Source organism: Phyllobates terribilis, unplaced genomic scaffold (genome assembly GCF_046119375.1).
Source record: "Phyllobates terribilis strain yellow unplaced genomic scaffold, ASM4611937v1 Scaffold_4__5_contigs__length_816908805, whole genome shotgun sequence".
In the NCBI taxonomy this organism is placed as follows: Eukaryota; Metazoa; Chordata; class Amphibia; order Anura; family Dendrobatidae; genus Phyllobates; species Phyllobates terribilis.
Window position 1 is genome coordinate 74,837,633 of NW_027362764.1, and position 273,872 is coordinate 75,111,504.

Sequence of the window (273,872 nt, forward strand, 5' to 3'; positions counted from 1 at the left end):
GACACCGGGTCACAGGTCACCACCATCCCGTACGTGCTCTTTAAGCAGTACTGGAATGACTCGGATATTACCCGCTACCCTGACGACGACTTGAGTATCATCGCCAGCAATGGCCAGCCCGTGCCACAGATCGGATTTAAAGAGGTGACCATCAAAATCGGTAGAGTCGAACTGGCAGCACAGGGACTGATCATTGTAGATATTGACAAGCATGAGAGTCACCCAAAAATAACTCTAGGAACTAATGTAATTGAAAATTGTCTTGCAGAGGTGATTTTCCTTTTACAGCAGGTTGCCAAGAACGCCAGCTCCGGCGAGCAGCGGGTGCTCCAGAAAGAGATCCGGGCACTGATGCGACGGCAACAGGTGGAACTCTCCGGCGGTGAGATTGGTAGCGTAAGAATGTGTGACCCTTTTCCTATTGCCATGCCCCCAAAAAGTGAAATGATGATTTGGTGCCGGGCAGCTATTGGTCTGAGAGGTAGAGATTACCAGGCAATGGTAGAACCAGTTTACTCGGACAGTAGGCCCACCATTTTGACAGCAAGGGGGGTGGTTGATGTACGCCATGGGAGGGTGCCCGTTCGCATAATAAATATCGGGGAGAGGGAAGTGTACCTGCCCCGGTATGCCACGCTAGCCAAATTATATACCATTAACCAAAATTCTATACAATCTGTGGAACCCTTGCCTCCATCTCACCCGGAGGAAGGTAACGGCTCTAAGAAAGACATGGAGGACTGGTGTCAGCAACTACATCTGGGTACTGACTCCACTCCCGCACACCAGAAACAAGGAGTCTATCGGGTGGTTCAGGAGTACGAGAGAGTGTTCAGTAAACACCCGTTAGACTTCGGGCGAGTCAAGGGGGTAGAACACCACATCCCCACGGGAGACCATCCTCCTATAAAAGAGAGGTATCGACCCGTACCCCCTGCCCATTACCAACACGCCAAGGGGATGCTTAGAGACATGAAGGAGGCTGGGGTGATCAGGGATAGCTGTAGCCCCTGGGCAGCTCCACTAGTCTTAGTCCGAAAGAAAGACAACACCATGAGGATGTGTGTAGATTACCGGAAAATCAACCGTATCACACACAAGGATGCGTACCCCTTACCAAGGATAGAGGAGTCATTGGCTGCTTTAAGATCTGCTAACTTCTTCTCTACCTTGGATCTCACTAGCGGGTACTGGCAGGTTCCTGTAGCAGAGGCGGACCGGGAGAAGACCGCATTCACCACCCCGATGGGACTTAGCGAGTTCACCTGCATGCCGTTCGGACTCTGCAACGCACCAGGAACCTTCCAACGACTAATGGAGTGTTGTCTGGGCCACAGAAACTTCGAGACGGTCCTGTTGTACCTGGACGATGTCATCGTATATTCCAAGACGTATGAGGACCACCTGAAACACCTGGCGGAAGTGTTCGAAGCTCTGGCGAGTTACGGCTTAAAGGTGAAACCCTCCAAGTGTCACCTCCTGAAACCAAAGGTGCAGTACCTGGGACACGTGGTGAGCGCTGACGGAGTGGCTCCCGACCCTGATAAGATCACCGCAATTAAGGAATGGCCAAGCCCCTCCAGCGTAAAAGAAGTGCGGCAGTTCCTCGGGTTGGTAGGCTACTACCGAAGGTTTATTCCCGGTTTCACCAAAAAGGCAGAACCTATGCAGGACCTCCTGATAGGCCAGTCCCGGAAGGCCAAGAACCAGAAGCCGCCCTTCAAATGGGAGGAGCTGGAAGAAGAGTCCTTCCGCCAGCTGAAGATGGCCCTCACGGGGGACGAAATCCTGGCGTACCCGGATTATAGCCAGCCCTTTATCCTCTACACCGACGCCAGTAACATCGGGCTAGGAGCCGTACTGTCCCAGATCCAGCAGGGGAAGGAACGAGTAATCGCCTACGCCAGCCGAAAACTGCGACCCACCGAAAGGAACCCCGAGAATTACAGCTCATTTAAGTTAGAGTTCCTGGCCGTAGTATGGGCAGTCACCGAGCGCTTTAAGCATTACCTCGCTTCTTCCCGGTTCACCGTGTACACGGATAACAACCCGTTGACACACCTGGACACGGCAAGACTCGGTGCCCTGGAGCAGAGGTGGATGGCCCGTCTGTCCAACTACGAGTTCACAATCAAATACCGGGCAGGACGCTCCAATACCAACGCGGACGCCCTGTCCAGGATGCCCAACCTGCCGGACGGAGGAGAAGATCCGGAGGGACTGGAAGAAGTTGAACTCCCTGCATTCCACCGTCATGGGACTATCCAGTATTCCCACCGGGTAAGGAGTAAGCAGGCTGCTACGTTGAACCCCTTACCCCACTACAACTGGGCGGAAACGCAAGACAGCGACCCTGCCGTCCGACTGGTGAAGGAGATGCTGACTCGGCCGGAGGCTCGCCTTGAATCAGACGCTCCGGAGGAAGCCAAACAACTATGGGCAGAGAAGAGTCGACTGTTCCTTTACAAAGGGAAGTTGTGCCGCAGAATGGTTAACTCCCGGACGCATGAATTACTCTGGCAAGTAGTGGTGCCACGAAGAGACGCAGCCATGGTGATGGAGGCATACCACGACGGAGCTGGACACTTCGGGTGGAAGAAGCTGGAGTTCCTGCTGCGCGAGCGGTTCCACTGGGTAGGCATGAGGGGAACCATCGAGAAGTGGTGCAGAGACTGTGGCCCGTGCAACCTGAGAAGGAAGGACCGTGCCAGCCAGAAGACTCCCCTGCAGTCCATCGTCACCCGGCAACCGTTGGAACTGGTAGCCTTGGATCATGTAAAACTGACCCCAAGCAGAAGTGGCTACGTCTACGCGTTAACCATCGTGGATCATTACTCCCGGTTTCTGGTTGTCGTCCCCGTCAAGGACTTAACGGCTCAAACAGCAGCTAGAGCCTTCCAGCAGCACTTTTGCCGTCCACACGGGTACCCGGACCAAGTGCTGACGGACCAGGGACCTGCCTTTGAAGCGGAGGTCTTCCAGGAATTCTGCAATCTGTATGGCTGCCGGAAGATAAGGACGACACCCTACCATCCGCAAACTAATGGACTTTGTGAGAAAATGAACCAGGTGGTAATGGATCTTCTAAAAACGTTGCCCCTGGAAGAACGCAGTCTGTGGCCTGAGAAGTTGCCCGATCTGGTGGACCTATACAACCACATCCCGGTAGGTTCCACCAACTGTACCCCGGCTTACCTAATGAGGGCAAGACCTGGTAAGTTACCTGTTGACCTGGAAATGGGAGTCCTGACACCCGAGGACACTTCACCAGAAACAGACTGGGACACAGAGAGGCAGCAGCAGTACCGGAGAGTACAGGAGAGCGTGGAGCGAAGTCTCTGTCAGGCTAGGGAAAGACAAGAGAAAACTTACAACCAGTATGCTCCCGCTGTTCCCCTGGTACCCGGAGAGCAGGTCTTGAAGAGGAAGAGACGGCTCCACAAGTTGGATGACCAGTGGGAGAAGGACCCGTACACCGTACTGCCCTCAAGCCACGAGAACCCGAAGGTTTGTACCATCAGTAAAGACGGAGGGGAAACCACAGCCATTGTATCCCGGCACCACCTGAAGAAGTGTCCCGAACAACTGAGGAACCCTGAAGAGGAACAAGAAGACCATCGATCCGTAGAGGAAAGGGAAGATATGGTTAGTACTGTGCTCGGGGACTTCCCTCGGTCTTGGACTCAAGTCAATGGTGCAGTTGTGGTACCCGTACTCACCTTCCTCCAACCAGCATCCCAAGCACCTACGGAGCAACAGGTAGAGCTGGAAGAACAGCCGGTCCAGGAGGCAGAAGACTCCACACAAGCAGAACAGGAGGATCAACCCTCTGCTTATAGTGAGCCTGCCGTACCCCTAGTGAGACAAAGAGCCGGTAGACAGCTGCCCAGTTTACCCTTGACAGCTCCTACACCCTGTAGTTCAGGGCCAGACAGTCAGCTCCGTAGGTCCACTAGGGCCACTAGAGGCCAGTTACCCGCACGCTGGAGGATTTGAAGTGTATAAATTGTTTTATTTATGTTTATCTGTGTATTGTTGCTTGTGTATAATTTTGTGTTTCCAGTTATTTTTAGGAATCCTTGGTGGATTTACCGGGAATCCTTGTACATAGTTGGAGCGTAACCCAGGATGGACTAGAGACTGTTAAGGACTCGGGGTAGGACAGACCCCTACCTGGTTACGTCTCCCTGTTTTGGTGAAATGGACACCTTGCTTTCTTCAAAGACTACACCCGGTTACGGACATGCCGTGACCACCTTTATGTGTTTCTTCTTATTGTACTATTATTGTTGTTATATCTTGTTATGTTTTTTCTAAAATATGTTTAGTCCCGGAGTACTAAATTTCACTAGGGGGGAATGTGGCACCCCAGGGGTCTGGTTTTCCACAGTAATGTAATGTTATGTCTGAGAGCAGGTGGGAGGTCCTTTGGTCAGGGATCCTGTGCATGCCACACCTCCTGCCCAGTCTTGGGAGGGGAAGAACTTCCCCTGTATAAACCCTGGGCTGAGGCAGGGTTAGTCAGTCAAGGAGAGTAGAGACAAGAAGCAGCATAGGAAGAAACAGCAGAAGCTCAGTGGGAGCAATACTACTACGAGTCAGGGGCTGGCAGCTGCAGAGCTCGCCCTGACTGAGAAGATTTCTTACCGGACCCGGAGTCCGAGGCTGTGGGGACTAACTCCTACCCAGCAGCAGAATCCGTCAGGCAGGGGATTTCAGGTCCTCTGGCCAAGAAGCCCGAAGGCACGGTCACACGCGTGGGACCAGCACCGCCATCGTGGAGCGGAAGCCATTAGAAGGCCCCGAGTCACCGGCCATACGGGTGAGCACCACACGGTACACTCAGGGACGTGGGCTACTTATATCCGCTTCTAGCAAGGTAGCCAGAAGAGTACAGTCAGTTTGGGAGGCCTACAACTCCGCCTGGCCAGGGGAGATCCCATCTGCTCAAGGACTGACCAGGCCCCATTCGCTAGCAAGTACTCCGGGAGGGTCTATCGTTGTTACCAGTAAAGACCCTGAATTACACCGCACCGTCTCTGAGTGGTTCCTGCTACCCCCATCATCCACGTCGGCTGCCCTGAGGCCATACCCCTCCCGTTGGGGGTTATACCATCCCCGCTGCACCATCCATCCACCGGCCTCAGCGGACTGTCCTGCAGCGGCAGCTCCATAAGCTGCATTCAACGGGTGGCGTAGTCGTACTACATCTACTGCCGTCCAGTTTGACTCCCTGGGCACGGACCGGGTCACCGCCACGAGACTACAACCCTCAACAGATCCGGCTCCGGGTAAGCTCCCGCGTGCGCAACGCAGCGCGACACAGGCCCAGGGGCGCGTCAGTACCTTAGAGATCCATTCACACTTCTAATTGTAGAAACATACAAGAGATCAAATCCCAACAGAGAGAATAAGAAGAAAGCTTTGATTGGAAAGTTTTTTCTTGTTGCTTTTGTAGGGATTCATGTTAATGTTTTTGTGTAAAAATAAAAAATAAGAGGAACTCGACTTCCCTGGTGATAGTGGGCCTTGAACCTGAGTGATATAGCACCTTTGGTATTGTGAAAAAATTATTGATCCCCTACTTCCAATTCAATGAGTTTATAGGAAAGCAGAGGAACAAGTTGTTCCAGTCTTATAAACCTAAGGCTATGTTCACATGCACCGTTTTTTAGTAGCAGTTTTTCTTTTTTTGGTGCGGAATACTGCGAGATTAGTCAGCAGTACATGTTTAATAAAGTTCATTTTATTTACCAAAAATGCCACAAAAAACGCTGCAATGTTTTTCACTTTTTCATTTCTTTCTGTGGGTGAAAAAAGCTGCAAAAAAAGCTGAAAGAAGTGACATTCTGCAGATTTATAAAATGCTGCAGTTCTCAAATTCAGTCAGAAAAAAACAAACAAATGTGTGAATGAGATCGGTGAAATTGCATAGGTTTTACTGGTAATGTAAAAACAGCTTCTTGTTTGCATAAAAAATGCTGCAAAAATTATGCATGTGAACATAGCCTAATAGCTTCTGGCCATCATTAGAGCTTAATTGTCCTTTTAGGAGAACTTGCAGCAGAATGTTTGAGTCTGTGTCCAGCTCCTCCTTCCTTCTCTCCTCTCCATAGAAGCTTGTAAGCCCCAACTGTCATCATCTATTTCAGTAATTAGGAAAGTCTGGGGAATATTTATTGTGAAATAACAGTCCAGGAAGAGAAAGAAGCAGATTTATCTGATCAGATATATTACGGTGTTTCTTCTTTTCATTGTACTATTGATTTATGGGGGGAAATATTAAAACAATAGTTATTCTTTAAACTGTGTAACAAGGCCAGCAGGTGACGTGGACCCACTAGGTCGCTAACAGATCTGGTCTGGGCTAATTCAAGTAGTAGAGTCAAAGGCCACGACCCCACTATCAGTATTTGGTCAGTATTCGGTCAGTATTTTTTCTCAGGAGTGGGAGTCAAAACCAAGTGAGGAACAATCAGAGAAAAGGTATAATAGAAACAAGTCACCAATTCTGCATTTATCACCCACTCCTGGTTTTGTCTCCCACTCCTCAGAAAGAATACTGACCGAATACTGACCAAATACTGATAGTGGGGCCGTAGCCTTAGAGTATTGTCTGTTATCAATGGCTGGCGTACTGCATGACACCATTGCAGATATTAAAGACATCAATATCATTACCGACAGACAGAAATTGCAGTTAGACAATGCACTGGTTAAGGCAGGCAGAGTTCAGTTGTATGCCGTAGATGCACGGAGGTCAGGATGGGCTGCAGACTTAAAGATGTGGTCAAGTTAACAAGCCATATTGATGGCAAATGGGACAGGAACCATTGTACTTGCACCATTGCAGACTTTAGGATACAAAAATACTTTATTACTTAAGGCCCCGTCACACTAAGCAATGCAGCAGCGATCCCGAGTCAACGATACGACCTGTCAGGGATCGTTACTGCGTCGCTATGTGGTCGCTGGTGAGCTGTCAAACAGGCAGGCTCACCAGCGATCAGGGGAGCAGCGACATCGTGGAAAGAATCGTTCCACGATGTCCTGCTCCCGGTTACCAGCCTGCTGCTGAAGCAGGAGCAGGCTCGTAACCATGATAAGCATCGGGTTACTAAGTGCGCGTGTGCCCCTAGTAACCCGCTGTTTACCATGGATACCACTCTGCTACCGTGCGCGGGAGGTTACCGTTCACCTTAGCAGAGTCGTATCCATGATAAACATCGGGTTACTAGGGGCATACGCGCACTTAGTAACCCGATGTTTATCATGGATACGACTCTGCTAAGGTGAACGGTAACCTCCTGTGCACCGTAGCAGAGTGGTATCCATGGTAAACAGCGGGTTACTAAGTGCGCGCGTGCCCCTAGTAACCCGATGTTTACCATGGATACCAGCCTGATTGCTGGTCCCGCTGGTCACACACAGCGATGTGTGCCGGCCATCAGGAGACCAACGACCAAAAAATGGTCCAGGACACTTTGCAGCGATCAGCGACCTCACAGCAGGGGCCTGATCGTTGCAAAGTGTCACACATAGCGACATCGCTGGTGAGGTCGCTGTTGCGTCACCAAAACCTTGACTCAGCAGCGATCTCGCTAGCGAGATCGCTATGTGAGACGGGGGCTTAAGGCTCGGAGCACAGCGTTAAGACGTCTTTAAAAAGTCTGGGACATAATAGAACAAAGTAGTGTCCCTTATCGGAGAGATAACCGGTACATTGTGTCCTAAGCTACCAAACTGATACATATAAGCAATTCATCCTTTAAACTCACCCAATATTTATACTTCTAGTGGATAGGATACATTAAAAGGAAACTGTCACTTTGCTATGTAATCTGAGAGCAGCATGATGTAGGGGCAGAGACCCTGATTCCAACGATGTATCACTTAGATTACTGGGTGCAGCAGTTGTGATAGAATCACAAGTTTCTCTGCTGCAGATCATCTAGTAGAACTCGGAATGCTGAGCTGTGTATAACCCCGCCCAGGGCCGGCGTCAGCACCCGGCGTACCCGGGCAAGTGCCGGGGCCCTGGAAAATCAGAGGGGCCCAGCCGCCCACTCACTGTCGGGGCCCGGCCCACACACCCGCCCGCCCACTCACTCACTGTCGGGGCCGGGCCCACACACCCACCCGCCCACTCACTGTCGGGGCCGGGCTCACACACCCGTCCGCCCACTCACTGTCGGGGCCGGGCCCACACACCCACCCGCCCACTCACTGTCGGGGCCATGGCCGCATCTTCGGCACCTGTTCAGTGACGCAGGCGCTGCTTGATTGCCGGCACTCCCCCAGTCCCAGAAATGGCCGCGCGCTGTCAGGCTGTGTCTGCTAGTAATGACACGGCAGGGTCGACGGCACTGCACCTTTAATTTTGCTTGTGTGTCGCCCCTGCCGCGTCATTACTAGCAGACACAGTCGCACAGCGCGCAGCCATGTCTGGGGGAGTGCCATCAAACACCGTCGGAGCGGAGGTCCTGCACAGATGGGAGGGGAGCGGCCCGGACCCGACCGCAAGTGGGCCCCTCTGATGGTCCAGGGCCATGAAGTCTGTGACACGCCGGGGGCCCTGCACTGCCCCATACCTGAGGAGCTGCTGGACAGGACACTGGACCGGGGACAGGTGAGTGAGGCTTCCCCAATCCCCATATTAAAAATACTTGTAATGGGTCTGTGTGAGTGCATGTATGTGAATGTCAGTGTATATGACTGTGTATATATATTTGTCTGTTTTATATATGTCTTTAAGAATTTGTGTAAAAATATGTGTTTGTCTGTATGTGTACATGTCTGCGTACCGTGTGTGCGCATGTATCTGCGTACCGTGTGTGCGCGTGTGTCTGCGTACCGTGTGTGCGCGTGTGTCTGCGTACCATGTGTGCGCACGTGTGTGCACGTGTGTCTGCGTACCGTGTGTGCGCGTGTCTGCGTACCGTGTGTGCGCGTGTCTGCGTACCGTGTGTGCGCGTGTGTCTGCGTACCGTGTGTGCGCGCGTGTGTGCACGTGTGTCTGCGTACCGTGTGTGCGCGTGTCTGCGTACCGTGTGTGCGCGTGTCTGCGTACCGTGTGTGCGCGTGTCTGCGTACCGTGTGTGCGTGCGCATGTCTGCATATGTGAAGGATGAGGTGGCAGGCTGGGCCCTGTGTACTATATATATATATTTCTCCGCCGTATCTGTGCATCATGAATCGTGTATGTGTTAAAAGGGCCCACTGAGACTCTTTCACCCGGGGCCCAGAAAAACCTGGAGCCGGCCCTGACCCCGCCCACATCATTGATTGGCTGCTTTCTGTGTACATTGTACATTGACAGAGATCTGATAAACAGTGGTGGAGGCGGGGTTGGACAAGGAGGCACAAGACTGCCAGTCAGATAGTGATAATCCCCTGCTAATAAAACACTGACAGAAACACACAGACTAATAAGTGACATATCCCTGAAATCAGGATCTCTGCCCCTACATTATACTGTTCTCAGATTACGAAAAACACCTGCTGACAGATTCCCTTTAAATACAGCTTTTTGTAAAAAGTTGGTCGCTATGAAAGCCAAAATAGTTGAACAATTAGAATAAGGTGTGGCGGCCAGTGTGGATATCCTCCTCCGATGCGCCAGATTTTCATTATAATATCTCCTATAAAGTCAAGAATTTATTTTAGCGGTTTTGCCATACAGCTGTATTAGTATTAGATGACTATGAATAGGTTGATGCATTACTGCTCCCTCTAGTATATTATTAATATCTCGTCTTAAAGGTAATATATGAGAACTATTTACTATTTAATCTGAGACCACCATGATGTAGGGGAAGATACCCTGATTCCAGTGATGTGTCACTTACTGGGCTGCTTGGTGCAATTTTGATAGAATCCCTGTTACATCTAGCAGTGCTATCAATGCTGAACTGTGTATATAACCCCACTCAAACCACTGATTGGCAGCCTCCTGTGTAGACTGTACATTGTCAGCAAACTGCCAATCAGTGGTGGGGGCGGAGTTACATGTATTAGCTGGACTGCCCTGCACCCAACATCTAATCCTCTAGTGATAATCTCCTGCTGATAAAATACTATTGAAACTACAGCACACAGCTCGTTAAATGACACATCACTGGAATCAGGGTCTTTGCCCCTACATTATGCTGCTCTCAAATGAAATAGCAAATACCTGCTGATGGATTCCATTTAACCTTATCTTTTAGCTACTTTGTGTAGTGTGAATAACTGAAAATACTCAATATCATTTGAGGTATCATACCAATGTATCTTACAGTTGTATTTATCAGATTGGCAGTCAGTACATATACATGACACAAGGTCAGAGAGGAGCATACCCGCTGCAAAGTAGAGCCTGGAGGAAGGGCATCCAGGATAGTCACAAGTCAGCAGGTAAATCATTATAAAGGGGGTGTAAGAAATTAGAGAAACATGGCTACTTTTTTCCAGAAATAGCGCCACTCTTGGATTGTGTCTAGTATTGCAGCTCAGCTTCATTTGGTAACAGGAAAAAAAATGACCGACCTGCTCTACTAACCTCATACAACCCCTTTGTAGGACTGGTTTGTGGCTATACATGTTATGTCTATGACATTATTATTACTACTTCCAGACAATTGCATATAAAGCTCTTGTTAATGGGTTCGTTGTCCAAAGCTGCAATTGTGCAAAAGTGTAACCATATAGAAATGTCCATTACCATAAGTAAATAAGCCTAAGACAAGTAGAAAACCTGCCTTGATCATTTCAGCGGCTGATAGATAGGGACACATAAAAAGAGCCTGTAGGATTCCTGGTTGACATTGCAGAAGAATTATGTGCTTACTATTTTCTCAGCTGCGCTCAGACATTTCCACAGGCAGATGTAAGCCAGTCTGCTGCGCTGTGATCCCATGCTTGTCCAGTCTTGTAAGGAACAAGTGTAGTAAAGTTTATATAAGCACAATGAACCTTTACTCCAAGAAACGAGGCGATATCAGCTCACCAAGCACAAAAGAATTACAATATATCTGTATAGGAAAAGGAATGTTCTTAACTCTAATTCAATGTATGAGGAGTAAGGATTGGCACCTGGGACCCCACTGATCAGCATAATTAAGACAAATACTTCCTATACTACAGTACCTGGCTCATTGGCGGACATAAGATCAAAAAGGGCCCCTGTGCAAGAAAAGTATATGGATCATTTGCAGTCTAATAGTTCATCATAATGAAAATTTTAAGCTGCTTTGGAGGTAGAAGTGGCCCCCTTACCGCTTGGGCCCCCGTGCAGCTGCACCAATGATATGTCCGCCCCTGACCTGGCTCATGGACAATTAAGTGTGGCAGTGAAGTGAACTTGGCTGAGCTGCAGTATCATGAAAAGACAAATATTTTTGGAAATCAGCTACTGCCTTGAAGAGGTGGCAGAAGAGAGCATTATTATTAAATCACAGAAAAGTTCCCTTTAAGGGTCCTTCGAGTTCAACTCATCCTAAGGTGTTGAGAAAATGGGAGAGAGAAACCGAATAAGGAAAATGCTTTCATATTAGGGGAAAAATTCCTTCTGGACTTCACATACCGCAATTAGACTAGTTCCCTCGATCAATGTCACATCTCCAGAATCTGTAATATAGTTTTCAAGAAAGACATCCAGGCCCTCCTTGAACTTTTTTAGAGCGTCGACCATTACAACATCATGTGGCTGAGAGTTCCATAGTCTCACTGCTCGAACAGTAAAGAATCCATAGTCTCACTGCTCTTACAGTAAAGAATCCATAGTCTCACTGCTCTTACAATAAAGAATCCATAGTCTCACTGCTCTTACAGTAAAGAATCCATAGTCTCACTGCTCTTACAGTAAAGAATCCAGTCTCACTGCTCTTACAGTAAAGAATCCAGTCTCACTGCTCTTGCAGTAAAGAATTCATAGTCTCACTGCTCTTACAGTAAAGAATGCATAGTCTCACTGCTCTTACAGTAAAGAATCCATAGTCTCACTGCTCTTACAGTAAAGAATACAGTCTCACTGCTCTTACAGTAAAGAATCCAGTCTCACTGCTCTTGCAGTAAAGAATCCATAGTCTCACTGCTCTTACAGTAAAGAATCCAGTCTCACTGCTCTTACAGTAAAGAACCATAGTCTCACCGCTCGTACAGTAAAGAATCCATAGTCTCACTGCTTGTACAGTAAAGAATCCAGTCTCACTGCTCTTACAGTAAAGAACCATAGTCTCACCGCTCGTACAGTAAAGAATCCATAGTCTCACTGCTTGTACAGTAAAGAATCCATAGTCTCACTGCTCATAAAGTAAAAAATTGCTGCCTGTGATGATTAAACCCTCTTTCCTCTAGACCAGGGATGTCAAACTCAAATATACAGGGGGCCAAAATGAAAAACTTGGACAAAATCGCGGGCTAATCAGTCTACAGCACAATGGGCCTCACATAGTCCTCCATACATAATAATGGGCCCCACATAGTCCTCCATAGATAATAATGGGCCCCACATAGTCTTCCATACAGAATAATGGGCCCCACATAGTCCTCCATACATAATAATGGGCCCCACATAGTCCTCCATACAGAATAATGGGCCCCACATAGTCCTCCATACAGTATAATGGTATCACACAATCCTCCATACAGTATAATGGGCCCATATAGTCCTCCATACAGAATAATGGGCCCCACATAGTCCTCCATACAGAATAATGGGCCCCACATAGTTATCCATACATAAAAATGGGCACCACATAGTCCTCCATACAGAATAATGGGCCCCACATAGTCCTCCATACAGAATAATGGGCCCCACATAGTCATCCATACAGAATAATGGGCCCCACATAGTCCTCCATACAGAATAATGGGCCCCACATAGTCCTCCATACAGAATAATGGCCCTACATAGTCCTCCATACAGAATAATGGGCCCCACATAGTCCTCCATACAGAATAATGGGCCCCACATAGTCCTCCATACATAAAAATGGGCACCACATAGTGCTCCATACAGAATAATGGGCCCCACATAGCCCTCCATACAGAATAATGGGCCCCACATAGCCCTCCATACAGAATAATGGGCCCCACATAGCCCTCCATACAGAATGATGGGCCCCACATAGCCCTCCATACAGAATAATGGGCCCCGCATAGTCCTCCATACAGTATAATGACCGCACATAGTCCTCCATACAGAATAATGGGCCCCACATAGTCCTCCATACAGAATAATGGCCCTACATAGTCCTCCATACAGAATAATGGGCCCCACATAGTCCTCCATACAGAATAATGGGCCCCACATAGTCCTCCATACATAAAAATGGGTACCACATAGTGCTCCATACAGAATAATGGGCCCCACATAGCCCTCCATACAGAATAATGGGCCCCACATAGCCCTCCATACAGAATAATGGGCCCCACATAGCCCTCCATACAGAATGATGGGCCCCACATAGCCCTCCATACAGAATAATGGGCCCCGCATAGTCCTCCATATAGAATAATGGACCCCACATAGTCCTCCATACAGAATAATGGGCCCCACATAGCCCTCCATACAGAATGATGGGCCCCACATAGCCCTCCATACAGAATAATGGGCCCCGCATAGTCCTCCATACAGTATAATGACCGCACATAGTCCTCCATACAGAATAATGGGCCCCACATAGTCCTCCATACAGAATAATGGCCCTACATAGTCCCCCATACAGAATAATGGGCCCCACATAGTCCTCCATACAGAATAATGGGCCCCACATAGTCCTCCATACATAAAAATGGGCACCACATAGTGCTCCATACAGAATAATGGGCCCCACATAGCCCTCCATACAGAATAATGGGCCCCACATAGCCCTCCATACAGAATAATGGGCCCCACATAGCCCTCCATACAGAATAATGGCCCCCACATAGTCCTTCATTCAGAATAATGGGCCCCACATAGTCCTTTATTCAGAATAATGGGTCCCACATAGTCCTCCATACAGAAAAATGGGCCCCACATAGTCCTTCATTCAGAATAATGGGTCCCACATAGTCCTCCATACAGAATAATGGGCCCCACATAGTCCTCCATACAGAATAATGGGCCCCACATAGTCCTCCATACAGAATAATGGGCCCCACATAGTCCTCCATACAGTATAATGGGCCCCACATAGTCCTTCATACAGAATAATGGGCCTCACATAGTCCTCCATACAGTATAATGGGCTCCACATAGTCCTCCATACAGAATAATGGACCCCACATAATCCTCCATACAGAATAATGGGCCCCACATAGTCCTCCATATAGAATAATGGCTCCACATAGCCCTCCATACAGTATAATGGGCCCACATAATCCTCCATATAGAATAATGGCCCCACACAGCCCTCCATACAGTATAATGGCCCCACATTGTACATTGTAATAAGATCGCCTCCAAACCTCCGTTTTTGCCAACTGAATAACCATGACTTTACAGACATCCCCTTAATAATCTTGGTTGCTATTCTCTGCCCCCGCTCTAGTTTTATTTGCCTTGGCAGCAGCTGCCTGGCATTGGTCACTAATGTTGACTTTGCCATCCACCCATACACCCAAGTCTTTTCCAGTGACAGTTTTACCCAGTGTTTGACCATTTAGTACGTAATTGTACCTTTTGGTTCTTCAGCCCAAGTGCATGACCTTACATTTATTTACATTAAATAAAGGGGGTGAAGAATGATTAGGATGTTCAATTTCAGCACACATGATCCTTTGGTTCACAGAAAAGATAAGCCGCCACCAGGGATGTTAGACAACTGCTTACTATCCTCTCCCCATCGGGCTCAGCATTGTTTTTGATGTGAAGGGTCTGAAGGGACAATGATTGGTCAAAAGAGAGTGCACCCAACAGCTATCTTAAAGTGTACGGCAAGCTAAAGTTGATCTTTGGCTGGAGGTTGGTCCTCCAATTGATTCATCGTAGAGGCAATGAGTTCGCTCTTGATATTTTCCCAGAGCCGTCCAACTACACCCAATCAAAACATGGCTCATTTGTTTGGCAATGGGCTTCCACAAATAGAGCAAACTTAGCAGCACAAGCTGGAGTAAGAAGTAGAGACCGATGGGGGACCAGGATTTGTGGGGAATTGTTGAGATACTTCTGGCTTTTTTTAATTTATTTTTTATAACCAATTCTTAGTCTCTTGTAAAATAAATAAATTCCCTTTGGACAACCCCTTGAAAAAAATCAATATTGGTCCGATCATCATTACTGATGATTGCTAGCTCTATGGTCCTTAAAGTTAGAATTTTACAAACTTTTTGATTAGACACACAATATGTATGTTCTGCTGGGATTCCCCAAATATATTTGGGCAGCACGGTGGCTCAGTGGTTAGCATTGCAGCCTTGCAGCTCTGTTTGTGTGGGTTTCCTCCGGGTTCTCCGGTTTCCTCCCACACTCCAAAGACATACTGATAGGGAATGTAGATTGTGAGCCCAATGGGGACAGTGATGGTGATGTCTGTAAATTGTCTGAATTGTAAAGCGCTGCGGAATATGTTGGCGCTATATAAATATAGATTATTATTAATTATTAATATATTATGACCTGAGACTGGAGTTCATCCCAATAACTCCCATCAGCAAGAACCTAGAAGCTGCATGCCGGGGCTTTTAATTTCACATCTGGCTCTGCTGAATACATGAGGCTGATGAACATTATAAGATTACACATGCTTTTATAATCCACATCCCATGTTGTCTGCTTTGCCAAGTCTCTGTTTAGACCATTACTTTAAGTAAACAGGCTTGTTCATCCTTATTCACACTTTATTACATCCCTCCTCATTTATCTGTTTTGCTCAAGACAACAGAGGAGGAGCGCCTCATTAACTGCTCAGCACCACCATTCAAGAAGATTAGCAGGATGGTCCTCAGAGAAGGAGGCCAAGTTTAGTCTTTGGCCATCTGCATGTGCACGTGAGCACGGCTACAGGTCTGCTAGGCTAAAAAGGGGTTTTACATGGAACGATAATCTCTGAACAATCACTTGCACAAATCCTCATTTACAATCATCACCCAGAGATCGAAAAATGAACTATAATTTACCAATTAGAAATGGTAATTTAGACATTTTTGAATTGGTTTGAAAGCTCATTGACGTTAAGCTGATCGTGAGAATAAATAGTGGAGTGCCATGACCCCCAAAGCCAGCTACATACAATACACCACTGGAGGATGCAGAACTGTGTCATTTTGTTATACTAATATGTTTTAATAGGGTATTGTTAAATGGATTATTTGGGGCAGTGTTCCCCAACTCCAGTCCTCAAGAGCCACCAACTGATCATGTTTCCAGGCTTTCCTTATTATTGCACAAGTGATTATTCCATCACCTGAAATCCTGACAGCATGATCTGTTGGTCTAGAGCAGTGAATATGCTAATTATAATATCCCTGGTGGTCCAGGGGAGTAAAAAAATATAAATCTAGCATCCCTGATGGTCTAGGGTTGCAAATAGGTTAACACTGATGTTTCTGGTGGTTTAGGGCTATGAAGAGGATGATGCTAATATTTCTAAAGATAGTAGGTAATGAAGGGGTAATGCTAACATCCGTGGACATCTAGGTTACTGAAGGAGTTAATTCTAACATCTCTGGTGGTCCAGGAGATGGGTGTCTAAGGAGTAACGTTTCTCCTTGTGGAGAGTGACAAGCCAAGCCTGGCATGTCAGTGTGAGGAGACTTATAAGCCATGCATACTCCTCTAGGAAATTAAATATGCAAATTGTCTCATCAGAGAGGAAGAGGACTAGAACTCTAGCGCCACCTATTGGAAGCAGCTATCCTAAAAGTCAATGTCAACTCTATAATGAGTCTTGCAATATGACTTAGTATAAAAGCCAAATTAGAATCTCAATTTGCTGACACGATGGTTTGGGGTATTGCCCTCATAAGTGCAAAGTATGAGATCTGACTTGGCTAGGTGAGAGGCTCTGGACTGGGGTTTAAGGGGTAACATTTCTCCTTGTAGGGAGTGACAAGCCAAGCCTGGCATGTCAGAGCGAGGAGACTTATAAGCCATGCATGCTCCTATTGGGGAAATGAAATATGTAAATTGTCTTTGTGGTCTAGGAGAGAAAGTAAATTTATCAGTGCACAGCTCCTGTTGAGTCTTGCAGTCGCTTTAGATGGTTGTTAGTTGGTCAGGTGCATGCAAACATAAAAGCTTTGGCCGGTTCCAAGTGAAATAATTGCAAAACATAGTTTGTCGTGTTCCAGCACCACAGAAAAAAAAGGTTAAAAATTCAAAAATATATTCCAAACCATTCAAAACACTATAGTGTGAACCTACAGTAGCATGTAAAAGTTTGGGCAACCCTGGTCAAAATTACTGTTATTGTGAACAGTTAAGCAAGTTGAAGATTAAATTATCTCTAAAAGGGCTAAAGTTAAAGATGACACATTTTCTTTGTTTTTTAGGCAAAAAAAAATGTTTTCATCTTTTAAATTTTAAAAATTACAAAAAGGAAAATGGGCCGATGCAAAAGTTTGGGCACCCTTGGAGATTTGTGTGCTCAGACTTTGACCAAGGTTTCAGACCTTAAGTAACCTGTTAGGGTTATGGCTTGTTCACTATCATCATTACGAAAGGCCAAGTGATGTAAATTCCCCAGCTTCATAAAAACCCAGCCTCCTCTAACCTTGTGCCAAAAAACAGCAGCCATGGGTTCTTCTAAGCAGCAGCCTAGCACTCTGAAAATGAAAATGGTGGGGGCCCACAAAGCAGGAATATAGCAAGGCTACAAGAAGATAGTAAAGTGTTTTCAAGTTGCTCTTTCCTCAGTTCGAAATGTAATTAAGAAATGGCAGTTAACAGGAATAGTGGAGGTCAAGATAAGGTCTGGAAGACCAAGCAAAATTTCAGTGAGAGCTGCTTGTAGGATTGCTAGAGAGGCAAATCAGAGTCCCCGCTTGACTGCAAAAGACCTTCAGAAAGATTTAGCAGACTCTGGAGTTGAGGCACATTGTTCTACGGTTCAGAAACTCCTGCACAAATATGGCCTTCATGGAAGAGTCATCAGAAGAAAACCTCTCCTGCGTCGTCACCATAAAATTCAACATCACAAATATGCAAAAGACCATCTAAACAAGTCTGAGGCATTTTGGAAGCAAGTCCTGTGGACCGATGATGTTAAAATAGAACTCTTTGGCCACATTGATCAAAGGTATGTGTGGAGAAAAAGGGCACAGAATTTCAGCAAAACAACATCTCGCCAACCATTAAGCATGGGGGTGGATCAATCATGCTTTAGGGTTGTGTTGCAGCCAATGTTACAGGGAACATTTCATGGGTAGAGAGAAGAATGGATTCAATGAAATTTCACAAATTCTTGATGCAAACAGAACACCATCTGTAAAAAAGCTGAAGTTGAAGAGAGGATGGCTTCTACAAATGGATGATCCTAAACACACATCAAAATCCACAATAGACTACCACCAAAAGGCGCAATCTGAAGGTTTTACAATGGCCCTCATAGTCCCCTGATCTTAACATCATTGAAAATTTGTGGCTAGACCTCAAAATAGCAGTGCATGCAAGACGACCCAGGAATCTCACAGAACTGGAAGAATTTTTCAAGTAAGAATGGATGAAAATCCCTCTAACAAGAATTGAAAGACTCTTGGCTGGCTACAAAAAGCGTTTAACAGCTGTGATTCTTTCAAAAGGGGGCGCTACTAGGTACTAACCATGCAGAGTGCCTAAACTTTTGCATCGGTTCATTTTCCGTTTTGTAGTTTTTAAAATGTAAAAGATGAAACTATATACATATTTTTGCCTAAAATAGAAAGGAAATGTGTCATCTTTAGTTTTAGCCCTTTTAGAGATCATTTCATCTTCAAATTGCTTAACTGTTCACAATAACAGTAATTTTGACCAGAGGTGCTCAAACTTTTACATGCCACTGTATGTGATCGCATTGCCTAAGAGTTTCAAGCCTACTGGAGGCCCTTAATCCTTAATGACAGCCACTATACACAGAGCCGTATTTGGTGATCATGCTGCCCCAGGCACTTTAAGTGGTCACACCCTCAATGATAAGTCAGACTAAGGTTATATGTAAACAATGTCTATTTCAGAGGATCCGCTCCATGACAAGCCTGAAAAAAGTGCAAAATAAATGCTAAAGAAAGAGAACATATTCACTGCAGTGTAATAGAGAATGAACATATTCACTGCAGTGTAATAGAGAATGAACATATTCACTGCAGTGTAATAGAGAATGAACATATTCACTGCAGTGTAATAGAGAATGAACATATTCACTGCAGTGTAATAGAGAATGAACATATTCACTGCAGTGTAATAGAGAATGAACATATTCACTGCAGTGTAATAGAGAATGAACATATTCACTGCAGTGTAATAGAGAATGAACATATTCACTGCAGTGTAATAGAGAATGAACATATTCACTGCAGTGTAATAGAGAATGAACATATTCACTGCTCATTCGCTGATAATATGTTCAGTATTTCGAGCTTCTTTTAACTGCTTCAGGTTTTCAAAGCACTATTAAATATTTAAAGAGTAACTTAACTTTTTGGGAGATATCTTATATGTTTAAGAATCACTAATTCTAAACAGATTGTGGGTCTGGGACCTGAGACACCATCAATTGCTCAAAAGACCTCTTTGAAGTACACAAAATAGAAAAGTTTAAATAGCCCACCTTTTCCCAAATGTAAATAGCAAAATGTAAAATTGTAAAAAAATTAACATATTTGGTATTGCCAAGTATGTAATATCCTGAACTGATAAAATATAAAAATATTTCTCCCACATGATGGCCGAAACAGAAAAACAATCGAAATGACACAATTGGCACCTTTTGGTTGCCATAATTTCCCAAAAAAAGTGCAATAAAATGCAATAAAAAAATTCCATGCACCTCGCAATAGTATCAATCAAATCATCAGCTTGATACACAAACAAAAAGCCCTCACACAAAAAGTTACAGGTCTCAGAAAATTGAAACACAAATCAAATTTTGTTTACTAAGTTCTGATCATTTTTTAACCACTAAAATATGTGTAAAAAAGTTTATTATCATAATCATACTGATCTGAAGAATCATGTTGTAAGGGAGGAGGAGCGCGGTCAGCTGTGACATCACCTATTCTGATTGGTGGATCCGGTGTTATCAGCTGTGTGTAGAGGTGTTACCTGTCATTCTAATCCTGCCTCTGATGATCATGAGACTGCTGAAAACTCTTCCTGAAAGGATAGGAAATATTAAATAAAAATAGTACGATTATGAAAATTGTGACATGAAATAATTATGTCCCAGGGATGGAATGGGCACAGGAGTTATGTCAGTGCCATCCACAGCAGAAACCAGCCGTGACACACTGCTAAGCATCTGCTGCATGTTCTGGGATAGTTCCTAGCTCTGAACTGAGCACATTACTGTAACTCCTCTCATGCTGCTAGCAATGGTGACAGCGGCATATGAGGATTCTGACAAGAGAGAAATCGCTTCCTCTGTCAGCCTATCAACACCCCCACATCACAATTGCGGGGTGCTGATTTGTTGCTATGGTAACTGGAGCCCTAGCAATTGCCTTCAGTTATGCCATATACCCCAGCCAATCAGATACCTCTGGAGGCGGAGTTTAATAGATTACCAGTCACTTAAAGTCTGATAGGCTAGGTAATGCACTGTACTATATAAGTAGTGCAGTGTATTATCAATACAATCAAAGCATTGCATGTTCAAGTCAATTTGTGGGAATAGTAAGTATTGTAAAAAAAATGTTTTTAAAGAGAACCTGTCACCATAAAATTGCAGTCCAATCTGCAGGTACCATGTTATTGGACTGCAATTTTATGGTGACAGGTTTCCTTTAAGTGCAAAAAAAGATGAATAACAAAAAAACAGAATCTCAGCTTTAATAAAAAAAAAATTGATTATTTGTGGAAAACCCAAACCTGTGCAAAAGCAACACATATTTCGTATCTCTACATAATGATCCATACTGTAAAACTATATTATCATTCATCCCACAAAGTGACACTGTTAAAAAAAACTATGAAAAACTACTAATTGCTGTTTTTGTTCATCTTACCTAAAAAAAAATGAAATAAAATGTGACCAGTATATCCAAAAATGTCAATAAAACCTATAGCTCGATGAGCTAAAAAACAAACCATCATACAGAACTGTAAGTTGAAAAAATAAAAAAGTTAAGCTCTCAATATGAGAATGAAATCTAAAAATATATATATAGTTTTTATTGTGCAAAAGTAATGTAAAATAAAAGCTATAATTGGGTTTCACCATATATTGACCATCAGAATTAAGTTATCATGTGAATAATACTGCACGTTGTACTCTGTAAAAATAAAATTAAAAAAACAGTTCCAGGTTTAATAATTTTTGGTTTTGCTTAGTACCAAAAATGGTGTTAGAATTTTTTTTTATTTATATAAAAAGTCATTTCTTGTGCAAAAGTAGCAAAACATAATAAAAATCTATAAACATTTAGCACGGTCATGATCATATTGAACCGCAAATTAAATATTTAAAAAAATAAATAAATGGTGTTTAAAAAATACATAAACAAAATATAGAATTACTAGATTTTTTTTTGTTAATTTTCTATGTACCACAAAAAGGCACCAATGAAAACTACAGCTTGTCTATCAAGCTCACTGTCCAAGGGTAGGTTCACACGACTGATTTCTCCACTTACATGAAAAATGAACCTCTTATTCTGATCAGACTTTGATGAGAGTGGCATTAGTTATTCTCGTACATGGAGAATAAAAAGAAAAGAAGTTTCTCCACCTTCTCCATTCTATCAATCCATGAAAATCAGACCACAAATGGATGTCATCCGAGTGGGGTCCGATTTTGTTCACGGATCCATAGATTTACTTAAGGAACATAAATATAGACAGGACAGCTCAGTCAGCAAAACCAACGCGTTTCACGGATAGCACTAGTACAAGAAAATTGGTTGTGTGTACATGCCCTTAATTATGAGTGGAGGTCCTACTATAATTTCCTAGGCCTTATTTTCTATTAATCTGGTCCTACTTGGCTGAAATGATGATGCTCATTCTTGAATCCAATACTTACACGCTGGGTATTTTTGATTCAGTGACTTTATTATCTGTTTTCAGGATTCCTGACTGATAAAAAGCAACCATTTTATTTATTTTTTTTTAAAAAAAAAGCTAATTTTTCCTTGACCTGTCATAAAAGTATGACAGATATTCAGATCTAAAAGCTCAATGTCTTCAAGCTGCCAGATGTTCTTCTTCTGTCAATGAGCAGCAATCGAAGTTTAAAGTGAAAAGTCACCCAGAGAATGGAGAATACGGATTTATGTTTTAGATTTTGTTCCAAATTGTCAATTTATTATTTGTTAAAAAAAAATAACCAAGGAAAGAAAAAAAATCTAAAATCAGAACATTGGCTAAACATATGAACATTTATTTATTTAGAACAGAGAATGTTATAAATATTTGATCCGTTGTTTGCAAATAGAAGATGATGATAGTAAATTGTTTCATGGGTTTGGGCAACAGATGAGCTGGAAAACTCTGCAGGGACTGAATTTTTGATTTACAAGTCAGACCTGAAGGGTTTCCCAGAGAGGTCATCGGGAGGGCAAGAGAAGACTCAAGACTTCTCTCCACCAATAAGCAACTGATTGTTTGTGAATGGGATTACAAATACTAAAGGCTTTATGCATCCAGCGCCCAGATTCTTCACATAGAAAATCCCATGTGTTTAGCAGTTCTTCCTCATTTCTCTAACCAGTCTCTGCAAGATATTACAGAATTGCTACCAGAAGTCACATAAGAGAAAACCACCTATTTTATTCCGAATTAAAATGAAATTAAAATTACCTAATATAATTGCACTAATATGGCGTAAATTAATTAGCCGTTTAATTGCTAGAAATAAAGGAATGTAATTAGATTTAAAAAATAAAAAAAATGTTATTATTCCCATCATGAATTATTAAATATAAAATCTTACATTTCTATTTCAATATGTATTCATTTTAACATGGAAAAAAACATATTTAACATCATAAAAAGATCTAACTTAACATAGAAAATATATATACTGTAATTTCTGATTGTGCACTAATACAAAATATAGTATATGAAAAAAAGGTATATAAAAAAAAGTATAGAAAATATCAATATCAAGATTATTTGTAATGAATGAATTGAGTGATGCATAGAAAAAAATACCGTAAATATGGAGAAAACATTTTGTAAGATTAGATAGTACCACAGACTCTATACTTTGTATTAATTAATTCCAATTCTATTGTAATACTTATTCATTTCATTTTTATTTTAACTCCATAAAGGTATTCCTCTGCATTGAAAGCTGAAAAAGTGTTGGACACAAGATAAGCAGAAAATTGATAAAAAAAATATGAAAATAAGAGATAACAAAATAGATCATGATATTAGATGTAACAAGAAAATACAAAATATAGCTATAGGATGAATAGACAAGTATCAGTGGCATAGATGAGTATATATGGTATACAGACATAAAATAGATAGATATGGATAGATAGATATGAGATAGATAGATATTAGATAGAAAGATAAATAGAGAGATAGAGAGATAGATAGATAGATATGTATAGATAGATAGATAGATAATAGATAGATAGATAGATAGATAGAAAATAGATAGATAAATAAAGAGATAGATAGATAGATAGATAGATATGGATAGATAGATAGATATGGATAGATAGATAGATAGATAGATATGGATAGATAGATTGATAGATAGATAGATATGGATAGATAGATATGGATAGATAGATAGATATGGATAGATAGATATGGATAGATAGATATGGGATAGAGAGATATGGATAGATGGATAGATAAACAGATATGAGGATAGATAGATGATAGATAGGGATAGATAGAGCCTCCCTAATTTGAGCTGAAATGTTGCCACATGGGTTAATTAAAGTCCACATTTCTTTATATCTAATTTTGGTTTGCTGCCTCCTTTTAAATAGATATAGATAGATGATAGATATTGATTATATCAGAATTTATATTATATCACACTATTATTCTGAAACTTCCAAAAATATTAACCTCTTTCTGTATAATACACTGGAAATGTTTTCTGAGTTTTGTCATTACCACAAGCAGTACAAGTAATTGTCATTGAATGATTTTTGGGTTTTTTCCCCACAAGGAGTGGCTCTCTATTCTGGCTGATAGAGGGAAATTCCTCATTTCCATAAGCCCTAGTAGTAGCGACACTGAGAAGTCCCTTTCGTATTCCTGGAAACTGGTCACCACAAAATATAACTCAAGGGGAAATATCTTCAGTTGATGAAATATATTTCTGCAGACTTCACCTTGTTTTGTAAGCAATGTTCTGTACACACTTATGTGAATACTTTCATTTGTGTAGTTAGTATAATTACTAGTATTTTCTATTTTGCCCTTGACAGGGTTAAAAAAACAACCCCTCTGTTCTATAATTTGGATGGAGACCATTCGGGTGGAGTTCTCGTTAAATGATTTGTGTAACTCTTTACTTTCTGGATCTCACATCTTGGGAAGCCTGGAATGTTGGCTGATTTCCTGGGAAACCCCAGGCAATGACTTTAAGCTTCATTATTTATTACATATTTACTTACTTACTTTTCTGTAATGGCTTTATTGGTATTCCAGTTATGTTTTATCCATTAGAAGGGAAGCAGTGAGATGATGGGGCCCCTGGGTGGCTGATTTACACTGCTGCTCATACCACTGTAAGGTGAGTTGGGTGTTTAATTTATGGAGTCCAGAAACACATTCATCCAGGAATTGCTAGTGATTTTCAATTCCCCTGGTATGTCCTGGGTGGTCTATGTGGTTCTCCAAAATTATAAAAAAAAATCCTGTTCTGTAATTTTAGGAAAAGCGGATTTGAAATGGGCTATAACTATATAGAAATTATTATATGATTATAAAAGGATGTAAGATAGATTAGACAGATAGATAATAGATGAGATAGATATATAGATAATAGATGAGATAGATAGATAATAGATAGATAATAGATATGGGATAGATAGATATGAAATAGATGATAAATATTAAATAGATAGATAGATACATTATGCATTTACATAGCACCAATTACTGTGTGCCATAGTCTACTGGTCTTTGAACAAGTAAATTCAGTTAAATTTTAAAAAAAATATTATATATTTTTGTATTTTGTTTAATTTTTTTGCCAAACAGAATTGTATATATGTGCGTTCCAATCAAAATGGTTACATCATAGGAAAGCCTTAGTAATGCTGTTACTGGAGAAAATGAAAAAAGTAAAAGAAAAAGCCACAATAAGAGGAATTAAAATTCCCCCAAGATTCAAGAAAAAACACAGCAAAAAAGAGCAGCAGTGTTTACCTGCCCAGGTCTCAGAACTAATACACCAGGATGCAGCAAACCCATATAATAAAGATGGTGGCAACACAGGTGCAAAATACCGATGAGACAATCACTCACAACCTACCATTCCATGGAGGGGTGATTGCTTAGTATTAAAATTGCACACAAAGAAAGGCTTGTATAGGGCGCTGGTCACAAGTGTAGTGCATAGTGTCTGGCTTACAGCCTATTAGTGACGCCCATAGTATTCGATTAGATGGGCTGTCCAGCACTATCTAAGTGCACCCCATGAGGACAGACACCCTAGTTTACAATGCCAACACTGATGGGCCTGGCTGCACCCTGCGTATTCTGGCCAAAACCTCACATATTATATATATGTATATACATATATATGTATTTTATGCATTTTTTTATTCCAGGGTGCAGCCAGGCCCATCAGTGTTGGCATTGTAAACTAGGGTGTCTGTCCTCATGGGGTGCACTTAGATAGTACTGGGCAGCCTGCGTAATCGAATAGTATGGGAGTCACAAATAGGCTGTAAGCCAGATACTGTGCACTATACGTGTGAACAGCGCCCTATACAAGCCTTTTTTGTGTGCAATTTTAATACTAAGCAATCATCCCCTCCATGAACTGGTAGGTTGTGAGTGATTCTCTCATCAGTATTTTGCACCTGTGTTGTCCCCAGGTAAACACTGTTGCCTTTTTTGAGGTGTTTTTACTGGAGAAAATGCCAGGATCACACACATATTGTGCAAAATCAGCATGAAAATATCTTCTAACAGCAGAGTAAGATATATTCAAAAAACAAAGAAGAAGAAAAGGCATTTTGCATTGATTCAGTGTTTGCACTTGTTTAGGCTTATATGGAAATAAAATAAATATTTATTGGATTGTTAAATATATGTGTTACATCTTATTTATTGATGAGAAATGTATTGCTTATTTTTTTATTTTAAATTCTCAGCAAAATATTAAGTCAAATAATTGTGTACTACTGAAAAATCATAAAAATGATCCTTGTAAAAATTCAGTAAACTTTCTGTAACATCTAGTCACTTGTAAGTGAGACAGTTAGAACCTAAAGAAAATCAGAAAATGATAACGTTTACATTTAATCTCCTAGCGGTCTATAATGCAGTTTAGTCATTATTAATTTAATTATTAAATGTTGTAGGAATTTGTACATTGGTTATCGACACTTGAGGTTTTATTTCAAAGTGTTAGGTGTTGGAAACAAGAGTCAGATTATCAGACCTTTTTGTAGTATTGAAGGTTAAATGAAATGAATTTTGCAATAATACTGAAATAATTAAATTGTTAAATAAAAAATCGACATGGTATTAATGTTAAATGAAGCGCTTGATGAAAAATATGATGACTTTTCGCAATAAATATTACATGTGATCAGAGTAATTGTTAGCGTGCATAGAAAAAGGAGCAGCGATAATGTTACGACTTGATTCGCCCTCTGTCCTTTTCCGCGAGCCATGGGCCAATTGCCTGCTGCCTTTTTTGCTAACATTGCAATTGCTTTATAAAGGAGAATCCTGCACATGGTCTTCTGCCCCCCAATAACAAAACATGGAACAATCATGGAACAGAAGCCTCTCTACCAGGGCTCCATCCATAGCAGCTGATTTGTACTTTCTTGGTCATCTTCCTTAGTACTAATCAAAAGAATAAAAAGTAAAATTATTTCCTAAAATTAATTTCTATATCTAATGACAAAAATAGCTATAATAAATGAAGTAACGCTTTTATTGGACCTGGAGAACTTTTAATCATTGTAACTTAGACATAGATTTTAGGTCCCATATAACGTCCATGATTATTACTATAAAATGAAAAAAGGTAAAGAAAAATATTTTCAATTAGTGAAAATTGTGATAGACGTCATTTTGCAACAAGATAACTATACAGTATTTTTACAGTATCAAGGAATAAACTTCCTGACAAGGCATTGTTCCTCCATAAAAATGACTGTAAATGTTCCCCTGTGATAAGTCAGTAAGTGTTATTATCACATTGAAATGCAAAGTACTATTTCCAGATAGAGGTGTATACAGTATATAAACAGGGCCGTATTTGGAGTTTCTGCTGCCCTAGGCACTGTCAGTGGTCGCCCCCCCCCGGTCACGCCCACCCTCACTGCCCGTCACATCCCCCCCACGTTGTGCCCCCCTCGCATCCAATATCTTCCCCCCCGTTGCGGCCGTTTCCCCAAGTTTCATGTAGCTTCTCCCCCCCCATTCCATGTAGCACATATAAAAGGTTTGTAGGGGTAAATTTCTGCAGACAAACTGCCTTGAAATAAGACCACAGGGCTGCAGCAGGCACTGCAGCATTGCATATGGGGGTGGGGGGACGGGAGCGGCCCACACAGACCACAGGGCTGCAGCATTGCATATGGGGGTGGGGGGATGGGAGCGGCCCACACAGACCACAGGGCTGCAGCATTGCATATGGGGGTGGGGGGGATGGGAGCGGCCCACACAGACCACAGGGCTGCAGCATTGTATATGGGGGTGGGGGGGATTGTTAGCGGCCCACACACCATAGGGCTGCAGAATTGCATATGGGGATGGCGGGGATGGGAGCGGCCCACACAGACCACAGGGCTGCAGCATTGTATATGGGGGTGGGGGGGGATGGGAGCGGCCCACACAGACCACAGGGCTGCAGCATTACATATGGGGGTGGGGGGATGGGAGCAGCCCACACAGACCACAGGGCTGCAGCATTGCATATGGGGGTGGGGGGGATGGGAGAGGCCCACACAGACCACAGGGCTGCAGCATTGCATATGGGGGTGGGGGGGATGGGAGAGGCCCACACAGACCACAGGGCTGCAGCATTGCATATGGGGGTGGGGGGGATGGGAGAGGCCCACACAGACCACAGGGCTGCAGCATTGCATATGGGGGTGGGGGGGATGGGAGAGGCCCACACAGACCACAGGGCTGCAGCATTGTATATGGGGGTGGGGCGGGGGGAGCGGCCCACACAGAACTGGGCTGCAGCATTGTATATGGGGGTGGGGCAGGGGGAGCGGCCCACACAGAACTGGGCTGCAGCAGGCACTGCAGCATTGCATATGGCCCATATGCAATGATGCAGTGCCTGATGCAGCCCATGTCTGGGATTCAGACCCCACTGTGTCCCTCCCTGCTGCTGCCTGCCATCATGTCTGACCAGTGACAACAGTCTCAGACTAGTCAGACTCCTCAGAGTCTGAGACTAGTCAGAGACTCAGGCAGTCTGGGCTCTGTCAGGCTGGCACTGCTGCCCGCTGGCTGTACTGTCTGTGCACAGCACAGAACACAGTACCGGTGGCAGCTGCTGACTGCGCCTAAACTATGATCCCGCCGCCTGCCTCGCCGCCTGCCGCCCGCCATCATCAATTATGCTGCAGTCTAGAGCAGACTGTCTGCAGAAGCGGCAGCTCCTCAGCCAGCATCATGCACCGGCACCACGGCCCGGGTGGCAGTGTCGGCGCAATGGCACATCACAACAGGACACAATTACCGGCGCTGCCTGCTGAGATGAGCCGCCGCCAGCGATGTGCTGCCCGGGCCTCTGCGGGAACTTCAAGTGCCCGGCAGGGGCGTACATAGAAATCATGGGGCCCCATAGCAGAAGTTCCAATTGGGCCCCCCCCTCCGAAAAAAGAAAAAAACAAAAATTAAATAATTGTCGGGGTCAGAGAAGAGCAAATCTAACAACTTTCCAGGCTTTACATAGTAATTTTCCTGCTGCTGAAGTCCTAGATTCCTCTTTCATTGCCCCCATAAAAAGTATGATGCCAACAAAAGTGCCCCCATAGTGAATTCCTCCACATGCACAGTATAATGACCCTACTGTACCCCACCTCAACTCCCAAGGCAAAGTATGGTGACCCCAACACAGTATGATCCCCCCGACTGTGACTCCCACACAGCCCTCCATGCACATTAAAGGGCCTACGTACATTGTAATGGCCCACACTAGCCCTCCAAACAGTAAGATGGCCCCCACACAAACCTTCATACTGTATAATTCCTTTCACACAGTATAATGGTCCCACATAACCCTCCAAATATTATAATGGCCCCACATAGCGTTCCATGTAGTATAATGCGCCCCCATAATCCTCCATATAGTATAATGCGCCCACCATAATCCTCCATGCAATAAAATACACTCCCCATGGTCCTCCATGCAATGAAATGCACCCCATGGTCCTCCATATGGTATATTGCACTCCTCATAGTCCTCCACACAATATATTGCAGCCCCCATGGTCCTCCATACAGTATAATGCGGCCCCATAGGGCATAGTGCGGCCACAGTCCTCCAGTAATATGGGCACTACATTTAAATAAATACACACTCACCGCTCCTCGTTCCCCCGCTGCTTCAGTCTCTCAGCTCCACTGTCTGACCGGCGGTGAAGTGACGTCATCGCGCCGCTGCATCAAACGCAGAGGGGGAATGATGGGAGAGGCAGGGCCGGTTTTAGATAAAGTGGGGCCCTAGGCAAAAGTTTAAAGTGGGGCCACAAATGCTCACATATTGCACCATCACACTCAAAGATTTTGATTGTATTTACATGCTCTGAGCACAGGCCATTAAACGAGCGTGATTGACAACACTGAAGTCGTTCTACAGTTTTTCCCCGGCCTCTTTACACCGGCTGAGGAAGAATGATGGAGACAGAATGATCAATCTGTCCCCATACAGTATCATATTATCAGCAGCAGATCTGCAGGTTACACCTGGCGATGTGCTGCTGAGAACAATGATGTTTGTTCTTCCATAAACAATCCAATCACCCGATGAATGAACAGAATTTTGCTCGTTCGTTGGATGATTGCCGATATGTTTACACCTATGAGCTCTCATCTGTGCAGTCAGGATTTAGAAGTGTGGAAGCTACACACACACTGTGTGTCACATAATGCCACTGTGTCTATATCTGGCCATCTACATATACAAGTTAGAATAATGCAATAAAATATATAAACATACATATTTAAACACGTACGTACACGGCACACGTACGTACACGGCACACACACGTACAAGGCACACACACAAGTACAAGGCACACATGGCACACAAGTACAAGGCACACATGGCACACACACACGTACAATGCAAATGTAGCGCCCCGAGGGTTCGGCTGCTACAGGGGTATTGCACCTCAACCAGAGGTGTGATATTTCACTCCCAGGTAAGGATGGAGTATGGACCAGGGCTCAGTAGCTGAATACACACACTCACCCCATTTCCGGGGGACAGCTCGACGGTGCTCCCATTTGAATGCAGGCACAACTGACCATGTACCTGGCTGGAGTAGGGAGGGGGGAGAGAACCCAGTGATGTAGGAGCAGAAGGGGACGGTTTCTGGAGCATAGGAAGGAGCTCATTGGGTGCAGGTCACCTGAGCTCAGACACAGAGAAGCAGATAAAAGGTGGGAGCCATCTTAGTTCAGTGTTCAGTACAGTAGAGAGGTGACAGGGAGCAGAGGCTCTGTAGGAGCTCTGCTCAGAAGGCAGGCCTGGAGAGAAGGCCGGGGCCAGAGAGGAGAAGAGGAGAAGGAGAAGGAAGGAAAGAGGAGAGACAGAGGAGTAGAAAGGCTCCAGAAACAAGAAGCTAGAAGGGACCCTAAGAGAGAGCAGAACGGACAGCAACCGTTGCAAACCCGCGTTATATCGGGTGAAGGGTCAGGCTATAGAAGGGTACCGGATTCCCAAGTTGGTGGAGGTAAATCATCTCTCAGCCAAGAACTGGAGGTCGTGATCATCTATTGGTGCGACCCCCCGCCAAACCTGCTAGGAAGGCACCATATAGGATAGCGGGAAGCGGAGGCCAACGTTTGCCCGCAAAGGTCCGCGGTAGCTGGACAGAAGTTTGGTCACTGGCGGGGCACGAGAGGCCAGAGAAAGGACAGAAGGGAGTCCTGTGCCATACTCCTGAATTGCCTGGGGGTTGACCGAGCTCCTCACCTGGTGGACGCAGCACGGCTTGGGCAGTCATTGTTGACAGAAGTGACTCGGATAACAACTGTGAGTAAAATCCCTGGACTGCATCATTGGACTCTGTGTGATTTCTGCTGCGCCTGCACCATCACCCCCAGCATCCACCTACACTGCCCTGAGGCTACACTCTTCCCGTGGGGAGTTATCCAACCCCTGTGCTGCACTCTAACACCAGCCTCAGCGGTCTGCCTTGCAGCGGCAGTTATCCCTGACTGCAATCCACGGGTGGCGTAGTCGGACATTCATAACTCTACAGATAGACTGCCACAGCATTTGGTCTGACCACCCAGAGCCACGGGATCGGGTTGCCACTACTACTCCCATCATCGCACTGAAGCCCGGTTCCGGGTGCCCCACGGCCCAGGGGGTGAGTCACACACACACAAGTACAATGCACACACACATACAAGGCACACACACATACAAGGCACACACACGGCATACACATACAAGGCACACACAAGTACACAATGCACACACACACGTACAAGGCACATACACGTACAATGCACACACACGGCACACACGTACAAGGTACACATGCACAATGCACACACACAAGGCACACATGTACAATGCACACACGGCATACACACACGCGCTGAACAACTAATGCTCAGTAGATACACACATTAGACATAGCACATGTATGCAGGACAACACATCTATATATATAATATTCTTATCCTGTCTGTCTGTCTGTCTGTCCTGGAAATCCCGCGTCGCTCATTGGTCCGGCAGCGGCCAATCAGCGCCGCGGGATTTCTGAAAAAAGATGGCGGCCGTTAGCGGCTCATCTGCGGGACGGAGCTCAGCGGCGATGCAGCCGGGAGATGACTGGCGCGAGGCGCTCATCTCCCGGCCGATACCAGCAGAAGGACCTCGACCGCCGGACCCATCTGCGGGACGGAGATGCAGCCGGGAAATGAGCGGCGCGAGACGCTCATCTCCCGGCCGGTAGCAGCGGAAGGACCCCGACCGACCCCGCTGACCTCCATGCGGAAGGGAGGACCGGGGAGCGGCGCTGCGGGTCGGGATACTTCTGCTGCGAGCGCCCGCTCATGTCCCGGGTTCTCGCTGTGGAAGTAGCCGCACAGGCAGCGCCGCTCCCCGGTCCTCACCAAGACGATTCGATGATTGGTCGCGGTCTTCGGACCCGACCAATGACTGATCTTACCGCAAAAGTTAAACACCGCTGTGCTGATTGGTCGCGGACTTGGCCCGCGACCAATCACTGATCTTGCCGCAAAAGTTAAACATGCGATGCGAACGCTGGGGGGGCGGAGCCACCCGGCCGGCTTCGGGCACGAACCAAAATAAAAAACAACGCAAAAAAAACCCACGCTCAGGCGCCGCCCTCCCCGAATTCCGGCGCCCTAAGTGACGCGCCCCCTGGGCCATATTCTTTTAGGGGGAATATCCGGAGCCGGATCAGATGGGGGTTGTAGTCTTCCGAGTGGCTGTGACCCGGTCCGTGCCCAGGGTGTCAAACTCAGTTGTATGTGGCAGTCCTACAGATGTTACTAAGTTCTTAATGTCGACTACGCCACCCGTTGTGTTGCGGTCACTGTGGCCGCCGCTGCAGCAGGGTCCGCTGAGGCTGGTGGTGTAGGTGCAGCTTTGGTGATATAACCCCCAACGGGTGGGGTATAGCCTCAGGGGGATCAGGTGCAGAGGATGGGAGTTGTGGTGATGCAGTGTAGACGGCAATCAGAGACAGAGTCGGGTTATGCAGTTTAGGATGTTTACTCACTGCTGATGTTCCGGTCACTCCAGCTTCGAGTGACCTCCCGAGCCGTGCTGCGTCCACCAGGTTCTGGATCCAGCCAACCCCCAAATAAGTCCGGAGCGTGACCCTGAGCTCTCCTTCTGTCCTTTCTCTGGCCGTCCCCACTATTGATCCACCCAGGTCCAGCTCCCTCGGGCCTTCTGTTGGGAGACCCTTGGCCTTGGGTTCCCTGACCCTCCACGTGGTATGCCTTCATGGTGGATGTGGTGGGTGGCCGTGGCAAACGCTGCCCACGGCCTCCGGTCTCTGGCTGGGGTGTGTTTTTGCCCCCACCAGCTTGGGTTCCGGTACCCTGATGCCGACTCTTCACCCGGGGATTTAATTTGGGTTCTTGGAGTCCTCTTCTTCTGTTTCCCCCTCTGGGTCTCTCTTTCTCCTCTCTCACTCTGGGTCTCTCTTCTCCTCAGCTCGCTGACTTTCTCTCTGCAACTGACCCTGTTCTTAGTTGGTGCCCACCTTATATATCCCTCTATGTGTGAGCTCAGGTGACCAGCACCCAATGAGCTCCTATCTTTACCCAGGCTGCTCCCCCTATCTGCCCCTACACTACTTGGGATGTACCACCCCCCTCCCACTCCAGCCAGGAACAGACTCGGTCGTACCTGCACATTTCTAAGTGGGAGTACCGTCGGTCTGCTCCTCGGAAATGGGATGTGTGTAGTGCATGCAGCCTACCGAGCTCAGTTCCACACTCCTTCCTTACCCGGGAGTGGAATATCACACCTCTGGGTTGAGGTGCAATACCCCTGTAGCAGCCGAATCCTCAGGGTGCTACATTCCCCCCTGGTAAATCACAGCACGTCCTCGGGCTGTAAGACAAAACACCAAAACATACAATTTTTTTTGCATAAACATATAAAACATATAAAACATCATATAAATTAGCAGCATCAATAAAACTTTTTATAATAAACATTCTCGTCGTCTCTTGCTCCTCCTCCGGTCACTGGGCAACTGTTGACCGGGCAAAGTGCGACAGTTCTTTTCCTTAAGGTGGTTTTACAGTAAAACCAGTAGGGGGCGCTTTAGGAAGCGCAACTATTTACAAGGGACAGTGTGGCCGCTCTCAGTCCTCGGTCAGTGGGAATTAAGGGAAACACGGGTAAACAGTTCACACAGCTGGTCCCAACGGGGACTATATTTGCAGTAACAGTTTCTTTGTACCCCGGTCGGGTAACTATTTACAGCACCTGCTCCGCTGTACTTAACGACGTCTTCCTCCTGCTCTTTCTTTGGGGATCTTAGCTTCAGTTTCAGACCCGTTCGGGCACGTATGCTGGGCAAACAAGTCCTCTCCCAGACGCGGCACCCTTGGTTTTACGGGCGCGGGCGCGGTGGTGGTGGCGCCCGGGTTGCCCAGGCCTTGCGGCCAGGCCTGGGGCACCTGGAAGGTGAAGGGCACCGTTAGGACGGCGGCGCCCTGGGCTACCTGGCCTTGCGGCCAGGCCGGAGGCTCCGCGGAGGTAGGGGGCGCTGTTGGTGATGCGACGCCCGGGAATTCTAGGCCCTGCGACCAGGCTGGTGTTGCTTCCTGTTTTGCCACGCTCGGGGTCGTTGCGCATGGCGTCACAGGGGTCGCGGCGGCGGCTTCCGGTTGGGGCCTAGTCTGCGTCGGTGACATGGCGTTTTCGGGCACAGCAGGGGGACTTTCGGGCTCTGCGACGGGGAGCTGGGGCAGGTACGCGGTTTCCCGGTTTGGGGTATAGACGTCCCCTTTACCTGCCTCCATGCGTTCGGCTCCCTTCTCGGCGCCGTCTCCGGCCTTGGGTCCTCCCGCGCCATCCTCAGAGGCGGTCTGTCTCCTCATCTTGGCTGGCGTGCTCCGGGTCTTGGTTTGCTGGGCCATCTCTCGGCTCCACTCCGCCAATGTCTCTCGCTGTACCCGGGCCATCCTCCGTGCGAGGCCCTCCAGAGCAGTCTGTGCACACTCCCGGTCTCGGGGGAGCTGTGCGAGGACCTCCACTAGGCCTAGTGGGGTCGTGGTTTCCAGCAGGCTCCTGACCAACGGGTCGGTGCTGCTCTGCTCTTCTTCCAGCAGGCTCCTGGCCAGCGGGCCGGTGCTGCTCTGCTCTCCCTCCTCGGTTTCTAGCAGGCTCCTGGCCAACGGGCCGGTGCTGCTCTGCTTTCTCGCCATCTCCGGGTAAGCTCCTCCGATATTCTTCTCCAGGCTTCTTGCCTCCGGGTGCGCTCGCTCTAGACTGCTCCAGGCGACACCCATCTTTTCTCTCTCCTTTCGTCTCCTCCCCCCTCGAGGGCGGTCCCGGGGCAACTTGGTGACTGTCAGCTCCAGGGGGAGTTCTTTCACGCTGACAGACACCTCTAGCATCACAGTCTCTGTTGGTGGGGGCGGTTTCCACTTTTGGCGCCATTTTCGGTCCTGGCCCACGATGGGAGGTGGCCTCTCGCCACCCTCTGGCACGCCCATAATGGCGTCCGCTCTTCCAAGGCGGGAAACCTTTGGAAATGGCGGGAATCGCTTCCCAGTGGCGGGAAACTCTGCAGATGGCGGGAAAACGCTGTTAATGGCGGACAACCAGCTGGAATCGACTGGTGATGGGGTCCGATGGCGGGGACCCTCCGGAACCAGCAGGAGACTTCTTTTTGAGGTAAACTTGCACTTTTCTTCAGGCACGCAGTACCCGGGTGTTGCGGGCACGTAATCCTGCCGACTACGCCAAAGTTGACGCGCCCCCTGGGCCATATTCTTTTAGGGGGAATATCCGGAGCCGGATCAGATGGGGGTTGTAGTCTTCCGAGTGGCTGTGACCCGGTCCGTGCCCAGGGTGTCAAACTCAGTTGTATGTGGCAGTCCTACAGATGTTACTAAGTTCTTAATGTCGACTACGCCACCCGTTGTGTTGCGGTCACTGTGGCCGCCGCTGCAGCAGGGTCCGCTGAGGCTGGTGGTGTAGGTGCAGCTTTGGTGATATAACCCCCAACGGGTGGGGTATAGCCTCAGGGGGATCAGGTGCAGAGGATGGGAGTTGTGGTGATGCAGTGTAGACGGCAATCAGAGACAGAGTCGGGTTATGCAGTTTAGGATGTTTACTCACTGCTGATGTTCCGGTCACTCCAGCTTCGAGTGACCTCCCGAGCCGTGCTGCGTCCACCAGGTTCTGGATCCAGCCAACCCCCAAATAAGTCCGGAGCGTGACCCTGAGCTCTCCTTCTGTCCTTTCTCTGGCCGTCCCCACTATTGATCCACCCAGGTCCAGCTCCCTCGGGCCTTCTGTTGGGAGACCCTTGGCCTTGGGTTCCCTGACCCTCCACGTGGTATGCCTTCGTGGTGGATGTGGTGGGTGGCCGTGGCAAACGCTGCCCACGGCCTCCGGTCTCTGGCTGGGGTGTGTTTTTGCCCCCACCAGCTTGGGTTCCGGTACCCTGATGCCGACTCTTCACCCGGGGATTTAATTTGGGTTCTTGGAGTCCTCTTCTTCTGTTTCCCCCTCTGGGTCTCTCTTTCTCCTCTCTCACTCTGGGTCTCTCTTCTCCTCAGCTCGCTGACTTTCTCTCTGCAACTGACCCTGTTCTTAGTTGGTGCCCACCTTATATATCCCTCTATGTGTGAGCTCAGGTGACCAGCACCCAATGAGCTCCTATCTTTACCCAGGCTGCTCCCCCTATCTGCCCCTACACTACTTGGGATGTACCACCCCCCTCCCACTCCAGCCAGGAACAGACTCGGTCGTACCTGCACATTTCTAAGTGGGAGTACCGTCGGTCTGCTCCTCGGAAATGGGATGTGTGTAGTGCATGCAGCCTACCGAGCTCAGTTCCACACTCCTTCCTTACCCGGGAGTGGAATATCACACCTCTGGGTTGAGGTGCAATACCCCTGTAGCAGCCGAATCCTCAGGGTGCTACATAAGCACGTGCCTACAAGTGCCTAAGGGCAAATACGGCCCTGTATATAAATAGAAAAGAAAGAGAGAGAGAGAAAGTGAGAGAAAGAGAGAAAAAGAGTGAAAAAAAGAGTGTGAGAGAAAGCGAATGAGAGAAGAGAGAGTGATAGAGTGAGAGAAAAAGAGACTGAGAAAGAGAGAGACTGAGAAAGAGAGCGAGAAAGACAGCGAGAGAAGAAAGAAAGAGAGAGAGAAAAAGAGACTGAGAAAGAGAGAGTGAGTGAGAGAGAGGAGACAACTGTACCACCTCAAACCACCGGTGAGAGTCTGGCTCAAGATATTTGACAGCGTCATCACCCCTATACTGCCGTATGGCAGCGAAGTATGGGGCCCAGAGACCTACCAAGACCAGACAAAGTGGAATCTCAGCCCAACTGAAGTCTTCCACCTGGAGTTCTGCAAATATCTCCTCCAGGTCCGTCGCAGCACCTCAAACATAGCATGTAGGGCTGAGCTCGGCCGAATCCCCATTTGGCTCACTATACACAAGAGGGCGCTATCACTCCAGGCACACATACAGAGCAGCAACCCCAGCTCCTACCATCATAAAGCCCTGCTGAGCCGGAGCCCAGAGCAAGCCAGGAACCCTGGCAGCCAGTCCAGCCAAAGTCAGCAATACACCCTGACAAAAGGCCAAATAAAGGGGACCTCGGAGAGCTGCAAGAAGCAATGCATAAAGGGCTGGAAAAGTGAACTAGAGAACGCCCAGAAACTCACCATCTACCAGGCACTGCAGAGGGACTACACTTTGGCCCCATATCTGGAGAGGTTACAGCACCCCAAAGACAGGCAGACCCTGAGTCTGTACAGACTGAGTGTCCACAGCCTAGAGGTGGTAACAGGGCGGCACCGAAGGACATACAAGCCACGGGAGAACAGACTGTGTCAGCACTGCCAGCAGGGGGCCCTGGAGGACGAGGCACACTTCCTGCTGCACTGCAACAAATACTCAGCAGTGAGGGTCTCCCATTTCCAGAGACTCTCCACTCACATCCCGGACTTCCCATCCATGGACGAGGAAAGGAAACTCTGCATACTACTGGGGGAAGAGGAATCAGCGGTGGAGATTGCCACCCAATATTTCACCGCATGTCATAAACTGAGAGGAACGTAAGACTCCCGAATTGTTTATTACTGCCCAAATCGTGCCCCCCAACATCCCATCCCCACAAGCCCCCTCCCCTGTCACACTTTTTTTTCTTCTTGCTTGCAACATTAATTGTATTTTGGTCCTGCCAGTAAAGCCTATTTGTATTGTATTGAGAGAAAGAGGAGAGAGAGAGAGGACAGAAAGAGAGAGGAGAAAAAAAGAGACAAAAGGTGGAGAGAACAAGAGAGTTTGAGTAAGAGAAAGAGAAATAGAGGAAAGAGAGAGGAGAGAAAGCGAGTGAGAGAAAGAGAGATAAAGACAGAGAAAGAAAGAGAAAAAGAGCGATAAAGAGAGAGAAAGAAACTGAGACTGAGAAAGAGTGAATGAGAGAGAAAGAGAGAGGAGAGAAAAAGTGTGAGACAGAGCGAAAGAGAGGAGAGAAAGAGTAAGAGAGAGAGAGTGAGAGAGAGAAAGGATGAGAGAAAGAAAGAGGTGAGAGAGAGAAAAAGAGAGATGATAGTACAAAATGCAAACTATACAGTATATTCTGGTGCTGTACCTTTTGTGGTGTAGGGATTAGGCAGGGCATTGAAGACAAGCCCTCCTTACACTAAAGTTGATGTGGCAATCATCTGCACTCCTCGGATATGGCTTCTCTAACCACTGTAAATCAGCTACTATGGCCCGTTATGCTGCATTTGGCGAAACCTTTCCTCGAGAATGACATTATGTGAGTTTATTAACCCAAAATCCCTACATTAGACGCATAGTCATAGAGAGGACTTATTAGGCTCTATAGAAGTCATACCTTTGTTGTAGTAAGCGCTGCCCTTTTTGTACCTAAAAAGCTTTTAGTCTGACATGCTAGTTAGAGTGCTTGGTGCACCCTTGCCGTTGCCAAGATTTGGTGCACCATTCTGCCCTCTCGATTAGCATAAACTGCTGCTTCCTTTTGTCGTAACTGAAGCACTCGCTTAGCCAGAGTGAGCGCTGCTTATAAAGAGTCCTCTGATATGTGCGCAAGAGCTAGCGTGCACATGCTCACGCACCTCTGCTGTGGCCGGTCGCTCCTTGGTTACAGGCTTCAGATTGTAGAGGGTGGAGGATCGCATTGATGCAGCAGAGAGAGGAGAGATCTATGAGTACAGACACTGGTTCCTGCTGCTACGCTGCATGTGCACACATTGGAGGATTATTTGCAGACAGCGCTTGCTCTGTCCAATTGAGCGCCGTCAATCAACTCAGAGGGAAGCAGTGGTTCATGCTGATTGAGGGGGGCAGATCGGTGCACCAAACTTCTTGTCCATGGCAAGGGTGCATCAACCACTCTAATTTGCACAAACAAAGGTATGATTTTTATAGGGGCAAAGAAACCTATATAACTGCAGGCTTAGTTTAAATAGTGATTTGGGGCAGCACACTCCCTTTAAGTAAACAGTCAACCATGTAATACAAGGATGACCGTATACTGGTTGGAAAGTGGGAGCTATTGAGCTCTACAGTTCAAAGTACAGCCCAATAAGGCAACTAACTCTTTAAAGGATTATTACCAACATTGGAAGTTATGACCTATCCACAGGATAGATGATACCCTTCTGATTTGTGGAGGTCAGACAGATGCACAAAGCCGAAAAATTAGGCCATGTCTGAATGGAGCCTTGGCCACGCTTGCCCAACCATTTCAGAGCCCTATTCTCAGGAACAATAATTGACTCCGCAGATCAGAAAGTTATCATCTATCCTGTGTGTAGATGATAACTTTTCAGCTATTTGCCTCTTCAGGGAAAAAGAGGACTTGAACTCTATAGCGCAATCCTACAAGTCATGATCAACCCTTTATCGAGTCGTGCAATATGACTTAGGATAAAAGCCAAATCAGAATCTCAATTTGCAGACACGGTGTTTCGGGCTGTTGCCCCTCGTCAGTGCAAAGTATGAGAACTGATTTGGCTAGGTGAGAGGCTCTGGACAGAGGTCTAAGGGGCAACGTTTCTCCTTGTGGAGAGTGACATACGGACTCTGGCACATCAAGGTAAGGAGGCTTATTCGCCGTGCAATGCTCTTCCGGGAAATTTAATATGCAAATTGCCTCTTCAGAGAAAAAGAGGGCCAGCAGCCCGAAACACAGTGTCAGCAAATTGGGATTCTGATTTGGCTTTTATCCTAAGTCATATTGCACGACTCATTAAAGGGTTTATTGTGACTTGCAGGATTGCTGCTTCCAATCGGTGGCGCTATAGAGTTCAAGTCCTCTTTTTCTCTGAAGAGGCAATTTGCATATTAAATTTCCCAGAGGAACATTGCACTGTGAATAAGCCTCCTTACATTGGCATCCCAGAGCCGGTATATCACTCTCCACAAGGAGAAACGTTACCCCTTACACATCTATTTGCTATATGTCAGCTACTCTGAATGTATAGGCTATGTGAACACAAAGGAAACACATCCCTTGCCACTAATAGAGGAAAAATATATCTTTGTACTGTGTTAGCAAATAGATAAAAAAAAATATTAAAATTTGAATGACCACTAATATTAATTCTTTCTTTTTGGACATGGAAAGTGTAATAAATCATGCATATCCTAACACACAAGGTTGACGACAGATGACAATTAGTGCACCATGTAAGGCCCCTTTAAAGTTCAATATTCAGCAGAAAGACTGAGAAAAAAAACTTTTTAGCATCAAAAGTCTATGTCAGGATAATAAAACAGCTGAATAGACACTAGCTCTCTATGTAAAGTTAATGTGATAGGCCAAACACAAAAGGTGTTATCTTATCGGCCATCAGTGGTCTTTGGGCTAACAAGTTTACGGCTTGTGATTGAGGGGCTGTAAACTACTGACATGTTACACAAGATTAGCTGCTTAAAGGACAGGAACCATTTATGATCCAACTGATCAGTGACTTTTGGTGAACGCACTTAACCCCAAAAAGAGATATAAGAACCTTATACATTAACCAGTCAAAATTTTGGACACGCTTGTTCACACAGTGCTTTTCCAGGCCTGTAGAAGCACCAGAAAGTGCAAAGCGGTCGTCACCTGAACATGTATTGCTGCTATTCCCTATGTCTGTCATCCCACTTTTGTAATGGTGAAACTTGGTGAGAGTCCTGCCAAAACCCTTTTCACTTGAAATGAACTGTTTAAATGCTTAATCAATGGCTCGGCACCTCCTTGGGTAAAAATGTAGTATCACCTGGCTACAGAAAATGTATGATCATTGGATAACAGAAATCTGTGGAAAGCAAGGTGGTACCAAATTTTTTTTTTGCAATGTGCACATTGTAGAATCAGGCTGAAGGCAGCAAAAAAAACAACAACGGAGGAACACATATATAACAAAGGAGTAAAGAAACTGATGTGGAACAAACCAGAATATGTGTAAAACCTTAGATTCCTCAAAGTTCCCCCCATTTACTGTGAATACAGCTTTGCACCCCCTTGACATTCTCTCCAGCAACTTCATCAGGTGGTTACCTCAAATGGCTACCTCAAATGGCTATCAACAGTCATGAAGGAGTTCCCAGAGGTGCTGAGCACGTGTTGGCTGGTTTGCCTTCACTCTGTGTCCAACTCATTCCAAACCATCTCAGTTGGGTTGAGGCTTATGATTGTGGAGGCCATGTCATCCGAAGCAGCCTCCATCCCTTTACTTCTTGGTCATATAGCCCCTCCCCGGCCTAGAGATGTATTATGGGTCATTTTTCTGATGCTATATAGCTGATGGTCATCTGTGGAAACCAGATGGGATGGTATATCATTGCGGAATGCTGTGGTAGTCATACTGGATATGTGTGCCTTCAATCTCAATGCAACCCCATACCATCACATCTCCTCCTTCATGCTTCAAAGTGGGCACTACACAGGCACTACACATTTAGAAACCATCCATCTCAAATTTTGACTAATCAGACCACAGTACAGATTTCCACTGATCTAATGTCCAGTGCTTGTATTACTTGGTCCAATGTCGTCTCTTCTCGTTCGCAGTCCTCAGTCGTAGCTTCTTTGCAGAAATTGAACCATAAATGCTGCTTCTATCAGTCTCCTTTGGACAATTGATGCAGCTATGTGTCTGCTACTTTTTATCTGTGCATCATTTATGAGGACTTTTAACTGAGGTGCTGTCAATTGCAGTGTTTGGGGCTGGTAACTCTGATGAACTTATCCTCTGCAGCAAAGGTAATTTTTGTCTTCCTTTCCTTGGGGTGGTCCTCATGATGGCCAGTTTCATTATATCAATTGATGCCTTTCATAACAGCACTTGAGGATACCTTCAGGGTTCTAGCAATTTTCAGGGCCTACATGTTTCAAAGTAATAATGGACTATCATTTCTCTTTACTTGGTTCCTTCCACATTCAGGCTTAGAACAGTTGTGGTAAAGGGCTCAGCAGCATATGGAACCGTGTACCAACATTGACACTGCAAAACACACCTAATGGCTGCAAAGAATTTCTTAAAGTTTGTGATTCCATAAATGAACTCTTGATGAGACATTACTGTTCACTGATGAAGCTGCTTTAGAGAATTCCTAGGGGGTGTAAAGCTGTCATCAGATAAAAGAGTGGCACTTTCAGGAATCTAAGGTTTAACACACATTCTGCTTTGTTTCACACGTTTCTTTACTCGTTTCCATATGTGTCCCTTTGTGGTTTTGCTGCCGTCAGTCTGAATCTAGAATGTGCACATTAAAAAAAAAAACAAGGAAAACAATCACATGAATAAATGTGTGAAAATGTTTGATCAAGCAGAGCTGAGTTTATTATTTGGCATAACTCATCAAGGTATCAGTATCCATTATTTGTGGATTTACATAGGACTGCAGCTATTCCTTCTAATGTGTTGGAGTATCAGAGTACAATTACAAGGCCTCACCGGACATGGGCACATATATTTTTCATGGTCTTTATCTTACCATGTTTCTGCAAGAGTTTGCTTTTTGTGCTTCTGCAATTTAATTATTTTTTATACCTTAACATATAATGTCATTACGTGTCTTTTTTGGACACCCTTTTTTGGAATGTCCACTTAGAACATCTGAATCCTCTGCTGTGGATCCTCCTCTATTTGCCAGAGTCCACAGTCACTGGAACAAGCAGCTCTCCCCCTGGTGGATACGGTTCATTACTACATCACACAGAAGACATGCTGATTTTGGAGGGTGTTCTGTAACGTTCCAGTTCTTCGTCCTGACAATGGAACCATTTCGATAAGTTTAAATTGGACAACCCCTGTAAGGTGTTGTATACATGTGTGTGATGGAAAAGCATTAATATTATTTGACTGCTTGTTAAAAGTCCAATAAATGTGATGGTGGAGAGTCATATATATAAAGTTGCTTGTGTGACACTATTGGTTAGGTCACCAGAAAGATGGCAGCAATTATGAAAAATTAATATTGAGCTGTAAGATATTTTTATGATGTTTCGCATCTTCAACTAGAATTGAGCCAATATAAGGAAGGGGTCCAGCTTCGGCACAAGAACGCCAAGAAAGATAGTACCAGATTGCATATGGCATGCATCTTATAGTTATTAGATTTATAATTTTAAATTTATATTTCTTATATTATATTTACTGTATATTTAGCATTAGTATCACTCAATTTCTACAGATGAGAAGAGCGGCATCTTTTCTTGCACCCGTTGAGCGTCACAAAGAGAATTTTATACACAGCTAATGGACCCAATAGCATTTTTTAGATGAAAAGTTTCATGTTCCAAGTTTGGAAAGAACATACAAATTCTATGAAAAAATATATATATATCAGGGATGTGATCTTGACCATAGAGACAGTATAATTATTGCTAATTTCAAAGGTATCTTAATTTATTAAAAATCGGAAAAAAAAACATTTATTATAAATTTTTGTCAATTTTATGATCAAAACCGGAAATGTCATCTGTTACTCATTGCCAGAAAGATAGGTTGTTTGTCTCCCTCTTGTGGCCAGGTATGTTTGCTCCACCATAGGCATAGGTCATATGAGCTGTAACAGTTCCTCCAGAACATGTCGTAGTATTAGCAATATTTTTTTTTCTGGTTTCTTTTGCTTTATTTCATTATATATTTCTCAACATTGAAATTGCAACACCAAGAAGGAAAATTTGCGGAATTATGGAACTCACAGGATGGATAGATATGTTAGTAATAAGTAATAATTAGCAAATGATGAAAAAAATGGAAATTACATTTTCAAAAGATCCCAATTTATTCGTTATGGAGTATGAGCGCCACGTGCAGAAATTCCCGCACTCACAGCCTTGGCTGCTATCAGTGAGGATATTAATGGTTGTCTAAAGAATGTTCTGCTGTGCTGAATGCGCTTGGGTAAATCATCAAGATCTGTAGCTGGCAGCTCCCTCTGCAATTGCTGACCAATGATGTCAGATGTACTCGATGGGAGAAAAGTCTGAAGATGCTGCAGGTCATGATAGCACGTTTACGCCATGCAGGCTGCTCACAGTAGTACGAGCAACATGCAGTCCGGCATTGTTATGCTGAAAAACGCCTCCTTGGACACTTTGGAGAAATGTCCATATCACTGGTTCTACCACTAAATCAATGAAACACCGACCCTCTTGTGTACATGGATTGAAGACTTAATAAGGACTTTCAACCAAATTTTTCAGGTAGAACTGGACACAATGTAATAGTGGAATAAAATGTTTTCTTTTTAAAAAAAAAAAAATAATTCAGCCTCTTAGTTGAGAAGATATTAGCAATCAAAGTATTTGACACCTTACGAGTTAACTTTCATCAAGTTCAAGTGGGTGTTAGCCCATCGCTTTCACTGGAGACTTGAACTTTTTCCTTCTGTATGACGCTGACCAATAATAACCAGGGAGCAACACATAGCAAAAAAACAATATGCCCCCAATAGCTTACAGCTGGTCTCTCGGTGTGAGACATATGACAGACAGCTCTGATCTCCTGGTCTAACCTCATGCATGATCTGAAAGTCATCTGTGCTCTACTCCCTGCACTAACATGTTTCAAACAAGGTTGCAGCAGTCAGTGGGGAAGGGGGTGGAGAGAGGGCAATGCAGCTGAATTTAGCCGTGTCACTTTACAAATGCCTCGATCAGTTCTCCTCTTCTCATAGCACTGTGACCTCTGTTGTACTGCCCCTACCTCTGCATTGCCTGTTCAAGGATGAGATGCCAAGGGTGTCAGTAATCTTACTTATGTCTGCTGTGCTCAGGCCAGTCTGCTCTGATTTTACTGCAGAGCAAGTACAAGTTGCTGTGAGCACAACAGACATAAGTGTGATACTGACATATTTCTGGATAAACAGTGTTGGTGCTGAGAGTAGAGAACAGATAACTTTCTAATCATGCAGGAGGTTAGACCAGAAGATCAAGGCTGTCTGCCATACATATCACACTGAAAAACATGATTCAAGTTAAGGTGGAGGCATGTTCTTTTCTCCTGTGTGTTTAGGCCTGCTTATCATTGGTCAGCTTCATACAAGGGGAAGAAGTCCACATCCCCAGTGAAAACTATCTGATAACACCCACTTGGACTTAATGAAAATCAACTCATTAGGTGCCAAATACTAAAAATAGCTGAAAAGAAACTCTAAACTAGTTAAAAGAACATGTCACTAGGTCAAGTAAATATGAGCAAAAACTAGTCACTTTTGAATTTGTGACAGGTCCTCTTTAATAAGCCATGAACAGTAGATGTGGAGAAAAAAAGGATGAGGCTTAGATTATATTATGTTGAATACAAGGTTGTCCCAAGTAATAAGTCCTTCTCTTTAGAATATTCCATTCATCAGAAGATTGGTGTAGATGTTAGCTTGTATATATAGATAAGAATATGCGATAAGTAATGTGATATGAAGTGACAGACTTCTTGGCATCATTCTACATTTAGTTCCGAGGTAAAGCTTTTTGTGGCATCGTTCTAGATCCACCTCCGAGATGAAGCTTTTTTTGGTACCTTTAATCAAACATGCTTGATCCTTTTCTTCCAACTTCTACCATCGGAGGAGTCAGGACAGCTCCTACACGCGAGATGGGTTAAGAAGACGTTCATCTGATGCAGAGGTTCCCCACCGGTGTCTCACGAGTCCCTGCTTTGTAGCCCACCATAGGAGCCCTGAATTCTGATCATATACTCCGGCATTATTGCATGAATATTCTAACCATCAAACAGCGTCAATGGGCGCAGTGTAATAAAATAGTCAAATTTAATTTGAAATATGTATCAACAAATGTTCTCAAATCTTCTTTCTGCACACTGATCAAAGGCTCATCTATTTTTCAATTATACGTGCCTCATGAGGTACAATGGGATCTGTGATGTCATCAGGCTTTTATATTCCAAACTAATGGCATGTATATGAAGGCGCTTAAATGCTGAGTAAACCCTCACCTTTCTTGTAGAAATCCATTTGGCTGTTTTAGAGAAATCCATAGATGAAATTGTTATGTTAATGAGTCACAAGTGCAGTGGGCGGGGCAGTGCACCTACAGCTCTCCTGCCTGCTTATTCCCCGCCCACTGCCTGTCTCTGATGGATAGGTCAGTGATGTTTCAGGCAATGGGCGGGGAATAGGGCGACAGGCAGGAGAGCTGTAGGTGCACTGCCCCGCCCACTGCACTTGTGACTCATTAGCATACAATTTCATCTATGGATTTCTCTAAAACCGCAAAACGGATTTCTACAAGAAAGGTGAGGATTCACTCAGCATTAAAGCACCTTTATATACAGTACAGACCAAAAGTTTGGACACACCTTCTCATTTAAAGATTTTTCTGTATTTTCATGACTATGAAAATTGTACATTCACACTGAAGGTATCAAAACTATGAATTAACACATGTGGAATTATATACTTAACAAAAAAGTGTGAAACAACTGAAAATATGTCTTATATTCTAGGTTCTTCAAAGTAGCCACCTTTTGCTTTGATGACTGCTTTGCACACTCTTGATGAGCTTCAAGAGGTAGTCACTGGAAATGGTCTTCCAACAATCTTGAAGGAGTTCCCAGAGATGCTTAGCACTTGTTGACCCTTTTGCCTTCACTCTGCGGTCCAGCTCACCCCAAACCATCTCGATTGGGTTCAGGTCTGGTGACTGTGGAGGCCAGGTCATCTGGCGTAGCACCCCATCACTCTCGTTCTTGGTCAAATAGCCCTTACACAGCCTGGAGGTGTGTTTGGGGTCATTGTCCTGTTGAAAAATAAATCATGGTCCAACTAAACGCAAACTGGATGGAATAGCATGCCGCTGCAAGATGCTGTGGTAGCCATGCTGGTTCAGTATGCCTTCAATTTTGAATAAATTAAAATTCAATAAAAACAATGTCACCAGCTAAGCACCCCCACACCATCACACCTCCTCCTCCATGCTTCACGGTGGGAACCAGGCATGTAGAGTCCATCCGTTCACCTTTTCTGCATCGCACAAAGACACGGTGGTTGGAACCAAAGATCTCAAATTTGGACTCATCAGACCAAAGCACAGATGTCCACTGGTCTAATGTCCATTCCCTGTCTTCTTCAGCCCAAACAAGTCTCTTCTGTTTGTTGCCTGTCCATAGCAGTGGTTTCCTAGCAGCTACTTTACCATGAAGGCCTGCTGCACAAAGTCTCCTCTTAACAGTTGTTGAAGCGATGTGTCGGCTGCTAGAACTCTGTGTGTCATTGACCTGGTCTCTAATCTGAGCTGCTGTTAACTTGCGATTTCTGAGGCTGGTGACTCGGATAAACTTATCCTCAGAAGCAGAGGTAACTCTTGGTCTTCCTTTCCTGGGGCGGTCCTCATGTGAGCCAGTTTCTTTGTAGCGCTTGATGGTTTTTGCAACTGCACTTGGGGACACTTTCAAAGTTTGTCCAATTTTTTGGACTGACTGACCTTCATTTCTTAAAGTAATGATGGGCACTCGTTTTTCTTTACTTAGCTGCTTTTTCCTTGCCATAATACAAATTCTAACAGTCTATTCAGTAGGACTATCAGCTGTGTATCCACCAGACTTCTGCACAACACAACTGATGGTCCCATCCCCATTTATAAGGCAAGAAATCCCACTTATTAAACCTGACAGGGCACACTTGTGAAGTGAAAACCATTTCCGGTGACTACCTCTTGAAGCTCATCAAGAGAATGCCAAGAGTGTGCAAAGCAGTCATCAAAGCAAAAGGTTGCTACTTTGAAGAACCTAGAATATAAGACATATTTTCAGTTGTTTCACACCTTTTTGTTAAGTATATAATTCCACATGTGTTAATTCATAGTTTTGATGCCTTCAGTGTGAATGTACAATTTTCATAGCCATGAAAATACAGAAAAATCTTTAAATGAGAAGGTGTGTCCAAACTTTTGGTCTGTACTGTACATGTGATTAGTTTTTGTTATAAAAGCCTGATGACCGCTTCTCTTTAAGATCATTAATTCTTACTAAACGCCTTACACAATAACTGAAAAATGGTTCAACCAATAGTTATCTCTCCTAACTCTGTCATGCACAGGAGCGGCCCTGCCAGGCAGCGATTGCCAGATCAAAATTGGATATACCGGATCCTGATCTGCCCGCGGAGACTTTCAGACTTTCGGATGAGCCTGCTAATATCAGCGGGTACAGGTGATGTTAATTCCCTTGTATAGGGGTTTTTAGAGACTTTAACAAGACACTAAATTATATCTTATCTCCTTTTTCTGTACAGTTAAATACAAATCACTTCTTCACTGGTGTATGACATTTTAGGCTGATGGGGCGGTCCAAGTCAAACGAATTATTAAAAGGGTGTAAAAAAAATGAATGAAACGCTGTTTACTTCTTCTTCGTGCTGATGCTCCGCCAGTCCTCCCAGTCTTTGCTAGCCAGCGCGTAGCTGCTGCAGCCTATCACTGGATTTGGCTTTGCATAGTGGAAGACCACTAAGACCAGTGACTGCCTGCAGTGCTCACATGGATGTATGTGATGTAAATACAAGCACTACACATACGATAATGGGAGGTTTTAGTAATATGATCCATGCTGTGGAATTAATGCCCAAAATTGTGTCGAGTTCCCCAAAAACATTACTTCCTCTTATTATATGAATGTTACTGTACAGTAAAAGCCCAGCAAGGAAATCACCAAATAAAACAGAAAATGTAGCAGGGGCGGCAGCTGGCCTCTAGGTATCAGAGACTGACAATGGAAGGACTATGAAATATTGTAAAACAATTAAGTCATATGATATATAATGGGAACCTTTCATGAAGGTTTCCGGGTATTAAACTGCTGCCTGCTAATTAGGATTCTAACGAACCGTCCCCTGATGAGTAAGAACTGTTCTGCAGTACCCAGGAGCGGCCACTACACACTGAATGGAGCTGCTCAGTACAGCCTGAGCTTGTAACAGCTGATCGTTGGGGGGGCGCTGGGTGTTGGACCCCCACTGTGGATAGGTCATAAATATATTCTGATTCTTTATGCTTAATGGGGTTGTCAAGGATTTGAAAAAAGTTTTTTTTTTTTTTTTTACAATCATTACTGCTGTTGTCTGTCAAACACGACCAATGAACAGATGTGGCACTGTTCTCAACATCTCTTTTAACCCAAAAAACATTGTCATGGCTTTATCTCTAGCTGGCTGCTTATAAGAAAAACACTCGATTGTCGGGTGGTCAGATCATTCATACTGGCAAAAAACATCATTGCTATTGGCAGCACATCACCCCGTGTCATAATGATTGCTGATAACATAATACTGTATGGGGACAGAATGATTGTATTACCGGCGTGAGATCGGCCAGTGTAAATGATCCATAAGAAAGTGGCGGCCCCCCTCCCCCCATCCAATGTGAATCCCAACAATCAGCGGTAATATAATAATACTTGCAGTTTCATTGCAGAAATTTAAGTAAAAGATTCATTGGCATATATATTCATCTGGATATATCTTTGCACCAAGAACATGGATTTCTAGTGTATTGTATGTACAAGGTTGTTCATGTGTATTGCATAATGGATGGAACTGAGCTATAAAGGGTTATTCCAGTCTTCATAAAGGGGTAATATCGGATAGTAAATGCACAAAGAAACAATTTTGCAATTTACTGTTTATTAAAATGTTCATCCGTTGTTGAGATACTAACACTTTTCTTTTGTTTACAGATAGTTGCCTTGGAAACAGACCACCCTGGCTAGACAGCAGATCATGCTCAATGCTTACAAGCTGTTTTCTATTATGCTTGTAAGCACTGTTTTAAAGCTGGCCAGGATCATTGAAGCTTGCCATTATCTCTAAATCCTGGCCAGCTTTAGCGCCATGCTTACAGACCAGACAGCAGAAAGTGGTCGGTCTCCCGGGCAACAAGGTGTAAACAAAAGAAAAATGTTAATATCTCAAGAACGGCTTCAAATTTTAATAAGAAGTAAATTGTAAAAATGCTTATTATTACAAGCACTATATGACAATATCCATCTATAAAAATGGGAATAACCCTTTAAAATCCCGATACTTTGTCTCCAGTAAGAGTGGTTTTTATATGGTTTCACGTTATTTTTATTAATTTACTTGTAATATTGTAACAGAAATTAGGGAAAAGTACCCTTGCAAGCCTTTCAAAAGGACAAAAAATGACAAAAAATTAGCAAGACCTTAAAAGTGCCCGGACACAGAATCCACTTCATTGTTCGATGCTGTATTTTTTTTTTCTTGTAACACATAAATGGAAAAAAGTCTATTGAACATACTGGATACAGACATGGATATCACAGACTGGGAACATGAAGAGAAATGCCCTCCAGTTACAATGTAAACAGTTGTTCTTTTATCAATCTCCTCGCCTGTTGGAAAACTATAGAAGAATCAACAGGTTATTGTTACTTGTCTAAAACTATGCAAGCAGATATGTCCCAGTAATATTTAAGTGGATGGTACAGAGAAACCTCCGAAAAATGACAATGCAATCCCCGGACAAAGTGAAGTGCAGATTATTGTGGCAAAAGTGTAAAGACTCGTGTACATTGTCATTATGGCATCAACGTTCCCAATAATCATCATTAAGAAGTCTCTTGTATGTAAAAAAAAAAAGAAAAAGTTGCTCCATCCCAAATCCTATAATTCCGCCACCGGGGTTCTTGCAGGTGCACCAGTTCACGTTAGTGATTTTTTTTTTCTGTGTGCAGATCTTGCGCGTTCTCTTTCCGGTTATATTGTCTGCATTGAATACTGACTCAACAAATCTAATAAAAAAAATAATAAAAATAAAATAAACTGATCTACAGTTTACAGGTTCATACAGGCTTCACATGCACCTTTCTCCGGTGGGGTCCATATACTTCATCCATTTATTTAATGTGGTTTGCATCTGTGCATTATACTTTTTTTTTGTGCAATTTTGTAAAGCAGATTCAAAATTTCCTTCTTCAATTAAAACATGTAAAAAAATAACTAGGACTATGCCAGGAAGCGACGGATATTAGTAATTTCCCCACACATGTCATCTTGGCCAGAAGATGTAAGTTGCCTGGGGTCTTTGTCTGCATGGTGAGCATGAGTTACAGCCCGGTCCGTCTGTCTTTCCACCCATATTGCAAGAACGTCTGTCTCGTCTCCTAGATCCGTTTTGGTGTCAGAAGACGTTACGTCAGGATGTTGTTAATAAAGTCCAAGAAGCGCTTAGAATACTGTTCGGGATTAACAGTGGAAATCTCCGCACCTGCCTGAAAGCAAAAAAAATATTAACGTTTTCACAACAGGAAACAATGAAATCTGTAAGAGATTGTCCTAGACCTTTGCTGCAAATTTAAAAGGGTATTCCAATTATAAATGTCTGCTTTGTGATCGCAGATCGCTAAAACCCTCACTGATGACTGAATTCGGAGCTCACTTTCTGCATCTATGATAAACTCTAAGGGTGAGTGCCCCCATGACCGGCTCTGCAGCTCTCTCCTCTCTGCACCACTATAAGGGCGAGTGCCCCCACAACCAGCTCTGCAGCTCTCTCCACCACTATAAGGGTGAGTGCCCCCACAAACAGCTCTACAGCTCTCTCCTCTCTGTACCACTATAAGGGTGAGTGCCTCCATGACCAGCTTTGCAGCTTTCTCCTCTTTGCGCCACTATAAGGGTGAGTGCCCCCAGGACCAGCTCTGCAGCTCTCTCCTCTCTGCACCACTATAAGAGTGAGTGCCCCCACGACCAGCTCTACAGCTCTCTCCACCACTATAAGGGTGAGTCCCCCGCGACCAGCTCTGCAGCTCTCTCCACCACTATAAGGGTGAGTGCCCCCACAACCAGCTCTGCAGCTCTCTCCTCTCTGCACCATTATAAGGGTGATTGCCCCCACGACAAGCTCTGCAGTTCTCTCCTCTCTGCACCACTATAAGGTTGAGTGCCTCCATGACCAGCTCTGCAGCTCTTTCCTCTCTGCACCACTATAAGGGTGAGTGCCCCCAGGACCAGCTCTGCAGCTCTCTCCTCTCTGCACCACTATAAGGGTGAGTGCCCCCACAACCAGCTCTACAGCTCTCTCCTCTCTGCACCACTATAAGGGTGAGTGCCCTCACGACCAGCTCTACAGCTCTCTCCTCTCGGCACCACTATAAGGGTGAGTGCCCCCCGACCAGCTCTGCAGCTCTCTCCTCTCTGCACCACTATAAGGGTGAGTGCCTCCATGACCAGCTCTACAGCTCTCTCCTCTCTGCACCACTATAAGGGTGAGTGCCCCCATGACCAGCTCTGCAGCTTTCTCCTCTCTGCAGCATTATAAGGGCGAGTGCCCCCACGACCAGCTCTGCAGGTTTCTCCTCTCTGCACCACTACAAGGGTGAGTGCCCCAGGACCAGCTCTACAGCTCTCTCCACCACTATAAGGGTGAGTGCCCCCACAACCAGCTCTGCAGCTCTCTCCTCTCTGCACCACTATAAGGGTGATTGCCCCCACGACAAGCTCTGCAGCTCTCTCCTCTCTGTACCACTATAAGGGTGAGTGCCCCCAGGACCAGCTCTGCAGCTCTCTCCTCTCTGCACCACTATAAGTGTGAGTGCCCCCACGACCAGCTCTACAGCTCTCTGCACCACTATAAGGGTGAGTGCCCCCCAACCAGCTCTGCAGCTTTCTCCTCTCTGCACCACTATAAAGGCGAGTGCCCCCACGACCAGCTCTGCAGCTTTCTCCTCTCTGCACCACTATAAGGATGAGTGCCCCCACGACCAGCTCTACAGCTCTCTCCACCACTATAAGGGCGAGTGCCCCCACGACCAGCTCTGCAGCTCTCTCCACCACTATAAGGGTGAGTGCCCCCACAACCAGCTCTGCAGCTCTCTCCTCTCCGCACCACTATAAGGGTGATTGCCCCCACGACAAGCTCTGCAGCTCTCTCCTCTCTGCACCACTATAAGGGTGAGTACCCCCCCCCAACCAGCTCTACAGCTCTCTCCTCTCTGTACTAATGTGTACAACAGAGGACAGGGTGCCGCCTTTTTGTGTTTTATTGGTGAGGATTTCATTACTAGAACCCCCACTAAACATACAATACATAACTCCTCTGAAAGAGGATCTTTTACTAGTTTTAGCATTTTATACTGGTAAAATCATTGAATAGTGGATGCAGAGCTAAATAAAACAGATTTCATTTTATTTTTTATTTCTTCTGTCCGTTGCGGAAATATTAGCTTGCAAACTTCAGATTTTAATTTCTGGTAAGTCCAAGGAGGTTTCATCAGAGATTCTTCTCAGGGGGCGTGTACTTTTTCTCCAGCATGACATTGACCAATCATAAGTAGGAAGCGTCATGCAAGGGGAAAAAAAGAACACGCCCCCCCAGAGAAGGTTAGTACAGTATTTCTCCTGTGAAATGAGTAATGACACACAGCTCTGCTCTTCTACATTATTTGACTACAATGTAGAGTATAGCAGAGCTGTGTCATTACAAACACCTCTTGCAGATCTACTCCCACACCACTGCCTGTATGGGGGGATTGAAAGTAGAGCTGAGATGACAGCTGCAAGAGGTGTTTGCAATGACACATAGCTCTGCTCTAGACTGTATGTGCAGAAATTATGGAGGAAAGCAGAGCTGTGTGTCATTGCATGTGTCACAGGAGTGTTCTTTTTCAGGAATACATGCACCCAGATAAGAATTATTTGACTTAGCATAAATTAGAATCTAAACTTTACAAACAAATATCTCTGCAATGGAGATACAGAAAAATATAATCTACATTTTATTCAGCTCTGCAACCACTTTCATGAGGTGGCGAGTTAAACTGGTGAAAGGTCCTCTTTAAAGGGAGATTTTAGGAAAGTTGCCTAAAAGGAGAGAATATTACAAAATAAAAACTTCTACTAAGCCATTAAATTACCCACTGTTCCAGTGGTCCCCACTGATGATGTCACGTACACGATCGATGCAACCACTGATTGGCTGTCATGTGAATGATGCACATGAAGTCATCGCTGCAGGATCAGCAGTGATCACAAGTGTGGGGATTTCACAGGTGGGTTATGGATATTCTTATACCTCGCACCATCCTCCTCTTAGGCTACTTTCTTAAAATCCCAGACCACTGTTTTAGGGTATGTGCACATGGAGTTTTCTAGTGGAAACCGCTTTAGGAAGCTTTCCTTCTTTGGGAAATTTTTGGAGATTTTCTTTTCCTGAAGCGGAATTGAAGATTTTTTTTTGGGGAAGAATTATTTTTCGGGAGTGTTATTTTTAGCAGCCTTTTGATTGGACAGTGTCTAGTTTGGAGCGGATTCCATCAGCAGCCACTTAAAAGAAGAGACATGTACTTTTCTTACATCTTTCAAATCCTAAGGTGGAAAAAAACAATCTCAAAACACTGAACCTATGACCAGTGAGTCGTATAACAATACAAATAATTAAAAGTGTTTTTCAAGCTCTTTTAAAGGCGATTTTTAAAGCAGACCTACTCCAAAAAGCTTTGTGCACATAGCCTAAGATACTCAAATTTTCTTTAAAACAGACCGATACCCTCATAACATTATGTACCCAAAAATTGTGAAGCTGGATAGAATAGTATAGTTTATTATATAGATTTTTTTGCAGTATGAGATACTGCAAAAAAAATAGGAAGAGGAGGTTGATAGGAAATCTTTGGGAATTGTCTGACTACTAGACCTCTATAGACTCACGTAACGTGTACGCTGGGATAAAAACGCAAACAAAAAAGCGTGATGTGAATGGGGCATTAGAGGTTCGTAAGGAACAAGAATGGGTAAAGGTAAATGCCCTTTAGTTTTAGTTATCCAAAACCAGCTTCTCCACCATTACGGAAGATCAACTTTCCTCTCTACTCTCCAGATCACATCTCACCACCTGTGCACTTACCCCGATCCAGTCCCTCCTCATCCCAAACCTTACCACAGTCTTCATCCCAACCCTAACCCATCTCTTCAATGATACTTACTCCATGTTTAACAGTTTTTGCTGCATGTGCTGCTTTCTTTTTCGCATCATAGTGAGTTAAGATATCAATAATGGCCATGAAGTAGACTTCCTTCCTGGGAGCATCTGTAAAGAAACACACAAAAAAGTTATTTCTTATTCAGCATTTCAAGTGTGATAACAGTGTCCCGGAGAAGTGAACAGAAAATCCAGGACAGTCCGTAAAAATAGGGCACTTTTTTGCACTGTCCGTAACAAAAGGTGTCCGTGATTTCTTTGAAGCTGAATAAATTTATATAGATTATTATGACTGTAAATCTCATCATTTTACAGTTTACAGTGAATACAGCTGTTGTCTTCATATCAAAATTATGGGCTGTAGACATGGATCACTTATAATCATAATGATTTATTATCTGCAAAAACACTAGTGCATGTCCTCATCATCTCCCATCATCATTATACACTATGATAATAAAAAAAAAAAAAAAAGGGTCTTTTCTAGTCCCAGTTTCCAACGTTAATGGAAATGTAAAATTAGAAAATTACTGTTTAAATTGCGTTTTCTTGTAAAAATTGGAGGAGATTTAGAGAGCTAACTGCAGCAGAATTTGCACCAAAAACGGTCCTTCCTGACTTTTCCTATGTTTATTATGTGTTTTAGGCTTTGCTGAAATGGGTGTGACTTTATGAAAAGTGAGTGTGGTCTAAAATGCAACATTATATGCCAAAAAATGCACCAAAATTGTGGCGCAAAGTAAGCGAACTAAAAGACGGCGTAAACACGGACTATACAGTCTGAAGACGCGCCAGATTTATCAAACCCTGTGAACTACTCGGATCATTTTGATAAATTTTAAGACCTTTTACTTGAAGTTTGCACTGTCTAGAAATTAGACGACGAAGTATGCAACATTTTTTTAAGTTGTTTTTTTTAAATTTCCCAGGTCACTATGTATAATAAAACTTCCGGAAACATTGCAGTTTTTTCCACTAGCCACTGAGCCTCGTAATAGCCTGATACTTCATATTCTGTACAGAAGACTTTTCAGCAGTCTCATTATAATTACAGACAGGATTACAATGGAAGGTAACAGCCTCTATCAATTGAAAATAATTGATAAAATGTGATGGCCACAGATCACTTCCTCCCCACGCCCTGCACAATGACCTCTGCACAAATCACAGAGCATGCGCACAGCAGTCACCCATAGACGTCAATCTTCAGACTACAGGTTACTATGCGAAAGCAACACTACCTTGATAATCCTGTGCATAAAATGTACAATCAGAAAATAATAGATAAGGGAAAATACTATGTACCACTATGGTTTTAAATAGAATATATAATAATAGAGGTCACCGAATCATATAAAGAAATTCTAATATTTGTCAGCAATACAAATCCATCTTTCCCCCTGATATTTATACTTTTTTACTGGCAAAGGTAGTGATATTATAATAGTAAAATCTTACAAGGAACGTAAAAGTATAAAGCCTCCAAAAATAAAATAAAATAAATAAATGGCCCATATATACGCTAGACCTTACACCAAAAATATGGGTATTATAGAGACCTAGTGCCACAACCCAAACCACTGGGAAAAATTAAAGAATATATCAGAATTTTTATTAGATTATCAAGAGAAAATATGTCCATGATTAGTTAGACAACCAGATGAAAATGACACAAGTCACCTCACCCCACCAAGAACACAAAGAATCTCTGCTACCAAATTTATTGACCCCCAAAAAAGGATCAATAATAAATAACTAACAATAAATATACCTACATGAATGAGGAAATAATCAATCAATATTTTCATTAAAATCTACGTTAAAAAGACGTCAGTAAATCAATCATACAAAAGGATATGTGACCTTGGTAATATCATCACATAAAGACCAATAAAGGTTTCAATAATCATATGTCTGCACTAGACATGAACACTACCTATCCTACACGAGCCATCCCAGGTATGGGCTGAACAAAAAAAATAATGTTATATAGGATTAGAACTTACGTTCATGGCTTTTTATTCCATATACATCAATAGTTGGGTCAAACTCCCCAGGAAGAAGTGGCTTTGTGCTGTTTAATGTATTTCCGGGGCTGTCTGGTGGAGTGCCCACCGGGTGCGTTCCATCACTTTCTCCTTCTTCTTCACCGTCGTTGTCCTCACTCTCTACATCTTCCTGCTCTGCCCTTTCCACGTCGTGGATACCCACCAGGAGGCTGTAGTCCATCAGCTTCAACTGGGACAAAAACTAGAAACCAAAATACAGTTACTAGTTAGGAGGGAACACAAAGGGAATCTTTTTTCGGGTTCCCTGACATTAAGCTGATCACAATGGTCACCAGTGACCAAGAGGCCAATAGGCAAGAATCCAAAATTGGTGACCCATATATTATCCTATCCTAGATGTAGGGATCTGCTGTGCCCTTGTAGTAGCTCATCCAGAAGATACCATTGCTGTTGCCACTTTTTTGACTCTAAGTAGTCAACAGGCTCAAAATGCGTCAGTACCTCTTCTAGCGTAGACACAAAACAGTGAGTCTCACCTCGACATCCTTCTTTAGCTTTTCCCGGAACATCTTTTTGTTATTTTCATCAATGCAGATTTTTTGACCGTCATTTATGAAGTCATTATCTTTGTATGTTGGTAGCTCTTTGGCCTAAAAGAAAATGCAGAATAATCTCTGAATCTATGTAGGATTTTACATGATGAGATGATGCGGTCTGCAGTAATGATACTCTATGAGAACAATGCACTAGAAACTAGTATCATAGATAAGCCGGCCAAACCTGTTATCCAATGTGTATGGGGGCATCCTGACTCAGGGAAGGAGAGGATTGGGCACTTGGATTTCAATCTGCCCTATCCCAGGGAAGATAATTTGCCACCAGCAGTGTGTGGTAGCTGCTTTCTCCCGTCTCCTCGTTCAGAACAAATATACATTGGGCTAAACTGCCCAAAATAACTTTAAAACACAACTATTCTACATGAAAGGGTCCTTGGACATAATTGATAACTATTCAGTCCCCTTTAAAATTAAGTCCCTTAGTGCAGAGGTCCCCAACCTTTTTTGCACCAGGGACCGGCTTTAAGCAAGACCAGTTTTCCATGGCCCGGTGGGGGTGGGGGCGGGGCTTTGGTCATATGGGGATGGGGTTATGGAGGGGTGGAGCTGTATGGGGAGGATGCTGGCGGGACCTCGGTGTACAGCGCTGCTAAGTAGCAGCATTGTACATTGAGCGTCAGTGTATACAGCGCTGCTGCTTAGCAGCACTACACACTGAACACCGGTACCGGGAGCCGCGTCACTGAAGCCAGTCTGCTGCCCCAGCACGCCCCACATAACATGTTCTGCCGGGGGCGTGTCAGTGAGGAGAGCCTGCCGCCCCACCCCGGCAGGAACACACCATGCTGTGCAGGAGGGCCGCGTCACTAAGACCCGCCCCGTGACGTACAACAGGTACCATGCTGTGCTGTGGAGGGCTGCGTCACTAAGACCCGCCCGACGCCCCACCCCGTCCTGCATAATGTTCTCTGCCGGGAGCTGCGAGCTGTCACGGCTATGGCAGAAAACATTATAAATCCACACAGAGCGAGCTCTGACCAGGCGCAGGGCCGCGGAGCTAGCTGTCAGCGGCGCCGCGGACCGGCTGAAAAACCCCAAAGGCCCGGTCCTGGTCCGCGGACCGGCGGTTGGGGACCTCTGCCTTAGTGCATGTCCACCTTTGCAAGTATTTTCCTCATGTACCGAAAATGAAAAATGTAGCAAGTTTGCACAAGGTCTTGAAGAGTTTGTCTCCTTTCAGAAAATCTTCATCCCCAGCTACAGTTTGTTTAAAAAAAACAAAACTGTGCTTTATTCACTGTCCTCAGGTCCAGCGCAAAGTCTCTGCCACTGCTCTGGTGTCCAGTATTAACTCAGAGGCTCAGGCAGGGGCATCCCATCTACATGGGCAAAGCGAATGAGCTCATTGCTTGGCTGCCGTGCTGTTGATGTGACATCAGCGCCACAGCCAAAACGAGACACCAGGAGCAGCGCCAGAAAATCATCCCTGGACCCGGAGACAGTGAGTAAAGCACGGTTTGTTTGTTTTTTATAACAGACTGCAACCAGGGATGGCAAAGATTTTCTGAACGGGAAATCATTTTGTGTCTACAGCTCCTATGCAGGGCTATGTGTTTTCATGCTAACAAACCCTGTTTAGTTTGATCCTACAATTATACTCTGCATCTGCAGTCCTCCAATTCATTTGGTAAATTTGCAAAAAAAAAAAAATATGTATTTCAGGATTAGACTACGCATGGCTCATTTGTTGTCTGATACCATGAAGACACATAGCTCCGCATGGGAGCTGTAAACACAAAATGATGTCAAAATGTTAACTATTTGAATATGTCCCGCCTGCACGAGGGAGAATGCGTCCCGCCTGCAAGAGGGAGAATGCGTCCCGCCTGCAAGAGGGAAAATGCGTCCCGCCTGCAAGAGGGAAAATGCGTCCCGCCTGCAAGAGGGAAAATGCGTCCCGCCTGCAAGAGGGAAAATGCGTCCCGCCTGCAAGAGGGAAAATGCGTCCCGCCTGCAAGAGGGAAAATGCGTCCCGCCTGCAAGAAGGAAAATGCGTCCCGCCCGCAACCGGGGGGAAATTCTTCCCGCCCGTACCGGGGAGAATGTATCCCGCCCGTACCGGGGAGAATGTATCCCGCCTGTACCGGGGGGGAATGTATCCTGCCTGTACTGGGGGGAGAATGTATCCTGCCTGTACCGGGGGGGAATGTATCCAGCCTGTACCGGGGGGGAATGTATCCAGCCTGTACCGGGGGGGAATGTATCCAGCCTGTACCAGGGGGGAATGTATCCAGCCTGTACCGGGGGGGAATGTATCCAGCCTGTACCGGGGGGGGAATGTATCCCGCCTGTACCGGGGGAGAATGTATCCCGCCTGTACCGGGGGGGAATGTATCCTGCCTGTACTGGGGGGAGAATGTATCCTGCCTGTACCGGGGGGGAATGTATCCTGCCTGTACCGGGGGGGAATGTATCCTGCCTGTACCGGGGGGGAATGTATCCTGCCTGTACCGGGGGGAATGTGTCCTGCCTGTACTGGAGGGATTGTGTCCTACCCTTTTTTTCCCATTTTCTATTCTCCACTGAACAGCTGACTTCTTACGTCCTGGCACCGTGCCCAGACTGTCAGTGCTAAAAAAGAAGTAAGCTGAACTAAAACCACTAATTTTAGACCATACTGGAGCTGCACCTCCCCTCTGAAAAGACGGGCCACCGGGGAGCTAAGTGCTTCCTCACATGCCGGGGAGAAGACTAATCTGTCTGAGCAATGGGTTCCTGAGTGATTTCCTATCAATGAACAATGAATCTTCTGGGGGAAGGGGAAAAAGTCAAAACAGATGCAAGAATGTGTCAACCGTAGGAGGTCGGATAAGATGAAGTGGAGAATGACTGCTCAAGAACATATTTTGAGACAATCAGCTATAAATACAATGTGGAGCATCATATGGGCACGGTCAGGAGAACACGTGCGCGAGAAAACAATGCAACAACCCAAAGCAACCAATCATATTCACTTACCGAATGGCCAAAAAATGTGAGATTCATTTTGGCTAACAAGGAAATCGTACATAGAGAATTGTGCAAACTTCTCAAAATTCCAAAGTATCTCCAGGTTGATGATGAATCTCTGAACTTAATTTTGCAAAAGAGAAGTATAAAAAAAAACACCAATGCATTTTATAAAGTTATGATGCTTTAGGGCTCATTCACACGTCCGATTTTCTAGTACGAGTGCTATTCTTTTTTTCACAGATAGAACTTGTACCTATGATATTCTATGGGGCTGTTCACATGTCCAAAATATCAGACATGTCCGATTTTGATCTGAGGGTCGTCAATGCAAATCTATGGGTCCGTGAAAAAGAATCGGACCGCAATCGATGACATCCGAGTGTGGTCCGATATTCATGGACTGTCAGAATAGAGAAGGTGGAGAAACTTTTTCTCTCCAAGTCAGGCCAACCTCACTCCAGGCCAACCTCACTCCTGGCCAACCTCACTCCTGGCCAACCTCACTCCTGGCCAACCTCACTCCTGGCCAACCTCACTCCTGGCCAACCTCACTCCTGGCCAACCTCACTCCTGGCCAACCTCACTCCTGGCCAACCTCACTCCTGGCCAACCTCACTCCTGGCCAACCTCACTCCTGGCCAACCTCACTCCAGGCCAACCTCACTCCAGGCCAACCTCACTCCAGGCCAACCTCACTCCAGGCCAACCTCACTCCAGGCCAACCTCACTCCAGGCCAACCTCACTCCAGGCCAACCTCACTCCAGGCCAACCTCACTCCTGACAAGAATAATTGGTCCGTTTTTCTTGTATGTGGAAAATACTGACATCTAAATGAGCCTTTACACTTAGAGGGGTATATTTCTGCTTGGAAGTCACCACTATGTTATATATAGATTTAAAAAAATATATAAAATATGCCGGCAGCAATGCCATCCAAAAAGACGCTTTAAGGAAATCATCACCAGCATTTTCCTTAAGCGCTGGCATATAAAAGACGGCGTGTGCACATAACGAAGCGGTTTTTCCAGTATTAGAAAAGAGGATTTTTCTGCTCCCAGTAATAGCACCACATCGGTATATAGGCTGTGTCTGGTATTGCAGTTCAACTGCAGTCACTTGAATGGGGGATCAGCTATAATTTTTAGAAAATGCTGATGAACAACTAAGGCAGGATGATCTCACAATGTAGTGTGTCTGGAGGTTCTCACACTTGGGATTTTATTTTAGAATTTCTGATTTGTTTGCTGGGGGATTCGTTATTGCCAGACAATCATGTGTCTCTTTCTACTTACTGAATAGCTGTGAAAACTTGGCTGGGAGAAGGCCACTTATGTGAAGCTGTCACCCAAGCAAATTTCTGGCAGGAAGCCATCTGATGTATACGGACACTTTTGTAGTGCGGAAAATACAAAATTTTCCAAAACCAATTTATCATACATATCAGATCATGAAGGGGGGGGGGTTAAAGGGGCTCTTGTGCGGGAACACATGCAATTCCTAGAAGAGAAAAGCCGTGGTCTCCTCCGGCACCACGTGAAACAAACATAATTACACAATTCTGCTTTCCGGGGAGTTGGGAGAAAATCAGGGAAAAAGCTGAGAGGGCACCGAGCTTTCCCTAGACCCGCTGCCACTTCATCCTGAGGAACATTGGAAGTGAAAAGCAAAGTGCTTTGATCTACAAACAATATACTATTAGTTACAGACATGAGAAGCAATTAAAATGGTCCTTAAAAGGGTTGTCCGGGACATGTTTTTCTCACTTAAACGAATGTATTAGGGATTAAAAATCATTTTTGCAATTGGGTTTCATTAAAAAGTTTGCCTTTTGTAGCTTCTGTGTTGCACTGTTTATTGCTGGCTGCAGAATGAGTTAACGGAGAGTCCACCAGTGAGCTAGTTCTGATGGTCTGACACAGAGTTTGTAACTTTTTTCTGTTTTTTTTTTAGCTCCTCTTAGCTGATTTATGACCATAAACCATATAAAAGTTGAATATACAGGAAAACAAAGGACTGTAAAAGCAAAACGATGCAAAAGTTTTAATGAAGCCCAATTGAAAAAATTATTTTCAGCCCCAAATACATGCAACTATGTAAAAGAAAAATTATATACATATTGTCCCCAAAGGTCGGTGACCTCTTTGAAGGTCCGATTATCATTAGTAAAAATAATAATTAATACCTTTTCTTTGTCGCTGGCTTCTCTTGCCACAGTGGATCCCTATAAAATTATAAGGAGGGATGATGGTTAAAGCATTAAGATGATTTTTAATATCCAGCAATATTAAAGAATAAATCCTACAAAGAACATTTATCACTATTAATAGGATAAGCGATAAATAGTTGATCGCTGGAGGCCCCACCACTGTGACCCCCTATATATAGATATATATTATAAAAGTTGATATCATGCCAAGACTTTTTTTTGTCACCAGTAAGGCAAGAATACCCAGCAATGCTAATTTAAAGGGTTTTCGACCCTTCATACAACTTTTTTTCTACCAGCTCAATTCATTGTACAACAAATAAAAATTAATAAAATCACACTTTACTTACCCTCCCTGGGTCTATGTTATTTGGCTGCAGCGTCACGTCGACAGCGCTAAAGTCTATCACTCAACTTGTGCCATCTATATAAGCAAAGCCACCGAGCTCAGTGATTGGCTGCAGCGCTGTCAATGTGACATCACTGAGCTTATATACAAACACCGTAGGAGACATAGAGCTGGACCTAATCAGGGTAAGTAAAGCTTATTTTGTTTTCTTATAATGAACCAAGCTGCCACACAGAGGTTTTCTGAAAGAAGACAACCCCTTTAAGAAAGGGCAATATACAATCATCACCTAGCTTGTAACTCATGGTGTATACACAAAGGCAGTATAACGAGGTCTATGGCATATACAGAACCCCCATCTATTGGAAGAAAAAGAACTTCTTAAACTCTGGCGCCCAAATCCAGGCAAAGAATGGATGGAGAGATAGTAATGCAATAATTAAAGGGATTTCCGCTTTTTTTTTTTTTTAAATTAACAGAGCGAAGCTATGCTTTTATAGGAAAAAAAAATACAAGCCATATTACAGGAGCCCACCACCAGGTCCAGAGATGTCACTGCTACAGATTCCTCTGGACCTGGGGTGGTGATGTCATGATCACCCGCGGCCTGATCGCTAAAGCCACTGATTAGCTGCATGGTCAAGTGACTGGTGATCAGGATGTCATCACTTCCGGATACCAATGGAAACCGTCATAGTAGGGGAGTAGGGGGAGGGTAATTATGTATAGTTTACTTCTGCTAACTTAAAAAAATATGGACAACCCCCTTAAAGAAGACCTGTCACCAGGTCAAAAGTGGCAAGTTTTTGCTCTTATTTTATTCCCACTGCTCCCCTGAGTAGTCAATATTTTATTTTATTATATATATTTTTTTTAATTAATTGATATGGTCAATTTTATATTTTTTTTTTACATATATACACACATATATATATATATATATATATATATATATATATACATATACACACACACACACATTAGGTATATATATATATACATATACACACACACACACATTAGGTATATATATATATATATATATATATATATATATATATTTATGGTCAATATTTAATTATATATTTTATTATTATTATTTTTATGGTCTTTACCAAGAGGGCGTGGCTCACAAGAATCTCTGGGACTGTCCTTTGAGCCACACCCTTTTAGTAAAGAACATACAAATTAATAATAATAACAATAATATAGTAATAAAATAATAATAATAATCAATAATATAGTAATAAAATATTGACCATAAAAATGAATAATAAAAAATAATATAAAAATAATAATATAATAATAAAATATACTCAGGGGAGCAACGAGAATAAAACAGGAGCAAAAACTGGATACATTTGTCCTGGTGACAGGTCTCCTTTAAGGCTATAATAATAATAAAAAAAAAACTTTAATACTACATACATATTCAGTTAAAATGAACCCTTAAAATGTTTCTGCGTTACAAAAGAGAAGCATTATAGACCATACAATGACTTAATTGCAAAGGTGAATTTGACTTTTACTCAACATACAGAAATTATTGATGAGCGGATCTAGAATAAATCATTATTTCTAGGATGAGATTGGAGTAAGCTCCCATAAATAATTCATGAACTTCACAAAAATTTGCACTGAACATGATGCTGCTGATTGCAGGATAAAAGCCGCTCATCCCTCCTTCACTTATAGACACAATTCCCGTCCATCAGACGTCTGCCTACAGAAGACTTCTTGGCCTGATTGCATGAAAAAGTCCAGAAGAGAGAATTATAGAAAAACCTTCTTGTATCGGAGGCCATCAAAAACCTGATTTTTTAGTTTTGCTTTGTTTAATCAGTCAGATATTTTTTACTCCTGTTGCTCACTGGAATTCATGTTGTAAACTCTCATCCACTTGTTTGGAACCGTAAGCAGCGGCGTAATTTATCTGCACAACTCTGCTTATAAAATCTGCCACTTATTCATTCACCTTTAAGGGGATTGTCCACATTTGGGGACTTTTTTTTCTCTTTTACTTACATGTACAGTATAGACCAAAAGTTTGGACACACCTTCTCATTTAAAGATTTTTCTGTATTTTCATGACTTTGAAAATTGTACATTCAGACTGAAGGCATCAAAACTATGAATTAACACATGTGGAATTATATACTTAACAAAAAAGTGTGAAACAGCTGAAAATATGTTTTACATTCTAGGTTCTTCAAAGTAGCCACCTTTTGCTTTGATGACTGCTTTGCACACTCTTGGCATTCTCTTGAAAGGTGAGTAGGAGTGTTTATTTTTTTTTTTTATGTGCAGCATGATGGGGATTAGGGGGACAATGCATACTAGGATAAGGATGAGGCGTCCATACATAACAGGATAAGGATGAGGGGTGCCATGCATACCAGGATAGGGATTAGTGGTGCCATGCATACCAGGATAGGGATTAGGGGTGCCATGCATACCAGGATAGGGATTAGGGGTGCCATGCATACCAGGATGGGGATTAGGGGTGCCATGCATACCAGGACGGGAATTAGGGGTGCCATGCATACCAGGACGGGGATGAGGGGTGCCATGCATACCAGGATGGGGATTGCTGTGCCTTGCATACCAGGATAGGGATTAGGGGTGCCATGCATACCAAAATAGGGATTAGGGGTGCCATGCATACCAGGATGGGGATTGCTGTACCATGCATACCAGGATGGGGATTGCTGTACCATGCATACCAGGATGGGGATTAGGGGTGCCATGCATATCAGGACAGGGATGAGGGGTGCCATGCATACCAGGATGGGGATTGCTGTGCTATGCATACCAGGATGGGGATTGCTGTGCCATGCATACCAGAATGGGGATTGCTGTACCATGCATACCAGGATAGGTATTAGGGGTGCCATGCATACCAGGACAGGGATTAGGGGTGCCATGCATACCAGGACAGGGATGAGGGGTGCCATGCATACCAGGACAGGGATGAGGGGTGCCATGCATACCAGGACAGGGATGAGGGGTGCCATGCATACCAGGACAGGGATGAGGGGTGCCATGCAAACCAAGATAAGGATGAGGGGTGCCATGCATACCAGGATTGAGGGATGCCAGGCATACCAGGATGGGGATGGGCACCACGTATAAAAGGAAACGGGGGGCATACAGTTATATGAAAAAGTTTGGGCACCCCTATTAATCTTAAGCTTAATGTTTTCTAAAAATTGGTGTTTTTGCAACAGCTATTTCAGTTTGATATATGTAATAACTGTTGGACACAGTAATATTTCTGCCTTGAAATGAGGTTTATTGTACTAACAGAAAATGTGCAATCTGCATTCAAACAAAATTTGACAGGTGCATAAGTATGGGCACCTCACCAGAAAAGTGACATTAATATTTAGTAGATCCTCCCTTTGCAAAAATAACAGCCTCTAGTCGCTTCCAGTAGCTTTTAATGAGTTCCTGGATCCTGGATTAAGGTATTTTTGACCATTCCTCTTTACAAAACAATTTCAGTTCAGTTAAGCTTGATGGTCGCCGAGCATGGACAGCCCTCTTCAAATGATCCCACAGATGTTCAATGATATTCAGGTCTGGGGACTGGGATGGCCATTCCAGAACATTGTAATTGTTCCTCTGCATGAATGCCTGAGTAGATTTGGAGCGGTGTTTTGGATCATTGTCTTGCTGAAAGATCCATCCCTTGTGTAACTTCAACTTTGTCACTGATTCTTGAACATTATTGTAAAGAATCTGCTGATACTGAGTGGAATCCATGCGTCCCTCAACTTTAACAAGATTCCCGGTGCCGGCATTGGCCACACAGCCCCAAAGCATGATGGAACCTCCACCAAATTTTACTGTGGGTAGCAAGTGTTTTTCTTGGAATGCTGTGTTTTTTTGCCGCCATGCATAACGCCTTTTTGTATGACCAAACAACTCAATCTTGGTTTCATCAGTCCACAGGACCTTCTTCCAAAAAGAAATTGGCTTCTCCAAATGTGCTTTTGCATACCTCAGCCGACTCTGTTTGTGGCGTGCTTGCAGAAACGGCTTCTTTCACATCACTCTCCCATACAGCTTCTCCTTGTGCAAAGTGCGTTGTATAGTTGACCGATGCACAGTGACACCATCTGCAGCAAGTTGATGCTGCAGCTCTCTGGAGGTGGTCTGAGGATTGTCCTGGACTGATCTCACCATTATTCTTCTCTGCCTTTCTGATGTTTTTCTTGGCCTGCCACTTCTGGCCTTAACAAGAACTGTCCCTGTGTTCTTCCATTTCCTTACTATGTTCCTCACAGTGGAAACTGACAGGTTAAATCTCTGAGACAGCTTTTTGTATCCTTCCCCTGAACAACTATGTTGAATAATCTTTGTTTTCAGATCATTTGACAGTTGTTTTGAGGAGCCCAAGATCCCACTCTTCAGAGGAGATTCAAACAGGAGAACAACTTGCAAGTGGCCACTTTAAGTAGCTTTTCTCATGATTGCATACACCTGGCTATGAAGTTCAAAGCTCAATGAGGTTACAAAACCCAAAAAAGTGCTTTAGTAAGTCAGTAAAAAGTAGGTAGGAGTATTTTAAACAAGAAAATGATAAGGGTGCCCATACTTATGCACCTGACAAATTTTGTTTGAATGCAGATTGCACATTTTCTGTTAGTACAATAAACCTCATTTCAAGGCAGAAACATTACTGTGTCCAACAGTTATTACATATATCAAACTGAAATAGCTGTTGCAAAAACACCAATTTTTATAAAACATTAAGCTTAAGATTAATAGGGGTGCCCAAACTTTTTCATATAACTGTATATACCAGGATGTGGGATATTGTCAGAATTGGGGGACATTACCCTTATTCCAGTGTCAGCAGAGGACCCCCTTAAAAGTGCATCATGAACACATTTTTTGCTTAAATTTTATTTTTTATTATTTTCCTCCTCTAAAACCTAGGTGCGTCTTATGGTCCGGTGCGTCTTATAGTCCGAAAATTTTTGCAATTGAGTTTCATTAAAAATGTTGCACCATTTGGATTTTTCACGCTCTTTATTTCCCTGCACATTCAACCTTGATGTGGTCTGTGGTCCTAAATCAACTGAGAGGAGCTCAGGAAAAACAGATTAAAGGGATTACAAATGCCCCCATCAGTCCATCAGAACGAACTCACTGATGAATTCTTAGTTAACTCATTTTGCATCCACTAGAACATAGTGCAACACAGAGGCTATAAAAGGCACACTGTGCAACATTTTTAATTAAACCCAATTACAAAAATAATTTTTAGCACTAAAGATGCATTAAAGTAAAAAGAAAATGTTCACAAAAGGTGGACAATCACTTTACAGTATCTTCACACAATTTTTGGGGGGGATTCTGCTCTAAAATCCAGTTGGAAATCTGCTTCAAATTCCCTTTGAATAAGCATTACAATGGGAAAATAGGCGTTGAATCCTGTTTTTTTCCCCGCATAGAAAAAGAAGCAACCTGTCTATTCTTGAAGAGCTTCTGCTAAAAAGAAAAAGTTCCAAGTTTATTACGGAATCAACTGAAGTAGAAAAATTCCCATTATCTAAAAACAGTGCCAAAAAGTACAATTCTCCTAACATTTTTTTAAAGTTTTAATTGTGCATATTTTTCAGCCTGAAAATTTCACTTAAAAACCTGTAATGTTCAAACTGTTATTATACATGGATTTGGCAGCAGATTTGGCTTCAAAATCCAAATTGGAAACTGCTTCAATAATTGTTCATACAGTAATTTTTTTTCTGACAAAGTTTTAATAAAGACGGTAAAAAAAAATAAAAATGTGTTATGTCATTTCTCCTGGAATTAATACACTTGACACTAAAGTGAAAAGGTTGCAAAAAAAAGTGAAAATAAAAGTTTTAAAAACTTTGTCAAAATCCACATAAAAAAAAGTTTAAACTGAAAACGGTTTTGAAATACTGCAAGAATTTCTGATGTGGATTTCTCTTGAAAACTATGTCGGATTTTTCTACTGCAAAAAAGCCAAGTGGGAATATACATCAGCATTTAAAGCAATGTGTATTTCCATGGCAGAAATCCAAGGTTCACACTGATTTCTGCCGATTTGCATGAAGCTTAGCCCAAATGAAATCAGACACTTCTGATCGTCTAAAACTGTGTTTGGGATCCCTCCCCAAAAAAGGGGATTGCATTGTAGTAGCCAACCCCTTATATTCAGTGCCAGCCGGGAAAGGACTGTTTACAACATTTCAAGATAGAAATGTCAGAATTTTAAGACCCATAATTACAAACAATATTTCAATATTCCAGTGACCTACACAATACATGATTCCACCATACATACATTGACATCGCACCTACCTTTAAGTCATATTTCCTATACACAGAAAGTCTATGGCTAAATACGTTCCTTGTGACAATCATATATGTCTCGACACCATCCACATTTAGCCGATACATGCCCAAAAATTGTGGTAGAAGGGTGTTTCCGTGGCATTCAACAATGAACTATGGACAAAAGTAGAAGATGATAAATAAATCTAAGAACAAAACATCACTTATGGGAAGCATTCTCATTGATCTCGAGCCATAAGTTTGCCATACAGATCAGGAACACTGCAGTCCTATGTATCAATAAACATTAAAGGGATATTCCCATCTCCAAGATCCTATCCCAAAGTGTAGTAGGTGTAGTAATAATAATAATATTAGCAAATATCTCCAATTAGAAATGTAGTATAGTTTTTCTGATTTGCTATTTCTCTTTCCTCATGTGCAGGACCTTAGGTATCCATGGTTATGACCACATAAAGTAGCTAACTGTCACTATATCAGTGGTCGTAACCATGGATACCTAAGGTCCTGCAATGTCCTGCACAAGAGGAAAGAGACATAGCGAATCAGAAAAACTATACTACATTTTAATTGGAGATATTTGCTATTATTATTACACCTACTACATATTGGGATATGATCTTGGAGATGGGAATACCCTTTTAAATCATCCGATGGGAGGTTAAAAGAATATTCTTAAGTCCATACACATTGGTATACTTTTTTTTCTGTACAGAATATTGTAGTCAATTATGCTATTCTAATACGAGACATCCAGTAAAAAAAACCCTATACGGTGCCGAATCCGTTTATGATGGATTCAGATGGAGGCAAACCCCCCCCCCCCACAATTCGATTAACCCTAAAGTGGGATAAAAATGTCTGATCAGCTAATGATTTTACATCTGTATTTTACACAGCCGTGTGCTGTATGTTTTTAATATTGCAAAGTATAGGAGAAACTTTTGGAATTGATTTTTCTTAAGCCATACCAGAAAAAAAACGTATGGCACACTGATCCGAAACACTGATGACACTGGTACTGTTTATTCCGGTACCGGTATTATACAGACATGTGAAGGGGGCCTAAGACTGAACCTCATTCCTCCAGCTGAAGAAAGTTTTGTGGGGTTTTAAAATAACAGTGTTGTTTAAAAAAAATGGGTGAGTGCATAGTTCAATCCTATCCCTTTAAAAACCCTACTTTAACATCACCGCTGGACCCGATTGGCTGCAGCAGTCATTTAATATCAACGCAAAGTCACCTCGTCAGAATCATCAAGAAAGATTCAGCGGCAGAGAGTCGGCGCTGGAGTGGGGGTGGATAAGTACACCTCTTTTGGTTATTTATATACTCCGGATTTCAAAAAAATTAAATAAAATGGAATACCCCTTTAACTTTTTACCATAGATATGGTTCTCCATATGAGCTTACTAATACAGATAATTAGAGATGAGCAAATCAAATTTGGGTCAAAGTTATAGTAAATTCGCTGAATCCTGCAAGTTTGAACAAATGGTCTCATACACTTTTTATATTGCAGAAAAATACATCAGTCAGGGAAGGATCAAATGATCTTAGACTGGCTACCAGATAATGTTTTGCATCTTTCACATTACATGGTAAAGCACAGCCAATCATGAGGGACAATCATAGACTGTATAAAAGCAGAGGAAGGGAATGAAGCAGCTATTTTATGGTCAATCTGAATAGTGAGGGGATGTCACAGCTTAGCCATAAAGATAGGGAGAGAAAGCCATAAAACACTGAGAAACTGTACAGATAGTGTATAACAGCGCAACAGTAAAGGAGATTATTGTGTGAGGAAAAGAAAATAATGGCATACACTTCTTTCAGGACAATAGGAGGCTTTTGAGTATTTTAGATTTGCTGGGAATCAAATTTCGGGGGAAAATTTGGCAGATCTGACAAATTCAAATTTCAAAAGATTCACTAATCTCTACTGCCAGGCTTTTATACTTCTGGTCATAGTCATAATTAATTAAAGGGGTTGTCTAGGAGTTTAATAATGGTAACCTATACATGGGATAGCGCAGTGGTGGCGAACCTATGGCATGCGTGCCAGAGGGGGCAAGCAGAGCCCTCCCGCATCTCCTCAGTACTGCCATCACCACTCTCCTCAGCTCGCGCGCCATCCCTCTCATCACTAGCGCTGCGCCACTCTCCTCTGTATGCACGCCGTCCCATCAGGCAGCTCGTCCTCCCATCAGTCTGCGCTCGTGCTGAGGAGAGTGAGGGTGTAGCGCGGTCTGAGGAGAGTGGCGGCGGCAGCAGACCTGAGGAGATGGCGCGCGTGCCCATCTGGAGGACTGTGATATATGAATAGACTAGATCAGCATTGGAACGGGCAGAGGTGAGTAGTTATTTATTTTAATGTGGGGCCATTATACAGTATGAAGCATCATGTGGGGCCCATTATACTGTATGGAGGACTATGTTTGGCCCATTACACTGTATGGAGTACTATGTCGGGCTTCTATTCTGTATGGAGGACTATGTGGGGCCCATTATTCTGTATGGGGGGACTATGTGGGGCCCATTAAACTGTATGGAGGGCTGTGTGGGGCCCATTACATTGTATGGAGGACTGTGTGTGGCCCATTACACTGTATGGAGGGCTGTGTGGGGCCCATTATTCTATATGGAGGACTATGTGGGGCCATTATTCTGTATGATGGACTATGTGGAGCACATAATTCTGTATGGAGGATTATGTGGGACCATTATTCTGTATGATGGACTATGTGGGGCCCATTATTCTGTATGGAGGACTATGTGGGGCCATTATACGGTATGGAGGATTATATGGGGCTATTATTCTGTATGACGGACTATGTGGGACCATTATTCTGTATGATGGACTATGTGGGGCACATAATTCTGTATGGAGGACTATGTGGGGCACATAATTCTGTATGGAGGACTATGTGGGACCATTATTTTGTATGATGGACTATGTGGGGCCCATTATTCTGTATGGAGGACTATGTGGGGCCATTATACTTTATGGAGGACTATGTGGGGCCATTATGCTTTATGGAGGACTATGTGGGGCCCATTATTCTGTATGGAGGACTATGTGGGGCCCATTACTCTGTAAAAGGGACTATGTGGAGCCCATAAAAGTGTATGGAGGACTATGTGGGGCCCATTACACTGTATGGAGGACTATGTGGGGCCCATTACACTGTACGGAGGACTGTGTAGGGCCCATTATTCTGTATGGAGGACTATGTGGGGCCCATTACTCTGTATAGGGGACTATGTGGGGCCCATTATACTGTATGGAGGACTATGTGGGGCCATTACAGTGTATGGAGGGCTGTGTGGGGCCCATTACACTGTATGGAGGGCTGTGTGGGGCCCATTACACTGTATGGAGGGCTATGTGGGGCCCATTACACTGTATGGAGGGCAGTGTGGGGCCCATTACACTGTATGGAGGACTATGTGGGGCCATTACACTGTATGGAGGACTCTGTGGGGCCATTACACTGTATGGAGGGCTGAGTGGGGATTACACTTGGAGAATCATACTGTGATGGGGTCACCATTCTTTGTTACGGGCATTGAGGGAGAGGCGTACAGTAGCGTCATCATATTGTGTGTGTGGAAGAATTCACTGTGGGGGTATCATACTGTGTTGGGTGGCACTTTTGTTGTCATCATACTTTATTATCTGGAAAAAGGAGAAAAATTAGAGCCACCCTTGTAAATGGACCTTGATCTAGACTGCTGATTCTTCCACATATATAGTCTTAAATTTAAAATCATTCACATCCCTTTGAAATTTTTTTTGTCTTTGTGGCTTGTATTTCACTCGCCCATTTCTGGATTTCTAGGTCAATTTCGTCATTTAGTTTTTTAAGGGATATCCCCAACATATCTTTTATTAGAGACGTTTCTAAGGTCTCAATCTCAGCCTCTAACTCTGTTAGTGTTTTCTGATTCATATTTTTGGGTAGTCCCATATGGCCTCTTGAACAACCGTTAGAAAATTCCTCCCATTTGTTCTTAAAATCCTCATCATCGTTGGGGGAAAAGAGAAAATCTTGAACCCGCAATCCCCTGGGGATCAGTCTGTTTTGGAGATATTTATCTAGGAAAGATGCAGGTTCTTTTCCGTAGCAGATCTTTTAGTTTAGTGACCGTCTCCTGCACCGAGGTGCTATTACCATCAAAACTTATTCCCTCATTGTCCTTGAACACGTCATTTAAATACATGAGCCATTTGTAGTCACGGGCTCTGAAGTCCATTATGGACCTGGGAGAAACTGTGAGAAACACAGAAATAAATATGAGAGACACAAAACCCTCCCTTTGAAAAAGTTAAGATCACATCACACGAAACGCGCGTCGGGGGTCTTGTGGAGACTCTTTCCCACCCGGTTTTCTCCTCTTACTCTTGCACACACCTGGTTAAGAATGCCTAGATTATATTACCACAAATGGCCATTTGGCATTAGCACTATGTAGGTTTACCTAGCGTTATTCTGAGCTTCTCCTGCTTAGAGTATGTTTGCAACAGCATACTTTTTAGTGCTGTTTTTTTCTACCTACCCCGATTGGGGGTTTATGTGATATTTATGTGATATTTACTGTTCTGTGGCATTTTGTATGCATGATTGTAAACTGTGCTGGATAGTTATTCCCTTTCATGTGTCCGGCTTTTAATACTGTTTACATATGTATGCTTTTCCAGTGGATTTAATAAATGTATTGATGTTTTTTCTACTATATACTCCTTTTTCCATGTATACTGGAGTGGTTGTTTTCATGGGCCTCAGTCTAACCATGATGCTGAGGGAGTCCATTGTTTTGATAGGAGTTTTGTGCTGCTTATACTTTATTATCTGTATTATTCAAGGTTTTTTATCCTTTGTTATTACATATTTAAATTAGACCAAATGCTTTTTACTGCTCTTACATAACATATTATTCCACTATAATTACAAAAGTTAATAGTTTTATTTGATAAGGAAAAACTTCAATTGTTGACATTTTTTAACAAATATCAAGGATGGCCCATGATTTTGTCCAAGCTTTTAATTTTGCCTCTCTGTGTATTTGAGTTTGACATCCCTGGCTTAAAGGGTTATTTCTCATCATGATAAAGGGTTACAATTGCAAAGAGGTTGTAAAAACAAACAAGTTTGCAGTTTTACTTTTGATTAAAAATCCTCTCCATTCTCAAGAACAGACCTCCTCTGCAATCGGTGGCTAGTGTCTTAGGCTGGGAGTGCAGCGCTTACAAGCTCTAAACTCTATAGCACGCTAATGTATGAGTTGTCTAAACTAAAACCTCAGTATTCAAGTTAAACCGCCGTGTTGGCACTTTGCGATAAATAAGTGGGTTTTAGATTGCAGTTTGGTCACTCCGTCTCTAAAAGGTTTGCCATCACTGGGATAGGGGGTCAGTATCCGATTAGTGCGGGTCTGACTTCCAACAGCCAGATGTGCAACTCAGTGCGAAATAAAAAGGTTCACAGCTATCTGAACACACGTCCTAAATTTCTTTGGTATATATGTTGGCAAATAGCAGAGGATTTGGGGGTTAGACTACACAGGCAATGTTTGTAGTCTGTTACCATGGAGACGCATGGTTCTGCATAAGAGTTGAGAACACAAATTAAGATCATATCCTGATAATGAAAACTTAATCCTGGCAGCCTACAGCTGAATGTAACAGAACTGTAAACACATTCATTGTACAAGTGGGGCATCGCTTTACACTACATATAATAGATCAAGCAATTAAGCCCTACTAAAACAGGCGTTGTTAAGTGTTACCATGATGAACGACCTCTGGAGCGCTCCCGCCTGTATCCGTCATGTTAGTGCAGGCAACAGATGATGAACTCAGCTTTTTTTCCATGGTAAATGCGCTCAGCGGGGGCTCAGAGCTTATTAAGTACGGACGACTTTCCGCTGCACGGACCTGCACACAATAAGCCGGACCGCTCTGAATATATAGATCCCCTCTACATACATTATTTATGTCTCAAGAGAACATCGTCAGCGAAACAAATGACTACTTCTGAGCCGGCAGAATAACATTCTTTTCTCAAAATCCAGGAAAAAAGGATTCACAGCTATCTGGACACATGTTTCAAGGCTTAAAAAAAGGCAACTCTATGGGACGAGGAAAATATGATTAAATTCAACTATATTTTGTAAATCCCAAAGTCTCATATTCCCAAATCTAATCTAGATTCATAAATCCCCAAGTATTTTGTTTTTATACCTCTAAAAAAAAAAAATGAAGCAATTTAGCCCTTTGATTAAAATTATTACCGTTCTGTGTGAACATCTCTTATGTAAACCCATGAGTCTCCATAGCAACAGACTACAAACAAACCCTGAGTAGTCTCCTCTTGTTGATTGTAGTCATACTGCCATTTTCCTTACAACATACAGTACAGACCAAAAGTTTGGACACACCTTCTCATTTAAAGATTTTTCTGTATTTTCATGACTATGAAAATTGTACATTCACACTGAAGGCATCAAAACTATGAATTAACACATGTGGAATTATATACTTAACAAAAACGTGTGAAACAACTGAAAATATGTCTTATATTCTAGGTTCTTCAAAGTAGCCACCTTTTGCTTTGATGACTGCTTTGCACACTCTTGGCATTCTTTTGATGAGCTTCAAGAGGTAGTCACCGGAAATGGTCTTCCAACAATCTTGAAGGAGTTCCCAGAGATGCTTAGCACTTGTTGGCCCTTTTGCCTTCACTCTGCGGTCCAGCTCACCCCAAACCATCTCAATTGGGTTCATGTCTGGTGACTGTGGAGGCCAGGTCATCTGGCGTAGCACCCCATCACTCTCCCACCTGGTCAAATAGCCCTTACACAGCCTGGAGGTGTGTTTAGGGCCATTGTCCTGTTGAAAAATAAATGATGGTCCAACTAAACGCAAACTGGATAGAATAGCATGCCGCTGCAAGATGCTGTGGTAGCCATACTGGTTCAGTATGCCTTCAATTTTGAATAAATTCCCAACAGTGTCACCAGCAAAGCACCCCCACACCATCACACCTCCTCCTCCATGCTTCACGGTGGGAACCAGGCATGTAGAGTCCATCCGTTCACCTTTTCTGCGTCGCACAAAGACACAGTGGTTGGAACCAAAGATCTCAAATTTAGACTCATCAGACCAAAGCACAGATTTCCACTGGTCTAATGTCCATTCCTTGTGTTCTTTAGCCCAAACAAGTCTCTTCTGCTTGTTGCCTGTCCTTAGCAGTGGTTTCCTAGCAGCTATTTTACCATGAAGGCTTGCTGCACAAAGTCTCCTCTAAACAGTTGTTGTAGAGATGTGTCTGCTGCTAGAACTCTGTTGTGGCATTAACCTGGTCTCTAATCTGAGCTGCTGTTAACCTGCGATTTCTGAGGCTGGTGACTCGGATAAACTTATCCTCAGAAGCCGAGGTGACTCTTGGTCTTCCTTTCCTGGGGCGGTCCTCATGTGACCCAGTTTCTTTGTAGCGCTTGATGGTTTTTGCAACTACACTTGGGGACACTTTCAAAGTTTTCCCAATTTTTCGCACTGACTGACCGTCATTTCTTAAAGTAATGATGGCCACTCGTTTTTCTTTACTTAGCTGCTTTTTTCTTGCCATAATACAAATTCTAACAGTCTATTCAGTTGGACTATCAGCTGTGTATCCACCAGACTTCTGCACAACACAACTGATGGTCCCAACCCCATTTATAAGGCAAGAAATCCCACTTATTAAACCTGACAGGGCACACCTGTGAAGTGAAAACCATTTCCGGTGACTACCTCTTGAAGCTCATCAAGAGAATGCCAAGAGTGTGCAAAGCAGTCATCAAAGCAAAAGGTGGCTACTTTGAAGAACCTAGAATATAAGACATATTTTCAGTTGTTTCACACTTTTTTTGTTAAGTATATAATTCCACATGTGTTAATTCATAGTTTTGATGCCTTCAGTGTGAATGTACAATTTTCATAGTCATGAAAATACAGAAAAGTCTTTAAATGAGAAGGTGTCTCCAAACTTTTGGTCTGTACTGTATCTGTAGACAAGAAGCAGAGGACAACAAGATTTTCGGAATCAGACTGCACAGGGATTGTTTGTAGTCTGTTACCATGGAGATGCATGGTTCTGCATAGAAACGGTGCACACAAATTGATAGCAGAATTATAAATCAAGACCTTTTTGCGAATTAACATAATTTTTTCAGATGCATCATGATAGAAAATAGTTATGATGAAGATAGAAGAAAGGGGGCTCCATAGATCAATCGAAGACCCCTATTGTGCTGCTTGGATTTACCATCCAGAAGAGAAGTGTCCATGTTGGTTTTTCACTTCCTTTTAATGCAGGATCTGTGATAGTGAGCGAATCAATTTGCAGGACCCTAGTCAAGTGGCCATGCATGTGGTCAGTATCCTTTGGCCTCCGAACGGGGGCCTATGAACCGTCTCCTACCTGCCGAGATCCCTGACGCCTCTTCTGACTTGTAGGCCCAGCGCGATGCAAGCAGGACATTGTGCCAGGTCTAATAATCAGAAGGGGCACCAAGGATACTGGCCGTGGTAGTAGGCAGTTCATAGGGTTTGCATCTGGCGGCCACGAAATACTAACGTGGTCCAGGATCCAGCAAATCTATTTGCCCATCTCCCGTGCAGATGTGGACGCAGTCTTAAGAATATAATACTTATGTGTTGCAGAGAAAATATAGTGAGAGACCTGACTAGTCCAGCGCCGCCCCCGACTGACTTTTTCCCAGTTCCCCTTTAGATGATTGACAGATTTTTCCCAATGTACATATCTTTTCAGCAAAGCATATTTTACTCTGAAATGCTGGGGCATTTTCGAGAAAAACAAACATACACATGCATAGAGATTATGCTGTTCGGGATGATCAGTCCAAGAGGTCGTTCACCAACAAGTCACTGAAAGGGAGCAGGGCGGGAACAAGCCACCTGGGGACCGGCCTTTTGGACTGGTCTCCCATGCAGCACAGTCCCCAGCCGACTTTTAAATGTACGTTTTTCTCAAAAAAAAAGTAGCGCTTCAGAGAAGAACATACCTGGCGGAAATGATACAGTCAGTGTTTCATACATGCTTCCTGTGGTTCGGGCAGCATATATCCACTGTCAGGTTCCCTTCAAAGAGTAACTATGCTTTCCATAGATCAATAGTACAGGTGAAAATAAGAAACTTTGTGATAAATCTGCTACTTTCTCCTCCTGGATTGATCTTTTATTCTCACAATTCTCAAGGGTAAAATCTGTCTTCAGTGAATACAGATTTCCCCATTACGGAGATGGGAGATTGCTCATAAATTTCTATGAAGAACTGTAATCTGTAATTTCAGGAGAATTTGCATTATAATGTCTGTGTTTGTGTCCATCTCCACCTCCCCCCCGCTCCATAGAGTTTTAACAGCACCAACTGTCATCTCCTATCTCTGCAATGTGAAGATCTGTCTTCACTGAATACAGATTTTACCCATGAATTGAGGATAAAAAATCAGTCGAGGAGGAGAAAGAAGAAGATTTTTCTTATCAGATATATTACGAAGTTGCACATTTTCATGTGTACTATTGACTTATAAAATAAAAAACAATGATTATGCAGAAGTGTTGGCAAATCTCATGGGATGCTCCCGAAATTTACTATAAAGCAGCACAGCTGAAAGTTTTCTTGTCCATAAGGATTCGTCATAGGACAGGGTCACACCGACAGTTTGCACAGTCATAGGATTTAGAAGAGGGGTGGAGAGAGGGTACTCCAAAAAGAGGGATTGGCTTTGGGAAAAAAAAAAAGTCAGTATTGCACTTTCACAGCCACCATCATTGTCCTCCCAGCAGGAAGTATTTCCTAGTAAGTTGCAGAAAAGTTCTCAAACTTTTCCTATTACGGTAGGTCCAGCATTCTTCCTGGTCACGGCTTCCACACACTAGATATATATTTCCAGATAAATCCTGGACTCACCTGATGGTATTTCTTTAGTATATTGTGCATCTCTGCCACATCTTCACTTGTGATAGTTTTTATAATATACCTCTTGTCACAAGAAGTGTGAAACCTAGCTCCACTGCGAGCCTGAGAGTCATTAGCCAAAGGGGCGTATCTCGTCAGGGAGTTCTGTAAATAAGAAGAAATCATTACTAGGTAAACACACATACAACTAATGCCATTCATTGTGACTGTGCAGGGGGTTGTCCCTAAAGGGATTGCATCACCTATATTTTTTAAAAGCAAAAACAGATAGTGATACATACTCCTTTTTCTTAGTTTTTATTTTATCATTTTAGATATATATATTTTTTTTACTTTATTTCTTTGCACCTTATTTGCCACATCCAGACAGAGTTGCTGAAACAACATTAAGTTATTATCTCTATAGCTCCATGAACCATAGGAACCTGGTGTCTGTAGATGTTCAATGACTTCTATGGGAGAGTGTTGTGGGCATGCTCTGTGACCTGTGCAGAGGTAATTGTGCAGGGAGGAAAAGGAGGTGAGCTGTGGCCATCACCTATTATGAAGGGTGGATCATGTGTTATCTACAGTAGGTGATACCAGTTATTGTAATCCTCACTGTGATAATCAGTCTGCTGAGAAGTGATCTTTATTGGGGCGTGTTGTGGGCATGCTCAGTGACGTATGCAGAGGTCATTGTGCAGGGAGAAAAGATGCTGTCACTAACACCTACTCTGAATGATGGATGCTGTGTTCCGTATACTTATGACCATACAGGTCATTGTAATCCAGTCTGAAATAATGAGATGACTGCTGAGAAGTGATCGCAGTTGAAGCATGTTGTAGGCATGCTTTATGGCCTGTGCAGAGGTCATTGCGCAGTGGGGAGGAGGTGAGCTATCACTAACACTTACAGTTATATGAAAAAGTTTGGGCACCCCTATTAATCTTAAGCTTAATGTTTTATAAAAATTGGTGTTTTTGCAACAGCTATTTCAGTTTGATATATGTAATAACTGTTGGACACAGTAATGTTTCTGCCTTGAAATGAGGTTTATTCTACTAACAGAAAATGTGCAATCTGCATTCAAACAAAATTTGACAGGTGCATAAGTATGGGCACCCTTATCATTTTCTTGTTTTAAATACTCCTACCTACTTTTTACTGACTTACTAAAGTAGTTTTTTTGCTTTTGTAACCTCATTGAGCTTTGAACTTCATAGCCAGGTGTATGCAATCATGAGAAAAGCTACTTAAAGTGGCCACTTGCAAGTTGTTCTCCTGTTTGAATCTCCTCTGAAGAGTGGCATCATGGGCTCCTCAAAACAACTGTCAAATGATCTGAAAACAAAGATTATTCAACATAGTTGTTCAGGGGAAGGATACAAAAAGCGGTCTCAGAAATTTAACCTGTCAGTTTCCACTGTGAGGAACATAGTAAGGAAATGGAAGAACACAGGGACAGTTCTTGTTAAGGCCAGAAGTGGCAGGCCAAGAAAAACAACAGAAAGGCAGAGAAGAAGAATGGTGAGGACAATCCTCAGACCACCTCCAGAGAGCTGCAGCATCAACTTGCTGCAGATGGTGTCACTGTGCATCGGTCAACTATACAACGCACTTTGCACAAGGAGAAGCTGTATGGGAGAGTGATGCGAAAGAAGCCGTTTCTGCAAGCACGCCACAAACAGAGTCGGCTGAGGTATGCAAAAGCACATTTGGAGAAGCCAATTTCTTTTTGGAAGAAGGTCCTGTGGACTGATGAAACCAAGATTGAGTTGTTTGGTCATACAAAAAGGAGTTATGCATGGTGGCAAAAAAACACAGCATTCCAAGAAAAACACTTGCTACCCACAGTAAAATTTGGTGGAGGTTCCATCATGCTTTGGGGCTGTGTGGCCAATGCCGGCATCGGGAATCTTGTTAAAGTTGAGGGACGCATGGATTCCACTCAGTATCAGCAGATTCTTGACAATAATGTTCAAGAATCAGTGATAAAGTTGAAGTTACGCAGGGGATGGATCTTTCAGCAAGACAATGATCCAAAACACCGCTCCAAATCTACTCAGGCATTCATGCAGAGGAACAATTACAATGTTCTGGAATGGCCATCCCAGTCCCCAGACCTGAATATCATTGAACATCTGTGGGATCATTTGAAGAGGGCTGTCCATGCTCGGCGACCATCAAACTTAACTGAACTGGAATTGTTTTGTAAAGAGGAATGGTCAAAATTGCCTTCATCCAGGATCCAGGAAATCATTAAAAGCTACAGGAAGCGACTAGAGGCTGTTATTTTTGCAAAAGGAGGATCTACTAAATATTAATGTCACTTTTCTGGTGGGGTGCCCATACTTATGCACCTGTCAAATTTTGTTTGAATGCAGATTGCACATTTTCTGTTAGTACAATAAACCTCATTTCAAGGCAGAAACATTACTGTGTCCAACAGTTATTACATATATCAAACTGAAATAGCTGTTGCAAAAACACCAATTTTTAAAAAACATTAAGCTTAAGATTAATAGGGGTGCCCAAACTTTTTCATATAACTGTATTATGAATGGTGGATCCTGTGTTATGTATACATTTCTTTTTTTTACTAATATAATTATTATATGTCAAACAAAAATTTAAAAACTGCAGAAATTCTTAAAACTATATCTAAAGTAAAAATATGAAAACCTTTACCCACGTTGGCCAATTTTCATTTTTGTTTGCCTTTTATTAGCAAATATCATATTTTTGCAGATCTGGGATGAGGACAGTGGGGAAGTTTTGGGTCAGAATGTCCGTATTACCCCGTGTACAGCTCCACAGGATTGTACAAATTAATCTCTGTAGAAACCGTCCTTGATTCACGCTTGGCACATACACCAGGCGCTGCGCGTAGTTTATACGCCTCGTACTTACACAGCTGTATTAGCCGCCTCATACATATTCATAGACTGCTGCATTTCATACAGACAGCCCGCTGTGCACCGCCAAGCCTCCTAAGTGACTAATCTTGGTGACCGGCGTGGACTTGTCCGATGATGTCCACCAGGTGGCAGGTGAGTCCATAATCTCCAGAAGATGAAAGCAGATTGTTCTAAATGCCGGGGTCACATTACACTCCGGTAAGATTAAAGCAAAGAGATAGAGAGTCTGCAGGATTGAAGATGGTCCGGGGCACAGCTGGCACGGCAATGAGTCAGATGCCACAAGCTTTTTCAATCTTCTATGATAGTTGTAATAAATCAACTCGAAATTGACATTCTCAGCTTCAAAGTCAAGGTCAGGAGCCTGCGACACCTGATCTCAGCAGCCGTGGAGGTGAAAGATTCATGAGACATTCGGGTAATACAGAGCTGACATTGACAGGTCATGCAGGTGCAATTACCCAGTTAGGGGTCTTTACCAGTCAAGGTGATGACCACCCTGAGCGCGACCATCATCAGGAGCAGATGTAACCCTATATAACAAAAAAGCATCAACTCTGCCCCTGTACCCACAGCGCGCCTTCCCTGTCATCTCACTCATAGGTAACGGAGCAGCAGGGCATGGGGGGACACTGCAGCAGGCTATATTATGGGGGAACACTGCAGCAGGCTATATTATGGGGGAACACTGCAGCAGGCTATCTTATGGGAAAACACTGCAGAAGGCTATATTATGGGAAAACACTGCAGCAGGCTATATTATGGGGGACACTGCAGAAGGCTATATTATGGGAAAACACTGCAGCAGGCTATATTATGGGGGACACTGCAGAAGGCTATATTATGGGAAAACACTGCAGCAGGCTATATTATGGGGGACACTGCAGAAGGCTATATTATGGGAAAACACTGCAGCAGGCTATATTATGGGGGAACACTGCAGCAGGCTATATTATGGGAAAACACTGCAGCAGGCTATATTATGGGGGAACACTGCAGCAGGCTATATTATGGGGGAACACTGCAGCAGGCTATATTATGGGGGAACACTGCAGCAGGCTATATTATGGGAAAACACTGCAGCAGGCTATATTATGGGGGAACACTGCAGCAGGCTATATTATGGGGGAACACTGCAGCAGGTTATATTATGGGGGAACACTGCAGCAGGCTATATCATGGGGGAACACTGCAGCAGGCTATATTATGGGAGACACTGCAGAAGGCTATATTATGGGGGACACTGCAGCAGGCTATATTATGGGGAACACTGCAGCAGGCTATATTATGGGGGAACACTGCAGCAGGCTATATTATGGGAAAACACTGCAGCAGGCTATATTATGGGGGACACTGCAGAAGGCTATATTATGGGGGAACACTGCAACAGGCTATATTATGGGAAAACACTGCAGCAGGCTATATTATGGGGGAACACTGCAGCAGGCTATATTATGGGAGAACACTGCAGCAGGTTATATTATGGGGGAACACTGCAGTAGGCTATATCATGGGGGAACACTGCAGCAGGCTATATTATGGGAGACACTGCAGAAGGCTATATTATGGGGGACACTGCAGCAGGCTATATTATGGGAAAACACTGCAGCAGGCTATATTATGGGGAACACTGCAGCAGGCTATATTATGGGGGACACTGCAGCAGGCTATATTATGGGAGACACTGCAGCAGGCTATATTATGGGGGACACTGCAGCAGGCTATATTATGGGGGACACTGCAGCAGGCTATATTATGGGGGAACACTGCAGCAGGCTATATTATGGGGGAACACTGCAGCAGGCTATATTATGGGAAAACACTGCAGCAGGCTATATTATGAGAGAACACTGCAGCAGGTTATATTATGGGAGACACTGCAGCAGGCTATATTATGGGGGACACTGCAGCAGGCTATATTATGGGGGACACTGCAGCAGGCTATATTATGGGGGAACACTGCAGCAGGCTATATTATGGGGGAACACTGCAGCAGGCTATATTATGGGAAAACACTGCAGCAGGCTATATTATGAGAGAACACTGCAGCAGGCTATATTATGGGAGACACTGCAGCAGGCTATATTATGGGGGACACTGCAGCAGGCTATATTATGGGGGACACTGCAGCAGGCTATATTATGGGGGACACTGCAGCAGGCTATATTATGGGGGAACACTGCAGCAGGCTATATTATGGGAAAACACTGCAGCAGGCTATATTATGGGGGACACTGCAGAAGGCTATATTATGGGGGAACACTGCAGCAGGCTATATTATGGGAAAACACTGCAGCAGGCTATATTATGGGGGAACACTGCAGCAGGCTATATTATGGGAGAACACTGCAGCAGGTTATATTATGGGGGAACACTGCAGTAGGCTATATCATGGGGGAACACTGCAGCAGGCTATATTATGGGAGACACTGCAGAAGGCTATATTATGGGGGACACTGCAGCAGGCTATATTATGGGAAAACACTGCAGCAGGCTATATTATGGGGAACACTGCAGCAGGCTATATTATGGGAGACACTGCAGCAGGCTATATTATGGGGGACACTGCAGCAGGCTATATTATGGGGGACACTGCAGCAGGCTATATTATGGGGGAACACTGCAGCAGGCTATATTATGGGGGAACACTGCAGCAGGCTATATTATGGGAAAACACTGCAGCAGGCTATATTATGAGAGAACACTGCAGCAGGTTATATTATGGGAGAACACTGCAGCAGGTTATATTATGGGAGAACACTGCAGCAGGTTATATTATGGGGGAACACTACAGCAGGCTATATTATGGGGGACACTGCAGCAGGCTATATTATGGGAAAACACTGCAGCAGGCTATATTATGAGAGAACACTGCAGCAGGCTATATTATGGGAGAACACTGCAGCAGGTTATATTATGGGGGAACACTACAGCAGGCTATATTATGGGGGACACTGCAGCAGGTTATATTATGGGGGAACACTGCAGCAGGCTATATTATGGGGGACACTGCAGCAGGCTATATTATGGGGGACACTGCAGCAGGCTATATTATGGGGGACACTGCAGCAGGCTATATTATGGGGGACACTGCAGCAGGCTATATTATGGGGGACACTGCAGCAGGCTATATTATGGGGGACACTACAGCAGGCTATATTATGGGGGACACTGCAGCAGGCTATATTATGGGGGACACTGCAGCAGGCTATATTATGGGGGACACTGCAGCAGGCTATATTATGGGGGACACTGCAGCAGGCTATATTATGGGGGACACTGCAGCAGGCTATATTATGGGGGACACTGCAGCAGGCTATACTATGGGGGAACACTGCAGCAGGCTATACTATGGAGGAACACTGCAGCAGGCTGTATCATGGGGGAACACTGCAGCAGGCTATATTATGGGGGAACACTGCAGCAGGCTATATTATGGGGGAACATTGCAGCAGGCTATATTATGGGAGACACTGCAGCAGGCTATATTATGGGAGAACACTGCAGCAGGCTATATTATGGAGGAACGCTGCAGCGGACTATATCATGGGGGAACGCTGCAGCAGGCTATATTATGGGAGAACACTGCAGCGGGCTATATTATGGGGGAACACTGCAGCGGGCTATATTATGGGGGAACACTGCAGCGGGCTATATTATGGGGGAACACTGCAGCGGGCTATATTATGGGGGAACACTGCAGCGGGCTATATTATGGGGGAACACTGCAGCGGGCTATATTATGGGGGACACTGCAGAAGGCTATATTATGGGAGACACTGCAGCAGGCTATATTATGGGGGAACACTGCAGCAGGCTATATCATGGGGGAACACTGCAGCAAGCTACAGTCATATGAAAAAGTTTGGGCACCCCTATTAATCTTAAGCTTAATGTTTTATAAAAATTGGTGTTTTTGCAACAGCTATTTCAGTTTGATATATGTAATAACTGTTGGACACAGTAATGTTTCTGCCTTGAAATGAGGTTTATTGTGCTAACAGAAAATGTGCAATCTGCATTCAAACAAAATTTGACCTGTGCATAAGTATGGGCACCCTTATCATTTTCTTGTTTTAAATACTCCTGCCTACTTTTTACTGACTTACTAAAGCACTTTTTTTGGTTTTGTAACCTCATTGAGCTTTGAACTTTATAGCCAGGTGTATGCAATCATGAGAAAAGCTACTTAAAGTGGCCACTTGCAAGTTTTTCTCCTGTTTGAATCTCCTCTGAAGAGTGGCATCATGGGCTCCTCAAAACAACTGTGAAATGATCTGAAAACAAAGATTATTCAACATAGTTGTTCAGGGGAAGGATACAAAAAGCTGTATCAGAGATTTAACCTGTCAGTTTCCACTGTGAGGAACATAGTAAGGAAATGGAAGAACATAGGGACAGTTCTTGTTAAGGCCAGAAGTGTCAGGACAAGAAAAACATCAGAAAGGCAGAGAAGAAGAATGGTGAGATCAGTCAAGGACAATCCTCAGACCACCTCCAGAGAGCTGCAGCATCAACTTGCTGCAGATGGTGTCACTGTGCATCGGTCAACTATACAACGCACTTTGCACAAGGAGAAGCTGTATGGGAGAGTGATGCGAAAGAAGCCGTTTCTGCAAATACGCACAAACAGAGTCGGCTGAGGTATGCAAAAGCACATTTGAAGAAGCCTATTTCTTTTTGGAAGAAGGTCCTGTGGACTGATGAAACCAAGATTGAGTTGTTTGGTCATACAAAAAGGCGTTATGCATGGTGGCAAAAAAACACAGCATTCCAAGAAAAACACTTGCTACCCACAGTAAAATTTGGTGGAGGTTCCATCATGCTTTGGGGCTGTGTGGTCAATGCCGGCACTGGGAATCTTGTTTAAGTTGAGGGACGCATGGATTCCACTCAGTATCAGCAGATTCTTGGCAATAGTGTTCAAGAATCAGTGATAAAGTTGAAGTTACGCAGTGGATGGATCTTTCAGCAAGACAATGATCCAAATCACGGCTCCAAATCTACTCAGGCATTCATGCAGAGGAACAATTACAATGTTCTGGAATGGCCATCCCAGTCCCCAGACCTGAATATCATAGAACATCTGTGGGATCATTTGAAGAGGGCTGTCCATGCTCGGCGACCATCAAACTTAACTGAACTGGAATTGTTCTGTAAAGAGGAATGGTCAAAAATACCTTCATCCAGGATCCAGGAACTCATTAAAAGCTACAGGAAGCGACTAGAGGCTGTTATTTTTGCAAAAGGAGTATCTACTCAGTATTAATGTCACTTTTCTGGTGAGGTGCCCATACTTATGCACCTGTCAAATTTTGTTTGAATGCAGATTGCACATTTTCTGTTAGTACAATAAACCTCATTTCAAGGCAGAAACATTACTGTGTCCAACAGTTATTACATATATCAAACTGAAATAGCAGTTGCAAAAACACCAATTTTTATAAAACATTAAGCTTAAGATTAATAGGGGTGCCCAAACTTTTTCATATGACTGTATATTATGGGAGACACTGCAGCAGGCTATATTATGGGAGAACACTGCAGCGGGCTATATTATGGGGGAACACTGCAGCAGGCTATATTATGGGGGAACATTGCAGCAGGCTATATTATGGGGGAACACTGCAGCAGGCTATATTATGGGGGAACATTGCAGCAGGCTATATTATGGGGGAACATTGCAGCAGGCTATATTATGGGGGAACATTGCAGCAGGCTATATTATGGGGGAACACTGCAGCAGGCTATATTATGGGGGAATATTGCAGCAGGCTATATTATGGGGGAACATTGCAGCAGGCTATATTATGGGGGAACATTGCAGCAGGCTATATTATGGGGGAACACTGCAGCAGGCTATATTATGGGAGACACTGCAGCAGGCTATATTATGAGAGAACACTGCAGCAGGCTATATTATGAGAGAACACTGCAGCAGGCTATATTATGGGGGAACACTGCAGCAGGCTATATTATGGAGGAACACTGCAGCAGGCTATATTATGGGGGAACATTGCAGCAGGCTATATTATGGGGGAACATTGCAGCAGGCTATATTATGGGGGACACTGCAGCAAGCTATATTATGGGGGAACACTGCAGCAGGCTATATTATGGGAGACACTGCAGCAGGCTATATTATGGGGGAACACTGCAGCAGGCTATATTATGGGAGAACACTGCAGCAGGCTATATTATGGGGGCACACTGCAGCAGGCTATATTATGGAGGAACACTGCAGCAGGCTATATTATGAAGGAACACTGCAGCAGGCTGTATTATGAAGGTACACTGCAGCAGGCTATATTATGGAGGAACACTGCAGCAGGCTATATTATGGGGGAACATTGCAGCAGTCTATATTATGGGAGAACATTGCAGCAGGCTATATTATGGGGGAACATTGCAGCAGGCTATATTATGGGAGAACATTGCAGCAGGCTATATTATGGGAGAACACTGCAGCAGTCTATATTATGGGAGAACACTGCAGCAGGCTATATTATGGGGGCACACTGCAGCAGGCTATATTATGGAGGAACACTGCAGCAGGCTATATTATGAAGGAACACTGCAGCAGGCTGTATTATGAAGGTACACTGCAGCAGGCTATATTATGGAGGAACACTGCAGCAGGCTATATTATGGGGGAACATTGCAGCAGTCTATATTATGGGAGAACATTGCAGCAGGCTATATTATGGGGGAACATTGCAGCAGGCTATATTATGGGAGAACATTGCAGCAGGCTATATTATGGGAGAACACTGCAGCAGTCTATATTATGGGAGAACACTGCAGCAGGCTATATTATGGGGGAACACTGCAGCAGGCTATATTATGGAGGAACACTGCAGCAAGCTATATTATGGAGGAACACTGCAGCAGGCTATATCATGGGGGAACACTACAGCAGGCTACATTATGGGGAACACTGTAGCAGGCAATATTATGGGGGACACTGCAGCAGGCTATATTATGGGGGACACTGTAGCAGGCTATATTATGGGGGACAATGCAGCAGGCTATATTATGGGGGACACTGCAGCAGGCTATATTATGGGGGACACTGTAGCAGGCTATATTATGGGGGACACTGCAGCAGGCTATATTATGGGGGACACTGCAGCAGGCTATATTATGGGGGGACACTGCAGCAGGCTATATTATGGGGGACACTGCAGCAGGCTATATTATGGGGGACACTGCAGCAGGCTACATTATGGGGGGACACTGCAGCAGGCTATATTATGGGGGAACACTGCAGCAGGCTATATTATGGGGGAACACTACAGCAGGCTATATTATGGGAGACACTGCAGCAGGCTATATTATGGGGGAACACTGCACCAGGATATATTATGGGGGAACACTGCAGCAGGCTATATCATAGGGGAACACTGCAGCAGGCTATATCATGGGGGAACACTGCAGCAGGCTATATTATGGGAGACACTGCAGCAGGCTATATTATGGGGGAACACTGCACCAGGCTATATTATGGGGGAACACTGCAGCAAGCTATATTATGGGAGACACTGCAGCGGGCTATATTATGGGAGAACACTGCAGCGGGCTATATTATGGGGGAACACTGCAGCAGGCTATATTATGGGAGAACACTGCAGCAGGCTATATTATGGGGGAACACTGCAGCAGGCTATATTATGGGGGAACACTGCAGCAGGCTATATCATGGGGGAACACTGCAGCAGGCTATATCATGGGGGGACACTGCAGCAGGCTATATCATGGGGGGACACTGCAGCAGGCTATATCATGGGGGGACACTGCAGCAGGCTATATTATGGGAGACACTGCAGCAGGCTATATTATGGGGGAACACTACAGCAGGCTATATTATGGGAGACACTGCAGCAGGCTATATTATGGGAGACACTGCAGCAGGCTATATTATGGGAGACACTGCAGCAGGCTATATTATGGGGGAACACTGCACCAGGCTATATTATGGGGGAACACTGCACCAGGATATATTATGGGGGAACACTGCAGCAGGCTATATCATGGGGGAACACTGCAGCAAGCTATATTATGGGAGACACTGCAGCGGGCTATATTATGGGAGAACACTGCAGCAGGCTATATTATGGGGGAACACTGCAGCAGGCTATATTATGGGAGAACACTGCAGCAGGCTATATTATGGGGGAACACTGCAGCAGGCTATATTATGGGGGAACACTGCAGCAGGCTATATCATGGGGGAACACTGCAGCAGGCTATATCATGGGGGAACACTGCAGCAGGCTATATCATGGGGGAACACTGCAGCAGGCTATATTATGGGGGAACACTGCAGCAGGCTATATTATGGGGGAACACTGCAGCAGGCTATATTATGGGAGAACACTGCAGCAGGCTATATTATGGGAGAACACTGCAGCAGGCTATATTATGGGGGAACACTGCAGCAAGCTATATTATGGGAGAACAATGCAGCAGGCTATATTATGGGAGAACACTGCAGCAGGCTATATTATGGGGGAACACTGCAGCAGGCTATATTATGGGAGAACACTGCAGCAGGCTATATTATGGGAGAACACTGCAGCAGGCTATATTATGGGGGACACTGCAGCAGGCTATATTATGAGAGAACACTGCAGCAGGCTATATTATGGGGGAACACTGCAGTAGGCTATATTATGGGAGAACACTGCAGCAGGCTATATTATGGGAGAACACTGCAGCAGGCTATATTATGGGGGAACACTGCAGCAGGCTATATTATGGGAGACACTGCAGCAGGCTATATTATGGGAGAACACTGCAGCAGGCTATATTATGAGAGAACACTGCAGCAGGCTATATTATGGGAGACACTGCAGCAGGCTATATTATGGGGGAACACTGCAGCAGGCTATATTATGGGGGAACACTGCAGCAGGCTATATTATGGGGGAACACTGCAGCAGGCTATATTATGGGGGAACACTGCCGCAGGCTATATTATGGGGGAACACTGCCGCAGGCTATATTATGGGGGAACACTGCAAAAGCCTCTAAGTGACTGCGCTGAACAAGAGGCCACGACAATTAAATTCAAAGCTCTAATTAGCTCAACTAAAAGTCATCCCAGAACCACAGGGTGACTCATAGTTCCTTATGACAGATCATAGATAACTGAAGGTTTTATTATCACTGAAGATCGGCTCTGGGTGAATAAAATATAAATAGAATTTATTGTAGATTGCACAGGTGCAGCAGCTGTGGTACATCTAGCACCAAAAAAGATCTCTCACTAACCCACGTATCCACACACATACGTATATATATATATATATATATATATATATATATATATATATATATATATATATATATATGTATTACTCAGATGAGTAACTCTAGATCAACTTTTAATATAAACTGCATACAATATCAAACAGACCTGATGACACTGGTGCATTTACTTTGAAAATCCATTTCAGAGTGGCTGTATAATAATTTTGTAGTGTTTAAACTCAATATCCGCCCACCTGGTCTGACTGACAGCTTCTCAGCGTCCCTCCACTCCCTGCAGCTTTGGAAATCTCACACACTTCAGTACAAGCTGCAGCTGTCAGGCTGGGCGGGCGAGCGGAGACTGAGAAGGTGTCTATCAAGTTGGGTGGGCAGAGATTGAATACACTTATATATAATCTCTCACTATGTAGCCGAACTCCTAAAACAGCCATTATGACATGAATTTTTATAGTAAGAACACCAGCCTCATTAGATCTAAGAGTACTACCGGTATTTAATCATGTAGATTTTATTGTAAAATAGATTTGCTGATTTGCTTTAAATTGCATAAACTGAGAATTTCTACTAATTTCTTCTTTGTTTAATTTCACAAAGGAACTTGGATATCACCAACTAGAAGACTAATCTCTTACAATCTGGCAACTGTCATCAATGGAATTTTAAGATTGCCACAATGCATTCATGACAGCCAAAAAACTGACGACCATCTAATATGTATAGGGGTAGGGGAGTAGAGTGTAGAAGCCACAAAAATTGTCAGAAAAAAAAAAAAAGTACAATTTACTTTTTTTCCAAAAAATGTTGCACCCCTAAGAAGTGTCATCGTTGGCGTCAATGATCTAGGGCAGAGCACATGGCCAGGATCTCTGGCCCACTGTAAGGTCATAAATCATATTCGTGAATCTTCTGAATACCAAATTATAAATTATGGTCGTCTCGTTTGGTGACAGAACGAAGCCACAAAGTAAACAGATAAAATTAAAAGGAAGGCGGCAATTAATGGATCCTCTCTTCAGCATTGCATTCTTTACCTATGAGCAAACACCAGATGAGTACATGTAGTTTTCTTAGCATCTGTCTACAAGACTCTAGGGGATTACTGGCAACGTAACACCCCAGGGAATAGTCGGATAAAGACTCCAGCACCATACAGCACTGCTGTCTCTAAAAAACACATGAGGCATCTCAGCTTCTCAGTAGATACTTGATAACCAGGATACACACTGAAAACATTAGATACAGTAGGACGGAGACAAATGGACCATTGGAACCAGATTCCAAAATGTCTAATGTCCTATATTAGTGTTTGCAAACGATATTCAAGTGCAAAGTTTTATACATGACAAACTAGCAAGAAAAATGAAGTGCATGGCACTTGTTACCAGGAGCAGACTAAGAACGGTCTGGGCCTCTGGGCAATAAAAGTCATCGGTCCTTACCGAGCAGAGAGGGAATGGGCGCTTGAGCACCATCCCCAATGCTTTACCAGTTGCATTAGATGGGACATGTTTTTGGAAATTAGGCTAGTAGACTATGCCCAGTCTGACATACCAGGAATGTAGCATCTATGAAGCCTGGAAAGCTTAGCTAAGTCCAGTACATTTTGGAATGGCACTTCGGTATTTTTTTCAATAATTTTTATATGTTGTCATTTAATATTTCAGTTTCACTACATTTTTAAGGGAAACCAGTCAACTGGTTCATGCAGCCCAAACTACGAGCAGCATGAAAATTAGATGAGCTCACCGTTGTAGGTATCCACCATCGCATAGGCTTCAGAGGACCAGCAAGTAAATCCAATATAAAGATAAAAAGGCAGAGGCTCCGATAAAGTGTTTATTACACTTTCATTAAAAACAGGTCAGTGTTTTGCTGTTGACGATTACGATTAACGTTTCGATTAAGACTGTTCGAGTCGAAACGCGTCAACTCCAGAACACCGTCCTGTTTGTGACCTGATTTTAATGCAAATGTAATAAAGCTGCCAAGACTTTATTGAAGAAGCCGGCTTTTTATTTCTTCATATAGCACCCTGCCTACAGTGAAGCATGGTGGTGATCCGCGGCTGGAAACTAGGCACTTGTGGAGGAAATGGTGCATTCAAACAAGTGTCAAACCATTTTAAGAGAAGACATCATGTCTACAATGAAGAAGCTGAAGTTTAGGCATTATTGAACCTTCTCAAAGTTGACCAAGGGTTGGTTTCAGAAGAAGTCCTGGAAGATCTTGGAGTGGCCATCACAGTCACCTGACTTGAACCCCATAAAAAATTTTTTAGTGGGACTTGAAGGCGGCTGCAGCTGGCAGATCCAATCTTCGTGACCTGGAGGCCATTGCCAATGAGGAACGAGAAAAAAATCCTCAGGAACGCTGCCAGGATCTGGTGTCTGGATGTACATCATGTTTACAGTAGGTCATAACAGCCAGAGGTGCTCTACTAAGTACTAAAGATGCCTCAGAATAATTTTGAGATGATGGTAGTGAGTAATACTGGCATTTTATACTGAATTTGGAGAAACCACTTGATATATTAGTAAAGTTGATTTTTTCAAATTGTTCTTGTTTGGTTTATTGCAAACACCAGAAAGTTTGGAAATTTTGCTAATAAACCCTAATTTGCAAAGGGCAGTGAATAATTGTCATTAGAAATGTTTAGGTTGCACTAGAGAGACTTCTTTCTGGGGGAGAGTAGAACAGTTGGACTATATTCCCGGGGCCTTTGACAACATCGGTTACACAGCTCATAGCAGGGAGTCAGAGTCTGGTCGTCGTTCTTCACACTCTTTACACATTTCAGATGCCGGCGTAATTTGTGTTACTGTACATTATTGCACATTATGTGATAACATTAGATAAGCTGCCCTGACAACTAACAGCACTGGCTAATATTATTTCATCTAATTAACGAGGATTTCCTCCTGCAGGCATCCTCCTCTAGTACCAAACAGAGTCTCTTTAGCAGTTTTATGTGTGAAATCATATAGGTGTTCACAGACTGCGCTTCAGTACATGACACTAAAAGTATCCTGTACCTCTGTGCAAGGCTTCATGTTTCATTGTTATTTCTGGAATATGTGCCAGGGAAGCTGCCAGAGCAAACACTGAATGTATCCATGGGGGCACAAATGGTTGAAGGTATGCCAAAAAGAGTCCTATCAGCATGCGCATAGTTGTACCAAATCAATGCATCCCGTAACAGAAAAAAGGACATATATATATATATATATATATATATATATATATATATATATATACCTTATAGGCAAAATATGCAACTGTATACCTGCTGTGCAAGGGAATATGTAAAGTCTTGTACCAGTGGTATACACGGGGAAAAACTCCTCATATATACTTCATATAAAAGTATCTAAAAGGGGTTGTCCACTACTTTATATTAACCCCCCAATCTATGCCCCCGGGGCGCCTAAGGATTTTTGTAATTACCTTACATTGCAGATACTGCCTGTGAGCGGCGCTATCACTGGCCGCTCACAGGCATCACGTGACCCCCGGCTGAGGCCGGTTCTGACATCCGCCGACGTCACGACAAGTGCTGGCAGCAGCCGGGGGTCTTGGTCTTCCGCGTTCCACGGTGGATGCCAGGCTGTGGGCGGGGTTACCCCCCCGCGTCACACCCGGAATCCACCGCGGGGACCCCATCGCTGAGTCACGCCTCACTTGTCGTGACGTCAGCGCAGGGTCACGTGATGCTTGTGAGCGGCCACTGATAGCGCCGCTCACAGGCAGAAAAAGTAATGTAAGGTATTTGCAAAAATCCTTAGGGGCCCCGGGTGGATACATTGGGGGGGGGTAATATAAAGTAATGGACAACTTCTTTAAGTGATCCTCAGGTTTATTACTCATATATACTTGATATAAAAGTTTCTTTAGTGATCCTCAGGTTTATTACCCTTGCTGTTGGTATGATAAAATCACTGTTTTAATTAGCAGGAGATTATCACTAGAGGACTAGTAAACAAGCTGTCAGGTAGTCCCCTATATTATGAGCTCTGTATAACCCCTCCCCCACCACTTATTGACTGCTTTCTGCCTGTGCACAGTGTACACAGAAAGTAGCCAATTAGTGGTGTGAGCATGGATATACAGAGCTCAGCATTCAGAGAACCGCTAGATCTGCAGCAGATAAAACAGTGATTTTATCAATATTACAGCAAGCAGCTCAGTAAGTGACACGTCACTGGAATCAGAATCTCTCCCTCTACAGTATGCTGCTCTCAGATGTTGTGGCAAAAACCTGGTGTCAGATTCCCTTTAACAAGACTTGGAACATGACCAGGGATATTACATGTTGTCTGACTTGTGCAAGGGTCAGACAATGACAAATGGATCTACCACTAGAGAAATGGCTTTTTTTCCTCCTGGAGAAAGAGAACTTCTAATATTTTTTTTCCCCTATGGAACATTCCCAATTGGACTCTCATACACAACTGATCTCCAGAAGGAAAAATGTGCCCTCCCAGAACAGAAAAAATGTAGTAAAGCTTTCATATAACATAGACAATATATCTAACAGAAAACCAATTAATTTCATTGCTCCATACAACATATGCAGGTTTTTAGTTGAAGATAAGACACAAAATTACGATGCAACATTTGCGCATTTTCTGGAATTTCTGCTCTGAAAGTCGTGAGACGTCTGTGACTCGATTTGCTTTAGTTACTATCCCCCGTTATACAAATTTCACCTGGAAAAGTGACTTTTACTTTCCTCCTGTCTGCACTATTTAAACAGGAAGAGAAACAAGCCGGAAGGATGAAGATTAATGATTGGCGGGAGGGCTGATCGTTCCCATATAAAGTGCAAGAACGGTAAATTCACAACATTCTGACTTCTTGTTTCCAGCGTCAGCGGATAATTTTCACAATTGATATCAACAGCGGTTCAGTTTTCTGCTAATTACGACACAGAGATCTGAATACTTATTGATAGAGCACTCAACTCATTCAGATAAAGGCACACGGCATAACTATAGATGCCATAACTGGCAGGTAGAAAACCACATAGTCGCTGATAGTCCAAAATATTATATTTTCTAAACTGGGGTGTTGCTAAAATTGCAGCTTTTTCCCTATCCACGAGTTAACTAGATGATCGCTGGGGGTCCGACAACTAAGAACCCCAGGAAACCAGAGAGCAAGGCTTTACAGACAGAATGGAGCGGAGGTGCACTTCATTCATTGTTAATGGGACGGCTGGACTGAATGATGGTGTTTGGTCTGGGGGCTAAATTAAGGGGTCTAGATTTTGGTATCTGGAGTCTGAATATTGGCGTTTGATCAGGATTAGAGGGGCTGTCCATGCCAGAAAATACAGTCTGAAGTCAATGTTGTGGCCAATCCTCCTTGCTCTCTACTGTGCTCATTGTAAAGTCCTGACTAAGGACACTATACAGGGAATATTAAACAAAAAATATATATATTCTCACAAGCCACAACCCAAGACAAAGTTTCCCTAACAAACATTTTAAAGTTTTGAAAACTGTGCAATAAACTAAGGGCACAGTAACTCTGTAACGGCTGCAAACAGCCAAGAGAAACGAATATTACCAAAAGGACCAAATTTGTAGGGTAGAAAAAGGCAACATTTAGGTCTTACATGACCCTATATGACACTGCCACAGTAAAAGTGCCCATAACACGTAAGACAGCTCTTCATCCAACACTCATACTCCTCCATACTCACAAATGTTTTACTTAGCTGTGCATTTATGAGTTTTCAATGGAGAGAGGGGACAAAGTCGGTGCCATACACCTTTTTTTGAGGTTTATTTCCGCTGAAAGTAAAATATAAGGAGCCCTTTGCGCTGCTGCCACGTACTTGGTTCATGTACGGCATGGCGATATAATAGCACCGGCATTGGGTGTCAGCTGTATATTACAGGTGACATTCTGCTAAAATGGCAATGATCGGTGCTTGAGCGTGGCCTCTAGCTGATTGACAGAGGGAGACGCTCCTTCTGCTCCCCATCGTGCAGCCTCTCCCCATGCGCAATGTGATTGTGAAGTGCCAATGGTTGCTCTGGCAGCCAGAAGCTAAAACAATGTTCTTGAGGTCTGTCAGTCAAAGATACCTATTCGGTTTCACCCCACTTGAAATTATTTTTCCATTTTCATTACATTATATGGTAGAATGAATGGTGTCAATCAAAACCACAACCCGTCCCACAAAAAGAAATTGAAACAGCGCCAACAGATCACTAATCACATTTATATAAGACATAAAATAAAAGCAATATTTATGAGCGGCTACATTATCTCTTGATAGGGCCATATTCGTACCATTGAGAGTGAACAAAGAAGGTCTGACCCTATAAATCCTTTATAATACACGACTAAAGAAATAGACGTCTAAGGAAAAGCTCTTGTCCGTATGTGCTCCATAAGACCATCTTACCTGGAAATCTTGGTCATCAATTCCAAACCTTTCCCTCAGATTTCGGAAGACCATGGGGCAATATTCCTTAAATTTAAAGTGGCTAGGCATGTTTTCTCTGAAAAGTAAATAGGAAGATGTTAAAATCTGTACATTTCGAAAAAGGATTTCAACTATGAACATTGTCAAATTGCATTTAATTTTGATTTTCCTTCCGCCTAACACTCCACAATGGAGATGCTGATCTTACTTTAAAACGGTCTTTTTTATCCCATCGTAATTAATCACAGCTTTGATTTCTTTTTTTCTGAGTAGTTCATGAAATTAAAGCTGAACTCGTGCATTAGTCAACAAGGACGGCCTAGAAGACATTTGTACCCAATGGGGATGATTTCCAAAAACTGAATAGAAGGAAAACCAGAAAAGGAAACCAGCTGAAAACACAATCAGCATTAGAAGAGGGTAAAAAGTTGGGTAAAATATGGGTTTCTTTTTTGAAACTTGCCGCATGGATGTTTAAAAAAATAAAAATAAATCATGGGTGGAAAAATCCCTTTAAATTGAATGCTCCAAAGTTAATTCCCACTAGCGAGAACAGAAGCAACTGCAAACTGGTGATTGATTAGACAGTCAGCTCTGTGACTACAAGGGTGTGACTGGCGGATTAGAGTCTCCTGTTTACTGTATGTACCAGAAGCGCCAGGAAGCCTTCAGCAAACACTGGTGGTCACTAATATTTAATCACTATGTGTAATGTAGCCAGCATCAGTAATCTCTCCGTTCCCACAAAATGCATTTTCCCATACATATCTGGTAAGTTCAAGAAGAGAGATCCAAATGATGCAAGGTTTTCTTTATTATGTCACTGCATATATTGGGTAAAAAAGCGACGTTTCGCTCACATAGGGTCTTTTTCAAGCCCGATACCAAAAAGAACGACGTGTTCCTTTTGGGATATGGCTTGAAAAAGGCTCTAGGTGGGCGAAACGTTGCTTTTTTACCCAGTATATGCTGTGACCAAGATTTCTCCTCCAAAGGGTTATCTTATTTTGTCACAGCATATCCTGGGTAAAAAAAGTGATGTTTCGCCCACATAGAGCCTTTTTCAAGCCCTATACCAAAAGGAACAAGTTGGGTTTTTGTGGTATCTGTCTTGAAAAAGACCCTATGTGGGTGAAACGTCGCTTTATTACCTAGTGTATGCTGTGAAATAATAAAGATAACCTTTTGGAGGAGAAATCTAGTGCCTTGGATACTTTGAATTTTAGACTGGGTAAAAAAGCAACTTTTCACCCACAAAAAACCTTTGCAAGCCAGATACCAAAAAGAACGACATGTTCCTTTTTATATATGGCCTGAAAAAGACTCTACGTGGGCGAAACGTCGTTTTGTTACCCTGTATATACTGTGACACAATAAAGATAACCTTTTGGAGAAGAACACCTAGTGCCTTGGATCATTTAGTAATTTGGTAGTATCGTGAGGAGTTGCACAAAGAAAGCACGGACTTCAAAGTGGTGCACGGGGACCGCACATACATTGAGTAAGGAATTTTTTCCTAACATGGAGCCACTGGCATCCGCCTCACTATTTTTTGCCTTCCTCTGAATCAAAACTATAGGATTATAATTTGGACTTTATGGAAGTTTTTTTTTTTTTTTAATCCTTATTACTATGTAACATCATGCTAAATTTAAAGAAGTTGTTATCCAATACCCTGTGTCTATACCGCCCAATTTGTGGCGTCAAACGGTCAAACGTCAAAAGGTTTATTCTACATTACTCTATGTTACTCAAGGTTAGGCTAGGATGATGATGAGGTTTATATTGACTTTCACGATCAACAGTGCTACAGAATAGTTATGGGTTAATAACTTGTATTCCTGGCGGTACAGAGCGAGTTAGCAGTTAATATTTGTAGATAATTATAGTGGACCAAAAATGGGTCGTATTATAATTGACTCGACCTGTGCACAATACTTAGTAGTTGTCAGATGACTGCGTCGCCAATAGTACATATAATATAATCTCACCACACAAAGCTATGCACATAATATACTACTGCCCACCAGGGCTGTGGAGTCGGAGTCTGTGTTTTTTCTTATGGACTCCACAGCCCTGCTGCCCACTCAAACATTAAGTGGAACGAAGCCTTAAAGGGGTTATTAGGGACTTTTTTTTCACAATGTGCCTAAGAATTAACAGCCCGGGACCAATCTCTCCCGGCACAGACTTACGCTGATGTCATGTGTACAGGGAAGCGGCTTCTCTTCCGCTCTGCTATGTTTATGGCGCGTGACTGCTTAAAATTATGCTGATTGACAGTTTGCTCCCCACTGCCTAACTGCGGGGAGCCAGCTGCCAATCAGCATGATATCAGCAGTCACACCCCATCGACAGTGCCGCCTGGAAGAAGAAGAGCTGCTCTGCTGACGTGAAGTAGCTGAATTGCCGGCAGGATCGATCTGTGACCGCTCTGAGCCGGATAGAACAGGTAGGTAGTTGCAAATACCTGCCTGTTAGTTTTGGGCACATAGTAAAAAAAAAAAAAAACTGGATAACCTATACATGCACCCTATTACAGCATAATATTAAAAAGTAAAGAGGGGGAGATGTATTACTTAGAACCCCTTATTGTAGACAAAGCAAAAAGTTCCCATTTGCAACTCTTGCTCTGTATGACCATGTGTTAGGCTACATGCACATTAGGTTTAGTTGTTATATTCAGTATATACTTTTTCCAAATGACCCAGGTGCATTCTCTCCAAACTTTGCCAGAGAAGTCCATTGACCTGAGAAGAGTGTTCTGTCGGCAAACGTTCAGGGTATATGTGCCGACATACCTTTTTTTTCTGCTGTACTGAAAAGTATAGCCAACATCCCACAAAAAAAATATGCAAATTGTCTCTTCGGAGAAGAAGAGGACCAGAACTCTAGTGCCATCTACAAGAAGTAGCAATCCTAAAAGTCAATAGTGACCCTTTAAAGAGCCTTATCACATGACTTAGGATAAAAGCCAGAACCAGAAACTCAATTTGCAGACTCTGTGTTTCGGGGTACTGCCCCTCGTCAGTGCAAAGTGTGAGTTCTGGTTTGGCTGGGTGAGAGGCGTCAGACTGGAGAACGTCATGTTAAGCATGTAACGGTGTCACTTCGTCTTTGAAGAGACAATTTGCATATTTCCCAGAGGAGTATTGCGGCTTTAAAAGTCTCCTCACCATGACATGCTTAACATGTCGCTCTCCGCAAAGAGAAATGTGACCCCTTAGATATTGGTCTGACGCCCAGCCAAAGAACTCACACTTTGCACTGACGAGGGGCAGTACCCCGAAACACAGTGTCTGCAAATTGAGTTTCTGGTTCTGGCTTATATCCGAAGTCACGTGATAAGGCTTGTTAAAGGGCCATTATTGACTTTTAGGATTGCTACTTCCTGTAGGTGGCACTAGAGTTCTGGTTCTCTTCTTCTCTGAATTGACAATTTGCATATTTCCCAGAGGAGCATTGCGGCTTTAAAAGTCTCCTCACTGTAACATGCTTAACATGTCACTCTCCGTAAGGAGAAATGTTACCCCTTAGATACAAAAAAAATAAAAACGGATACAACATAGCTAGCGTTTATTTTATATACAAGTCTTTAGGTGACAAATGCTATTGCATAAAAAGATGGGTGTAGATGTGGCGCACATGTCCCGATGTACATAGCAAACAAATCCGATAAAATAATGTGAACAGATTATTTATTCCAAAATATTAAAAACATAGTGAAAAAAGAAAAAGCAAGAAAAAAATATTAAAATCGCATGGATAAGGTGACGTGTTTCGAACCGCAAGGGTTCTTAATAATAACATGTTACATTTTCTGCAGAAGGAAACAAGAATTTTGCGAAAGTTTTTTTCCATAGAAATGAACAGAGTGACACAATGTGTAAGAAGCATCAGCCGCTGAAACTTTTTACTTTCCTGCTATTTTTTTTTCCAAGTGAACACTTTGTACGAGGTCAAAGGAAAGCGAGACTGTAGCACTCAACCTTTCCATAGCCTTCTATATGATTTGTGCGACTCACTTAAGTGATCATCTAGCGATTTTCTGTAGAAAACCTCTGGCCAACATAATAAAAATCAATTTGTGAAAATAAAGTGGGAAAAAAAATGTACCCACTGTGGTTTGCCTTTTTCTAACCAAAAGTCCTTTAAATCCCTCTTACCCTGATAATACCTCCCAATAATACACGGCAACAAAGACTTTTTTTTGTTTATCAACAAAGCAAACACAATCCAGTATCGCCCATAATTCATCTTTGCCTTTCAGACCGAGCCCTCGTTGGCTGCTGAAACAACTACAATCCATTCGGAGCCGCTGCCGGGCCATTCCCAGCTTTTCATCTTACACTTATGTGTTTCATAAAGAAAAAAAGACATAAGGGCGGGGGTCGGTTTCCAAACTGAAGGCTCCACCAAACAGTACGACTCTGAAGACGTCAATTATGAATCAAGTGGGTTTTTTTGTACTGCAGGAGAATATCTTTGAAATGTAAATTTCGGTAGAGCGCTAATAAAGATACCAAGTGTCTGAACTGCAGAGAAGAAATCGTTTTGGAATTTTGGAAAGAAATGCATCTTGTCCTTTCAGGTGATATTTCATTTACTAAATTATTCCAGAGGAGAAAGATTATGGTATAAATAAAATCAACAAGACTTCAACTATTTGAAAAAGTACTGCAACAAGGTGTACCTCAATAAATAACCCAATTTTGGGCAATTTTCCCAGCCCTTAGAATCAATGCTTTACAGACGCAAAACACCAAAAATCTGCTTGGTGGAGTTGATAATAGCGGATTAGTGGAGGGTGCCGGGTGTAGGACCCTCACTGATCTGATATTGATGACTTCAGGCATGGCCATCAAAATCAAAAGTATTGGAAATCCCCTTTAAATATCAAGTTTAAAAAAATTGGAATTTTTTACAAATAATATACAATTATAAAATATACAATGATCACAAATAATATACAACTCACTTGTTAAATAGGTGATTGTCCACCTTAATTTTAGAATAGGCTTTAAAGTCATCCGGCATTAACATGATGGGGATCTGAACGTGGCTGAGCTCATTGATCTGTAATTAAAAAAGAAAAAAAAAATAGACACTTTAGACGATAACATGACAGATCACCAGTAAATGTCCATCCCTCTATTCCCTCCTGGGTGCTGAGGTTTTCAAGTTTTCTTTTTTTTTTTTAAATCACAAAAGAAGAATACAAAAAAAATGACAAGACGCATCAGACATCTGGCATGTGAGAACAAGAAATAAATTGGTATCCAATATGTTAGATGCTTTACATGGTGCTACGAGGAGGAAATCAGGTTATAGACTTGATGATTACATGGCTAATTTATATTCTGACAGCTCCAAACTGCAACATTAATAGGAGAAAAAGTAACGGGATTATTCTCTACAAGGCTCTGCTGACTTGTCCGTTCGGACATTCCTAGTGCCTGTTCAGTTTCAGGAAACCGTGATCCGTTATAATAATATAATAATAATAATCTTTATTTATATAGCGCTAACATATTCCGCAGCGCTTTACTATTCAGAGGTTCATATACAACAGTCATAAGTAACATAGCTAAAGATAATACAATAATTAAAGCAAAAATGATGACGACCCTGCTCGTAAGAGCTTCATATAATCTACAATGAGGTGGGGGTGACACAAAGTACAGGGGCTTATTTACAAGGATGGTCCAGCCATCTTGAGAGGATGAGGGATAGATAAAGGCTGCATGCGCTCATCACCAGCCAGTATCTGTAGTGCTTTTGGGTTCGGTGGAGACTTATGTTTGGAGAAATAAGGGATGGGCTATAAGAATATAAAAGGACTTCGATTAGGGAATGTGATAGGCCGCCCTAAACAGGTGTGTTTTTAGGGAGCGCCTAAAACTGTCTAAGTTGTGGTTCGTCCTAATTTCTTGGGGTAGAGCATTTCAAAGAATAGATGCAGCTCAGGAGAAGTCTTGAAGCCGGGAGTGGGAGGTTCGGATTAGTGTAGATGTTAGTCGAAAGTCGCTTGCGGAGCATAGAGAACGCGTAGGCCGATAAACAGAAATGAGGGAGGAGATGTAGGGGGGTGATGTGGAGAGCGTTGTGGGTGAGAACAAGTTATTGAAATTGTATCTTATAATGTATGGGCAGCCAGTGCAATGACTGGCACAGAGCGGAAGCGTCTAAGTAACGTTATCCAGATAGATGACCCTGGCTGCAGCATTATGGAGGGACTGGAGAGGGGAAAGTCGAGTGAGGGGGAGGCCAATTAATAGAGAGATACAGTAGTCAAGGCAAGAGTGGATCAGGGCAACAGTGAGGGTTTTTGTTGTTTCCAAGGTGAGAAAGGGGCGGATTCTAGAGATGTTCTTCAGGTGCAAGCGACAAGAGCGGGCAAGAAATTGTATATGGAAGGTGAAGGAAAGATCGGTGTCAAACACAACGCCCAGACAACGTGCCTGCTGGCTCAGCGTTATTGTGGTGCCACACACGGAGGGAGATGTCAGATTTAGGGAGGTGAGTAGACAGCGGGATCAGAAGAAGTTCAGTTTTGGAAAGGTTGAGTTTCAGATAGAGAGCGGACATGATGTTAGAAACTGTGGCCAGACAGTCACTGCTGTTCTGTAGTACAGCGGGGGTAAGGTCAGGGGATGAGGTGTATAGTTCTGTGTCATCAGCATAAATATGGTACTGAAAACTAAATTTGCTGATGGTCTGTCCAATTGGGGCTGTGTAGAGAGAGAAGAGAAGAGCTCCAAGGACTGAACCCTGAGGAACCCCAATAGTGAGAGGAAGAGGGGAAGAAGTGGAGCCAGCGAACGATACACTGAAAGAGAGGTCAGATAGGTAGGAGAACCAGGAGAGAGCAGTGTCCTTTATGCCGATTGAGTGGCGCATAGAGAGTAGGAGGTGGTTGGTGGTCAATGGTGTCAAAAGCTGCAGAGAGGTCAATAAGAATGAGCAGAGAGTAGTCACCATTACGTTTTGCTGTCAGAAGGTCATTGGTTACTTTGATGAGTGCAGTTTCTGTAGAATGTAGGGGGCGGAAGAGAGAGAGTGGAGAGGTAACTGGTAAGGCGGGAGTAGACCAGGTGCTCCAAGAGTTTAGAGTTGAAGGGGAGATTGGAGACTGGTCTGTAGCTGTTTGTGCAGGAAGGGTCAAGAGAGGGCTTTTTTTAATAATGGAGTAGTGATGGAGTGTTTGAAGATGGAGGGGAAGATACCAGAAGAGAGGGAGAGGTTGAAGATTTTAGTTAGGTGAGTAGTGACGACTGAAGAAAGAGATGGGAGTAGATGTGAGGGGATGGGGTCAGTGGTGCACGTAGTGGGGTGAGAAGAAGAGAGGAGCCTGGAGACGACTTGTTCTGTGACTAGGTCAAATGTGGAGAGTGATCCAAAGGGGATGTGGGGAGGGATGGGAGTCATGGCAGCTGGTGGCTGGGAGCTGATTTCCTGATGGATGGTATCTATTTTCTCTGTGAAGTAGGAGGCCAAGTCCTCGGCACAAATGTCCGTGATGGGGGCCTGGGCTTTAGGACTAAGGAGGGAGTGAAAGGTGTTGAAGAGTTTTTTGGGGTTGTTGGATAGTGAGGAGATCAGGGTGATGAAGGAGGTCTGTTTTGAGAGTTGAAGGGCAGAGTTATATGTTTTTAACATGAATTTATAGTGGATGAAGTTTTCTAGTGTGCGAGTTTTCCTCCATAGGCGTTCGGCACTTCTAGAGCTGGAGAAATCAGGCTTGGGGTGTGAGCCAGGGCTGTTTGACTCTGTGTTTAGAGGTTCTGAGGGTGAGGGGCTCTACTTGGTCCAGAGTGCTTCTGAGAGTGTCATTGTAGTGGTTTACAGCCAGATCAGGACAGGACAGAGAGGAGATTGGAGACAGTGATGAGTGAAGGAAGTCTGTAGGTGTATGAGGGTTAAAGGCTTGTAGATTTCTGAATGTGTGATAAGTAGGAATGTGCTGGGGCGGGTGAGGATTTGTGAGCGTGAAGGAGAGAAAGTTATGATCAGAGAGGGGAAGAGGGGAGTTATTTAGGTGGGGGATTGAACAAAGCCGGACAAAGACCAGATCAAGGGTGTTTCCGTCTTTGTGTGTCTCAGAGGTTGAAATCTGTGAGAGGCCAAGAGAAGTGGTTAAAGATAGAAGCTGGGATACGGATGAGGAGGTGGTGCTGTTTATGGGGATGTTGAAGTCTCCCAGGATAAGGGTTGGTAAATCTGAGGACATGAAGTGCGGCAGCCAGGCAGAAAAATGGTCAAGGAACTGGGTTGGTGAGCCTGGGGGTCGGTATACGACCGCTACTCTGAGGGAGAGGGGATGGAAGAGCCTAATGGTGTGGATCTCAAAAGAAGGGAAGGAGAGTGATGGAACTGGGGGGATGACCTGGTAGGTGCATTCTGGGGACAGGAGTATGCCGACTCCACCACCAAGTCTGTTTGCAGGTCTCGGGGAATGGGAAAAATGCAAGCCGCCATAAGAAATAGCGGCAGGGGAGACAGTGTCAGAATCCTGAATCCAGGTTTCAGTGAGGGCCAGCAGATTGAGAGAGCTGGTCAGAAAGTAATTGTGCAGGAAAGGAAGCTTGTTGCATACAGACCATGGATTCCACAGTGCACAATTGAAGGAGGGAGATGAAGGAGTACAGCTGATGTTAATAAGGTTAGCAGGGTTTCGATGTGAGGTGGGGGAGAGGTTGAGGTTGGTGGAGGGTGGACTGGGGTTAGGAGAGATATCCCCTGAAATGAGTAGTAGCAGTAAAAAGAGAAAGAGCAGATTGTTTTTGGATTTGTGACATGGTTTCTTGTGCAATACCTTTAGATAAGATAGAGTGAGATTTTTCTGGAAGTTCAGAAGAGCATGGGAGCTGTACATGGGAGAGGGAAGGAAGGAGTGGCATATGTGGATGAGTGGTGATGGAGGGGGGATAGGGCGGTGAATGTGGATGAAAAAAGCACACAGGAATATGGACGCAGGAATAAAGTACATAGTTGGAAGAGAGTACAAAGTGTGGGTTACCTGACTCCTGCCCTGACTGACTGCCATTGAAATGACTGTCAGACACTTGTCGAATAGGACACTTTGCTGAAGAAGACACGTGCATGCACCCCACACCACGTGCACCCCTTATGATGCATCTAGATTTATAGGAAGGACTATAGCATCATGTGAGGGGGATTGTGAGAGCTGCTTCTGACTAAATTGGCAGCTGCTCAGCTCACCAGGGGGGCGGAGAGATGATCAAAGACACAGACCTAAAGCCCCCGTCTCACATAGCGAGATCGCTGCTGAGTCAAGGTTTTGGTGACGCAACAGCGACCTCACCAGCGATGTCGCTATGTCTGACACTTTGCAAAGATCAGGCCCCTGCTGTGAGGTCCCTGATCGCTGCAGAATGTCCTGGACCATTTTTTGGTCTTTGCCCTCCCGCTGGTCAGCACACATCGCTGTGTGTGACCAGCGGGACCAGCGATCAGGCTGGTAACCATGATAAACAGCGGGTTACTAGGGACACAAGCGCACTTAGTAACCCGCTGTTTATCATGGTTACCACTCTGCTACGGTGAGCGGTAACCTCCCGCTCACCGTAGCAGGCTCGTAACCATGATAAACAGCTGGTTACTAGGTGCGCGTGTGCCCCTAGTAACCCGCTGTTTATCATGGTTACCAGCCTGCTCCTGCTTCAGCAGGCTGGTAACCAGGAGCAGGACATCGTGGAAAGATTCTTTCCACAATGTCGCTGCTCCCCCGATCGCTGGTGAGCCTGCCTGTTTGACAGCTCACCAGCGACCACATAGCGACGCAGCAACGATCCCTGACAGGTCGTATCGTTGTCGGGATCGCTGTAGCGTCGCTAAGTGTGACGGGGCCTTAACACTTTATGCCTAACACAGTATATTACCTCCCATCAGATAGAGTTTACAATGATGGAAGGACAGACATATATCAGTAAATATTGAATACAATGCATCAGATAACAGAGCACAAATACAGCAAGCACAGATGTTATACCATAGAAATTGTTTCAAGGTGAGAATTCAGCAGATGTCACATCAGTTATGTGAATAGAAGCAGAGGGGTCCATCTGATAATTATGGGGTCCGATTGGTGTCACTTTTTTTTTTTAGAGACTTTTTCCTTTCTAAAAAAAACTGATCACAGAACACAAATGTTAATCTCTGCTCACTTGTCCGTTCGGACATTCTGTTTGTCTGTCCTGTTTTAGGAACAGATTAACAGAATAAATGATCTGATACAAATAAAATCAGAGGGGTCCCACTGATTAATATGGGGTCAGGCTTGGTTCCAAAATGCAAGAAATTTTCAGTTATAAATAACGAAAAAAAAGTTCTCTGTTCCTAAAATGGGACAGACAATGGGAAAAGGTGACCTGTTGCATCAGTTCTGCAAAGGAGTCCCACTGATTATTATGGGGTCCGTTTTTTAAAACGGAAAAAATCTTGAACTTTGGAACCAAGCCTGACCCCATAATAATCAGTGGCATCATAATAATCACATGGTATCCTATTTTTTTTTTGGAGTGGCCTTCTGAATAGAGCATAAGAAAAGTATTCCAGTTAGTGAATATGACCCATTATGATGAATTTGATTGGCTGTACGCTACTACGCTCCTTTTCGCTAAACTCCACCAACTTTTCAAAAAGTTGACTGACCTGGTGTAAAAATCCATAAAAGTCATAAAATTGATACGCAACGTAAGCACAAAATTTTACAACATTTCAAGCCAAAAAAACTGGTGTAAACAGATTGATGAAACGGCTCCTTGAAGATTTTAATACCAGTTTGAACTTTTGAAATGTGGGCAGTGCCTAGTGGGAAAAGATGTGGCCAAGCACAGCAGGCAGATTCGCTATAATTTACTAACAGAAACGCATTTCAGTCCATAACTGGTGTACATTTTCTGACTCTGGCATAAGGGCAGCCAAATGAAGCATCAATTTCATAAGGAGAAATGCGCTTCTTAACGAATCTGGCACATCTTAATGCAGCCAAATTGAATTTTTGCTTTAGGTTTGTTTGATTTTTTTTCTACGAGTCTGAAAGTTAAAGGGGTTTTAGTGTAGAAAATTCTGTCTTTACTACTAAAGTGCCCCATGAAAAAAAAAAGAAAAAAAAAAGAAGAGAAACACATACTCACCTCCTGGTTTGGTGCCGGTCCAGCAATGTCGGTGCTGTGTCTTCTAATGGTCACATGAGATTATGTCAAGTGACTGCTACAGCCAGTCAGCGGCTACTGATCGGCTGCAGGCTTCACTATTCCGACCCAGCAGTGACCGTTGGGAGAGACAGGGTTGACATGGCAGGGAGGCAAGTATGTGTTTCTTCCCCTTTATATGGGGCACTTTAGCACATAAAACGGGACTGTATAGGAATAGTGGACAAGCCCTTTAAATTTCAATGGCGAAAACTATTGAATTAAAAACTGCATGGAAAATCCAGGGTCACGGTTAGATACAATCAGAGCTGCAATGCAGTGTTTTTTTTTCCAAGAAAGGCTATTTTATTTTTTATTTTTGGATGTACCCAAAGTAACTTTTAACCCACAGGCCAACTTTAATCCCAAAACCTTCTTAGAAATCTTCCAATCGGTAATATATTACACCTATCAAGATGTTATATTACAAAACACCCCCTGCAGAAAAGCGTCTCGGTGCTACATATAATGTAATGCTCCTCTGGTCATCCCGTGCTGCAAAGATAAACAGGATACAATATAATTGTGAGGCAGTCAGACACATCATTGGACTTCCTCAATAACTGGGACGTGAGCCCAGAGCAGCCACTTCCACCAGGAGAATTCAGAAAAATATTTGGCCTTTAAAATAATTTTCTGGTTTTAAATGAATAAAGTTTGAAAACTTTGAAAATGAAAAGTTTTACAGTGTTCTAACAGGTCTAGAGGCAGAGTCATAGCAGGGCTTCAATGGAGTGGGGGTGCACATGCTTCACCTCCACTTCATTTAGTTTCAATGTGACTGCTGGAAAATGGGGAGCCAACGCTCGGCTACTTCCTGAAATCCCATGGAGCGGAGGTTGAGGATGCGCACCCCTGCTTCATCCAAGACGGAGGGTCTGTAGAGTTCTGTTCTCAAGGTCGTTGGGATCCCAGAGGTCAAACATCCAACAATCAGATGGTTGTAAATACAGTGAAATTTAATTGGTCATCCAATGATCCAAAAATTTGGATAACTGGACATTAATTGTAAGTCGGTGCTGCAAAGATAATGTGTTTTTTGTAATACCAGAAGTAGAAAAATGAACAGGAAAATAACCCAATAAATTCCATGGATTAAAAAAAAAAAGGTTCTAATAAGTTTTTGTTGTTGAGGTTTGTAAACTTTAATGACTGTCCAGTAGTCCAACATGTCTGAAATTCTGGCACCTGTCATTACCACAGTTGCCAACATTCCAGGGGTTGGTTTAGGCCCTCATCCCAGCCCCTCCCAGTGACACCCCAAAGCATCCCAAGTATTCCTCTTCCCTACACAGCCAAGGTGTCCTGTCCAGCGAAAACCAGATCAGCTGTCCTATTCATGTGGCATAAAAAATAAAAAAAATTATAATGATATAGATACAAATTAATGGAACGCTTCCAATGCCAACACTTGCTGATATATAATGAAATTTAGAATGTTACAGATTTGGCATCAAAAAGCACTGGAGATGATGCCAAGTACACGCGGATGCCTCATAGTGTGCAGACATCATAGAAGCTCCTGACATACAGCAGGAATGGCAACCTGGAAGATACGAGCTTGGATTGCAGCAAGATTAGTGGCCCACCTAAGGTCCAAGTGCTGAATATATTCAAACACTTATTTTGATATAAAACCGCAGATCAAGTCCAATTCGTTACTTTTTGCTTTTCCAGCTCCCAGGACCGGTTTTAGACAAAGTGGGGCCCTGCGCAAAAGTTTAAAATGGGGCCCCAAATGCTAACATATTGCACCATCACAAAGAAACATTTTGGTGTCATTTACATGTGCTCAGTTCACACTGTTAAAGGAGCACGATTGAAAATATTCATGCACATACATACATACAGACACATGCATGCACAGGCACATACAGATATATATATTATACTGTATACACACACACACACACACACACACACACACACACACACTAGAATACTTGCCAGTCCCCTCTTCTTCAGTTCTTCTAAACTCCTGCACAGTACAGATCCTGTGGTGACATCATGGTCACATGACTGTGATGTCACCGAAAGTCCGTAAGCAGTCTCCGCTTTGGAAATTAGATTGATATTGCAGAGTTATTATCAATCTAATTTTTACTGTAGACGCTGAGGGCCCCTGGGGAAGAGGGTGCCCTACACAATTGCCCAGCAGCTCCTCCAACGCCGGCCTTGCCTGCTCCTCATTTTTAGTGTCCATCCCCAGCCACATGTTTAAAACTAAAAATCACCAGGGCAGGGAGGCTAAAGATAGGGTCACTCCTGGTTCATCCGGGTGAGCTGACATCTAATAAGGACACATGGCCAACCCTCACACCATACAGATGTCAGAAGGAGCCCGAATGAAGATTGCAGAGTGCTAATAAGAAGATCGTGATGGACTAGTGCTGGATTGCCATGATTTATGGATTAAAAAAGGACCTGTCACTTGCCATAAACATCTATCTTTTTTACCTGGTGTACATAGTGCTGTTCTCCTAAATCCGGCGTTGGTTTTGGACCCCTCTTCCCTTTATATAAATCTAGCCATGTTATCCAAATGGGTGTAAGACGATTCCCAAAGAAGATGATCACGCCCACTTGCCTAACAAGACTAGATTTATATAAGGGGAAAAGTGGGCCATATCTCAGGAACGGAGAGGAGCAGGGACAAAACAAAAATGATGTCAGATTCAGGAGAACAGCGGCATTTACACCAGGTAAGAAATTACATATTTATAGCAATTGGCAGGTTCTATTTAAAGCAATTTACCAATATAGAAAATGTTGGCATATCACTAGGACAGGGTATCACTTTTGAACTAGTGGGGGCCACATTACTGAACCCCTAAAGATCTTGAGAAGGAAGAGGCCACAGTGCTGATTTATCGACGTCATAGTTTTCTCCTGTAGAATGATGCTGTCTTGCTCCACTCAGTGGTGATCTCAAAAATAAAGGCAAAGCCTAGTGGTATTTGTGGTATTTCATCAGTGTCCCTGATTGGAAGACCCCTACAATTGACCATCACTGGACTTTTACTGTACTGCTAAAATTTGGTTGCTCAACTTTTCCTACTAGTGAAGAATTATGGTTTCAGGTGAGTCACGGCAATGCTGCAAAGTTACAAAACCTTGTCAGCAGCCAAAGGTCCATAAACTATGTCTGCCCCGGGTCAGATACAGCTCAGAGGCAAAAGGGCGCTAAGAGGAAAAGAGAGTAGACCCCTTTCTCTAATCCCAGACTACTTTAAAAGGGATTACAAGAGATTAAAAAACATGGCTGCTTTCCTCCAGAAAAGGCAACACATCTGCCATTGGTTGTGTCTGGTAATACAGCTCAGCTCCACTAGGGCTCGAGCACATGACCGATTTTCTCGAATGAGAGCTATCTGTGGTTTTCAAAGTTCACACCCGTACCCACATTATTCTATGGGGCTGTGCACATGTCCGATTATTTCCCCCGACTGTGCATCAGATTAAAAACTCTGGGGCAAACTCTGGGGCAAACTCTGGGGCAAACTCTGGGGCAAACTCTGGGACAAACTCTGGGACAAACTCTGGGACAAACTCTGGGACAAACTCTGGGACAAACTCTGGGACAAACTCTGGGACAAACTCTGGGACAAACTCTGGGACAAACTCTGGGACAAACTCTGGGACAAACTCTGGGACAAACTCTGGGACAAACTCTGGGGCAAACTCTGGGGCAAACTCTGGGGCAAACTCTGGGGCAAACTCTGGGGCAAACTCTGGGGCAAACTCTGGGGCAAACTCTGGGGCAAACTCTGGGGCAAACTCTGGGGCAAACTCTGGGGCAAACTCTGGGGCAAACTCTGGGGCAAACTCTGGGGCAAACTCTGGGGCAAACTCTGGGGCAAACTCTGGGGCAAACTCTGGGGCAAACTCTGGGGCAAACTCTGGGGCAAACTCTGGGGCAAACTCTGGGGCAAACTCTGGGACAAACTCTGGGACAAACTCTGGGACAAACTCTGGGACAAACTCTGGGACAAACTCTGGGACAAACTCTGGGACAAACTCTGGGACAAACTCTGGGACAAACTCATCGGATCATTTTTCTCAGATGTGGGGGAAAAAAAAACGGTCGTGTGAACCTACCCTTAAAATGAGTACAGCTGAGCTGCAATACCCACACCCAACCTGTGGACATGTGTGGCACTGTTTTAGGCTAAAAGCAACCATGTTTTCTAATCCTGGTGGACCCCTTTAAAGAAACAACCTCAACCCAGAATATACAGCAAATACACAAATTTAATTGAGAAAAAAAGTAAAATTAGGACTAACAATAGTAATAACTAAATGTTGGATGATAAAAGAATGGGTTTACCTCTCACCTTAAAAACGATTATGTAAAAAGCACTTTCAAGCTCCAAGTTATAAATCCAGTAACAAAAGAAGATATCAGATTAGCAATGGAAACGTCACTGGATAGCCATGCCCAGGCTAAGTGATAGGTAACCCTGCCATGGTGCCATATCAGACCGGAGACGTGTGCCCTCTGCCAAGCAGACATCGCACTTATCTGCAGAATTCCCTTCCCCGTGACATTGATATAACAACTCCCCAATTATACAGCGAACAGGTTGGGTAAAGACCCCCGTACACATTAGACTAATGTCGTCTGAACTCATTGATACAGAGGGCTCCGCTATCAGTCTGCTGTGTATGGGAGCCTCCCGGACAAATGATGTTGGAGGGGAAGAGAAGGATCTGAAATGACCGATTTTGTTTTGTAGAGATGAGCCGCCACCAAGGTAATCAGGCAGCGGCTCCCATAGAGAACATGGGAACACTTGGCAAATATTAATGGGGAAAAAAAAAAAGTCATGTGTTACGGGATACATTCATTGTACAACTTTTCCCCCGCTGATTTTGCAATGGATTTCATTCATTTTTCTCTATGTTTTGCAAAGGTGAAAATACACTACATAAGTTGACAAATGTAAAATCCGCACTGCAGGTCAATTTTCACTGCAAATTTTCTTTCTTTGGTAAAATCTCATCCACTTAGCGGATATTGTAATACGCTGCAGATTTTCAGATAGTAAATGTATGATGTACGAGTATCTGCCACATGTGATCATACCCAACGCTGTAAGAAAGAGCCACCAATTAGTTGCTGTGATCTACAGTTTTGTTAATCCGGATCTTGATAAATAGAATGAAAGAACTTTAGTGAAGACTGACACACTTTGGACGAGGAGTGAGTAGGGTACATTCCGGGGTGGCATAAAGCAGAGGGTGGCTACGTATGTGCACATGGATTCTTTTTTCTGAGTCTTTGGAGCAAAGACTGAGCAGAAGATCAAAGTTTTTGAGAAGTTTTGAGATCTGGAGAGTTTCTGTTCCATTTCTGACCCAAAAACTGAGCAAAAAGACTCTATGTGCACTTACCCTTATGCTGTAATGGCAGTATTACATTACAAGGGAAGTCAACCAAAATTTGATTGGTCATCTTTAGAATTTTCGCTAGGGCCCATGTGCTATAGAAAATGCTGCGGCCAGTGAATCACTCACCGAAAACTGCACCCATTTTAATTAAGCAAATCTGTAAGAAAACATCTGAATGAACCCGATATGTTGAAATAAGACCCTTCTTGCATAACTAAGGGAGAATGAACTGGAATTACCCTGGATGCGTCTCCCATTGCTCCGTAGTGCCAATCTCCCAGCAGCTGTATCACTGCTGATCTTATTTTCCTGCAATGATTAATTATGTCCTTTAAACTGTCATTTAACTAATTAACAGAACAGAAAATACCGTCGGCGTGGCCGCGCACCAGAGGAGCAGACGGAGGGATTTCTTTCTTTTTTTTTATTCTTATGATAAAACTAGGTTGAAATTTTGCCATTAAGAAGCATTCTTGGAAAACGTTGAGAATGGGCCAATTATTCTGTACGTTCTCCAGAAGAGCATTCAATGCAAACAGATAAGCAGAGGAAGAGCACAAGATGTTCCTTACAATCACATATTTGGAGCGTCCTTTGTTAGAAGAGTCTAGGGAAAAGATTTCCACACCCATGGGATCCAACAGATCATGTCACAGTTCTCTTTCCATTGGATTTGGAGTTGGAGTAAGCATCCATGAACGTTCCCTTTAATTATGCCTTCTTCAGATATATTCATCGTAGCATATACATCTAAGGGTACGTGCACACTGAATCTTTTCGTTGCATTTTTGGAGCGGAAATTCCCAAGTTTTTGAAGAGTTTTGAGTTTTTAATGGAGGAGTTGGGGTATTTCTGGTCAGTTTCTGCTCCAAAAACTAAGCAAAAAGACTCAGTGTGCTCATACCCTAAGATGCATTTGCTGCAATGAATATATCTGAAGAAGGCATAACTAAAGGGAACGTTCTGCAACTCTATATGTGGAAAGAAAATTGTGGCAAGATGTATTGGATGCCACAGGTATGGAGATCTTTTCCTTAGATGCATTGCTTTTATTACAGCATGTTTCTGTACATACGGGACCTTGAGGAACCTGTATGCTCAGGCTTGGACTGGCCCACAGGAGAACAGGAGAATCCTCCGGTGGGCCACCACCCTATTATATGAGCAGTACTTGAATCACTATGTACAGACAAAGGCAGCATCTTATTCATTTAACAATCTACCCAGTTCATTGTTCTAGAAATTTGTGATTGAGGATAATGTCACATTTGCATGTAGCTGAAAAGAGGGGCCCTGGAGTTGGTTACTGGTGAGCGCTTGGCACCCCAGTCCAACACTGTTATACTGAGAACTGTACAATGTCCCGGTACTGAGCTCTGCCTGCCACTTACATTGCTGTACAAAACTTTTACAGTCCTTTGGCTTCAATAAACTTTTTCACTAGCCAATTCAGCAGTCCCTAAAGTTATAATATTAGTTGGTTCCAGGACGATTCTTGTAAACTGAAACTTTAGTATCTTGAGCTTATCAACAAGAAATTAGTTCCAAAGCCCCAAAATGTGAACCCCAAAATTTCAGAAAAGCAGATCACTAATACAGATAAAAGCCAGTCCATATAAACATTTATCAGAAATCACTGCTGGAAGCAGAAAATCAATTTCTATGTAGAAGACAGAAGCTTCTTCAGGATCCTGTCGGACAATTTAGCCGAAAAATAGGATGGGGCAGCTCATCCTGGCACAGTAGGAGGGCAGTATAAGAGATTTAGTACCGCATTGTACAGTAGAGGCGCTACTAGACAACCAATCAGTATATGCACTGCTGTACACTGCACTGCTGTGCACATGCTGGTTCCATGCTCATTGGTTTAATCTTCTATCCGCGAATCCACACTGTCATTGTAAATGCAATAACAATGGCCTAGAAAAACACCAATATGAATAATATGACCAGAAGCCATTGCAATTTGACTTGAGGGACCCCTGTAATTACATAAGGCGCTAAATTAAGGAAAGATGACAGTATTGAAAGGTGATTTGTCCTCAGATCAAAAGTGGCCAGTTTCGGCTCTTATTTTATTCTTTCTGCTCTCCTGAGTATTCACATATTTTTTAATCCATCACACGGTTCCAGAGATATGGGGCCTTTTCATTTGCTAATTATTACGGTGTTTTTAAGGGATTGTGGTTTATAGGATCCTCGGGGGCGTGTCTTTAGGTTGCTCTTCGATATTACCATGTGAGCCACGCCCCCTTGTAAAGAATATAAAAAGTAGCACTAGATTTAAAAAAAAGCCCCATATCTCTGGAAACACATGGAGGATTTATAAAGGATTAAACACTGGGAGTAAAACTGGCTACTTTTCATCTGGTGGCAGGTCCTCTGTAAATAGGATATATAATTTAGAAGTGGCCACCAAATACGGGATAGTATTTATGGAATATCAAACAGTGAGATAAGGGGCTTCGGAGGTTGCACTAATACGTATGGCAGTATAGACGGCACATTTTAATATCCATAATAATGGTCACAAAACCTGAAACCCCACGGTTCTACTTAACAGAACTTGGATAATTACACAATCTACAAGGAATAGAAGTAGAACTTCAAGGAGCCCTGGTTTACATCCATCATACATGTGCTTACGATCTTACACTAAAGGCTCCATACACACTAACGTTGTCCAAACCGGCTGGTTTAGTTGGGACAGGCTGAACATTTAAAATGTCTTAGGGCCGGACATGTTGAATTTAAAAAAAACTTGCTTTTTTTTGTTTTCCTTTCACATGAAATCTCGCAAAACCATAGTTCTGGTAGAGAATACTGTGCTTCAAGGTGTATCTATAGATCCATTATACGGACCCATGAGAAGTGTAATGATTAAAGATGTTGTTTGTAATTTATTTGAACTGTAATAAAGAAGATGAATTTTATTAATGCAAGGTTCCAGTTGAGGAATTTCATGATTTTCATAAGAAGTCCTGCATACAATTCCATAAGAAGTCCAGCCATACAATTCCATAAAAAGTCCTGCCATACAATTCCATAAAAAGTCCTGCCATACAATTCCATAAAAAGTCCTGCCATACAATTCCATAAAAAGTCCTGCCATACAATTCCATAAAAAGTCCTGCCATACAATTCCATAAAAAGTCCAGCCATACAATTCCATAAAAAGTCCTGCCATACAATTCCATAAAAAGTCCAGCCATACAATTCCATAAAAAGTCCTGCCATACAATTCCATAAAAAGTCCTGCCATACAATTCCATAAAAAGTCCTGCCATATAATTCCATAAGAAGTCCTGCCATATAATTCCATAAGAAGTCCTGCCATACAATTCCATAAGAAGTCCTGCCATATAATTCCATAAGAAGTCCTGCCATATAATTCCATAAGAAGTCCTGCCATAAAAAGTCCATCATGTGCATGGACGCCGAGAGATCCTTCCAAGTTCTATGCACACCAGCAGTTCAATCTATGGGAAAAGAGACGGGCTATATATTTTTTATGATTGAACCTCTATTGCTTTTTTGTAAGCAGTAGACACAAGCAGTAGAGGGCACCAGTGCCAGAATAAAGGTGGAAACAGAACCCCTTGCCCTGGCATCCGCTATCGCACATATTGGGCACCATGATCAATTTACAGATTTTTTTTATATAATATAAACAATAGTAATTCTAAACTAAAACTAAAATCTCTTCAAAACGTTCACCTCGACGCCATACATCGGGTGCTGGAAATAAAATCTGCGGTCAGTCGCACGCGCCATAAAAGCGGTCATTAGGTAGCTGCAGTAATATCCAGCCAATCAATGCACTATGGGCGCGGGTCCTCGCCGAGGCGAGCATTAACTCGTGCTTCTGTGACATCTCTAGTTTCTAAGTGATGTTCTGCAGTCTCATAAATATTGATCCCGTCCACTAAATGTCAGCTTCCACGGCGTCAGAGATGGCACAGCGTAGCATGCCCCGGCAGCGAGTGACCTTGGCTGTACTGAGGCGAGGGCCACATGTTTATATGTAAAATAATGGAATCAGATTGCAGATATAGGCCGACAGAAGGTGAACAAGGTGTTGGGTTACACTACTATTGTAAAGTAATGAGAGGTGGAGGTGGCACAGCTGCTTGTCTGATGGGCTGGAGCTGCAGCTATTCGGTTATGTAATGTATACCGGCTAATGGCACTTCACCGCAAACTGTCCTGAGCTGTCGCAGGTGAAACTCCGGTCTAATCTAGCGATCAACACAATGAAAGAAAAGCTCAGCAACTTTCCAATAGAAAAAAAAGCCTGGCGCACCTGGGCCTTTTAAAACCTCTTCTTTCAACATTTAAAAATTAATTTTAAGGCCTCCGAGGTGGACAATTTAATATGGCACCTATAGACTTTGACCGGGTCCTGTATCTGGGTATGTCTCCTATTCAGGGGCTTAGATAAGGGTACCTGGTTGAAAAGTTTGCTCTCAAATCCCCAAATTGGAAGTTAGCTTAAAGCATTATTTAATTTTCTTACTATGGGCCTAAGATCTAACAGGCAGGTAGATGCTAACTACCAGCCTGTTATGCCTGGAAATGATTTCTGCCGGCACAGAGCGGTCACAGACCGCTCCTGCCAGTGAACCAAAAGCTTCCGCTGATGTCACGTCGACAGGGCAGTGGCTTCTCTTCTGCTCTGCTCTGTTGACAGGGCATGACTGCTGACATCATGCTGATTGGCAGCCAACTCCCCGCTGCCTAACTGCAAGGAGCGGCTGTCAATCAGCATGGTGCCAACAGGAATGCCCAATCGACAGAGCAGTCCGGAAGAGAAAGCGCTGTTCTGTTGAAGTGAAGCAGCTTACCTGCTCGCAGGAGCAGTCTGTGACCGCTTTGAGCCGCTGTCGGGTAGAAAAGGCGGGTAAGTTGATATCATAGGCAAGTTTAGTTTTTAAGCCCATAGTAAAAATAAATAAATAGTCAATAACTTCCAGATGTAAGTAAGTATGGGCCTCTTAAATGGGTTGTCCAGAGAAGAAAAATCTTTTCCAAAGGGCTCAGACTGGTTTAAAAAAAATGATAGTCACCCTTACTGATCCCATGCAACTCCTGTACTGGCACTTATCCAGTCTCCATAGGACTCTATTTTCTGGTCCTATCTTGACATGCATGAAATGGCAGGAAATGTACACCCAGCCTATCACTGGCCACAGGGTTGATGCACCTCACCCATGGAAATAACTCCCATGAAGAATCTGATGAGATGGCATAGCACGCACAGGCATTTTAGTAATATTGGCCCATTTGTCAGATACAAATCTGTTAGAGGACCTGATGACTCTCTCTGGTGCCTACTCCCTTCTCTCAGTGTTAGAGATAACAACTGGGAGGAGGAAAGGAATGTACACAGATTTCTAGTCTAAAAAGTGGAGAAAGCATCTTGAGGACAATGTAAAAAAGGAAAGGCGGAAAAGACATGAAAAAGAAATAAAAGTAAGATAGAAGCTTTGCTGATATATGAGCTAATAAATACAGCAGCACCTTGGATACACAAAGACCTCACATCCAGCCTATATTACTGGGAGTGACAATCCCACAAGGTAAAAATCTGAAATCTGGAACAGGCTGAATACTATATTACCAGGGGGTCAGAAATTAAATGATGGAATGAATATTGCAGACTGAAACTTTTGGTGACTAAAGGTAAGCACAAAAATATGTAAAACTTATTTTTATTTTCCCATTCTAAATGTGTCCAAAAGGATGTTCCTATATAGAAAATATGATGCTTTATTTCTGCAGAAAATTTGCAACCTATCATGCAACCAGTAATGTGGATGATGTTTTACAAAAAAAAAATACATTTGATGCAAATCAACAGCGTTCTTACAACAAAATTCGGTGTGATTTTTGACTCTGAAAAATTTGCAGCTCATAAGTCTTGTTTGAACATGCCCTAAAGCAGAGATAGAGCAATCTCTAAGTAATAGGGTTGAGCGAGTATGTTCTGTCCGAGTATGCTCGGGCCGATCTCCGAGTATTTATAGCTGCTCGGTGATCAGGTTGAATCGCTCCTGTGTGCATGATTTGCAACTGTTTGACAGCTTTATTACATGTGAGGAATGGGTAAGAAGTAGACATTCCTCACATGTAATAAAGCTGTCAAACAGTCGCAAATCATTCACACAGGAGCGATTCAACCATATCACCGAGCAGCTATAAATACTCGGAGCTCGGCTCGAGCATACTCGGACAGAACATACTCGCTCAACCCTATTACTTACAGATAGCTCTATCTCTGCTTTAGGGCATGTTCATACTCGGCGAAAGGGTTAACAGAACATACTCGCTCAACACTACTAAGTAAGGCTAAGGTCACATGAGTCTATAACAAATTGTCCAATTTTCACTGAAGAGAAACAAATGGATGATTTTTCATCGGTATTGTTGTCCATGTGCCCTCCGTTTTCATACATCAGCAGTTATTAAAATTTACAAAATCAAATACAGATTCCTATGTTAAAGAATTGCAATGTATCCATAAGAATTGGATTTTATACGGTTGATCCGTAAGGGACACAATTTAAATTTGTGCACCCAGACTAGAACTGGCGACTCGCATCTGAAATATGCAAGACAATAGTGCATGTTGATATTTTTTATCAAAAAGACATTTGGCTCATGTAAAAAGAAAAAAAAAAAGGTCATCTGAACAGAGCTATTGAATAACATTGGTTCAAGTATGGTCTGTTTTTTTCACGGTCAGCACTTGGACCAAGAATACAGTGGTGTGAACATAGTCTGAGAGCACTGGCGTATCGCTAACAGCGGCGGTCTACACGACCGCTATGGGGCTCGTGAGTTTGGCAGCAATGGCACCAGGCCCCCCTGCCCAGCATCACACTTTCAACTGAATCTGCATCCTGAATATCCATTATACTGTTTGGTCTATGTGGGGCCATTATACAGTTTGAAGGGCTATAAGGGGAGCCATTATGTTGTTTGGAGGACTGTATGGGGTCCATCATCCTGTATGAAATGATGTGTGCGGGGGGCCATCCTATTGTGTGAATGGCTGTTGGGTGCCTCATACTGTGTGGGAGGACTGTGTTGGGCCATCCTACTGTGTAGAGACTGTGGGGTCATCATACTGTGCATGTGGAAGGTACTATGGAGGAAGTCACTGTGGGTGAATCATACTGTGTTTGTGGGGGGGCATCATACTTTATGGGGGCTATGAAAGGAGTATTTTAGTGTGTGGGAACACCAACTTTAATAACTTTGCAAGGGCTGCAAAGTTGATAGATATGCTCTTCTGTGAACCTGCCAAATATTTTTTTGGGGAGGGGTGGAGAAGACAGAAGGGGGGGTTAGGACATCTGCTATGGGGTCCCATAATTTCTATGCACGCCTCAGCCTGAGAGCATCATTTAGTAAAAAGAGTTAAATATAAAATTTGCTGATTGTATGCTTTAGGATTAGTTTTCTTTACATTTTGAAACCTACAAGTAAAACTTCAAAAGAGCCAATAAAAGTCATCCAGATGAGGGCAAGAAAAAAAAATACAGGTTTGTCTATAAGAAATATAATTATAGACTGCAGAAATTTTCTTCTTTTAAGTCCGACCCTTACAAGTGGCTTGCAGACCTCTATAAAATGCAAGCAAAATATATGAAGTGTGCAGATTCATAGATTAGGGAAAAAAAGGGATGAAAAAAAGCATGATCCTTTATAAAGTAGAATTATTCTGCATAGCACTGTATGGTCGGTATATTCATAAATATCCATAGAAAAAATAAAAATACTTTTCCCCGTTTCGGCCCCACTATTGAACTTATACCAGGTTCACACACAGTATTATAACATGTCTTTTACGGCATTTTTACTGCCGTTTTTCCCTTTTTCTTTGAAGTTCAAAAAAAGCTGTGACCAAATACTTGGATAGCATTTTTGTTTTTGCAGTGCTTTCAGAGTGAGTTGCTTTTTTTTACTATTCAAAATGCAGCATTTTTGAATTTTGACATTTTGTCCTGCATTTTTCCCCGAGAAAATATACAAAAAAAAGCAGAATGTCACAAAATAAACAACATTACAACAAATAAAAGATATATAATAAAATAGCCCAAAATTCATAGTATTTTTTTTACCACTTTTTACAAGAAATAAATAAAAAAAAGTGAGAGTATGAAAGAAGCCTGAAAGAATAACCGTTGTTTTAATTTTTATTTTATAAATCAATACTACACATGAAAATGAGCAACTCTCGTACAGTGGGTACAGAAAGTATTCAGACCCCTTTACATTTTTCACTCTTTGTTTCATTGCAGCCATTTAGTAAATTCTGAAAAGTTCTTTTTTTTCTCATTAAAGTACACTCTGCACCCCATCTTGACTGAATAAAACCAGAAATGTAGAAATTTTTGCACATTTTTTAAAAAAAGAAAAACTGAAGTAGCACATGGTCATAAGTATTCAGACCCTTTGCTCAGTATTGAGTAGAAGCACCTTTTGAGCTAGTACAGCCATGAGTCTTCTTGGGAATGATGCAACAAGTTTTTCACACCTGGATTTGGGGATCCTCTGCCATTCTTCCTTGCAGATCCTCTCCAGTTCCGTCAGGTTGGATGGTGAACGTTGGTGGACAGCCATTTTCAGGTCTCTCCAGAGATGCTCAATTGGGTTTAGGTTCTGGCTGGGCCAGTCAAGAATGGTCACAGAGTTGTTCTGAAGCCACTCCTTTGTTATTTTAGATGTGTGCTTAGCGTCATTGTCTTGCTGGAAGGTGAACCTTTGGCCAAGTCTGAGGTCCAGAGCACTCTGGAAGAGGTTTTCATCCAGGATATCTCTGTACTTGGCAGCATTCATGTTTCCTTCAGTGGCAACCAGTCGTCCTGTCCCCGCAGCTGAAAAATACCCCCAGAGCATGATGCTGCCACCACCATGTTTCACTGTTGGGATTGTATTGGGCAGGTGATGAGCAGTGCCTGGTTTTCTCCACACATACCGCTTAGAATAATCACCAAAAAGTTCTATCTTTGTCTCATCAGACCAGAGAATCTTATTTCTCATAGTCTCGGAGTCCTTCATGTGTTTTTGAGCAAACTCTATGCGGGCTTTCATATGTTTTGCACTGAGGAGAGGCTTCCGTCGGGCCACTCTGCCATAAAGGCCCTACTGGTGGAGGGCTGCAGTGATAGTTGAATTTGTGGAACTTTCTCCCATCTCCCTACTGCATCTCTGGAGCTCAGCCACAGTGATCTTGGGGTTCTTATTTACCTCTCTCACCAAGGCTCTTCTCCCACAATTGCTCAGTTTGGCTGGACGGCCAGGTCTAGGAAGACTTCTGGTGGTCCCAAATTTCTTCCATTTAAGGATTATGGAGGCAACTGTGCTCTTAGGAACCGTGAGTAATGCAGAAATTCTTTTGTAACCTTGGCCAGATCTGTGCCTTGCCACAATTCTGTCTCTGAGCTCCTTGGGCAGTTCCTTTGAGCTCATGATTCTCATTTGGTCTGACATGCACTGTGAGCTGTGAGGTCTTATATAGAGAGGTGTGTGCCTTTCCAAATCAAGTCCTATCCGTTTAATAAAACACAGCTGGACTCCAATGAAGGAGTAGAACCATCTCAAGGAAGATCACAAGGAAATGGACAGCATGTAACTTAAATATGAGTGTCTGAGCAAAAGGTCTGAATACTTATGACCATGTGATATTTCAGTTTTTCTTTGTTAATAAATTTGCAAAAACTTCTGTATTTCTGTTTTTTTCAGTCAAGATGGGGTGCAGAGTGTACCTTAATGAGAAAAAAAATGAACTTTTTAGAATTTACCAAATGGCTGCAATGAAACAAAGAGTGAAACATTTAAAGGGGTCTGAATAATTTCTGTACACACTGTATCTTATCAGAGAAATCTGCTTCTTTCTACCGTTGGTTTGTTCTTTTACTCTCAGTTCATGGATATAATCTGCATTCAGTGAAGACAGGTTTTCCCATTACAGAGATAGGAGATGACAGTTGGCACTTATAAGATTCTATGCAGAGAGGAGGAGGAGGGAGGAGTTAGGGTCAAACAAATTCCATAGAATGTTATGAACGGTCATCTCTTATCTTAGTAATGTGTAAATTTGTGGGTGCATTACAATGGGTAAAATATGAAAGAACATTTGCAGGATAAGCTGACACGGTCAATTTACACTATGGATATTTCTCACAACAAATGCATGAGATTTGTTAGAATGTCACGCAGAACGCAGAGACAGCACCAGATTTTCCCCCCTTAATTTGCGATGAAAAATTAGTTGCGCATTTGTCCTATAGAAATGTAAAATCTTACTCTTAATCAACATAGGAAACCTAAGGAGTGGTGGGGTGGTCAGTGAAATGTCTAAGTTTTTCAGTTGGTTTTATACCCCTCAAATAGGTTCTCAATCAGCTAAGAATTTACAAATTAAACTAATAAATAAATCCTTATTTAACAAAAATAATAAATTCTTATATACATATCTTTAAAATGGCATCTATAAAGTTGTCATGTTGCATAAAGGAGACCAATCGCAGTCTGTGAAGTTGTGCTACTGTACATATCATCTGAGCACAAACGAATTCACTATGTCCGTCATTATCTTTATGGAGAAATCTGAGGATGTGGTTATCAGCTACAATGACACCACTATGTTCCCTATTCCACTTTTAATTCTGGTTCCTTAAAGTCAAAATAAAACTACACAGGTCCCATATAATTGTGCAGAAGTAGAGCTTAGCGGCTTTACATGAGGCGCTTAGTTGTTCGCTTTATTTCGCTTAGTTACAGGGTTATTATTACCACAGTTCCGGGTAAAACAATTTATGCCAAAGAATTTTTTTTTTTTTTTTTTTTAATAATTTTTGATAAAAAACAGATTTTATAAAACTGCATATTTAGGTAAATATATCCATAACTTAAAAGTGGCATAAAAGAAAAACGAACAATGGGGGAGATTAAAAGAATAAAACAAGAAGGGGAACAGTTGCACATACAAATGGAAGAGATTTAAGCTTTATTTTTTTTTTCCTTTGCTTTATTTTTTCTAAATTTATCCCAATTTAAAAAGAAAAAAAAAACACCCACTAATATTTCCTGTCAAATATAGTATATAGAATAAAAAAATGGTGTGTGGATAACGTTCTTCTATCGGCAAGTCTATAAATATATATTTCATTCATCTACTATCAATGTGATCTTTGAAGTGTTTTGCTTTTTGTGACCAATGCAGATTTCTTTGTATTTTATGTATTTCTTCTATTTTTTATATGCAAGAGAAAATATTAAAAATACATTTTTACAAAAATCTTCAGTAGTAAAAAAAATTTGGCATATTTTTTGTAATTTGCTTTAGCACAGATGCAGCAAAGGGTAGGGCACTTGACACTATTTTAATGAACAGCAAAAGGGCCAATAAAAGGTTTAAAAAAGAAACAACAACCCAAAATCGTTATATTCACCTTACTGCTCACTTCTCCGGCCCCTTCGCTACTCACCATCACACGTCCGGTCCTTGTTGCATTTTCTGATCCCCACTGCGAGCGCCGAAATCCTTGGGCCTCTTACATTGAGCCGAGGCTTCTGGCTCTGATGAGGCTCGGAATGGTATTGCGCATGTAAGTTCACGACACACCCAAGGATATGCAAGGTGTTGTGATTTTAGTAAAGCGCCCTTAGAATTTCTAAATTTAGATTTTCCATTGCTGCTTTGGCATATTTAGTGACAGTAGAAATCCAATGCTGCTCAATAAGATACCAAGTATCCAGTGAAGTGTTATTAGGGGGTGCAAAAATAGCAATTATACCCAGGCCCTGATGTCCAAGAGATCCCAATGGCATCATCATATTATCATTTATTGTTTGGCTGAAAGCCATTTATCACTGTAGATCTTCATAATGCTGCAGTCCCACGTTTCCTCCATGGTCCTGCTGTCCGACCTTTCCTCCATGGTCCTGCTGTCCCACCTTTCCTCCATGGTCCGGCTGTCCCACCTTTCCTCCATGGTCCTGCTGTCCCACCTCTCCTCCATGGTCCTGCTGTCCCACCTCTCCTACATGGTCCTGCTGTCCCACCTCTCCTCCATGGCGCCGCTGTCCCACGTCTCCTCCATGGCGCCGCTGTCCCACGTCTATTCCATGGCGCCGCTGTCCCACATCTCCTCCATCGTGCCTCTGTCCCACATCTCCTCCTTGGTCCTGCTGTCCCACATTTCCTCCATGGTGCCGCTGTCCCACATCTCCTCCTTGGTCCTGCTGTCCCACATTTCCTCCTTGGTCCTGCTGTCCAACATTTCCTCCTTGGTCCTGCTGTCCCACATCTCCTCCTTGGTCCTGCTGACCCACATCTCCTCCTTGGTCCTGCTGACCCACATCTCCTCCTTGGTCCTGCTGACCCACATCTCCTCCTTGGTCCTGCTGTCCCACATTTCCTCCATTATCGCGCTCCAGCTTCCTTTTTATTTTTAGATCATATTTTATTATGCATCAAATTAAGTATGTCAAATTTACCATATAAATGTCAGTGAGGCAGTTTCATGCACAATTAAGCAAGATTTTCCAGGCGATAACACAACAGAGAGCATTGATGTAATACATATTCTTCCTTACATCTCAAGAAGTAAAGAATTACTCTGTAAATCCCTACACTAAGGACACACAAGAATAACATCCTGCCCCGCTCCACTGATCCCCAGCCTTCTTTTTACACATTCTCTGTTGCATTTGACATTTTCGGTTATTTTCTTGACATTTAACATTCAGATTGGTATGTGCGATTAGAGAGGATCTTGAAAGTGGAAAAAAAAAAAAAAATCACACAATATATTATTGAATATGTCACATAGTAAATTAAAAGTAACACATTTCCCACCGAGGTAACAACATTACTGATCATAACTAATTATAGGAAACGCCAAAGGTCGTCTACCAAGACAATAAAGGAGAACTTCCTTAAAATTCTACAACAACCAAAAGGGGAATTGCCAAGACGACTCCACCAACTACACCAGGACAAATAGGGCATATGGATGAGGGTTGTGCCGTCAAGACAAACCAATTTATATACTTGCGAATTATCAAATGTTTGAACGTTTCAGATCATCCTTGATCAGTTATCAGCTGCACGGAGATCATGCAGCTGAGAGTTGCTGCTGGAGACAGCTGGTCTCCCCATAAAGTAGCAACAACCAATATATGTAATGATATCCGACAAGGGTCAGAGTGTTAAAAAAGACCTTTATTATAGCAATTTGGGTACATGGCGGCAAAGAAAAGAGCGTACACACATATATACTAATACCATATACTAGTGAGTATGATGTGATTGCTTAAATTGCAGAGACATTAAATTGCAAGGACTCCAGGGCTAAATAATAGTACCTCCAAATTACCTAATACATGCCAGTGGCATATCTATAATCCTATGGTGAAGGATATAATCCTAAATGGTGGGAGCCATTATAGGCATTTCAAAAGGTAATCTTAGGGTGTATCTACATATCTCAGGGGATGTATTGCAACAGAAAGAATTAACATTAACAGTAGCTCTCAGTGGGGCGAGCGCCACACTGAGAGTAGGACCATTGCATCCAGAGCTACTGTTACATGTGCAGATACTCTATATACCAGGTATGAACGAATGCTAACATCAATGTTAATTCTTTCTGTTGCAATACATCCCCTGAGATATGTAGATACACCCTAAGATTACCTTTTGAAATGCCTATAATGGCTCCCACCATTTAGGATTATATCCTTCACCATGGGATTATAGATATGCCACTGGCATGTATTAGGTAATTTGGAGCTACTATTATTTAGCCCTGGTGTCCTTGCAATTTAATATGTCTCTGCAATTTAAGCAATCACATCATACTCACTAGTATATGGTATTAGTATATATGTGTGTATGCTCTTTTCTTTGCCGCCATGTACCCAAATTGCTATAATAAAGGTCTTTTTTAACACTCTGACCCCTTGTCGGATATCATTACATATATTGGTTGTTGTTGTTGTCATTTTCCGATTGGTCTACCAATCTATCTGGCAGATATACATTTTGTTATTATGTGGACTAATTGGACCATTAAGAACATATATAAATACAAATGTATATTATCTGCTTGTCCTTTGCAATATTCTTCTAAGTATCCCCATAAAGTAGGCAGATATGGTTTATTACTGTCTCTGCCTTCCTGATCGCTGTATAAACAGTAGGGAATAAATGTGCGTACAGTTCAGGCAGTAATGCTTCCTGCTCCAAACCCTGTGATCATGTGGTTGGCGGGAAGGTGCAAGAAAAGCTGGATTTTAGCAGACTCACATTGTGGCTGCATTTGTCCTGTAACTGCAGCTAATAAGCCAGGCCCAGTTAAAGAGAAAATCAGCAATAAAAAGAAAATATTTTATAATGCTGAAATTTTCCCCAAAAGTTTTTTTCAGGACCTTATGCTATGCTCCCACGACTTTTTTTGAGGCTACGTATTTTTGCTGTGCCAAATACGCAGCATCTTATAGTTCCAGCAAAGTGGATGGGATTTATAGAAATCTCCTGCCCACTGTTTATTTACTCAGCGTAAACTGACCTGCGGTGCATGTTTCACATCACACCATGTTAATTTCTCTTGCGAGTACGCAGAGGTTTTTGCACTGATTTTTCCCATAGACTTGCATTAGATGCAGATGATCTGCAGGAAAAAAAAATAAAACTTGCACATGCATTATTAGTGCGTTTTCACGGTGGAAATGCATAAAAAGCGCACGTCAGTGTATCAATAAAGTTTTGTCAAACCAAAATACCTGGATGCATAAAAAACAAAGCAGCTTTATTTAAAATATATGACACACAAATAAGAGACAAAAAACGCAACGTCAAAAATGCGATCAAAATGAATGATAAAAAAAACCACAAGTATTTAAATAAAAGGTGCAGAAAAGCTGCAGCGTCAAAAACTCACCAAAAGCTCATTGTGGGAACGTAGCCTTATAGGGACATGTGTAAAATAATAATAATAATAAAAAAAAAAAAAAAATTGAAAAAGAAAGAAAGGAAGAAAGAAAAGAAAGCAATATCTAGTTTAAAAAAACAAAGATGAAAAAACCTTATCCCATATTTAATACAACTGTAACACAAGGGTAATAAAATGTAAAAAAAATAAAAACATTTTAGTGGCACTTTGTGCTAATTTTTCCCTTTTATTTTTCTGAGATATCAAAAAAATATGGGAATAAAAATTAGGTCTAGCGTATGACAAAAAAAAAGTTTAAAACAGGTCGCTAAATGTAAGTAACATAATATATTTATTCTTGTTTATGGTATCTTGCATCGGTCACATGGTCACAGCACTGGGAAAAATCAAGATTTACAAGATCTTGCATGTAACTTTTCACTTCTCTGCGGTTACATATGTAATTTCGGTCAGGCTGGTCTCTGAGCACTGAAAGAGATGGAAAAGTAGTGAGAGAGAAAGAGGGCTATTGGAAATAAAACACTGGGGACCACCTGCTCTTGACCCCTATATCTCAGCTTCCAAGACACCGGTGGACATGACATAGAAGGTGCCTGCTAAGTAATTTTAAACATAAGGACCCTGAATTACATTGAAGTGAAATCTTAAACAGAAAATTACTTGTTAATTTAAATCAGGTTTTTGCGTTACATGTATTTAACAAAAAATGCCACTCTTTTTTCACAATCTTTATTTAAAAAAAAAAAGAAGTAATCTTGCAATTTTTCCACTGGCAACTGGGGATATTTTAGACTCCTAGTTCCTTTCCGTTCAGGAAGAGTTGACAGTAGTTTCAATATCATCAGAGGAAGGATTACAATGACAGGTCACATCCCTATACACCTACAGGATCCACCAATCACAATAGGGGATGTCACAGCTCACCTCCTCCTCCAGGACAGTGACTTATAACACCCCTACATACAGCTGATAAGACAGGATACACCAATCACAATAGGGGATGTCACAGCTCACCTTCTCCTCCAGGACAGTGACTTATAACACCCCTACATACAGCTTATAAGACAGGATCCACCAATCACAATAGGTGATATCACAGCTCATCTCCCCTTCCCTTCACAATCACCTTTGCACACTCTCATTAGATGCTTCAATATAGCAGATAGGGTCGGAGTCTGTTCCTTTTGGCTAATGCACATTGTGTTGTTTCATGAAACATGAAAGTTATAGTCTAAACAGCCCCAGCGGCCGATGTGAAATTTGCAAGATTTAAAAAAAAAAAAAAAAACAGATTAAGATATGGGGAAAATGTGCAAATTTAATAAAACAAATGTATCTTGTGTTATCAGCTGTATATAGAGGTGTTGCCTGTCATTGTAATCCTGGCTCTGATGATATTGAAACTACTGTAAACTCTTCTTGAAAGTAAAAAAAAGTAGGTATCTAAAATAGCCCCAGTGGCCAGTTTGAAAATTGCAATATTACTAAATTAGCTTTTTTTTGTTTTGTTAATAAAGATCATGAAGTGAAAAAAGTTAAATACATGTAACACAAAAAACGGATTTAATTAATAAGTAATTTTCTGAAGATAGCTTCTCTTTATTACTTCAGCTTACAAGACATGTTGGACAATTGTAATTCCAATTTCTTGGAACCCATGACTGTGCCCCAGTGCACAAAGCAAGGTCCATACAGATATGGTTGTGGTGGAAGATCATGACCGGCCGCACAGAGCCCGGACCTCAACCCCATCCAACACCTTTGGGATGAGTTAGAACAGAGACTATAAGTCCGGCCTCTCCCCAACATCAGGGTCTGACCTCACTAATGTTATTCTGGATGAATGGGCCAAAATTCCCAAAGACATCTACAAATTCTGGTTGAAATCCTTCTCACAATAGTTGGAGCTGTTTAAAGGGGTTGTCCACTACTAAGACAAGCCCTTCTTCATCTAAATGTTTGGCCTCGATAAAATAAAAAAAGCCAATACTCCCCTCCCGTGCCGGAGCCGTTTCAGTTCCTGTAGAAGTAATGTGGATGGGTCCCAATACTTTCCCCCAAATCGTTTTATCGTTACAGAATTTACACAAGGAGTCAGGTTTGTGGTCAGATCAGCGCTTCTAGAAAGCCTCGTGAGGGGATTAGACACAAAAGATTATTTTGGGAGTGTCTGAATCTTAAAAATGAAACTCTTAGGAATTCGCTCCCACTGTCCAAAAAACACAAATGGAAGTAGGAAATAAATTTGATTCCAGCAGTGATGTGAGCGTGAGACGGCAGAGGCAGCGATTATTCACCGATACAAGGGCCGTGATCTGACATTGTATGTAATTCATTACTGCTGAGGCTTCCCGCATTCCAGCGTTCTGTAACCGTGCCGGAAAATGATCACTAATTGTTACATCTGGACCACAGTGTTTTTAATACGGGCCTGTAAATCTGATGTTGTCTTCTCTTAGGATAAACAAAAGCTTTTGAAAAGTTCCTTCTGGACAATATGTGAGGCTGCGAGCAGACAGTTTGTTAGGAAGAACAAACCCACCCAGACTCCGTGTCTCCAGACATTGGAGAAACTGCAGCAGAGGAGCCCCCCAAACACCGGGCACCACCGACCGCACCACAAGATGTTTGGAGAGTGGTGGTGGAGACTAGTCTTAATGATAAGCCATTTATCTTCTTCACTGTCTTGTTTGCCTTGGGTTTCCAGATTACAAGGCATTACCAAAAATCTGGGAAACATTCGAGGGTCATATGGCCACAACAAAATTGTCTTTTGTTAAAGTTTTAATATATTAGAAAAAATAATTACACAGACTCCATTCCTAGAAAAGGAGAAGTCTGATGGTGGCAATACAAGCTCATCTGGTCAACAGCCATTTCTTCTGCATATGCATGCTCACCTCGCTGAAGTGTCCATGTGTTCTCAGTATATAGAGAGGAATAGGCTGCTGCCAGATACCTCTCGTGACAATGTATCAACCTTGAGAACAAAAGGATGGGGTATTCCAGACCTGAGCAAAGAGAAAGACAGCCAAAGGGTTGAAAACAGTAGCCCATGGGCAGCACCATGCCCTATGCCGCCCCCATCCTCAGGATGCAGATGGCGGAGGACGGAGCCACCTGCTCATTCTTCCACTAATTAGTGTGTGTTAGTCAGCAGACGCAATGACATCACTACATCATGTCTGCTGTGTGGAGCGCTAGTGCAGCGGAGACTGGAGCAGAGCGCTGGGGGAACAGGAGCGAGGTGTGTATGTGTCTGATAGATATAATATATGTATGTACAGTTGTGCTCAAAAGTTTACATACCCCGGCAGCATTTTTCCTTTCTTGGCCTTATTTCAGAGAATATGAATGATAACAAAAAAACTTTTGTGATAGTTGTGGATGATGTTCTTTATTTTCTCAGATAAAGCTGCCCATTCCTCTTGGCAAAAAAACTCCCGTTATTAGCCATTGCTACGCCCATCCTATTGTGACCTGATCAACTATTTATTATCACTTATTTTACAAACTTATATAGCAGCATTATATTTTTCATCATTTTACAGACATTATCATCACTGTCCCCAATGGGGTTTACAGTCTATAAATGTGAACAATGGTTTGGAGACAACACTTGGCAAAAATAAAAGAGGAAAAAACAAGCAGTGCTATCTGAGAGTTGAAACGCGTTTTATGTTTTTTTATTTGTGCTTTTAAAATTCCCTATCAGTGCAGGAAGAAACCAAAGAACCTGGAGGAAAACCACACAAACACGGGGAGAACTTACAAACTCCTTGCAGATGTCATCCTTTGTGGGATTTTAACCTAGGACCCCAGTGCTGCAAGGCTGCAGTGCTAACCACTGAGCCACCATGCTGCTCGGATTCACTAGTCCTGTTAAAAAGTACGGTGTGTTCATGACTTAACCGGTTCAGGACCGCCCACTGTACATAAACGTCAGCGCTGCCCGGGCTCTGTGCAGCGCCGACGTTTAAAAACGGTGGGTGGTCCCGCAGCGCTCAGGACCCCCAGGGTCCTGCTAGCGCTGCGGTACCGGTTCAGAGCGATAGCTCTGACATGTGGCATCATGGGGACCTGAATGGATCAGGTCCCCATGATGTTAACCTGTTCCTATCTTCTAGATGCCGCGATCGCGGCATTTAAAAGATAGTGACAGCTGGTGGTCGGCGATCGGGACCCCACACATACCTCAGGAGCGGCGGGGATCCCGGTGCTGTGACCTCTGACATCATCGAGACCTGATTGGCTCAGGTCTCGATGATGTCAGCGTCACACCAGCCAATCAGAGAGATCACCAGGGAAGTTTGTTTTAGCAACAAACTTTCCCGGGCGATCTGCCTGATAAATACACTGTTTCTCCTCCGATCTCAGTGAGAGAGCAGAGGAGAAACACTGTGACAAGAGCTGTCAGCCTTGCCACTGTGAAAGTAAAAAAAATAAATAAAAAAGAAAGTAAGAGTTAGGGTTAGTCAGTCCTGTCAGATCAGTCAGTCAGTCAGTCCTGTCAGATCAGTCAGTCAGTCAGTCCTGTCAGATCTGTCAGTCAGTCAGTCCTGTCAGATCTGTCAGTCAGTCAGTCCTGTCAGATCTGTCAGTCAGTCAGTCCTGTCAGATCTGTCAGTCAGTCAGTCCTGTCAGATCTGTCAGTCAGTCAGTCCTGTCAGATCTGTCAGTCAGTCAGTCCTGTCAGATCTGTCAGTCAGTCAGTCCTGTCAGATCAGTCAGTCAGTCAGTCCTGTCAGATCAGTCAGTCAGTCCTGTCAGATCAGTCCAGTCAGTCAGTCCTGTCAGATCAGTCCAGTCAGTCAGTCCTGTCAGATCAGTCCAGTCAGTCAGTCCTGTCAGATCTGTCAGATCTGTCAGTCTGTCAGATTTGTCAGTCAGTCAGTCCTGTCAGATCTGTCAGTCAGTCAGTCCTGTCAGATCAGTCAGTCCTGTCAGATCAGTCAGTCCTGTCAGATCAGTCAGTTCTGTCAGATCAGTCCTGTCAGATCTGTCAGTCAGTCAGTCCTGTCAGATCAGTCAGTCAGTCCTGTCAGATCAGTCAGTCAGTCCTGTCAGATCAGTCAGTCAGTCCTGTCAGATCAGTCAGTCAGTCCTGTCAGATCAGTCAGATCAGTCAGTTCTGTCAGGTCAGTCAGTCCGGTCAGTCCCGTCCGGTCAGTCCCGTCCGGTCAGTCCCGTCCGGTCAGTCCCGTCCGGTCAGTCCCGTCCGGTCAGTCCCGTCCGGTCAGTCCCGTCCGGTCAGTCCCGTCCGGTCAGTCCCGTCCGGTCAGTCCAGTGAAAAAATCTAAAAATAAAATGGCCCGTCAGACTTATACCGCAGAGGAGGTGCATGCCCTGCTATGTTCTGACACTGATGACAGCGCAATCTCAGATGGAGATATGGATTTTGAGGGCTTTAGTAGCGGCGACACTGAGAGCTCAGAAATGAGCAGTGATTCTGTTCCATCCTCAAGCCCAAGGACCAGTACAGCAATAGGTGCAAATAGCGCTACTGGAGAAACGTCTCCAAATCAGTGAACACTGCCCAGTACAAGCGCTGTCCCTGCTACTAGTGAATTGGCACACGCCAGTGTACAAGGGGCTTTGCCACATGATCTAGCATTTCCCAGATGGGAGGCTTCGGATTCGGCTGCTCCATTCAGCCCTGATTTCAACGCCACTCCTGGTATAAATGTGGAGGTGGAAGATTTTGGACCAATTCATTTTTTTAATTTGTTTTTTACAGACAGCTTGCTAGAGCATATTGTCGTGCAAACAAATTTATATGCATCCCAATTCAAAAGGCAGAATCCCCGATGTTACTATGCTAGGGCAAATTTATGGACACCAACTAATGTCCCGGAAATAAAAAAATTTTTAGGACTTACATTTGCCATGGGGCTTGTTAAAAAACCGAGCATTCGATCCTACTGGTCCAACCACCCTGTTCAAGCCACCCCTATGTTTTCAGTCATTCTGCCTAGGACCCGTTATGAAATGCTCATGCGGTTTTGGCATTTTAACGACAATAGTCAATGCCTGCCCAGAAATGCCCCAGAACATGACAGGTTATATAAAATTAGACCCATCATTGAAAATTTGTCAGAAAAATTCTTAAGCCTCTACACCCCAACACAAAATATTTCTATAGATGAGTCCCTTGTAAAATTCAAAGGAAGGCTGCACCTCAAGCAATTTATCCCATCTAAAAGGGCAAGGTTTGGAATAAAGATCTATAAAATGTGCGAAAGTTCAACCGGATACACATCCGCTTTTCGCATATATGAGGGGAAAGACAGCCAACTAAACCCACCAGGATGCCCTACTTATCTGGGGACATCTGCAAAAATTGTTTGGGAGCTGATAAGTCCATTTTTTCAAAAAGGCTACAATCTATATGTGGACAATTATTACACCAGCATACCCCTATTTAAAAGTCTGGTTGAACACAACATCGGGGCTTGTGGGACCATCCGTAAAAACCGTCAGGGGTTTCCACAACCATTGGTCAACCAAAAGTTTCAAAAGGGGCAGTCAGGGGCTGTACGCAACGGAGAGCTGCTTGCCCTGAAATATAGGGATAAGAGGGATATTTTTGTCCTCAGCTCGATCCACACAGATGCCACAAGGGCCACTGTAGAACTAGGATCCACCACTCCGAAGCAAAAACCTGTGTCAGTCATTGACTACAACAAACACATGGGGGGTGTGGACCTTGCAGACCAGGTTCTACAGCCATACCAGGTATCAAGAAAGTCCTATACCTGGTATAAAAAGTTGGTTGTTTATTTGTTTCAGGTGGCCACATACAATTCTTTTGTGTTGTACAAAAAAGCAGGAAATTCAGATCCTTTTCTTGATTAACAAGAAAAGGTAATTGAAAATCTTGTCTTTCAAAGTGTTAGCCCCGCTCATCCATTAGAATCTGAGGATGTGAAAAGACTCACTGAGCGACATTTTATTGCACTTATTGCAGCAACGGAAACAAGAAGGAACCCCCAGAAAAGATGTCGTGTATGTACTAAGAGAGGAATGAGGCGTGATACCCGCTACTATTGCCCACAATGCCCATCATTGCCAGCCTTATGCGTCACTGACTGCTTTAAAATCTACCACACAGAACCACGTTTTTAAACTGTAAAAATGTATCCCAATTTGTCATTCAAACATTTGGTTCATTTAGTGAATGACATATTCGAGTAGAGCTCACTTAATTTCCAGGGGGGGTTCTCCAGAATCTAAACCTTCCATTGCGTGCTTGTTTCTGGAAATCATCCATCGAGTTAAAATGGTCACTAAATCCATAGATGAATTCCCAGAGGGGTGTCATTTCCAAAATGGGGTCACTTCAGGGGGGATTCTTTAGCTCTGGTACTCTGAAAAGTGCCAGAACAGCATAATCCCCCCTGAAGTGACCCCATTATGGAAATGACACCTCTGTGGGAATTCATCTATGGGTTTAGTGACTATTTACCTATCTACTTATTTTCCCACCACTAGATTAATTTATACAGAGGAGTAGATTGTAAAATTCGGTCACTTGTTGTGGGTTTCCTCTGTTTAGGCAACTCAGGGGCTCTCCAAATGCAACATGGCGTCCGCTATCCATTCCAGTCAAATTTCCATTCCAAAAGTCAAATGGCGCTCCTTACCTTCCGAGCCATGCCGTGCGCCCAAACAGTGGCTTTGCACCACATATGGGTATCAGCGTGCTCAGGAGAAATTGCACAACACATTTTGGGGTCCATTTTTTCTGGCTGCCCTTGTGAAAATTAAAAATTTGAGGCTAAAGTAGCAGTTTTGTGTTAAAAATGTGTTTTTTTATTTTCACCCTTCAACATTATAAAATTCTGTGAAGCCCCTGGGGGTTCAAGGTGCTCACCACACATCTAGATAAGTTCCTTGAGGGGTCTAGTTTCCAAAATGGGGTGACTTGTTGGGGGTTTCCTCTGTTTAGGCACCTCAGGGGCTCTCCAAATGCAACATGGCGTCCGCTATTGATTCCAGTCAAATTTCCATTCCAAAAGTCAAATGGCGCTCCTTTCCTTCCGAGCCATGCCGTGCGCCCAAACAGTGGCTTTGCACCACATATGGGGTATCAGCGTGCTCAGGAGAAATTGCACAACACATTTTGGGGTCCATTTTTTCTGGCTGCCCTTGTGAAAATTAAAAATTTGAGGCTAAAGTAGCAGTTTTGTGAAAAAAAGTTAAATGTTCATTGTTTTCTTCCACATTCCAAAAATTCCTGTGAAGCACCTGAAGGGTTAATAAACTTCTTGAATGTGGTTTTGAGCACCTTGAGGGGTGCAGTTTTTAGAATGGTATCACTTTTGGGTATTTTCTGTCATAAAGGCTCCTCAAAGTCACTTCAAATAAGATGTGGTCCCTAAAAAAATGTTTTTGTAAATTTTGTTGTAAAAATGAGAAATCGCTGGTCAACTTTTAACCCTTATAGCTTCCTAACAGAAAAAATTTTGGTTCCAAAATTGTGCTGATGTGAAGTAGACATGTGGGAAATGTTATTCATTAACTATTTTGTGTGATATATCTCTCTGATTAAAGGGCATGAAAATTCAAAGTTTGAAAATTGCAAAATTTTCAAAATTTTCGCCAAATTTCCGATTTTTTCACAAATAAACGCAAGTGATATCGAAGAAATTTTACCACTATCATGGAGTACAATATGTCACAAAAAAACAATCTCAGAATCAGGGGGATCCGTTGAAGCGTTCCAGAGTAATTACCTCATAAAGTGACAGTGGTCAGAATTGAAAAAATTGGCCCTGTTATGAAGGTGAAAACAGGCTCTGGCGCGAAGTGGTTAGCATTAAGTATTTCAACGGCAGATCCAAGTAGCATATTACCAGCGAACAATGTTGTGGCACATTGATAGGTTATGCCTTTAGTTTCTGAGCAGTGGGATTACGTCCTTTGGTACAGGTGAAAAGTTCCTTTGGCACGTCTTCCGCCATGCACTGAACTGCAATATTCAATGTTACAATCTAAACTTGATATGTTTTATTTTAAAGGAACATAATGGTTACTGATATTGATCACTTCTATCATGTCCTAACGGCCAAGGTAAACTTCTGAGAGAGCCCATTTATGCAGTATTTACTCTTAAAATTGAAAATAAAAAATTCTGCAAATTCTATTCAGTCGGTTACATCTGTTTATGGGAAAATTAGATAACAACTAATATAAGTCCAGTTACAGATCCCATGGGCACAAAGAGTTAGGAATCGTGTTTAGTGCATAAAGTATCTGTTAAGTGTCAGACCAGCAAACGCTACTAAATATAATCTCATTACACCTGAATAAAAGAGGTATAACAGAATAAAGGGATGTTATTACGTTGGAACTTACATATTGATATCTTAAATACATTTTAAATGATTTTCCAGCCCAGAGGGGCACTACCGAACTCAGCAAATAGAAATGCACAACCCAACTTGGAATAAAAGGACAATACAACAGCAAAGGTAATTGACAGACAAAATAGCTGAACTACAGGTCTGAAACACACACAAAGATTTAAATGGTTCCTCAACTATATGGGGTGATGGCATGTCTCTTGGGGATCAAAATATTAGGTTGGCACAGTGGCATCAATCAAAGCACAAACTGGTGTATTAATAGCCATATTGTCACGCACAGTGTAGGAAAGACAAAGTACCACACAAAGGGATGAGGGGAAGGGATCCCAGACACTAAGGACAGAGGGGGTGGAGACCTCCTAGGCTGATCTGATATCACCCGGTCTTCCCTAATATCCCTATATTGGTTGCTCACCAATCGCCGCACAGGAACCTAAAACCCTGTCTTCTCCCTAGAGCTAGGGTCTCATAGGGAACGGAAGGGATGAGCGCTAGTCAGTCCCCACTAAACACTAAAGACAGCAAGGGGAGACAGACACGGGGGAAGTAGCTTAGCTTGAGTCGACTTCAGAGAGATTGTACACACATTCTCTTAGCACCAAAGAGGAAGTAAGAACTGCACTTGCTCCAAGCCTTCACAAGGGGTCATGTGAATATCACCGGTACCTCCCTCTAGCAGCAGCCAGTATTTAAACACCCAGTCTGGGTGTCAATTAGTCGTAGGGAGGTAGCCGCTGCGTCCTAGAGTGAGACAGCTACGAAGGTGTCTGTAATGACAAAATAAGAGATCTTCTGCAACCGACTGCAGGGCGACTGTCTGCTTCTCTTTTCTTTTGTATGAATTTTGATTTTGGGTATGTGTGTCATGGGTGTGTCAGAAGTGACAGTGCGTGAAAAAGGCAATTAATCCCCGAAAACATATCTTTTATTTAAAAGTTAATTATAGTTTCAAATAACTTTTCAAAATAAACAGTCTTGTGTGTACATAAGGGATAACACTCATAGGACCTGCATCCTGCATTTTCACCAGTTTCCCTCTCTGTAGGCTCTATAACTAATTTGCAATTGACGCTGAGCTGGTGGGAGGAGACGAGCAGCTATAATGTCTCCCATACACAGCACACAGAGAGGGAGTCCTGCTCTTCATTCCTTTTTTAGCTCACACAGACAAGCTGCAGCAGCATGGAGGAATCACATATAGACAACAATGAACCAGCAAAGGAATTCTTTTTCTTTATTTCATTTCTACCATGGGGCGGCACGGTGGCTCAGTGAGTAGCACTGTTGCTTTGCAGCGCTGGGGTCTTGGGTGAAAATCCCAGCAAGGACAACATCTGCAAAGAGTTTGCATGTTCTCCCTGTGCTTGCATGAGTTTCTTTCGGATTCTCCGGTTTCCTCCCACAATTCGAAGGCGGTATCTGGCTGGAAGTGTTCAATTTCACTGCAGCACCACTACAGGAGAAATTAAGCATTACACAGTACCCAATCAAATGAATGGACTGCCTGTGTAATGCAGGGCAGAACAGGTCCTCCAGAGAGTGAGATATGCTCTTTACTCCGGTTAAAGGGGACCGGTCACCAGGTCAAAAGTGACCAGTGTTTGCGCTTATTTTATTTCCGCTGATCACCTGAAAAGTCAAATTTTATTATATTATCATTATTTTTAATGGTCAATATTTTTATATTCTTTTTTTCATTATTCATTTTTATGGTCTTTACAAGAATCTCCGGGGAGTGTTTTCTTTCAGTAGTTCCAGAGATATGGGTCTTTCTATACTTTCATGGTCTTTACCAAGGGAGAGTGGCTTCCTGAATCCTCTGGGGAGTGTCTTTATTCTGCTCTGCATTATTACCCTGTGAGAAATGCCGCTTTGGTAAAGACCATAAAAAAAACAGCACAAAATAAAAAGGTCCATATATGTGGAACGGTATGTTGGATTTCCAACAATAAAATAAAAATATGGGAGCAGCAGAAATTAAAGAGCAAAAACTGGACAATTTTGTTCTGGTGACAGGTCCCCTCTAACAAATGAGAATACTGAACATATACCCCCTCTATTAGCTTTCTAAAGTAGAAAACCCTTTTAAATTTATTTTTTTTTAAGGGGGCGGTTGGAGGGCTCTAACTTTTTTTTTTTTTTTTTAAAGTGAGTTAAGGTAACAAGTCTGGAAAATTAAAGAGAGGTTAGCAAAGTTAGATTATAAATCAAAAAGAACTATATGGAGCCGATGCTTAAATTTAGATCACTAAACAGGAACAGTGTTTATCTTGGCCTCGCCTACAGCCACTTTCCAAGGTACACAAACGTGTTGTTCCAAAATCTACAGGCTTTCTCTTTCACAGCTTATCGTACAAGTAACAGTGAAATATTAAAGAACATTGTCATTCTATGCCCTTAGCTAATATTTCTTCAGATCTGAGATGAAGCATACCGCAAGGGCAGCAGCATGGAAAATCAGAGAAAGGATGAAATTGACTGTGATGGTTACCAAACAAGATGGTCACATACCAGGGATAAAAGGTCCGCAGTATGGGGGGAGGGATGGGGGTCACTGGGACGGTAATTTGTAATGTGGTCTCGACTGTCTGTAATCCTCAGATCTACCCTTTATAAATAACCAAAACATTCACAACAAGGCTCAGACTTGCATCCACTTTAAAAAATGTATTATTCGGAGCAATTTCCCAATATATTATTAGAAAAGTCCTATTTTTTTTTTTGTCCAAGAGTCAAATAAACCCTGTCTAAAGGTTGTGTCTGTTATTGCAACTCAACTCCATTCACCTGAACCACTGAACTGCAATACCATACTCAGCCTATGAGCAAGAGGGGCACTGTTTCTGAGGAAGAAGGAAAAAAAAATCAGACCCTTAAAAGTGGTTGTCCCAAAACTGACATACTGTATATCACCTTAGCTCAGGACATGTCCCCTGCACATGTCCTGAGCTTAGGTGATATGCAGTATGTCAGTGTTGGGACAACCCCTTTTAAGGATCTGATGTTCACTTGGACCCCATTGATCAAAGTGAAAAGAACAGGGGTCACTCCATTTAAAGTCTATGAGACCGATGCAGCATAGTAAAGTGCTCTGCTATCATCGCCAGCCCCAACGACTGTACCATCCGTCTTCTCTGTAGGAAGCTAAGCAAAACATTTCCCAACATGTCACAAATTATTGGGTTCTAAAATATATCACAAAAGGAATAGCGTACAATGGAGCGTAACAAATAGATTAGTTTTGACAATTTTTTTTATTTAACCTTAGAAGTCTAAAAAAAAAAAAAAAAAGTGACCTACAGGAGTCATGAAAAAAAAAAAAAGTCTACTGGTATTTTACCATGCCTAGTTAATTATGAAATAATATATTTACGACATGTGCCGATAAACTTAAAATAGATTACTAATTAACATTTAGGCTAAGTTCACATGTCCAGTAATCATCCGTTAGAACGGATCCAGCAGAAATGTATTAATAAATAAAAGTTATACAGACACAACTTTTCTGTTCAGCTAAAAAAAAACACTTTTTTTCAACTGGATCTGCTTTTTTAACCCCTTTCCGACCAGGTCAGTAATAGTACGCACCTGGTCGGAAAGGCCGATTCAGCGGGGGCTCCGGCAGTGAGCCCGCACTGAACTGAGCACATGTCAGCAGATTCTTACAGCTGACATGTGCCCGCAACAGCGGCGGGTGGAATCGCGATCCACCCGCGGCTGTTAACATGTTAAATACCGCTGTCAATCTCTGACAGCGGCATTTAACTCGCGCTTCCGGGAAGCGCGTCCTAAGCCCCGCCCATCGGTGACCCCGTCACGTGATCGCGAGTCATCGATGGGTGGGCATGACGACCCAGGGTCTGCAGCAGACGCCTGTGGTTGTCATGTCTCAATTGCTATGAGCGCCACCTAGTTAATCCGATCGGTAAAAGGCGCCACGAGAAAAAAAAAATTTTCATGCACCCGTCTCTTTAAAAAAGCCGGCCGGCAATTCCGCAGCGGCATACACCGGTACCAGACAATTTAGAACAGAAAGAATAGAGCATCACACATAGATTAGATAGATAGAAACATGTCAGTCACATATATAATAAGTACAGTGATAGTATTGATTACTGTACTTGTCATTTAGTGTTAAATAAAGGATTTATTGAAAAAAAAATTGGCGTGGGGTTCCCCGTAATTTTAGTCTCTAGCGGAGGTTAAGCAGACGGCTCCGGCAGATGTTTGAAGCCTGGGAAGGGGGTAATACCCACGGAACTTCCCAGGCTACTAATATCAGCCCCCAGCTGAATACCTAGCCTTTACTAGCTATTAAAATGATGTGGGGTCCCCCCTATTTTAATAGCTAGCAAAGGCTAGGCAGACAGCTGGGGGCTGATATTAATAGCCCAGGAAGGGTGCCATGAATATTGGCCCCCTCCCAGGCTAGAAACACCAGCCGTCAGCCGCCCCAGAAATGGCGCATCCATAGGATGCGCCAATTCTGGCACTTCGCCTCGCTCTTCCTACTGCCCTGTAGCGGTGGCAGTGGGGTAATAGGGCTGGGGTTGATGTCAGCTTATAATGCCAGCTGACATCAAGCCCAGGTTAGTACTGGAGAGGCGTCTATAAGACACCCCCATTACTAACCCCATAGTCAAAGTTAAAAAAAAACACAAACACCCAGAATAAAGTCCTTTAATTGAAATAAACACACAATTCTTTAATGTTCTAAATTAAACCATACTTACCATCACGCCCATTCCAACTCAGCTCACCTCATGCACGTCATTGACAGCGTGGGAAAATTCTCCTGCGCTTGCAGTGAGCGCAGGAGAATTCTCTCACGCTCACCGCAAGCGCAGGAGAATTTTCTCACGCTGTCACAGTGACGTGCATGAGGTGAGCTGAGTTCATTGGACATGAACTCGGCTCATCTGGATGCCGTCACAGCCAGACACTGAGGAGCACAAGCATGCCTGCGCTTCTCAGTGTCTGCGGCATGGCAAGCTGGATGGCAGCTTTCGGCTGCGATCCAGCCTGTCATCTGAATATAGCAGAGCTGGAGCCGTCCTGGGAACCATGGAAAGGTAAGGATGAGGTTGCTTTATTATTTTACTTTTATTGCAGAAGACATTGGCTTCAGCTGGAATGGGCGTGATGGTAAGTATGGTTTAATTTAGAACATTTAAAAATTGTGTTTATTTCAATTAAAGGACTTTATTCTGAGTGTTGTGTTTTTTTTAAATACTTTACTAGAAATTCATGGCGGTCATGTCTAATATTGGCGTGACCCCATGAATTTCGGGCTTAGGGCCAGCTGATAATACCAAGCTGGCCCTGACCCCTTTATTACCCAGTGAGCCACCGCACAAGGGCCCTGGATGAGTTGGGTATAGCGCCAGTAGATGGCGCTTCTATGAACGCGCCATTTTCTGGGGTGACTGCGGACTGCAATTTGCAGCGGTGGGGGGCCCAGAAAGCTTGGGCCTCCCTGCGCTGCGGATTCCAGCCCCCAGCTGCCTAGTTGTACCTGGCTGGACACAAAAACAGGGCGAAGCCCCACGTCAATTTTTTTTTTAATTATTTCATGAATTTCATGAAATAATTAAAAAAAAAAATACATGGGGCTTCGCCCTATTTTTGTGTCCAGCCAGGTACAACTAGGCAGCTGGGGGCTGGAATCCGCAGCACAGGGAGGCCCAAGCTTTCTGGGCCCCCCCCCTCGCTGCAAATTGCAGTCCGCAGCCACCCCATCTTCTGGTGCTGTACCCAACTCATCCAGGGCCCTGGTGCGGTGGCTCACTGGGTAATAAAGGGGTTAGGGCCAGCTTGGTATTATCAGCTGGTCCTAAGTCCGAAATTCATGGGGTCACGCCAATATTAGACATGACCGCCATGAATTTCTAGTAAAGTATTTAAAAAAAACACAACACCCAGAATAAAGTCCTTTAATTGAAATAAACACACAATTTTTTAATGTTCTAAATTAAACCATACTTACCATCAAGCCCATTCCAGCTGAAGCCAATGTCTTCTGCAATAAAAGTAAAATAATAAAGCAACCTCATCCTTACCTTTCCATGGTTCCCAGGACGGCTCCAGCACTGCTACATTCACATGACAGGCTGGATCGCAGCCGAAAGCTGCCATCCAGCTTGCCATGCCGCAGACACTGAGAAGTGCAGGCATGCTTGCGCTCCTCAGTGTCTGGCTGTGACGGCATCCAGATGAGCAGAGTTCATGTCCAATGAACTCAGCTCACCTCATGCACGTCACTGACAGCGTGGGAGAATTCTCCTGCGTATTTTTCACGAACATCTGAATGGGGCCTACAGGGGACGAACTACCAAAATTATGACAAAGGAATTGGCTCCTTGATGTGGGACATAATATGGAGTCAAATTGATTTTGAGGGGATTGATGCAAAATATGTGCCTCTGGCATCTGGAGATCTGAAGGGGTTTTCTTCAACTAAAGCATTCAGTGTTAGATTGGTCGGGTTTCAACCATCGTGACCATCACCAATTTCTAACCTGTCTCAGTCCATTGAGGAACAAGGGTCTTCCTTTCAAAGGGGTTTTCCATAAGAGGCATTAATTGAGATCACAGGGGCCACCACAATCCTGGAAATGATGGTGTCCAACATTCTCATTACGGAAGGTAACGCATTTAGAGAATACTCAGTCATCCTTTACGTTCTCACTAGAAAGGTTCCACATGTGAGGTCTTCCTACATTACATAGACTTTACTGGACCACGTGAAGCAGACTGTTCCCCACAATTTGAGGACTTGTCATCTCCACTCTTGGGATTGGTGGTTGGATCCTCACACTCTGGTGGTTGGCATCTCCACTCTTTGGATTGGTGGTTGGCATCTCCACTCTTTGGATTGGTGGTTGGATGCTCACACTCTGGTGGTTGGCATCTCCACTCTTTGGATTGGTGGTTGGACGCTCACAATCTGATGGTTGGCATCTCCACTCTTTGAATTGGTGGTTGGATGCTCACACTCTGGTGGTTGGCATCTCCAATCTTTGGATTGGTGGTTGGCATCTCCAATCTTTGGATTGGTGGTTGGATGCTCACGCTCTGGTGGTTGGCATCTCCAGTCTTTAGATTGGTGGTTGGATGCTCACAAACATTCATGACAAATCCCATTGGAATCCTCAAAATGTTTTCAATTACAGAAGAACACAAAAGTTAAAAGAAAAGAGTTAAAATGCCTGTCATGCTAGAATCGTTCTGCAGGCCCCCATCTCCGAGCTCTGTGAGGTCATTGTTTGTTTGCCGCATACCAATAACGCTGTTTGGGTGGGTGGAGGGTCCGGATTGGGTTTCTTGTTCTGGAGACAACGCTGGTGTCCAGCTATGTTGGCTTTCAGCCCATAAAGCACTAAATGTACAATTCATTTTAAGTAACATGTCACTTTACTCAGTAGAAAGAGTCTATCGTGCCAAGTTTTCTCCTTCTTCTCAGTCCAGAGAATGCTGCAGTTGGGCCTTAGGCACAGAAAGGGAGGGTAACGTCATGGTCAACATGCGTGTCATGGAGCTGTAAAATGCTGCATTCCCTGCTTAGCGAGGCTGCACCAAATTTCATCCTCTTCTGAGAAAAGCTACTAAAAAAAATGCATTGAAAATCAGAGAAAAGTTGCAAAATGCTACATTTTCCTTATGTACTCATGCTTTGTTTTTATTTATTAACTGTGATTTTATTAAAAGTATAGCAGGCAGCCCAGTAAGTGATATATTGCTGGAATCAGGGTCTCTACTCCTACATTATGCTGCTCTCAGATTAGGTGGTAATAGATTCCCCTTTAAATCCTGGAAATCCTTTTTATCTACCCTTGAGCACAATTTATATATTATATATATATATATATATATATATATATATATACACACACACAAGTGCTTCTTACAAAATTAGGATATCATCTAATAAGACGATATCCTAATTTTGTGAGAAGCACTTGTATTTCTTAATCTAAACATGTCCAAAATTCTGTGAAAATTAATTCTTAATTAATCTTTATAAATCAGACACATCTGAAACAAAGCTCATATAATCTGCAGTGATGAGGCTAAAGAGGTTTTCTCACCGGAGATAACCCCTTAATTATCATCGACAATCGTGGTGATCGGCTAACCACAGGGTCAGGACTCTGGCTATGTTCAGATGTTCTAATGTATTTTCAGGTGGTGTACTGTCCATGTACACAACAGACTGACCAATGTGCTAAAAAAATTGCAGCATGAATTAGTCTCGCCCATTTTTCGGACGACATTGCTCATTTAAAGAAAACTTGGCACTTACAATAAAATCTGTTAAATTTTATCTGGTGTAAATGCCGCTGTTCTCCTGAATCCGCCGCTGTTTTTCTTTTGTTCCTACGCCTCTCCATTCCTGAGATATGGCCCTCACTTCCTTGTAGGTAAATTTAGTCTCCATATTCAAGTGGGTGTGGTCCTCAACTCCTCTCTGGGAGACTTCATGAGAAACACGCCCAGTTGGCTAAAAAGACTTATGCTAAGGTAAGAAGGGCCATATCTCAAGACTGGAGAGGAGCAGAAACCAAAGAAATACAACGCTGGATTCAGGAGAACAGCAGCATTTATACCACAATAATTACATATTTATGGCAAGTGACGAGTCCTTTTTAAATGGCAACGTTGGTCTGAACATAGCCTTAATTTTTTATCAGTGGGCAGGTTTTTTTTTTGTGGATACGGATCATAAGTCAGCAAAAAAAAAAAAATCCTAACGTGTGAACAGTCCAATAGAATATAACGTGTCAGTGGGCTGTCAGCGAAAAAACTATCAACAAGCGGACAACAGACATTGACATTCCGCAGCCCCCCATCCACTGCTGTAATACAAAATGGCTAATGTCTGCCAGAACGGGAGCCTCTCGTACATAGTGGTTCTGCGTTCTGGCTCATAGAGAGGGGTCCTCAGCCAAGAACACCCCTCGATGATGTCCACATGCCCAAACACAGCATAAGAAAATTCGGCCTTTCTGCAGTCAGCATTAGAGATCATTTCTACATTGAGTTCAATATTAAAGCGGTGTGCAATAGAAAGAAACAAAGGGGTGGACATTAAGGCTATGTTCACACATCATGGTTTTTTCAGCGTTATTTTTCTGCAGCAAAACCTGATCTCTTGCCAGGGGGTTGTTCAGGATTTTTGTTGCAGTTTTCTTGGTGCGTTTTTTCAGCATTTTTTTCACTGTCCTTTTGTCTCTGTTATGCATGTACATAAAGTTCAGTGAAAAGAAAAATCTCATTCATAGATTGTAAACTTGCGAGCAGGGTCCGCTCCTCCTGCTATCTGGTGATTTATGGGATTATTGTTATTCTGTAATGTCTTTCATTGTCTGTACAAGTCCCCTCTAAAATGTAAAGTGCTGCGGACTATGTTGGCAGTATAGAAATAAAAAAATATTATTATGATTATTATTAGTCTGGTTTAGGCACACAAAAAAAGCTGAGAAAATGCTGAAAAAAGGCAGGTGTATAGTTTTTAGCGTTTTTTGTGCCTAAACCAGAATGAGATTTTTTTTCACCCCCCCCCCATTACTTCCAATGAAAAAAACACTGAAAGAAGTGACATGCTCTATTTTGCTAAAAAAAAAAAAACATGCAAAAGCACAAAATCCTGAAAAAAAAAAAACATGATGTGTGCATGAGATTTCTGGAATCCCATAGACTTTGCTGGTACTGTAAAAAGCAGCTGAAAATTTGCAGAAAGAAAAAGCATAAAAAAAAACATGATGTGTGAACATAGCCTAAGACTATACGCACTTAGGCAGGGGGGGGGGGGGAGTCATATAGACGTCAGCAAAAAATAAATAGAAAAATGAATAGGCCAAAGCATCCATTGACAGTCCCACATATAGGAAGAATTGGATAAGGCAGCAATCACCGACAAATCATTATTTTAATTCTCAAGGGGTTTTTTATGTTTCACAAGGATCTGAGCGGTTCATGAATATTCAACTCATCGCTACACTGCATTATCATAAATAATGGAAATAAGTGGAAACTACTTTCCGTATAATACAAGACTCATCTACAGGACTCTGCACAGAGAACTAGATTTACATCTGATATCTGCAGTTATGTAATAGATATTCCGTCCTAGGAACGTGAAGAGGAAGAGCGAAGAATCGAAAAGCTTTCATTAATACAAAACCAGAAGTTGATTCTGATCAGTTACAGGAAAAAAAATTTTTTCATTTCCTATAAATATTTGCAAGGAACAATTCACTTTTATATTATTTACAGATCGCTCAGCTCAGATGGGGCTGCGCAAAAGGAAATGAGATGAAATCAAACAAAAAGTGTCGGACAATCCATCTGTGTTAAAAGAGGCCGTTTCAACTTTTCAAACAAGCAACTTTGCAATTTACCTCTTATCAGAAAAAAAACAAACTGGATTTGTGGCGTTTTTTATCAGGTGCCACAAAAATGCCATAAGAAATGGACATATTGCACAGCAATAACAAAACGACACTGCTGTGCACATGTTCTGTGTTATGTCACTTCTTTTAAAAGAAGTGACACAAGGTTAAAAGAAGAAAGAATGTTAAAAGAAGAATCATGCTAATTCGGCTTGTGGCTTCCATTAGGAAGCTGGTGACTAGTTAAGCTATGTTCACACGTTGCGTTTTTGCTGCTTTTTTTTTTGCAGGCAAAACCTGCTCTCTTGGCTGTAAAGAAGCTGCTTACAAAAAGGAGGTTTTGCTGAGTTTTTCAGGATCTCAAAGTTCAGCTTTGCTTCCACCACAGAACCATGAACAATGCAAGGTGTTAGGTCACCAATGCAAGGCATATATCAAACCATAAATAATTATTTTGAAAAAAGGGGCAATTCAATCAAATTATTTAGTGGAAAAAGATTTTTATTTTAGGTCTTAAAAAAAAAAGTGACTATTCTGAACAAAAAGTTCATATGCGTTCAGGAAAAAAATACACAATTACAAATGTAACAACAGGGGAAAGGTGAATTGGTCGGGAATAGTTTACCTAAGACATTGGCAGAGCATTGAGTATGTAGGACACTGTTTACTTTCATACTTTGGTCAACCCTTGACTTGATCAGGTATTGTTCAATCTCACACCTTAGTCAACCAATGTTTACGTTATACAAATCACCAATTTAATTAAACTATACAAATCCTATCTGCCAAGAGAACACCAAGACATTATGGTTTAAACTTGGGAAAAGTCCCGAAAATAAATGGGTTTCACATACTGCTGTACCTGCTTTATTTCACTAAAACCCAGGCAAAACCTAATATCTACATTTTTTGCGGCGTTTTTCCACTTACTCATTGCTTTCCATGGGTGCAAAAACTCTGAAAGAAGTGACATGCTGCAGTTTTAAAAACGCAGCAGTTTTCCAAATCAGTCAGAAAAAAAAAAACAATGTGTGTGCATGAGATTTCTCAAATCTCAGCTTTTGCTGGTACTGTAAACCGCAGAATTCAATTTGCATAAAAAACGCAACATGTGAACATAGCCTTATAGTTTAAAGGGAATCTGTCACCAGTTTTTTCATGTGTGAACTAAGCACCTTAATCAGCGCCTGTGCTGCATTCGATGAAGTGGTATATACGGTAATCCCTCGACTCCCCCTGTAAAACCCCCAAAAAACTTTTGAAATTCTCCCGTGCTCTATGTAAATCCTATCGATCCGGTCCGATAGGCGTCCTTGCTGAAGCGTCCTTCCTCTCGGCTTCTGATCGCTGTCCTCCTGCTCTGATTGACGTGAATGATGCCTCCTGTGTCATCCACATAGCTGGGTGAAATCTCACGCGATACAGCGATGTCTCAAGCGGAAACAGTTTCAGGAAACTCCTTTTTTGGGGGGAGATTTTAGAGAAGTTTTTTTATTTTCCTGAAGCAGTTTTGAAGAGTTCTGGAAGAGTTTCTTTAATTTAGGGTATTTGCACATTAGGTCTTTTTTCAGGTGGATTTCGCAGAACCACAGCAAAAGTTAACAATGCACAGCAATGTAAAAACGACATTGCTGTGAACATGTTCAGTCTTTGTGTTACTTTTTAATCACCTCAGAGTTCGGAAACCATTAAGTGGTTAAAAGAAGTAGCAAGTTCATTTTTCAGGTGACTTCGTTTGAAAGTCACACACTTTTTATAGTCGAAACAATGGGAAAAAGATGCAGCAGAAAACTACAGCAAAACCTCTTTTAGAAAAAGACCAATGGCTTTTTTCTGACGCGGTTTCACCAAGGAAAACCTCGGCGACTTCGCCGTCGGAATAAAGACATTACGTATACATACTCTATTTGATTGGACAGTGACTAGTTTGGAAAGGATCTGTATCAAAGTTTGTAGTTTGTATGTTCTCCCCGTGTTTGTGTGGGTTTCCTCCGGGTTCTCCGGTTTCTTCCCGCACTGATAGGGAATTTAAAAACACAGATAAAATATACCACTCGTTTCAACTAAATGAGCCTTTGTCAGGCATCATGTAGATGAAAGGCGTTGTATGTTTTATTTGTGCTTGGTAATAAACATTTGTGTCTCATCTGTCGCGTCAAGGATATTTCTTTTTTGCTGTTCCATTGATTGGTCCTGAGGTTCTGGGTTCAAATCCCACCGAGGACGACATCTGCAAGGAGTTTGTATGTTCTCCCCGTGTTTGCGCGGGTTTCCTCCGGGTTCTCCGCTTTCCTCCAATACTCCAAAGACATACTGATAGGGAATGTAGATTGTGGCCCCAATGGGGACAGTGATGTGAAGAGAGTGAACACTGCCACCACAAAGGTGAATGGAGCAAGACCAACACACTGATTATCCCTCCTGAAATGAGCACTGTAAGAAGATCCAGGTCTCTAGTCTTCCATAATCCTTGTCCTTCTCAGCTGCTGTGATGCTTTGGATTTTCTGCATTCCCCACTGTCCTTTCAGCACAGATTGCAGAACACGAGCTGCCTATGGATGATCCTACGGCGTACAGGCTTCATTTACAGAGGGAGCGGTAGACCAGTTATCAGTGAAATTAATGCACATCTATATAGGCTCACACAATAATACAATTCAGCAGTCACAAGATATACCCTCACCCTTACAAAAAAAAAAAGGAAATAGTAAAGTTAGCGTGTTAAAGGGTGCTGTGGGCTACAGCAGATTTTGTCTACATGGCACTATAATAGGCTATTAAATTCTACGACTTTATAGTAAAAGCCTCATATCCTTTAAGTCACTGGTAATCAGACAATTCTAACAACTGGGAATAAAGGCAAAACTGGAGCAAAGTCGGATCCACACACATTACTGGAATATTTCCAACATCATATACAAGCAGAGGTGACCCTTCCCTAGGTATACGATGAATCAGCCAATACCTTCCAACAACTCCAAATTTAATGGGAACGTGTTAAAAAAGATTACCTAATAATAAAATCAAGTTTTTATGTTTATAATACTTTTTTTTAACTATTAATATTTTTCATTTTCCATATCATTAATTAAAGAGGACCTTTTACCAAATGTTTCATGTTGATCTGGACACAAGTAACAGTGGCTGCAAAGCGGAATAAAACTTTTTTTTTTTTTTTTTTAAGTTTTGTCTTTTTGTTTTAATTTCGCCTTTACGTTGTAGAAATATCAGCAAAGTATTTGGCACCCAAATAGTTAATTTTCGCTAAATCCACGTGTGTGTGTTATCAGATAGTTTTCACTGGGGGCATTTACTTCTCACTGGTCGCTACGGTGACTTTATAATTACAGTGTACATTACCGCTGCAGCCAATCACCAAGAACACAGAGAATGTATGTAAAAAATTAATGTCTGAATGAGACCTTAATTTCACAACTTAATAATTAGTCAGTAGATCATTCTGGCGGGAGTCTATGTGATTGGATCCTATCAACTGGTAAAACTAAGAAACCTGAGGGAGTTCTTCAACATGACAGCCACAGACTTAGAGGACCTTACAATGGATTAATTTTAGAGGAGTCCCTCCACCAACTTGATACTATTCCACCAATTCTGGAAATGTCTGTCTTTTTCTTCTGTGCCACCTGGTTCCAAAGTTATGTCCACTGGTAATAAAGAAGTAAATTTTCCTTTAACAACTGGGCGTGTACCACAGAACTCCTCAGTGGGCGCAGCCGTGTTTTGATTGGACAGCATCAGGGGGAAATAAACGCCCACAGAAGTTCTGTGGTATACTCCCAATTGGCTAAAAGGAAGAATTGCACCATTATTATCGAGGTACATAACTTTGGAACGTAAGGGCATACAAGAAAAAAAGACAACTGTTCCGGAATCAGTGGAAGAGGGAAAGGTATTCTTTAAACAGATATATCAATGAAAAGGATATCAACATCATCTGAGGTCTCCAAACGGAAAGCTTAAAGGGGCTGTCCGGTCAAAATTGATGTCTGCAGTCACTATGTGTGATTGCAGACTTATGAATCCCTGTCACGCAAGGTGAGGGAAGGAACAAGTGTACAACAACGGGAAGAGGGGGAAGGGAGCCCAACAACTAGGGAAAGGGGAAGTGAAGACCCCTAGGTAGATCTAATATCAACCTGACTACCCTATCATCCCTATATAGGTTCCGCACCTATCGCCAAGCAGGAAACCTAATCCCTGAATGTCCCTAGACCTAGGCCCTAGATAGGGAGGGGACGGGGTGAACACGAGTCAGGTCCCACTGTAACTAAAGACAAGGTAAACAAACAAAGGGGATACACTTAGCTTGAGAAGACACCAGAGAGATAATGCCAACTGTCCTCCAAGTGAAGTCCAAGAAGAAACTAGCCGACTACTAGAACTCCAGGCTTGGACAGGGGAACATAGAACTATCACCGGCGACTCTCTAGAGACACAGAGTTTTTAACTACCAAGCAAGGGTGTGTCAACTGGCAGCAGAAGGTGGAGGTCGCTGCTGGGTCCTAAAGGAAGACGGATATCACTACACTACAGAGATGAGAGGATCAAGAAGGCGTCTGCAATGCCAAGAGCAGTGACCTTCTGCTGCCGGATTCAGAGCAACTGTTTGTCACACTTGATACAACCGTGACTATCCCCCCAGTGCATTCATTGTGCACTGCAGAGATTCGCCGATATGAGACCCGGTAACGGAGGGTATGTGTTATACATACCACCGGCCAGTGGGCGTGGCCTCAATCTCCATACACTTGTATGGAGCGAGGCCACGCCCCATCTAGTGATGTTGACCGCCAGTGGGCACGTCCGACTAGAAGGCGCAGCCTCGCTCAATACAGGTGTATGGAGAGCGAGGCCAAACCCACTGGCCGGTGGTATATATAACACATACAAAGCCTCCATTACCGGGTCTCACACCGGCGAATCCCTGCAAGGCACAGTGCCTGCGCTGGGGGAATTCATAAGTCTGCAGTCACACATAGTGATTGCAGACTTCTGACTTTTGACCGGAAAACCCCTTTAAAGTGAATGAGACCTCAAAAATGCCAGGGCCCATTCATTTTACAGACTTGTCATGGTGCCAGCTTCCGATGTGTTCAAGGGGATTTGTAAGATTAGAAAACATGGCTGCTTTCAGTTTGTTGACAATGTTGGGGCTGTGTTTGGGTAGAACGACTTGCTGAACAAACTTGTTGGTCTTTGAACGTTGGCAGGAACAACTTTTCAAGTACTGCCAACAACTGAAGCCGATTGAAAAAAATCCAAGACAGCAGATCAATTTTTTCAGTGATATCAGCACTTCACTTGGGTTGCGCTTGTGAGAATGAAGAATCCTCGACAGTATAAAATGAAAGTTTTTATTCAACCAACGCGTTTTGGCATTTTCAAGGTAAAAAAACAAATGGGTTGATCATAATTTGTCACTCTATATGGCTCAATATGATGCAAAAATTGGCATAAAACTATCCACAATGGTGTCCGAAGGATTCTAAACATGTGTTTTCATCAGTTACTGGTTTTCCAAATGTTTGTGGAAAATGTAAAAAATTCTTACAATGAGTGCAAAATAGTCGAATGCATTTTCAAAGAAATCCTATGGCTCATTGCACACTGCGCTGGGGCATTTAGTTAGTGGTATACTTCAAGAAAACACTATGTATGTCACTGTAAAGGTAAATTGGCGTATAACACGTTAACTATAAAGTCAAACTCAAAAAAAAAAAAAAGTATTAGACATGGTACATATTTTACTATATAGTGAAGAGCAATCTGCTGTGCCTTCCGATTGTCATGCGTCTGGGTTCGAATCCTTGAGCTCGTGCTTTGTGGTTGGCTTCTCTGTCCGACGAGCCACAGCAGTTAAACCTTTTGTTTAGTTTCGGTTATCCTTGCTTCAGTCTTTTTAGGATAACAGGTATTTTCAGTTACTCATTTGTCTGCCCTATCACCTTTTGGGGTGCAGCTTTATATACTTTCCCCCTGCTGGCATTTCCTGTTGGTGATAGTCTCATTTAGATCTCCAGCCATACTGCTGTAGCTTAAGCCAGTCAGTGAAAGACCAGCTAGGGTTTATCTCTCTGCTGTTTATGTTCTTTACCCTGCACCTATCTTCTGTTTCTTTTTAGGAAGTAGGTGGCATATTCTGTAACAGTACATACTGAATCCTTTATTTTCTGGTTTGTTTTACTCACTCTGGGATCTCTTCTATTTCAGCACACTTTACCTTGTGTAGGTAATTTGCACTCTGCTCTGACCTCCGGTTCATTAGAAGGAACTTGAATCGCTCGACAGCCTTTCAGGCAGCATAGGTCCGAGTTACCATAGTCTAGTCTGTGGTTAGTGATATCTTAGCTCACTCATGAACCAATAGGGACTGTGGGGTGAGGATCTCTAGCCTGTACAGGACCCGGCCAGGTCAGTTGCAGTTTATGTGTTACCTATTTTCCTGAGTGAGTTGCTACACTATCATAACACCGTTATAATAAAAAAGTAACCTTCATTTTAATTTTTTTTATTTCCTAAATCAATAATACACATGTAAGTAATCAACTTTGTAATATATATTATCAGAGAAATCTGATTCTTTTTCCTCCTGAACTGTTCTTTCACTCTCAATTCCTGGGTAAAATCTGTCTTCAGTGAAGACAGATTTCCCCATTACTGAGACAGGAGATGACAGTTGGTGCTTTTAAAATTTTACAGAAAGGAGGAAGGAGCTAGAGGCAGATCTCCATAGAACTTTATGAACACCAACTGTCATCCGTATCTGTATTCACTGACGAAACATTTTACCTATGAATTGAGAAGTTTGAGAATGAAAGTTCAGTCCAGGAGGAGAAAAAGGCAGATTTCTCTAATAAGGAATATTACAAAGTTTCTTATTTTCACGTGTACTATTGATTTAACTGATCTGATACTGAGGATACCAGTAGTGCTGAGGTAAGTAGAGACTGCTCACACTGCTGTCCACCCTGCCTATCTGATCTATTTATGGAGATACCAGGAGTGCTGAGGTAAGTAGAGGCTGCTCACATTGCTGTCCACCCTGTGTGATTTAATACTGGAGATTACAGGGGTGCTGAGGTAAGAAGAGGCTGCTCACACTGCTGTCCACCGCAGTTTAAATCAACTGTTTACTCTATTCCTTTTTTTTTTTTTTTTGGTGTTCGTTTTCTTTGCTTTTTTAAAAAAAGGTATAGCAGTGACCACCTTAATGGAGGCCAAAAATTACGTCCTGGCCTTCTTGAGGAGCCCAATGCATACATTTATTTGACTCATCCATTAGGACATAACATATGCTGATCTTATGGTACAGATGTGATGCAGATTGGATAGAAGGGTATGTTTCCCATAAGATCTAAAATACATGGTACTACTCCTTCTATATAGGATCATGCCCTATTTTTGTACTCTTAGCAAACATACCCATTTAAGAACAGCTCTCCCCATCATTGCTTATTCTGTAGAAGATAAAACACAGACAACATGGATTCTACATGAGAAATGAGCACCGAGCCCGATAGTTTGTACAAATGACGGCAGATGACATCAGCCGCGCTTTGCTGGGGGTGTTCTGACAAGCCGATATGCTACCAGAGTACTAGCAGGATATGGAAAGACATGCACGGGCTTAATATAGACCACATTTCCTCTATGCGCCATCTCTCAGAACTGATAGAAAACAGCTGCTGACTGTCTAATTCACGAATTACAATGTCAAAGAAGGGGGCTGGATAAGGAATTTGTTAACCAGCTACTCCAACTTTCCTTCCAGTATGGCGGTGCGCAACTCTTCATCCATCTTTCCATACTATTTAGTACTAAAGGAAGTGCTGAAACATAATATTAGGTGTATTCTGGGATCCGATGTAATGAATAAGCAGAAAAAGTAAAATCACGGTATTGTGCAAACATTTAGGCCAAACTGGTACAGGGCCTCAAGGGTTGAAGCATGACACAGAAGTTTTCTTTGGTATTTTTTTTTTTTTAAAACTTGTGTCTGACACTGCCCCCTTAGGCCATATACAGTAGTGCTGAATGGCGTTCAATGGTTACATAGACATAGCTCCGTACGTGAGAGTGTGGCTGGTCCCGGGGACTTTCAGTGTCAATGTGCTTAGAGGGGTCCACCAGGAATTAAAAAAATAAAATAAAATAAAATTTCACATATATTTGTAAATACTTGTAATTAGCAGATCACACTTATTTTGTCTCGGCAGATAATAGATACAGTACATTAAAATGGTCACGTCATGTTACACGGACAGAAAACCTCTCCGAAAATTATACTAGGACAGGTTACTGTGAGCATTTACAGTAGGAAGCTTCTCCCCCATCATGCATGTGTAGGAAGACTTGCTCCCATTATCTAATAGTGGAGATACCCTGGCTGCTGAGGTAAGAAGAGGCTGCTTACACTGCTGTCCACCCTTGTCTTTCTAATCCATTACTGGGTCCCAGGAGTGCTGAAGTAAGAAGAAGATGCTCACACTGCTGTCCATTCTGTCTATCTGATCTGATACTGACGATATCAGGAGTGCTGAGGTAAAGCCCCCGTCACACTAAGCGAGATCGCTAGCGAGGTCGCTGCTGAGTCACAAGTTTTGTGATGCAACAGCGACCTCAGCAGCGATCTCGTTACGTTTGACACTTAGCAGCGACCAGGCCCCTGCTGTGAGATCGCTGGTCGTGTCGGAATGGTCTGGACATTTTTGATCATTGAAGCCCCGCTGGGTAGCATGCATCGGTGTGTTTGACACCTTACCAACGACCTTGTTAACGACTCAGACACAGAAACATATAGGCGTGCATCGTTATACAGATCGTTAAGGGTCGCCGCATCGTTGCTGCGTCGTTGGGAAGATTTGACTGTTTGACATCTCACCAGCGACCACATAGCGACGCAGCAACAATCCCTGACAGGTTGTATCGTTGTCGGGATCGCTGTAGCGTCGCTTAGTGTGACGGGGCCTTAAGAAGAGACTGCTCACACTGCTGTCCACCCTGCCTATCTGATCTAATTATGGAGATACCAGGAGTGCTGAGGTAAGAAGAGGCTGTTCACACTGCTGTCCACCCTGTGTGATTTAATACTGGAGATTACAGGGGTGCTGAGGTAAGAAAAGGCTGCTCACATTGCTGTCCACCCTATGTGATCTAATACTGGAGATACTATGGGTGCTAAGGTAAGAAGAGGCTGCTCACACTGCTGTCCACCGCATCAATCTGATCTAATAATGGATTCCAGAGATGCTGAGGTAAGAAAAGTCTGCTCACATTGCTGTCCACCCTGTGTCTATCTAATACTGGAGATACCAGGTGTGCTGAGGTGAGAAGAGGCTGCTCACACTTCTGTCCACCCTGTCTATTTGATCTAGTACTTGAGATACAAGGGGTGCCGAGATATGAAGAAGCTGCTCACACTGCTGTCCACCCTGCCTATCTGATCTAATACTGGAGATACCAGTGGTGCAGAGGTGAGAAGAGGCTGTTCACACTGCTGTCCACCCCATCAACCTCATTTACCGTAATACTATAGACAGCAGGGTAGGAAGAGGCTATAAACACCCTATATCTTATCATTATATTTTTAAGAACCAGTTTAAGAGTGGGATTTAGTACTAATTGGGCCTCTTCATTCTATAGACTGGCAGTCCTGAGGTTAAAAACCCCACCCATAAAGTACTCATTGGATTTGCTGTGTATTACAGTAGCAGTAAAGTGGGTGAGATTTCACCATTTGTCATCTACATGCTGCAGAAAAAAAAAATTAGGTACGAATCAGAGTAAAGGCTGATTGGCGGTGGCGATTTTATATCTGCAGCATGTGAATTTATGTTACAGATCAGCTGCACATTTTTTGAGAATTTTGCCCTATGGCCTTGATTGTGCATATCAAACTCCATGACAAATCAGTCGTGGCTTGTGGAATGCAGTGGTCACTTGGAAAGACACAATTTACGAGACCAGCAGGGGACCAAGCAGGGAAGCCAATAAAGTGCTAGTGGGTTTTTGACCCTAATTTTGCCGTAGCAAATTTGCAAAACACATCTGCATAATGTGGCATGAATTATGCACTGTGGAAGTCCCTGTGATTTCAGGTGGAACTGCTGCAGAAATTTTCAGCAACAACTCTGCCCTGTGTGAACATAGCCTTAAATGGTTAGACTTATTTTTGCTATTAGATTGGTTGTGATCCGACCGCTGGGACTTGTGCCGATCAGTAGACACCGACAGAGGATTACTTTCGGATTTTTAGACACTTCTTCCTGCCCGATATCGTTTTCTCATTTTTTCGGATACATCAGCGTTTAATTATGTGTAACGTGCCTCATTTTTGTTTTAAAGGGCCGGTACATTTATGGGAATAAGACTATAAATAACCGATACAAGCTTAATTCAGAACCCGAGTCCTTCCTTCTCATCATAACTTTCAATTTTAGGCATTTTCCTGTCTGTTTGTAGTCACAATAGTGCCTGCAGCTCCCTGTGTGCACGGCACAAATGCTGCCTTTTATTTCAGGCACTATTAATAAATCATTGACCGAGAGATCAGCATATTGCCGCAGTTTCCTATGTTTGACTTGATAACCTTTTAATAATGTATACTCTTTCCTGTCGCTGATCCTTCAGATGTTCACATCTAACTATACCAAAATTGCAAGAAAAAACACTCACATACATGCACATTCAGCAGAGTGCATGTGTTCTCCATATAAAAGGGGAGTCAGCGGCGAACAAACATCTCAGGTGGTGAATTTTCTCCTTCATGAAGGAATGGGCATGTTGAAATCGAGCTGCCCAATCCTTCCCAGCACCTGCTTTCACGGGATTGTTGGGAAATCAGTGTACATATTACATGATTAGTTGGTCGTACTGAAATTGCAGTATTGGCTGACATTCAAGGAAAGTGTTCGGCACCTATAGCAATGTATTTAAAGAGGACCCGTCACCAGGTGAAAAGTGGCCAGTATTTGCATCTATTTTACTAATGCTCCTCCCCACATAAGTCGATTTAGATGCACCTGTTCCTTCTTTTTGGTGCTATTTCAGAGATTTTTTTCAAGCGAGTTCCATCTGAAAAAGACAGTGTGCATATACCCTTAGGGCCAGATTCATCAAAGCTTTCACGATCAAAATTCTGCTTTGAGAAATTGCAAAATTTCGATGCAAAAATTTTACGACTTTTGGAGTTTATTCCTCTTCATCTACGCATATGGCCATTTCAATGTACAGGTGTGAAATCTGTGACTGAATTCTACTGAAAACTCTTGTTCTTGTTAGAGATTTGCACCAAAATTTAATCTAGATTTTTCCCGTTCTGTGTGGACGTACCCCAACCGGTATTGAAGTTAGCAGAATTCTCTTTTTTATGAAGAATATGTAACATTTACTAATCTTTGGTCTGCACCCGCTCAGAATGTTGAGCAGCACAGAACATTATGGGTCTTGTAGTCAAGGGCTGTGCAGTCGGAGTCGTGGAGTCGGTATAAAATGGACCAACTCCAACTCCTAAAATATATAATACATTGGGTACAGATGCAGTTTGAAGGGAATATTTTTTCATAAGAATTTGAGAAAGTTATGAAAAGTCCTATAAATGTCTGTCCTATTCCTGATCTAAGGGTCTAGACTTTTAGCTGAGATGAATCTGTGCCACAGTAAATTTATCACTTAAACATGAGTCATGTATGAGGGAGTCAGAGTCGTGGAGTCAAAATCATGGAAATTGAGGAGTCGGAGTTTTGGCTTACCGACTCCACAGCCCTGCTTGTAGTGTACATCACTAATACAGAACTATGGCCAACACTGCACATAATTTAGATTTTTCCACGTATGAGAAAAAAGGACCGATTATTCTGATCAGAGTTTGGTCGATTTTTCTTGTACGTGGAGAGATAAAAAAAATAAATTAAAAAATTCTCCTTCTCCAAACTGACAGACAGTCTGTGAAAATGATGACGGTGATGACATCTGAGCGCGGTCCGATTTTTTCCCATTGACTTGCACTGCCGATTTGATCAAAAATTGGTAATGTCTCCACGAGAAATCATGGACATGAGAATGGCCCCATAGACTATCACAGTATGAGTGCTATCCGTGAAAACCACACATGGCAGTCGTCCGAAAACAATCGGAAGTGTCAATGAGCCCTAAGCTCGGATGCACGAATGGCCATCATCAGTAGATCTCATCCTAAGCGATCACACTGATCTCTGCTCACTGGAGAACGGGCTTTAGAAGGTTCCCTTTAAATGCCCTCAGGACAGCCGTGAGCATGAAGCATCTAGCAGAGCATTGGGAAACATCTAGGGCTATTTTTACATGTTTGTGTTTGCAGATAAACATGTTATTCATTTCCGTATTGCTCCTAATCCCGGACTGAGCTGGTCTGGGTGTGTAGCATCTTGTGTCTCACAGTGAATGCCTATTCTAGATGGAAAAACTTGATATTTACACTTGGGTGCAAAACCAATACAATAGAAGGCAATTGTTTACACTAGCAATTAAAGGAGGAGAACGGCTCGCTTTCTACAGAGAGGCGGAGAACACTTTTACGTCTATTCACGTGTGACCGAGTATGATCCAGGGAAAAAATTGCAGTTAAGTCCTTCTCTTGAAAGAAGCTCTAGAGCCGCAGTATTAATTTCAGGTGAGGCCAGGCGTGTGAAAGAGCGATGGGAAGAGAGGCAGAATTAGCTTACGTTCCCACGATGAGAGCTTTTGACGCTGGGTACCTTCGCTGCGTTCTTACAGTTCCAGCAAAGTGGATGGGATTTATAGAAATCTCCTGCCCACTGCGCTTTTCTCCTTTAATCCGCAACATGTCAATTTCTCCTGCTGACTTTTGTGTGCAGATTTTCCCCATAGACTTGCATTAGATGCGAAAAATCCGCAGGTAAAAAAAAATGCAAATGCATTTTTAGGGCGTTTCCGTTGCAGAAAAAGACGCATGTAATCCGCACCCTGGTATATCAATAAAGTTGTCAAAGCAAAAAACACTAGGAAGTATCAGAAACAAAGCAGCTTTATTTAATAAATGTCATACCAAAAAAAGTCAAAAACACAATAAAAACATTTGTAAAGAAACGCACTCAAAAAAGCAATGAAAAAAACAAAAAAATTTGCAGAAATTCTGCAACATCAAAAACTCACCAAAAGCTCATTGTGAAAACGGGGGAAGAAATGTTTAGGTTTTGATTGGCAGAGAGACCGTTGCAAAATTAATCAACTTGACACAGAGATCTGAAGGAAATGTAATTATTTTGTGTTTACAGCCCTATACAGATCCATGCAGCTCTGTGGTAACAGACTTCAAAAAAACCCTGTGTAACCTGATCCATACTCTCTTGCATCTATCCCCTTCTTCTTGCTAAACTACCAAATGTGGTATGTATGGTGGAGTGCACATGTATTAAGGCTTTCTGGGAGCACAAAAAAAGGTAAAAAAATTCCAAACTACTTTGCTTTCCTTAAATGGGTTGTCCAGGACTATTTTTTTTTCACTATGGGCCTGAAAAAGAACAGGTAGGTAGTTGCTAACAGAGGCAACGACTTGTTTGTTCCACTTGTCCCCGGCTCAGAGTGATCACCAACCGCTCCTGCTGGCGATTCAGCTGCTCCACATCAACAGAGTAGCTGTTCCTCTTCCGAGCGGCGCTGTTGACGTCATGCTGATAGACGGCTGACTCCCCGCAGTTAGGCAGCGGGAAGCCGGCTGTCATTCAGCATGACGTCGGCAGTGACGCCCTGTCAACAGTGCAGAGCGGAAAAAAGGTGGCCGCTCTGTCGACATGTTGTCAGCAAAAGCTGCTGAATCACTGGCAGGAGGGGTCTGTGACCGCTGTCTGCCGACAGAGATCCCCGCTAAGCATAACTTGCGGGTAGTTAGCAACTACATGCCTGTACGTTCTTAGACTCGTGATAAAGAAAAAAAAAATTTAATAATCCTGGATAACCCCTTTAATACCTGGTTTCCTGACTCAAGAGAGAAAATCCTTTAGACATTTTGCAACTTTTTTTGCAAGGTATTTACAAGGTATTTGCCTATTACCCATTTGTTGAATCCATTTAGAAAATAAACTGTCAAATGTGATCTGACTACAAAGAATTTTTTTGTAGTCCGTTACCATAAAGCCACATAGATCTGCATAGGAGCTGTATGCACAGAACGATAGGAATTTTCAAATTAAAGTCAGTTTTACAAAAGCAGATTTCTGCCCATGACAATATGATCGCAGCTCAATTAAAAACCCTTTAACCCAGGGACAGACGGATGCGAATGAAAACAGTTGTTTGTCCAAATAAATGGAAAAAAATATGAAAGAACACTTAGAGCCAACAAAAAGAGAAAAGTCTGTATAAATAACAAGTAATAATAAAGAAATTAACAAGAAATGATTATTCCCATGGATGAGATATGTTTAATTACAAAGCTGAAAAATATGCTGGCGCTATATAGGAAATTACAGACAAGAGGATAGGAAATAGAGAACGGGCTGTAAATGTAACTTAAGAAAGTAAAAACGGGAAGAAGATAGCAGAGAGGTCAGCGAGCTACAAGCAAGAGGTAGCCAGACAGAGAGAAGGGAAGTGGGGAGATGGGCAGATAGGAGAAAGAGAAAGAGAAAGATAAAGATAAAGACAAGGTTGTCAGCCATAAGAAAAAGGTAGTTAAAAAAAAAAATTGTAAAAGTGCCCCATGCGCCTTTACACTCAAGCTAATTACAAGAAACGCTGTACATTAGTCTATGTTCATATGGAATATACAGTGGTGTGAAAAAGTGTTTGTCCCCCCCCCCCCCCCCCATCTAATTTCTTATTCTTTGGCAAGTTTGTCACACTTAAATGTTTTAGATCACAAAACAAATTTAAATATTAGACAAAGATAACACAAGTAAACACAGAATGCAAGTTTTAAATGAAGGTTTTTATTACTAAGGGAAAAAGAAATCCAAACCTACAGGGCCCTGCGTGAAAAATAGATTGCCCCCTTCCCCTAAAAACATAAATTAACTTATCATATCTTTGGGAAACGGAGTTCAATTTCCCTAGCCACACACAGGCCTGATTACTGCTTCACCTGTTCTCAATAAAGAAATCTCTTAAATAGGACCTGCCTGACAAAGTTAAGTAGACCAAAATATCCTCAAAAGCTAGACATCATGCTGCGATGCAAAGAAATTCAGGAACAAATGAGAAACAAAAGTAACTGAGATCTATCAGTCTGGAAAAGGTTATAAAGCCATTTCTAAAGCTTTGGGACTCCAACGAACCACAGTGACAGCCATTATCCACAAATGGTGAAAACATTCTTTGGCGACCAAAATTACCCCAAGAGCACAGCAACGACTCATCCAATAGGTCACAAAAGATCCCACAACAACATCCAAAGAACTGCAGTCCTCACTTGCCTCAGTTAAGGTCAGTGTTCATGACTCCACCATAAGAAAAAGACTGGGCAAAAATTGCTTGCATGGCAGAGTTCCAAGACAAAAACCACTGCTGAGCACAAAGAACTTAAAGGCTCGTCTCAGTTTTGCCAGAAAACATCTTGATGATCACCAAGACTTTTGGGAGAATACTTTGTGGACCAGCGAGACAAAAGAAGTTTAACTTTTTGGAAGGTGTATGTCCCATTACATCTGGTGTAGAAGTAACACAGCATTTCAGAAAAGGAACATCATACCAACAGTAAAATATGGTGGTGGTAGTGTGATGGTCTGGGGCTGTTTTGATGCTTCAGGACCTGGAAGACTTGCTGTGGTAAATGAAACTATGAATTCTGCTGTCTACCGAAAAATCCTGAAGGAGAATGTCCAGCCATCTCTTCGTGACCTCAAGCTGAAGAGCACTTGGGTTATGCAGCAGGACAATGATCCAAGACACACCAGCAAATCCACCTCTGAATGGCTTAAGAAAAACAAAATGAAGACTTTGGTGTGGCCTAGTCAAAGTCCTGACCTTAATCCGATTGAGATACTGTAGAATGACCTTAAAAAGGCGGTTCATGCTCGTAAACCCTCCAATGTGGCTGCAATTTTGCAAAGATGAGTGGGCCAAAATTCCTCCAGAGCGTTGTAAAAGACTCATTGCCAGTTATCACAAACACTTGATTGCAGTTGTTGCTTCTAAGGGTGGCCCAACCAGTTATTGGGTTTAGGGGGCAATCACTTTTGCACACTGGGCCCTGTAGGTTAGGATTTCTTTTTCCCTTAATAATAAAGACCTTCATTTAAAAACTGCATTTTATGTTTACTTGTGTTATCTTTGTCAAACATTTAAATTTGTTTTGTGAGCTGAAACATTTAAGTGTGAGAAACATAGAAACATGCAAAAGAATAAGAAACCAGGAAGGGGGGGCAACACTTTTTCACCCCACAGTATAGAGAATTGGGGAACTGATACAACTGGGATAGAAACGTGACCACCAGTCCCCAGGAGTTAAGAGTCCCAAAATTAATTCTTTTTACGCTTTTACATTTTTTTGTTTTTTTACATACTTAAAAAAAAAAAAAAAAACACATGACAAAGACAAGGTAGGAAATAACGGACTTATAAAAAATGAAGTCAGTGGGGAGGAAGTATGGAAACAGACATGGCAACTCCTTCTGGTATGTAGCCATGTGGCTGGCAGATAAGACGATTTATCTCATCAGAGCACATTCGGTCTATGCACTATTTACAGAAAGTCAACTAGGAAATTCATAAGGGAATTCATAATGGAACGGGACATATTGGGTCTAAAGTAACGTTTTCTATCATTTCTGCCACTGCTGTCACTAATATTGCTTTCTGTCAAGTGCAATATTCTAAATATTATCATCATAGAAGCAGTTGACGACTCCAATCCATATGTTCTAATTAGGGAAGATCAAACTGGTGTATAAAAGTCATGCATCTACCCAAAGATCTAAAAGATCTGTCCTTAAACACTTTGGACCAAAATTTATCATTGTTGTTTCTATAGTTTTCGGGAGTAGTTTGCTTCTTTTTTTGTGGCTTTATTATATGCGTCTTATTTTCTTCAAGTTTTGAGCCACTTTTTAAATTGTCTTTAAGGTTTTTTTTGTTATTTTTCTTATTAATTTCTCCTTGACAACTTTGCTTTAGGTCTCCTTCACACGTCAGTGTCTCCGATACGTGTGGCGACAGTTTCCACACGTACTGGAGACACTGACACAGGTAGACCCATTTAAATGAATGGGTCTGCTCACATGTCAGTGTGTTTCCACATACCTTGCGTCTGTGGGCAAAACACGTTGACATGTCCGTTTTTTTTCTCTCAGCATGGGCCACAAAATGTTCCATAGTGATAAAACACGGATGACATCCATGTGACACGTCCCGGCACCTGGGCATCAGTGTACAGTTAGCGCTGTTCCAAGCGCCGGGTGCAGAAGCAATCACTCATCATTGTCCCCTGCTGGCGCTGCGATCAGCAGGAGCAAGGGACCATGTTGTGAGTAGTATTCTGCTCCCCGACTCCTCGGCGTGAGCGGTCAGATGGGTTACAGCTGGGGACATCTTCGGACAGGTGAGTATAAGTGACCTCTGAGGCTTTGTCACGACCAGAAGTCCCGTGGCTTTTAGTGAACAGATGAGGACTGCTAGCAGCGAGCAGCAGCGGGGCCAGAAAAGTGAGAAGTCAGCAGAAGTTTTTCTTTTTTTTTTTAAATTTGGTATTGATGTCAAAAATGTGGATTTTTTTGTATATTCAAGTAGAATTCAACTCCATTTAATAAATTCACTCATCTCATAGTCATTGTGCAATGAATCTATACAAGAAGTAAAAGCATTACAACCTCTTGCAAGATGCCAAAGATGTTTACACCCAAATTTATCAACTCTTGCAACACCCTAAAATCTGCAGCAAAATCTGCTTATGTTCTAGGCAGATTTTGACCTAGATTTTCACCATTGCGTAACAGTGAGTGGCTCAGTGGTTAGCACGGCTGCTTTGCAGTGCTGGGTTCCTGGGTTCATGTCCCACCAAGGACAACATCTGCAAGGAGTTTGTATGTTCTCCCCGTGTTTGTGTGAGTTTCCTCCGGGTTCTCCAGTTTCCTCCCACACTCCAAAGACATACCGATAGGGAATCTAGATTGTGAGTCCCAATGGGGGCATTTTTGAGTTTGTTTTTTTAATATGTCATGTTCTCTATAAAACTGCTGTGTTTTTTACCTGCAGATTTTGTTTGCCTCATATCATTCAAGTTTATTGGGAAAATCTGCACACAAAACTAATTTTTCACGAGAGGGATTGACATGTTGCAGATTACAGGAAAAAAACAACAACTCACTGCAGGTCAGTTTTCTTTGCGTTAGAAAAAATATATATCACAGAGGGCACGAGATATCTATAAATCCCATCCACGCTTTTGGAACTCTAAGACGCTGTGTTTTTTTGCACATCGAAAATACACAGTGTCAAGAACTCACCAAATATTCATCATTGGAACTCAGTCAGTGCGCTCGCTCTGATGGGGGGGTCTCTTCTTGTCTTTTAGGCTATGTTCCCACACTGAGTTTTCGCTGAGTTTTTTACACTGCGCATTTTCAAAAAGATGCAAGTAACCTATTTAATTTAATAGATGCAGAAATGGTGCAACATCAAAAACTCACCAAAAGATCATCGTGGGAACGTAACCTTTCAGAGCTTTTTTTCTACTGATCTATGATGACATGAAAATCAGAAAATCAGCAGAGAAGAGTTCAGTAAAAGAAGAATAAAAGTTACAAACTCCCCATCAGAATGAGCTCACTGACAGATTCTTAGTTGATCTCATTCTGTAGCCAGTAATGAGCAGGGAAACAAATGGCTTTAGAAGTCAAATAGTGCAATATATTTAATTAATCCCAATTTCAATTCCCCAAATTATACCCTATCCTACTTAAGCGGAAAAATAGCGTCCGGGCGATGAGTTGTGCATCGCTGGGGTCCAGCTGTTGGAATCCCCAGTCCGAGAATGGGATATGCAACCCTGTCCTGGATGGAGTGAAGTATGCATGCTCGGGGTCTGCAGTATTCATGATGGGGCTGTAGAGCCCCTTTCTCGGAGACCGAGCGCTGGGACCCCCCGTGATCAGCAATTTATCTCCAATTCTATGGATAAAGGATAATTTGTTTTGTTTTTTTTATTTTTAAGGAACAAACCTTTAAGGGTTCTGTGTGCAAATGGAACGGTAGTAAGGAGCGTGTGTGACCACCAGACCTATAAAAAGGGAATGGAATATTGGTCCATTCACAAAGGAGACTCTGGGACACCCTCTTTTAGTAATCAGTGGGGGCCCAAGACATTTATCCTGAGGGTAGGTGACATTAGTTATTCATGAAATAATCCATTTAAAGGGTTTGTCCACTCTCAGAAAAGTGGGTCCCAAATACTGTAAAATGCCTATATACAACCACCGCAGCAGATACTCACAATTGCTGGGTGCAGCGCCGGCTCCCTGCTGCTTCACCAGTCCTGGTGTTTTGGCTACAGAGGTGACATCCCATCAACAGCGCATGTCACCGCTGTGGCCAATCACTGAGCTCACCTGAGAGTTGCTACCAACCTTCTCAGGTCCAGTGCTGCCTCTCTGCCGCTGCTCTAGTCTTTCATTACAAACTGAAGCTGTGACATCACTATAACAGTGTACATCACTGCTGCAGCCAATCACTGAGGTCAGTAGCTGTTCCATTTAAATGGCACAATTTACTGTGCTCAATGATTGTCTGCAGTGGTGATGTGATCACCGCTGCTGCCTTTCAGAAAGACCTGAGCAGCAGAGAAGAGGTAGTGCAGGAATTGAGAAGGCAAGTAAGAGCTCTTTTTATTATTTTATCTTAGAACTGAATGATTTAATACCCTTTAATAAACTTCCAGCTATTTTTTTATTTATTTATTTATTTTTAAACTTTTTTTTTTAGATAACACTTGCAAAATACAAGTTGTAAAACCTTAATAAAACCACAGATCTAAGTTGCAAGAACTTCAGTTTTTTTACCTTGTTATCTCCACAATACATATTTCCATCCCTTGGGCAAGGTTTCTGTTTATATCTATGAAGTTGTCTTGTAGTTGATGAGGGGCGAAAAGGGCGACACCTGGAAATTCCTCTAATCCAGCACCCAAAAAACCCAGAAAGTCTGATGATCGGCACTTGATGTTATCACAGAACTACAAAATAGGTCGTGGACTTTCACAAAACCAGAAGAGGAAGACAGAACAGAGAAGCAGCTAAGAACTTCCCCTAAATAAATAGAAGTGGATTTCGGGTTAAAATAGTTTTTGGCATTTTTGTCCTTCGGTGGAAATCACAAAAAGCTGCATTTTTCCCCCTTAAATTTAGACAGTGTTCAACAGCGTTTTTTTATGCGGTTTCCCTTTTATTTGATGAATTGACACGCCCACAGTGCACTTCCAAACTGATTTGCATGTAACAAAACCAGGAGTGGGTGATAAATACAGAAGTGGTGACGTGTTTCTATTATAGTTTTCCTCTGAATGTTCCTCTCCTGATTTTGGCTTACATATACTGATGCAAAATACTGACCAAATACTGAACGTGTCCTTACATTGTATGTATTCCGGTCTTTTAGGCTTCTTTAGTAACTTCCTTCTATGGTATTTGGTTAACAAGTTTTAAAAAGGTTATTCAGCACAAAGGATTGCATAAAATCAACACAAAGAGTCATGCAAATCAGAAACGGCTCAAGTCGAAACAACAAAGGATTAAATACTAAAAGCATGCAAAGTGCAAAACAATCCCGAAAAATCCCACAGAGATGTCATCCTGTACTCCACAACCGTTATCCAAACACTGCAAAGTATTTATTTATAAGACACCAACATCTCGCCCTGAGAGGGTGCTCTGCGCGGGACGCTGTTACTGACCAAAGATAATAGAAACTAATCCAGACTGTGAAATCTGGCCGCTGACAACCCGGGCTTCCAACAGCTGCTCTTTTAGCGGGGATGGAGCACGACCACTATAGTCAATCAGTGGTGAAAACTAGAGAAGAGCTAATAAATAGAAATTGATTCTACTCGAATTTTACAAAAATCTTACAAAAATTTTTGGCAAATGCGGATTTTTTGCAATAAGTATTCATGCGGATTCAGCAAAATGGCAACCACTGGACACCATTTTTCTGACCCGTGAAAGGCCATCAAGCTGTTAAAAAAAACACCTTATGCTCACCTCTACGCCAACGCTCACTCCTCATCGCCAACCGTTCGGTCCTCATAGCATCAGCATCTAATGTAGTGAAATCCCGGGCCACTCACACAAGGCCGGGTCTTCTGAGTTTGATAGGCCCCAGGAGGGTTCAGTGAATGCGCCCCCAAAGGTCAAGGCCCATGGGGACTTCAGAGCAGCCAACGGCGATCCAAAAGATGCAATGGGGACCTAACAGGTAGCGGTGAGGAGAGGAGTAGCCGGAGAGATGAGCAGATTAAGGATTTTTTTTTTTGCATATTAAGTTTCTTATGCTGTGAGGTCCAGAGAGACCCCTGAGCATAACAAAGCACATTAAATTTGCAGAGAATAACTTCTCAAATTTCCTGGGAAAAAAAATCCTAACAGGTGAATTCCAATATTGCCTGTTTCGCTCATTTCTAGTGACAACCCCTTTAAAGCATAGGAACAGGATTTTACAGTTTAAATTAAATTGCTTATTGTAGTCCACAGCTTCGTTCATAATTCTGCAGGCTTCAGAGCTGAATTCACGCAGCATTCCTTTTGAGATTGCATTTCATTTCCAATACCAACCTGCAAAAATGTGAATGCAATTCTGAACTATCATACAATCTATAAATAAGGATAAGAGAAGGAGGTGCAAAGCTGCTCAGTGAGGTTTCTCAAAACTCTAAGTATATACAAGTGAGTGCTTCTCACAAAATTAGAATATCATCAAGGTGTCTTACCCTCCTTGTGGAGTGTGTCAATGACTGCCTTCTGGACATCTGTCAAGTCAGCAGTCTTCCCCATGATTGTGGAGCCTACTGAAACAGACTAAGGGACGTTCGGAAGCCTTTGCAGGTGTTTTTTGTTAATTATTCTAATTTACTGAGATAATGACTTTTGTGTTTTCATGGGCTGTAAGGCATAATCATCAACATTAACAGAAATTAACACTTGAAATAGATCACGCTGTTTGTATAATACACGAGTTTCACTTTTTGTATTGAAAAACTGAAATAAACTAACTTTTGGATGATATAGGTGCTTCTCATAAAATTAGAATAAGTATCTTGAATGGAACTCACTGAAAGCTAGGTGGAGTTTCATCACATTGCACTTGGCAGCCAGGTAAAGATCAGTGTTAGAACTTCTGTCTCCTGATGTAAAGTATAGAGTCTTCAAGGTATCCAATCTGATGCATTTTCAGCCTGTCTCCTTGCCTACTGCTTGTGATAAGTTTCTCCATGTCAGCTATTACAAGCAGGAGGCATGTGAAACAGTTGAATTGCATAAAAGATTCAGCACATAGTACTCTCAATTAGTAAACAAAGTGTGAACGGGGGAGTTTTATAATTGCAGCTAATCATTGTATGGACTCACCTACTTTTCCATATAAAGCAGAAATTATATATTTAGCGGCAGGGGGGAGGGATTGGATAGATGATGAGGTCATCCTTTAGTTCACAGGAAGTGTACACAGGAGAGCACGTGCTGGGCTGATTGTCAGACCGGAGATCAAATGATAAAGCGTCAAATAATTTGAAATATACAATAATGCCCAGCCACAATGGTGACAGTGATGATAATGTCATAATGTCTATAAAGCGCTACTAAATATGTTGGTGCTATATAAGCCAGTACAGTAAATAAATAATATCAACCCCAGGACCCTCAATGGTCAGAACAAAAAGGCTTTGGTGAGACGGGATCTGTTGTCCTGCCCAAGCCTCGATACACAAGGCACAGAGGAACCTTAAATGTAAGTATGTCTGGAAAATGAATTAAAATTATAGACAATTTACTTTGTTTCCTTTTTCATTGTAAATCTTGAGACACATCCAGACTGATATTCTGACAAGTGTGTCCTGACACGATGCCAACTCTCAGGATACTGGGATAGGAATTCACACGCGGTTTTCTTGTTAAATTCAACTTTATAAAGAAAATCACTTTACTGCTAAGAAGTGAAAAATAAAAATCTGCATGGTGTTACATGCACCTGTTCTGCCCAAGATCCCCATGAGTCATGACAACACTTCTTGTTTAAATGTTCTAGTATTTAATTGATCTTCTAAACAAATTCTGATTTAATGCACATGGATGGGGATGATGACTGGATCCGCATAATGTCTATAGTCAAACTCCAGTGAGGGCTCGTGCAGACAACCTTATTTGACAAAACATCTGACTGCACTTGGACCCATGTTATTCTGTGGGGCCGCGCACGTCCGATTCCGATTTTTTCCTCGGACAGAGGCTGTCCCAAGGGAGGAGGCTGAGGGGGGAAATCGCAGCATGCACGATTTGCATCTGATATTCAGATCACACTCAGCCATACAAGTCAGTGAGTCCGTGGAGAAAAAAAAATATATATATATATATGGGCGGCACTCAGATGAAATCAGAGTGCAGTCCAATTTTCACAGACTGACAGAATGCAGATGATGGGGAAAAAAATATTTTTTATTATCATCTCCTTATCCGAAAAACACCCTGAGCACACTCCTGAGCACCATAATTGGCCCGATTTTCTCAGCTAAGAGATAATACAGCCGTGGGACCCTAGCCTTATTGGAGCCAGTTAGGAGATGAGCATTTATGCGAATAACGATCCAATGTCCTTTAAGGGGTTGTCCGGTCAAAAGTGATAAGTCTGCAGTTACTCTGTGTGACTACAGACTTATGAATCGCCCCGACGCACGCATTGTGCGCTGCAGGCATTCACTGGTTTCATACCCAGGACCGGAGGGTATGTATGAGTTATACATGCCCCCGGCCAGTCAGCGCAGCCTCGCTCCATACACTTGTATTGAGCAGGGCCATGTCCGTCTAGTGACGTGACCGGCCAGTGGGCGTGGATGAACAGAAGGCGTGGCCTCGCTCATACAAGTGTATAGAGAGTGAGGCCACACCCACTGGCCGGGAGTATGTATAACTTATACATACTCTCCGTTCCCAGCTCAGAAACTGGCGAATCCCCGTAGCGCACAGTGCATCCACTGGGGGGATTCATAAGTCTGCATTCACACAGAGTGACTGCAGACTTATCACTTATGACCAGACAACCCCTTTAAGGCTAAACTGCCAGAACACAGGACAAGTGTAGTCAAAAAAGGAAAAAGTTTTTGGTACACCCTTTTTATATTTTACATCTAACTTTAAGGTGCTTAGCGCTAACACAATCTCTTATTTCATATGAATGTAAAAAAAATATATAAAAAAGGTGAATCAATAAGAATACAATGCAATAGGGAAGAAAAGTCCAACTCGCCATCTAGATCCTACTAGTTCCCTCAATCTTCGGCTTCGGGAGGACTGAGAGGTAAAGCTTAGGTTTTTATCTTTTAATGCAATGCAGAAAAAGCAGTGGAAGTAAGTTTGTGTTGCTGCAGCACCTGCCTCCCCGGAAGTGACAAAGCAGTCCAATTCCCACCCCTATACAGACTCGTTTCATATTCTTCAGCACTGCAGAGGGGGAAGGGGGGCACAGAAATTTACTTTAAACAGAACCTGTCGCATTGATCGTGCAGTCTGATTTTCAAGCAGTATACAGCAGAGCAGGATGACTGGTGTAAATTGATGTATCATTTTGCAGGAAAAGATTTGGTATAACTTGGCACATTTTGGGGCTTATGACTCCAGTATGCAGCCCTAATCAATGACTGACAACTATCCCTGCAAGACTGTCAATCACCAATTAAGACCGCCCACTGGACTCCTCAGCCTAGAACGTGCAGGGATTCTAATGAATAATCTGAAAGTTTTACTGAATCTTTTCCAGCAAAACCAACAAACAATTTGCTCCTAAGTTCATTACTCACCCTCCCCAGGTCCAATGTTGAGTCTACACCGCTGGCCTTGTTGTCTGTGATTGTCTGCAGCGCTGACATCATGCCAGGTATGCTGCACCCAATAACTGAGCTCAATGGCTCACAGTGGCTAGTGCCATTAGCTCTCGCAGAGCACCAGAGCTGACTGATTGGCTGCAGCACTGTCAAAGAAACATCAGCGCTGCAGACAATAACAGACACAGGGAGCAGCACTCAGTGATGGACCTGGGACGGGTGAGTAAAGCACTATTGTTTTTTTTTGCAGCTGGGCCGACTAAGGTATTCTGAAAATGGAAAAGCACTTTAGAAGAATCCATGCAAAGGATTGTGGTAGAGGTGAAAGTGCTACATGATATATTTGGTACAGTTCAACAGTTGACACCACTAGCACTTTAATTAAAAGAACATTTTTCTCTTACATGTTGTCAAACTACAAGTTCCAGCATTCTCGCAGACCGCACTAATCATTTCCACAGCCTGACCTAAACAAGAAGAGACTGAAAAAAATATAAAGCAAAATTTTTGAAACATTTTCTAAAATCCGCCCTCCAAGCCACTTCCTGTCGAAACTCTGCACATTTCTGCTGTCACATTCCAGTCGTCCGTTTAATTTACTACTGAGGAAATGATAGAAAATCCACAGAAGCTCGTGCCGCTCAATGAGCAAAATACAGACATTTACTGGGAAATCAGAACAATAGAATATAAGCGATGAGCCGTCTACGAAATGCCGAGTCAACCTGCGAGGCATTGCCGCTCTCAACACAAAACCTTTCCACAATCCGCCAAGTCCTAATGCTGATTCTCTACAGTAACAGCAGTTATTATACTATATGTGCAATTACTAGGTTTTCTGCAATATTTCTTCTAGACAGGGTGCAATTTTTGAGAGAATTTCATACACAGCATTTCGACAGAAACACTTCAGCCAATCACTGAGCCCATCGGCTACAAAAGCAAAGCTCAGTGAATGCAGATGTTACCAGAGTCTAAACTGTTGGTGACTTTTGGAAAAGAATCTGCAATGACTGAACGTCTCTCCTAAACAGTTCAAAGTTTTAAAAACTTTTGTCAAAAATTTGTAGTGTCATTAAAGAACACATTTGAACTATATGCAAACAAGTGGGGTTTTTTCCCTCATTTTTGGGACTGTCAGACACTTTTTTTTCCCCAGGTAGATGATGCTATTAAGAGCAATAAATCTGCGCTGATACATCGTGCACTAGACAAAGTACAGTAGAAACCACTTCCTCGGGAGCACACTCATCCAGCCACTCACACGTCACAAGCGTTAAGCCATAACATAAGAGAATTGCTGTAACATAGGGAGGTAGAGCGGGGGGGACCCGTCTCTTATTATTGTGCAGCCCCCAAATCACAGATTCATTAAATATATGAGACACATAATGATGATTGATATAAACTTTTCTGCAAAAAAATCACTTCAATCAGTAACTGTAGATGTAGCCGTCATCATGTGCACGCTAATCCAAAGGTTTGTATATTGGTGAATAGGACTTATTTTATCATAAAGAGTTGGTTTTATTTCCACATCTATTCCTCTGGACATATTGAAGGGATTTGCAGCAAATATTATAGCAGCCGTCAGATCAGCTGTAGATGGAAGAGACGGCCAGTCAGTGGGTGCTACATGGCGGACAATGGCTGTCCATGTAATACAAGGAAGGATAAAGTCCTCCTGGCTATAAGGAATTCCTCTGTATAGTGTCTCTACGCCCTAAAAAAAAAAACCACACATGGATGATATTTGGTGGCTTAATCCATTTTAGTCAAAATTTAATATACTATATAGTTTATGTAATTTCAGATCTGCATATGTTACTCAATATTTATTATGGAAATTATAAAATCTAAATGGCTGCTATGTAATACTACATTTCACCTTCAGAACTGACATGGGAGGTTCTATAAACCAGAACCTCCAATTTCTAAATCTCCAAAACTTACGATAGAGCAGTTTTGGCCAGAACTCTAGAGTAAAACTGCAAACTTTTTGAACTACTCAAAGTTTTGGAAACTTTTGTCGCTTTTGGTAGTTTTACCATGAAAAATGGGCAGAGCTTAAGCAGGAAAGGGCATGGCAAACCACACCCGACAAATTCATCATAATTTATACCAAAAAAAGTGTAATCAATTATGACAAAAATGTATGGCGTTGGCACACAAAAGTTGAAGATTTGCACCAAAGTCATTAAGAGGTGCTCTCTTCTTCTTGCATGTGGCAGGTTTAACTCAGCGCTCCCTTCATTAAGAATGTCACTCAAAAGAGTAGTCTACATGAATAGGGGCCCTTGTTTCAGCGGATTACTATTACGGACGCAACACAGGTCCATTAACGTCAATTATATGCTTAATGCTCTTGGGTCCCCAACCACAGTAAAGGCACAAGTTCCCATTGCAAAAACTAATTTATGGCACAGAATACTTTTTCACTGGATGTTTCTCTATTGAATGGCCTAATACTCAATGCTATAACATACAGTAAAGGTATACCAATGCATACCATTCCAAGGTTTGCCAACAGTATACTAAAAGGACCATTGCATGGCTTCTAAGCTTCCTCACACTGGCATGTCACTCTCCATAAGGAGAAATGTTACCCCATGACATTTGGATATATCTGGTTCGTGCCCCAAGAGCTTACCTCAAACATTAAAAAGTACTCACATAGACACCCCTACATGTAACTCATACAGTTGAAACCAGAAGTTTACACACACTATATAAAAAGACACACATGCATGTTTTTCTCAATATGTGACATGAAATCAGAATAAACCTTTCCCGTTTTAGGTCAATTAGGATTACTGTAATTTTTAATAATTTGCCAAATGCCAGAATAACGAGAGAGAGGGAATGTTTTAAGGCATTTTTATTACTTACTGCAAAGTCAAAAGTTTACATACACTAAGATTACTATGCCTTTAAACAATTCTGGACTGCCCATATGATGATGTCATGTGTTTGGAAGCTTCTGATGTTTTTTTTGCCAACATCTGACTTAGTTAGAGAGACACCTGTGGATGTATTTTTATGCACATCTGAAACATACTGCTTCTTTGTGTAGCATCATGGGAAAGTCTAAAGAAATCAGCCAATATATCAGGAAGAGAATTGTGGACTTGCACAAGTCTGGCTCATCCTTGGGTACAATTTCAAGATATATGAAGATGCCTCGTTTCTGTACATACAATTATACGCAAGTACAAACAATATGGAAACGTCCAGCCATCATATCGCTCAGGAAGGAGACGGGTTCTGTACCCCAGAGATGAACATGCTTTGGTCCGATATGTGCATATCAACCCAAGGACAAAAGCAAAAGAACTTGTGAAGATGATGGCGGAAGCTGGTAAGATGGTGTCAATATCCACAGTGAAACGAGTACTGCATTTACATGGGCTCAAAGGCCACTGTGCCAGGAAGAAGCCATTACTCCAAAAGAAACATATAAAAGCCAGATTAATGTTTGCAAATGCACACAAGAACAAAGACCTTCATTTTTGGAAACATGTCCTGTGGTCTGGTGAAACTAAAATTGAACTTTTTGGAGATAACGACCATCGTTATGTTTGGAGGAAGAAGGGAGAAGCTTGGAAGTCTAAGAACACCATCCCAACTGTGAAACACGGGGGTGGCAGCATCATGTTGTGGGGTTGTTTTGCTGCAGGAGGGACTGGTGCACTTCACAAAATAGATGGAATCATGAGAAAAAAAGATTATGTGGCAATACTGAAGCAACATCTCAAGACATCAGCCAGGAAGTTAAAGCTTGGGCAGAAATGGGTCTTCCAAATGGACAATGACCCGAAGCATACTGCCAAAATGGTAACAAAGTGGCTTAAGGATAACAAAGTCAATGTTTTGGAGTGGCCATCACAAAGCCCTGATCTCAGTCCTATTGAAAATTTATGGGCAAAGCTGAAAAGGCAGGTGCAAGCAAGGCGACCTACAAACCTGGAATCAGTTACACCAATTTTGTCAGGAGGAATGGGCCCAAATTCCGACCAACTATTGTGAGAAGCTTGTGCAAGGATATCCCAAACGTTTGACCCAAGTTATTCAGTTTAAGGGCAATGGTACCAAATACTAATGAAATGTATGTAAACTTTTGACTTATTCTGGTATTTGACAAATATCAAAAATGATGGTAATCCTAATTGACCTAAAACGGGAAAGATTTATTCTTATTTCATGTCAGATATTGAGAAAAACATGCCGATGTGTCTTTTTATATAGTGTATGTAAACTTCTGGTTTCAAAGGTACATCCTGTAACCATGATTATTCCACCCCAGGATTCCTGAAGAACTCGACCTATAAATGAATAAATAGGATGATAAGAGTAGAAATCAATTCAGTTTAATCACACGCAGACGTGGAGGAGGATTGTGCCTATTGTTCCTCCTCTGGAGAAGACGCAGTCATGCGTGCAGCTACACGTGGCGCCGATATGCTTCACTTCAACTAATCATGGCTCTATGGATGGTTGAAAGGGGACAGAGGACCGTGTCGCCTGCTTCAATGCTCTTTTTATTACTCCCAGTGTCAATACAGAAGAATTTACACCTCTCTGCAATAAAGACGTCCATACTTTGCATCATATATATAATAAAGGTATCAGGCTGAGTTCAGATGATGCATTAGTAAGGAATATAAATGAAGGAGTTATATGTTGGGCTCGGCTAGAGGTGCACTGGACTTCTACCATACCATGATCTCATATGGAAGCTGAGCCGACAGCTTCTCTTAGAATCCAACACAAGGATACATCGTTGCATGCTCCATTGGTGGCATCCGACTGAGGGATATGAAGCCCCTTGCTAGTTCTCCCCTCCAACCACCAGCACCAAGACTACAATATAAATTTGGATACCCAGGTTCCAGTGTTGTCTCTCACTTGCACTGGAGCATCAGTACTTCTGATTAGGGATGAGCGGACCCATGGAAGTTCGGATTCTGGTACCCAACCCGAACTTTAGTCCATAGTTTGGTTGGTTTGGGTACCAGAACTGTACCCGAACCCTATTGAAAACAATGGGGACCCGAACTTTGGATCTGGAAAACTCTCTCTCTCTCTCATCCCCGGACTTCCCCCAGAACTCCGAACATTGCAATGGAATTCCGGGAGAAGTCCGTGGTCGGAGTGTAGCACCAGACATTAACTGTATGGTATGAACCCCGAACTTTTAAAGTTCAGGGTCACTCATCTCTACTTCTGATCTATGCAGTTGACATACCCATAAAACAAAGTGACAATTCAGACATCACGTTGTATTGCCGAGCAGTATCATAGTGCTAAAAAAATTTAAAAAAAGTGAATATAAAACAATAATAAAATAATTATTATTAGCACCATGGAAATTATATATATATATATATATATATATATATATATATATATATTAAAGACAGCACCATTTAATCATTACTCACTAGTGGGTGCCAGGCCTCCAAACAGTCTATCCAAACTGTTGCATATCATTAGAAAGTATATCAAAAGGCAGCACTCCAAAAGTTCTTTACAAAAAATGGACTTTAAAGAGCCCAAAAAGCAACGTTTCGGTTCACAGAACCTTTTTCAAACCGAAACGTTGCTTTTTGGGCTCATTAAAGTCCATTTTTTCTAAAGAAATTTTGGAGTGCTGCCTTTTGAAAAAAAAAAAAAAATATATATATATATATATATATATACATATACACACACATATATATATATATATATATATATATATATATATATATATATATATATATATATATATATATACACACACAAACACATTAAAAATAATATATATTAAATTATATAATTATATATTACAAATAACAATTCCAATATTCTTTCACGGTATGTGCACACAGGGTCTTTTTCTTTTAATCCGCCTGAAAAAGTGCCCCATAAAATAAACATAGTGCACGCCAACGTGAAAACTCCATTGCTGTGCACATAAACCGTCTTATGTCGCTTCTTTTAACTGCTTGATGGCTTGGATTCGGAAACCCTATAGCGGTTAAAAGGCGTGACGTGCTCAGGCTCCAGGAAGCTTCTGCCTGCTGTACATAACAGTATAGGCTGTACATAACAGTATAGAGTTAGAGACCCCAGCCGCAAGAACGATGGAAAGCCCACTTTATGGAATCTACCGCTGGCGGTTTCCAGAAGTGGCACCGGAATCTAAATGAAGCCATGTGCACAAAACCTTACATCAGTCTGATCCATGTTAAAATGGGAACCAAGGCACCAGACGTCCTCCTTTGGGTCACTTTATAAGTATTGTCAGACACAAAAAAAATTTTTCACAAGCAACGTTTTGGCCATGCAGGGCCTTTATCAAGCCATGAAAGTAAGAGGTTTGCTTACTTTTAAGGCTTGATAAAGGCTCCGTGTTGCTGAAACATTGCATGTAAAAAAAAATGTTGTGTACCGCAATAAAGTAACGCAAAGGAGGACGTGGTTCCTGAATTTTTATATTGCTACATACTTGTGGATGGTTGCACTAAGTCCACATTCACATGTTCAGTATTTGGTCAGTATTTTACATCAGTATTTGTAAGCCAAAACCAGGAGTAGGTGATAAATACAGAAGTTGTGATGTGTTTCTATAGTACTTTTCCTCGGATTGTTCCACTCCTGATTTTGGCTTACAAATACTGATGTAAAAAGCTGACCAAATACTGAACATGTGAACGTGGCCTAAAACTGCACAAGATACACCTATTGCAAACATAGGGATCCACGTTGATCTAATGTCCAGGTACTCCCGCTGATTTATGACCACATCAAAGTTCAGCTCTACTTTGATATGGCCTGTGATCATAAATCAGCACAGTGTCGCTCAGAAAAACACAGATAAACTGATACAAACTTCAGTCAAAACAAGCTCACTGACAGATTCTCAGTTAACTAATTCTGCAGCCAGCAATATGCAGGGAAAAGCCAGAGGGTGCAAAACATTTAACTAAACCCAAATGCAAAAATTACTTTTAGTCCAGGAGTTTATATCCTTTAATAGAGAGGGGTGCCTCATCCAGAGTCTCCATCACGTGAAGCGGATAAAATTATCGTTCCCTTGCTACAGGAAACTCAGTTCATTGATTTGAATAGCACGTTTTATTTAACCTGCGGTGGTGCTGACGGTACATAAATCAGCCCCCGAAGTCATATCTGATCATGAGGGCAACCTGTACCCCTTTAACACTACCCATAGACCGACAAGTGTAAAATGCAGACGTTACATTGAAGTGAACGTCTTATTTTCACCTTCAGGGTAATTCATAAAGAGCCAGATATAAACACAGATGGATACAAATGTTAAACAGTTCTGCAGAAATAAAACACAGAATATTTTGTAGAAACCAATGTCAGCGATGTAACAATCGTCAGCTATAAATATCTATGTATTCATGGCCTAAAAATGTCAGATCACAAAGAAGCAGAGTCTCAGCAACTCCGAGAAAATGCAGGAAATAAAGGTTTTGCCTTAATCAGCTCCTATAAACCAGGGTGCAGGAATATTCTGGGACTCCTTAGAGTATGGGGTTCCTCTAAAAACAGCAATACATGTCACCCTAATAGTAGGAATAAGATGGATGCTGGGGGATAAATTGCCCTAGGTTAGGACAAATCTCATACCCGAAAATCTTAGGGCTCAAATATACACTGGAGAAAAGTTATCCAAACTTTTGGCCAACTAATTACTACTAGTGAATGGCCAGCGGGTTACTCCATGCTCCCCACATAGGACACATGCACATGTAGGCTACTGACCATACACATGGCAATGCTGGACGAACGTTCATATGGCAGATAGCTACTCCCCCATACACATGGACGTTCAACTCGTCCAAGTGTTCACGCGATTTCAACAGGGAAAGAAGAGAAATTCGCCACCATACACCTCTAGGAGCGGAATATCTGCTCCGAAAACAAAAAGGATCGGGCATTAAAACTCCTAACTGCCCCATTCCTCTCTCCCCCAACATTATCTGTAGTGTATAAGTCTTAAAGCCCCCATTCACATCAGATGGTAGGCCAGTTGTGCCATTATTGGGCACATTTGGTCATCGTTCATCCTTAAGGGCATGGAGTAAATAGCCAAAAAGTCAGCCACCTTTAAGATTTGATCACCAGTGTACTAATATTTTTTTTTGCTGGTCTTCACTGAAGATCGGTCACTTTTCGACACTTGCTACATAACCATTTTAGAACCTTTTTTTTTCCCCTAGAAAAACTATATTGTGCCATCCCTCCTGGAAATGTTTCACTAAATTGACAAACGAATGTTCCTATTCTCCTTGTCTACAGGAATGTCAAAACTTGTTCCAACCAATGGCTTCCATCGGTGAAAAAAACCTTTGCCTAAATTATTCTAGTAGGGCATGTAGACACCCCACAATGCCGGACCCATGGCAGTTAGCCAGAGTGGAGAACCACTGCAAAAAACGGCTGTCACTATGGAGGACTCAGCACAAGCATGTACTAAATGCATCAACCTTTGTCCTTACCGGCATTCACTTTTATTCTGCAGGTCCATGACAAGCCGGACCCCATGGCAAACCGCAGCACAGACCCGCTGAAAACTGTGAAGAGGGGCAGCAGAAAAGAAGATCTGCAGCCCCTTAATCCTCATATGTCAAACCCCCCCAATCCTAGCGATCACTGATAATTTATTAATGGCGAGTGTGCAATGTGACGGACAGGAACGGGCAGCTGCACAAGAACGTGGCTCTGCAATGCTACAAATACACACATGCAACTAAAGGGCTGTGCATCCTGCATGGATTACCATAAGGAACAACCTTATGGTAATCCATGCAGGATGCACAACCCTAAAATCAACCGTAGCCCCCAACCATGTCAAATCTGAGTCTGGAAAAGTTGGACGATATCAAATATGGCCGAAATTAATAAGGATGATCAGCTGATAATTTGCTTAGGAGTCCACCAGCACATCATACAAAGGCAGTTTTATCATGCTGAGCCCTAGGAAAGCTGAGTGACAACCTGTAAGTGTGGAAAAAGTAGTAATATCAATTGTCACCCAGTTTGGCATCTACCATTAGGGCACATGAACGCCATTAGGGCACCCCCATAGGAGCCATTGATCTGGCAAGATGTCCATGCCAGAGCAATTACATAACGTCATTTGATTGGCCATCATTTAATGCTATATTTCCCCTGCAGCCAAAAGTATCACCCCCCCCCCCCAAAAAAAAAAAAAAAAATCAAGCATTTTCTAGGGGTCTCGGGAGCAGGATGACTTTCAGATTGAAGGTGTTGTCTGTGATGGATTTGTTACAGCAAATAACAGAAAGAATTCACTTTGGAACTACATATATTATTGAAAATACCATGTACCCTGCCCACCACAGGCACATTTATTATCCAGCCGGGCCATGCAGAGACTTGTAGTTCCATCTTTGCAAGCGAACTCCCACCACCATCACCCCGCCTACCTCCGCTTTCCCTCAGTGTCTTAATTTAAAATAATGTCATAGGGTGAATACAATAATTAGTTTTGCTGGAAGCTGAACAACATCTGCTTCATTTAATGATCAGTCAGAACACTTTGTAGTTCAGCTTTCCAATAACGCTACGATTCTTAATAAGTCGCAGCTCGGGCAGAAAAAGCCCGCAGAGATATTTAAAGTTTTATGGCTTCAGCCATCAGCAAGTAGAGATCATATTTCTTTCTATCCACTAATCAGATTAAAATTACATGGGTGACACTCCAAGAATTGCAGAGGTTTATAGAACTGGCAGATAAGGAGCAAGCAAACAACACACAGACATGGGATAGACAGACAGACAGACAGACAGATAGATAGATAGATAGATAGATAGATAGATAGATAGATAGATAGATAGATAGATAGATAGATAGACATAAGATATAAATAGATAAGGGATAGACAGATAGATAGATAAGGGATCGACAGATAGATAGATAGGGGATCGACATAAGATATAAATAGATAGATAAGGGATAGACAGATAGATAGATAAGGGATAGACAGATAGATAGATAGGGGATCGACAGATAGATAGATAGGGGATCGACATAAGATATAAATAGATAGATAAGGGATAGACAGATAGATAGATAAGGGATAGACAGATAGATAGATAAGGGATAGACAGATAGATAGATAAGGGATAGACAGATAGATAGATAAGGGATAGACAGATAGATAGATAAGGGATAGACAGATAGATAGATAAGGGATAGACAGATAGATAGATAAGGGATAGACAGATAGATAGATAAGGGATAGACAGATAGATAGATAAGGGATAGACAGATAGATAGATAAGGGATAGACAGATAGATAGATAAGGGATAGACAGATAGATAAGGGATAGATAGATAGATAAGGGATAGACAGATAGATAAGGGATAGATAGATAAGGGATAGACAGATAGATAGATAAGGGATAGACAGATAGATAGATAAGGGATAGACAGATAGATAGATAAGGGATAGACAGATAGATAGATAAGGGATAGACAGATAAGGGATCGACAGATAGATAGATAGGGGATCGACATAAGATATAAATAGATAGATAAGGGATAGATAAGGGATAGATAGATAGATAAGGGATAGACAGATAGATAAGGGATAGATAGATAAGGGATAGACAGATAGATAGATAAGGGATAGACAGATAGATAGATAAGGGATAGACAGATAGATAGATAAGGGATAGACAGATAGATAGATAAGGGATAGACAGATAGATAGATAAGGGATAGACAGATAGATAGATAAGGGATAGACAGATAGATAGATAAGGGATAGACAGATAGATAGATAAGGGATAGACAGATAGATAGATAAGGGATAGACAGATAGATAGATAAGGGATAGACAGATAGATAGATAAGGGATAGACAGATAAGGGATCGACAGATAGATAGATAGGGGATCGACATAAGATATAAATAGATAGATAAGGGATAGATAGATAGATAAGGGATAGATAGATAGATAAGGGATAGACAGATAGATAAGGGATAGATAGATAAGGGATAGACAGATAGATAGATAAGGGATAGACAGATAGATAGATAAGGGATAGACAGATAGATAGATAAGGGATAGACAGATAGATAGATAAGGGATAGACAGATAAGGGATCGACAGATAGATAGATAGGGGATCGACATAAGATATAAATAGATAGATAAGGGATAGATAGATAGATAAGGGATAGATAGATAGATAAGGGATAGACAGATAGATAAGGGATAGATAGATAAGGGATAGACAGATAGATAGATAAGGGATAGACAGATAGATAGATAAGGGATAGACAGATAGATAGATAAGGGATAGACAGATAGATAGATAAGGGATAGACAGATAGATAGATAAGGGATAGACAGATAGATAGATAAGGGATAGACAGATAGATAGATAAGGGATAGACAGATAGATAGATAAGGGATAGACAGATAGATAGATAAGGGATAGACAGATAGATAGATAAGGGATAGACAGATAGATAAGGGATAGACAGATAGATAGATAAGGGATAGACAGATAGATAGATAAGGGATAGACAGATAGATAAGGGATAGACAGATAGATAAGGGATAGACAGATAGATAAGGGATAGACAGATAGATAAGGGATAGACAGATAGATAAGGGATAGACAGATAGATAGATAAGGGATAGACAGATAGATAGATAAGGGATAGACAGATAGATAGATAAGGGATAGACAGATAGATAGATAAGGGATAGACAGATAAGGGATAGACAGATAGATAGATAGGGGATCGACATAAGATATAAATAGATAGATAAGGGATAGAAAGATAGGAGATGGAATCACATAAAATCTAGACAAACGCTTGTCCTGCCCTTGGTGGTCACATTCTGTTTTAAGGCACAATAGAGGACACAGTCACATTTTAACAATAGTTTGGGGTCCCACCATCAGAAAGCCCCCCTAGCAGTCAGTCATTACACATCCTATCTGGGTCTGTTGTGCGTCTTCCATACTGTTATCATGACATGTACGGAACAGTCTGACAAGTCGGAGTGACGTTTCGAGTGACCACATCAATAAGAAATTTCATATAAATCAATTGCCTGTAACCCCCAAAAAAACTTAAGTCTTGGCTGCAAACTTCTCAGTACATTAGCATCCTGTCAGCTGAGATCTCTCCGGTTCATCTTCAAGTACAGGTTTATCGGGGAGGGCTTACATCTTACACTTTAGGAGCAAGTTAGACCAGTCTATGACCTAAATTGACTTTCTACATTCCAATAAAAAGTATTGTGAAATCTTGCTCCCATGATTGGGAGAAAGCAGCAAATTTTTGACAGAGCGGTTAGTTGTTACTTGGGCTTTGGCACACTTGGGTTAAATTGTGACAAGATTCTCAGAGCTTAGATCTGCATGTGATGAAAGAGGCATCAGTAACCCTGGGACCCTGAGGTCCACTTTCATCCAGGAGGCTGATATGCACCATATCTACAGCTCCATCTGACCGCAGGCTGTGCAGCCGCTAACATCTGAGCCCGCACATCCACATCGTTTTCTGCAGCAAGAACTCCTCTTATTCCTCAAGAGATAAAAGGAGAAATTCTAGGAGACTGCAGTCACCTCGGACTAGGATGGCAACGTACAAGCCGCAGATCATGGACGGTCATACACCTCCTCACTTGGAGTCAGAGAACACGGAAACTAATCACTCACCAGGGTGAGGAACTAAGGACATGTTCTCAGAAGCCTTCAGCAGTGACCTCTGCAGGGGACAGGCTGGACAATGGCCGGCTACAAAAGTGGCCATATTGCCTTTTAGTCTATATTGGCCACCAAGTTCATTCAAACTGAGCATACTTGGTCAATAACACAGGGCGAAGGGAGAACAATCTTACTCCATGGAAGGATCTTTAAAGCGGTTGCACACATTTGAGGACAATTTGTTTCCTAAATACATGGAATTGGAGCTAAAACAATTTTTACAGTTTGAGTTCATTAAAAATGCAGCACCGTTTGCCTTCTATTGTCTTTAAGTTGCACTGTCAACTGCAAAATGAGTTAACTGAGAATCCATCAGTGAGCTCACTATGACAGTTTAATAGAGTTTGGAACTTTTTTTTTTTGAGCGCCAATTTGTGACCACAGATTACATCAAAGTTTAATGTGTAGGGACACAAAGCCAAATACAACATTCTTAATAAAGCCCAATTTCAAAAATAATCTTTAGCCTCAAATACAAGTTAAAAAATAAATTGTCCTCAAAAAATGACTGTTGGATGAAATTTGCAAATATGGCTGACTACTGTCTGTGATTTTTTTTTTAAATGGACTCAAAGTAAGAAATGCCATAAAGTAACATAACTCCTATTACCAGAAGTATAACTATAGTGGATGCAGGCGCCCCCTGGCCATGGGGCTTAGGGGGGTCCAGAATATCCCTTTGGCCCATATGACATAATCAATACTATTAAAGATTGGGAAACCTGTTAGAAATTTAGTATTGGGACCTATAAGTTACACCGCTGACTACTACTCCCCCACTCCAGCACCACTGCTCTCATCATCCCCTTTGCTGACAACCATCAATTATTGGTCTTAACAATAACACTGCCAATGCCAACTATTGGCTGCAACAAGTATATATGCATGTACGGCACATCATACATGCAGGAAAGTTCAGAAAAGACCACCGGAGAGCCTAAAGGATTCAGCAGCAATAAGTTATTTCAGTATTTTATACCATTTTCTACTAGGAGTTAATTATTCCAAAAAATCCTGGACAACCCCTTTAAATCTCATCCCTTCCAAAAATAAAAAAACTTTTGGCTGAAGCGTATGGCCACTATCATTGTGTCTCTTTGCTGTTCAGTACAAGAAGGGTTAAAATGCCACCGTCACTAAGATTAATGATCACAAGTGGCTTCAACAAGAAGTGCCAGCCTTGCCAACCACAAGACAAGGGCAGCAATGGTGATAGCACATTGCATGAAGAGTATTTAAGAAGTGAATGAACTGAATGCCAGTGTTGTCTCATTCACCCCCTCCCGCCTTCCCCCTGGACCATGCCCCGTCCGTCAGTCCCATGCCACCTATTGTACTGGACGGCAGATGTGGCGGCACATTGTGCTCTGGCTTTGTACCGGCCACTGGCTGGAGCCATGAAGAAATAAGCGATGCCCCATTCATTGGGGGCCAATTCTTCTTACCGAGTGATTGACTCCCCACATCAGGACGCTGAGCAGAGGGTCGCTGGACCGGAACAGCTTCACTTTTTGGGCCACAAAGTGTTTTTTCTTAGTCTTGGTCTTACTGGCCAACGTTGCGGCGACGCTGCTGGCTGCAGCCATGGTCTGGAAAAAAATCCTCTTTGCAAGATGGTCAGCTCCCTGCAGTGTCCGAGCCTCATCCAGAGACACAATCTGCCCGATCCTGCAAAGTTTTACACCGATTCATAGATGGGAAAAGGAAAAAAAAAATCCCAATATTGTGCCAACGTCAGCTGCCTGGCACAGGCTTTATAGCTCCAGCCAGGAAAGGAAAAGTCTATGGGGAGAGATAGATGTCTGGGAGAGATCTCCTGGATGGATCTCCTAGTTGTAGAGGCGTTTCCCTTTATCTCCCACATCCACTGGAGAGCGTGGGCTTCCTCTGGTGTCAGGCTCACTGCAGCAGTGGCATCTGCCCATCCATGTCCTCTGTGCTGGGTGACAGCAGATGATGCTGCACCAGCAGCTCCTTCTGCAAAACACAGACACATATAGGTTGCTGCTGCTCGTGGCTCGTACACCCACATTCACACACACACTCCCTGCTCCCTCCTACCGCAGCCTCCCTGCAGTGCCCAGCAGACAGCACACAGACAGACATGCATGCCCTGCAGTGCCCTCAGCACAGTGCCCTCACCACAGCTCTCCTGTACAGTGACTGCTGCCTATCCTCCAGCCCCCGCTGCTTGCTCTGCACTTGGCTGCATCTTCCCAGCGCTTCCGGCCGCTCGCAGCTCTGTCTGCACTGACTGACAGCATCAGAGGCGGAGGAGCGCGGAAAGGAGGCGCGGCCGGGCCCGGCCTCTGTGTGTGTGTGTGCAGGGATTCTTGGTTTCATCAGCCAGTGCCTTAGGCAAAATACGTGCGGGAGGGCGTGAAAAAAAAAAAAAGATCTTTTTTTCTGCAATACATCATGTAAGTTGTCAGTAAGATTTTCACTTTGGGTTGAGTTATTTTATTGAAAACAAATGTACATGACTTACAGAATAGACAAATCCCAGCTTTCTATTTTTCCTGAGCTATAACTTTTTTAGCTTTCCATCCGTGGAGTTTTTTTTTGCTTTTCTCAATACGAGCTGTTGTTTTTATCAGTACCATTTTGGGGTCCGTACGTCTTTCTGATCAGATTTTCCTTTCTTTTTTTTTTTGGGAGGGGGGAGATGAATATTAATACAACAATTCTGCCACTTCGATTTGTTTCCTCCTGGATTTCCAAGTTGTTCCATCCATAGAGTTGTATTTTTTTAGTACGAGCTCTAGTTTTTATCAGTACCATTTTGGAGTCCGTACGTCTTTCTGATCGGGTTTTATTCTCTCTTTGGGAGACAAGATGAAGAAAAAAAAGAACAGGAATTCTACCATTTCGATAGGATACATTTAATACGCACACGCAGTAATACTATGAACTTTTATAATTTTTTCAAAAAATGTTTATTTTATGTTTTCTATTTTTATTGGTCCCCTAGAACAGGGATGTCAAACTCAAACACGCAGAGGGCCAAAATGAAAAACTTGGACAAAGTTGCGGGCCAACTAGTATACAGCATAATGGGCCCGCATAGTCATCCATACAGTATAATGGACCCCACATAGTCCTCCATACAGTATAATGGGCCCCACATAGTCCTCCATACAGTATAATGGGCCCCAAATACTCCTCCATACAGCATAATGGTCCCACATAGTCCTCCATACAGAATAATGGGCCCCACATAGCCCTCTATACAGAATAATGGGTCCCACATACCCCTAAATACAGAATAATGACCCTACATAGTCCTCCATACAGTACAATGGGCCCCACATAGTCCTCCATACAGAATAATGGGCCTCACATAGTCCTCCATACAGTATAATGGCCTCACATAGCCCTCCATACAGTATAATGGGCCCGCATAGTCCTCCATACAGTATAATGGACCCCACATAGTCCTCCATACAGTATAATGGCCCCACATAGTCCTCCATACAGTATAATGGGCCCCACATAGTCCTCCATACAGAATAATGGCCCCACATAGTCCTCCATACAGTATAATGGGACCAACATAGTCCTCCATACAGAATAATGGGCCCCACATAGTCCTCAAATACAGAATAATGGGCCCTACATAGTCCTCCATACAGTATAATGGGCCCGCATAGTCCTCCATACAGTATAATGGACCCCACATAGTCCTCCATACAGAATAATGGGCCCAACATAGTCCTCCATACATAATAATGGCCCCACATAGCCCTCCATACAGTATAATGGGCCCCACATAGTCCTCCATACAGAATAATGGCCCCACATAGTCCTCCATACAGTATAATGGGACCAACATAGTCCTCCATACAGAATAATGGGCCCTACATAGTCCTCAAATACAGAATAATGGGCCCTACATAGTCCTCCATACAGTATAATGGGCCCTACATAGTCCTCCATACAGTATAATGGGCCCACATAGTCCTCCATACAGAATAATGGGCCCCACATAGACCTCAATACAGAATAATGGGCCTCACATAGTCCTCCATACAGTATAATGGGTCCACATAGTCCTCCATACAGTATAATGGGCCCCACATAGTCCTCAATACAGTGTAATAGACCCACATAGTCCTCCATACAGTATAATGGGCCTCACATAGTCCTCAATACAGTGTAATGGACTCACATAGTCCTCCATACAGTATAATGGGCCCCACATAGTCCTCCATACAGTATAATGGGCCTCACATAGTCCTCCATACAGAATAATGGGCTCTACATAGTCCGCCATGCAGTATAATGGCCTCACATAGTCCTCCATACAGTATAATGGCTTCACATAGTCCTCCATACAGAATAATGGGCCCCACATAGGGGTGGTGGTTCTGGTGTCGCGGGCCAAATAAAATCTCCCTGCGGGCCAGAGTTTGACATCTGTGCCCTAGAGAATTTGAACCTGCATTCACTGATTGCTTGTACAATACATTGAAAACTGATATTTCAGTTTTTCTTTTTTAATAAATTTGCAAAAATTCCTACATTTCTGTTTTTTTAAGTCAAGATGGGGTGCAGAGTGTACTTCAATGAGAAAAAAATGAACTTTTTAGAATTTACCAAATGGCTGCAATGAAACAAAGAGTGTAAAATTTAAAGGGGTCTGAATACTTTCCGTACCCACTGAAAGCCGTCTATATGGGCATGTAGGATATAGGAAGTTGAATAAAATTACACCTTGATATTTGTGATCCAATGTTTTATTCCCGAGAAGTCCATGTTTTTCCTAATATGTAAATGAGCAGTTAAGATCTATAGGCCGGATATAGATCTGCCGGAGAATCTGCCTCCAGAGCTTATTATAAATTAAAGAACGCGTTACCAATGTGAGACATGTAATGACTGACAGTCTGCTCTCCTGATCTACATGTCTCACCCTTTCATTTACAATATGCTCTGGAGGCAGATTTTCAGGGAGATCTACGTCTGGCCCATAGATCTTAACAGCTCATTTACATATTAAGAAAAACGTGGATTTCTCTGGAATAAGACATCGGATCGCAGATATCAAGGTATCATTTTATTCAGCTTCCTATGACCTACATGTCCATATAGACGGCTTAGGAGGGCTGATCCTACTGGCAGATTCCCTTTAAGTAATGGTATATCCCAGTGAAATGCCATCTTTTATTGACATCGAAATACTCTAATCTCTTTAGGACTAGAACAATTTTCTTTTTCCTCTTTGCATTTCAGTCGTCATAATTTTTCTTTTTTGCATTTACCTCTTTTATATTCATTTTTATTAGGGAAAAGATGTAGAAAAATGTACGGTAATTCTACTGTCGTTTTTATATCTTTTTTCATGGTATGCCCATACTGAATATGTGTATACAACTTAATGTTTTGCAAATGAAGTTTAAACAATTTCAATAATTGTAAAAAAAAAAAAAAATGTCCAGGAGAGATTTTTTTTAGCAGTTTGTTAGCATAACCTTTTTAAATGTTGTTTATTCATTTACCCTTTTTTTGACTCCCATAGCAATTTTTTTTTTCAAGCTTCATAATATAGAATATCACTGTAAAAGTCCTGGACATCCCCTTTAAAAAGAGATTGGAAGCATAAGATACAGTGGCTATTAGATGAATATATAGGTAAATATACAGTAATATGAAAAAGTTTGGGCACCCCTATTAATCTTAAGCTTATTGTTTTATAAAAATTGGTGTTTTTGCAACAGCTATTTCAGTTTGATATATGTAATAACTGTTGGACACAGTAATGTTTCTGCCTTGAAATGAGGTTTATTGTACTAACAGAAAATGTGCAATCTGCATTCAAAAAAATTTGACAGGTGCATAAGTATGGGCACCTCACCAGAAAAGTGACATTAATATTTAGTAGATCCTCCTTTTGCAAAAATAACAGCCTCTAGTCGCTTCCTGTAGCTTTTAATGAGTTCCTGGATCCTGGATGAAGGTATTTTTGACCATTCCTCTTTACAAAACAATTCCAGTTCAGTTAAGTTTGATGGTCGCCGAGCATGGACAGCCCTCTTCAAATGATCCCACAGATGTTCAATGATATTCAGGTCTGGGGACTGGGATGGCCATTCCAGAACATTGTAATTGTTCCTCTGCATGAATGCCTGAGTAGATTTGGAGCGGTGTTTTGGTTCATTGTCTTGCTGAAAGATCCATCCCCTGCGTAACTTCAACTTTATCACTGATTCTTGAACATTATTGTCAAGAATCTGCTGATACTGAGTGGAATCCATGCGTCCCTCAACTTTAACAAGATTCCCGGTGCCGGCATTGGCCACACAGCCCCAAAGCATGATGGAACCTCCACCAAATTTTTCTGTGGGTAGCAAGTGTTTTTCTTGGAATGCTGTGTTTTTTTGCCGCCATGCATAACACCTTTGTAGCGCCGGCGTCCCTGCCCTCTGCTAGGCAGGGACGCTGTTCCCCTCACCTCCCTGCTCCGTGCCCGGCGTCCTCCTCCCGCTCTGCTGGCAGCGCGCGCTCCTTCCCGTCCACTGTGCTTAGGGCGCACGCTCTCCCTCCCTCTTAAAGGGGCCGCGCGCGCCGTCCTAAGGAGTCCCCGGCCAATGGCCGGAGGACTTCACCATATATAAGGCACCTCCTCCAAAATGGAGGTGCCCGAGCAATGTTGTTGCACTGTTCACTACTCTGCTTCAGCCCTCAGGTCCCGTTGCCAGTTACCTGCCAGTTACCTGCCAGTTACCTGCCAGATTCCTGCCTGATTATCTGCTACCTGTCTGCTAGTCTGAGGTCCGATGGTCTGCCTTACTACTCCTGTCAGTCTGTCTAAGGACCAGCCTGCCCGCTCACCTGGGAGCGCACATCAGCCACCTGCCTGCTTGCCTGAAGTCCGACGGTCTGCCTTCCAACTCCTGTCAGTCTGTCTATGGACCAGCTTGCCCGCTCACCTGGGAGCACACACCTGCTACCTGCCTGCTAGTCTACCTGGAGGCTCCGCCGTCACTGTGACCACCTGCCTGTCCAGTGACTCCTGCTCGCTCACCTGGGAGCGCTCATCTGCTGCCTGTCTGCTAGCCTACCTGGAGGCTCTGCCGTCACGTGCTGTGACCACCCGCCTGTCCAGAGACTTCTGCCCGCTCACCTGGGAGCGCTCATCTGCCGCCTGTCTGTTGGTCTTCCTGGAGGCTCCGCCGTCACTTGCTGTGACCACCCGTTCATCCAGAGACTCTCGCCTGCTCACCTGGGAGCTCACGTCTATCATCAGCCGCCACAGGTCGTACCAACCCTTTACCTAGAGACTGCCCCGGTCACTTGCCGTGACCATCTGCCCGTTCATCCAGAGACTGCCCCGGTCACTTGCCGTGACCATCTGCCCGTTCATCCAGAGACTGCCCCGGTCACTTGCCGTGACCATCTGCCCGTTCATTCAGAGACTGCCCCGGTCACTTGCCGTGACCTCCAGCCCGTTCACTCAGAGACTGTCCCGGTCACCTGCTGTGACCTCCTGCCCGTCTTCCCTGGTCGCCACCCGCTCCCTTACAAGGACTGCCCCCTTGTATAGTAGCTCAGAGGTTCCGCCTCCCAGACCCGTTACAGTTTGCTCGGGCCATGGAACCCGGTGGCACCCAAGCTCCCTCGCTCTCGGACCTGTGTCATGAACTGTCCCGTCAAAGGTCCCAACAGGAGTCCATCCTGGGTCACCTGCGGAATGTCAATACTCGCCTGGACACTCTGACTGCTCCACCAGCAACCTCCGCCAGTGCCATGTCTCGCAATCCGGCAGCTCCGCTGCCCACTAATACCATGGTATCCTACCCCGGACCCCGGCTTTCTGCACCTCCTCGCTTCGGAGGCGACTCCGCCCAGGCTCGGGGCTTCATAAATCAGTGCACCCTGCACTTTGAACTATTGTCCCACCAGTTTAACTCCGACCGGGCCAAAATTGCATTCATCATGTCCCATCTCACCGGGGAGGCCCTGGCCTGGCTAAATCCTCTATGGGAGAGAGGAGACCCCCTGGTGTCCAACTTGCCTGCTTTTCTCACGGCTTTCCGGAAAGTCTTCAACGATCCCGGACGGAAGACCACATCCGCATCATCACTGCTACGCCTCCGTCAGGGAAGTCTCACCGTGGGCCAATATGCCATACGGTTCCGTACCCTTGCCTCGGAGCTGGCCTGGGATAACGACGCTCTGGTATCTGTCTTCTGGGAGGGTCTGTCCGGCCGTATTAAAGATGAACTTGCCGGTCGGGACATTCCTACCACTCTCGATGACCTAATAATTCTTGCCACCCGGATTGACCTACGGTTCCAGGAGCGTGCCAAAGAGGTCACCCGTGAGAGGAGGTTACCACGTCTAGCTCCTACTTTTCAGAAACCCGTCACTCCCTCCGTCTCTACCCAGGTACACTCTCCTGAGTCTATGCAGGTTGACCAGACCAAGATGGTCAAAACCCGTCAGGACTTACGCCGTGCCGAAGGGAGCTGCTTCTACTGTGGCAGTAAGGAGCACCGGATCCGTGCCTGCCCGGAGAGGTCGGGAAACGCCTGTGTCTAGGTTCGCTCAGAGAGGTCAACCTAGACAAGAATAAATCCTCTCCATCTCTGCTGCTGTCAGTCTCAATCGTCTGCGGGGAGAACCGTTATTTCGAACTAGCCCAACTTGACTCTGGAGCAGCTGGGAATCTTATTTCACAGTCCCTGGTAGAGAAATACCACATCCCCACCAAACCTCTGGCTGTACTCTTGTCTGTTGCTGCCGTGGATGGGGGCCTCTTACCACGCCCCATCCAACTCATCACTGAATCCATTACTCTGCAGGTGGGAATGCTGCATTCTGAGAGTATCTCCTTTCATGTTCTGCCTGGACTCTCTCATGCCCTCTTGCTAGGCCTACCTTGGCTCCAGAGACATGCACCCGTGCTTGACTGGCAGACCGGAGAAGTCCTTCGCTGGGGACAGGACTGCCATAATACCTGTCTGGTTCCCGTCCATCCCGTCCGTCCTTCTCCTACCCCAGCTAATCTACCTGGACTTCCGATTCCTTATTGGTCTTATGCTGATGTCTTTAATAAAAAGGAAGCAGAGACACTACCTCCTCACAGACCATACGACTGCCCTATCGACCTGTTACCTGGTACTACTCCTCCCCGTGGGCGTATTTATCCTTTATCCGCTGCTGAGACCCGGTCGATGTCCGAATATATTGAGGAGAATCTGGCCAGGGGATTCATCCGGAAATCTACCTCCCCGGCGGGAGCAGGCTTCTTTTTCGTAAAAAAGAAGGACGGCTCTCTCCGTCCCTGTATAGACTATAGAGGCCTTAACCAGATCACGGTGAAGAATAAGTACCCCCTTCCGCTCATTCCGGAGTTATTTGATCGTCTGAGGGGGGCTAGAATCTTCACCAAACTGGACCTCCGTGGGGCGTACAACCTGGTTCGTATCCGTCAGGGGGATGAATGGAAGACGGCATTCAACACCCGGGACGGCCACTATGAATATCTGGTAATGCCCTTTGGTCTCTGTAACGCTCCTGCCGTCTTTCAAGAGTTGGTCAATGACATCTTCCGGGACCTTCTCTACTCCTGCGTAGTGGTGTACCTGGACGACATCTTGGTCTTCTCTCCGGATCTCCAGACTCACCGGAGGGACGTTCGTCAGGTCCTGCTCAGGCTCAGGCAGAATCACCTCTTCGCTAAATACGAGAAATGCCTCTTTGAGCAGACCTCGCTTCCGTTTTTGGGCTACATTATTTCTCAGACCGGCCTACGAATGGATCCAGAGAAACTGTCTGCCATCGAGAAATGGCCTCGACCGGAGGGGTTGAAGGCCATTCAGCGATTCCTGGGCTTCGCCAACTACTACCGCCTCTTCATACCACACTTCTCTTCCCGGACTGCCCCAATTTCCGCGCTCACCCGTAAGGATACTAATCCCAAAGAGTGGCCGCCCGAAGCAGAGGAGGCCTTTCTTTCCCTAAAACAGGCCTTCTCTTCCGCCCCGGTGCTGCATCGCCCGGACGGCAACAAGCAGTTCTTCCTGGAAGTTGACGCCTCCTCCTCTGGAGCCGGAGCGGTACTTACTCAAAAATCATCTTCCGGGAGAATGGTAACTTGTGGCTTCTTCTCTAAACTCTTCTCCTCTTCTGAGCGCAACTATTCCATAGGAGACCGAGAGTTATTGGCCATCAAACTGGCATTGGAGGAGTGGCGTTACCTACTCGAGGGGGCTCTTCACCCGGTAATAATTTACACTGACCACAAGAACTTGGCTTACCTCCAGCATGCCCAGAGACTTAACCCGCGCCAAGCCCGGTGGTCCTTGTTTTTTGCTCGCTTTGATTTTGTTCTTCATTTTCGCCCGGCTGACAAAAACGTCAAAGCAGATGCCTTGTCCCGATCCTTTCTGGTGTCCGATCTCGAGGAAGAACCTAAACATATCATCGATCCCGCCAGAGTAATGCAGGTGGCTCCCGTGAGCCTAAATCGTCTCCCTCCCGGTAAGACGTTCGTATCAGTACCTGATCGGGAGAAGATCCTACACTGGGGTCACTCGTCTAAACTAGCTGGCCACGCCGGTCAGAAAAAGACCCTCCAGCTTATTGCCCGGCACTACTGGTGGCCTACCCTGCACAAGGACGTAATAGACTTTGTTTCTGCCTGTGTGTCCTGCGCCCGCAACAAAGTCCCGAGACACCTGCCAGCCGGTCGCCTTCTTCCGCTTCCTGTGCCTGCTGCCCCCTGGCAGCATATTGCTATGGACTTCATAACTGATCTCCCCGTCTCTGCCGGTTGTACGGTCATTTGGGTGGTCGCTGACCGCTTTTCCAAGATGGCTCACTTTATTCCCCTGCCTGGTCTCCCGTCTGCACCCGAGCTGGCTAAAGACTTTATCCGCCACATCTTCCGTCTTCATGGGCTGCCCCTCCACATCGTGTCGGATCGTGGGGTACAGTTCACCTCACGTTTCTGGAGAGCCACTTGTAAACTGCTAGACATCACCCTGGACTTCTCTTCCGCTTACCACCCACAGTCTAATGGTCAAGTGGAGCGGATCAATCAGAACCTGACCAGTTACCTCCGGCACTTCGTTAATGCCCATCATTCTGACTGGGTGGATCTCCTACCATGGGCCGAGTTCTCCTATAACAATCATGAGAGCGAATCCTCTTCCAAATCCCCGTTTTTTGTAGTCTTCGGTCAGCATCCTCGGATTCCTTTTCCTGTCTCCACCTCTGTGGACAACCCGGCTGCGGAATCTCTCGTTAGCAAATTTTCCTCCATTTGGGAGAGTACCCGATCCGCACTCCTCCAGTCGTCCGAACGGATGAAAAGACACGCTGACAAAAAACGCCTGGATCCTCCACAATTTCGTCCTGGAGATAAAGTCTGGCTCTCGTCTAAATATGTCCGACTCAAGATACCTTCTTACAAGTTAGGGCCTCGGTTCATCGGTCCTCTGGAGGTCATCAGTCAGATCAACCCGGTGGCCTATAAATTAAAACTCCCGGCCAACTTACGGATCCCTAACTCCTTCCATGTATCTCTCCTCAAACCTGTGGTACTTAACTCTTTTTCCAAGTCTACAGGTACGCCTCCTGCTCCGGTTTCTGCTGAGGACGAGTTTGAGGTAGAGAACATTCTTGCCACCAAAAGGGTAAGAGGAAAGACCTTTTTTCTAGTAGATTGGAGGGGGTTTGGTCCTGAGGAGAGAACGTGGGAGCCCCGGGAGAACATCCATGCCCCTCTTATCCTAGCTAAATTTCTGTCTGGCCTAAAAAAGGGGGGGCCTAAAGGGGGGGGTACTGTAGCGCCGGCGTCCCTGCCCTCTGCTAGGCAGGGACGCTGTTCCCCTCACCTCCCTGCTCCGTGCCCGGCGTCCTCCTCCCGCTCTGCTGGCAGCGCGCGCTCCTTCCCGTCCACTGTGCTTAGGGCGCGCGCTCTCCCTCCCTCTTAAAGGGGCCGCGCGCGCCGTCCTAAGGAGTCCCCGGCCAATGGCCGGAGGACTTCACCATATATAAGGCACCTCCTCCAAAATGGAGGTGCCCGAGCAATGTTGTTGCACTGTTCACTACTCTGCTTCAGCCCTCAGGTCCCGTTGCCAGTTACCTGCCAGTTACCTGCCAGTTACCTGCCAGATTCCTGCCTGATTATCTGCTACCTGTCTGCTAGTCTGAGGTCCGACGGTCTGCCTTACTACTCCTGTCAGTCTGTCTAAGGACCAGCCTGCCCGCTCACCTGGGAGCGCACATCAGCCACCTGCCTGCTTGCCTGAAGTCCGACGGTCTGCCTTCCAACTCCTGTCAGTCTGTCTATGGACCAGCTTGCCCGCTCACCTGGGAGCACACACCTGCTACCTGCCTGCTAGTCTACCTGGAGGCTCCGCCGTCACGTGCTGTGACCACCTGCCTGTCCAGTGACTCCTGCTCGCTCACCTGGGAGCGCTCATCTGCTGCCTGTCTGCTAGCCTACCTGGAGGCTCTGCCGTCACGTGCTGTGACCACCCGCCTGTCCAGAGACTTCTGCCCGCTCACCTGGGAGCGCTCATCTGCCGCCTGTCTGTTGGTCTTCCTGGAGGCTCCGCCGTCACTTGCTGTGACCACCCGTTCATCCAGAGACTCTCGCCTGCTCACCTGGGAGCTCACGTCTATCATCAGCCGCCACAGGTCGTACCAACCCTTTACCTAGAGACTGCCCCGGTCACTTGCCGTGACCATCTGCCCGTTCATCCAGAGACTGCCCCGGTCACTTGCCGTGACCATCTGCCCGTTCATCCAGAGACTACCCCGGTCACTTGTCGTGACCATCTGCCCGTTCATTCAGAGACTGCCCCGGTCACTTGCCGTGACCTCCAGCCCGTTCACTCAGAGACTGTCCCGGTCACCTGCTGTGACCTCCTGCCCGTCTTCCCTGGTCGCCACCCGCTCCCTTACAAGGACTGCCCCCTTGTATAGTAGCTCAGAGGTTCCGCCTCCCAGACCCGTTACAACCTTTTTGTATGACCAAACAACTCAATCTTGGTTTCATCAGTCCACAGGACTTTCTTCCAAAAAGAAATTGGCTTCTCCAAATGTGCTTTTGCATACCTCAGCCGACTCTGTTTGTGGCGTGCTTGCAGAAACGGCTTCTTTCGCATCACTCTCCCATACAGCTTCTCCTTGTGCAAAGTGCGTTGTATAGTTGACCGATGCACAGTGACACCATCTGCAGCAAGTTGATGCTGCAGCTCTCTGAAGGTGGTCTGAGGATTGTCCTTCACTGATCTCACCATTCTTCTTCTCAGCCTTTCTGATGTTTTTCTTGGCCTGCCTCTTCTGGCCTTAACAAGAACTAACCCTGTGTTCTTCCATTTCCTTACTTTGTTCCTCACAGTGGAAACTGACAGGTTAAATCACTGAGACAGCTTTTTGTATCCTTCCCCTGAACAACTATGTTGAATAATCTTTGTTTTCAGATCATTTGACAGTTGTTTTGAGGAGCCCATGATGCCACTCTTCAGAGGAGATTCAAACAGGAGAACAACTTGCAAGTGGCCACTTTAAGTAGCTTTTCTCATGATTGCATACACCTGGCTATGAAGTTCAAAGCTCAAAAAAAGTGCTTTAGTAAGTCAGTAAAAAGTAGGTAGGAGTATTTAAAACAAGAAAATGATAAGGGTGCCCATACTTATGCACCTGTCAAATTTTGTTTGAATGCAGATTGCACATTTTCTGCTAGTACAATAAACCTCATTTCAAGGTAGAAACATTACTGTGTCCAACAGTTAATACATATATCAAACTGAAATAGCTGTTGCAAAAACACCAATTTTTATAAAACATTAAGCTTAAGATTAATAGGGGTGCCCAAACTTTTTCATATAACTGTATATAGATTGGTGCATTATGTGGGTTCAATTCTTATAAGCCTGATTAAAAACAAACGAAGTATCATTTTACTCTCGAGCCTACAACTACCTAGGAAGAGAACAGTGTGCACGGTGCACCACGGAGGATCAGCAACAATCGGAACACTGCTCTATGTAGGAAGCGCTCGGAGAACTTGGTCACTTGTCCGTTTGTTCCTTTTTAGTCCCCACTAATTATTACGGGGTCCGACTGGGTTCCTATTTTTAGTCTGCAAGAAAAAATTTGCATGCAAGATTTTTTTTTTCCATTCTAAAAAAAGAGATCGAACAGACCCCATAATAATCTGTGGGGTCTTCATGATGCAACAGATCATGTTTCCACTTCTCTGTTCATAAAAAGGAACATAATGTGACATGTGAACAGAGCCTAAGTAGTGCGATACATGTATGTCTTTATAGAAGTGCAACTCATGCATTCTCCCACAATGCCAAGGGCCATGTATAAACATGCCGGACTGGCCTGTTCACCTGCAATCATGGATGTGACGAGTGATTAGTTACGCCTCTCAAGAACAAAAGCTGACTAAGAGATGGCTGATGTGTCATGAGCGACAAGGCCTGAGGTGATGTATGAGGAAAACACCTCACACCGTGAATCAGGGAAACGTAGGTAGAGGAAAGAAAAGAAAAAGGATCACAATCACTACGAAGAAAAATTATTAGGGTAAATCCCTACGTAAAGTAAAAAAAAAAAATCTACCAAGGATCATTTGCAGATTTTTCTGAGGAATTGCCACGGAATTTATCCGTTATATTGAAAGGGGCAAAATCCACAGGATTGGAAGGTCCACAGAACGTGGTAACTTCTGTGAGGAAAAAGTTCACAGCGTGTGAAAAAGATTTGTACAATCCCATCCACTTTCCCAGAACTGTTATCCACTACAGATTTCCCCTGTAAAAATCCGCAAGTAAAATTTGTTCTGTGTGGATTTATCGTGTGGTATATGGGATGATCTATGTTCCTAAAAATACATCTTTATACTTTCTAAGGCCTCATTCAGACGTCCATTAGTCACACACGTTTTCACGAATGGAACATATATTTTGCAAATACCTCCAATTAAAAATGTAGTATAGCTCTTCTGATTCATTATGTCACTTACCCCATGTGCAGGGCATTGCAGTAGCATAGGTATCAATGGTTACGACCACTCATATAGTGACAGTTCGTTAGTTATTAGTGATTGTAACCATTGAAAGCTAAGCTACTGCAATGCCCTGGACATGGGGTAAGCGACATAGTGAATCAGGACAACTATACTACATTTCTAATTTAAGGTATTTGCTAATATTATTATTACACCTACTACATATTGGGAAAGGATCTTGGAGATGGGAATACCCCTTTAACTGTTTAGGTGTTTTTTTTTGCTAATTTTATATTTGTTTTGATATAATCTCTTTGAATTCTGCCATGTATTATACCGTTATATAGTGTAGAGGTTCTCTCACTCTGAAAGGCGTTATGCATTAGACCTTTGGTAGTATTCACCCACGCAATGCAGTTTTGGTTCAAACACGTGCAATTTTTATTGCTTTTCACCGGTTGCACAGCACCATAAACAAACTCATAAATATAAATCCTTAGCCTTGTCCAGCCGCTAACTAAACAGAAAAGACCCTGACTACTCATACAAGGCTGAGCTACCCCCAGCTCAGTCAAACAAAACAGCTATTGTCCATAGAAACCACTGATCCTTGCGGAACTCAGCACACAACCTGTTCAGACTCTTCCTACAGAGGGATTCTTGCCTCTGCTCCATCCAGCAGACTGACTGCCTCCCCGGTCACTCCATTCAGAGAGAGAGACCCCGACACGTCTCTGTCTCAGCTACAGCTCATATGTTGGCTCTTCACTCACACAGCCTGTGCATTCAACTCTGCTTCATCCAGCAGATGGACACTCCCTCAGGAGACTGCCACTCAACAAATCTTCTTCCTGCTTCTTAGAGACACACTGCAGGTGCCTCTAATCAAACACTGCAGAGCTGGATGTAACTCTGTCCTTCCCAGCTATGCTACAATAGTTGTAGATAACTAACTAGTTTGGTTTTTATACATGGTTTACATCAACTTAAAGAGAACCTGTCCCATTGTAGATGCAGTCTGATCTGTGTACGGCATAATGTAAAGAAGGAAGCTGAGCAGAATTATATATACAGTATATATATATTTGTATTTTATTCATTGAAATCCCTGACGTTTGCATACATACAAGTCCAGTGGGCGGTCCTACTAGTGATTGACAGCTATCCCTGCATTCAGTCATGCACTGACGACTCTCAGTCACTAGTAGGACCGCCCTGTGGACTCTTATGCTTACAATCACCAGGGATTCCAATGAATAAAATGCAAGTTCTACTGAAACTCTTCCCATAAAAATATAAATAAAACTAACGAGCGCCTCGTGTAAGATTCTGCCTGCAGATCAGATACCATTTTCAACATGACACGTTCACTTTAAATGAGAACTTGTTATAACAAGTGCAGGAGTGGATGGAGGGGGAGGATGACCTCGGATGGCAGGAAAAGGATATGTATTGGAGTTCAGGAGACATAAGTGGTAATGAGTTTACCATTAATAATTCAGTTTTTTTCTTTCCCATTGTATATCACATGGGATGGATTCATTGTATTTCTTTTTTATGTCGTATTAACACATTTTATGATGGTAGGTATAATGATTCTACGGAGCATTAATTTATCATGTAGTGCGCTCACAGCAATTGTTTCTGCGCTACAACAGTCGGAGGGAGAGAACGATCTCTTATCCCATGAGAGAGGTCTATAAAAATTTACCATAAATATGTATTTTTTTATTTATCTGGTGTAAATGACACTGTTCTCCTGAATCCGACATTGTTCTTCTTTTGTTCCTGACCCTCTCCATTCCTGAGATATGGCCCCCTCTTCGCTGTATGTATATCTAATTTTTATAGCCAAGTGGGTGTGGTCCTAGTGTTCTCTCTGTGGTTGTCTTCTTGAATACCACACCCAGTTTACTAAAAAAGACTAGATTTATATCCAGTTGGGAGAGCCGTGGCCAGTTCGTGCATGGCGGTCCAAGATCGGAACAATTTGCACAGACGTCTTCATGAGCCCAAAGACGTTACATGGATGGAATTGCTTTGAGGGGCAATACAGAGATCATAGAGGGGGTCACCCACTTGGGTCTCCCGGCTATCGAACAGAGCGAAGACCAGGTCTATCAGCGCTGGCCAGTGCATGCATGACATAGTCAGAAAAACTTTGAAGCCCAATGTATGATGCTATAAAAAAATATATGGCTGACTGCAGCTTTTTATGGCCATAAAAGCTGATTGCCATCAGTTGCAGAAACCAGACTGATTTTAATTTAAAGGGATTTGGGGACAATGGTGTAATAACCAGCTCCATCACTACGTAGACGCTACTGTAGAGACTACAACATGTGCACATGCTCAGTAACCCCATCAATCAGCGGGTGCTGATGTTTGATCCCCCCAGATTTAATAATGATGGGCTATCCTAATGAGGCATCATTAATATTCTAATTTTGGAAAAGCACTTTAAAGAGTGGTGGTTATCCTTTTACCACAACACCATCAAAGTGCAATCACCATTAGTTGTACATAGGGCAGCAGGTGGCATTCATTAACACATATACATCCATGGATAACACATCGAGATATTGATCTCCCCACTAGGGCTTTGTTCACACCATTAGGATGCTCCTTCGCAGGTTTTGTCATAGTACATGCTGCAATATTTTTTTCCAGTTAGACTGATGGACACTCTACCAAAATATTGATGGGTTCCTTCACTGAGGTCAATCTTGTGACAAATCCATTTTTCTGTTTCTACAAAATTCTAGTGTGAACCTAGCCTAATTCATCATGAGACACCGGTCTATTGGGTAAATCTACGGTATTTTCAATCTTTTCTCTTTGATTCACCTTCCAAGATTCACAAGAAGGCTGGAATATATAGCAGGTGATCAAAAACTTTTGCTTTCCCCATGGGCCACCATTTCGAGTTTTTAGATAGAATCGCAAAATGTAAATTTTGTTATCCTGTAAAGACGTGACCTATCTGCATTATTCATGGCATGGCTTATGGTCGCCTCTTCACACTTAGCGTAGTTATTAGATGTATTTTATGTATCCTCTGGATTTGTACAGGATTTTTCTCTTCTAATAAGGGTTCCCCCCAGATTGTCACTAGGAGTGTTAGCAGCGGGAGGGAAGACAGCTGCCATTCGTTGCGCTGTCAGGTTACAGCCAAATGCTGCTTTCCTTTTTAGCAGCTGCTGTTTGTGAGACTATTTGCACACGCATATGTGTCTTTCATAAGGAAACATGGAACGTGATTATTGAGTTGTGTAAGGGCAGTGGGGGCATGCGAAGGCGAAAGGGTCTGCAGGTGTCTGCAAATCTATCTCCAGGCTACAAGCCCTTTTCTGAAAAACAGTGAAAAATATAAAACAGCCAGTAGTTTTATACCAGAATTGTGAACTTTGCATATCAGTCTGGCATCCATGACATAGCCAAACAGATCAACATTGCATGCAACTAATGGAGTCATCTGGCACATAAGCCCCGATTCATTAAGACTGGCATTTCATATGCCAATCTTAATGAGGGTTGTGTAAGAATAAGATTGTGCACGCTACTTAATCAATTTGGCGCATCTTATCAGTCAGTGGGGGGCGCCTCCGTGTACCTCGCCAGAAATATTACCCCATGCAAAGACTGGAGTAACATTTCTGGTGGAAGAAACCACCTCTATTAATGAATTTGACGGGCTAGCATCGCCATGCCCTTCCCTGGCTCCTCCCCAGCTTTTCCCATGTTAGTAGAGCTGCCGAAACGGGCATGAAAACTTCAAAAGTCAAAAAAAGTTTGCACAGCTCAGCATTGCACAAAAAAGTTTTGACTTTTCAAAGTGTTTGAAACTGACATAAAGACTTTGATGAATCCGAGCCAATGTCGTATAGAGCCGAGACATTGACACATCTATAGGATAATAAAAGTCCATCTGCATTTGGTGTGCTCTTTTGTGTATCTATCTCATATTCATTTCCAGGGCAGTCTTGTCTCCTCCATTACAGTGCCCGGACAATACAACATACATTCTTCCTGTTTTTCCAGCTTCTCAATTGAAACATTTAGCCAACTCTAACCTAGATGGATGAATAAAACTCCTTTTTTTTTTTTTTTTACTTGGATGCCTTGAGTGCTGGCTGCATTTTTTGCCTTTATTTCTGTACATCCTGGACTGACTGAAGACTGTGCTCCCTTTTTTCTTATATATACAGTCATGGCTGAAAGTGCTGGCACCCTTGAAATTGTTCCAGAAAATTAAATATTAATCCCAGAAAATGATTGCAATTATGTTTTGTTATACGCTTGTTTATTTCCTTTGTGTCTATTGGAACATCACAAAAAAACTGAGAAAAAAAGGCAAATTGGACATAATTTTACACAAAACCCCCAAAATTGCAGGACAAAATTGTTGGCACCCTCAACTTAATGTCTGGTTGCACACCCTTTGGAATAAATAACTGCAATCAATCGCGTCCTGTAACCATTAACAAGCTTCTTACACCTCTCAACTTTAATTTTGGACCACTCTTCTCTTCTTTTGCCAACTGCTCCAGGTCTCTCATATGTGAAGGCGTCTTCTCCCGACAGCAATTTTAAGATCTCTCCACAGGTGATCAATGGGATTTAGATCCGGACTTATTGCTGCCACTTCAGAACTCTCCAGTGTTTCCATCCATTTCTGGGTGCTTCTTCAAGTATGTTTGGGGTCATTGTCCTCCTGGAAGACCCATGACCTAGGACATAAACCTAGCTTTCTGACACTGAGCATTACATTGCGACACAAAATCCTTTGGCAATCTTCAGATTTCATGATGGACCAGTACACCAGTGGAGGCAGGCCACGCAACTGCTATGGGGCCTGTGAGCCGTGGAGGCCGGATGTGAGCACCCACATTGGGCCCCCCCCGCACAGCCAACACCGCCCCCCCCGACCCACATTCAATTGTATTGTCAGATGCCGATGCAGTTGAAGGCAATGATGGAGGACAGAGCATCTTGCGACACTCCCTCTCCATCATTCCCCCTCTGCGTCTGACGCATTATATTGTCTCATAGAAGAAATATCAACGATCAAAAAACCCAAAATGTGTATATATTTCTCAATATAAAAATAGACTTTTATTATATCAATGTAAAATACAATACAGACAGTTGACACAGATGGTGCAAAACACATACACTATAAAAATTAATTATATTGTGTAGAGGACCATGGGGGTGCATTATACTGTATGAAGGACCATGAGCTGCATTATTTTGTATGGAGGACCAGGGGGGTCATTATACAGTATGGAGGACCATGGGGGCCGCATTATACTATGTGGAGGACCATGGGGGTGCGTTATATTGTGTGGAGGACCATGGGGTGCATTATATTTTATGGAGGACCATGGGGGTGCATTATACTGTATGGAGGACCATGGGGTGCATTATATTATATAGAGAACCATGGGGGTGCATTATACTGTATGAAGGACCATGGGGGGTGCATAATATTGCATGGAGGACCATGGAGGGTGCATAATATTGCGTGGAGGACCGTGGGGGGTGCACAATATTGCATGGAGGACCATGGGGGTCCATAATATTGCAAAGAGGACCATTGGGGAGTGCATTTTATTGCATGGAGGACCATGGGAATGTATTTTATTGCATGGAGGACCATGGGGTGCATTTTATTGCATGGAGGACCATGGGGAATGCATTTTATTGCATGGAGGACCATGGGGAGTGCAGCATTTTATTGCATGGAGGACCATGGGAGGTGCATTATACTATTTGGAAGGCTATGTGGGGACCAACAGTTTGCGCTGACACCGATGCACCCTGAGCCTGCAGGACAGCTAGAATTTCTTTGGAACTTGATTAGGGCTACTTATTCACCATCCGGACCAACCTGCGTTGCAACCTTTCATCAATTTTTCTCTACCGTACATGTCCAGGGAGATTAGCTACAGTGCCATGGGTTGGAAAATTCATGATTATGTTGCACACCGTGGACAAAGAAACATGAAGATCTCTGGAGATGGACTTGTAACCTTGAGATTTTTAATATTGTTCAACAATTTTGGTTCTCAAGTCCTCAAACAGTTCTCTTCTCCTCTTTCTGTTCTCCATGCTTAGTGTGGCACACACAGACGCACAATGCAAAGATTGAGTCAACATTTCCCTTTTTTATCTGGTTTCGGGTGTGATTCTCATATTTCCCACACCTGTAACTCGCCACAGGTAAGTTCGAACGAGCATCACATGCTTGAAACAAAGTTGTTTACCCACAATTCTGGAAAGGTGCCAACAATTTTGTCTGACCCATTTTTGTGGTTTTGTGTGAAATTATGTCCAATTTTCCTTTTTTTCTCTGTTTTTTTTGTATTGTTCCAATACACACAAAAAAATAAACATGTGTATAACAAAGCATGTGTAATTGCAATAATTTTCTGGGAGAAATACTTAATTTTCTGGAACAATTTCAAGGGTGCCAACACTTTCGGCCATGACTGTATATATATATATATATATATATATATATATACACATACATATATATATGTATATATATATATATATACACACACATATGTTCAACTGAAGTGTTTCTCTTGCTTAGCAACTTGACACGTGACTGCATTGGCTTCTGTATCCTGCGCACTATTATTTACACAAATCTTTCAATTCTCGGCTCATTGAACAATAACAGCGGAATATTTTTCCTAACTGTGATGTGAATTAACTTGAAAATATTCACTGATTCTTTCCCAAATCACAACTTTGATGAGTAGCGCCCGGCAGGATTTGAATATAAAAGAAGCAATTTGTGCAGGCGTTTAATATTTTCTGTGACTGCAAGAGATTCTCATTTCTTCCCCTGAAGCAAAACTTTGGTTCTACTGCTATTCTTCCATTCTCCTGGGAGAGGATGTTCTGGTTGAAGTCCAAAAACTTAGATAACGATCTTGTTAGAAATTTTGAAATTAAGCACAATGTTCGAAGAATGTGATATAGTCGTCACTGCCAGCAGTCTTCTATTATTTTCTACCTTTTTTTTGGTTGGTTTTATCGTATTTGCTACTTCTTATGTCATATTTTTGGGATACAGGATGGATAAAAAATTCAGGTGTTTTTTTTTTGTTCATAATGTTTACTGCAGGGGATAAATATCACATTTGTTTTATAATATGGAATATTATGGTTGGGCCAACATACATTTGTTTTATTTGTTTTACATACAAAAGCATTTTAGAAAAAAAGAGGTTTTTTTGTGTTGTTTTATTTATTTTTTATAGAATTTTGTGAATTTTTTTTTGTAGTTTCACTAGGGTACTAGATCCTGCGATCTCTTGGTTACTTTTGTATTGCAGTGTTTATGCCTGTCTGTGAAATGCTATCAAAGAGGATCTATGGGTTATCAAGGCAGTGGGGGGCTTTATGAGAGAACCCCAGGTTTACCCATGTTTTGTTCTTGCACAGGGGCCCTCTTCTGTCTGTGTCCGCCAGTGCAGTGACTACTTTATTTGAAGTACTGCTGCCAGTATCTAAGCAGAGCGTAGCAATCGAGATGAGTTAGTGATCGGCTGCTGCACTCTGCTTAGTCAGCTACAAAAATGCTAAAGCTTTCAATATAAGGAAGTGAGCTTTGTCACCTTGGTTGCTTCCTATGCAGAGCGCAGCAGCCAATGACAAACTCATTTTGACTTCTGGACTCTGCATAGGCAGCGACCAAGCTGATAAAGGCTAATGAATCATGTGCTGCACTGTTTTCTCTCACCGCTCTCTACCTCTCCTCTCTCACTTATAATTTTGTGAGAAGAGAAATTGTAACCTGCAGGGAGATAAAATAAACAAATGTCCCCTGTCAAAAAAAAAATAATATTAGAGTAAACGCAAGATTTAGGTCTAAAGTAATAAAAACACAGGCAAAAACAACTGAAAAATAATAACAAATAAAAATAAATATTATGCCATGTATAACCTTTCATTAAAAAAAAATTATGTTGGATTTCAGCAAAAAGCAGAAAAAAACGGAGGGTAAAATGACAAGTTATAATTACATCATTATTTCCTTAAAATACAATAAACGTGCTTGGGAGAGAAGAGTCTCAGATCTGGACTGGTGGAGGACAGAGTGCTAATGGATCATGGTTTACCAGACCTAAAATAATCTTCTTGCTCTGAGCGCTGGACAACCCTAGACCTGTTTTGCTCCTGTAAACCCAGAGCTGTCAAGGAAGAACAAGGTGGAGATAAAACTAGCAGGTGGGAAGTTACACTAAACTGTTTGGCAATATCAAGAGTGCACTGAGAGCCTGTGCTTGGTTTGAACAGTCATTTTCTGCTGACATGCCTTCTTTAATGTTCCTTTAATATTTTCTAAACCCAAGCAAAGTGTTTGACCCAACCGTATAAATAATATTCATTGATTGCCTCAAGTATTAATTGTGCTTCAACCAATAAAACATACAAGTAATTTATCAATCCCTCTTTCTTCTCTTGTCTGTCATTACGGCTGATCGGTCATATTATTATCTGTCACTCATTGATACAGTAGATCCTTGAGTCTTGACTGTTGATTATCTGGTTAAACATACCTTCATTTCAATTGGACATCTTTGAAACTATTCAGTTCAATAAGGTCAAAAGACGGCAAAGAATATTGATTTGGGTTTCAACACAAGTAATGTCATGTTTTGACCAATTTGCGGTGGCCGGTGCTGGGATTCTTCTGTAGACATGATTGTGGTTAGGGCAAAATGGAAGAGCAAACATAAATCAGGTGGCTACAGCACCCATACATTACCAATAAGATCTTATTATCCCCTTCTGATGTAGTTCTCATCTACTGATCCATGCCGGCCGGGACTGGCCCACAGGAGAACAGGAGAATCCTACGGCGGGCCCCTCTGCAGGAGTGAGCCACTTACCCCCAACATGAGCAGTAGTTGGAAAATACATGAATTCACTATTTGCAGAGAAAAGCAGGATCTCATCATTCATTCCACAAACTACCTAGTTTATTTTTACATAGAAGCAGAAGTAAATTTGTGAAAGAGGGAAATATAATATTTGCATGAAGCTGAACAGTGGGCCCCCAAGTCTATGTTACCGGTGGGCCTTTGCCACCCCAGTCCGACACTGGGTCCATGCATATGTCACTGGGGAACATCACTCTCAACAAAATTCTTCTTCCTACGTCTTATATGTCGGCCATGTGGAGTATCAGTTGACAGCCCTAGATTCGACTGATAGAATTGTAAATTCACATAAAATTAAAGGGAACTGCAGCAAAACCTAGCGGACCCCATTCAGTGGGTTTAGTTGGACACCAGTCGAACTCATTGTGTGACGCATCCAGCAATGTGTTATTGCTCATGTAATAAATGTGAACCACAATGCAAATTTGAACAGACCATTAGATTGATCTTTTTAACAACTTTCTAAGTCAGTCAAGGTCAAGGTATTGGGCAGTTTACATTTTGCATGCTAATTCAGTTTATTTAAAAAGAACCCGTCATCAGAATTTTATTCCCCAAACTAATGGCATGAATGTAAATGTGCTTTAATGCTGAGTAAATCCTCACCTTTCTTGTAATCTGTTTTGCTATTTTGGAGAAATCCATAGATGAAATTGTATGCTAATGAGTCACAAGTGCAGTGGGAGGGGCAGTGCACCTACAGCTCTTCTGCCTATTCCCCGCCCACTGCCTGCCTCTGACTGACAGGTCACTGAAATGTGTTTGGCCGGCCTTAAGAGTACTTAAAAGGTCACTGTACTCTGCAAATCATTTTATCTAAAAATTAATTATGATATTATTCTTGAAAAATCACTCCAATGTATGAGGTGTTATGTGTGTCTCCCTTCTCTGTAACTTGCTGTTGTCAAGTGTAATCCGTCTCTAGCAGCAGAGACGCTAAGATAGATTACAGGAGGTGGGTCTTTGTCTCTCTGCTCCTGCTCTCCTGTCTGTTACACTGTATACTAGCATAACAGAGAAGTAGACTTTCAGTTGAAAACAGACAATAGCAGGAGCAATGCATGTTGGGAAGCGATGCAAAGAAGGTTCCAACACCTACTGTGCTGGCAGAATGCTGATGAAGTGGAATCATGTACTGAAGAAAAGTGAATGGCAAGTGCATGATAATCAGGGAAAGTTCCTGGACATATTGGAGTGGTAGGTGCATGAAAAAACAGTTTTATATGTTTTGGGGAAGGCAGATAAAACAGACTAAGTGAGAAAGGCTTTATGTGTTAAAAATAAATTTAATTGACACTGTTGTTCAGTTTGATCACAATAATAATAATAATTTTTCTGTACTATTTTCTTTATCATGCACAGTTATTTAAAGAACCGCAGCTGTGAAGGAGCAAAACATGTTCAGTTTTTATTATTGTTGGTTATGATAAAAAACATTTTCTTGAAATTCACTTATTATTCACTTAATATTGGGAAGTGAATGTTACAAGGATTTTACTTGACATTGCACAACAATAACAGGATAATGTGAACCACCATGGTGATTTATGGCCGGTCTCTTCCAGAAGGAAGGAGTTAAGGTCCTTCCATGACTTGGCTCACAATGCGGAATTACACTGTAGTCTTCAATAGCCGCACCTGTTCTAGCAACCAGTTGTCACATGTGGTTTGTCCTGGTACAACAGTGGGATTCTTGCATGTTTGAGGGCTGTAAGGGATTGTGACTTGCAGCTGACATTTCATATATGTCAATGGTGAACGCTTAGGGACTAAAAAGAAAAGGATAGATTTACTGACTGAGCATAATACGATTCACGTGATATAAACTTGGTGGAAGATGATACATATGAACCATGGAAAGGGCTTTATAAATGCAGAAAAATATCAAAGCACGACTAATGCAAAAAGTACCTGAAGAACCCTGTAACGTTCAGTCCATGAGCACAAATTCTGGGACCACTGCAAGTGCATCGGACAAGGAAAATGTGCATAAGGCTAGAGAGAAAATCGGTCTGATTATGCTAGTCACACTCTGATCAGAGTCTGATCAGAGTAGGATCCAATTTTCTCAGAGGTGGAAAATTAAAAAAAAAAAAAAAGTTTCCCCACCTTCTCCATTCTGTCAGTCTGTGAAAATCGGACAACACTCAGATGCCTTCCTAGTGCGGTCTGATGTTTTCCACAGACCCATAGACTTGAATGGGTGAGTGGAATCCTGCAATCCGATTATCGGAGACAAATTGTGCATGCTATGATTTTCTTCCTTTGACCACTCCAAGGAAAAACGATGGATAGAACTTGTCCAAGTTATAGATTCATTTGCACAAGCCCTAAGAGATGTGTATTTAAAGGGGTGCTCAATTTCAGAAACCTTGCAATTGAATGTGAAAATGCCGGTAATTCTAGAGAATGAAAGTCTATATACAGTGGCATGTAAACGTTTGGGCACCCCTGGTCAAAATTACTGTTATTGTGAACAGTTAAAGGGGATGTCCACTACTAGGTCAACCCCTTCTTGAACTAATGTTTAGCCCCTATAAAATAAAAAAGCTTATACTCACCTCCTGTGCCAGCTCCATTCCAGCGCTGTCGGCACTCACGGTCCCTGAGCTCTGGGGCGGCGGAATGGCATGTGATGCCCGGTGCTGGCGTCATTGTCTCCACCTTGTCGAATTGAACATGAAGAGGAAGCTAGGGCTGCAGCTGATCCCCGATTTCCTCTACATGTTCAATTCGTATGAAGGCGGAGACAATGAAGCTGACTGGGCGCCGGGCACCACGTGTAATTTCGCTGCACGGGACTGCGAGTGCCGACACTGCAGGAACGGCGCCAGCACGGAAGGTGAGTATAGGTTTTTTTTCTTTTATCGAGGCCAAACATTTAGTTCAAGAAGGGGTTGTCCACTACTAGGTAAATGTTTTGCCCCAATAAAAGAAAAAACTTTAAGCAAGTTGAAGATGAAATGATCTCTAAAAGCCTAAAGTTAAAGATAACATATTTCCTTTGTATTTTAGGCAAAAAAAATAAATATATTTTCATCTTTTTCATTTTAAAAATTACAAAAAGGAAAATGAGGGGGGGGGGGGTCATCTTCTATCTATCTATCTATCTATCCCATACAGGGCCGGCTCCAGGTTTTTCTGGGCCCCGGGCGAAAGAGTCTCAGTGGGCCCTTTTAACACATACACGATTCATGATGCACAGATACGGCGGAGAAATATATATATATATAGTACACAGGGCCCAGCCTGCCACCTCATCCTTCACATATGCAGACATGCGCACGCACACACGGTACGCAGACACGGTACGCAGACACGCGCACACACACGGTACGCAGACACGCGCACACACACGGTACGCAGACACACGTGCACACACGCGCGCACACACAGTACGCAGACACACGCGCACACACGGTACGCAGACACACGCGCACACACGGTACGCAGACACACGCGCACACACGGTACGCAGACACGCACACACGGTACGCAGACATGCACACACGGTACGCAGACATGCACACACGCACACACGGTACACAGATATGTACACATACAGACAAACACATATTTTTACACAAATTCTTAAAGACATATATAAAACAGACAAATATATATACACAGTCATACACACTGACATTCACATACATGCACTCACACAGACCCATTACAAGTATTTTTAATATGGGGATTGGGGAAGCCTCACTCACCTGTCCCCGGTCCAGTGTCCTGTCCAGCAGCTCCTCAAGTATGGGGCAGTGCAGGGCCCCCGGCGTGTCACAGACTTCATGGCCCTGGACCATCAGAGGGACCCACTTGCGGTCGGGTCCGGGCCGCCCCCCCCCATCTGTGCAGGACCTCCGCTCCGACGGTGTTTGATGGCACTCCCCCAGACATGGCTGCGCGCTGTGCGACTGTGCCTGCTAGTAATGACGCGGCAGGGCGACACACAAGCAAAATTAAAGGTGCAGTGCCGTCGACCCTGCCGTGTCATTACTAGCAGACACAGCCTGACAGCGCGCGGCCATTTCTGGGACTGGGGGAGTGCCGGCAATCAAGCAGCGCCTGCGTCACTGAACAGGTGCCGAAGATGCGGCCATGGCCCCGACAGTGAGTGGGCGGGTGGGTGTGTGGGCCCGGCCCCGACAGTGAGTGGGCGGGTGGGTGTGTGGGCCCGGCCCCGACAGTGAGTGGGCGGGTGGGTGTGTGGGCCCGGCCCCGACAGTGAGTGAGTGGGCGGGCGGGTGTGTGGGCCCGGCCCCGACAGTGAGTGGGCGGCTGGGCCCCTCTGATTTTCCAGGGCCCCGGCACTTGCCCGGGTACGCCGGGTGCTGACGCCGGCCCTGAATTCCCATATCTATCTATCTAGAACATTTAGAAAAATGCAATAGCTCATAGTGACGGCTGCCATCACTATGGGCTATTCAGTTTTTCTATTTTGGGAGTGCTGCCTTCATTTTTGTATGTAGATAGATAAAAAGAAGATGATAGATAGCTAGCTAGATAGATAGATAGATAGATAGATAGATAGATAGAAGATGATAAATAGATAAATATGAGATGATACATAGATAGATAGATATAGAGATAGATATGGATGGATAGATAGATATTAGTATTATAAATGGCCCTTAGAAATACTATATTGGGTGACTTGTAGTCTGTCAGCATCAAAAAATGCACAAATCACTGTGTACGTTTTCCTCACTATTAATCTAAGTGATTATCTGAATAAAAACATAGATTATTGGTAAAACTGTTCCCGTAGCGCTGATAATAACTGAAATCCTGGATAATCACAGACAAGTTTTATGATAAGCAATAATGAGAAGTAGAAGACTTCCCTTATTCCGGGCTGTATATTTGCCCTGTGCTGGATTACGGGGGTGTTCTCCCTATTTATCTATTATTATCGGAGTGGGTGACAAGCACTTTGGTTAGGACTCTGCGCTGTGATACTATTATTCTTTTCTGAAATTCAGATGTTAATTGATTTCTGTTAAGAGACTTTATCTTGATATTGATGAAGGCCCTGATTCTGTTTACTGGATATAAACCTAATTCTGTTACATTAAAAAGACAACTTGGTCATCATACTATGTGCGGGGTTTACTTTAGAGACAATTTATGTAGCGCAATTCATTGTAGGGGTATCATACTGTGTCAGGAGCATTTTTGAGAGCAATATACTCTATGGGGGCCATGAAATGGGTATCACAGTGGGTGAGAACACTAAAGGGCTTAATTACTGTGTTTGCATCTCATTACATGTTCCTCTCCCTGTCTTTAATATTGGGAGATATCCCTTTTTGTGACTGTGATTGTGCCTATGTGTTGTGACCTGCCTGAATATTTTTATTGGGGTGGGTGGGGGAAGAGGGGGATCCTATGACTTCTATAATGTACGCCCCTGCACAGGAGAGCAGGAATATTTTTTGGGGGGGCTGGGTTGATGAGTAAGTGGGGGGTGCAATCAGGACTTTTGCTATAGGGCGCCATGGCTTCTATGTACTCCCCTGCACAGCTAGTGTCTACTCACTAGCTCATAGAGGACTGAAATTAGAGATACAGCCTGCTAGGGGGCTATGAGTCATATAATCACCAAAAACTATTCCTGATGTACACACAACAGCTTTTTCGAAAAGTCACCTGAAATAACAACGATGTTTTAAAGTGCCTCAGAACCCTTAATTGTAACAGTGGCAGATTAATCAATGCTGTATACTACGAGGAGTTTATGTAATGCTTTCATAAAGGTATTTAATATTCTTAGTCTTTGGCAACCAGCAGCTATGTGAAATCCAAGAATAGTCCAGCCTAATATGCCTGGTAGATGTCTGGCGGAATGACACGGTCCTCTGTCCCTGACACTAAGTGGATTTATGAGCTCTGTCAATTTTACTTTAAGTCACTGTTTCGCAGCTACAGGAATACAATCTCCTGGGCGCTTGAAAAATACTGATTAAATGAACACCAGCCGTTCTTCCTCCCTCCCCTTCAGCGCCATACTGCAGATCTACTCAAAATACTTTGTTACATTTATTAAATCCCTACAAGGAGGGTATAATCCCTAATGTCAGAGGTCGGAGATTATGTCATTTTATTATTATTTACAATGCATATTGAAAAAATATTTTCTGAATATATATTTGTTTTATTCTGTTTTTTTTTTTGTTTTTTTTTACACGATTGTTACTGTTGCTACCGTACTAATCCTTTATTATGTATCTGTCTCAGTATCTTTGTGACTAGAGATGACAGAATTTATTCAACATTAAGCTGATTTGTTTCGAATTTCACAAATAAAAAAATTGTATTTGCCAGAATCAAAGATTATTCTCCCCCCATCACTCCTCACCTTTAAACTTTGGTGGTCAATCCTTGATTTTTTTTTTATTCGTGGCGTTCTGACTTCGTGCAGTCAGCACAATGAAGTGACTGTGATTTACACACTAAATAATAGGGATATAGCCAAAGTACATGGGTCAAGCTGGAAGATCCAGTCCCTGCAGCCCGTTCCTATGTAACTAATGAAGGGGATGTGCCACTCGTTTATGCGCCATAGCCCCATCATTGTGCTGAGCATCATGATTCCAGAGGTCAGAACCCAACCGGACAAATCTTAAGCCAATTTTACGGCCTGTAGTGCGGCGGTGTTCACACTGTGCAGTAAAGAGGCAGTCACCCAAGGAAAGTCCAACTTAAACAGCTTTATTCAGTAAAAACTCACACTCCAAAGTAAAAGCTGTCTTCTGGATCGCAGCCGGGATATCCACACTGTCCGTCTAACCCTGTTGCCGTGGGAGACGGCCACGCCGTGTCACTTAGGGTCCGTCAAATACATTGCCATCACAGGCCTGTATTCAGCTTCACAAGCTTGCAGAGCTTTCCTGCTATGCTGCTAACAATCCCAACACTGACACACCCGAACCTTTGCTGCAGGTTTTTAAATGAGAACTGTGGCCACGAGCCACTTGTAAGACCCGGGCTGGAGGGAGTGGACCGCCCCACTGCCATCCTGTAGTCCACTCCAAGAATAAAAGCCCATGCCGGGTTTTCTTAAATTTAACTTAGCCAAATAGCTTGACCAAGTTCAAACTGTACTTCTATTCTGCACTGCAATCACAGCTGTGTCTGTGATAACAATGCACTCCAGCGGGATCAATATGCCTCTATGCACATCCTAGGAGACACATACCGTCCCTCGCATATGACCCCTCTCACTGCCTCACGGACCCCAGAGAACCCCTGTAAACATAGGCCTTTAAATTCCAAATAATGAGTGCTGTTTGGATTGCTCCACTACTCGGACAACCCCTTTTCAATCATCATATTTCCCCCATGTAAAATAACAGCTATCTCAATTCCGGTGCAAACGTCGTTCCGGCGATGTCGGCATCCACTCTCCTGGGGCTAACGTGACATAACAATAAATGACAACCAGAGAAAGACAGAGGCAGCAGCAGCTCCCTCTTCTTCCAGGTGTCAGTTTAGTCCACAGGAAGTGAGAATGAAGCGGTCGCTAATTAGCTGCAGGGCTCACCTGACATAACAGTGTCAAGCGATCCCAAGGGAACAGGCGCTGACATCGCTGGAGCGTCGCCCACACCGGAGGGAGCTATGGTGATTGAGAAGGTATATAAGTCCTACAATAAACAAGGAGTCGAAAGTCCACTATAAAATAGGCAACAACATTTATTGAAAATATATCAAAAGTGGCATGAAAGTATACAGAAGGGCAGTATCAATAAAAATTACCAATAGCACATACACTGATTTTATGAGACTTGTAAAGCTAGCCCCAGGAGAGTGGGTACTGACATCGCTGGAACGGTACTCACACCAGAGTTGAGCATAGCTGTTATTTTACATGAGGGAAATATGATGATTGAAAAGGGGATGTCCGAGTAGTGGGCAACTCCTTTAAGTAATCCAAAGCGTACTCATTATTTGGAATTTAAAGGCCTATGTTTAAAGTAAAAAAATTACATTACCCAATTTCCTATAGATTGGTGCCGCAGCTAGCTTGCATCCTCATATAACTTTGCTATTTTCCCCTGTATAAGTGATTAGCAATAGTGTTGAGCGAGTATGTTCTGTCCGAGTATGCTCGCTGCGAGTATATTCTGTTAACCCTTTCGCCGAGTATGCTCGGGCCGAGCTCCGAGTATTTACAGCTGCTCGGTGATATGGTTGAATCACTCCCGTGTGCATGATTTGCAACTGTTTGGCAGCTTTATTACATGTGAGGAATGTGTAAGAAATAGACATTCCTCACATGTATTAAAACTGTCAAACAGTTGCAAATCATGCACACGGGAGTGATTCAACCATATCACCGAGCAGCTGTAAATAATCGGAGCTCGGCCCGAGCATACTCGGCGAAAGGGTTAACAGAACATACTCGCTCAACACTAATTAGCAACATAGGCTTCTACTAAAGCCTCCAAAATAGATACGAACACAGCCTAAATCCCCATTCTCTAATGAGACAACTCTTTATATTCTGTCGTAGTCTATACAGTAAAGCTTATAAGTAATCTGCAGATAACAGGAAAAATCAGCCTCTTGTGTGTGCTCTTGTGACCAGTGTGAAAACAAGTATATTTTACGATTTTTTTTATTACGGATAATAATATAAACACCAAAGATAAAACTATATAATAGGAACCTAATTGAAAAACCTCATTTCTTGATAATATAAATTTCCAGTAGCAGGAAGATGAAGGGAATATATATATTTTTTTGCCATATTTGAACTCGATTTAATTCTTGGTTAGAAGCGGGAGGGACGACACCACTCCAGTAGGAAAGAATTGGCCACTGACTTTTTACATTTTTTTTTAGCAGTGAACAACCCCTTTAAGGCCTTGTCTAGTGCACAAATGTGTAAGAGCTACATTTTAGGCTTCTGCAACCCATCCTGTATATTTATTATAATTATATGGTAGCCTGTTCTTGCTTACAAAGTGGAGAATATAGCAGGTATTAATGAATTCACTATAAAAGAACTTTCCACATTAAGGGGAGCAGTACGATTCTGGTAATAGCTGTGATTTTAGAGAAAGGCACAGGCGGTGACAACGTATGGCCTTATATAACTCGCTGCTGCACAGCTTTTCTTCCCCTGCAATCCTCTGAGGGCCCGCCGTGCTGCGTAATGTTCTGCTGGCTCTGGCCATTCTGCAGAGACAGAGAAAAACAAGCTATTAGCAAGGTCTATGGGGATTGTATAATTATAAGTCATGACTTGTCAGGTGATTGTGCTAAGGAAAGTTCCTCCTCTCGAATGTACTAAAATATTCAAAGCCTCAATTCAACAAGTCCCAGAAGAATAGAATATTTATCTCCAATTTACATGAGTAGACTTGTATGAAGACGAGGGGGTGTGGATTTATGTGAACCCTTATTAAAATAGAATAAAATCAGCAAATATAGATGAGGAAATTCCAGGGTTAAATTCTGCTTCGAATTTAAAGTGTAACTTTCATTTTACATTTTATTTCATAAATCAGTAGTACGCATGAAAATAAGCAACTTTGTAATATATCTTACCAGAGAAATCTGCTTCTTTCTCCTCCTGGACTGATCCTTCACTCTCAATTCATGGGTAAAATCTGTATTCAGAGAAGCGTGATTTCCCTATTACTGAGATAGGAGATGACAGTTGGTGCCTGTAAAATTCTATGGAGGGAGGAGGAGCTAGAGGCAGAGATAGACATTCTGCTGCATGCTCTCCTGATCCTTTGTCAATGCAAAATTATGAGCATGAAAGATAAGTCCAGGAGGAGAAAGAAGCAGATTTCTCTGACAAGATATATTACAAACGTTCTGATTTTCATGTGTACTATTGATTTATGAAAAAAAAAAGTAAAATGAAAGTTACACTTTAAATTTGAAGCAGAATTTAACCCTGGAATTTCCTCATCTATATTTGCTGATTTTATTCTATTTTAATAAGGGTTCACATAAATCCACACCCCCTCGTCTTCATACAAGTCTACTCATGTAAATTGGAGATAAATATTCTACGACAGTTACTCTTTAAATGTTAATACTATAGTATGCACAGCACAGTGGCTCAGTGGTTAGCATTGCAGTCCTGCAGCACTGGGATCAATCCCACCAAGGTCAATGACTGCAAGAAGTTTGTATGTTCTCCCCGTGTTTGCGCGGGTTTTCTTCGGGTTCTCCGGCTTCCGCCCACACTCCAAAGACATCCTGATAGGGAATGTAGATTGTGAGTCCAATGGGGAAAGTGATGATAATGTCTGAAAAGGGCTGTATAATTAATGCTTCTATGTTGTTAATATTATATTATTTAACGTCCTTCAGCTCGATCTGGAGCAATGGCGACTTGATGGAGGAACGATCTGTAGGAAGATCGATCTGGTTCAAGCCTAGATAGGTCCAACAAGGTCTTCTCCGTGGTTATTTTGATTGTATCAATCTATCGGGTTGCTGGTCTTCCTCTTCTCCTTGTTCCTTCTATTCTTCCAACCATGATGTCCTTCTCCAGTGATTGCTCTCTTCAAATGATGTGTCTAAAGGGTGCAAGTCGTAGCTGGGTGATCCTTGATTCGAGGGACATGTCTGGCTTGATTTGTTCCAAAATTGATTTGTTTGTTCTTCTTGCCATCCATGGTATTGATAACTTCCTTCTCCAGCACCACATTTTGAAGGCGTCAATCCTTCTTCCATCCTGTTTCTTTATTGTCCAGGTTTCACATACATATGTTGCTACAGAAAATACCAAACTATGTACAAGAGCTGTCTTCGTTGCCAGTGAAATGTGCCATCATTGTGCTATATAAGTGAGTAATATAAATAAATAGTATAATAGCCAAAATAATCACTTTTTTAATTGTCATTAATACTTGCTGTAAGTGAAGTAACAGTGGAATAATGTTCTACTGACGAACAGCTGCGTACTCATCATAGAGTCACTCAATGTAACTGCAATGTGAGCCATGGTGAGTACTGCTTCTCCTGTCATACAGTCATACCCTTTGCTGCAGCTAGTGGGAGCTCACTGCATGCAGATTTTACCCCCTCTCAATTTACTGTATTATGCAATTGTACTGAGCTCCCCCTAATGATGACTACAAGTAGATGCCATGGGGGCAGTGTCTGTGGTAGCCTGGCGAAAGGAGCTGGCTTGCAAAGGGTGGTTGGGAAGCCGCGTCAAAATAGGAGGTCCAGAACAGAAGCAGAACTGTCAGGAAGGTGGATGGTCAGAATACTGGCCAAGGTCAAACAGGAAATTACTGGTAGGACAAAGGCAGACAAACAGTGTGGATCAGGTCTAGAAAAACTATAACTGGCAATGGGAAATAAGAATTCAGGAACCTAAATATCAGTAGGTTTAACAGCAGGAAACCAAAGACAGATGCTAACCAGGGGCGTATCTAAGGAGGCGAGCAGGGCATTTGCTGGGGGGCGCCATCAGGCCACCTGAGGCAGTAGCTTTCAGATTCAAGAACAATTGAAGTCCTGAGCACCGGTACTTCTGGGTCAGGGTGAGATCAGCAGCGCGAATAGGTCATCTGATCACGCTGTTGACATCCCTCTCCAGTGCTGCAGAGGCGCGGTGAACTTTGGTCTGGTAAGCTCCTCTGGAGCTGAAGAGACCAAAGATTTATTGTAATTGGGGGGATTTAAGGAGACACGAGGAGCAAAGTGGACACAGTATATGGAGTGGGAGTGTGGGGAATGGTGCTTACAAAGTATGAGGAGTTTGGGGGAATTTGTCCCAACACAATATAAGGAGCGGGGTGTGGATTGGTGCGGACATACCGAGGAGGGGGGTTCAGGGAATTGAAGAGGAGTAAGGGGAGATTAGTGCGGAAACACTATAAGAAGTTGGTAATGTTACAGATACACTATGAGGAGTGGGGTAGATTAGTGTGGACACAGAATGAGGCGTGAGGGGATAGTGCGGACACAGTATGAGGAATGGGGGGATAGTGCAGATACAGTATGAGGAGTGGGGGGAATTAGTGCAGACACAGTATGAGGAGTGGGGGAATTTGTTCAGACACAGTATGGTGAGCAGGGGGGATTAATGCAGATGCAGTATGAGGAGCAGGTTTTTTTTCGCGGATGCAGTAGGAGGAGTGGGGGGGTTTGTGCGGATGCAGTATGAAGGCAGGAGGGATTGGTCTAGACACAGTAGTGGGGGGGATTAGTGTGAACACAGTATGAAGAGCAGAGTGGATTTTGAAGACACAGTATAAGAAGCAGAGGTCATTGGTGCAGACACAGTATGAGGAGAGAGGGAGGGATTGGTGTGAACACAGTATGAGGAGTGAGGGAGGGATTGGTGTGTACATAGTATGAGGAGTGAAGGGGATTGGTATGGACACATTATAAGGAGTGGGGGGATTGGTGTGGACACAGTATAAGCAGTGGGGGGATTGATGTGGACACAGTGTGAGGAGTGAGGGGGGATTGCTGTGGACACAGTATGAGTAGTTGAAGGGGGATTGGTGCAGACAGAGATGAAAAGGGGGTGTGGTGGATTGTTGCGGACACAGCAGGAGGAGCGAGGGAGGTGAAGTGGTGTGAACACAGTATGAGATGCAAGGAGGGAATTGGTGTGGACACAGCATGAGGGTGGGGGAAGCAGTGCGGACACAGTATGGGAAGTATTGGATTGATGCACAGACACAGTATGAGGAGAGGGGTGAGGTTCAGGGGGGATTGGTGCAGACACAGTATGGGGAGTGAGAGGGATCTGTGAGGATACAGTGTGGGAAGTGTGAAATATGTGAGGAAACAGTATGAGAAGCGGAGGGGAAGGCTTATGGGGAGTGAGGATGTATGCAGAGATAGTATGGAGAGTGAGGGGGGAAATGTGGGAAGAGAGTATGAAGAGGGAGAGGGGAAATGTGTGAAGAGACTATTGAGGGGAATAGTGTGAGGGAACAGTATGTGGGGGTAAAAGTGTGAAGGGGCACAGAATAGAGTCTGGGTAGTGTGGGGGACAGTATAGAGAGGGGGCAGCATTGGGGGCAGTGTGAGGGCACAATATGGAGGCGACAGTATGCCGAGGAGGGGGAAGTGTGATGAGGGAGCATAGTATAGAGACTCAGCAGTATATGGGGATACAGTGTGAGAGGACAGTGTGAAGATGGGACCCAGTATGGAAAGGAGATCACAGTTTGGAGGGTATGTACCATAAGAAGGACAGTATGTGGGTCATATTTTCTGCAGGGAACACAATGAGTGAGGCAGATATTTTTATTCAGAAGCATTCCAATGACACTGCTATTTTTAAGGGCAGCAGGTCAGGATGTGCTGCAAAAGACCAGAGAAGATGAAAGTCTGCAGAGATGTGCTGTGGAAGTGAAAAGTCATCATAGCATCTGGACAAGATGAAAAAAAAAAGAGAGAAGGAATTCAATCATAGACAACGTTGTCTATAACTGAATGTAAATGTTTATTTGTGATACTGCTTGGATCTCATCAGAACTGTGGTTGCTGGGTGGTCCGCAGTCTGATGGGTGTTAACAACAACTCTCTGTACCACCTTACCATTATTAAGGATATACTGAGAGTTGTAATTTCATGTGATACAATTGTATGTGGGGCTGACCTGACATTACAATTGTTGCTGTACTAAGCTTGGTGATGTATTCATGTACTGATGGTGGTTCTGTTGATGCATTCATGTTCTGATGGTGGTTCTGGTGATGTATTTCTCTACTGATGGTTGTTTGGGTTACATATTTCTGTGCTAATGGTGGTTCTGGTGATGTGTTTCTGTACTGTTGGGGGGCTCTGGTGCTATATTCATGTACTGATGGCGGTTTTGGTGATGTATTTCTGTTCTTCTGGTGGTTCTGGTGATGTATTTCTGTACTGATGAGGGTTGTGATGCTGTATTTCTGTACTGATGGGGTTTCCAGGGATGTATATCTGTACTTCTGGTGGTTCTGGTGATGTATTCTTGTGCTGTTAATGGTTCTGATCCTGTACACATGTAACAATCCATGACTTACAGTGCTGGCCAAAAGTATTGGCACCCCTGCAATTCTGTCAGATAATACTCAGTTTCTTCCTGAAAATGATTGCAATCACAAATTCTTTGGTATTATTATCTTCATTTAATTTGTCTTCAATGAAAAAACACAAAAATAATTGTCCTAAAGACAAATTGGATATAATTCCACACCAAACCTAAAAAAGGGGGTGGACAAAAGTATTGGCACTGTTTGAAAAATCATGTGATGATTCTCTAATTCGTGTAATTAACAGCACCTGTAACTTACCTGTGGCACCTAACAGGTGTTGGCAATAACTAAATCACACTTGCAGCCAGTTAACTTGGATTAAAGTTGACTCAACCTCTGTCCTGTGTCCTTGTGCGTACCACATTGAGCATGGAGAAAAGAACTGTCTGAGGACTTAAGAAACCAAATTGTGAGGAAGCATGAGCGATCTCAAGGCTACAAGTCCATCTCCAAAGACCTGAATGTTCCTGTGTCTTCCGTGCGCAGTGTCATCAAGAAGTTTAATGCCCATGGCACTGTGGCTAACCTCCCTAGATGTGGACGGAAAAGAAAAATTGACGAGAGATTTCAACGCAAGATTGTGCGGATGGTGGACAAAGAACCTCGACTAACATCCAAACAAGTTCAAGCTGCCCTGCAGTCCGAGGGTACAACAGTGTCAACCTGTACTATCCGTCGGCGTCTGAATGAAAAGGGACTGTATGGTAGGATACCCAGGAAGACCCCACTTCTTACCCCGAGACATAAAAAAGCCAGGCTGGAGTTTGACAAAACTTACCTGAGAAAGCCTAAAACGTTTTGGAAGAATGTTCTCTGGTCAGATGAGACAAAAGTAGAGGTTTTTGGCAAAAAGCATCAACATAGATTGTACAGGAGAAAAAAAGAGGCATTCAAAGAAAAGAACACGGTCCCTACAGTCAAACATGGCGGAGGTTCCCTGTTGTTTTGGGGTTGCTTTGCTGCCTCTGGCACTGGACTGCTTGACCGTGTGCATGGCATTATGAAGTCTGAAGACTACCAACAAATTTTGCAGCATAATGTAGGGCCCAGTGTGAGAAAGCTGGGTCTCCCTCAGAGGTCATGGGTCTTCCAGCAGGACAATGACCCAAAACACACTTCCAAAAGCACTATAAAATGGTTTGAGAGAAAGCACTGGAGACTTCGAAGGTGGCCAGCAATGAGTCCAGACCTGAATCCCATAGAACACCTGTGGAGAGATCTCAAAATGGCAATTTGGAGAAGGCACCCTTCAAATATCAGGGACCTGGAGCAGTTTGCCAAAGAAGAATGATCTACAATTCCAGCAGAGCATTGTAAGAAACTCATTGATGGTTACCGGAAGCGGTTGTTCACAGTTATTTTGGCTAAAGGTTGTGCAACCAAGTATTAGGCTGAGGGTGCCAATACTTTTGTCTGGCCCATTTTTGGAGTTTTGCGTGAAGTGATCAATGATTTGATTTTTGCTTCATTCTCTTTTGTGTTTTTTCCTTGCAAGCAAATTAAATGAAGTTAATAATACCAAAGAATTTGTGATTGCAATCATTTTCAGGAAGAAACTGAGTATTATCTGACAGAATTGCAGGGGTGCCAATACTTTTGGCCACCACTGTATAAGAATATGTGATACATGGCTATGTTCATAAAGTATTGTGCTGTCTGACAAGTTAAGGGTTACTACGTTTCTAGGTCTGTTAGGAGCATTAAAGGGGTTGTCCAAGTTTGTAATGAAAGTTAGCAGTCACTCTATATGACTGCAGACTTCTGAAAACTTACAGTGAACTCATTACACGCTGTCAGGATCCTCTAGTGCTGGCGATGAGAGCAAGAGGTCATGCAACTGCAAGTATGCAATTTGCATACATGCAGTTATGTGCCAGGTAGATATGCATTCCATCACTCAATACAAGTGAACTGAGTGAGGCTGGACACACATCTAGTTGGAATGTGGTCGGAAGAATGCAAATTGCATATTTGTACTCACATTTGTGAATGAAGGCATCTGTCTAAATTGAGTTTGATAACCATAATCAACTTTGGAATTGCGACTTTTTTTAACACATTTTTGCGATAAAGAGTGTTTTTATTGAAGATTCTGATACAGGAATTCCTTTTCGATTGGAGTGTAAGGGGTTCATATACTATTCTTGCACAAGGACAGTATCAGCCCTGGGGATACGGTATCAGTTTTTATATATGTGTGTACTTTACAACACAAAATGTTATAATAAAGAAAATATAAATTTAGTGAATGGCACTTTGTTGAACGAAGTCTCCCAAAATGTGCACAGTAATGATTACAAACAGCCTACTTTCCCGAATATGATTATCTGCATTAAGAAATATGAACACACAAATTAAAGGCATTACTCACAGGTGTCAGAGGCTCGGATGAATTATTTAATCTCTCCTCCTGGCTTCTAATTAATATATGCTAATTGAGTTCCTCAGCACTGTCACATTTTTTAAGATATCGCTCTAGTAAAGTGGCTACAAAGTTAATTACTATTTTGTTGTTTAGAGTAATTACAGATAAATGTACAAATAACTATTTTTTTTTCCGGTAAAGACGATCATTAGCTTCTCGCTATCAAAATAAGATTCCTTTTAAGCTAAAATGGATCTAAGGGTAAATAAAATATTAGTTATTCTCAAAGGGCACAAGATGCGCTTCCCTCAAAAGCATTAATTTATGTCATCACTACCAGACAAATGTTTCGCTTTTGCATTTGCATCCATTGCATTCAGTGCTTTCTCTAAAAACGGTTTCTTTACTTGTGTCATTGACTTGGGCAGACAGTTACAAAGTATTTGGTGATAATTAAAATATTGACTTACTATTAATAAATACTTTTCCTTCTGTGCTGAATAGTTTGTATACATTTACTAAATAAGGACAACTTAAAGGGGTTGTCCAGTACTTTAACATTAATGGAGGTCATCAATACCAGATAAGTGGGAGTGTGATTCCTGGAATCCCCACTAGTGATGAGCAAACATGCTTGCTACTGCTCGGTGCTCGCCCGAGCATTTCACTGCTCGGCGCTCACCGAGTATTTCAGGGGTTGCTCGGCGGGAGCTTTGGCCCCCTCCCTGCATGTCTGGCGCTCTTTAGAACATGAAGGGATTGTCTGCCACTCACTGTAATGCAGCAGCCATGTTGCTTGTGGCATTACAGTGATTGGCTGGCCGCACAGCGTCATCAGGTCTATATCAGACCAGGCTCCGCCTTGCTCGTCACAGTCACTCCGCAATCAGACAGTGTAGGGAGAGATGCTGCTGAGCTAGGGAGAGATTCGCTTGCTTCTTAGTTAGTGTAGGTGTACCAAACTATATTAGAGACACATATCCATTTCAACTAACAGTCCTTCTGAGGACTAATCCAGCTGCAGAGATATCAGTGCTAGACAGGCAGGCAGGGTATATAGCAGACTGCAGTGCACATAGCAAGAGGGTCCATTCCAGTTCTGTCTGCTGGTGCTTTTACATATATTTCTAGAAATAGCCCCAGGTATCAGGGGCCAGGAATAATTAATCCTGATTATTTCCTTAAAAAACAATCCAGAGAATACCATTTTTCTGCTCCGTTTGTTTGTTGGCACTGCAGAATACAGCCAAATCCTTTCCATATTACAGCACTAAAAATCCATCTATTTAAAACTGTGGTTTGTCCGTCACACGGATCACATATAATTGCGCTGAAAATTCTGCCATTTCTGGCCTCCATTGAAATTTTGTTGCAGTGTGTCAGCGAACTTATTGACATGAGGTCGCTGTTTAAAATAGTTACCTACAGGCTAGCTATTTAAGACTGTGGTTTGTCTGTCACACGGATCACATATAATTGCGCTGAAAATAATAGTCCTCCATTTAAAATGGGCAAGGCACGTGGCAAGGGACAGGGAAGTCAACGTGATGGTGATGATGGTGCATGCAGAGGACGAGGCCGAGGCCGTGGGCTAGCTGAAATTGTGCCACAACAAACACCCACATCTTCTCACTCGACCTTTCCACCACTATTGAACACAGAGCAGTGTGAAAAGGTTATTGGTTGGATAGCAGATAATGCTTCCAGTCACTTAGTCACCACCACCACCACCACCCTGTCTTCCACACGGTCAAGTCTCAGTAGCCGTGAGTCTGGACTGCATATTCCTCACCCTGATCCTCCTTCCTCCCACCATGCCGAGTGCCCGGAGACAACTGATCCCACTCTTGGACACTCTGAAGAGCTGTTCACTTTTCCATTTATAGATTTGGGCCTCTCGCCCGGTCCACTTGAAGAGAGGCAAGAGTAGATCACATGTAGCGATGCCCAAATATTTCAACAGCCACGGTCACACAAAGGCGAGGATGGTAAAGTGTCACAAGAGGTGGATGATGATGAGACACAATTGCCAGAAAGTCAGGAGGAGGACCAGGGTGCGGAAGTGGAAGACGAGTTGGTGGATGATATAGTAACTGACCCAACCTGGTAGGGGGACATACAGAGCGAGGACAGCAGCACACAGGGGGATGGAAGCATAGCACCACAACAGGCAGGAAGAAGCAGTGTGGTGGCGCAGACAGAAAGCGGGCAACCACTCCCCGTAACATCAACACGACTGAAGTTGCCAGTACAACTGTTAGGTCTTCCTGAGTCTGGTTGTTTTTTAAAGACTCTGCCGATAACCCGAAAAAGGCCATTTACACTACTGGCCAGGCCTGCATCAGCAGGGGTAGCAAAACTACCAGCCTGACCACCACCAGCATGATCAGGCACATGGCAGCAATGTGGCCTTATAGGCTCGTGGAGACGGAAGCTTTCCGCAACCTGATGGCGGTGGCCGTCCCTCGGTACTCAGTCCCCAGTCGCCACTATTTCTACCGGTGTGCCGTACCCGCATTATACGAGCACGTGTCCCACAATATTAGCCGTGCCCTCAATAACGCAGTTACTGGGAAAGTCCGCCTAACCACGGACACGTGGACAAGTGCTTGTGGGCAGGGACGGTACATCTTGCTGACAGCACACTGGGTTAACATAGTGGAAGCCGGAACCCAGTCGGACCTTGGGACAGAACACGTCCTCCCGACGCCGAGGATTGCGGGCCCTGGGTCAATCAGGGTTGCTCCCACATTCTACAGCTCCTGCACCTCCTCCTCCTTCTCCTCTTTAGCATTCATCTCCGAAATTACCACATCAGTCGCAAGCTGGAAGCACCGCAGCACTGCCTCGGCCAAAGCGGCAACAGGCTGTGCTGAAGCTAATATGCTTAGGTGACAAACCACACAACGCTGAAGAGTTGTGGACAGCTCTCAAAGAGCAGGCAGATCTGTGGCTGACACCGCTGAATATACAGCAAGGCATGGTCATGTGTGACAATGGCTGGAACCTGGTGGCGGCTCTGAGGCGAGGCGAGCTCACACACGTACCATGCCTGGCCCACGTGCTTAACCTCGTGGTTTAGCGGTTTCTCAAAACCTACCCAGAGTTTCCAGATCTGCTTGTCAAAGTACGCCGCCTGTGTGCCCATTTTAGAAAGTCACCTACAGCTTCTGCCGCCCTTGCCGTGTTTCAGAAGCGTTTGCAGCTTCCGGCTCACAGACTGGTGTGTGATGTCTCCACGCATTGGAACTCAACACTGCAGATGTTGGGAAGGATTTGTGAGCAGAAGAGGGCAGTTGTTGAGTACCAGCATCAACAAGGTCGTCGGTATTCAGTTCAGACTCCACACATAAGACCTCAAAAGTGGACATGGATGTCAAACATATGTACCATCCTTCAAAACTTTGAGGTCTCCACCAAGATGGTGAGCGGTGATGACGCCATAATTAGCATCACCATCCCACTTCTCTGTCTTCTGAAACACTCTCTGCTCACAATCAAAGAGGATGCATTGCAGGCGGAGCACGATGAGATGGAGCAAGGAACCATACAGGGTGATTACACACAGTCCAGCCTCATCTCAGCCCAACGTGGATTGGGTGACAATGAGGAAGAGGAGGAGGAGACGGAGGAGGAGCTAGCTTCGTGCGCTATAGACGGTACTACCTGCACAACTGTCATACCATCTGTTCAGAGTGGATGGCCTGAGGACAGGGAGGAGGAGGGCATGGTCAGTCATCCTCTTGGTGAGGACACGGAAGTCTTGCCTGTTAGCAGTCTGGCACGAATGGCTGAGTTTATGCTACGCTGCCTTTCCCGTGACCCTCTCGTTCTCAAAATTTTGGGTGACAGTCATTACTGGTTGGTGATACTTCTAGACCCACGCTACAAGGAGAACTTTCTATCTCTTTTTCCCGAGGCGGACAGGTCTACTAAAATGGGGCAGTACCGGAAGGCCCTTGTTGTGGAATTATTAAAAAAATTCCCATCTGAAAACGCTGGTGGCAGAGGTCACAGTTCATTGGACAACCAAGGAGTACAGGCGAGAGAGACACAACTCCAATCCAGTAGAGGCAGGGGAACACTGTCAAAGTTCTGGGACAGTTTTCTCAGACCCTCCCATCTTACCGGCCCTGAGGCGTGGGGTACTCTCACAAGGAGTGCAAAGTTTGGGAAGATGGTGAGGGAGTACCTTGCCGACCATACCAACGTCCTCCGTGATTCCTCTGTGCCTTATAATTATTGGGTATCCAAGCTGGACACATGGCATGAATTGGCTCTCTATGCCTTGGAGGTCCTGGGCTGCCCTGCTGCTAGCGTTTTATCAGAGCAGGGTTTTAGTGCTACTGGTGGAATTATAACCGATAGGCGCATCCACCTGTCAACTGAATATGCTGACTGGTTGACTCATAAAAATGAACAAGGGCAGGATTGGGCCAGACTTCTCAACACCACCTAATGATAGCAGCGTAACCTAAACTCAAAAACAGTGTATTTTTTTTGGAGGTCTATTCCCATGCACCTCTTTACACCTAATAGGAAAGACGATAATCCAGCTCCACAGACTCCAATAATAAAAACAAATGTCTTTTATTTAGAATTTTTTAAAAATATCCAGATAGCGATAATATAACTCCAGCTGGTGGAAGAACAATAATAGAAGGGAAAACACAGGGGCACCAAGGAGGGGTGCGCTACCAGACACGTTTCGAGCTGGAGCTGGATCATCGTCTTTCCTATTACCTGTCTACTGAGCGCAAGCAGCAGCGCTGATCACGGATTCCGGAGACACTCAGCTGGTTCATGGAGGTGAGCTGTTTTTTATTTCTTTTCCCTTTCCATTTCGTACCTCTTTACACCTACACATGGGTATACGCTTCCTGATTTTGTCTATTTGCTCTTGTCCTCCTCCTTCTCTTCATCCTCCATCACCATATCATTCACCACCATATCTACCATATCACCTCCTCTACGTGCCTTGCAAGGGGCATTTGAGTTCCTCCAAATTTTTGGCTGCTTTTGCATTCACTGCATAAGCAAACACAATGGGAGACCCACTTCCTAATAATGAGAACAGTGTTTTTAGGAGGCTCTCCGACCTCTACGTCTCTTCCAAGGGGCAATTGGAGTGCCACCAAATTTTTGGCAGCTTTTGCATTCACTGCATTGGCAAACACTATGGGAGACCCACTTCCTAATAATGGGAACATTGTTTTTAGGAGGCTCTCCGACCTTTACGTCTCTTCCAAGGGGCATTGGAGTGCCTCCAATTTTTGTCAGCTTTTGCATTCACTGCATAGGCAAACATTATGAGAGACCCACTTCTTAATAATGGTAACATTGTTTTTAGTTGGCTCTCCAACCTCTATGTCTCTACCACGGGGCATTGAAGTGCCTCCAAATTTTTGTCAGCTTTTGCATTCACTGCATAGGCAAACACTATGGGAGACACACTTCCTAATAATGGGAACATTGTTTTTAGGTGGCTCTCTGACCTCTATGTCTCTTCCAAGGGGCATTGGAGTGCCTCCAAATTTTTGGCAGCTGTTGCAGTCACTGCATACACAATAACAGTATAGGAGAACTACTCGTTAATAATGGGAACAACAAAGCATAGCAGACTGATGGCTCTCTAACAATAGCGAGGGCCGACTGCTGGCCCTTTAAGAATAGTAAGGGCTGCCTGATGGCCTTATAAAAATAGGCTTTGTGACTTTCAGAGTCCCTCCATCATAAATGAAACAGGATGTGTCGGATGATATGTCACACACCACATGGTCAGATAAGGTTGTAAAGTGTTAAAATGACATTTCCCGGTGAATGCATTTGTCTTGGTTGAAAGCAATGCAAAAGTGCAAAAACGCTACGTATGAACAGAGCCCAAGGTGTGGAGGAACATTTTTGTATATTTATTTTGCCTTATATACAAGTAATTACCCTGGAAAGGATGTTCCTTAACATATTTCCCAGGAAAATCCATTTTTGGTTTCGTTTTTGTATATTTTTTTGTGAGTCCGTAAAAGTGGCGTAATACCTCTGACAACGTTGTTGACAGCAGTGACCTAGGAGTCAGAAATGCTTCCAGGGGTCTTCCCCATGCTGTTCCCATGCTATTTGAGCACTGTCTCCATCGATTTGGGCAATTTTTAGGCCCTCTGCAGACCACCGGGGGGATCCGCCTTAAAAATGCTCGAGTTTCCCATAGACTTACATTGGGCTCGTTGCTTGGGTCGAGCACCCGAGTATTCCAATTTGCTCGACCTGAGCATCAAGCACCCGAGCATTTTAGTGCTCGCCCATCACTAATCCCCGCCGGTCAGCTATTCTCAGTGCCGCCGGCAGCCGGATGTGATCAGTTGCGGAGCTGCACAGCACAACTCCGTCAACTGCATAGTGTCTGTGGCCGGGTACTGTACATCAAATGAACAGGGGTGGATCTGCAGTACTCCCCTGCGACCACTATGCAGTTGATGGAGCTGTGCTTTTCTGCTCCATAACTACGCACATCCGTCTGCCGCCAGCACCAGGAATAGCTGATTGGTGGGGATGCCAGGAGTCGCACCTTCACCAATCTGATCTGATATTGATTACCTATCCAAAAGTATCGATCAGTGGTTTAAAGGGAGTGACTCCTATACTTAAAACCTATGCACACCTTTAGGGCTCTTTCAGACATCTATGATGTTGCTTGTGCACAAAAAAATAGTCTGTGTTTCATCAGTGTTTTTAATTAGAGTTTCATAATCTGATCAGCTTTACCATCAGAGTTTCATAGACTTTTCTAGTTAAAAAAAAAAATGATGGAGGTTAGTCAATCTTCTCCTATCAAACAGTGCATGAAAAATTGGACAGCATATCGACGGCATCTGATTTCTGACAAGTTTTTTCACAGACCCATAGATTTGCATTGGTGAGACTGATCCAAGACTCTAATCAATATCAGACATGTTTCCACGATTTTGTATGGACTACTCAGTCCGCAAAATTGCCTGGATATGTGAACAGGTTCATAGACTATAACTGATGCGAGTTCTATCAGTGAAAACCTAGGAGAGAAATCATACGAGAAAAACTGACATCTGAATGAGCCATTACACTAATTTTTTTAGGGGTAACGTTTCACCTTGTGACAGTGACACAAAGACAGGCTCTGGGATGTCAATGTAAGGAGGCTTATTCGCCGTGAAATGCTCCTCTGGGAAATATAATATGCACATTGCCTCTTCAGAGAGGAAGAGGACTTGAACTCTATAGCGCCACCTGTTGGAAGCAGCAGTCCTACAAGTCACAATCGACCCTTTAACAAGTCTTGCAATATGACTTAGGATAAAAGCCAAATCAGAATCTCAAGTATACAAATCTGCAAATTGAGATTCTGATTTGGCTTTTATCCTAAGTCATATTGCAAGACTTGTTAAAGGGTCGATTGTGACTTGTAGGATTGCTGCTTTCAACAGGTGGAGCTGTAGAGTTCAAGTACTCTTACTTTGTGAAGAGGCAATTTGCTTATTGAACTCCCTGTATGCAAAATTAAGCAATTTTCTAAATTTCCTTTATTAAAAATGTTGTAATTTTCCTGCTGCAGACTGTGCGCCAGTCCTTCACCAGTCAGCAAATTCTGCTCCTGCCTCTGACGACTCTTTCTGCTACCCCCCTGTCTTCTTTTGAGGTTAGAGATATCTGCAGGGAGGGGGAAAAGGTTGTACACAGCAAATCGGGAAGAGTGTGGAGGCCTTCATATTATTAGGTAGGGCAACTCACTGGGTCTGTAGATTGCGAGAAAAGCACGTTACCTCTTAGGAGCTGTAGAAGGTGAAATCAGTCCAGGAATGAAGCTGCACTGATACATGAGAGCTAGTGAAGACAGAAGCACCCTGAACACACAAACCTCACATCCAGCATATATTACTGGGAGGAACATTTCCCCACGAGATTACAGATGAAGTCACATAAATCTGCTACCTTCTCCTCTTTTGCATGACTGTGATGTCACGTGCATTGTTCACATGATCGCCCCTATGAAATGACACTGCCCCAAATTATACCATCATTACTTATGTTATAACACTGCCATCACCTACATGGCAGTGACTATTTCCTAGAGCTACTCAGCCGTACCAGTCCTTCAAAAACCTCAAGGCTAGAAGATGTAGAGGCCAGAAATGGAGAGAAATGAGGGGTGTAATAGGTGGACTGTCAAGCATGGAGATATGCACGATCGCCCTGAGTGGAAGAAGAGTCATTAAAAAAGAAGACTAGTATAATAGAGTATGAATATGCAAACATAGCAAGAGTTTTAGAAGAAAATATAGGAAATTTTCAGGTCTTGGAAAACCCTGTTACCCTTGAGCTTGACCGTTTTACCCAGGGGAAGACATATCATTGGTGCAACCTGTGTGGCTGTACAGGGGCCCAAGAAGCAAGGGGGCCCATTTCCACATCTAATACAGGTGGAACTGAGCATTATGATGAGTTATTGGGCTGTAAGGGCCCATATATTGTTCTTGTACAGAGGCCCTCTTCTGTCTGTGTCTGCCATTGGTTTAACCCTATAGAAGACATGGTCTATAGGGTTAAATCTAAGGTGTTTAACAGTGGGTGAGAGGTCCTTGTTGAAGGCATCTGCTTGTGGGTTCAGCATGCAGAATTTATTTGACAGAGATCGCCTATACCTGCATGTGCATCAGCAATGACTGAAAGTAAAATCTGATATAATTAGATCATGACAATATTTTACGTGAATTCTTTTGTCTAAAAACATACATTTTTATAAGCTCCATCTGTGAAACAAGTCCCTAAACAGATCAGCTCCGGGGCACCTACTGTTCAGAGTAAGTCATTCAGCTACAGACGATGTAGAGGAGCCACGGCTGCTGCGTCAGCATCTTCTGTCTATCAAGAAAATAATTTGCTGTGTACTCTTAAATGAGCATAAAGATTCACGCACGGCGTACAGAATGTGCAGGTGTGCAACAATCCATGAGCAGTCCACCTCGAATATAATTCACAGTAAAAATAATGCCGCCTATAAGAAATAAATCAACACAAAGACAGGATGCACAGCCTTAATAATAGTATAGGGTGCGTCATCATGTACCAAAAATATTAAATTGAAGCAGCAGAAGAAAAGCTTCTGCTGCTTCAAGCCTATAAGAAATAAATGACCTCTAACATCTGAGCCTCACAAGTATCTAAAACATCTAAAGAAAAGAAAGTTTTAGTAAATACTTGGATTACCTTTAAAATGACACACCTAAGCAATAGTTTCTGATAACTCTATATTGTGCCGTTCCTCTGTTATTCTTCCTGGAAATGTATGAATAAATTGACAACTGGATGTTACCATTCCCCTTTGGCAAAGAGGTGTGTCTACGTACAGTATGACAGAATCAGCACTGATTGGACAGTGTTGTTATTTGTCCAAAACGAACAACAGAAGAAAGGTAAAACACAGAGTTTTAAACTAAAGATACTCCATAATTGTTATTTCATGATGAACACCGGTACGGACGTGTCAGACAAGGTAAAAAATCCTCTTTAATTAGGAATTGCCAGGAATTCTACAACAGTGTGGGCAAGAAATGTGTTTGTGGAAAATATAAGGCAAATCATTAAAAACTTTTGGTTCTCCTTTGTGCACACATTTGTAGTATTGTTGTTGGGTAGGATATAATACTTGTTTGTCCAAATCTTGAAACGGTACTGAAATGTAAAACCACATAATCCTGACACTTGAGAATCCTATAAATGAACAATTGACAGGTACTAAGCCCTAAATCCAGAAAGTAGAGATCTAAGATGCTGTAAGTGTGACACCCCAGGGGTCTGGTTGCCACAGTGATAGAGATATTACGTCTGAGAGCAGGTGGGAGGTCTCTTGGTCAGGGATCCTATGCATGCCACACCTCCTGCCCAGTCCTGGGAGGGGAAGAACTTCCCCTGTATAAACCTAGGGCTGAGGCAGGGTTAGTGAGTAGAGAAGAAGTAGAGACAGAGAAAAGAAGCAAATATAGGAAGAAACAACAGGAGCTCTGTGGGAGCAGTGTTACAAAGAGTCAGGGGCTGGCAGCTGCAGAGCTCGCCCTGACTGAGAAGATTTCTTACCGGACCCGGAGTCCGAGGCTGTGGGGACTAACTCCTACCCAGCAGCAGAATCCGTCAGGCAGGGGATTTCAGGTCCTCTGGCCAAGAAACCCGAAGGCACGGTCACACGCATGGGACCAGCACCGCCATCGTGGAGCGGAAGCTACTAGAAGGCCCCGAGTCACCGGCCATACGGGTGAGCACCACACGGTACACTCAGGGACGTGGGCTACTTATACCCGCCTCTAGCAAGGTAGCCAGAAGAGTACAGTTAGTTTGGGAGGCCTACAACTCCGCCTGGCCAGGGGAGATCCCATCTGCTCAAGGACTGACCAGGCCCCAATCGCTAGCCAGTACTCCGGGAGGGTCTATCTTTGTCACCAGTAAAGACCCTGAACTACACCGCATCGTCTCTGAGTGGTTCCTGCTACCCCCATCATCCACGTCGGCTGCCCTGAGGCCATACCCCTCCCGTTGGGGGTTATACCATCTACGCTGCACTATCCTACCACCGGCCTCAGCGGTCTGCCCTGCAGCGGCAGCTCCATAGCTGCATTCAACGGGTGGCGTAGTCGTCCTACATCTACCGCTGATACAGCGCCACTTAGTCTGACTCCCTGGGCACGGACCGGGTCACCGCCACGAGACTACAACCCTCAACAGATCCGGCTCCGGGTAAGCTCCCGCATGCGCAACGCAGCGCGACACAGGCCCAGGGGCGCGTCAACTTTTGGCGTAGTCGGCAGGATTTCGTGCCCGCAACCACCGGGTACTGCGTGCCTGAAAAAGAGACTTTTAAAACTTACCATCCGTGAAGTTTTCCCGCCATCCGGCGCCATCTTCAGCCTTCTTCCCGCCATCCGTGAAGATTCCCGCCGTCCGGCGCCATCTTCAGCCTTCTTCCCGCCATCCGTGAGGTTTTCCCGCCATCCGGCGCCATCTTCAGCCTTCTTCCCGCCATCCGTGGAGTTTTCCCGTCGTTGGCCGCCATCTTGAAGACGCCGCGCGGGAAGAAGAGGGGCGTGGACTCCGAAAGCGCGCGAGAACTGAAGCCCCGCCTCACGTCCGGACGCTGCGTAAGGTCCTGGAAGGAGCCCAGCAGACGCCGACGTCACAGGAGCGCGACGGAAGGTCCTCAACCCTGACGATCCACTGCGGAGCCGCGGCCTACGGAAGAGGATCATCGCAAGGTAGGCCACGGTCCACTAGGGGGGAGAAGGATGTCGGATACGGAGGAGAGCTTCACCGCTCCAACCCCCGCCAGCGCCACCGCTGTTGCGGTCATGCCTTTCACCATGCCCTATATCCCGGGGGCAGCCTGGCTACCCCAGTACTCACAGGAGTCACATACCCTGCAGGACTTTAGAGAAAAACTGGATAGCCTCTTCCAGGTGTACCCCCTCACAGAAGAGCAAAAAGTGAGCATCCTGGTGGCCCAATTAACCGGGGCAGCCCAAAGGGAGGTAAAGTCCTGGCCACCTGGGGGGAGGACTGTCGCAGGGATACTAACCCGGCTGAGGGACACCTTTGATACCCGCACCTCAGCCGAGATCAAGCTCAGATTCTACGGGTGCAAACAGCGGGCACATGAGAGTATAAGGGACTATGCATTAAACCTACAAGAAGCCCGAGAGCCATTAAGCAGACCGACCCTGACGGCGTGGGAGACGAGGACAGGCTGTTAACTGAACAATTTATAGAGGGTTTATATTGCAATGCCCACCGAACCCAGTTGCGGGCAATGGCCTTACAGGACCCTCATCTGGGATTTGCACAGTTCAAGGACAGAGCCATCCGGGTGCTCCGAGAACCGGCACCAGGTGGCGTTGTGACCCACAGACGCCCCACTACCACTTACCACCAGGAGGCGGCGCCCTTGTCGGCAGGGCCTGTGGGAGCTGATGCGCAGGCTTTGAACAATGACTCGGCTCCAGACCTGCACCATCAGGTCCAAGAGCTAGCTAAAAGCGTTGCTGCGCTAACCCGAACTGTGCAGTCTTTACAGGTTTCCACTCCAGGGAAGATCCAGCTGGCATCCAGACCGGAGGACATCCCGTGGCGTCGACCAAGGAGGACCCCACCGGCCAGAGGAAGACCCAGCGACCGATACAACGAGGACGGGCGACCCATCTGCCGCCGCTGCAATCAACCCGGACATATGGCAAGGTACTGTCCTTTAAACTGGCACAACCTAGGGTAGAGGGCCAACCCCTAGGAAAAAGATCATCAGGCCCATCGAACTGGCGCGACAAATATGTGGGAGGACGTCCAGTCTTACCCGTGGTACTGGATGGCATTCCTATGAGTGCCCTACTGGACACCGGGTCACAGGTCACCACCATCCCGTACGTGCTCTTCAAGCAGTACTGGAATGACTCGGATATCACCCGCTACCCTGACGACGATTTGAGTATCATCGCCAGCAATGGTCAGCCCGTGCCACAGATCGGATTTAAAGAGGTGACCATTAAAATTGGTAGAGTTGAACTGGCAGCACAGGGACTGATCATTGTAGACATTGACAAACACGAGAGTCACCCAAAGATAACTCTAGGAACTAATGTAATTGAAAATTGTCTTGCAGAGGTGATTTTCCTTTTACAGCAGGTTGCCAAGAACGCCAGCTCCGGCGAGCAGCGAGTGCTCCAAAAAGAGATCCGGGCACTGATGCGACGGCAACAGGTGGAACTCTCCGGCGGTGAGATTGGTAGCGTGAGAATGTGTGACCCTTTCCCTATTGCCATGCCCCCAAAAAGTGAAATGATGATTTGGTGCCGGGCAGCTATTGGTCTGAGAGGTAGAGATTACCAGGCAATGGTAGAACCAGTTTACTCAGACAGTAGGCCCACCATCTTGACAGCACGGGGGGTGGTTAATGTACGCCATGGGAGGGTGCCCGTTCGCATAATCAATATCGGGAAGAGGGAAGTGTACCTGCCCCGGTATGCCACGCTAGCCAAATTATATACCATTAACCAAAATGCTATACAATCTGTGGAACCCTTGCCTCCATCTCACCCGGAGGAAGGTAACGGCTCTAAGAAAACAATGGAGGACTGGTGTCAGCAACTACATTTGGGTACTGACTCCACTCCCTCACACCAGAAACAGGGAGTCTATCGGGTGGTTCAAGAGTACGAGAGAGTGTTTAGTAAACACCCGTTAGACTTCGGGCGAGTTAAGGGGGTAGAACACCACATCCCCACGGGAGACCATCCTCCCATAAAAGAGAGGTATCGACCCGTACCCCCTGCACACTACCAACACGCCAAGGGGATGCTTAGAGACATGAAGGAGGCTGGGGTGATCAGGGATAGCTGTAGCCCCTGGGCAGCTCCACTAGTCTTAGTCAAAAAGAAAGACAACACCATGAGGATGTGTGTAGATTACCGGAAAATCAACCGTATCACACACAAGGATGCGTACCCCTTACCAAGGATAGAGGAGTCTTTGGCTGCTTTAAGATCTGCTAACTTCTTCTCTACCTTGGATCTCACTAGTGGGTACTGGCAGGTTCCTGTAGCAGAGGCGGACCGGGAGAAGACCGCATTCACCACCCCGATGGGACTTAGCGAGTTTACCTGTATGCCGTTCGGACTCTGCAACGCACCAGGAACCTTCCAACAATTAATGGAGTGCTGTCTGGGCCACAGAAACTTCGAGACGGTCCTGTTGTACCTGGACGATGTCATCGTATATTCTAAGACTTATGAGGACCACCTGAAACACCTGGCGGAAGTGTTCGAAGCTCTGGCAAGCTACGGCCTAAAGGTGAAACCCTCCAAGTGTCACCTCCTGAAACCAAAGGTGCAGTACCTGGGACACGTGGTGAGCGCTGACGGAGTGGCTCCCGACCCTGATAAGATCACCGCAATTAAGGAATGGCCAAGTCCCTCCAGTGTAAAGGAAGTGCGGCAGTTCCTCGGGTTGGTAGGCTACTACCGCAGGTTCATCCCCGGTTTCACCAAAAAGGCAGCTCCTATGCAAGACCTCCTGATAGGCCAGTCCCGGAAGGCCAAGAACCAGAAGCCGCCCTTCAGATGGGAGAAGTTGGAAGAAGAGTCCTTCCGCCAGCTGAAGATGGCCCTCACGGGGGATGAAATCCTGGCGTACCCGGATTACAGCCAGCCCTTTATCCTCTACACCGACGCAAGTAACATCGGGCTAGGAGCCGTGCTGTCCCAGATCCAGCAGGGGAAAGAGCGAGTAATCGCTTACACCAGCCGAAAACTGCGACCCACCGAAAGAAACCCTGAGAATTACAGCTCATTTAAGCTAGAGTTCCTGGCAGTGGTGTGGGCAGTCACCGAACGCTTTAAGCACTACCTCGCTTCTTCCCGGTTCGTCGTGTACACGGATAACAACCCGTTGACACACCTGGACACGGCAAGACTCGGTGCCCTAGAGCAGAGATGGATGGCCCGCCTGTCCAACTACGAGTTCACCATCAAATACCGGGCAGGACGCTCCAATACCAACGCGGACGCCCTGTCCAGGATGCCAAACCTACCGGACGTAGGAGAAGATCCAGAGGGACTGGAAGAAGTCGAACTCCCCGCGTTTCACCGTCATGGGACTATCCAGTATTCCCATCGGGTAAGGAGCAAGCAAGGCGCTACGCTTAACCCCTTACCTCACTACAACTGGGCGGAAACGCAGGACAGTGACCCTGCCGTCCGGCTGGTGAAGGAGATGCTGACTCGGCCAGAGGCTCGCCTTGACCCAGACGCTCCGGAGGAAGCCAAGCAACTGTGGGCAGAAAAGAGTAGATTGTTCCTTTACAAGGGGAAGTTGTGCCGCAGAATGGTTAACTCCCGGACGCATGAACTAATCTGGCAAGTAGTGGTGCCACGAAGAGACGCAGCCATGGTGATGGAGGCATACCACGACGGGGCTGGACACTTCGGATGGAAGAAGCTGGAGTTCCTGCTGCGCGAGCGGTTCCACTGGGTAGGCATGAGGGGAACCATCGAGAGGTGGTGCAGGGACTGTGGCCCGTGCAACCTAAGAAGGAAGGACCGTGCCAGCCAGAAGACTCCCCTGCAGTCCATCGTCACCCGGCAGCCGTTGGAACTGGTAGCCTTGGATCATGTAAAACTGACCCCAAGCAGAAGTGGCTACGTCTACGCACTAACCATCGTGGATCACTACTCCCGGTTCTTGGTTGTCGTCCCCGTCAAGGACTTAACAGCTCGAACAGCAGCTAGAGCCTTCCAGCAGCATTTCTGCCGTCCACACGGGTACCCGGACCAAGTGTTGACAGACCAGGGACCTGCCTTTGAAGCGGAGGTCTTCCAAGAATTCTGCACTCTGTATGGCTGCCGGAAGATAAGGACGACACCCTATCATCCGCAAACTAATGGACTTTGTGAGAAAATGAACCAGGTGGTAATGGATCTTCTGAAAACGTTGCCCCTGGAAGAACGCGGTCTGTGGCCTGAGAAGCTGCCCGATCTGGTGGACCTATACAACCACATCCCGGTAGGTTCCACCAACTGTACCCCGGCTTACCTAATGAGGGCGAGACCTGGTAAGTTACCTGTTGACCTGGAAATGGGAGTCCTGACACCCGAGGACACTTCACCAGAAGCAGACTGGGACACAGAGAGGCAGCAGCAGTACCGGAGAGTACAGGAGAGCGTGGAGCGAAGTCTCTGTCAGGCTAGGGAAAGACAAGAGAAAACTTACAACCAGTATGCTCCCGCTGTTCCCCTGGTACCCGGAGAACAGGTCTTGAAGAGAAAAAGACGGCTCCACAAGTTGGACGACCAGTGGGAGAAGGACCCGTACACGTACTGCCCTCAAGCCACGACAACCCAAAGGTCTGTACCATCAGTAAAGACGGAGGTGAAACCACAACCATTGTATCCCGGGATCACCTGAAGAAGTGTCCCGAACAGCTACGGAACCCTGAAGAGGAACAAGAAGACCCTCGACCCGTAGAGGAAAGGGAAGACATGGTTAGTACTGTGCTCGGAGACTTCCCTCGGTCTTGGACTCAAGTCAATGGCGCAGTTGTGGTACCCGTACTCACCTTCCTCCAACCAGCATCCCAAGCACCTACGGAGCGACAGGTAGAGCTGGAAGAGCAGCCGGTCCAGGAGGCAGAAGACTCCACACAAGCAGAACAGGAGGATCAACCCTCTGCTTATAGTGAGCCTGCCGTACCCCTAGTGAGCCAAAGAGCCGGTAGACAGCTGCCCAGTTTACCCTTGACAGCTCCTACACCCTGTAGTTCAGGGCTAGACAGTCAGCTCCGTAGGTCCACTAGGGCCACTAGAGGCCAGTTACCCGCACGTTGGAGGATTTGAAATGTATAAGTTGTTTTATTTGTGGTTACCTGTTTTTCTTGTTGCTTGTGTATAATTATGTGTTTCTAGTTGTTTATAGGAGTCTTTGGTGGATTTACCGGGAATCCTGTGTACATAGTTGGAGCATAACCCAGGACGGACTAAAGACTGTTAAGGACTCGGGGCAGAACAGACCCCTACCTGGTTACGTCTCCCTGTTTTGGTGAAATGGACACCTTGCTTTCTTCAAAGGCTGCACCCGGTTACGGACATGCCGTGACCACTTTTATGTGTTTCTTTATTGTATTGTTATTGTTATACCTTGTTATGTTTTTCCAAAAATATGTTTAGTCCCGGAGTACTAAATTTCACTAGGGGGGAATGTGACACCCCAGGGGTCTGGTTGCCACAGTGATAGAGATATTACGTCTGAGAGCAGGTGGGAGGTCTCTTGGTCAGGGATCCTATGCATGCCACACCTCCTGCCCAGTCCTGGGAGGGGAAGAACTTCCCCTATATAAACCTAGGGCTGAGGCAGGGTTAGTGAGTAGAGAAGAAGTAGAGACAGAGAAAAGAAGCAAATATAGGAAGAAACAACAGGAGCTCTGTGGGAGCAGTGTTACAAAGAGTCAGGGGCTGGCAGCTGCAGAGCTCGCCCTGACTGAGAAGATTTCTTACCGGACCCGGAGTCCGAGGCTGTGGGGACTAACTCCTACCCAGCAGCAGAATCCGTCAGGCAAGGGATTTCAGGTCCTCTGGCCAAGAAACCCGAAGGCACGGTCACACGCATTGGACCAGCACCGCCGTCGTGGAGCGGAAGCTACTAGAAGGCCCCGAGTCACCGGCCATACGGGTGAGCACCACACGGTACACTCAGGGACGTGGGCTACTTATACTCGCTTCTAGCAAGGTAGCCAGAAGAGTACAGTCAGTTTGGGAGGCCTACAACTCCGCCTGGCCAGGGGAGATCTGCTCAAGGACTGACCAGGCCCCAATCGCTAGCCAGTACTCCGGGAGGGTCTATCTTTGTCACCAGTAAAGACCCTGAACTACACTGCATCGTCTCTGAGTGGTTCCTGCTACCCCCATCATCCACGTCGGCTGCCCTGAGGCCATACCCCTCCCGTTGGGGGTTATACCATCTACGCTGCACTATCCTACCACCGGCCTCAGCGGTCTGCCCTGCAGCGGCAGCTCCATAGCTGCATTCAACGGGTGGCGTAGTCGTCCTACATCTACCGCTGATACAGCGCCACTTAGTCTGACTCCCTGGGCACGGACCGGGTCACCGCCACGAGACTACAACCCTCAACAGATCCGGCTCCGGGTAAGCTCCCGCATGCGCAACGCAGCGCGACACAGGCCCAGGGGCGCGTCATAAGCAAAGTGTTTGCACCAGTAGTGTAGCTACTGGGGGGCAGAGGGTGCGGTCGCCCCGGGCCCCATACTCAGAGGGGCCCACCCGAAGCTACTGATTCAGTTAACTATATCGACGTGTGTGCCAATATAGTTCAACCCTGCGGCAGAGCAGGGAGACATGATCTCCCTGCACTATCGCTCTCTGTTCTGTAGACCGTCTTTAAGCCTGCGGTGTACAGAATAGCAGGTGATGCGTCAGCACACGCAGAAGACTTCAGCGTCCTGGTGCGGTGACGTCATCATGATGAGCCCAGGGGATGGGGATGACTCGGCGCCCGGGCCTTGTTGCCTGGTCTTGGGGATGTCGCGGTAGTTGGCTCCCGGGCCCGTACCCTGGGCCTCTCTTTAAAAGGGTGGATAATTATATGAAAGTTCGTGACGCCACCTGTGGTGTCTGGTGAGGATCACCAGCGCTGCGGCAGCCCACTGAGGCCGGTGTTAAGGCAGCTTGGGTGGTATAGCTCCCCACAGGTGGAGCTAGGCCTCAGGGCAGCGTGGATGTAGGGATGCAGGACAGGGGGGGACCCAGCCGGGTCTGAAAAAGGATAGGCAAACACACAGTTCACTTCAGTGCCTTTTACTGATGGATGTTCAGGCACATTCTGGAGCACTGTAGGGTGAAGGGTGCATATCAGGATTCTCCCCAGTGAGCGGGTATAGGGCCTCCTGTTTCTTGCCTTTGTGTAGTAAGTTTCTGACCTGCCTGGAGCAAGGCCTAACTTTGTCTCTGTTCAGCACAGGCTGACTTTGTGGTAGGGCCTTCTCTTGGAATACACGTTCCCAGCTTGCGGGGCTTCCGTGACTCCTGGCTCTGGTACGTATCAGCTCTTGGGTGATCCTGGGACCTGAAGTCTTCCAGGGGTCTTCGGTTGTCTCTACAGGGGGGTATACGGCCCTGTAGACGCGGACCCGGTGTCCGGTATATGTTTTCTGGGGTGAGCTTGTAAAGCTCCTCTGCCCCCAATGCTACTCACTCCTCTAGCCTTCGGCCTTCTCGAGGCCCTAACTAGGCTATACATACTAGGGGCAGCTTGCTGCGCTTCCCCGCTCTTATGGCGTCGGCACGCTTGGGCTCTAACTGAGCTCCCTGAGTCTAGCTTGCAGGAGCCTCGTGCTCCACTGCTGAACTATAAGCTGTGTTCTCTAGACCAGACTGAGCTCCACTGCAGGCTGACCTCTCTCAGGCTTCTCTACTGTAGGAACTCTCCAGAGGAACTAACTGCCTAGCTCCACCTTCCCTATTTATATCCCTATCGGGGTCCCTCTGGTGGTCTGAGGTGGAAGGTGGAGGTGTGTGTATGCTGTGGGGGCCTCTTGTGGAGAAATCCATTCATGCACCCCTCTAGGATCTGTGGCACTCATGCGCATCAGGGGCGCCACAATCACACTGTGCTGGGACCCTCATGTCCTGTGCATGTGACGACAGCACGTTGATCCGCCCGCGCTTTGTGGTGGCCTAGTCAGGATGCTGGATTAGGTGAGTATAGGATGCTTTTCATTTTATTTGAAACATGTGATGGGACTATGGGGGGATGATAAAGTATGGGGGGCCCTCATACAGTGTGCGGGCTACTCTGGGGGGCCCCCTCTTACAGTGTGGGAGCTCATCTGGGTGCATTAAACAGTGTTTGAGCTAATGTCAGGGGCCCTTATACAGCGTGGGAGCTAATGCCGGGGACTTTATACAGCGTGAGAGCTAATGACAGGGCCCTTATACAGCGTGGGAGCTAATGCCAGGGCCCTTATACAGCGTGGGAGCTAATGCCAGGGCCCTTATACTGCGTGGGAGCTAATGACAGGGCCCTTATACAGCGTGGGAGCTAATGCCAGGGCCCTTATACAGCGTGGGAGCTAATGATGGGACCCTTAAACAGCATGGGAGCTAATGACGGGGCCCTTATACAGCGTGGGAGCTAATGACCGGGCTCTTATACAGCATGGGAGCTAATGCCAGGGCCCTTATACAGCGTGGAAGATAATGCCGGGGCCCTAATACAGAGTGGAAATTAATGCCGGGGGCCTTATACAGTGTGGAAGTTAATGCCGAGGGCCTTATACAGTGTGGGTGCTAATACGGGAGCCTTTATACAGCGTGGAAGCTTATGCTGGGGGCCCTTATACAGCGTGGGAGCTATTGCCGGGGCCCCTTATACAGCGTGGGAGTTAATGTCGGGGGCCTTCTACATTATAGGAGCTAATCTAGGGGCCCTTATACAGCGTGGAGCTAATCCAGGGGTCCTTCTTCTACTGCGTGGGAATGAATGCGGGGGCCATTATACAGTGTGGGAGCTAATCCCGGGCCCTAATACAGCGTGGGAGCTAATGCCGGGGCCCATATACAGCATGGATGCTAATGCTGGGGGTCCTTATACAGCGTGGGAGCTAATGCCAGGGGCGCTTCGGTGGCGCCCCATGGGCCGCTTGCCACAGTAGTGTTGCCTCCTTCACCAGAGGTGATATTACGCTTGGAAGCAGGAGGAGCTCCCCACGTCAGGTAAACACCACACGCACACACAGTTTCTGATCCCTGACCTGAAGGGGGAGCTCTACACCCTATTTTGGGGAGCTGCCTTTTCTGGTTGAGGGGAGGAGTTAGTCAGTGAGTGTGAGAGGGAAGGGAGAGGGGGAGAAAGCAGCAGAGAGAGGAGAACGTTCTGGGGAGCAGAGCACATGAAGAGCTCACCCCAGGCAGCGGAGCAGAGGACGCCAGAGTCCTGGGTTGTACAGGGATTGCACGTCCCGGCAACCAAATCTGGGGGTACAGGAGATTGCAAGTTTTCTGGCCACAAGCAGAAGCCCAGCAGCACAGTGGCATAACTAGAGCCTGGAGCTGCACCCAAGACGGCAGTACCCATTATAGGTTCGCACCGCCTGCTAGTACGGATCGTAGAGCAGGAGTGCAGAAGAGGGACCGCAGAATAGCTCACAGGCAGCGGGGCCCGCAACGGAGAGGTGTAGCAGGCAGGCCTCCAAACCCACCAGACGGGGCAGACTCCAACGGCTTCCAGGCTGACCGGACCCTCCTGGACCTAGTGACCAGTGCCCCGGACTCCACAGCTTTCTCTGCAGTAAAGGTAACAGGACTGCATTCCTCGTATCTGTCTTCTTCTTCTGCACATCCCTGCAGCTGTGCTACCACCGTGACTATCATCACTGCTGCCACCCTGCTCTCTGCACCCTGTTTCCCCTGCCGCCATCCTTCATGTCAGCTCTCTCAGTCCCTGGGGGCCCGCTTCACCTGTGGGAAATGTTTCATCTCAGCTGCTATATCATCTATCCCCCAGGGCCCACACAGCAGCGCTGGTCACCCCTGACCAGGCACCACAGGTGGCGTCACATAAAGACTACAAATCCCCTGTAAATACTCCCTTCATCTGCTCGGCCAGGGCCACGGAGCTGGGCCACTGCCACCGTGACCTCCCTGGAAGACTGTCGGCCCGGCTACCGAGTACCCCAGGCCCTCACGGCCGCTGCACTTCTGTAGTGTGGGAACTAATCCAGGGGCCTTAATACAGTGTGGGACCTGATGCTGGGGCCCTTATACAGCATGGGAGCTAATGCCTGGGCCCTTATACAGCGTGGGAGCTAATGTGGGGGCCATTATACAGTGTGGGAGCTAATCCGGGTGCCCTTATACATTGTGGGCGCTAATGCGCAGGCCATTATACAGTGTGGGCGCTAACACGCAGGCCATTATACATTGTGGGAGCTAATGCGGGGGCCATTGTACAGTTTGAGGGCTACTGTGGGGGCCATTATACAGCGTGGGGACTATTGTGGGAGCTACTGTGGGGGCAGTCAAACTGTGGGGACTTATTTAGGGGCCATTATACAGTATGGGAGCTAATATGAGGGACATTATACATTTTGGGGTCTACTGTGGTGGCCCTCATACAGTGTGGGGGCCCTCAAAGTGTGCGGGCTACTGTGGGTGCCATTATACAGTGTGCGGGCTACTGTGGGTGCCATTAAACAATGTGGAGGCTACTGTGGGGGCTATTATACAGTGTGGGGGGCATTATACTGTGTGGGGGCCATCATACAGTGCGTGCACCATTATGTTGTGTTTTGGGGGTGCTGTGGTGACAATATAGTTTATAGGGGAGGTGTGCGCCCATCATTCTGTAAATAGGGGAGCTGTGGGGGCATTATACTGTGTATAGGGAGCTGCCGCAACATCATACTGTGTATTGGGGGAGCTGTTGAACCATCATACTATATATAGAGGAGGTGTGGGACCATCTTACTGTGTATAGGGGAGGTGTAGGGGCATCATACTGTGTATAGGGGAGCTGTACATGGGGGTACTTAGGGGACATTATTAAAAATTAAGTGAACACTTAAGAACCAATATTGTTATAGGGGCACTCAGAGTATTGTGACCATCAAAGGTGCACATGAGGCATTATTACTTTCTAGGGGCAAAATGTGGGCACTGTTTTCTAGAGCATTTGCACAGGACATTAATATTTTCTAGGGGGCATTATTATGTGGGGCAGTAAGAGGAGCACTGTTTTTGCACCATACAGCAGGTGCAGTAACAGGGACACATGCGACAGCAGCGGCTCAGCATTGGGTTGACAGCACGATGAGGAGGTTGTGGAGGTCGGGAATAGATGAGGACAGTGCTGGAGATGTGAGAAGTCAAATGTGTCTTTGTTGTAATCTCTGCAAAAGAGTCCTGACTGGAGAAGTTGTTGTGTCGGTCTGGGACAGATGGAAAAGACGGGAAAAGTGAACGACTCCATCAGAAAGAACATCAGCTGTAAGTCACTATCTGTATCTGTACTGTACTGTAATCTCTTACATGTTCTGCAGGACTGGTATCTACCACTATGTCACTATATGGCGGTAATATCAGTGTCGGTCTTTGTATAGAGATTTATTTTCAGTAACAGAGTGGTCATCTGCTGAGTTTCCCCTATACCTACAATTAGGGTGTCACACCATAGTTGTAATCAGGGTTACCTGGTTAGGGGCTCACTCAGATATTTCACCCCCCTGAGCAGAACCGCTAGTTATGCCTCTTTTTTGCACTAAAGTGCTATGTGCACACAGAGCTATTTAGGAGGTTTTGGAGCAGAAACTCTCCAAATCCTCCTCCAAATCTCATAACTCTTCAAAAACATTGAATTTCCGCTCAGCTTCTGCTCCAAAAACTCAGCAAAAAGACTCCGTGTGCACATAGCCATAGCCTTAGTGTGCACTGGTTTAGTCTATGCCTGTAGGTGACACGGAGGTAAGAAAAAGTATCACCAGTGAATTTCTTTCTCTGATGAAAGGGTTTATCCCAGACTTTTATTATTTTTGCTTATGGAGCTTAGAACTAACCTGCCGGCGATTCAGCAGCTTCTGTTGACGTCACGTCGACAGAGCAGCGTCTTCTCTTCCGCTCTGACGTCACAATTAAATTTACAATATTTTCATAAATAAATGCGAATATTATTGACCTTTATTTACCACTAACATAAAGTACAAGGTGGCATAAAAAAAAAAAACATTTTCGGGGATCAAAAGCATTACAGAATTTTTTCTGAAAAATTGGGCTTTGTCACTAAGGAGCTAAAAAAATAAGTCAATCTTATCGACTTGTAAATGTAAAAAATATAAACAACATAGGATGTGTCATACAAAAAAATACAGAGACCAGAAGACAGTGCCCCAGTAACAGGGCTAGGGTACCATGAGCCTAGTGCCTAGTACACCAGGGTGCAGCTACAGAAGTAATGGCATAAATCACAATAGTAAGTAGCTACAGATTATAGCTTTTCCCAAGTCTGATGCAGCCTGTGAGGCATGACCCCAGCCGTTTATCCCTAATGGACATTTATAGCAGCTCCAGAGACTGAACACCCTGAAAAGAAAATCCTTTTCAAGTGAAATCCTTTGCTGTCGGAAAGCGAAGAAACTCACAAGCTGTTCTTAATAGATCAAGCAAAGAAGTGTGATCATCTCATTAGCATGAGGACTAATCCGCCGGTAGACATCCACATTCTGGATAGAAAACTACCTTAAATATTTGTGGATATTCTTGTCTGCAGGCGCTAAAGATCATAGCATTGTACATATTACAGGGAAGATGTCACATGGATTTGCCACACTATACCGCCACCACCGCGCTATGTTTCTGCTTTATAGTTAAAAGGTCTCGTGAAAGTACAGTTCAAAACTCAATAGAACGTGTGAAACGAGGCATAGTTACAATGCTCATCCTTTAATAATAATATTACATTTCCATTGGTAATAGTGCCCCATGTTGATTCTCCGGTGGCTGGAGTGGAGGTCCACCTTAAGTGATGGTCGCACATGCTCACTACATGCTCGGTCCCCGCTCATGCTAGGTAGTGAGCTGATAGTCAAGAGGCCGATACGATTTGGTCATGGGAGCAGAAATGGAAGATGACCAGTACATGTAACAAGCAAAGATTAGATAGATAGATAGATAGATAGATAGATAGATAGATAGATAATTAGCTTTCTATTACTGGAATTGCTGATATGAGGGACCTTTTTCACTGCGGGTCAAGGGAGGAAGACAAGAGATGAGGAGATAGCAGAAGCTGACTGCAACAAGCTCCTGGGAAATTCTTTAGCTTCCTGGTCACAAGGAGTAAATTGGTGAGTGCCAACAGGAAGAGAAATGACCAAAATTGCAGAGGAGTGAGTAAAGAGGCTGAAAGGGGTGAAATTTACGGTGGCGAATGGTATTTTTTGCATTGATATGTTTTTTTGTTTTTTTTTCAGTTGTTGGGATAATCCCTTTAAGACCTCATTTAGAAGTCAAATTTTTACCTTTGAGCTCTATGCGTGTTTTTCACCAATATAATGAGTACTCATTATTGTTTATGGCGGTCCACTCGGTCTGCATTAAAAAATTAAGACATGTCCAATTTTGATCCAAGTCAAAGAACAAATTTGTCAATGTAAGTCTACAAGCCCTTGAAAAGTATCAGACATATACAGTAGCTACATCTTTGCTGGAGTTTTGGGAAAGTATGTCGATTTTGCTTGACTTAAAGGGGTTGTCCACTACTAGAACAATCCCTTCTTGATCTAAATGTTTGGCCCCCGATAAAATAGAGGGGAGTATAGACTTTTTTATTTTATCTGGGCCAAGCGTGGGTGATGACAAGGAGTTGTCCAAGTAGTGGACAACTTCTTTAATTCTGCAACACAAAGTCACAAAACTGGCAAGTGAAAATACAAACAATTTTGTAGCATTACTTTTTTTTTTCTTCCAAAAGAAAAAACTAAAGACCTGATTCATTATTGCATTTTCACCTTTTATGTCTAGTTTTTGTAAGTTTTTTTTGCCTGTTTTTGATTTAGACCAAATTCTTCTCTTAATTTGTACCTTTCTTGAAGTCTACTTTATATGCGTTAGCTTGTTTGCGTTAAGTTTGCCAATGTAGGAGTAGTTTGTGGCCGATTCATCAATTGTGATGTTTGAAAAAATAGCACATTTTTTTGTACTAATATACTCCAGTTCTTCTTGGAGTGACTATATGTATGCATACACTTTTTGTCGCAAATTGTATGACATTTTAAAAGAAACATTTAACTTTTTTATTATAAAACAATGCAAAACAGGATAAAGACAAAATTAAAGAGCATGTTTTATTTTGCACAAAATTCATGAATCACGTGCTCCATTTTTTAAAAATTTTTCTCTTCACCCGTCCGTGATTTTTTGTGGATTGAGCAGTTTGCACGTTTGCCATAATCCAAGGCGCATTAAACCTTATACGTAGGAGAAAACTCTTTTATTTTTAAAAATTGGAGAAAATTGTGAGCGTCTGTAAAAACCCGGTGTAAGAAATCTGCAGTTGGCAAATAATCCACATGTTTATAAATTCATGAAGAAAGGAGTTGATGGAGATTAGAGTGTGAAAGCTTCTGCTTACAATTTCACAATTATTTATCCACAGGGGGCCCCAGTGAGCTCATTCTCAAGGAAGAGATATATAAATGTTTAAGTATAAATTAGGAGCTGAGGGTCAGTATGAGGGGATTTCAAGATTTTTAATCCTATTATTAGTGAATTCAATGCTTTTGTTCAGGAACCTCAGTCCTTTACATTACAGCGCCTGGAGGTCATGTGCCGAGCTCACATCAGTCATTTACTGATAAATAATAAAATATCTCTGACCATATACACTTGAAATGACTTTGAACGGTGGATGATATAATAATATAATTTCACTCCCATCATTTGTATTTTTACGGGTCTTTGCTGTATGGCGCCATAAAATGCATCAATGGCAGTCTGTAGGGTCATAATGGACCTGCGTATTCTCCCCTTTTCATGCAGAGGCCAATGGAGGTGACTTCTGCTGGATGTATCTGACAGAAAAAAATTAGCATTACCTATCAGATTCTGTTTCTCCCCTAGAAGCATTGCACTTATATGACAATATCATGACAATACAGGGCAGAATAGAGGCATCATATAGCAGTATGATGTGTGGCTAAGGCTACTGATCCACAAAAAGTTTGTGTGCTGCCGTACCGGCTCGTATACATGGCTGGCTCTGGCGTGTGCATGAATCTGAACCCTAAAGGTTGCTGTCACGGGTTTACCTTGACAGAGAGGAGCCAGAAGACAGCAGCATCTGAGTTCACGTACTCCTACATTAAATAGAAGCACGTCTCCCTCATTAAATGGTGCTGGTTTATTTCAGCAGTGCAGGAGTTAATCTGCTCATCTTTGGTCTCTGTAGCTTCCTTCTGGAAGTTCTCAGCTGTGCAGTATCAGCCACTCCCCTCTCCTATATAGTCTCTGCTCTGGCTATCTGGGATTGCCAGTGTTAAGTCTTGTATAGCTTGTTGAGGAGTGGAGTGGAGGTGTTGGTGTTCTGGAGAGTTGTTCTGTGACTGTTGCTTGGAGTTTTGGTTGTGTGCATAGTCCCACCCTCTTCTATTTTTGTGTACCTTCTTAATCCCTTCAGTGTTTCCCTCTGTTGTCTGTGAGTGCATAGTTTGTGTTTGGTATTTTCATCTGTCCCTGTACATCCTCCCTTGTTTGTCTGATTGGTGCATTTACATACACTATTCCTCCCACTTCCCTGGGTGGGGGAGGGGACAGATAAGGGCTGATTCAGGAGAACAGCAAGGTACATGGCCCCAGAATCTTCGCCATCTGAAGCAACCTGGGGAACGGGGATAGATAGGGCGCCCCTAGTGTTAGGGACAGGGTAGGAGCCCCTGGTCCCGGTTTGTCAGACAATAGGATTGTGACAGTTGAGTTCTCCTTGTGGCTCTTTCTGCAGGTGAACGATGGAAAAAGAATATACTTAAAAAGAACCTGTCATCAGGATTATCCATATTACACTAAAGGTATGGTAATAATGGTGCTGCCATACTGTTTCTACAGATACCTGCAGTGTAGATATCTGCAGCCTGGTTTTCGCTAAATCATCATTTTAAATTTTGTATTCCTAATCTCTTCGTGCATCAGGGCGGGACTGTGGGTAGGTTCTTTGGCACTGCCACGGCTACTATGCTGCCTCTGGTGTTTTATCTTCTTCATTTAAATTTTGCACCGGCACCGTTCTAGATGCAGGTGGTTCTTGCGCAGATGGATCTGGTGGCGAGCTTCAGGATAGTGGTGCATGTGCAGATTTAGATCTCGGCTCAATGACCACCAGCGTCATTTTACTGAAGACTGCCCAAGGTCAATCTGTGCATGCTTTTCAACTGGCACCATTTTCCTGAAGACCACCACCAGATCAATCTGTTGTGAAATTTAAATGAAGAAGATAAAGACAACAGAGACAGCAGAGGGGCCATGGCAGAGCCAAAGACCCTACCCACAGTCCTGCCCCACAGTCCCCCCCAATGCACGAAGAGATTAGGAAACCGAAATTTATAATGATTTAACAAAAACCAGGCAGCAGATTTCTATACTGAAGGTATCTGTTAAATCAGTATGACAGCGCCATTATGCTCATACCTTTAGTTTAACATATGTAATCCTGATGACTGGTTTTCTTTAAAGCGACCCTAGCTACTGAAGAAGTCATCCTAGTTAAGTGAGGGAGAAGTCAGGGGTCTGGTAGACTGCTTTATAACATCTCATCTACCGAATATCATTGTGAGAACCCAGCAGAAGCAACAAGTATTGCAGATCTGTCCATAATTCCTGCGGCGTTCTCCTCCCCCAGAAGCTTTCACTGATCCAATTTGTAAGACTTATCTGTATTTTATCCCTTTTATTTTAAACTGTTTTTGCCTGTATTTATGTATTTGTATTATTTCATCTTTTGGAACCTTTTTTAAAGCATTTTTTGTATATTAAATCTAAAAGTTTGTTCCTTGCTATTCTAAATGTACTCACAGATCCTGACGTGGGTGAGAATAGCTTGATTGTGAGCGAGTGAGTGGCTTTCGTGCCAAATTGGTGGCAGCTGGAGTGCTGTTCATGACAAGGTGGAAGATGTATGGTATTATAAGAGAGGTCGGGGATGGATGTGGAGAGGGGTTGTAGGAGATGGTAGACATGTAAGGTGCCTGAGTGAGGTAGTCCTGGGCGAGCTGCTGCTTCTGCTCGCTCTTGCCCCCTACAGACAAAACGTGTCCCAGTCCAGGTGTGCTGCTGTGTGTGGGGTGCATCACACTTACTTGTGGCCCATAGGCCTCCATTGGCTCCAGGCTTTCATCTTACAGAACCTTTGTGTGACGCCCAGCTGCGCTTGGTATCACAGATCCTAGAAGAGTGCATTGATGGATTCCTCCACAAGAGGCCCCCATAAACATTCACATATTTCCACCTTCCACCTCAGACCAGCAGAGGGAGCCCGTTAGGGAGATAAATAGGGAAGGTGGAGCCAGATAGTTCAGTTCCTGCAGAGTGAGACACAGAAACAGGTCAGTCTGCAGTGGAGCTCAGTGATTCAGCAGTTCCTCTAGAGAGTTCAGTGAGTATACATCTGAATACAGAGTTGAGTTCAGTTGAGTCGTAGCTCAGAGTAGTGAGCTTTAGGTGTGCCGGCGCCATAAGATCGGTGAAGCGCGGCAAGCTGCCGTTAGTGTGTATAGCCTAGTGAGGGCCCGAGCAGGCCGAAGGCGAGTGGAGAGTTAGTACATAGGGGGCAGAGGAGCTTAACTGGCTCACCCCGAAGCATTTACCGGACACTGGGTCCGAAGCTTACCGGGATCTCTATGACCCAGTAAGGCTTAACCGGAATCCCTGGAGAACTACAGGTCCCAGGATCGCTAAAGTACTGATACGTAACAGAGCCGGGAGACACAAAGGCCCCGCAAGCTGAGGAGCGTGTACTCCAAGAAAAGGCCCTACCACAAGGTCAGCCAGCGCAGGACAGAGACAAAGTTAGGCCTAGCTCCAGGCAGGTCAGACACTTACTACGCAGAGGAAAGTAACAGGAGGCCCTACACCCGCTCATTGGGGAGGATCCTGACATGCACCCTTCACCCTACAGTGCTCCGGGACGTGCCTGAATTTCCATCAATAAAAGGTACTGAAGTGACTATCGTGTCTGTCCCTGTTCTTGCTCTGACGCGGCTGGGTCTCGCCTGTCCTGCATTCCCGTTTCCGTACGCTGCCCTGAGGCCTAGCTCCACCTGTGGGGAGCTATACCATCGAGCTGCCTTATCATCGGCCTCAGTGGACTGCGCAGCGCTGGTGATGCTCACCAGATACCACAGGTGGCGTCACAAACTTTTATAAAACTAAATAAATAACTATCAACGCTTTTCAAAGAGAGACCCCAGGGTACGGGCCCGGGAGCCGACCACCGCGACATCCCCAAGGCCAGGCTAAAGGCCCGGGTACCGAGTGATCCCCATCCCCCTGGGCTGGTCACCTCTTCTGGCGTCATGAGCAGGATATCATGCCCGCTGCAACACCGCAGTGTTATGCCCGTTGCCACCGGGTACTGTGCGCCTTTATTGAAGTGAACTATATATTTGACTGTGGTGAAGATTGCCGCCATTGTTGGGCCGCTGAGAGAGAAGAAGGGCGTAACCGCGGGAAACTAAGGGGCGTATCTGCAAAAGAACGCGAAGCCCCGGACACGCCCCACGCCTCGACGTCAAACCAGGAAGCGCCAGGTCCTGTAAGGAGCTTCGCTGAACGCTCTGACGTAGGACACAAGCGACGCAAGGTCCTGAAGACGACCGTCACCTGCGGAGCTGCGGCCTACCTGAATAAAAACTAAGAAGGTAGGCCACGGTTAGCTAGGGGGGCGCGAGAATGTCCAACGAACAGCAGAACGCCGACATGCCGGTCAACGTCCCTGAAGTTCAACCCCCGCCCAATGATGAGCAGGCCGAAGCCGCCGCTCCACCAGCAGCGCCTGTAACACCTGTCATTCCTATGACTTCACCGTACATTCCTGGAGCAAAGTGGCTCCCCCAGTACAATGGTAAACCAGATACCCTGTCTGGATTCAAACGGAAGATATGTGGTATCTTAGACATGTACTCCATGACAGGTAAACAAAGAGCGGCCGTTGTATTAGGACAACTGACTGGTGCTGCGGAACGGGAAGTGGAAACATGGTTGGCCGCAGACCAGGAGTCAGTGTCCGCAATCTTCCAAAAACTACAGACTGTCTTTGAGGATCTTACTGAGGCCGACCTCCAGATGAGGTTCTACAACTGTTCCCAACAACCGGAGGACAATGTTCGGGACTACGCCTGGCATCTACAGGGGGCCCTGCGGGCTCTTAAACAGGTTAGTCCAACCAGCATAGAAAATGAGAACAAAATGCTAAAGGACCAGTTTATCCGGGGACTGAGGTCTCCAGAGGAGAGCAGGACTGTACGTTGGTGGTCCTTAGATCATCCAGATGCTACCTTTGACAATCTTAAGGACATGGCTATAAAAGGACTTCAGCCCCTGGAAACAAATGCCATCCAATGTTACCAGGGTGGGGCTACCCCAGTGCCTGCTACACCCACCTTTTCCCCAGTGGCTGCTGAAGCTAAGGTTCCAGCAACATCCCCTAGAGAACTGGACAGTCTGCGCTCTGAAGTGCGCCAGTTGAGCAAAACCCTGACCACTGTGCTGAGTCCCCTGCAGCTGCGGACGGAGCCCGAGGAAGGAGGGAAGATCCTGTTAGCCGATAGCCCTGAGGATGTCCCCTGGATGAGGAGGAGGCCAACATCACCCTCTTCGAGGACCAGTGACCAGCGCCGACCACAGAAGGACCCTACCTGCTACCGCTGCCGCAAGACCGGACACATCGCCCAGAATTGTCCTTTAAACAAGAAAACCCTGGGTCCGAGGGCCGACACCCAGGAGTAAACTCACCAGGCCCATCAGACTGGTACAACAGGTTCATCGGAGGAAGACCTTTCCTGTCCATTGTACTGGACGGGATCCCGACGCATGCCCTGCTGGACACGGAATCTCAGGTAACCATCATGCCTGACGTCCTCTACAAGGGGTTCTGGTCCATGGACGACCTACGTCTGCCAGCTCCAAATCTTTCTGTTTATGCCTCTAACGGACTCCCCCTTAACCTACTCAGGGTTAAGAATGTGACTGTAAAGGTGGGGAGAGTGGAGCTGAAGGACCAGGGACTAATTGTAGTAGAGACTAATCCTGATGACACCAATCAGTATATGGTACTAGGCACTAACATTGTTGGTAACTGTTTGGGAGAAGTTGTGTTCTTGCTCCAACAGATAGCCGACACTGCCAGGCCGAGACAGAGGAGGGCACTACAGAGGGAGATCCGAGTCCTGATGTATCAACAGCAAGTAAGGTTAACAGACGGAGAAATCGGTAACGTGCGGGTAACAGATCCCATACCCATTGTCATCCCCCCAATAAGTGAAATGCTCATCTGTGGTAGAGCTGCTATAGGTCTTAGAGGACAGAGCTACCAGGCGGTAGTAGAACCCCTTTGCTCCGAGCATAGACCCACACTCTTAACCGCCAGGGGAGTGGTAGATGTACGCAATGGGAGAGTGCCCGTCCGTCTTCTCAACTTAGGGGAAGAGGAGGTCAGATTGCCCCGTTATGCCACTGTTGCCAAATTACATGCTGTAAATAACAACTGCATTCACAAGGCGGAGTCCTTAACCTCACCAGATGAAGTGGAGGATAATGACCCTGCAACCCAGGTGGAGGATTGGTGTCAACAGCTCCATGTTGGGACAGACACCACTCCTGCCCATCAAAAACAGGGTGTACACCGGGTGGTTCAAGAATACGTGCAGGTGTTCAGTAAACATCCACTTGACTTCGGGAGGATTAAGGGGGTTCAACACCATATCCCCACAGACGACCATTCCCCAATCAAAGAACGTTACAGGCCTATACCACCAGCTCACTACCAGAAGGCAAAGGAAATGTTGCAAGACATGAGGAAGGCGGGGGTAATAAGGGATAGTTGTAGTCCCTGGGCAGCTCCCCTAGTGCTAGTTAGGAAAAAGGACGGGAGCATGAGAATGTGTGTAGATTACTGTCAAGTAAATCGCATTACACATAAAGATGCATACCCTTTACCACGCATAGAGGAGTCCCTAGCTGCCTTAAAGTCTGCAAATTACTTTTCCGCCCTTGACCTCACTAGTGGGTACTGGCAAGTAGCTGTGGCTGAGGAGGATCGGGAGAAAACGGCCTTCACCACCCCGATGGGACTCTGCGAGTTCAACAGTATGCCGTTTGGACTCAGCAATGCCCCCGGAACGTTCCAGAGGTTGATGGAGTGCTGCCTAGGACACCGCAACTTCGAGACTGTGTTACTTTACCTGGACGATGTAATAGTGTACTCCAGAACATACGAGGACCACTTGAAACACCTGGCAGAGGTATTTGAGTCACTGTCCCGGTACGGGATGAAGTTGAAGCCTTCAAAGTGCCACCTGCTCAAGAGAAAGGTACAGTACCTGGGGCACATTGTCAGTCCGGAAGGGGTAGCACCAGACCCGGAGAAGGTGACAGCCATCCAGAAGTGTCCGGAGCCAAAGAACCTCAAGGAGGTGCGTCAGTTCCTGGGACTAGTAGAATACTACCGGAGGTTTGTAAAAGACTACACCAAGAAAGGAGCTCCTCTGCAAGACCTCCTGGTAGGGCAGTCCCCCAAAGGCAGAAATCCCCCATTCCACTGGGGTAAGGAGCAAGCCGAGTAGTTTCAGGAGATGAAGGAGATCCTGACAGGCGATGAGATCCTAGCCTACCCTGACTACAGTCAACCGTTCCTGCTGTATACAGATGCCAGCAACGAAGTACTGGGCGCTGTCTTAAATCAGAAGCAGAATGGCCAAGAGAAGGTGATCGCATACGCAAGCAGGAAGCTCCGCCCGACTGAGAGGAACCCAGAGAACTATAGCAGCTTTAAGTTGGAGTTCCTGGCCTTGGTCTGGGCCATCACTGAAAGGTTCAAGCACTATCTAGCCTCCAGTAAGTTCACTGCCTTCACTGATAACAACCCCTTGACCCATCTTGAAACAGCTAAGCTCGGGGCACTGGAACAACGATGGATGGCTCGGCTGTCAAATTACCAATTTACAATTAAATACCGGGCGGGCCGCAAGAACGCCAATGCCGATGCCCTGTCCAGGATGCCTCACCAGTCAGACACAGAAGAAGAAGTGGATGACCTGGAAGAGATTGAGCTACCTGCTTTTCACCGGAATGGGATGATCCACGAGCAACGAGCCTCTAGGAGGCAGCGTGGAGCGACGTTAAACCCCCTGCCTCACCACAGCTGGAAAGAGACCCAGGACAGCGACCCGGTTGTCAGCCGCATCAAGGAGCTGATAACCCAAGAAGGTGCCTCCCTGGAGAAGGAAGCGTCTCTCCAAGCAAAGCAGCTGTGGAACGAGAGAAACCGGCTGTTTATCTACCGTGAGAAGCTGTGCCGGAGGTACCTCAATCCAAAAACCCATGAGATGGTATGGCAGATAGTGGTCCCGAAGACAGACATCCAGATGGTATTAGAAGCTTACCACGATCAGACGGGGCACTTTGGCTGGAAAAAGCTAGAGACCCTGCTGAAGTGTCGATTCTACTGGGTAGGAATGCACAGCTCCATTGAGAGGTGGTGCCGAGACTGTGGACCCTGTAGCCTCAGAAGAAAAGACTACAGCAGCCAGAAGGCACCCCTGCAACCCATCAAGACGACTCGGCCCCTGGAGATTGTGGCCCTGGACCATGTCAAGTTGTCCCCCAGCAGGTCAGGATACTCTTATGCTTTTGTAGCACCCTGAGGATTCGGCTGCTACAGGGGTATTGCACCTCAACCCAGAGGTGTGATATTCCACTCCCGGGTAAGGATGGAGTGTGGATCTGAGCTCGGTAGGCTGCATGCACTACACACATCCCATTTCCGAGGAGCAGACCGACGGTACTCCCACTTAGAAATGTGCAGGTACGGCCGAGTCTGTTCCTGGCTGGAGTGGGAGGGGGGTGGTACATCCCAAGTAGTGTAGGGGCAGATAGGGGGAGCAGCCTGGGTAAAGATAGGAGCTCATTGGGTGCTGGTCGCCTGAGCTCACACATAGAGGGTGTATATAAGGTGGGCACCATCAAAGAACAGGGTCAGTCTTTGCAGAGGAGTCAGTCTGCCACAATCGGTCAGTCTGTCAGAGTCAGGAAGAGGAGCAGAGAAGCCCCAGAGAGAGAGAGAGGAGAAAGCAAGAAAGACCCAGAGGGGGAAACAGAAAAGGAACTCTGAGAACCCAAAGTCCATCAGCGGGTGAAGAGTTGGCAAAAGGGTACCGGATCCCAAGCTGGTGGGGGCAAAAGCACACCCTAGCCAGAGACCGGAGGCCGTGGGCAGCGTCTGCCACGGCCACCCACCACATCCACCCCGAAGGCATACCACGTGGAGGGTCAGGGAACCCAAGGCCAAGGGTGTCCCAACAGAAGGCCCGAGGGAGCTGGACCTGGGTGGATCACTAGTGGGGACGGCCAGAGGAAAGGACAGAAGGAGAGCTCAGAGTCACGCTCCGGACTTGTTTGGGGGTTGGCTGGATCCAGGACCTGGTGGACGCAGCACGGCTCGGGTGGTCACTTGAAGCTGGAGTGACCGGAACATCAGCAGTGAGTAAATACCCTAAACTGCACAACCCGACTCTGTCTTCCTTTAACATCTATGCTGCACCACCACAACCCCCATCCTCTGCACCTGACCCCCTGAGGCTATACCCCACCCGTTGGGGGGTTATACCACCAAAAGCTGCACCTACACCATCAGCCTCAGCGGACCCTGCTGCAGCGGCGGCCATAGTGACCGCAATACAACGGGTGGCGTAGTCGACAATAAAGAACTTAATAACATCTGTAGGACTGCCACATACAACTGAGTTTGACACCCTGGGCACGGACCGGGTCACAGCCACTCGGAAGACTACAACTCCCATCTGATCCGGCTCCGGATATTCCCCCTAAAGAATATGGCCCAGGGGGCGCGTCAACTTTGGCGTAGTCGGCAGGATAACGTGCCCGCAACACCCGGGTACTGCGTGCCTGAAGAAAAGAACGAGTTTACCTCAAAAAGAAGTCTCCTGCCGGTTCCGGAGGGTCCCCGCCATCGGACCCCATCACCAGTCGATTCCCGCCGGTTGTCCGCCATTAACAGCTTTTTCCCGCCATCTGCAGAGTTTCCCGCCACTGGGAGACGATTCCCGCCATTTCCGAAGATTTCCCGCCTTGGGGGAGCGGACGCCATTATGGGCGTGCCAGAGGATGGCAAGAGGCCACCTCCCATCGTGGGCCAGGACCGAAAATGGCGCCAAAAGTGGAAACCGCCCCCACCAACAGAGACTGTGATGCTAGAGGTGTCTGTCAGCGTGAAAGAACAGCCCCTGGAGCTGACAATCACCAAGTGGCCCCGGGACCGCCCTCGAAGGGGGAGGAGACGAAAGGAGGGAACAAAGATGGGTGTCGCTTGGAGCAGTCTAGAGCGAGCGCACCCGGAGGCAAGAAGCCTGGAGAAGAGTATCGGAGGAGCTTACCCGGAGATGGCGAGAAAGCAGAGCAGCACCGGCCCGCTGGCCAGGAGCCTGCTGGAGACAACAGAAGAGGGAGAGCAGAGCAGCACCGGCCCGTTGGTCAGGAGCCTGATGGAGACAACTGAAGGAGAGCAGAGCAGCACCGACCCGTTGGTCAGGAGTCTGCTGGAAACAACGACCCCACTAGGCCTAGTGGAGGTCCTAGCACCGCTCCCCCGAGACCGGGAGTGTGCACAGACCGCTCTGGAGGGCCTCGCAAGGAGGATGGCCCGGGTGCAGCGAGACACGTTGGCAGAGTGGAGCCGTGAGATGGCCCAGCAGACCGAGACCTGTCAGCGGAGCACGCCACCCAAGACGAGGAGACAGACCGCCTCTGAGGATGGCGCGGGAGGACTGAAGGCCGGAGACGGCGCCGAGAAGGGAGCCGAACGAGTGGAGGCAGGTAAAGGGGACGTCTATACCCCAAACCGGGAAACCGCGTACCTGCCCCAGCTCCCCGTCGCAGAGCCCGAAGTCTATCCTGCCGTGCCCGTCGCTGCAACGTCACCGCCGCAGACTAGGCCTCAAACGGGAGCCGCGACCCCTGTGACGTCACACGCCTCGACCCCGAGCGTGACCAAGCAGGAAGTACCACCAGCCTGGTCGCAAGGCCTAGTACCCCCGGGCGCCGCAATACCAACAGCGCCCCCTACCTCCGCGGAGCCCCCGGTCTGGTCGCAGGGCCAAGTAGCCCAGGGTGCCGCCGTCCTTACGGTGCCCTTTACCTTCCAGATACCCCAGGCCTGGCCGCAAGGCCCGGGCAACCCGGGCGCCACCACCACCGCGCCCATAAAACCTAAAGTGCCGCATCTGGGAGAAGATCTGTTTGCCCAGCATACGTGCCCGAACGGGTCTGAAGCTAAAGGAAACCATAAAGAAAGAGCAGGAGGACGCCGTCGTTAAGTACAGCAGAGTAGAAGCTGTATATAGTTGCCCGTCGGGGCACCGTGAACTGAAACTGTTACTGTTGCTAATGTAGTCCCCGTTGGGACCAGCATGTGTGAACTGTTACCCGTAATTCCCTAAATCCCACTGACCGAGGACTGAGAGCGGTCATTCCTCCCTAATACCTGGCCGAGGACTGAGAGCGGCCACTACCCCTGTATATAGTTGCGCGTCCTAAAGCGCCCCCTACCGGTTTTATAGGAAAACCATTTGTCTAGAGAGACTGTCGCACTTTACCCGGTCACAAGTTGCACAGTGACCGGAGGAGGAGCCAGAGGCGACGAGAAAGTTTTATATGAAAAGTTTTATTAATATATATATATATAATGTTTTATATGTTTATGCAAAAATTTGTATGTTTTTGGTGTTTTGTTCTTACAGCCCGAGGACGTGCTGTGATTTACCAGGGGGGAATGTAGCACCCTGAGGATTCGGCTGCTACAGGGGTATTGCACCTCAACCCAGAGGTGTGATATTCCACTCCCGGGTAAGGATGGAGTGTGGATCTGAGCTCGGTAGGCTGCATGCACTACACACATCTCATTTCCGAGGAGCAGACCGACGGTACTCCCACTTAGAAATGTGCAGGTACGGCCGAGTCTGTTCCTGGCTGGAGTGGGAGGGGGGTGGTACATCCCAAGTAGTGTAGGGGCAGATAGGGGGAGCAGCCTGGGTAAAGATAGGAGCTCATTGGGTGCTGGTCGCCTGAGCTCACACATAGAGGGTGTATATAAGGTGGGCACCATCAAAGAACAGGGTCAGTCTTTGCAGAGGAGTCAGTCTGCCACAATCGGTCAGTCTGTCAGAGTCAGGAAGAGGAGCAGAGAAGCCCCAGAGAGAGAGAGAGGAGAAAGCAAGAAAGACCCAGAGGGGGAAACAGAAAAGGAACTCTGAGAACCCAAAGTCCATCAGCGGGTGAAGAGTTGGCAAAAGGGTACCGGATCCCAAGCTGGTGGGGGCAAAAGCACACCCTAGCCAGAGACCGGAGGCCGTGGGCAGCGTCTGCCACGGCCACCCACCACATCCACCCCGAAGGCATACCACGTGGAGGGTCAGGGAACCCAAGGCCAAGGGTGTCCCAACAGAAGGCCCGAGGGAGCTGGACCTGGGTGGATCACTAGTGGGGACGGCCAGAGGAAAGGACAGAAGGAGAGCTCAGGGTCACGCTCCGGACTTGTTTGGGGGTTGGCTGGATCCAGGACCTGGTGGACGCAGCACGGCTCGGGTGGTCACTTGAAGCTGGAGTGACCGGAACATCAGCAGTGAGTAAATACCCTAAACTGCACAACCCGACTCTGTCTTCCTTTAACATCTATGCTGCACCACCACAACCCCCATCCTCTGCACCTGACCCCTGAGGCTATACCCCACCCGTTGGGGGGTTATACCACCAAAAGCTGCACCTACACCATCAGCCTCAGCGGACCCTGCTGCAGCGGCGGCCATAGTGACCGCAATACAACGGGTGGCGTAGTCGACAATAAAGAACTTAATAACATCTGTAGGACTGCCACATACAACTGAGTTTGACACCCTGGGCACGGACCGGGTCACAGCCACTCGGAAGACTACAACTCCCATCTGATCCGGCTCCGGATATTCCCCCTAAAGAATATGGCCCAGGGGGCGCGTCACTTTGACCATGGTGGATCACTACTCACGTTTCCTGGTGGTCGCCCCCGTCAAAGACCTGACAGCAGAGACAGCAGCAAAGATGTTTCAAGCGCATTTCTGTAGAACCCATGGTTATCCTGAGCAGATGCTGACGGACCAAGGCCCGGCCTTTGAGGCTGAGTTGTTCAAGGAGTTCTGCCATTTGTACGGTTGTAAAAAGATAAGAACTACACTGTACCACCCACAAACCAATGGTCTCTGCGAAAAGATGAACAACATCATCATCGACCTGCTAAAGACCATACCACTTGAGGAGAGAAATCAGTGGCCAGACCTACTACCTGACCTAGTGGATCGATATAATCATATACCAGTAAGTTCCACCAATTGCACTCCGGCATACCTCATGCGGGCAAGGCCAGGAAAGCTGCCCATGGATCTGGAGCTTGGTGTTGTCGAGCCTGAAGCTGATATGACCACTAAGGACTGGGACATGACCAGACAGGAGCAGTACAGAAGAGTACAAGCCTGTGTCGAGGACAGTCTCACTCGGGTGAGAGAAAAGCAGGAGGCGCACTACAACAAAAACGCGCCTGCAGAACCCTTCACACCTGGTGAAACAGTATTGAAGAGGAAAAGACGTAATCACAAACTTGATGACCAGTGGGAGAGAGAACCCTACACTGTGTTACCGTCAAGATTTGATAACAAGAAGACATGCATAATCAGTCGAGATGAAGGAAGGACGACTGCAACAGTGTCCAGGGACCACCTAAAGTTGTGTCCAGACTTACTGAGACCCCAAGAAGAAGTGCCTCTCACAATCCCGGAAGAACCTGAAGAAGCAGTGATACACACTGACCTAGGAGCTTTCCCGGCAGATTGGCCGCAAATAGGAGGTGCAATAATCATTCCAACACTCCATTTCTACGAACAGCCAGAAAACCCTCCACAGCAAGTTGAACCTGTAAGTGCTGCAGAAGAGCCAGCTCAAGAAGTATCCCCGGAAGAAGGATCCCCGGTAGGAGCAGAGCAAGAGGGCCCAGCCAATGGTGAACTTGCCAGTCCAAGAGAGAGGTTAAGGCAGTTTTACAACTTGATCATACGTAGAACTGGTAGGGTAACTGAAAATACAGACTCTGATACCCCACAGACCACCGCACTACGCAGATCAACACGTAGCACGAGAGGTAAACCCCCTGTTAAGTACACTAAGTAAATAGTAAAATTTCTGAAAATGTACATAGTTACCCCTGGGGTATTAATTTGTAATATACTGTACTGTTGTGTATTTTCATGCGGATGTATATTACTTTATGTTTTACCTAATGATTTCCTTTATTGTTTACCTAAGAACTTCGTGGCTGAGGACTGTGTGCAGCCCAAAAACTGCTTTTGCATATAATTGCGCTCCCTGGAGTGCCCCTTTTAGGTGACCTCAGAAGCAAAACCTGTCGGGAGTCGCTCTATTGGAGGTCCAACTCGGGATCTTCATGCCCTGCAGCCACCCCAGGGCCTACGTTGAGGGTTTGGGACCGGTCCCTCAAAACCACCAAGTACTCTAACCTGTGGGATGGACATCCTGTTTGGGAACCTCACCATAAGAGACTTGAATTCTGAGGACACTTTGCATTTGTTATTATTATGCAACGTTTAAGCGTGGTGCCTCCCATAAAGGGAAGATTGTTCTTATTGTTATTGCATTGTTCATGTTTTCCTGTTGTTATAAAATGTACTTCAGCCCGGGAGTGCTGAGCTTTGCTAGGGGGGAATGTGACGCCCAGCTGCGCTTGGTATCACAGATCCTAGAAGATTCCTCCACAAGAGGCCCCCATAAACATTCACACATCTCCACCTTCCACCTCAGACCAGCAGAGGGAGCCCGTTAGGGAGATAAATAGGGAAGGTGGAGCCAGGCAGTTCAGTTCCTGCAGAGTGAGACACAGAAACAGGTCAGTCTGCAGTGGAGCTCAGTGATTCAGCAGTTCCTCTAGAGAGTTCAGTGAGTATACATCTGAATACAGAGTTGAGCTCAGTTGAGTCGTAGCTCAGAGTAGTGAGCTTTAGGTGTGCCGGCGCCATAAGACCGGTGAAGCACGGCAAGCTGCCGTTAGTGTGTATAGCCTAGTGAGGGCCCGAGCAGGCCGAAGGCGAGTGGAGAGTTAGTACATAGGGGGCAGAGGAGCTTAACTGGCTCACCCCGAAGTATTTACCGGACACCGGGTCCGAAGCTTACCGGGATCTCTATGACCCAGTAAGGCATAACCGGAATCCCTGGATAACTACAGGTCCCAGGATCGCTAAAGTATTGATACGTAACAGAGCCGGGAGACACAAAGGCCCCGCAAGCTGAGGAGCGTGTACTCCAAGAAAAGGCCCTACCACAAAGCCTAGCTCCAGGCAGGTCAGAAACTTACTACGCAGAGGCAAGTAACAGGAGGCCCTACACCCGCTCATTGGGGAGGATCCTGACATGCACCCTTCACCCTACAGTGCTCCGGGACGTGCCTGAATTTCCATCAGTAAAAGGTACTGAAGTGACTATCGTGTCTGTCCCTGTTCTTGCTCTGACGCAGCTGGGTCTCGCCTGTCCTGCATTCCCCTTTCCGTACGCTGCCCTGAGGCCTAGCTCCACCTGTGGGGAGCTATACCATCGAGCTGCCTTATCATCGGCCTCAGTGGACTGCGCAGCGCTGGTGATGCTCACCAGATACCACAGGTGGCGTCACAAACTTTTATAAAACTAAGTAAATAACTATCAACGCTTTTCAAAGAGAGACCCCAGGGTACGGGCCCAGGAGCCGACCACCGCGACATCCCCAAGGCCAGGCTAAAGGCCCGGGTACCGAGTGATCCCCATCCCCCTGGGCTGGTCATTTGCAGCAAACAAGCCAGGGGACACTGAATTTGTTAAAACAGTCAAACTTTTACTTGGCAGCTTGTAGTCATTGCAATCAAGCATATAGGATAGGGCACAACCGGTTACAGTCTTTCCCACTGCTGCCGGACATAACTTCAGGCCTAGTTCTTGGTATGGGTAGGGCATCCCTCTCAATAACTCTTCTAGCACTAGGAAGTCCACAACAAGTAGTGCACCCGAATTCCATCACCTCCCGCCTCTAAGAGTCTGAGTCCATCTTTCCCTGCAGCTTCCAGACTTAATACGTCCAAGGACCCCGACGTCCACCTCAAGGTTCCCAAGCCGACACACGAATTCGCACAGAAGGGTTCTATGGCAATCCACTGCCCCGAGTAACAGGCTGACATTGTCCCTAGCAGCCTATTGCCTATGACCACTGCTGTCACTTCACCACAATTCTCCCAATCTGGGCCGGCCTTTACAGTTAACCCTGTCTAGGCTAAATTGCAGCCCCAGGGGTTTTTACTTTCAGAAACATACATTAATATAAAATACATTTAACCACTTAGGGTGTCAGAAAGTAGAAAATCACCTCCACCACTCCTACAGATGTACTGTTTATATACGGTAGGGCGAGAAGGATTAAGAACTTTACATATAGGAAGAGTAGGAGATAGGAGAACCACCGAATGTCCAGTACAGAATACAAGAAACATAAATCAATATGAATATAAAAGGACCTTTATTGAAAACTGGTTAAAGTGGTGCTGCAAACACATGCAATCCCACCATATCACAAACCATGAAATGCAACGTACTAGTAAAAACAAAATACATAGAACAATGCAATAGACAAGATAAGTGACAAATCCACAGAATAAATAATCAATACGTATGTCAGAATCAAAATAGTATATCTATATATCACAGCATAAAGGACACATTTTTGTATATATAGGAGAAAATCACCAATTCATATATCAGTGTAACTATGCTGCTATAGTGGCACATCTATTAAAATATAGTGTGCCCAATATTAAGCAGAAAGCCTGACATACCTGTATATGAGAAATGGAGGGATCACAGGAAAGAGTATAAGTGCAGACAGCAATAGGGCGCATACAGTGGATACGGAAAGTATTCAGACCCCTTTAAATTTTTCACTCTTTGTTTCATTGCAGCCATTTGGTACATTCTAAAAAGTTAATTTTTTTTTCTCACTAAAGTACACTCTGCACCCCATCTTGACTGAAAAAAAAATAGAAATGTAGAAATTTTTGCAAATTTATTAAAAAAGAAAAACTGAAATATCACATGGTCATAAGTATTCAGACCCTTTGCTCAGTATTGAGTAGAAGCACCCTTTTGAGCTAGTACAGCCATGAGTCTTCTTGGGAATGATGCAACAAGTTTTTCACACCTGGATTTGGGGATCCTCTGTCATTCTTCCTTGCAGATCCTCTCCATTTCCATCAGGTTGGATGGCGAACGTTGGTGGACAGCCATTTTCAGGTCTCTCCAGAGATGCTCAATTGGGTTTAGGTCAGGGCTCTGGCTGGGCCAGTCAAGAATGGTCACAGAGTTGTTCTGAAGCCACTCCTTTGTTATTTTAGCTGTGTGCTTAGGGTCATTGTCTTGTTGGAAGGTGAACCTTCGGCCAAGTCTGAGGTCCAGGGCACTATGGAAGAGGTTTTCATCCAGGATTTCTCTGTACTTGGCCGCATTCATGTTTCCTTCAATTGCAACCAGTCGTTCTGTCCCTGCAGCTGAAAAACACCCCATAGCATGATGCTGCCACCACCATGTTTCACTGTTGGGATTGTATTGGGCAGGTGATGAGCAGTGTCTGATTTTCTCCACACATACCGCTTAGAATTATCACCAAAAAGTTCTGTCTTCGTCTCATCAGACCAGAGAATCTTATTTCTCATAGCCTGGGAGTCCTTCATGTGTTTTTGAGCAAACTATATGTGGGCTTTCATATATCTTGCACTGAGGATAGGATTCCGTCGGGCCACTCTGCCATAAAGGCCCGACTAGTAGAGGGCTGCAGTGGTAGTTGACTTTGTGGAACTTTCCCCCTTCTCCCTACTGCATCTCTGGAGCTCAGCCACAGTGATCTTGGGATTCTTCTTTACCTCTCTCACCAAAGCTTTTCTCCCACAATTGCTCAGTTTGGCTGGACGGCCAAGTCTAGGAAGACTTCTGGTGGTCCCAAACTTTTTCCATTTAAGGATTATGGAGGCAACTGTGCTCTTAGGAACCTTGAGTAATGCAGAAATTCTTTTGTAACCTTGGCCAGATCTGTGCCTTGCCACAATTCTGTCTCTGAGCTCCTTGGGCAGTTCCTTTGAGCTCACGATTCTCATTTGGTCTGACATGCACTGTGAGCTGTGAGGTCTTATACAGACAGGTGTGTGTCTTTCCAAATTAAGTCTTATCAGTTTAATTAAACACAGCTGGACTCCAATGAAGGAGTAGAACCATCTCAAGGAGGATCACAAGGAAATGGACAGCATGTGACTTAAATATGAGTGTCTGAGCAAAGGGTCTGAATACTTATGACCAAGTGATAGTTCAGTTTTTCTTTTTTAATAAATTTGCAAAAATTTCTATATTTGTTTTTTTTTCAGTCAAGATGGGGTGCAGAGTGTACTTTAATGAAAAAAAAATGAACTTTTTAGAATTTACCAAATGGCTGCAATGAAACAAAGAGTGAAAAATTTAAAGGGGTCTGAATAATTTCCGTACCCACTGCATGTTTAATATAAGAATTATAGGGATTGGAGGGAGGATTGGGTAGGTGTGATTGACAGTGATCAGGGAACGGGGGAATGGGTACATCATGTAACCCCTGCTTTGGGCACCAATAGATCTTGTTTTACCCCTGAAATCCTATACAATTGTGCTCGATAAATCAGTAGCAAAAAAAAAATCTAATTGAGATGGACAGTTGTGACACAATTCAGAAACTATTTCCAATAAAACCTTTTTAGTCCTCTTGTCACATAAATCGTATTTCAATTAAACAGAACTGCGTTACATGACGAATGTAGAAATGAAAAAAAAAAAGTATATATTCACAGCAAGTAATTTATGCGGTCTCGGTCTGCAATTTAGAATGCAATTTCGGTAATAGTGATAAAGCCTTTGCTTTAAGCCTCAGAAGCAATTTGTCTAATGTGATAGTTTCTGTTTTAATGTGGTTGATCACTATCGGAGAGATTACAAAACTTCCAGGCTGTGCGCAAAAAAATGGAGCGATCGGAGCGCTGAGCGCTGTCTGACACTGATCACGTATAGACTGCCCACGTCCATTAGATGACAAAAATAATAATGCACTTGACGAAGACATCTCCGGGGAGAGGGATACGAACAAAGATTCAGCAAATCAACTTTACAGTTCTGACCTAAATAGACGTTAGCAGATGTTCCAATATTTAGAGATGCTGACTTTTACAATAAATCGTATTACACTTACCTTTGGCAGCTGTCTACAGATTAAGGCCCAAAACAGACAAAGGCCTGAATTTGGAAAGAGTGTCTTATTTCAAGCATCTGGTGCTTCGCTGACTGCTTCCACTGTTCACCGGCTGCGGGGAGACTCGATGAGAATTACCGGATAAACATCCAGCTAGAAATCTCCCGGGAAAATGATTCTTAGACAGATTTGACCCATTGCTTTGCACTTGTGTCAGAAGAATGGGCTCAGTTTTCCTTATGGCGTACGTCCACCTAGGAACATCATTGCACAGTATTTGGTGCAGAAATTTCTGCACCGTTTCTACATCTCTTGGCGGGAAAAATGCTGTGTGTTTTTGATGCATTTTTTACATGGGTTTTTTGGTTCATAAGTATGAGCCGGGATGCAACTACCGTTGTCGCAGACGTTGCAACTGCGATTGGGCCTGGCGGGTGAGGGGCCCGCCGACGCCAGCAAATACTTTAGCTAGATGTGCGTCCTCTGATGCACAGTCTGCTGAATTGTATTGCAACGCACAAACCCGTCAGGTCCATGTGCTGCAATACACACTGCTGGCCAATCAGAGGCCAGCAGCTGACATCGGTGTGCACGTGACTAGGGGTGCATGGCAGTGACCTCTTGTGCTCCCATCACTTGCATGTTGAAGTCAGCTGCCGGCTTCAGAAGAGGACACCACGCGGCGGGGGAGCAGAGGAAAGGTGAGTATAATGGTTTATTTTTTTCTATACATTAAAGAACAGCGACAGAACGGGGGGACATATGCCAGGATGGGGAATATATATATCTTTATAAGGGACATATATACCAGGATGGGGAATATAACGTAGATACCATGAAGAGGCCCAGGATAAGGGACATATATACCAGGATGGGGAATATGACGTATATACCACGAAGAGGCCCAGGATAAGGGACATATGCCAGGATGGGGAATATGACGTATATACCACGAAGAGGCCCAGGATAAGGGACATATATACCAGGATGGGGAATATGACGTATATACCACGAAGAGGCCCAGGATAAGGGACATATATACCAGGATGGGGAATAT

At 44.0% G+C, this 273,872-nt stretch overlaps 1 protein-coding gene across 1 annotated transcript; it reads right to left on the reverse strand.

Annotated features, from left to right (window-relative positions):
* Positions 1 to 50,727: 50,727 nt before the first annotated feature.
* Positions 50,728 to 190,124, reverse strand: PIP4K2A (phosphatidylinositol-5-phosphate 4-kinase type 2 alpha). The gene is made up of 11 exons (XM_073677504.1): positions 189,967 to 190,124; positions 189,270 to 189,801; positions 103,664 to 103,761; positions 98,665 to 98,761; positions 80,067 to 80,219; positions 70,095 to 70,241; positions 63,383 to 63,421; positions 58,167 to 58,280; positions 57,628 to 57,871; positions 55,626 to 55,729; positions 50,728 to 51,914 (listed from the first exon to the last, which is right to left on the reverse strand). The coding sequence occupies exons 2-11, from the start codon at positions 189,408 to 189,410 to the stop codon at positions 51,834 to 51,836; spliced, it is 1,218 nt and encodes a 405-aa protein (XP_073533605.1). The 5' UTR covers positions 189,411 to 189,801; positions 189,967 to 190,124; the 3' UTR covers positions 50,728 to 51,833.
* Between the last annotated feature and the right edge of the window lie 83,748 nt (positions 190,125 to 273,872).

Bases quoted from the DNA above. Each gene is read 5' to 3' on its own strand.
- PIP4K2A (XM_073677504.1), bottom strand. From the start codon at position 189,410: ATGGCTGCAGCCAGCAGCGTCGCCGCAACGTTGGCCAGTAAGACCAAG. The intron at 80,220-98,664 runs GTAAGATGGTCT...TCTTATTTACAG, and splicing joins TTGATGACCAAGATTTCCAG to AACTCCCTGACGAGATACGC. The intron at 55,730-57,627 runs GTAAGTTCTAAT...GTTTCTTTACAG, and splicing joins TGGAATAAAAAGCCATGAAC to ATGCTCCCAGGAAGGAAGTC.